General features: G+C 29.8%; 54 protein-coding genes and 2 long non-coding RNA genes across 100 annotated transcripts in view; 31 read left to right on the top strand and 25 right to left on the bottom strand.

Moving 5' to 3' along the window:
- Positions 1-17794: 17794 nt before the first annotated feature.
- On the bottom strand, positions 17795-20945 carry LOC118440407 (phosphatidylserine lipase ABHD16A). Its single transcript, XM_035863380.2, has 11 exons — positions 20804-20945; positions 20679-20732; positions 19979-20289; positions 19741-19883; positions 19564-19678; positions 19349-19484; positions 18908-19072; positions 18717-18841; positions 18413-18609; positions 18174-18325; positions 17795-17997 (listed from the first exon to the last, which is right to left on the bottom strand). The coding sequence occupies exons 1-11, from the start codon at positions 20891-20893 to the stop codon at positions 17893-17895; spliced, it is 1593 nt and encodes a 530-aa protein (XP_035719273.1). The 5' UTR covers positions 20894-20945; the 3' UTR covers positions 17795-17892.
- A 411-nt stretch (positions 20946-21356) lies between these two features.
- Positions 21357-23425, top strand: LOC118440408 (CXXC-type zinc finger protein 1). The gene is made up of 5 exons (XM_035863381.2): positions 21357-21522; positions 21602-21723; positions 21803-21893; positions 21961-22758; positions 22847-23425. Exons 1-5 carry the CDS (start codon positions 21493-21495, stop codon positions 23363-23365), a joined length of 1560 nt encoding a protein of 519 aa, XP_035719274.1. The 5' UTR covers positions 21357-21492; the 3' UTR covers positions 23366-23425.
- A 325-nt stretch (positions 23426-23750) lies between these two features.
- LOC118440515 (uncharacterized) lies at positions 23751-30187 on the bottom strand. 6 transcript variants are annotated; one of them, XM_035863659.2, is made up of 6 exons: positions 27107-30187; positions 25977-26256; positions 24857-25848; positions 24703-24760; positions 24316-24606; positions 23751-24234 (listed from the first exon to the last, which is right to left on the bottom strand). In XM_035863659.2, the coding sequence occupies exons 2-6, from the start codon at positions 25987-25989 to the stop codon at positions 24122-24124; spliced, it is 1467 nt and encodes a 488-aa protein (XP_035719552.2). In that variant the 5' UTR covers positions 25990-26256; positions 27107-30187; the 3' UTR covers positions 23751-24121. The 6 variants fall into 6 exon arrangements, with proteins under 6 accessions (XP_035719552.2, XP_035719555.2, XP_085514594.1 ...); XM_035863662.2 differs by having other exon boundaries at positions 23751-24216; XM_085658468.1 differs by having other exon boundaries at positions 23751-24606.
- Positions 30188-33298: 3111 nt separating this feature from the next.
- Positions 33299-48001, bottom strand: tyf (twenty-four). 4 transcript variants are annotated; one of them, XM_035863651.2, is made up of 10 exons: positions 44329-44459; positions 42399-42705; positions 38524-38637; positions 37991-38353; positions 37570-37851; positions 37035-37422; positions 36517-36972; positions 36059-36434; positions 34324-35993; positions 33299-34216 (listed from the first exon to the last, which is right to left on the bottom strand). In XM_035863651.2, exons 2-10 carry the CDS (start codon positions 42633-42635, stop codon positions 34152-34154), a joined length of 3951 nt encoding a protein of 1316 aa, XP_035719544.2. In that variant the 5' UTR covers positions 42636-42705; positions 44329-44459; the 3' UTR covers positions 33299-34151. The 4 variants fall into 4 exon arrangements, with proteins under 4 accessions (XP_035719544.2, XP_035719545.2, XP_085514593.1 ...); XM_035863652.2 differs by lacking the exons at positions 42399-42705; positions 44329-44459 and adding an exon at positions 47717-48001; XM_085658467.1 differs by lacking the exon at positions 44329-44459 and having other exon boundaries at positions 42399-44218.
- Positions 45262-47042, top strand: Pis (phosphatidylinositol synthase). Its single transcript, XM_035863680.2, has 5 exons — positions 45262-45411; positions 45491-45590; positions 46043-46331; positions 46470-46633; positions 46743-47042. The coding sequence occupies exons 2-5, from the start codon at positions 45545-45547 to the stop codon at positions 46895-46897; spliced, it is 654 nt and encodes a 217-aa protein (XP_035719573.1). The 5' UTR covers positions 45262-45411; positions 45491-45544; the 3' UTR covers positions 46898-47042.
- A 337-nt stretch (positions 48002-48338) lies between the features above and the next one.
- Positions 48339-51123, bottom strand: LOC118440514 (leucine-rich repeat-containing protein 47). Of its 2 annotated transcripts, XM_035863658.2 has the most exons (5): positions 50810-51123; positions 50086-50694; positions 49530-50009; positions 49125-49452; positions 48340-49054 (listed from the first exon to the last, which is right to left on the bottom strand). In XM_035863658.2, exons 2-5 carry the CDS (start codon positions 50672-50674, stop codon positions 48853-48855), a joined length of 1599 nt encoding a protein of 532 aa, XP_035719551.1. In that variant the 5' UTR covers positions 50675-50694; positions 50810-51123; the 3' UTR covers positions 48340-48852. The 2 variants fall into 2 exon arrangements, with proteins under 2 accessions (XP_035719550.1, XP_035719551.1); XM_035863657.2 differs by having other exon boundaries at positions 48339-49054; positions 50086-51123.
- A 1446-nt stretch (positions 51124-52569) lies between these two features.
- On the top strand, positions 52570-54458 carry LOC118440519 (zinc metalloproteinase nas-13). Its single transcript, XM_035863674.2, has 4 exons — positions 52570-53299; positions 53417-53722; positions 53826-53959; positions 54190-54458. Exons 1-4 carry the CDS (start codon positions 52948-52950, stop codon positions 54337-54339), a joined length of 942 nt encoding a protein of 313 aa, XP_035719567.2. The 5' UTR covers positions 52570-52947; the 3' UTR covers positions 54340-54458.
- A 187-nt stretch (positions 54459-54645) lies between these two features.
- LOC118440513 (glucose dehydrogenase [FAD, quinone]) lies at positions 54646-64497 on the bottom strand. 2 transcript variants are annotated; one of them, XM_035863653.2, is made up of 8 exons: positions 64357-64497; positions 61222-61391; positions 59608-59851; positions 59251-59509; positions 58737-58997; positions 58062-58292; positions 55648-55975; positions 54647-55560 (listed from the first exon to the last, which is right to left on the bottom strand). In XM_035863653.2, the coding sequence occupies exons 2-8, from the start codon at positions 61389-61391 to the stop codon at positions 55248-55250; spliced, it is 1806 nt and encodes a 601-aa protein (XP_035719546.1). In that variant the 5' UTR covers positions 64357-64497; the 3' UTR covers positions 54647-55247. The 2 variants fall into 2 exon arrangements, with proteins under 2 accessions (XP_035719547.1, XP_035719546.1); XM_035863654.2 differs by lacking the exons at positions 61222-61391; positions 64357-64497 and adding an exon at positions 60865-61168 and having other exon boundaries at positions 54646-55560.
- On the top strand, positions 59766-82149 carry LOC146872887 (uncharacterized). 2 transcript variants are annotated; one of them, XM_085658474.1, is made up of 3 exons: positions 59766-60007; positions 64473-64640; positions 81975-82149. In XM_085658474.1, exons 1-3 carry the CDS (start codon positions 59946-59948, stop codon positions 82147-82149), a joined length of 405 nt encoding a protein of 134 aa, XP_085514600.1. In that variant the 5' UTR covers positions 59766-59945. The 2 variants fall into 2 exon arrangements, 1 of the variants encoding a protein (XP_085514600.1); XR_014982390.1 differs by lacking the exons at positions 59766-60007; positions 81975-82149 and adding an exon at positions 60822-60964 and having other exon boundaries at positions 64473-64580.
- On the bottom strand, positions 65788-73123 carry LOC118440518 (uncharacterized). Of its 3 annotated transcripts, none has more exons than XM_035863668.2 (7): positions 72739-73123; positions 71030-71343; positions 69440-69680; positions 68447-68725; positions 67696-68036; positions 67207-67456; positions 65788-66939 (listed from the first exon to the last, which is right to left on the bottom strand). In XM_035863668.2, exons 2-7 carry the CDS (start codon positions 71060-71062, stop codon positions 66653-66655), a joined length of 1431 nt encoding a protein of 476 aa, XP_035719561.1. In that variant the 5' UTR covers positions 71063-71343; positions 72739-73123; the 3' UTR covers positions 65788-66652. The 3 variants fall into 3 exon arrangements, with proteins under 3 accessions (XP_035719561.1, XP_035719563.1, XP_035719562.1); XM_035863670.2 differs by having other exon boundaries at positions 71030-71291; XM_035863669.2 differs by lacking the exon at positions 72739-73123 and adding an exon at positions 71508-72613.
- Positions 73548-76927, bottom strand: LOC118440521 (alpha-tocopherol transfer protein-like). 4 transcript variants are annotated; one of them, XM_085658472.1, is made up of 6 exons: positions 76752-76908; positions 75830-75926; positions 75150-75288; positions 74788-74947; positions 74185-74654; positions 73548-74085 (listed from the first exon to the last, which is right to left on the bottom strand). In XM_085658472.1, the coding sequence occupies exons 3-6, from the start codon at positions 75286-75288 to the stop codon at positions 73934-73936; spliced, it is 921 nt and encodes a 306-aa protein (XP_085514598.1). In that variant the 5' UTR covers positions 75830-75926; positions 76752-76908; the 3' UTR covers positions 73548-73933. The 4 variants fall into 4 exon arrangements, with proteins under 4 accessions (XP_085514598.1, XP_085514599.1, XP_035719572.2 ...); XM_035863679.2 differs by having other exon boundaries at positions 73549-74085; positions 75788-75926; XM_085658473.1 differs by lacking the exon at positions 75830-75926 and having other exon boundaries at positions 76859-76927.
- LOC118440463 (uncharacterized) lies at positions 78666-80637 on the bottom strand. Its single transcript, XM_085658369.1, has 6 exons — positions 80550-80637; positions 80132-80493; positions 79914-80070; positions 79297-79790; positions 78909-79190; positions 78666-78806 (listed from the first exon to the last, which is right to left on the bottom strand). Exons 1-6 carry the CDS (start codon positions 80635-80637, stop codon positions 78666-78668), a joined length of 1524 nt encoding a protein of 507 aa, XP_085514495.1.
- Positions 82150-82191: 42 nt separating the features above from the next.
- Orco (odorant receptor co-receptor) lies at positions 82192-87381 on the top strand. The gene is made up of 9 exons (XM_035863666.2): positions 82192-82442; positions 82551-82679; positions 82769-83152; positions 83246-83500; positions 83575-83834; positions 85330-85429; positions 85570-85674; positions 85744-85899; positions 86024-87381. Exons 2-9 carry the CDS (start codon positions 82551-82553, stop codon positions 86072-86074), a joined length of 1440 nt encoding a protein of 479 aa, XP_035719559.2. The 5' UTR covers positions 82192-82442; the 3' UTR covers positions 86075-87381.
- A 3622-nt stretch (positions 87382-91003) lies between these two features.
- LOC118440593 (ras-like protein family member 10B) lies at positions 91004-96287 on the top strand. Its single transcript, XM_035863863.2, has 5 exons — positions 91004-91278; positions 92395-92555; positions 93214-93450; positions 93827-94030; positions 94690-96287. Exons 1-5 carry the CDS (start codon positions 91209-91211, stop codon positions 94816-94818), a joined length of 801 nt encoding a protein of 266 aa, XP_035719756.1. The 5' UTR covers positions 91004-91208; the 3' UTR covers positions 94819-96287.
- Positions 96288-97059: 772 nt separating this feature from the next.
- Positions 97060-98674, bottom strand: LOC146872886 (uncharacterized). The gene is made up of 3 exons (XR_014982341.1): positions 98461-98674; positions 97905-98168; positions 97060-97816 (listed from the first exon to the last, which is right to left on the bottom strand). It is a non-coding gene; the product is annotated as an uncharacterized LOC146872886 (long non-coding RNA).
- On the top strand, positions 97264-99869 carry LOC118440598 (putative citrate synthase, mitochondrial). Its single transcript, XM_035863869.2, has 8 exons — positions 97264-97505; positions 97585-97797; positions 97896-98234; positions 98421-98626; positions 98929-99061; positions 99141-99335; positions 99472-99573; positions 99651-99869. The coding sequence occupies exons 1-8, from the start codon at positions 97392-97394 to the stop codon at positions 99867-99869; spliced, it is 1521 nt and encodes a 506-aa protein (XP_035719762.2). The 5' UTR covers positions 97264-97391.
- A 268-nt stretch (positions 99870-100137) lies between these two features.
- On the top strand, positions 100138-102247 carry Rnft2 (ring finger protein, transmembrane 2). Of its 2 annotated transcripts, none has more exons than XM_035863850.2 (5): positions 100138-100401; positions 100589-100827; positions 100912-101586; positions 101703-101918; positions 101987-102247. In XM_035863850.2, the coding sequence occupies exons 2-5, from the start codon at positions 100627-100629 to the stop codon at positions 102218-102220; spliced, it is 1326 nt and encodes a 441-aa protein (XP_035719743.1). In that variant the 5' UTR covers positions 100138-100401; positions 100589-100626; the 3' UTR covers positions 102221-102247. The 2 variants fall into 2 exon arrangements, with proteins under 2 accessions (XP_035719743.1, XP_035719742.1); XM_035863849.2 differs by having other exon boundaries at positions 100573-100827.
- Positions 102248-102893: 646 nt separating this feature from the next.
- LOC118440589 (uncharacterized) lies at positions 102894-105110 on the bottom strand. 4 transcript variants are annotated; one of them, XM_035863856.2, is made up of 3 exons: positions 104867-105106; positions 103387-104571; positions 102894-103314 (listed from the first exon to the last, which is right to left on the bottom strand). In XM_035863856.2, exons 2-3 carry the CDS (start codon positions 104511-104513, stop codon positions 103185-103187), a joined length of 1257 nt encoding a protein of 418 aa, XP_035719749.1. In that variant the 5' UTR covers positions 104514-104571; positions 104867-105106; the 3' UTR covers positions 102894-103184. The 4 variants fall into 4 exon arrangements, with proteins under 4 accessions (XP_035719749.1, XP_035719747.1, XP_085514498.1 ...); XM_035863854.2 differs by having other exon boundaries at positions 103387-104565; XM_085658372.1 differs by having other exon boundaries at positions 102905-103314; positions 103387-104632; positions 104867-105110.
- Positions 105111-105476: 366 nt separating this feature from the next.
- On the top strand, positions 105477-108032 carry LOC118440464 (uncharacterized). The gene is made up of 6 exons (XM_085658373.1): positions 105477-105868; positions 105952-106268; positions 106345-106564; positions 106648-106827; positions 106899-107738; positions 107844-108032. The coding sequence occupies exons 1-5, from the start codon at positions 105848-105850 to the stop codon at positions 107028-107030; spliced, it is 870 nt and encodes a 289-aa protein (XP_085514499.1). The 5' UTR covers positions 105477-105847; the 3' UTR covers positions 107031-107738; positions 107844-108032.
- Positions 107892-117450, top strand: Ald1 (fructose-bisphosphate aldolase). Of its 3 annotated transcripts, none has more exons than XM_035863859.2 (6): positions 107892-108032; positions 114179-114388; positions 114774-115217; positions 115449-115802; positions 116204-116344; positions 116505-117450. In XM_035863859.2, exons 2-5 carry the CDS (start codon positions 114182-114184, stop codon positions 116297-116299), a joined length of 1101 nt encoding a protein of 366 aa, XP_035719752.1. In that variant the 5' UTR covers positions 107892-108032; positions 114179-114181; the 3' UTR covers positions 116300-116344; positions 116505-117450. The 3 variants fall into 3 exon arrangements, with proteins under 3 accessions (XP_035719752.1, XP_035719750.1, XP_035719751.1); XM_035863857.2 differs by lacking the exon at positions 107892-108032 and adding an exon at positions 112284-112434; XM_035863858.2 differs by lacking the exons at positions 107892-108032; positions 116204-116344 and adding an exon at positions 112285-112434.
- A 122-nt stretch (positions 117451-117572) lies between these two features.
- Positions 117573-119490, top strand: slx1 (structure-specific endonuclease subunit SLX1). Of its 2 annotated transcripts, XM_035863862.2 has the most exons (4): positions 117573-118315; positions 118380-118458; positions 118605-118656; positions 118890-119490. In XM_035863862.2, the coding sequence occupies exons 1-4, from the start codon at positions 118237-118239 to the stop codon at positions 119478-119480; spliced, it is 801 nt and encodes a 266-aa protein (XP_035719755.1). In that variant the 5' UTR covers positions 117573-118236; the 3' UTR covers positions 119481-119490. The 2 variants fall into 2 exon arrangements, with proteins under 2 accessions (XP_035719755.1, XP_035719754.1); XM_035863861.2 differs by having other exon boundaries at positions 117573-118458.
- Positions 119491-119993: 503 nt separating this feature from the next.
- On the bottom strand, positions 119994-121933 carry LOC118440596 (uncharacterized). The gene is made up of 3 exons (XM_035863868.2): positions 121516-121933; positions 120470-121425; positions 119994-120246 (listed from the first exon to the last, which is right to left on the bottom strand). The coding sequence occupies exons 2-3, from the start codon at positions 120515-120517 to the stop codon at positions 120007-120009; spliced, it is 288 nt and encodes a 95-aa protein (XP_035719761.2). The 5' UTR covers positions 120518-121425; positions 121516-121933; the 3' UTR covers positions 119994-120006.
- A 1106-nt stretch (positions 121934-123039) lies between these two features.
- Positions 123040-127067, top strand: LOC118440587 (organic anion transporter 3). Of its 2 annotated transcripts, XM_035863847.2 has the most exons (9): positions 123041-123796; positions 124162-124491; positions 124592-124839; positions 125008-125297; positions 125405-125762; positions 125857-126098; positions 126225-126400; positions 126482-126752; positions 126865-127066. In XM_035863847.2, exons 1-9 carry the CDS (start codon positions 123638-123640, stop codon positions 126879-126881), a joined length of 2091 nt encoding a protein of 696 aa, XP_035719740.2. In that variant the 5' UTR covers positions 123041-123637; the 3' UTR covers positions 126882-127066. The 2 variants fall into 2 exon arrangements, with proteins under 2 accessions (XP_035719739.2, XP_035719740.2); XM_035863846.2 differs by having other exon boundaries at positions 123040-123796; positions 126482-127067.
- A 126-nt stretch (positions 127068-127193) lies between these two features.
- Positions 127194-128142, bottom strand: MED31 (mediator complex subunit 31). The gene is made up of 3 exons (XM_035863867.2): positions 127926-128142; positions 127761-127850; positions 127194-127662 (listed from the first exon to the last, which is right to left on the bottom strand). The coding sequence occupies exons 1-3, from the start codon at positions 127990-127992 to the stop codon at positions 127349-127351; spliced, it is 471 nt and encodes a 156-aa protein (XP_035719760.1). The 5' UTR covers positions 127993-128142; the 3' UTR covers positions 127194-127348.
- A 1084-nt stretch (positions 128143-129226) lies between these two features.
- On the top strand, positions 129227-130643 carry LOC118440465 (alpha-tocopherol transfer protein-like). The gene is made up of 4 exons (XM_035863524.2): positions 129227-129336; positions 129409-129712; positions 129808-130171; positions 130242-130643. The coding sequence occupies exons 2-4, from the start codon at positions 129420-129422 to the stop codon at positions 130497-130499; spliced, it is 915 nt and encodes a 304-aa protein (XP_035719417.2). The 5' UTR covers positions 129227-129336; positions 129409-129419; the 3' UTR covers positions 130500-130643.
- A 454-nt stretch (positions 130644-131097) lies between these two features.
- On the top strand, positions 131098-132964 carry LOC118440591 (alpha-tocopherol transfer protein-like). Its single transcript, XM_035863860.2, has 3 exons — positions 131098-131586; positions 131725-132088; positions 132525-132964. Exons 1-3 carry the CDS (start codon positions 131306-131308, stop codon positions 132777-132779), a joined length of 900 nt encoding a protein of 299 aa, XP_035719753.1. The 5' UTR covers positions 131098-131305; the 3' UTR covers positions 132780-132964.
- Positions 132965-133473: 509 nt separating this feature from the next.
- LOC146872885 (alpha-tocopherol transfer protein-like) lies at positions 133474-135140 on the top strand. The gene is made up of 3 exons (XM_085658305.1): positions 133474-134230; positions 134309-134672; positions 134792-135140. Exons 1-3 carry the CDS (start codon positions 133947-133949, stop codon positions 135047-135049), a joined length of 906 nt encoding a protein of 301 aa, XP_085514431.1. The 5' UTR covers positions 133474-133946; the 3' UTR covers positions 135050-135140.
- Positions 135141-136271: 1131 nt separating this feature from the next.
- Positions 136272-137359, top strand: LOC118440594 (uncharacterized). 2 transcript variants are annotated; one of them, XM_085658200.1, is made up of 4 exons: positions 136272-136406; positions 136539-136728; positions 136818-137032; positions 137224-137359. In XM_085658200.1, the coding sequence occupies exons 1-4, from the start codon at positions 136392-136394 to the stop codon at positions 137338-137340; spliced, it is 537 nt and encodes a 178-aa protein (XP_085514326.1). In that variant the 5' UTR covers positions 136272-136391; the 3' UTR covers positions 137341-137359. The 2 variants fall into 2 exon arrangements, with proteins under 2 accessions (XP_085514326.1, XP_035719759.2); XM_035863866.2 differs by having other exon boundaries at positions 137182-137340.
- Positions 137360-137597: 238 nt separating this feature from the next.
- Positions 137598-138558, top strand: LOC146872884 (uncharacterized). The gene is made up of 3 exons (XR_014982329.1): positions 137598-137729; positions 138083-138260; positions 138349-138558. It is a non-coding gene; the product is annotated as an uncharacterized LOC146872884 (long non-coding RNA).
- A 442-nt stretch (positions 138559-139000) lies between these two features.
- Snap29 (Synaptosomal-associated protein 29kDa) lies at positions 139001-140704 on the bottom strand. The gene is made up of 2 exons (XM_035863113.2): positions 140074-140704; positions 139001-139896 (listed from the first exon to the last, which is right to left on the bottom strand). The coding sequence occupies exons 1-2, from the start codon at positions 140338-140340 to the stop codon at positions 139372-139374; spliced, it is 792 nt and encodes a 263-aa protein (XP_035719006.1). The 5' UTR covers positions 140341-140704; the 3' UTR covers positions 139001-139371.
- A 15-nt stretch (positions 140705-140719) lies between these two features.
- On the top strand, positions 140720-141359 carry pen-2 (presenilin enhancer, gamma-secretase subunit). Its single transcript, XM_035863118.2, has 4 exons — positions 140720-140800; positions 140882-140943; positions 141057-141161; positions 141220-141359. Exons 2-4 carry the CDS (start codon positions 140883-140885, stop codon positions 141357-141359), a joined length of 306 nt encoding a protein of 101 aa, XP_035719011.1. The 5' UTR covers positions 140720-140800; position 140882.
- A 131-nt stretch (positions 141360-141490) lies between these two features.
- On the bottom strand, positions 141491-145086 carry MFS16 (major facilitator superfamily transporter 16). 2 transcript variants are annotated; one of them, XM_035863097.2, is made up of 10 exons: positions 144951-145086; positions 144128-144839; positions 143946-144024; positions 143730-143865; positions 143261-143626; positions 142767-142811; positions 142445-142646; positions 142218-142366; positions 141837-142139; positions 141491-141694 (listed from the first exon to the last, which is right to left on the bottom strand). In XM_035863097.2, the coding sequence occupies exons 2-10, from the start codon at positions 144411-144413 to the stop codon at positions 141632-141634; spliced, it is 1629 nt and encodes a 542-aa protein (XP_035718990.2). In that variant the 5' UTR covers positions 144414-144839; positions 144951-145086; the 3' UTR covers positions 141491-141631. The 2 variants fall into 2 exon arrangements, with proteins under 2 accessions (XP_035718990.2, XP_035718991.2); XM_035863098.2 differs by lacking the exon at positions 142767-142811 and having other exon boundaries at positions 144951-145084.
- Positions 145087-145339: 253 nt separating this feature from the next.
- Fancl (E3 ubiquitin-protein ligase Fancl) lies at positions 145340-146958 on the top strand. 2 transcript variants are annotated; one of them, XM_085658216.1, is made up of 6 exons: positions 145340-145639; positions 145736-145837; positions 145919-146166; positions 146258-146444; positions 146514-146744; positions 146822-146958. In XM_085658216.1, the coding sequence occupies exons 1-6, from the start codon at positions 145340-145342 to the stop codon at positions 146915-146917; spliced, it is 1164 nt and encodes a 387-aa protein (XP_085514342.1). In that variant the 3' UTR covers positions 146918-146958. The 2 variants fall into 2 exon arrangements, with proteins under 2 accessions (XP_085514342.1, XP_035718992.2); XM_035863099.2 differs by having other exon boundaries at positions 146255-146444.
- LOC118440284 (NADH-cytochrome b5 reductase-like) lies at positions 146782-148333 on the bottom strand. Of its 2 annotated transcripts, none has more exons than XM_035863105.2 (4): positions 147802-148333; positions 147495-147729; positions 147220-147437; positions 146782-147154 (listed from the first exon to the last, which is right to left on the bottom strand). In XM_035863105.2, the coding sequence occupies exons 1-4, from the start codon at positions 148061-148063 to the stop codon at positions 146964-146966; spliced, it is 906 nt and encodes a 301-aa protein (XP_035718998.1). In that variant the 5' UTR covers positions 148064-148333; the 3' UTR covers positions 146782-146963. The 2 variants fall into 2 exon arrangements, with proteins under 2 accessions (XP_035718998.1, XP_035719000.1); XM_035863107.2 differs by having other exon boundaries at positions 146977-147150.
- Positions 148334-148428: 95 nt separating this feature from the next.
- LOC146872883 (uncharacterized) lies at positions 148429-149531 on the top strand. The gene is made up of 3 exons (XM_085658218.1): positions 148429-148703; positions 148805-149014; positions 149122-149531. Exons 1-3 carry the CDS (start codon positions 148538-148540, stop codon positions 149409-149411), a joined length of 666 nt encoding a protein of 221 aa, XP_085514344.1. The 5' UTR covers positions 148429-148537; the 3' UTR covers positions 149412-149531.
- A 518-nt stretch (positions 149532-150049) lies between these two features.
- LOC146872882 (uncharacterized) lies at positions 150050-151201 on the top strand. Its single transcript, XM_085658044.1, has 3 exons — positions 150050-150363; positions 150465-150674; positions 150775-151201. Exons 1-3 carry the CDS (start codon positions 150198-150200, stop codon positions 151065-151067), a joined length of 669 nt encoding a protein of 222 aa, XP_085514170.1. The 5' UTR covers positions 150050-150197; the 3' UTR covers positions 151068-151201.
- Positions 151202-151371: 170 nt separating this feature from the next.
- LOC118440285 (uncharacterized) lies at positions 151372-154433 on the top strand. The gene is made up of 4 exons (XM_085658043.1): positions 151372-152019; positions 152120-152329; positions 153754-153963; positions 154071-154433. The coding sequence occupies exons 1-4, from the start codon at positions 151854-151856 to the stop codon at positions 154361-154363; spliced, it is 879 nt and encodes a 292-aa protein (XP_085514169.1). The 5' UTR covers positions 151372-151853; the 3' UTR covers positions 154364-154433.
- A 315-nt stretch (positions 154434-154748) lies between these two features.
- LOC146872881 (uncharacterized) lies at positions 154749-156078 on the top strand. The gene is made up of 3 exons (XM_085658045.1): positions 154749-155330; positions 155432-155638; positions 155746-156078. Exons 1-3 carry the CDS (start codon positions 155165-155167, stop codon positions 156036-156038), a joined length of 666 nt encoding a protein of 221 aa, XP_085514171.1. The 5' UTR covers positions 154749-155164; the 3' UTR covers positions 156039-156078.
- Positions 156079-156727: 649 nt separating this feature from the next.
- Positions 156728-159781, top strand: LOC118440288 (coiled-coil domain-containing protein 134-like). Of its 2 annotated transcripts, XM_035863114.2 has the most exons (4): positions 156728-157005; positions 157093-157302; positions 157408-157704; positions 159542-159781. In XM_035863114.2, the coding sequence occupies exons 1-4, from the start codon at positions 156834-156836 to the stop codon at positions 159586-159588; spliced, it is 726 nt and encodes a 241-aa protein (XP_035719007.2). In that variant the 5' UTR covers positions 156728-156833; the 3' UTR covers positions 159589-159781. The 2 variants fall into 2 exon arrangements, with proteins under 2 accessions (XP_035719007.2, XP_035719008.2); XM_035863115.2 differs by lacking the exon at positions 159542-159781 and having other exon boundaries at positions 156729-157005; positions 157408-157799.
- On the bottom strand, positions 158507-161322 carry LOC118440283 (lysocardiolipin acyltransferase 1). Of its 3 annotated transcripts, none has more exons than XM_035863102.2 (6): positions 161138-161267; positions 160793-160966; positions 160513-160720; positions 159874-160440; positions 159507-159691; positions 158507-158547 (listed from the first exon to the last, which is right to left on the bottom strand). In XM_035863102.2, exons 2-5 carry the CDS (start codon positions 160958-160960, stop codon positions 159525-159527), a joined length of 1110 nt encoding a protein of 369 aa, XP_035718995.2. In that variant the 5' UTR covers positions 160961-160966; positions 161138-161267; the 3' UTR covers positions 158507-158547; positions 159507-159524. The 3 variants fall into 3 exon arrangements, with proteins under 3 accessions (XP_035718995.2, XP_035718996.2, XP_035718993.2); XM_035863103.2 differs by lacking the exon at positions 158507-158547 and having other exon boundaries at positions 159210-159691; positions 160793-160853; positions 160942-160966; positions 161138-161322; XM_035863100.2 differs by lacking the exon at positions 158507-158547 and having other exon boundaries at positions 159211-159691.
- A 563-nt stretch (positions 161323-161885) lies between these two features.
- On the bottom strand, positions 161886-164978 carry LOC118440449 (regulator of microtubule dynamics protein 1). 3 transcript variants are annotated; one of them, XM_035863478.2, is made up of 8 exons: positions 164760-164978; positions 164522-164629; positions 164058-164147; positions 163790-163981; positions 163513-163701; positions 163027-163247; positions 162702-162940; positions 161887-162598 (listed from the first exon to the last, which is right to left on the bottom strand). In XM_035863478.2, the coding sequence occupies exons 4-8, from the start codon at positions 163975-163977 to the stop codon at positions 162335-162337; spliced, it is 1101 nt and encodes a 366-aa protein (XP_035719371.1). In that variant the 5' UTR covers positions 163978-163981; positions 164058-164147; positions 164522-164629; positions 164760-164978; the 3' UTR covers positions 161887-162334. The 3 variants fall into 3 exon arrangements, with proteins under 3 accessions (XP_085514167.1, XP_035719371.1, XP_035719370.1); XM_035863477.2 differs by having other exon boundaries at positions 164522-164617; XM_085658041.1 differs by lacking the exons at positions 164522-164629; positions 164760-164978 and adding an exon at positions 164435-164470 and having other exon boundaries at positions 161886-162598.
- A 603-nt stretch (positions 164979-165581) lies between these two features.
- On the top strand, positions 165582-165969 carry LOC118440405 (dynein axonemal light chain 4-like). Its single transcript, XM_085658291.1, has 2 exons — positions 165582-165647; positions 165709-165969. The coding sequence occupies exons 1-2, from the start codon at positions 165582-165584 to the stop codon at positions 165967-165969; spliced, it is 327 nt and encodes a 108-aa protein (XP_085514417.1).
- Positions 165970-167029: 1060 nt separating this feature from the next.
- On the bottom strand, positions 167030-167866 carry LOC118440327 (dynein axonemal light chain 4). The gene is made up of 2 exons (XM_035863193.2): positions 167705-167866; positions 167030-167473 (listed from the first exon to the last, which is right to left on the bottom strand). The coding sequence occupies exons 1-2, from the start codon at positions 167762-167764 to the stop codon at positions 167225-167227; spliced, it is 309 nt and encodes a 102-aa protein (XP_035719086.2). The 5' UTR covers positions 167765-167866; the 3' UTR covers positions 167030-167224.
- Positions 167867-168028: 162 nt separating this feature from the next.
- LOC118440325 (putative cytosolic Fe-S cluster assembly factor AGAP009023) lies at positions 168029-170196 on the top strand. Its single transcript, XM_035863189.2, has 7 exons — positions 168029-168097; positions 168210-168305; positions 168407-168562; positions 168652-168922; positions 168998-169246; positions 169321-169698; positions 169767-170196. Exons 1-7 carry the CDS (start codon positions 168032-168034, stop codon positions 170006-170008), a joined length of 1458 nt encoding a protein of 485 aa, XP_035719082.1. The 5' UTR covers positions 168029-168031; the 3' UTR covers positions 170009-170196.
- A 437-nt stretch (positions 170197-170633) lies between these two features.
- Josd (Josephin domain containing) lies at positions 170634-173373 on the bottom strand. 2 transcript variants are annotated; one of them, XM_035863192.2, is made up of 6 exons: positions 173237-173373; positions 172545-172726; positions 172415-172472; positions 172258-172339; positions 171974-172154; positions 170634-171863 (listed from the first exon to the last, which is right to left on the bottom strand). In XM_035863192.2, the coding sequence occupies exons 2-6, from the start codon at positions 172596-172598 to the stop codon at positions 171606-171608; spliced, it is 633 nt and encodes a 210-aa protein (XP_035719085.1). In that variant the 5' UTR covers positions 172599-172726; positions 173237-173373; the 3' UTR covers positions 170634-171605. The 2 variants fall into 2 exon arrangements, with proteins under 2 accessions (XP_035719085.1, XP_085514166.1); XM_085658040.1 differs by having other exon boundaries at positions 170639-171863; positions 172258-172472.
- Positions 173300-177766, top strand: GTPBP1 (GTP-binding protein 1). 2 transcript variants are annotated; one of them, XM_035863187.2, is made up of 11 exons: positions 173300-173438; positions 173965-174469; positions 174547-174658; positions 174772-174952; positions 175072-175250; positions 175323-175475; positions 175536-175785; positions 175909-176053; positions 176181-176499; positions 176610-176884; positions 176971-177766. In XM_035863187.2, the coding sequence occupies exons 2-11, from the start codon at positions 174368-174370 to the stop codon at positions 177151-177153; spliced, it is 1899 nt and encodes a 632-aa protein (XP_035719080.1). In that variant the 5' UTR covers positions 173300-173438; positions 173965-174367; the 3' UTR covers positions 177154-177766. The 2 variants fall into 2 exon arrangements, with proteins under 2 accessions (XP_035719080.1, XP_035719081.1); XM_035863188.2 differs by having other exon boundaries at positions 173306-173438; positions 174375-174469; positions 176971-177763.
- A 1236-nt stretch (positions 177767-179002) lies between these two features.
- Positions 179003-180392, bottom strand: MED9 (mediator complex subunit 9). Of its 3 annotated transcripts, XM_035863318.2 has the most exons (4): positions 180251-180392; positions 180045-180135; positions 179557-179662; positions 179003-179293 (listed from the first exon to the last, which is right to left on the bottom strand). In XM_035863318.2, the coding sequence occupies exons 2-4, from the start codon at positions 180113-180115 to the stop codon at positions 179153-179155; spliced, it is 318 nt and encodes a 105-aa protein (XP_035719211.1). In that variant the 5' UTR covers positions 180116-180135; positions 180251-180392; the 3' UTR covers positions 179003-179152. The 3 variants fall into 3 exon arrangements, with proteins under 3 accessions (XP_035719211.1, XP_035719210.1, XP_085514386.1); XM_035863317.2 differs by having other exon boundaries at positions 180045-180359; XM_085658260.1 differs by having other exon boundaries at positions 179127-179293; positions 179543-179662; positions 180045-180359.
- Positions 180393-180463: 71 nt separating this feature from the next.
- Positions 180464-181742, top strand: RpL10 (ribosomal protein L10). Of its 2 annotated transcripts, none has more exons than XM_035863314.2 (4): positions 180464-180576; positions 180718-180752; positions 180953-181258; positions 181367-181742. In XM_035863314.2, the coding sequence occupies exons 2-4, from the start codon at positions 180730-180732 to the stop codon at positions 181695-181697; spliced, it is 660 nt and encodes a 219-aa protein (XP_035719207.1). In that variant the 5' UTR covers positions 180464-180576; positions 180718-180729; the 3' UTR covers positions 181698-181742. The 2 variants fall into 2 exon arrangements, with proteins under 2 accessions (XP_035719207.1, XP_035719209.1); XM_035863316.2 differs by having other exon boundaries at positions 180503-180568.
- A 159-nt stretch (positions 181743-181901) lies between these two features.
- Positions 181902-184875, bottom strand: Mrgn1 (Mahogunin ring finger 1). 2 transcript variants are annotated; one of them, XM_035863310.2, is made up of 9 exons: positions 184547-184875; positions 184199-184317; positions 183858-184123; positions 183595-183736; positions 183303-183506; positions 182982-183224; positions 182752-182912; positions 182395-182662; positions 181902-182261 (listed from the first exon to the last, which is right to left on the bottom strand). In XM_035863310.2, exons 1-9 carry the CDS (start codon positions 184632-184634, stop codon positions 182082-182084), a joined length of 1671 nt encoding a protein of 556 aa, XP_035719203.1. In that variant the 5' UTR covers positions 184635-184875; the 3' UTR covers positions 181902-182081. The 2 variants fall into 2 exon arrangements, with proteins under 2 accessions (XP_035719203.1, XP_035719205.1); XM_035863312.2 differs by having other exon boundaries at positions 181902-182252.
- Positions 184876-185326: 451 nt separating this feature from the next.
- On the top strand, positions 185327-199622 carry LOC118440690 (uncharacterized). The gene is made up of 7 exons (XM_035864073.2): positions 185327-197067; positions 197259-197465; positions 197562-197681; positions 197777-198034; positions 198129-198245; positions 198336-198407; positions 198540-199622. The coding sequence occupies exons 1-7, from the start codon at positions 186016-186018 to the stop codon at positions 198621-198623; spliced, it is 11910 nt and encodes a 3969-aa protein (XP_035719966.2). The 5' UTR covers positions 185327-186015; the 3' UTR covers positions 198624-199622.
- A 669-nt stretch (positions 199623-200291) lies between these two features.
- LOC118440693 (ADP-ribosylation factor-like protein 16) lies at positions 200292-201032 on the top strand. The gene is made up of 2 exons (XM_035864075.2): positions 200292-200609; positions 200712-201032. Exons 1-2 carry the CDS (start codon positions 200403-200405, stop codon positions 201030-201032), a joined length of 528 nt encoding a protein of 175 aa, XP_035719968.1. The 5' UTR covers positions 200292-200402.
- Positions 200978-205731, bottom strand: pic (DNA damage-binding protein pic). Its single transcript, XM_035864074.2, has 5 exons — positions 205511-205731; positions 205284-205432; positions 202406-205131; positions 201923-202319; positions 200978-201842 (listed from the first exon to the last, which is right to left on the bottom strand). The coding sequence occupies exons 1-5, from the start codon at positions 205578-205580 to the stop codon at positions 201759-201761; spliced, it is 3426 nt and encodes a 1141-aa protein (XP_035719967.1). The 5' UTR covers positions 205581-205731; the 3' UTR covers positions 200978-201758.
- A 541-nt stretch (positions 205732-206272) lies between these two features.
- On the top strand, positions 206273-209583 carry Fic (FIC domain protein adenylyltransferase). 2 transcript variants are annotated; one of them, XM_035863885.2, is made up of 5 exons: positions 206273-206639; positions 206730-207402; positions 208046-208117; positions 208329-208535; positions 208616-209583. In XM_035863885.2, the coding sequence occupies exons 1-5, from the start codon at positions 206441-206443 to the stop codon at positions 208974-208976; spliced, it is 1512 nt and encodes a 503-aa protein (XP_035719778.1). In that variant the 5' UTR covers positions 206273-206440; the 3' UTR covers positions 208977-209583. The 2 variants fall into 2 exon arrangements, with proteins under 2 accessions (XP_035719778.1, XP_035719779.1); XM_035863886.2 differs by lacking the exon at positions 208046-208117 and having other exon boundaries at positions 206276-206639; positions 208616-209578.
- Positions 209584-216183: 6600 nt separating this feature from the next.
- Klp10A (kinesin-like protein 10A) lies at positions 216184-228676 on the bottom strand. Of its 3 annotated transcripts, none has more exons than XM_085658414.1 (12): positions 225620-228676; positions 225144-225238; positions 224213-224308; positions 222193-222333; positions 221651-221681; positions 220526-220955; positions 219838-220411; positions 219502-219751; positions 219244-219398; positions 218948-219154; positions 218649-218823; positions 216184-218196 (listed from the first exon to the last, which is right to left on the bottom strand). In XM_085658414.1, exons 1-12 carry the CDS (start codon positions 226806-226808, stop codon positions 217007-217009), a joined length of 4533 nt encoding a protein of 1510 aa, XP_085514540.1. In that variant the 5' UTR covers positions 226809-228676; the 3' UTR covers positions 216184-217006. The 3 variants fall into 3 exon arrangements, with proteins under 3 accessions (XP_085514540.1, XP_035719770.2, XP_035719771.2); XM_035863877.2 differs by having other exon boundaries at positions 216185-218196; positions 222217-222333; XM_035863878.2 differs by lacking the exon at positions 222193-222333 and having other exon boundaries at positions 216188-218196; positions 225620-228675.
- A 17832-nt stretch (positions 228677-246508) lies between these two features.
- On the bottom strand, positions 246509-250402 carry LOC118440471 (mutS protein homolog 5-like). The gene is made up of 13 exons (XM_085658213.1): positions 250259-250402; positions 249974-250136; positions 249382-249911; positions 249068-249238; positions 248743-248947; positions 248471-248672; positions 248159-248395; positions 247932-248070; positions 247339-247702; positions 247070-247282; positions 246857-247000; positions 246718-246782; positions 246509-246654 (listed from the first exon to the last, which is right to left on the bottom strand). Exons 1-13 carry the CDS (start codon positions 250345-250347, stop codon positions 246546-246548), a joined length of 2631 nt encoding a protein of 876 aa, XP_085514339.1. The 5' UTR covers positions 250348-250402; the 3' UTR covers positions 246509-246545.
- Positions 250403-250847: 445 nt separating this feature from the next.
- LOC146872880 (uncharacterized) overlaps positions 250848-250871 on the bottom strand; it is a 56051-nt gene continuing 56027 nt past the window's right edge. For 2 of the 3 annotated variants that reach the window (XM_085658209.1, XM_085658210.1), the window contains exon 10: positions 250849-250871. This exon is cut by the window's right edge and continues 809 nt beyond it. The gene's annotated coding sequence lies outside the window, so the exon portion shown is untranslated. The other variant, XM_085658211.1, reaches the window with a different exon arrangement.

Here is a 250871-nt window from a genome sequence, read left to right as displayed (position 1 = left end):
AGAAATCAAACGAAGTCCACGGTAGGACCTTTAATCGCGCCCGAACACCCACGCGAATGTTAGAAACACGATGACTCTACTCTACAATTCGCGTTTTCGATTCGAACAATCAAACGTAATGTAATCGCGCCCGAGAACACCCACGCCTGTGCCCGCCGACACGCGCGCCAGTGTTCTTCCTATCCTTCCCGTATTCGCGTGAAAAAATCGATGATGAATCCTGCCATTCGATGTACCATCCGGTCGCTGATGAACCTATCCCTCGATGATCTATCCTGTAAAAGAAAAAGATAAAGAGGAAAAAAATAGAATAAAAACATATATAAAACAGAAAATAATATATATATACATATATAAAATACAAATAGAAAATATATATAGATAGATAAGAGAAAGAGAAAAAGAAACGAAAAGAGAAGCAGCATGCATCACCCCAAGATTCCTACCAAAAGCAACTAAATCATAATTAATAGAAATATATTAAAAACATAATTAAGAACATAATCAAAAATATAATTAAAAATATAATTAAAAACACGATTAAACACATAATTAAAAACATAATTAAAAGGAAATAACATATTAATAACACAATTGAAAACATAATTGAAAAAGAAAAATTTGAGATAGAAACGAGAGCCGGAGAAAGAAAAGAGAGCCCCAGAAAGAGAAGAATAGAGAGCCCCAAAAAGATAAGACAAGAGAAAAAGTTCTATATGATGCTGAGACAGCAACCCGCACAGAAGCCCTCGCCCACAGGCCCCTCCCATGGGTCCCACCCGAAATACACAAAGGATAATTAATGAGAGTGAATAAGAATAAATAGAAATGACAGTGGACGTAAAAGATAGAAAAATTTATTTCTCATTTCTCTGAGAAATTATTGTATAATATATTTCTGTCAAATTTCTTCTTTTGAAGTATTATTAGCTATATAAAATGAAAATATGTTAATGTTTAGTTGGAATTAGTTTGAAAAGATATTGGAAATGTAAAAAAATATGCAGCCATTCGTTCGGTAATACTTGCATTTAAAAATTTACAATTAAACTTTGCAAGTATTAACGATCCAGGTCTCACTACGTGGAAGTTGCTGCATGTGGAGACCCACGAGCTAACGGTGACTCTACTTTACTCTAAAATCCGCGTACCGCGATACCGATCCCTCATGCCTTCCGCTTCGGATATCTTGGGCATGGGACAAAGCTAACAGGAAGTATCTAGCCTTAGCTACAGGGACTCCACTTACAGAAAGCTTAACCGTTCGACACCCTCCGCCTCAGGCATAACGGATTATTAAGCACATCTGAATTCGTGCATCCGAATTTCGAACAATCAAAGCGCATTAATCGCGTTCACGAAACTCACGTGTGTTATAATTACGTAGATTCTACTGTTCTATCCAAATTCGCGAAGTAATTTAATCGATATGTCGAAGAAATAAAACGAAGTCCCCGGTAGGACTTTCAATCGCGCCCGGACACCCACGCAAGTGTTCGAAAATCGGTGACTCTACTCTAAATAAACTAATCGAATATTCGAGCAAACAAAACGAAGTCCCCGGTAGGACTTTTAATCGCGCACGCGAACACCCACGCGGGTGTTAGAATAACGATGACTCAAAGTTGAAATCCAAAGTGACATATGCTAACCGGTATTTAGACTTTCCATGATATTTGTCGGGATTTCCGCCCCGCTACCAAACATTAGGATTGTCATAACATCAGCCAGCTATGTACAGCACTACAAGGTAAACCGTTCGCGCACCCCGAATTTCAACACTAAAACGAAGTCCATGGTAGGACTTATAATCGCGCCCGGACACCCACGCAAGTGCTCGGAAAACGGTGACTCTACTCTAAAAAAACGCGTTCGCGAGGTAATCTAATCGAATATTCGAGCAAAAATTTAAACGAAGTCCCCGGTAGGACTTTTAAGTCGCGCTCGCATTCATTCACGTGAGTGTTAGAAAAACGGTGACTCTACTCTATATTCGCGTTTTCGATTCGAACTATCAAACGAAGTTTAATCGCGCCCGAGAACACCCACGCTTGTGCACGCCGACACGCGCGCCGGTGTTCTTCCTATCCTTCCCGTAACCGCGTGTAAAAATCCATGATGAATCGTGGCAGGCGATGACGCATTCGACCGGAGGTGAACCTATGCCTTGATGACCTATCCTGAAAAAAAAGAAAACAAGGAAAAAATAAGAAAAAGAAAAGAAGACATATTGAATATCGCTGCATGATTGCTCGATCATCCCTGAAAAAGAAAAAAAGAAGATGAATAAAAGAAAGATAAGAAAATAGAAGTAGCTCTGCACGCTGCTGGAACAACAGTCCGCTTCATCTCATGGGTCCTACCTAATGCTTAAAAATTAAAATTAATTAGAATATATTAATAACAAAACCTAAAAACATAAAAACATAATTAAAAAGAAATAACATAAATAAATATTAAAAAAACATAATTAAATGGAAATAACATAATTAAATTCTGAAAAGACATAATAAAAAGAAATAACATATTAATACCATAATTAAAAACATGATTAAAAACATAATTAAAGAAGAAAAATATGAATAATGAAAGAGAGCTGCTGAAAAATAAGAAAATAAAAGTAGTTCTGCATGCTGCTGAAACAACAGTCCTCTTCATCTAATGTTTCCTACCTAAAACCGTAAATCATAATTAATAAGAATATATTAAAAACATAATTAAAATCTGAAAACGTAATTAAAAAGAAATAACAAATAAATATTAAAGAAACATAGTTAAAATGAAATAATATCATAAAAATCTGAAAAGACATAACGAAAAAAATAACATAATTAAAAACATAATTAAAGACATAATTAAAGGAGAAAAATATTAATAATGAAAGAGAGCAGCTGAAAGACAAGAAAATAGAAGCAGATCTACACGATGCTAAGACAGGAACCCGCACAGAGGCCCACACCCATGTCCCCATCCCATGGGTCCCACCCGAGATTAATAAATCATAATTAATAACAGTAAATAAGAATGAAAAATATGAAATAGAAAAGAGTGCACCAAAAAGAGAAGAAAAGAGTAGCAGCTCTATAAGATGCTGAGAAATCAACCCGCTCAGAGGCCCACACCCATGGCCCACCCCATGAGTCCCACCCGAAACTATAAATCATAATTCATAAGAAAATATTAAAAACATAGAAAATAAAAACACGATAAATATAACTTAAAGAAAAGAGCCGCAGAATGATAAGAGAATAGAAGCAGTTCTACATGATGCTGATACAGCAACCTGCACAGAGGCACTCAACCATGGACCCCTCCCATAGGTCCCACCCGAGATATATAAAGGATAATTAGTGAGAGCAAATAAGAATTAATAGAAATGACAGTGGACATAAAAGAGAGATAGAAAAATTTCATTTTCGTTTCTCCGAGAAATTATTGTACAAAAGAATTCTATCCATATTTCTTCTTTTGAAGTATTATTAGCGATATTAAGTCGAAAAATATTAATGTTCAGTTGGAATTAGATTAAAAAGATATTGGAAAAGTAAAAAAATATGCAGCCATTCGCTCAGTAATACTTGCGTTAAAGAATTTACAATTAGATTATGCAAGTAATACCGACCCAGGTCTCACTACGTGGAAGTTGCTGCATGTGGAGACCCACGGGCTGACGGTGACTCTACTCTAAAATCCGCGTTCCACGATACCGATCCGCGATACCTTTCCGCTTCAATGCATTGGCTTCTTAACTAACAGGGTATGCGTAGCTTAGCTACAACACACCTCTTACAGATAGCTCCACCATTTGCACCGTCCGCTTCAGACATAACGGATTATTAAGCACATTCGAATTCGTGCTTTCCGAATTTCGAACAATCAAAGCGCACTCCTTAGAAAAACTAATCGCGTCGCGACACTCACGTGTGTGTTATAATTACGTAGATTCTACTGTTAAGCCGAAATTCGCGAAATACCCCCATCGAAATTTTGAAGAAATCAAACGAAGTCCACGGTAGGACCTTTAATCGCGCCCGAACACCCACGCGAGTGTTAGAAAAACGATGACTCTACTCTACAATTCGCGTTTTCGATTCGAACAATCAAACGAAGTTTAATCGCGCCCGAGAACACCAACGCCTGTGCCCGCCGACACGCGCGCTAATGTTCTTCCTATCCTTCCCGTATTCGCGCGTAGAACTCGATGATGAAACCAGCCATGCGATGTACCATCCGGTCGCAGATGATCCTATACCTCGATGACCTATCCTGTAAAAGAAAAAGATAAAGAGGAAATAAAAGAAAGAAAAAAATTACATAAAATAAAACATAATATATATATATATAATATAAATAGAAAATAAACATAATTAACAACATAATTAAAAACATAAACACATAATTAAACACATAATTAAATACATAATTAGAAAGAAACAACATAAATAAATATTAAGAATACATAATTAAAAGGAAATAACACAATAATAACATAATTGAAAACATAATTCAAAAAGAAAAATATGAGATAGAAACGAGAGCCGGAGAAAGAAAAGAGAGCACCAGAAAGAGAGGAATAGAGAGCCCCAAAAAGATAAGACCAAAGAAACAGTTCTATATGATGCTGAGACAGCAGCCCGCACAGAAGCCCTCGCCTACAGGCCCCTCCCGTAGGTCCCACCCGAGATATATAAAGGATAATTAATGAGAGTAAATAAGAATAAATAGAAATGACAGCGGACATAGAAGAAAGATAGAAAAATTTCATTTTCGTTTCTCCGAGAAATTATTGTACAATAGATTTCTGCTATATTTCTTCTTTTGAAGTATTATTAGCTATATAGAATGAAAATATGTTAATGATTAGTTGGAATTAGTTTGAAAAGATATTGGAAAAGTAATGCAATATGCAGCCATTCGTTCGATAATACTTGCATTTAAAAATTTACATTTAGACTTTGCAAGTATTAACGATCCAGGTCTCACCACGTGGAGGTTGCTGCATGTGGAGACCCACGAGCTAACGGTGACTCTACTTTACTCTAAAATCCGCGTACCGCGATACCGATCCCTCATGCCTTCCGCTTCGGATATCTTGGGCATGGGACAAAGCTAACAGGAAGTATCTAGCCTTAGCTACAGGGACTCCACTTACAGAAAGCTTAACCGTTCAACACCCTCCGCCTCAGGCATAACGAATTATTAAGCACATCTAAATTCGTGCATCCGAATTTCGAACAATCAAAGCGTATTAATCGCGTACGCGACACTCACGTGTGTTGTAATTACGTAGATTCTACTGTTCTATCCAAATTCGCGAAGTAATCTAATTGAAGTGTCGAAGAAATAAAACGAAGTCCTCGGTAGGACTTTCAATCGCGCACGCGAACACTTACGTGAGTGTTAGAATAACGGTGACTCTAAGTTGAAATCCGAAGCGCACTCCAAATTTCAACGCTAAAACGAAGTCCATGATAGGACTTTTAATCGCGCCCGGACACCCACGCAAGTGTTCGAAAATCGGTGACTCTACTCTAAATAAACTAATCGAATATTCGAGCAAACAAAACGAAGTCCCCGGTAGGACTTTTAGTCGCGCACGCGAACACTCACGTGAGTGTTAGAATAACGGTGACTCTAAGTTGAAATCCAAAGTGACATATGCTAACCGGTATTTAGACTTCCATGATATTTGTCGGGATTTCCGCCCCGCTACCAAACATTAGGATTGTCATAACATCAGCCAGCTATGTACAGCACTACAAGGTAAACCGTTCGCGCACCCCGAATTTCAACACTAAAACGAAGTCCATGATAGGACTTTTAATCGCGCCCGGACACCCACGCAAATGTTCGGAAAACGGTGACTCTACTCTAAAAAAACGCGTTCGCGTGGTAATCTAATTGAATATTCGAGCAAATTTAAACGAAATCCCCGGTAGGACTTTTATGTCGCGCTCGCGTTCAATCACGTGAGTATTAGAAAAACGGTGACTCTACTCTATATTCGCGTTTTCGATTCGAACTATCAAACGAAGTTTAATCGCGCCCGAGAACACCCACGCTTGTGCACGCCGACACGCGCGCCAGTGTTCTTCCTATCCTTCCCGTAACCGCGTAAAAATCGATGATGAATCGTGCCAGGCGATGACGCATTCGACCAGAGATGAACCTATACCTTGATCTATCCTGAAAAAGAAAAAAAGAAAATGAATAAAAGAAAGATAAGAAAATAGAAGTAGCTCTGCACGCTGCTAAAACAACAGTCCGCTTCATCTCATGGGTCCTACCTAATGCTTAAAAATTAAAATTAATTAGAATATATTAATAACAAACCTAAAAACATAAAAACATAATTAAAAAAAATAACATAAATAAATATTAAAAAGACATAATTAAAAAGAAATAACATAATAAAAATCTGAAAAGACATAATAAAAAGAAATAATATATTAATAACATAATTAAAAACATAATTAAAGAAGAAAAATATGAGTAATAAAAGAGAGCTGCTAAAAGATAAGAAAATAGAAGTAACTCTGCACGCTGCTGAAAGAACAGTCCGCTTCATCACGTGGGTCCTACCTAATGCTTAAAAATTAAAATTAATAAGAATATATTAATAACAAACCTAAAAACATAAAAGCATAATTTAAAAAAATAACATAAATAAATATTAAAAAAACATAATTAAAAAGAAATAACAATAAAAATCTGAAAAGACATAATAAAAAGAAATAATATATTAATAACACAATTAAAAACATAATTAAAAACATAATTAAAGAAGAAAAATATGAGCAATAAAAGTGAGCTGCTGAAAGATAAGAAAGTAGAAACAGCACTACAGTATGCTGAGAAAGCAACCCGCACAGAGGCCCACACCCATGTCCCCATGGTCCCACCCGAGACTTATAAATCATAATTAATAAGAGCAAATAACTATGAAAAATATGAGATAAAAAAGAGAGTCCCAGAAAGAAAAGAAAAGAGAAGCAGCTTTACACGATGTTAAGACAGCAGCCCGCACAGAGGCCCACACCCATGAGCCCCTCCCATGGGTCCCACCCGAGATTTATAAATCATAATTAATAAGAGTAAATCAATATGAAAAATATGAAATAGAAAAGAGAGCCCCAAAAAGATAATACAAAAGAAGTAGCTCTATAAGATGCTGAGAAAGCAACCCGCACAGAAGCACTTGCCCACTTGTGGGCCCCACTTGAGGGTTTCATCCGACATATATAAAGGATAATTAATAATAATAAATAAGAATGAAAAATAAGAATAATAGAAAAGAATGAAAAATATGAAATAGAAAAAAGAGCACCAAAAAGAGAAGAAAAGAGAAGCAGCTCTATAAGATGCTGAGAAAGCAACCCGCACAGAGGCCCACACCGATGGGTCCCACCCGAGATATATATAAAGGATAATTAATGACAGTAAATAAGAAAAAATAGAAATGACAGTAATTATACGAACGTTAAAATGCTGAATTTAATTTGATTAAACTTAAGAAAAATAAAAGATTAATTAAAAAGCAATGAAATATTCTGAACACAGATATAAATAAATATTATTCTCTCTGAAAGAAATATTATATTTATTAATCGATAATATATGATAATATATGTACATGTTCTCTATAACGTTGCTAAGAATATCCTATTGTTTAAATATTAATTAATTATTCCTTCACGTGTTCGCGATCCCACGACCCGGACCTAGCTGAAAAGAAATAAGGAAGGAAAAAAGAATTAGTATATATGTATATTAATTATACGAACGATAAAATGCTAGATTTAATTTGATTAAACTTAAGAAAAATAAACGTTTAATATAAATAAATATTATTCTCTCTGAAAGAAATATTATTATATCTATTAATCGATAGTAAATGACAATACATGTATATGATTTTTATAACGTTGCTAAGAATATCTTATTGTTTAAATATTAATTAATTATACTTTACGTATATCGTACATTATTTAAATGTTAAGATAATCTTCTTTACTAATTATTCCTTCCCGTGTTGGCGACCTCCACGATCTAGATCTAGCTGAAAAGAAATAAGGAAAGAAAAAAAAAAATGTATACATTATTAATTATACTAACGATAAAATTTTGAATTTAATTTAATTAAACATAAGAAAGATAAAAGATTAATTACACAAAAAATGAAATATGCTGTACACTGTATGATCTAAAGAAATATTATTTTCTCTGAAAGAAATATTGTATTACTTTTACATTTCATAGATACATTATTTTATTATAGAAATCAATTTTATTAAAATAAAATTTTAAATTTAATTGAACTTTCGAAAAGAAAAAATGTACAAAATTTATCAATCGACTTTAACGTAAAATTTGATTTTACTAAACTAGAATCATAAATTCAATTGAATTTTAGAAAAGAAAAAATGTGTAAAATTTATGTCTCAAGTTTAATATTAAAAATGCATAAAATATGAAATAATCCTATTCGCGTAAGCGTGGCAATGTGAGCATGTTATTTACGGAATGTTACTTCGTCTTAGTTTTTTAAATCTACACACATCACCATAAGGAGCATTTTGAGTGACAACATGGTAAAATTAAAATACGATTAAGAGCCATTCTCGAAAATTTCTAGTGAATTTTCGAAAATAACTCAATAACTTGATAATCGTCCTCTTGAGCCACAGTTTGTGAGGGCCTTTTTGACATATAGCATCTTGTTTACTTCGTGCCCTAATCAAATCGAATACCCTTCAGAAACTGTAACGACGAAATTTTATTCGAAATTATAAGATATAAAAGAAAATGTTTACACAATTATTGGTAGCCTAAAAAAAATTTTAATTAGTATATTAATTGCTGAAAATCCTGAGCTAAAAATTAATTAATTTAATTATCTAAGCTTACGGACTGTGACTCTACAAGTCTCTTTGTTTTTTAGCAATTATTCTACTCGACTTTTCTCTTTCAAAAGCAATGACTCTATTGAGACTTCTCTTTTATCAATTCAAATTAATAAAATATTTAATTAATATTTATTTAAAAATATAAAACAAATCCTTGGAAGCTCCTTCTTACAAGTGAATACTTTTATTATTATAAGGAAATCATGCACAATTACGCTTATAATCCAGAGACTATCCATCGCGAATATCTTCTTGTACCTTCTTTATTTAAACTCATGAACAACGATTTTTATATATTTCCGGGCAAGCAAAATATTTTTAAATAAATGAATACATCGAAAGTTTGAAATAATTATAAAAGCGTTTGTACAAGAAGAACTTATCCTGATCTAATAAATAAATCAGAAAATAAAAAACCATTCAGGAGTAAATCACCGAAGAAATTTACTCGTGGTCACTCAATGCTCCTCTAATAATTAATTACAACCAATCACTCGTGCTAATTCGGACCTTTCGTCCTCGACATGATTGAGTGATCAGAGGGAATTAAAAATTCACTCACCACTTAAGAAGTTCTGCGTTGGCTCCAAAACACTCGTCCGCGGTTGAAGTCGAAATTGTTAATTACGTAGATCGTCATCGAAGTTGATCAAAATCCTTTTCAATGATGCACTGACACTATTACGCGATAAATATTTTTTAACGGACGGTCACTGAATTTACTTCGCGAAACTCTACTGTCTTTTAAAAAACCGGTTTGTGTGACTGTCAAAAAAGCAAAATGGTTTGCAAACAAACACTGACTCTAACGATTGCATTGCACAAAATCGATACAAATACACTTGTTGTTTAAATTGCGAAAACCGAACAAACAAACACTGCTTCTACTTCGCGATATTCTTATTTCAGCCGAGATTAAAATTTTGATGTATTAGTATTTTATAATAAAATTATTTTGAATATTTCGTTCGTTTCTTTATTTATATTGATTAAACGAATCTACAATTCTTTAAATATTGCTTTATTATACTCGGTGTATGTTAAAGATTGTCTAATTAATTTAGAAATTACCGAAATTATTAATTTATAAGTTATCGCGATCAGAACTAGATAGAACCGATGTGCACTGGTCGGAGTGCAAAGGAGAACTAACTCGCGAATCATCAAAGTTAATCGAAGGACTGTTTATGTTTATATTGCAGAAGGCCAACAATCCCGAGATTAAAATTTTGATGTATTAGTATTTAATAATAAAATTATTTTGAATATTTCGTTCGTTTCTGTACTTGTATTGATTAAACGAATCTACTATTCTTTAAATATTGCTTTATTATACTCGGTGTATGTTAAAGATTGTCTAATTAATTTAGAAATTACCGAAATTATTAATTTATAAGTTATCGCGATCAGAACTAGATAGAACCGATGTGCACTGGTCGGAGTGCAAAGGAGAACTAACTCGCGAATCATCAAAGTTAATCGAAGGACTGTTTATGTTTATATTGCAGTAGGCCAACAATCCCGAGATTAAAATTTTGATGTATTAGTATTTAATAATAAAATTATTTTGAATATTTCGTTCGTTTCTGTACTTGTATTGATTAAACGAATCTACTATTCTTTAAATATTGCTTTATTATACTCGGTGTATGTTAAAGATTGTCTAATTAATTTAGAAATTACCGAAATTATTAATTTATAAGTTATCGCGATCAGAACTAGATAGAACCGATGTGCACTGGTCGGAGTGCAAAGGAGAACTAACTCGCGAATCGTCAAAGTTAATCGAAGGACCGTTTATGTTTATATTGCAGAAGGACAACAAACCCGAGATTAAAATTTTGAAGTATTAGTATTTTATAATAAAATTATTTTGAATATTTCGGTCGTTTCTTTATTTATATTGATTAAATGAATCTACTATTGTTAAAATATTGCTTTATTATACTCGGTGTATGTTAAAGATTGTCCAATTAATTTAGAAATTACCAAAATTATTAATTTATAAGTTATCGCGATCAGAACTAAAGAGAACCGATGTGCACTGGTCGGAGTGCAAAGGAGAACTAACTCGCGAATCGTCAAAGTTAATCGAAGGACCGTTTATGTTTATATTGCAGAAGGACAACAAACCCGAGATTAAAATTTTGAAGTATTAGTATTTTATAATAAAATTATTTTGAATATTTCGGTCGTTTCTTTATTTATATTGATTAAATGAATCTACTATTGTTAAAATATTGCTTTATTATACTCGGTGTATGTTAAAGATTGTCCAATTAATTTAGAAATTACCAAAATTATTAATTTATAAGTTATCGCGATCAGAACTAAAGAGAACCGATGTGCACTGGTCGGAGTGCAAAGGAGAACTAACTGGCGAATCATCAAAGTTAATCGAAGGACTGTTTATGTTTATATTGCAGAAGGCCAACAATCCCGAGATTAAAATTTTGATGTATTAGTATTTTATAATAAAATTATTTTGAATATTTCGGTCGTTTCTTTATTTATATTGATTAAACGAATCTACTATTCTTTAAATATTGCTTTATTATACTCGGTGTATGTTAAAGATTGTCTAATTAATTTAGAAATTACCGAAATTATTAATTTATAAGTTGTCGCGATCAGAACTAGATAGAACCGATGTGCACTGGTCGGAGTGCAAAGGAGAACTAACTCGCGAATCGTCAAAGTTAATCGAAAGTCTGTTTATGTTTATATTGCAGAAGGCCAACAATCCCGAGATTAAAATTTTGAAGTATTAGTATTTTATAATAAAATTATTTTGAATATTTCGGTCGTTTCTTTATTTATATTGATTAAATGAATCTACTATTGTTAAAATATTGCTTTATTATACTCGGTGTATGTTAAAGATTGTCTAATTAATTTAGAAATTACCGAAATTATTAATTTATAAGTTGTCGCGATCAGAACTAGGGAGAACCGATGTGCACTGGTCGGAGTGCAAAGGAGAACTAACTCGCGAATCGTCAAAGTTAATCGAAAGTCTGTTTATGTTTATATTGCAGAAGGCCAACAATCCCGAGATTAAAATTTTGATGTATTAGTATTTTATAATAAAATTATTTTGAATATTTCGTTCGTTTCTGTATTTGTATTGATTAAACGAATCTACTATTCTTTAAATATTGCTTTATTATACTCGGTGTGTGTTAAAGATTGTCCAATTAATTTAGAAATTACCAAAATTATTAATTTATAAGTTATCGCGATCAGAACTAAAGAGAACCGATGTGCACTGGTCGGAGTGCAAAGGAGAACTAACTCGCGAATCGTCAAAGTTAATCGAAGGACTGTTTATGTTTATATTACAGAAGGCCAACAATCCCGAGATTAAAATTTTGAAGTATTAGTATTTTATAATAAAATTATTTTGAATATTTCGGTCGTTTCTTTATTTATATTGATTAAATGAATCTACTATTGTTAAAATATTGCTTTATTATACTCGGTGTATGTTAAAGATTGTCCAATTAATTTAGAAATTACCAAAATTATTAATTTATAAGTTATCGCGATCAGAACTAAAGAGAACCGATGTGCACTGGTCGGAGTGCAAAGGAGAACTAACTGGCGAATCATCAAAGTTAATCGAAGGACTGTTTATGTTTATATTGCAGAAGGCCAACAATCCCGAGATTAAAATTTTGATGTATTAGTATTTTATAATAAAATTATTTTGAATATTTCGGTCGTTTCTTTATTTATATTGATTAAATGAATCTACTATTGTTAAAATATTGCTTTATTATACTCGGTGTATGTTAAAGATTGTCCAATTAATTTAGAAATTACCAAAATTATTAATTTATAAGTTATCGCGATCAGAACTAAAGAGAACCGATGTGCACTGGTCGGAGTGCAAAGGAGAACTAACTGGCGAATCATCAAAGTTAATCGAAGGACTGTTTATGTTTATATTGCAGAAGGCCAACAATCCCGAGATTAAAATTTTTATGTATTAGTATTTTATAATAAAATTATTTTGAATATTTCGGTCGTTTCTTTATTTATATTGATTAAACGAATCTACTATTCTTTAAATATTGCTTTATTATACTCGGTGTATGTTAAAGATTGTCTAATTAATTTAGAAATTACCGAAATTATTAATTTATAAGTTGTCGCGATCAGAACTAGATAGAACCGATGTGCACTGGTCGGAGTGCAAAGGAGAACTAACTCGCGAATCGTCAAAGTTAATCGAAGGACTGTTTATGTTTATATTACAGAAGGCCAACAAACCCGAGATTAAAATTTTGAAGTATTAGTATTTTATAATAAAATTATTTTGAATATTTCGGTCGTTTCTTTATTTATATTGATTAAATGAATCTACTATTGTTAAAATATTGCTTTATTATACTCGGTGTATGTTAAAGATTGTCCAATTAATTTAGAAATTACCAAAATTATTAATTTATAAGTTATCGCGATCAGGACTAGAGAGAACCGATATGCACTGGTCGGAATGCAAAGGAGAACTAACTCGCGAATCATCAAAGTTAATCGAAGGACTGTTTATGTTAATATTGCAGAAGGCCAACAATCCCGAGATTAAAATTTTGATGTATTAGTATTTTATAATAAAATTATTTTGAATATTTCGTTCGTTTCTGTATTTATATTGACTAAACGAATCTACTATTCTTTAAATATTGCTATATTATAGTCGGTGTATGTTAAAGATTGTCTAATTAATTTAGAAATTACCGAAATTATTAATTTATAAGTTATCGCGATCAGAACTAGATAGAACCGATGTGCACTGGTCGGAGTGCAAAGGAGAACTAACTCGCGAATCGTCAAAGTTAATCGAAAGTCTGTTTATGTTTATATTGCAGAAGACCAACAATCCCGAGATTAAAATTTTGATGTATTAGTATTTTATAATAAAATTATTTTGAATATTTCGTTCGTTTCTTTATTTATATTGATTAAACGAATCTACAATTCTTTAAATATTGCTTTATTATACTCGGTGTATGTTAAAGATTGTCTAATTAATTTAGAAATTACCGAAATTATTAATTTATAAGTTATCGCGATCAGAACTAGATAGAACCGATGTGCACTGGTCGGAGTGCAAAGGAGAACTAACTCGCGAATCATCAAAGTTAATCGAAGGACTGTTTATGTTTATATTGCAGAAGGCCAACAATCCCGAGATTAAAATTTTGATGTATTAGTATTTAATAATAAAATTATTTTGAATATTTCGTTCGTTTCTGTACTTGTATTGATTAAACGAATCTACTATTCTTTAAATATTGCTTTATTATACTCGGTGTATGTTAAAGATTGTCTAATTAATTTAGAAATTACCGAAATTATTAATTTATAAGTTATCGCGATCAGAACTAGATAGAACCGATGTGCACTGGTCGGAGTGCAAAGGAGAACTAACTCGCGAATCATCAAAGTTAATCGAAGGACTGTTTATGTTTATATTGCAGTAGGCCAACAATCCCGAGATTAAAATTTTGATGTATTAGTATTTAATAATAAAATTATTTTGAATATTTCGTTCGTTTCTGTACTTGTATTGATTAAACGAATCTACTATTCTTTAAATATTGCTTTATTATACTCGGTGTATGTTAAAGATTGTCTAATTAATTTAGAAATTACCGAAATTATTAATTTATAAGTTATCGCGATCAGAACTAGATAGAACCGATGTGCACTGGTCGGAGTGCAAAGGAGAACTAACTCGCGAATCGTCAAAGTTAATCGAAGGACCGTTTATGTTTATATTGCAGAAGGACAACAAACCCGAGATTAAAATTTTGAAGTATTAGTATTTTATAATAAAATTATTTTGAATATTTCGGTCGTTTCTTTATTTATATTGATTAAATGAATCTACTATTGTTAAAATATTGCTTTATTATACTCGGTGTATGTTAAAGATTGTCTAATTAATTTAGAAATTACCGAAATTATTAATTTATAAGTTGTCGCGATCAGAACTAGATAGAACCGATGTGCACTGGTCGGAGTGCAAAGGAGAACTAACTCGCGAATCGTCAAAGTTAATCGAAAGTCTGTTTATGTTTATATTGCAGAAGGCCAACAATCCCGAGATTAAAATTTTGAAGTATTAGTATTTTATAATAAAATTATTTTGAATATTTCGGTCGTTTCTTTATTTATATTGATTAAATGAATCTACTATTGTTAAAATATTGCTTTATTATACTCGGTGTATGTTAAAGATTGTCTAATTAATTTAGAAATTACCGAAATTATTAATTTATAAGTTGTCGCGATCAGAACTAGAGAGAACCGATGTGCACTGGTCGGAGTGCAAAGGAGAACTAACTCGCGAATCGTCAAAGTTAATCGAAAGTCTGTTTATGTTTATATTGCAGAAGGCCAACAATCCCGAGATTAAAATTTTGATGTATCAGTATTTTATAATAAAATTATTTTGAATATTTCGTTCGTTTCTGTATTTGTATTGATTAAACGAATCTACTATTCTTTAAATATTGCTTTATTATACTCGGTGTGTGTTAAAGATTGTCCAATTAATTTAGAAATTACCAAAATTATTAATTTATAAGTTATCGCGATCAGAACTAAAGAGAACCGATGTGCACTGGTCGGAGTGCAAAGGAGAACTAACTCGCGAATCGTCAAAGTTAATCGAAGGACTGTTTATGTTTATATTACAGAAGGCCAACAATCCCGAGATTAAAATTTTGATGTATTAGTATTTTATAATAAAATTATTTTGAATATTTCGTTCGTTTCTTTATTTATATTGATTAAACCAATCTACAATTCTTTAAATATTGCTTTATTATACTCGGTATATGTTAAAGATTGTCTAATTAATTTAGAAATTACCGAAATTATTAATTTATAAGTTATCGCGATCAGAACTAAAGAGAACCGATGTGCACTGGTCGGAGTGCAAAGGAGAACTAACTGGCGAATCATCAAAGTTAATCGAAGGACTGTATATGTTTATATTGCAGAAGGCCAACAATCCCGAGATTAAAATTTTGATGTATTAGTATTTTATAATAAAATTATTTTGAATATTTCGGTTGTTTCTTTATTTATATTGATTAAATGAATCTACTATTGTTAAAATATTGCTTTATTATACTCGGTGTATGTTAAAGATTGTCTAATTAATTTAGAAATTACCGAAATTATTAATTTATAAGTTGTCGCGATCAGAACTAGATAGAACCGATGAGCACTGGTCGGAGTGCAAAGGAGAACTAACTGGCGAATCATCAAAGTTAATCGAAGGACTGTTTATGTTTATATTGCAGAAGGCCAACAATCCCGAGATTAAAATTTTGATGTATTAGTATTTTATAATAAAATTATTTTGAATATTTCGTTCGTTTCTGTATTTGTATTGATTAAACGAATCTACTATTCTTTAAATATTGCTTTATTATACTCGGTGTATGTTAAAGATTGTCTAATTAATTTAGAAATTACCGAAATTATTAATTTATAAGTTGTCGCGATCAGAACTAGATAGAACCGATGTGCACTGGTCGGAGTGCAAAGGAGAACTAACTCGCGAATCGTCAAAGTTAATCGAAGGACCGTTTATGTTTATATTGCAGAAGGACAACAAACCCGAGATTAAAATTTTGAAGTATTAGTATTTTATAATAAAATTATTTTGAATATTTCGGTCGTTTCTTTATTTATATTGATTAAATGAATCTACTATTGTTAAAATATTGCTTTATTATACTCGGTGTATGTTAAAGATTGTCCAATTAATTTAGAAATTACCAAAATTATTAATTTATAAGTTATCGCGATCAGGACTAGAGAGAACCGATATGCACTGGTCGAAGTGCAAAGGAGAACTAACTCGCGAATCATCAAAGTTAATCGAAGGACTGTTTATGTTTATATTGCAGAAGGCCAACAATCCCGAGATTAAAATTTTGATGTATTAGTATTTTATAATAAAATTATTTTGAATATTTCGTTCGTTTCTGTATTTGTATTGATTAAACGAATCTACTATTCTTTAAATATTGCTTTATTATACTCGGTGTATGTTAAAGATTGTCTAATTAATTTAGAAATTACCGAAATTATTAATTTATAAGTTGTCGCGATCAGAACTAGATAGAACCGATGTGCACTTGTCGGAATGCATAGGGAAACTATTTCGGTAAACGTCAAAGTTAATAGAAGGGCCGTTTATGTTTATATTGCACAAAACCAACAAACCCGAGATAAAATTTTAAAGCGTTGGAATTTTAAATTACAATTGTTTTAAGTTTTTGACGCGTTTTTGTTTTTTTTCAATGATTAAACCAATGTTCTATTGTTTAAATATTACTTTATTGTACTCCGTATACAGTATTTATATATCGAAATTATTAGAAATTAATACTTTCGATATATAAAGTAATATTTAAACTTTTAAAATCCGTATATGTTTATATGGCACAAGACCAACTACCCCGACGTAGAAATTTTTAAATATTAAAATTTTAAATTAGAATTATTTTAAGTTTTTCGCTCGTTACCGTCTTTCTAATATTTAAACGAATATATTTTAAATATTATTTTAAATATTATTGTTTAAATATTAGTTTATTGTATTATTTAGACATTGAGGATTGTTTAAGTAAATGGAACTTAATATGAAACTTATCTCTAAGAATAATTTACAAGATGGCTTTGTGGCCTTATTTAAATTATCATTTTTAAAAGAAGACCGTATTCATCAAAATCTATCAAGAATCACGCCTTTACTCATCGTTGTTATAAACCATTACAAAATCAGGGATGGTGAAGTCTCATGAAAAAAAAAAAAAAAATGAAATTCTTGAGTAATAAATAGTAGTTATTTTCCGATATTAAGATTAAAGAAGTTATATCTTTTTAAAGTTTTGTATAATATCAGATAAGAATTATACTTTTAATTTCTTATAGCGTAAGTATAAAGTTATAGAATTTATTTCATAGAAATTGCTGACGCCGGATCCCATCCAGGTTGAAAAAGCTCTACAGATAAGGGAGTGCAATGTGATGATGGCTGATCTTTCATATACATAGTTGCCTATAAAATGTAAACATTAGAATATCCATATATCAAATATTTTGTTTTTATCTATTTTTGATTTTTTAATCTAATATGATATATATACGTAATAATAATATATATATATATATATATATATATATATATATATATATATATTTATATATATACATATATATAAATTCATTTACTACCAAAAAGATAGTGAGTTGTTGCTTGGTTTTTATATCGCAATCCTGACCAAGATTACAAGGGTAAGATATTTGCTCATCATTTTCTGAATTTTTACTTGTTATTAATTCCAAACAATGTTTTTCATCAATTTCAAGTGCCTCTACTATCAATCCTGGAAAAAAAAAAGAAATATTATTTTTATATAACTATAGTTTAAGAAATTAATTGTATCTTCTGCTATTATTTATATTTTACTTACTTCTTGTATCAATATTCGCAGAAAGAAACTTATTTAAAACACCTAATGAATCAGAATCTTCTGAGAAAAGATATGGATAACGTCTTAATAATAGCTTTGTAAGCAACATGTTGCCACGATTTCCCGATAAAATGTTAGGTGGACTACAGACAATTTCATCATTTGTTCTTCTTATTAACAATACTGTCCCATCATACCTTGATTTATATATTAATTATTACATTTACAATAGTAACATTCATAATAGTGATATATATTATAAATGAATATTACATTATGATATAATAAATATGTAGCACCATACCTATTTAACTGTTCTGCTATATTTAAATTAAAATGTAATCTGATAACATGTTGCACTATTCCTTTCAATGAAGGCATTGTCATAATGGCTAATGGAAGTATATCATCGAATGTAGCATCTAGTATCTGCAATAAAAGTGGTTGTTATAATAAGTTTAATATTAGTTAAATAATAATAATAATTATTATTACCAAGCTTTGTATATATGGATAATTCATAGCTGCCCAAGTGGCTGTATATCCACCAATACTCCATCCATAAAGTATTATTTTTTCTTCAGGAAACATTAATTGATGTTTTGCAAATTGCATTATACAATCAATAGCATTTTCCTCTTGTACTGGATATGGTTCACCCTTTGTGGTCAGTTTGATGTCTTACTGTTAGTCATATATGAATATAGATTGGCCGAAGAAGAAGTCTTGCCATTACTACAACTATGTATAAAATATATTCTAATTTTAAGATATTTATCTTTACTTGTACAAAGGTTAAGAGCTAAAAAATTCTATTACATACAAATTTTACATTAACAATAACAAAGTAACATATGAGTAATAGCAATTCTTCCCAACGGAGTATGTTTATTATAATACTCATCTAGCTCACTCATTTGCAAGCAGACAACTTACAGTACTACTACCAAAACCTGGATGATTCCACCCTAAGACTGAATAACCTTTGTTCAATGGGGTTGATATAATACCAGTTTCATAAAACCCACAATTTCCTTCGCAAGTGATGACAAGTATGTCACCATTAGTGGTTCTATAAAAAATAATATTTATGGTATCACCATACCTTTATCTCTACTTTTGTATCTACAGAGAAAACAGATTTATATTACTTTTTCCTCTGATCAACAAACATTGTATCAATTTCATTTCGATCACAAGTTACCAATTTAAATCTTTCTCCTCCCTGTTTTATTAAATCTACTCTACCCTTCAATAACATTGGATCTATAATAAGAACATCTAATTATTTAAAAAACAAGCATTCAATATAAAAAGTTTTAACTTACGTAATGCCCAATTAATAATAGAGACACTGCCAGGATAAATTAATTTGACAGCAAAAGTGCATGCTATAATGCAAGACAAGGCTACCTTTATTCCATTATTGGATTTTATTTCTTCTAGTCTTAACTTTTTTCTGTTCTTTTCTCTAATAAAAAATATCATAATACATATGACATTAAAATCATTATTGTTAAAATCGCTTTTTAATAGATATACAGTTTGCTTTTTAAAATACATTACCCTTGTAAGGTAGTAACTACAAATTCTACAGGCCAAAGATGAAATTCAAAGTCATATTTGCATAACTCTTGTTTTGTTGTTACATTATAATTTGTATTACAATTTCTTAATGTTTTTAAGAATTTGGAATAGATTGCATTATTAGCTCTGGAGTAACCACGTGCTGCTAGCGAAGCAATTAAAATTATACCTGCACTGGCTGCAACTTTGCTTAAATTATATATTATATCCATTACAGAATAGCTATTCCGATACATAAATACAGCAGCAGATGTAAAGGCATAATAACTTATAGACCATACTGCAGTAAACTGAAAAATTAAGTTATAAATTTATATCAGTATTTAATGTATAAAGATCATGTATAATATATTTTAAACAAGAAAATATCATTATATATATTTTTGTACTAAATTACTTATACGTAACTACAAATTTCATAGCAACTGAATAATAAAAAATAAAGTAATGGTTTATATAAAATATAAATTAATTCTAATGTTAAAAACATTACTTTTTAAATTTATTACGGTTAGTATTTATATATAACTGAAGGCATAATATGAGAAAAAGTGTAATGTAAATTAATAACAACAACATAGATAGATTGAATTTTTATGATATTTGAATAACTTAATACGAATGAGCATATACAATTTGACAAGAATTATTATTATAAAATTCTTTATTAAAGTCTCACCGAAATTATTACCCAATCACTCCATCGTTCTAATACTTTTGGTTCGTATGATTTCTGCAAATTGAAATGATCATAACCTCCAAAAATGTACAAATAAATATAATCAAATAATATATTATAATTACATCAATAAGTCGTCCAGTTGTCGTAATTTCGTAAATTTTAAAAAGACGTGGCCCAAGAGTGTAGTAAAATAATATTTTCATTAACGACATATTTTATTTGCTTTTATAGTTATCACATAAACTTCGACAACTCACTCTTCGGAATTATAGTTAAAGAAACCAAGAGAAACTATCAAATCACATAGAACTGCTGTATAAGCACAGTACTCGATTATGCGTAGTAAAACAAAATAATATTATGACGTCTATAAAAGATTTAGTTAAATAATATCACTCCAATTTGTCATTATTTTTATACATTTATATTATTTTTTAATAGTTTCTTAATAACGAACAATAATATGATTATTTAATTTCATAAAAGATCTGCTTATCTACATATATATCGATACGATTAATCGAAAGAAAGGACGGTGTTCCTTCTAGTTCCTCTTAGTTCCTATTTATTCCGCATTAGTCACTGATGTTACATACAATTCGAGCCAAAGCCTATAAACCATAATAAATCAAAAGAAAATATGTCTTAACAAGTCTTTTTTTTTATATCGGTACGAGATTTTAATTATAAAATCATTAAAAATAATATATTTCTACAATTTTGTTAAAAATATCGTGTTAGAGCAAATATTAAGGGTTTGCTGAAAATTTTCTTTATTCATTTACATTTGTATTGTACATAATAACTAATCATGGGGGAAAAGAGACAAAATAGTTTATCTGTAAGTATATAAAAAATTGTAATTATTATAATTAACATATGTTAATTTATATATTATTGCTATCACGTTAATCCAACAGAAAGAAGAAATTGCAAAACAATTCATGCTGCCAGAAAGAAAAAGTAAAATAGCTACTTTATTAAAGCAAGATGGACAAGCATATTGTATATGTAGAAGTTCTGATAGCTCCCGTTTTATGATGTAAATTATTATAAAATTATAGAATGTTTATCAAATTTTGTATAATTTTTATAACTATTATTGTTGTAATTCGTTGCAGTGGTTGTGATGCATGTGAAGAATGGTATCATGGTGATTGTATAAATATAACTGAAAAAGATGCTAAACATATTAAACAGTTTTTCTGCATTGTAAGTCTTGATGAACTTAAAGTATATTATTTATGATTCTTTTTATAACTAAAGTATATTTCTATAGCGTTGTAAGGAGGAAGATCCAACATTAATTACACGATACAAACCACGTAAGACCGATCAAGAAGATAGAAAACATAAAAAATATAAAGAAAAGGAACGTGCTCATAGATATGAATATGATGCACCTTGGGATCCAACATTAATTAAAAAATCATCTAAACGATGTGGAGAGTGTACAGGTTGTCTTCGTACAGAAAATTGTGGAAAATGTGATGCTTGTAGACATTTGAAAAAATTTGGTCCTTCTGTACGATTAAAACTTAGATGTATACAAAGAACTTGCAGAGTACTGGGCGATCCATTGAAACCATCAAAAAGTTTCACCAAAGGTTCAAAGTTCAATAAAAAGCGTAGAAGAGATTCAAGTAATGAAAGAATCGATTATTTAGAAGCACCGCGACATTGCTATGGTCCTGCTTGTACAAAACAATCACGTCCAGGTAGTAAATATTGTTCAGATGAATGTGGATTAAAACTTGCTACAAACAGAATTTATCAAGTATTACCGCAACGTATACAAGAATGGTCATTAACACCGTGTATTGCTGAACAGAATAACAGACGTGCTTTAGAATCAGTTAGAAAACAACAACATGATGTTAGAAGAATACTTCAAGAATTAGATAAAAGACATGCAGAATTAGACAGAATAATAGAACGTGCTAAACATGCATCTATAGATCCACAAACAGAGGTTGATGATAATGATGATACTGAAATGAGCATGTATTGTATCACTTGTGGACATGAGATACATTCGAGGACAGCTATTAAACATATGGAAAAATGTTTTAATAAGGTAATTTTTATGTAATATAAATAAATATGTTCTAAAATATCACTATTGTATATGTTATGATGTTTTACTAATATTGTTTAATTTATAGTATGAATCACAAGCATCATTTGGTTCCATTTTTAAAACACGTATCGAAGGACAAGTAATGTTTTGTGATTTTTATAATCCTGTAAATAGAACTTATTGTAAAAGATTACGCGTACTTTGTCCCGAACATTGTAAAGATCCAAAAATTAGTGAGACCGAAGTTTGCGGATGTCCATTGGTTACTAATGTATTTGATGCAACTGGTGAATTCTGCCGTGCACCAAAAAAGAGTTGTGTTAAACATTATGTCTGGGAAAAATTACGTCGTGCAGAAATAGATATGGAAAGAGTAAGACAATGGTTAAAAATTGATGAACTTGTTGAACAAGAAAGACAAATTAGATCAAATATGGCCACTAGAGCTGGAGTATTGGCTTTGATGTTACATTCTACTTATAATCACGAATTAATGGAACAAATGACTCAAGAACAAAGCAGAGAACAGCTGGAAGCAATGGAGGAAGAACTACAACGTAGATATAATTTACACCAACAAAAATCAATAGAACAAGAAGCATAGTTTCATTGTAACATATTATAAATATAAATTGTATGATAAACCTAACATTTAAGTCAGTTTTAATTGCGTAAATACTATTTTTCTCATAATATTGAATTCATAACAATTACAGAATTAGTAAACTTATCTAAAATTAGAAAATGCTTATAATATAATTCACTTTCACAAACATATTTATTTATATGTATATAACATATTATTGATAAAAATATGAATAATAATCTAAAAGTTCTGTCTTCCATTAGTATAACAACTTTACCAAAAACAATATATAAAAATCGTATGAAAATTGTAAAATGTTTATTAAAATTTACATATATACGTGAACATAGAATAAACTTTAATTCTTAATTTCTATTAATAAACTTTAATTCTCAGTTTATTAATTTAATAATTAATTCAATAAGTAATGAATATATAACAAATTCACTTTTTTATTTATCATAGTAACATTAATTTATATCTTCTGAATATTTCAATTATTTTGATAATTATGTTTTTTTTTTGTGATAAAAACAATGATATAGTTTAACTTGCAACTAAATTGCAAATTTCTTACTTAAATTAAAATCAATTCTATCTATTCAAAATAGGACCATCTGCATGAACATGTTTTAAGATATTTTTTCTTTTTAAACAATTATTTGAAAGAGAAGATAAGAAATATATATATATAATTTATAAATATTTACAAGCTATTTCTTGATAATACAAAATACGATGAAAAAGTATTTCCTACCAAAGATTGATCCATGACTAATCTCTATTCTCAGGACTGGCAGGTGTGAATGTTAATTGTGGTATCAACATCTGTTTATTTTTATTAATTTCACGCGATTTAAATACCTTTGCTGACGAAAACAAAAACACTTTTTTTAAGAGTTTGACAAAAAATTTACAAAAAATACATTTACTTGTAAATGAGGTCGAAATATTAATAAAATGATTACCTCGATTTTGTTGAATTTTCGGACCTTTCGTTGTTTTCTGTCTGCTAGTTACGCTCGTAGGAGAAATATTCGCATATTTAATTTGTTCTTTTGCTAATACTACATTATTACGAGGGGTAACAGTTCTAATCGATTTATTATTCGTCTTCATAGATAATTTAGGTGTACGTTTATTGTGTAATTTTATTCGAAACACTGTGATAGATTGACGTTGTTTCTTGCAAGATTTTTGCAAATTAATAGTTATTTTACTGGTGAATTTAGATTTGTTCTTCGTAGATTGATCAATATCTATGAAGTTTTATTATTTTTATTTATTTTTCAAATCTAATTATATATCGATTTTTAAAATCTTTTTAAATAAGTTATCATAATAAATATACATACCAATAGAATTATCACTGCTTAAAAAGATTTCCTTAGTATCCTCCTTCTGTAATAAGTTCTGTCAAATAAAATAATAATTTATTATATAAACGTCAAATATATATATATACTTAATGAAAATATGAAAAAACGTGAACAATGATGTACAACTTACTAATCCTTTATAAAACGTTTCTTTCTTTTTTACGTTGTTTTCTTTATTCGAAATATTAAAAAAATCCGTAGTTTTTTCCTCACTACTATCGAAATTCAAATTACTTGTAGAATTGATTATACTTTCTAGCATTGCGAATTTATTTTCAATATTAATTTCTTGATTTATCGGTAACTTAGTTTTCATTAAATTCATACAGTGCAAAGAATCATCGTATTCTTTTTCCTCATTTTCGTCTATATCAGGTAAAACCGAAGAACTTAAAAAATCTTTATTAACTTTAGCGTTATCTGTTGAATTATTCTTATCGTCTTGCAGCAACACAATATCATTATTTTTTATTCGTTCAGTAGATTTCCCTGAAAATTTCAATATTCTACTTAAATACATTCCCGTGTATTCAGTAACATTATAATCAGACGAAAAATTCACTGCTTCTTCCTCTATAGAGATTAACTTATTATCTATACATTTTACACGATCCAAGCAAGTTTCGTTAGAAAGATTTATTCGAGAATTTATTATCGAAGAATTATTTGTTTCGTTTTTCAATTCTATATTATCTTCTTTTTCTAACGTTAACGACGACTGTTCAGAATTGATTTTATTATCATTTGTATTTTGCAAATCTACTCGATCTTCATTAACGTTAGTCGCGCTAGGTTTTCCAAAAGCTTCATCCAACATCTGTTTTATTAAAACTCGTAATGGAACATTTGTATTTGTATCTTTTATACAATTGGAATCTGTAAGATCAGTACTTCTTTCCTCCATATTACATTTGATATTTTTTCTCCTGATATCTTCCCACAAGTATTTAGTGTTATCTAAATTGTCACTAAAATAAGGCTTACTCCTCTTTCGTTTTTGATTATTGCATATTAACTTTGTCTGAGAAGTTTCATATTTCTTGTTCAAAGATTCATATACTTTGTTAAATATATTCTGTGAGGAAAGGACTGAACAGTTAGAATTATTATTTATGCTTACTTCTAAAAAATCAAAAGAAAAAATATGTTATGCGTTACTTTCGTAAACATTAGAAATCATCAATTTTACTTATTAAAAGGATAAAGATAAATATTTCGAAAAATAAGATTATACCCAGCCTGATACTCACTTTCTTCCTCCATTTTTTCTTTTTTATTTTTTCACGCGTATCACCTTAGTACGTTAAAAACAATATAAATTAAAAATATATAGTCAAAATTGATATAAATAAAAATACACTGAGAATTGAGAAAAATATTCGACAATTTGTTTCCAGAAATTCGTATGCGCCGTTGTTACGTACTCGTAAATCACTTTTAACTGGGAATCGTCCTTCATGACGACTCAAAATATTATCTTGTTTTCAATAATCGAAATAATTTTGAAACCATTATGAATAAAAGGCCGTACTAAAATATATTTAAAGATATATATATATATTTATTAATTATATATATTAAATATATATATATATATATATATATATATATATAAAAATTATTTTTCAAGATTTTAATAAAAATAAGATTTTATAGAAACGAAATATAATGATCCAAAGCTTTTTTTTTTTTAACTAACTAAATAATTATGATAAATAATCCAGTCTCGATTAATTTATAATTAATCTTAACACATTGTTGATCAGCTATTATAAAAAGTAATTTCACCAGCTATATTCCTAATTAAATTCAAATCTTTATTAAGATATTAAAAATTCAGAAAAATTGGTAATATTATCAAAATTAAGCAAACACTATCCGACATAATACTGTAATAAAAACTTACACAATTTTATACTTCAATAATTACATAAGTTGTATGCATGTGTAAAAACGATTATATTCGTGATCGGATTCAACAATGTGTTAACTAATGATAACATATATATTTGCGTGGTCTTAATGATAAAAAAAAATGACCGTTATACTCATTAATTGACAAATTTTTAGACAAAAATGAGCCGTCACTAATATATGACTGAAAAATGTAAGAAGTGTAATAAATCTGAAATGAAAAATATTTTAGATACGCTTTGTGTTTTTTTTCTTTTCTTTTTTTTTAATAGATAAAATTTGGTCACACGAATGAAATTTATCAAGGATTCTGCATCACCATTTGTACCATTTAGCCATTATTTCTCAGTACTTTTAGTATACGTTACGAGATATAAATGGAAAAAAGTATTTTATAGAAAAAAACCTAAAAAGAAAAAAAAAAATATATATATATAGCTATATCCTTTTTTATAAATTTCCTCACCATTTTAAGGGATGTTAAATGATTAAAAAAAATATATGTAACAAAATTTTGGAAATTAGTACAACGTAATATTAATTATAAAATATAATATAAAAAAATTCTAAGAAACGAAATCATCAATTCTTTAGTACTTTCTCATTTTTTTTTATGTATATATCTAATCTACTAAGAACTGTCAGATAGATGAATGTAAATTTAGATTAAATGAAATGGAGCATTAGTGGCGAAAAGACTGTACATGTACATGTGTATGTATATAATACATATACATATATATATATATATATATATATATATATATATATGGCAGGAGATGAGAGTAAATGTCGTGTGGCATTTTCTTTATTCTTTTCGTTTGCTTGCGAATTGTATTTTTTGTTGTTTTTTCTTTTTTATTATTGTGTAATTATTAATATTATTCTATTAATATTATTATTAATATTATATTATTATTATTATTATTATTATTATTATTATTATTTTTGACGTATCCGTGAAATCACACGCATTCTCTGTTTTGACCTTTCTACAAGAACACTTACTCGCATAACTTAAAACTTTTCTTTTATAAATGGAAAATGCTTGAGTTCCCTTCCTTCGTATATTTCTGTTTTGTGTATATATGTATGTATGTATATATCTATGTATATTTGTATTTTTATGTGATAGTTTCCTGTTTCTTCGTACACAGATTATAAATTAAATGTCGAGTATGAGCACGACTTCTTTTTTTCTTTTCTTTCGTTTTTTTTTGTTTTTTTTTTTTTACCATACAAGAGAATCAACTTCAATTATAGTTATAATAAACACGTATTTTAGTTTTTTTTTTTTTTTTTCATTTTTGCATGTATGATGGATGTATGTTTCTTCCTCTCCCTCCGTCTCTTTCTCTCTCCCTCTCTCTCTCTCTCTCTCTCTCTCTCTCTCTCTTTCTCTCTCTCACACTTTCTCACACACTCACACTCACTGTATAATCTTATCTTTTCGCATTAATAATATATGAATACGTACTAAATGTAAGTTCGTACGCACGCACGCACGCACCCACCCACGCACGCACGTACGCACGCAACGAAAAGGAAACGAAACAACAACGATGTATTTATCACAGTACCGTACGCAAAGCTTATATGAAATCGCAGATAGAACAGCATAAAAGGCCAAATGGCGACGCTATATATATATATATATATATATATATATATATATATATATATATATATATATATATATACATACACACACGCTTCGGTATACACATCCGAGGAGGACTTTCCTGTTCGTAGAAGAAGCATTGAACGTTGAGTTAAACACACACACTCTTCTCACTCACTTCACATTCTTCCTCTTTTCTTCTTTCATTTTTCTTTTATTTATTTATTTTTTTTTGTATATTTATTTATTTATTTATTTATTTGTTTGCTATCGGTCTTTCTCGCGCACGAAAGACATACACTCGCGCAACGCTAGCTCTCTCTCTCTCTCTCTCTCTTTCTCTCTCTCTCTCGCTCTCCCTCTCTTTCATATTACGTTTATTTTTTAACTTTTTTTTCTTAACTTTTTACATATGTATTTCATGGCAATGACACTCTTTACATCCATGGTCCATGACAGTTTTGCATAAATTTGAATTGTTTTTTTATTATTTTTTTATTTTTCTATTTTAATATTAGTAACAAAATAGTAAGCGGTGTTTTTTATCGGTGTCCTCGCGCATGTCCGGAGAATATGTATTATAAATGAATATTATCTTTTTTTCTTTTCCGATCGTATATGCGATCTTAATTTTTTTTTTTTTTTTTTTTTTCATTTCTTTTCTTTCGACAATAGCACACTACATATATTCTGCTTTCTATAGAGAATAATAAAGTATCTACATATACATGCATATATATACGCATATATACATATACATAAAAGAAACATATACATATATACATATATATATGTTCGCGTCTTAAGACGACGAATCATCATCATAATCATCATCATCATCATCATCATCATCATCATCATCATCATCATCATCATCATCATCATCATCATCATCATCATCATCATAGTCATCATCATAATCATCATCATTATCATCATTATCATCATCCGGACACGCATCACCACCTGCATACGTGTATAGCGTGTGTCAAGCAAAATTCCAAGATTTTTTTCTTTTTTTTTTTTTTTTAATCCTAAACGCGAGGAAAACAGGCCGATAAAAATGATAAAATAATTAATCATGGGGAACAGATATTACTTTTCTTTCTTTCTTTCGAATGAACGAACGAACGAAAAAAATCAAAACAAAATACTTTACGAAAGATAATATAATATAATATAAATATAAAGTAATTAATATTCTCGACAAATTAATCAGTGTAATTGATTAATGAAATAATCAGTTGTATCCTCGCATTTGCTAGATTCTTACATTTGATAAAATAAGAAAAATGATTTATCTCGGACATATTGCTTTACAACGCATTTTATACCCACAAAAAGGGAACTTTGGCAACATACTAATTATTGGCAATAACATTCTTTCTCTCTCGCATATATATTTATAATTTTTTTTCTCAGCTGGGCAGCACAGCCTTTTTCCCCAATACGCTCTTTTGCACAAATTATTTGCTTGCTTGCTTTCTTTCTTTCTTTCTCGCACAATCACACTGCGTTAACTTGCTCTGTCTTTCATTCTCTTTCGTCATTTCTCTCATTCTTCGTCGTTCATCGCTATTCCATATCAATCTAATTTATAATAATCGAGTAGTTTTCATAATGATAATAATAGCTATTAAATGTATATATATATACAATACAGAAAATCGCTCATCATGTCGAATAACAAATTGTACAGTGATACAAGGCTAACAATGAGATCGCGGGTCGGACCTTTCATCTCGATCGTAACCGAACTTCTCTCGATTTTTACTAATTCTTTTTACAGGATTGCGATATATGTATTCGCGCATATATCATCGTACAATCGAATTTAAATCCAATCCTTACGGACGAAGCATATCTTGGAAGGAACGTCTAATGAAGTACGATATGCATATACAAAGTTAAAAAAAAAAAAAAAAAAAAAAAAAAAAAAGAAATAATAATAATAATAATAATAATAATAATAATAATAATAATAATAATAATAATAATAATAATAATAATAATAATAATAATAAAAGATGGGAAGGATTTTAAAGATGGATAATATTTATGAAGTTTCAAAATAATACCTTCGACGATAAATTTTGCACAATTGTGATGTATATAAAACGACGGAAGTTCCTTTAACACACTGTAATAATTAGTTAAAATAATAATGCGGGAACTTTTACTCCAGGTGCAAAATGATTGATTTTGTGTATGTGTGACAAATTGCTTAAAAAAAAAAAACAAAGAAAATCGTTTACTTTTAAAAGATCAATGGCATGAACAATAATCCGTAGGCCACATATTTCTGAATAAATGCGAGTAGCCTAAACGTATAAGAAAATAAAGCATTTGTACTTTTGCCTACACTGTTAAAGAATAGTGACAATAAAGAGAAATAGTTCGCTGCTTTTTGTGTTTACATAGATCTTTAATCATTAGTCAATATCTCTTAACAACGATCATTAGTTGTAGATTCGGAAACAAAGATATATATATGTGTGTATATATATATATATTTTTTTTTTCTGCCTACATGGCGACTTCTTTTATTTCTGCCTTTTTCGCACATTTAACGAAATTATTAAAATATGTGTATTCTGGATGTAATGTGTAGTTTAGCATAGCTGCCTCCCCACGCTAAATTATTTACATATTTTATGGTCCTATTTTTTTCTTGAAGTACATCTGCTTGTTTTCCTTAATGTAACTACTCTGTGTGAATCTTGTTATTTTTAGCCATTTGAACCGGTCAATGGCACGAGCTGATATTGTTATCTATTATTTTACTTTACTTTATTTTAAGGCGATGGAGCACCTGACTTGAACAGTTTTATGCATATTGGATTAAAGTTTGTCAAAGACAATATTATCCTCTCTAAACATAATATATTAAATTTACTTAACTCCTTGAAGTCTTGGGGATTTAAAATGATAAATTGATCGATTAAAATTATTAATAATAAGTATTAAAAATATAAATAAATGTTATGAATTTAGAATTAACATAATAGAATATATATATATACATATATATATATATATATATATATATATATATATGTGTGTAGAATTTTAAAAGCATTTCGTGAAACAAATAAATGTGATACGTACAAGTCCAAGTAAAAATCAATGTAATACAAACGCGAAAATACTTTCTTTGCATTTTTATCATTTTTAAACAAAATGAAATATATATATATTGGTCAAAATGATTTTGTGCGATATCTGCACAAAACGTGTTATACAGTAAGATTAATTGCTGCAATATTGTCTAAATTAAAAATCCTGTATTTGCGATTTTTTGAATATACATGTACAATTATAATTTTGCTGTTAGAGAAGATTATATTTTCTTTGTGCTAATTATCCAATATGCATTTATATTTCTCATACTAAATACTTAAACTCTCTTTGCTAGTTCAAAGCTGCACCCCCAGCTGGGCTATATTATCGAACAAACTAAAAAAGAATATCAACAAAGTTCATTTTTTTTTCTTTTCACTCTCATACATAATTTCGATATTACGAAAAAAACAATAACAAAAGTTATTAATCTTATATCTTAATAGTGATCGAATCTCATTAATACTAAATAGATGATTTTCATCATGCTTCCATATGAAACTTATCATTGGTAATACGTTATTTAGTTATTACCATTTATAATATTATCCACACAATCATCCATAAATTTTACATTCATTTAGAGAGATTGCTGTCACAAATAAACTACTATATAAATTGTTATTATTTAGATTATATGAAACTGATTATAAAGGATCACTAATTTTAAATTATTTTACATTATGGCAAATATTTATGATCACAAATGATCAACCATTGCAGTACAAGTACTATTGTCATAAAAAAGAGAAAAAAAAAAAAAAAAGAATAGTAACTCGGAGCTTGAGCAAGAGAACTATAAATCCACACCTAACCGCAAGCTACGTATTATCATTTTATATAAATGCATTTATCATACGCAGCTTAATCACGTGGATTTATATGAAGAATATGTAACAAAAAAAAAAAAAAAAAAAAAAAAAAAAACAAATTTGATATTAAGTAAAAAATATTATTTTTATATATATATGAAATCGGAGATTTATAAGAAAAATTAAAATAAAGCATCATTTTTTTTTAAATGAAAAAATTATATATCATGCTCATATATAATATACAGGAATATATATAAATGATAATTTTTTTGTAATATTTGGATCTTTTTAGGAACACATCTCTTACTTTTTCAAATGATTACTATTTTGACATAAAAAAAGTTAATATCTGAGAAAAACTACAAAATATGACATTCTAAATTTAATGCTTAATATTTCAGACTTATATATATATATAATTATAATCTTAATTAGAAACACACTCAAATTTTGGAATATACTGCACAATTTCTATAAAGTGCTTAAGTCAATTATTTTTCATATATAATTATCACACAATTGTGTACAGCAATCCCACTAATGAAATCTAAATACAATAAAATAAAAGATTACCTAGGTAAACTACATGCATTCACACCCTCAATTTTTATGATCACAAGCAAATATTACAATTATCATTACCGATAATTAATGATTAGTTATTTGTTACATAAGCGAGTCTGTGTGTAAAAATTTAGTGAGTTTCGACACATTCGCACTCTCAAAATATCACTGCATAGGATCAGTTCAATTTGGAGTGCAACATTTTCGAAAACTGATTTTTATGATACTTTCTTAAATTATCATGTGCCACAGCTGGAAGAAGTAACCACTTCACGGAGTATATATAACTCCATATCAAGTCAATCACACTGTTTTAATATGTTACACATATGTTTTAATGTCGCACTTATGTTTACTTTTCCTAATACACTTTACACAGTTTATAATTTCCTTTACTTTTCATGATGGTGTCTCAAATAAAGTATATGCTTCTAGCTTTTCACTATTTTCATTTTTTATTCTTAGTGCTTTGATGAAAATCCACTAATCACTTCAATTATCCCACATCCATGTACAAATAGGTCATTCCAGCTTGTAAGATATCAAGACATTGATAGATACTTGATAACAGTTCAATGGAGTATCTTGGTTAGACAGTTAATGCAACACATTATTTATAAATTAACCATAGTTTTTATATATGATGCACTAATTGGTAATTTTTAAAGGCATCAGCATTAAACAGTTTTTGCTGTAAAAGCATCTTAAACCTGCTTGATTGCAATATAATTTTGAATCGTCTTAAATCCATTAACATATTCTTATGCAATTCTTGAAGCCATATGCTTATTAGGTGGTGCCCCAAGGATACTTCTCTAGATCATATGCACGACCATAGTATATATATATATATATGTATATGGCTTAAATAATGCAAGAATTATCTTCTTTTCATGAGAGAGGAGCAACATACACTTCTTGTTATATTAATTCATTACTTCCAGTCGAAGATGGCATTATGTATGAATATTATGATTCATATGTTGCTATGTTTTTGCAAAAGGTTGTGTAAGCATAATTTATTTACACAGATGAAAAATGTATCCTTTGCAGTCTCCATTTTTTTCTTTTTTTTTTTCTTTTTTTTTTTTTTTTTTTTTCTTTTTTTTTTGGTAACTGACCTATTTACATTATTATCTCTTGAGGCACGCTGCGCCATTCGGCTTTCCTGGTATAACATTAATAATGAAATCCAGTTTCAGACAACAGTTGATTGGATTACCAAAATCCTGATCAGATTTTAGAAATATTTCTATCCATTACATCAACCTTTTCAAATATGTTTTCTGGTATTTAAGTTAAATAACTTTTCCGAATTTAATAATACGTAGATAATAGTTCACTCATATCAAACTGTATAGTATATTTTTATTTATATAATTGAGTCCATTTCACTGTCCACTGTAATATTGTATTCTGCCTGTTTCTGCTGTCTCTCTCATAACAGCATCCCACGCTACGATCATGAAAAATAAATCAAAGACAAAGCACATTTGAATACATTATAAAATCATAATGTAGATATAAAATGAAGTACAAAATAAAATCCATGTTTTTACTTACCTAATCCAACAAATGAGACAATTTTGTCGTGATTATAATTCTGTATATTCACATCTTCTTCAGGTGCTACATATAGCATCGAAAAATCTTCCTTTGGTTGATGATTGTATTTCTCTATGATACCAGGTGGTGGAGGTGGTGGAGGTGGTGAAAACATTGGTGGTGGAAACCTTGTTGGATATCCAATATATGTTAAAGATGGAACCATAACAGAATGTACAGGTTGTTGGGCCACGTGAGCGTTAGGCGATTGCATATGAAAATTTGGAGGAAATTTATCGTATCTCACATGTTTATCGTAGATAGCAGGAGGCCTGTCAAAATTCGGAGGTGGTTTATTAAGAAGTGGTTGAACCAAGGAAGGAAATGTAGGATTGGCAGGTGGAGTTTCCACAGATTCCTCGGAAAGTAAAAGTTGTTCATTGATCTCAAATCCAAAGGTTAACTCTGTCGGTAAATCACTACCTTTCATAAAATCTGATGTCTCGTCTAACAAGATAACTGCAGGTCTAGAAGAAGTATTATTCTTCTTTGTAGATCCTTGTGTTTCTATGGACTTTTGTGATTGTTCATTTTCCGTTGCAGTAGACATTAATGATTTTGTTTTTTTATTTTCATTATCATCTTGATTATCTTGCTTAGTTGTATTGTAAGATATCACGATTCCAGATTTTCCAGATTGCTCTTTCACATTTTTTATCATTTTATCCATTTTCATATGTGTTTTAACAGAGTCTACATCGGCATTTTGTGTTTCATGTGCCGACTTTGGATTATTCAATCCTTTAAGTTTTTGTGCCTCATTATCATCTATCGACCCTATTATGTTAACTTTGGTTTCACAATATACAACGGGACTATCTGCGTTATGTATTTTCTTAACATTTTCATCTTGATATCCAGTTTTCCTGTAGTGTAATTCTTCTTGTTGATTTTGAATATTTTGATTACTTTGCGAGTAACTTCTCCTAGTTCGAGGATTATTTACTTTTACATTCGTAACAACATCTTTATTATTATTAGTATAATTAGGATTGTTGTTTTCTGAGTCAAATGGATTACAACCTGGTGTATTATTTAATTTAGGTTGAATTACATTTGGTGTCTCATTTGAATGTGGATTGCAATTAATTAAATTCATATGTTTTGATTCTTGTTGCGTTAAACTTCGCTGCATTTTTTCTATATCCTGGACATACTTGAAAACTTGCATATTTTTGTTAATTGCCTCTTCCTGAGCTTCTGCCTTCTTTTGATCTGATGAATTCTTAATCTTAGATAAAGTTGGCGATGGTGGTTTTTCAAAAGTAAGACCAACATTGTGCATATGATTTGAATGTGCAAAACCATGCTGTTTTGGCTTCCTATCAGAGTGTTGTAACTCATCCAAACTTGGATAATAATCTTGAGGTAATTTGTCAGGTTCCGAGGGAGTTTTAGGTGGAACTCTTGGCCAAGATGCCGTGTTTAACATGCTTGGGACCATTACTGGCATATTTAAAACAGAATTATGTGACATATTCATTGTGGCCATTCGAGCTATATCCGCGTAACTTGCTTGTGGTGTTCCTCCGGAAGAGGTTGCTGTTTTTGATAAATTATGTTTCGAAGTATTCGATGTGACAGGTAATGAATGGACTGAGTCCAAGTCGCTACTATCCGATTTATCACTGTAAAAAGATATACAGCTTATATACTAATAATACAAGAATATAAAATATTTATTGTACTATACCTTGGCGGCATACTGCTTGCAGATTTTCTTCTGAGCTCTGGCGAAAGTGGTGCTCTATATTCGTTAGAAAATCCTCTTGTATTTTGTAAATATGACCCAGCTGTTGATAGGTTTTGTGCTCTACTACCACTGGAACTTCTACGTTGTTTTTTAGTCTTCTTCTTCTTAGTAACTATTAGAAAGTCAGGTTCTGTTTCTGGTTCTGGATTAATTTTCTTATTTGAATTTCGACGGCTAGTATAATCGTCTCCAGTATCATTGCAATATATAGACTGACCCTCTTCCGTTCCCCAAGAACGTCTATCACCACGACAGTCTACTGCAGCATCACCAGTACTTCTTTGTTTTGCACGACGTAATGCCACATTTATTGTACCTTTTAATATTTTTTAACAAAAACATTTAAATATATAAATTCAAAAACACTGATAAAAATCATAACACAAACTTAAACTTACTATGTTGACTGGAGATACTGCTAGTGCCGCTAGAACTAATGCTTTTTTCTGTAGTGAGGTCCTCGAGTTTTGTTTTTGATATTTCTTCCAAAGAATTGGATTTTTGTAACTTGGCCGATAATTGTTCTCTTTTAGAATCCTTTTCTCTTGTTCTTGGTTTTGTTCCAGAACTAGATTTCACTCTAACAGGATTACCAGTTTTATTTTTTTTGCCTTTAGATTCTTTACTTTCTATAAAGTTAAGTAAACTATCAATATCATCCTCATTACGATGTCCTACAACGCTTTCGGCATTATAAACAATAACATTAGGTTCCTGGGTGTGTTTCTTTCCACGTTTCTTTCGTTCTGCATTATAACTTTGTACAGCATTACCATTTTCATCAAGAGATTTTTTTTCCCCAGAAATAGTCGAATCTTTCATTATGGCATACTGTGTTGTACATCTTGGAAGTTCTATAGAACATTACAATTGACATTTCACTCTTATTTTTGAACAATTAACACAAAAATCTTACCTATCGCATTATTTTGAATCTGCCAAGATGCTGGCATCATGGAACATAAACTTGAGATTCCTTTTCCTTGACTATTGTTAGTACTGTTTCCTGAACCACCAATAACACATTTCGCACTGTTATAAGTTTGAAACGGAAGAGCACCTGTCACCTCTGCACTAACTGATATTTTTGATTTATCCTGTTTACCGTTATGTTCACAGATCGGAAATTTGATCGTGGTATCTACAGGAGTTTGAGCTATATCAACAGTAGCACGTGCTATAAATTGTCTACGTGGTTCAATAATTTTCATTTCAATTCCCTCATCTTCTGTGTCTAATGAGTGAGGTCTTTGCTGTACCCCACTTATTGTAGATCCAACATTCCGTTCGCTAATAGCACCTACCTATAAGAGTAATTTGAACATATTATAATTAATTTTTAAATACTTTTTTTTTGTTAGAACTTCGTATTTCTATTAATTTTTGAAATACATTTAGTAAATATCTTCTATTTATATATTTAAAGAATTTATCTACATCTTCTGCATTACCTCAACATAACTTAAATCAATAACTGTGTAATCTGACTTATACTCTGGTGGTGGATTATCTGACTCAAGCATTTCATTTGTCCCGTATTTTCCTTTACTACTTTTCTTCTCACGTAATTCACTTTCGGACTCATAAAATCCACTAACACTATCTCTCTTACTATCTTTTTTATCTTTTTCTTTCTCTTCCTTTTTTGATGAAACACTCGATGATTTATCTAAAGATTTTGACTTCTCCTTGTTAGTCCAATCATATGCTGTTCTTTCTTCAGAAAAGCCCTTCTTCATAAAACCACAAGACAAAGATGATGATTTTAGTTTATGTATGATTTCAGTTTATAATGATTAAAAATATATCTACATATATAAAATACAAATGTCGAGTAAAAATTTACTTTTATCAAAGGTTATTGATACACACCTTGTTGTCAAATATGAGATCAAGGTTAGCCAAAGAGGCAAGGCTGTGAGATGCATTAACATTAGACGGTAGTGATCCACCTTCTCTTTCTCTAGCGGAAACACTAGGACCTGTGTATTTCTTATTCTTTTTCTTGCCACTTCCGTAAGTGTGGCTAGAACCAGATGTTAGATACGCAAAACTACTATCAAACTCTGATGCAATAGGTTGTGCCAAATTCTGTAAAGAACCTCCGTGTGTGAGGCGTTCTGATACAGAATCTCGTTTATGCCTTCTGCGAGTAGATCCAGGGAGACAGCGTGAATTAGTCACTACCCTACGACCTTCTTCGGTCTCATCAGCTTCAGCTTCTTGTAAAAGTTCCTATAATCAATGGGTTTACTTTTCTAATACTGCCCTACTTTTCATAAATTTTTTTGGTCAAAGTATAAATGATATTGTTTTACTTTACATTACACTACATAAATAAACAATGTTTTTTAAATAAATAAATACACTGATAGAAGATGTTTAATATTGAATATTTTTAATACCTTGAATAGGTTGGATTTTCCTTCTCGATCTTTAGGACATTTATAAGTTATGGCTTCATCTAGTAGGGCACGCAATTCACCTTCATTCAAAGTAGAGAGAGTTGCTGGTTCTTCCTAGACATAAAAATAATAAATGATACTATTAATACATATATATTTACATATATATATATATATATATATATATATATATATATATATTACTATAAACCTATATCAACTAAGTATCATATCAATATTTAGAGTTAAACAAAAATATTAGAAGATCAACATATATTCAAAGAATAGTTAGACTTGAAAGAGTTGTGTCATTACAAAGTAAGAACTTGCATTACATAAGATATAAGAATTAACTAGCATGACTGTATTTCCTCATACATGTATAATTTCAGTTTTTCTACAAAATGATATACTATAACAATATATATTCTACAATTAAATTAGTGGTAGCACAATGTAGAATAGAACGTTCTAAGCATCCATATGTGGTAAGGAGAATGTACTTTGCAATTTCAGTTCAAATAAGGTAAGTATGTCAATTGGTTAACCAAAACTTTAAAATCATCTTTATTTGGAAAAGATTTTCGTAATACACATGGAAATTGATTTAAAGTCAATTAAAACAATGAATTTACTATGATTTTACCTTTAACTACATTTATATATATATATATATATAAATATATATATATATATATATATATATATATATATATATATATATATATATATATGAGACTTTTGCACAATCATGTAACAAAAAAAAGTATTTTTTTATATTTCATAAATATATAAATAAGAAGGATGAACAGAAAAAAAAGTATCATCAAATGATAGGACGTATGAAAACAATTATTGCTTAAATAGTTATTATTCTTATTGTATTAAAACTGACACATTAATATATTAACCATAGGGAGAATCCTGGAATATATTTAAAATATATAATAATTTTATGTAATAAAATATGTATAAGATATATATTTTTAGAGATTATATCTATTAATTATACTACATCAACAATATTATTATTGAAAGATATTAGCCTTACTTTCTTATCATGTGATATATATAATATTAAAGATAATATTATCAAAATAATCGCATAAGAAATTGAATAGAAAGTTTTTAGTATATGAATTTTCTAAAATAAATTTTATACAGATTAAACCAATCTAGATCAATCAAAATCATTTACATTGTATAGAATTAAATATATTATTTGATCTGTTATTATAAGAAACACAATTTTTTTTTAGACGTATTATTACAATTAATACTACATTCAAGTTTTACTTAAATTCAAACATTCAAATATTGAAAGATAAATATATATTAACCGGAGAAAAAATTTATATTATTATCCATTGTATGAAATTCACTTTTTGTAAATGAATACATCTCATATCGTTGTTGATAAATCTATAACCATAGTTCTTATAGTAATAAAAAACTCAAATACAGAAATAATAAATGATAAAATAATGATCCCTTTATGAAGTAAATTAGTTCCTTCATTAATAGCTAAATATATGACATGAAAAAAAAAAATCATTAATTAAGAAACTTTAAGAAACGGTAATAAGCACAACGATGTCTTGTCTTTTCCTTATTGGGAGAAAAAAAAAACAATTAAAATTCGTTATACTCAATCTGTACCTTAATGCCAAGATTTCGCAAAGATAGAAAGAAGACGAATGGCAATAAGAAATTCTTCGGTTAGTTCCACCGAACGATAGAAGATCGCCGTTAATAATGATGCATCGTTGTCGAGTAGCCCTTGAAAAGAAGAAAGGATATCCAATAGCTGAATTTACCATTGGACAGAAATTAAAATAGGACACGCAACGAACGGGGATGGATTTGGGCTTGTCCAGAGATCAATAGACGTTCCACGATTAGCCCGATCGAGACACGAGATATCGGTGTGACTTACAAATGAAGGAAAATCTGCTCGGGGCAGTGCCGGCACGGAATTTATATTTTTAGAGGGCACCTGGGTCGGACCGCAATCGCCCCTCTGCTAAATTCAGTTACGGTTTTCACGACAGTCATGAAACTGTAAGGACAAATTTTTCAGGATAATCCAAGTCACAAACAACACATACACACAAACGAAGGCAATGATATGTCTTTGAGTAAAAACAATTAGAATGATAGTTCGCAAATATACTGCCGATTTAAGCGTTTAACGAGCGGGCGCGGCGCGCACTTCCCAGCATGGCCGCCGCCATTACACTGAAATCGTAACCGTCTCAGGGCCGTGACTAGCTTAATATTCTCCTAATATCCGCATTGCACTCTTTTCGTCTCTCTTTCTCTTTATACTTTTCACATATTCACAGTCATTATTTCTCATATAAAATCCTAAGTATATAAATATATCGCGAGTAATTGGAAAAAAAAAATTAATAAATGAAAATAAATTACCCTTTTTAATATATTCCACAAATCTTACTAGCAATTATAGAATCAAAAGACGTGACAAATATTGTCTACTTCACAATTCTTATCGTATGTGGTTTAGAAATTATATTTTTCTGAGATTATTTCGTTAATTCATCTATTGATAACAATAATATAAAATACAACAAAATAAAATATCCGATTATGGGCATATATATATGTATATATATGTATATATGTATCAGATATATCTTTGCTCTCTATATTTATGATAACGAGCGAAGCATGAAATTAATACGTGAATTTGAAATCAAATTGTTATAAAGCTCTTTACGTAGCTTAGACTCAGTACCGTATCAATAAAAAATGTTGCCACGAGTTGATAATATGTACGAAACATTAATTTTCGTTAGCGAAAATATTGCCACATAGTATTAACCTTACCATGATATTTTTGTGTATGCCATGTTCTCTTTTGTTATTTATGTCCAATCTATGTATGTAGTAAAGATATATTGCGCATTATCAGCGAAAAGTAACTAGCGCCTGATTGCTAGGAACAAAAAAAAAAAAAAAAAAAAAAAAAAGAAAGAAAGAAAAAAACAAAACACACACACACAAAACAAAAAACTAAAAGAAAAAGGAAATAAAAAAAGGCAACTACCGATTTGTGGACTCTTTCGACTGCATTACGTCACGTATGCTTCATTGGTTCTGAATATGATAATTGATTTTATATCATGACGTGTTTAAAATTATCTGAATATGTACACAGCAACGAAAAAAAATGTTCGAATCAAGAATGGTTTTTGTAACATATAAGACTTCAACTTAATCTATACAGATAGAGAACACTTCATCATATTGCGATTGAAACATTGTCATTTTGTAAGGTTAATCGAATATAATAAAACTATATTTTCATGAAATAAATTTGTAGGATCTATAAAAAAATTCTTTTAATTTTATACGAATAAATAATATTCATTAATGCATAAAGAGAATCATAAAAACACAGTCATCAAATTTCGTAATATACCTGTTGTCGAAGATACAAAACCAAAATATTTCGATTATTTAAACTCTTTATATATATATACATATATATATATATATATATATATATATATACATTTATTTATATAATTGATTTAATATTTATCAGTAGATAACGTGATGATCATAAATTGATGCATTAAGGTAAACTACCGTCGTATTTTGTAACTTTCTTTCTGAAAGAGGTTTAAACCATGTATATGTTGCACCATAATACAAAATAATCCTGATAACAAGCTCACAATTGCGAGTTCTTTATACACCTAACAAAAAGAAAGAAAAAAAAAAAAAAAAGAAAGAAAAAAAAAACAAAAAAAAAAAAAAAAAAGCAAAAAGAATAATAAAAAATGTCAAAAGTCGAAGAATAATACGTCGATAACGACGACGAGCAGAGAGAGAGATTCGCTGCTCACCTGTTTGTTGTCAGAGCCGCTGTTAGGTGTTGTACCTTGACTGTTTGTAGGCTCAGAGATCGTTTCAATACGCGTGCCAGTCGTTTCGAGATTTATATTCTGAACTACCAAGGCCTCTGTTATGCCAAGTATAGTACTTTCGTTAGCCGAATCGTTGCCGATTTCTGTTCGACTGTTTTCGGTGTTGCTTTTGTCAGGTGCAACCGGTTCCTGACGATGGTCCGGCCCTGGGGACATCTTGACGTTGATTGACAGGACCGTGTCCGCCGTGCTTATAGCCTTCTTCTTGTCATTCTTCGGCCGATGTCTTTTGGAACGCGTTAGGCGTTAAAGAAATAGCAAGAGGAACATCAATAAAGACTCTAATAAAGTATTTCAATAAAGTATCGCTCACAATAATCGTTTAAAACGATTCTTCATATATATTATTTTTGTCGTTGTATATTTTCAAAGTGTGACAGTGACAATGAAACGAGCATGAACATTTTCACGTTATAAGATTGACTGTTTTATTCGATGAACGTCGAGACACGTAGTTCTTTCATGATTGACTTACGAACGCGCGGTTTCGGAACAGTTCGTTCTCTGATTCGTCGACGACGGTACAATTGGACGTACCGAAAGTGGAAGGAGAAAAAGGAGAGCCTCAAATGTTTTTCACGCGCGTACTGCACGCGCACCGGGAACGACAAAAATGGCACCATCCATTCGTCAAGCGTGTTTCCAACTCGTATACTTTCCTTTACACTTGACCCTTTCTTTCAAAACTTCACTTTTTTCGTCGTTCACATTAAGGGCATATCTTCGAGATTAATCTAAACTGCATTTATATCTAACGTATCTTTCTATCACTTTCAATGTGATCGAATGATTTTCACTCTCTTTTCATCGTTTATTGTGTCAAAACTAAACTGTTCATTTTTTTTTCAACGAGCGAATATTCATCATACTAATTTCGCGTCTAACGTACGAAACTGGACGCGTGACAAGATGGTATTTTTGAGTCTCCTTCTCTGTGGATTCTTTCCAATGTCTTTCTTTATCTCCACTTTCCTTTTTTCACGAGAACCGCTCGACCTCCTTCCGTTCACTTGGAAAATACGACGACGACGTAAAATTGATATTCGCGGGCGTTCGATGCGACACTTGGTAAATCCAAGATGGCCGTCGTTAGGACAGCGGCACGTACGCGTCAACCGGCTACGACTTATTCGAATGCAGACGCACAGTGACCAAGTCCTCTCCTCAAAAAGGTTTCTACTCGTGAAAATGAGTACATAGCATGGGTGGACGGAGTACGAGGACGGGAGACCGGATCCGTTCTCGTGCGTGACCCGTTGACGGCATCACTCTGTTTCGTTCCGTCTCTCGGCCTCGAACCAGCCGCTTTCTCCCTTACTCCCTCTATCTCATAGTCTAGATATCTTTTTCTCTCTCTTCTTCGCACGGAGCAGTGTCGTAGCACGCACTCGTCATCTCTCTCTCTCTCTCTCTCTCTCTCTCTCTCTCTCTCTCTCTCTCTCTCTCTCTCTCTCTCTCTTCCTCCCTTCCTCTTTCTCTCTCTTTTTCTCTTCCCTTATTTCTAGCTCGACACCTTATATGACACACAAAGAGGGATTCGATGTGCCTTCAAGGCAACTCTGATCACGCTCGCTGACACTTTGAAATCATCGACGACAACTTATCGATCGTACCAATGTTCACCTGTGTCAATTGTCCGTTACACGTTCGTACCACACTCTTCTCGGCGCGATCGTAGTAGAATATTCTGTCTATAGAGATAGAGAACAAGAGCGAGCGAGAGAGAAAGACAGAGAGAGAGAGAGAGAGAGAGAGAGAGAGAGAGAGAGAAGAAAAAACGGAGAGAGAGAGAGAGAGAGAGAATATATATGGAGGGGAGATCGTAAAGAGGTAAGGATATGGAAGTTACCTCGTTATGTCTTCGTTTGTACAGCTCGATCATGTATACCAATCACTGAGGAAACTCGCTTAATGATCGATGCTCATTGATCGTATGTCTAACAAATCGCGCATCAAACTTCACTCGCGCATGTAAGTCAAAATATTAAAATCGTGTATGTTCGTAATGTTCGGTTAAACTCGGCGGCAAAGCGTCGTTTGTCTTTTGCCGTTTTCAGTTTTCTCTCTCACTCTTTCTCTCTCTCTCTCTCTCTCTCTCTCTCTTTTTCTCTCTCTCTCTCTCTCTCTCTTTCTCGCTACATCTCTTTCTTTCTTTCTCTGTCTCTCTCTCTTTTTCTCCACTCTTCTTTGATGAGCGACAAGAAAATGTCGATTGCACTAAGAAAAGAGAAAGATCATTTAAAGACGAAGAGTATGTGTCTCTCACAACGATTAACAATGTTTTCACGATGTAATAAACACGATAATTACAATTTGCACGGAGAAACACAAGCGATCAGACGCCGTTTGGCCTCCGAAAATGTCGTCTGGTTTCAGGACCGTAACCGTCCATCGTGGCGCCTCGTAGCAAATGTTTCATTACATTGCACCATCATCACCTATCATACATATTTTTTTAAATCATATTCTTTTTTCTCTTATTTTCCTCTTTTTCTTCTAATTTTCTTTCTTGGTTCTCTTTGTTGCCAATTTAATTTTGTACGTCAAAGTTGAAACACATTTATGTGTAATATTGAAAGAATTTTCTTCTTTAACTGTACGAACATTACATTAACATTTCTATAAAGCAAAGACTTGTCACATACTTATTTTTATGAAATTTACAATTTTTGTAGAAAACTTCATTGATTAATAAAACGTTTTCTTTTCTATAGAGATCTATATGAACGATTTTCTTGGTTTAAAAGTTTATGTGACGATCCTGCCTCGTAGAAATTTTACGTGCGTCACAAAAGTCGATAATACTCGAACTCGAAGAAGGAAATGATATGCTTCGATTCTATCGATTCATTGACGTTATTTGCTAAAAATTAGGATTAAACGGCGGAGAACTGCTATTAAAGACGGTGAGGTACGCTTATCGAGTGAAATTGTGAGTGTTGCGATGATAAGTGATATTAGATAAAATAAACATTACAGGATATTTTTCAAATATTTTGTTTTTGTTTCAGATAAAGATTTTTCATTGACATTATTTTTTCCAAATATAAATCAAAGAGGTAAAAATGACAGAAGCCGAGAATATTTTCTTGTTCGTTCCTAATATTATAGGTAAATAAAAATGTTGCAAACGAAATATAAAACTGTTAATAACATTCGAGTGATACTAATGCGAACATGGCATCTATCATAGTTAATGTACAGATCTAACATAGCTAATGTAAGAAAAAACTTAGGCATTTACGAATTGATTGATAAAAAATTAAAGTGACTATTAAAAATAAAAAATACTCGAAGCTGCTGGTGATTTTAATTGATTTAGTATTTAAATATTAGCTAAGCTTTTGCAATGAAATTTTTCTTTTAATTTAAATTTTAGTTGTAAACTATTGAATATTGTTATATCGTACGACAAATCTATTATTACAGAAGTTGGCACTCATATGACTTCTTATATATTGATTAATATTAGCATATTATTATTCTATATAACGCTCGAGTGTAATATTTTCTCTTGATCTAATATTATTTTTATATTGTTAAAGAATACTTTTTGTTAATAGGTTACGGAAGAGTGATCTTGGCTCTGATTTCTTTTTATTTTATGCCAAGTAACTATGTCATTGCATCTTCATGTTATATTATTAGTGCTTTATTGGATGCAGTGGATGGCCATGCGGCCAGATACTTCAATCAAAGCACAAGATTTGGTGCTATCTTAGATCAATTAACCGATAGAGTTGGTACCATGTGTCTTTTGGCAACATTATGTATGTTTTATCCTTCTTATAGTTTTTGGTTTCAATTAAGCATGGGTATTGATATTGCTTGTCACTGGATTTATCTTCACACGTAAGAATTACCAATTTACTAGTTAATATTTTTAAGGATTATATCAAGATAAACATGTATTTTGCAATACCTTAAAAGATATATATATGTAGAATTTTATTAATTAGCAACAATTACTATATAATAATATATTTATAGAACACTGCTACAAGGAAAAACAAGTCACAAATTTATTGACATGTCCGAAAATCCAATCATGCGGGTATACTATACCAACCGTATGGTTCTATTTTTCATGTGCGCTGGAAATGAAATGTTCTATGCTACCTTATATGTTCTTTACTTCACCGAAGGACCCATTTGTAAGTAACATTTTTATACAGATAACTATATATAATAGCATTGAGTACTACTTTGAATTATAATCACATGTTATAATGGAAAGTTAAATGTTTATATAAAATATTACAGTGGCTGGTGTAGGATTGTATAGGATACTGATGTATCTCTCAGCTCCAGTTGCAATAGTCAAGTCTGCAATCTCAATTTTGCATGGATATGTATCTTGTATCAACATGAGTATAATTGATCAGAAGGAACGTCAGGAACATCTTAAAGCAAACTAAAATGTTTTGCTTACATATATTACCTACTAGTCATACTAAATGTGATCAACTGATCTTCCTTGATTATAAAATAACATATATTTAAAGAATGCATTTTCAATCTGCTATTCTTATAAATCAAACCAACCTGATGTGCCACAGTACATTATTTTTATCTTGGTTTTTAATATAAATTATATTTTAACTAGTATATCTCATTGAAAGTAAAATAAAATTGTTTATTTTTCATATTATAAATAAAAAACACACTAATGTACTCATATAAAAATTTCTCTCGCACTAACAACCTATTTTCTTGACATTAATTAATATTACTGTTAAAAGTAATATTACTATTTATTCAGAGGTTAAAGAAGATATAACCTAAAAAAGTTTTTAAGAAATATATTTTTGCCTACTATAGAAGTAAAACATACAGATATTGTCTATTTTCCTAATGATGTATGTAAAATAATTTGACCTGATACCCGAGGAATATAATTGGTAAAATAAAATATACCGATATACAAAACATTACGTAGCGATGTAATACTATTATATACATATTTTAAATTTAACTACAAATACAGAGAAACACAAAGACTAAACTGAACGATAAACATTTGTTAAGATTAATTTGTGAAATTCAATGTGCTTTCATTTTTACTACCATACAAAAAAATTAACAAAAATTACAAGGATACATGTTATAATTTTACATGAGGACTATGTATAATGAATATAAATATTTTGTATAAATTATTTAGATTGAAGAATGATCATACATTTTTCACACAGCAACGATATTTCAGCTGTGTTATAACAAAGAGATAAACTAACCTCAAAACTCTCGCTTTCATTCTCCGTCATGACCAGTCATGTTTGGGCGCCATGTTCTTTTACTTCAAACACTCGCGCATGTTGGTAAAGTTAACAAAATTGGCACAAGTTTTTTAGTAAGAATAATACTTAACACAATGAAATTTTAGATATATTCACTAAATGTCATACGAAATGGGGAATCCTTTAGCATGGAGGATATTTTTTCACTATGATTGAGATATCTGAAGTAATGTACAATATTTATAAAAACAAGTGAAAATTCTGCGTACCCGTGACAAGATAAATTGCTATAGAGTAGCGCCAGTGTCGCTAGTTGGTCACTATCTAAAATGGCGGGTATTTTTCTTATTTGAATTTATTTTTTTAAATTACTTGGCGAAAATACATTTTTTAAAGAAACTATTAAACTTGAATACAATGGATATTTAAATAATAAAAATACAATTAAGGGTACATTTTCATGTAGACACATGATGTTTTTATGGATTAAAAAAAAAAGAACAATTATACGCACTTAACATTTTGGTATTTATTAATACATATTTTAACATTTTGATTGTAAGTCATATCATAGAAAATGTAATTACAAATAGAATACATAAAGAACTTTTGAAATCAATCAAATAGTTTTGCTAACAATAAATCATGTATGCCGTTTGAAAAAATGTATTTCGAGAAAAACGCATTTAAATTAAAATTATTATGACTATAGAATTTTAACCTTCACGAATATCCTTTTTAAATTTTTCTAATATACTTTCACAATATTATACAATCAAAATATGTTTAAAAAAGCGATTTTTTGAAAATTTCGCAGGAAAATTTACTCTTAACTTAAACTTACTACAAATTTCTTAGTTAAATGAATATATCTTGTAAGTGATAGTTTCTTATAAACACATCTTATTAACACATCTTATACACAAACACATATAATCAAACAAACTACTTTTTACATCATTCATGTAAGAATCTTTTCTATTATTAAATTGAAGGTTGCTTAGTAAAAGTAATAATAATAATGAATTTGTGCTTCAAAACCTACAACTTAAAATAACAGATTTTTTATATCTTAGATCAGTAACAAAGAGAGTTGTCATGTTATATAGACAATAATAATAAAATGTAATATATTAATATCGTAAAGCAATAATATTATCTTCTTTAAAATTTAAATCTGCTCTTGAGGGATATACAAGTTTTAGATTACCTTCTATGTCAACTACTTTAACTTGCTCTATTTGTAAACTATAGTATAAATTATTTTCATTATCTGAAGGTGCACAACCAATGCCTGTGGTAACTAATTCTTTTAAAAGTTCATCCAGTACATTTCTGTAATGATTGTTTAATATTTAATATCGATTTATAGAGAATTTTGCATTTATATATAATTCTTCTTTACCTGCAAGCTTGATATGATATAGCACTTGTTACTTCTATTAACATATCTTTTGTAGTTGGTGACATCTTTGTTAAATCACTATTAGTAATTGGTGGAAAAGATATAACTTGTTCTTGATTGTCTACAAGACACGGAAAAAGTGCTTTACCTTCAAGTAAATACAAATATTTATGTATACTAGAATATACACTTCTCTTTTTTTCTTTACGCAAATTATCAGCCTCTTTTTGTAATTGCTGGAATAATTCTGTTCCAGTGTAAGTTTTATTTCTCATTAATGGTTTAATTTCTAATTCCAAAGGTGGCTTTGCTGTATATGTTAAATCACCTAAATTATACATTACACATTAATACATTAAAACATATAATGTTTAAGCAGTACTATAAAATCAAACTATCGTTTACCTGGTACAATTGCATTTAAATCATGAGTGGCTATTGTAGCAATATTTCTTTTTCCACATTTTCCATCATGTAATTTTGTTTGTAATTGTATAAATTTTTTAAATGTGTCCTCTGTGAACACTAAATTTTTTACAATACATGCTATTATGTAAGGTCTAACATTTTTTACATGTTCTGTGAATTTTATTGATAAAGTACTATCTGATGTTCTCAATATTTTTAATTTATGCGCCAAAGCATCTATTTGTGCTGTAGTATTTTCATTTTCAGACAATTTATGTCCTTTTTTCCCTTTTTTTGATTTACTTGTAATGTCAACAGCAGTAGGATTTTGTTTCGGACAATGTTGCTTTATATATTCAAGTACTTGCTTTGAATGACACTGATAAACTAATTTTAATAATCTTTTATCTGCCAGATAATTGTTTTTTAGATTCAATTCTTTCAATTTATGACAATCTGCTAGTTCACCAGGAACAGCTGTAAATCCAATAAATATATATATATATAGTAGGTTGTATTAATATTTACTCATGATAATTTTGATGCATAGTACCTGTAAGCAGATTATCAGCTATGTTTAAAACTCTTAAAACTTGCAAACGAGATATTTGCTCAGGAATATCTTTTATCTGATTCATATTTACATAGATTTCACAAAGATGAATCAATTCAGTATAACATACATCAGGAAACACTTGTAGATTATTATTAGACAAATCTAAGGTAGTCAATTTAAGATTTTTTATTTGACATGGTATCGATTGTAATAAATTTGTGCCAAAGTTAAGGCTGCTCAATTGAGGAAAATTTCCAATCGCATCTGGTAGAGAAGTCAGTTTATTTTGCGAACAATGAAGAAATTTCAATTTGGTTAATTTTTCAATTGACGCAGGAAGTTTATCAATCTTATTAGAATATAATATCAATGCAGTAAGATTTTGTAACTTTTCAATTTCTTCAGGTATTTCTTGAAGACATGTATTGTTTATGTTTAAATAATTTAAGTTCTCAAGATCAAAAAGCGTCTTATCTAGACCATTTTCAGCGATCAATTGAGAAATCGATTGACCTGTTAGAACTAATTGATGTTTATTCTTATCAGCGGTTTGTTTAATAATATCCCACGATTTTTCAAAAGCCATTATTATCAGTTTCACTGCAACTATATTATTGACAATAAAATAATACTCTGGATGCCGATTTAAGGTTATGTGTAATAGATAAAAACAACAATTTTTTATTTTCTAATCATTTGTATACATATATTCACTACTTACTAAAGTTTCTTTTTTTCCAATTGTCAAATTAGTCTTTTGATGTATTAATGTAAAGATATCAATACGCGAGAGATATTCAAAGACGCCAGAGATAAACAGTCTCAAACTGCAATAGAATATGACGCAATGTGTGTATTATTTTTAAGTTTCGTCTAAATTTTCTTCTTTAATAATCTTTGAACCGGATTACGTAGATATAATTATTTTAAATATAATTAAAACAAGTGAAATGTTATTGTAATGTTTACGTAAAGTAGATTTGTAATGTCAAATTTTGCCGTCAACGGACTTCCGCTGTAATTGCCTTACTTAAATTAAACCTTGTGAATTATATATATATATGTATATATCTGAAAAGATTAATTTTCTCTTATCGATCTTCATATTTTACACGTTTCTACTAAAGATTATGTTATCAATAATTTCAAGAAAATACAAACAATTTTTTATGTATTTTTTATATATTTATAGTCATTGGCGATAATAGACAGTATCTTTTATTTCAAATAAATCCATTAGTTAAGTATATTTACTGTATAATCACGATTGTCCTCGAATATAACTTGCTCTAATCTTATGATTTTAGGACACCCTATGAGAAAAGGAAATCATCGTTGGAACATATCAGTTAGGTTAATGAACTATTCGAATCAAGAGAACACATGAAGTTTTTAATTTATCAGGTAAACTATATCTATTGCGTTCAATTAGACACTCCAATTAGCGTTTATGGTGATGTTACGGAAGTTCTGACCTACATGCTAATACAATAGAAAACACGATAATAATTTTCGTATACGAAGAGAAGATTATCTGTCTATGAGAAATAGTAAAGTAAGGAACTTATATAGGCTATAACATATTGCGAGTATTAGATAGATTTCGTAAACCGGTCTCTTTTTTCTTTTTTTTTTCGTTGATAAGACAAATGAACAGTTTGATAAAGATGTCGTTGTTTGTATATGTTTATCTTTTTTCTTTTTTATTCTTTTTATTTCTTTTTTATCATTATTCATTATTATTACTATTATTATTATTATTATTTTTTTTTTTTTTTTCATTAAAAGATGAAACGTGCCTTCTGGTGAAAGCTTATCGTAGGTTTATTGAATTCAGGATTATATGAAGACGGAAGTTTCGGGGGATTTTTCAAGGATCTGGTTTGTAAAGTTTATTCTTGGAACTCTTAAGAATCACAGTCGAGCAAGCCTCGAAGAAATAATCTTAATAACCTTGTAACGTGTTGCCAACGATACTTAGAATTTGACAAGGCTCTTTCGAAGTATCGATGACAAATGTTTGTTCATTGATATTTGCATCTGAATGAATCGTTCTCGATAGGACATTCATCCTTGTTTAATAATAGAACAGAAAGGACATGCAAACATAGAATATTTCAATGATCGTACGATATTCAATATTATTCTATATCCAAATTGTAAACAAATGAATCGCGTGACTTTTAAAACATTTTCATTCTTATACAAATAAATTGTATATATTTTTGTTGTTTCGTATAATTTTAATATGCAAGTATTTAGAGCTCGAGCGACAGTCGTAATATTTTTTGAATAATAATTAAAGGTTATCAAGCGTTATACACAAGTTTAATCTGTGGATAATTATTCACCTTTACTTTCTTAAGTAATCGTCTTGCGCAATGAGAACTGGCTACATGATCATAAAATAGTAAGAAAATAAAAAGAGAAAGAAATTTTCGCTTGATCACAGAAATATTAAACATAAATGTAGAAATAAAGGAAGGAAAATAATCGAAGGTTGTCATAAAATATCCATTGCCGGTTGTCAAGTGATAAACTTAAAGAATATAGGCAACCCACGCTTCTTTGCACCCTCGTTTCTTGTTCATCGTTCTCCGAGGACATTCGGTGGTATTAAATCGACTATAAATCTTGATGTCTTGTCACCCAAAGTCCACGGTTATCGCCAACTGTCCCCGATTACTTCCGTACGGAAATGTTGGCCGATCCACAGGTGGGGCATAATTCGCATCTTCGATAAGTATAAAGACAGGGATCACCATCGTATTTTTGTCAGTCGGTTATTATATCTCGTCAGGTCCTAAACATCCTAAACGTTATTTTTAGTTTCTTAGTAAAGTTTGTTAAACATACAGGATGAACGATCAATCATATCTAATCATCGCATTAGCGATGATCCTTTTAACAAGTTCGTCATTTGGTTGGCCGTATAGACGTCGAGATGTCTTTGACAATGCGGTAGATAGTCCAGGTGGGCTGGTATCTCATTTGCAACAATTTGGTGAGGCCCTATATGGTTTGCCAAATAACGAGACGGGTTCTAAAGTGGCTAACTGGCACGAAGGAATGTCTGTTAATCCTGAAGAATTGGGTAATTATGCTGAAGGTGATATCCTTTTTCCACTTGGAATGGGTAGGAACGGTTTAAAGGCAGAAAATGCTAGATGGCCTAATGGTATTATCCCTTATATGATCAGTCCTTACTTTGGTAAGATTGAATTTAGTAACATTGTAAGATTTTTTCTCTTTTATTTAAGAGAGTTGAGTTACTTAGACTCGACTCGTTTCATGGATTACCCCCGGTATTCGTGTTTTTATTTCATAGACGAGAGACAACGTAAACTCATTCATGATGCTATGGAGGAATATCGCAAATATACGTGCATCAAGTTCAAGCCGTATATTGGCGAGGAAAGCGATTACATTAGAATTACAGCAGGTACTACCGGTTGTTGGAGTAGCGTAGGTAAAATTGGTGGGCGGCAAGACGTAAATCTTCAGGTACCGGGATGCGTAACCAAAATAGGTACCGTGATTCATGAATTGATGCACGCTGTTGGTTTTTTTCATGAACAGAGTAGATACGAACGAGATGAATATGTTACTATAAAATGGAATAACATCATGAATGGTAAATGGAAATAAGAAAAGTTCTCGATTTTTTGACCTTTTGATTTCTTGATTTCTTGATCTTTGATTGTTAAATGGATCATTTATGTCTTTCCGTCGATTAGGCCACGAAAGTAATTTCGAAAAGGCTTCGAGAGAAATTACCGATGCATTTGGTGTTGGCTATGATTATGGCAGCGTGATGCATTACTCTGCTTATGCGTTTTCCAAAAATGGAGAACCTACTATAGTACCAAAAGTGAGTAAGGTATTTCATCGATCATCTTGTCTAACGTATTATTCATTACGATGTCCTTCGTGTACGGCTTCTGTTGCAATATTTGTTTAGTTCCATTGGCATGTAATATATCTTATTGAATATGTTAAATATGCAAAAAGAAATTTTTATTTATCACGATCGTTCATAATTTCATATCGATTCATACTATTGGTATTTGTCATTTGGATGGGTTGACGTGCGTTTTGTAGGAACCTGGTGGTCTTTTGGGTCTTATCGGAGAAATCTTCCAGGGTAAAACAAAAGTTGAACTTGGACAACGGGAGGGACTTAGTAAACGAGATATTCAAAAGATTCGCAAAATGTACCATTGCAACAAACGTAGGCGTAGTCATAATTGATTTTTTTTCTTTTTCTTTAGTATCACGATTTGCATAATTTCTAAAATGGATTCACGATCTTTTTATTTTTTAAATGATACGATCAATATGAGCATCTAGTCGTAGAATTAGATCATAGATCTCAGGTATAGTTTTAAGTTGGCACGTGTTTTAAATAGAAAAATATATTTACTTTAACCGTTTTTCTTGTGTATTATGTATTTTACGCTACCAGTATTATATAATATTACTTATACATTATTTAAGTAATAAGTAATAACAATGGTAATAATAATAATAAAAGAATGCATTTAAAACATGGCTCTTGTAATATTTTTTTTTATTTTCTTTTATTTATACGCTCATTTTCTATTTGAAATTTGACCTTCTTGGATGAACATAGCTACTTTAAGGAGAGTAAGAGGCTTGCTCAAGTTTATATCCCCAAAGGGGAAGTAAACTGGTCTCTTGGCAGTATACTAATCATACTTACTTACAAGATGTGCGAACTCATTTTATTAAGAGTTACTCGAGCGAACTACGTTTAAGTGGAATTAGTTAGTAATTTTTTTCTCTTATTTTTTTTTAGGATTTATATTTGTGCAAAGTAAATTAAGAGACTAGCGTAACTCGAGCATTCTTTAAAGAATATTAAAAACATGTCATTTCGTCGTATATTTGCTGTATATTTATTTTGTAATTAATAAATGCGAATTCGCTTAGATGAAATACGAGTATATTACTTAGAATATTTTTTTGATTTCATAAAAAGTTCGATCGACAAAAATCCGATCAATGTCAATATTCGTGTTATCGTCATTAAAAGGTTAAAGAATAGGTTAATCCTTTCTTTCTATCTAAAAATAATCATTCGTGATCTATCTTCAACTAACGTTCATGTCAAATTGATATTCAAAATTTGATAACGCTCAACCTATCCACGTTCTTTTGATAAAGTCAGCTGCCCTTTCGCCTATCATAATGGCTGGAGCATTTGTATTGCCAGAAGTGACCTTTGGCATGATGCTAGTGTCGGCTACTCTAACACCTCGTACACCCCGCACTCTTAATTGATTGTCTACGACAGCATAGGGATCTTCTTCTGGACCCATTTTGCAGGAACCAGCCTGATGATTTTCAGGTGATGTATCGTGTTTCACGGCACATTCCCAATAAGCGTCACATCCAAATTTCAAATGTTGACAATTTTTCACTGGCGTACGATCCAATTGGAAACCATATCTGTAAATGATGGACATAACAAGATCAAATGTGGTGTATTTAAAATGTTAGGTAATATATAGGCAATCATGTTTTAAGAACACGTACCGCTTTAGGGCTTGCGTTTCTGATAGTCTAATCGAGAATTTAATGGCTTCGATCAATCCAGCTATGTCGTCCGGGTGGGACAAGTACTTTGGATAGATTAAAGGTTTCGATATAGGATCGTTGTTGCGTAAACGAAGATAACCACGGCTCTTGGGATGCAAATAGGTGGGGATGATGTAAATAGTACGATTTGTCCCTTTCTTCTCCCCGACCATGCCTGTTTCGGCACAGTCTGCTAGATAACCACCGAATATAAGTTGAACGTCTGGATGATCTTCTTTAGAATTAGCGTATTTCGTATTGACCATTGCTGTTACCTCCGATATACCTGTGTTTTATCGATAATGAGTTAAGTTAAGATAGAGCTAAAAGTTAGAATTTTTCTTCTAATCTGATTCTTTTTGTTAATTCGTTTTCTTTTTTTCTTTTTTTCTTTTTTTCTTTTTCCTTCTTCGTCGTCCCTAAAAGTTGTCACGGAAATGCGAACTAGTAAGAAAAATCGGTATTAACGAACTTTTCCCTCTAGGTATTTCTTTTTAACGATCGATTTGTCTCGAGGCTACATTACGTTCTGAATACCTCGAACACGCTCGAAGGCACGGTTGAACCAATTTGGTAAAAAAGTATATACGGGATATAAGTAAGAAGTACGAGAGAGTAAGTAAAAGATTTAGTTAGTTGCCAGTAATGGATTAATTTGTGTGGGATTTATTTTTTCTTTTTCCTTTTTTCTTTTCCTTTTTTTTTTTTTTGCTAAGATTTCTAAATAGGTAACACATGAATATTATAATAAGTTTTTTCTTTCATTTTTTTTCTTTTTTTTTTTTGTTTTGTTATATTCTTGCGTAAAAGCAATAACCGTAAAATGCGTGAATAAATGATGCGTTTCTTTCGATCTAATTAAGTATGGTAATTATAGGAGAATGTGAAAAACCGAAGTAGATCCGATCATTCCAATAATGAACTTTCTCGTGCATTGCATTCTTCCGCTACGTTTGTCATAGAGCGTGACCATATCGGAGATATACTCCGACGATTGCGTCCATAAAAGTATTATAATGACTTAGGTTGAATGTTCTATGATGAGATTAATCTTCGTAATAGAAACTTTTTGATATCATCTTTCATTATACTTGAAACATTCTAATACTTTTTTTTTTCTTTTTTTTTGTCACTATAGAACATAATGTTTATGCTTACTAACATTGTAAAATATTTCTATCTGATGCAATGCTGAACTTAGAATTTTTTAAGCGGATAGTAACTCGGTGAAAGCAATATATTATGTCATGGTCTTGATCTTACATACATACATTATATATGTCTGCACTTGAAACAATCGAAATATGTATGTGCCAAGTTTATTCCTTAAGCTTCAAGTCGATCAATTATATAACACTCAAACACCGAACTCTCGTTAGTTAATGTAACGTCCTTGAGTTGTTAAGATTGTTCAGATCGTACAAGCATAAAAATAAGACGAGTAATGGAAATCGAATAACTCTTAAGACGGATCGATTCCGTTGTAAAATCTAATTCCTTCGAATGACGTGTGATCGTTTTACCGTTATTCACGAAGTTCATTGAATCGAAACAGAGCCTCATTTGTAATTTAAATCAAAAGATAACGTTCGAAACGTTAAGATCGTTTTCTTTTTTTTCTCTCTCTCCTTTTTTTTCATTTTTTTATTGAGTACAATCGTTTATACTTAAGTAGTTTGTTGCGAAATAATTGAAATGTTGTTATTAAAAATGTGCGATAAATATTAATTTATTTTTTAACGATCTTGTATAAAAAAGAAAAAAAAAGAAACAGTGATAATTAATAGGATATTAACCGATCGACTTTTTAATAGTGGAGTTTATGAAGGGAATAAAAGAAATGTAACAATAGGAAAATTGTTACGTTATTGTGGATCAACGAATTCAGAGAAGAAGAAGAAGAAGGAGAAGAGGATAATTGTGCAATAAACTTTCACTGGACGTACACGAAGCCGGAGCTGCATCGATCCCGCAAGATGTAACACGCGCGGCCGGATGTACAATCGCGACCAACGAATCGTATTTCTTTACTGTACGTTTAACATTTCTAAAAATATTTCTAATTTTTTAATTTTCTAATTTTTATTTTTTATTTTTTTTTCGTCCATGAAAGTTTGATCACTTTAAGAGTCAAATAAAGAGTTCCTAAAATTTGAATACGATTCGACTAAAATTGGGATTTTAAACCATCGATCGATATGATTCATAGATCTTCCTTTATCGAATAATTTAATTTACATCGAAATTTGTACCGTTGAAAAAGTTTTGATATTCGTCGATTAGTAATAAATTCTAGGTATAATTATAATTATACTTTCTTCTTATGAAAATAATTAATTGTAGATTAAAGAGATAAATGTTAATTAATTTACCTGTTCCAGACATGAGTCCGTCTCTGAAGAGTAGGTACTCCATAGCAGTAGCCCAATTAAGTGGAGTGGTGTCAGTGTCGTTTATCGTGAAAGTCAATGTGTAGGCGACGTGATTGTGCAAATTCTTGCCAACTCCGGGAAGATTATGAATTACGGGTACACCGACGGCATTCAGTTCATCTCGTGGCCCAATGCCACTGTTTAGAAGTATCTGAGGTGAGTTAACGGCACCTTCACAAGACAATTTCAAACGATCGGCTTATATAAACGTCAATGCGAATAGAAGTAGAAATTGTAAAAATACGATATAATGACGGATGATAATAATTATATGATATAATGAAATAAAATTAAATTGTTTTTTTCTTTTTTTCTCTTCTTTTTCTTTTTTCTCTCTCTCTTTTTCTCTTTTCTTTTTTTTTTTTTTTTTTTTAAACAAATACCTAAATATAAGGATATAATTATGCTGTAACAATGCGGTTTTGTATTTTTACATCGAACTATAATTTAGATCTTGAAGGACGTCTTGATTATAAGTTTTGCCGTTAATATAATGTAATCATAGCGAGAAACACTTAATTAATGTCTTTCGAAAAATATAGGGTTGTTAACACGAGATCTCTTCAAAGACATTCAACGTTATCTCGTTCCAAGATTAGTAAGAGAGATTGTTACCTCCGCTTATAACAACTTCCTTCGCGACTGATACTCGATTTAACTTTCCATCGTGAACGAATTCCACGCCAACTGCCCTCTTATTATTGTCAAAGAGAATCTTTGTTGCTGTTGAGTTCAACATGATGTGAAGATTTGGACGATTCCTAGCGGGACGAAGGAAGGCTCGAGCCGTGGAAAGTCGAGACCCGTTTCTCGAGGTCGTTTGTGCTATAGCGAATCCGGTGTGTATTCGTCCGTTCAAATCCACCGTGTCGTATCCTATCGAAAAAAGTATACTTTTGATTTCGTTAGTTTTGCCAAACGAACAGAAAAACGTTACTAAGCGTCGATCTGTCTGTATCTAATTTTTCCTTTTGTTAAATTTTTATTAATGTTATAGAAGAAATGATCAAGAGAAATTGTTGGACATATCGAACAATATCAACTAGAAATATAAGATAAAAATTACTACTTTCGTTATCTTTTTTATTGATTGTCAAGGACAATCGATAATCTCACTATCAATAATAACCAAGTTCTTTCCCAGCTTCGAGAAGGGCGTAGCTCAAAGGAGGATGATAATGGAATTGCGTAACAGTGAGTGGTCCTCCAACTCCGTGATAACCGATATCCATGTTATAGACTTGAAGATTATCCTCGCTTTTTATGAAGTATGGTAGGACATCCTGATAAGACCAACCAATGTTACCCATCATGGCCCAATCGTCGTAGTCCTTTCTGGAGCCTCTCATGTAGGTCATTCCGTTCATAACGCTAGTACCTCCGAGAACCTTCGATTGTAAACAAATAGATACTAAAGTGATCAGATATATGTACATATATAAGTATAAAGAAATGTGTGTTTTTGGAAGGTCACAGGATTATTTACTTTTCCTCTTGGCCAGTAACATTTTCTCTCGTCTTTATTCAAACACGCTTGATCCTCGCTCTCAGTCATATATTGCCAATCGATGTCACTTCCAAGAAAATTGAAGAAGAACGATGGAATTTGTGTACCAGTTGGTTCGTCTAAACCAGCCTCTAACAGTAATACAGAAAATCTTGGTTCCTCTGATAATCTCGCTGCCACTGCTGCTCCAGCACTACCTCCTCCTATCACCACAAAGTCGTATCTAAAAACGAAACATATATTCCCGTGCTTCTTATACTTTATTATATCGTCGACCACAGTATCTCTCATGTAATCGGTTAGGATCCTATTTCTTCATGAAACGTGAACACGAAATTGGATTTAACGAAGGATTGGATTTGTTCCAGCTGGGCGAAAGGTGATTTTCCCATGACTTTGCTAGTTGATCATCTTTGCTAGTGATCACGGAATGTTACGATCGAGTGTAATAAAACGAACACGCCCATGTCTAATCGCATATCTATAGTCAATTACATACTTTTGTATTCATTTGTATAACGTGAACGTAGAGGGGTTGATGGCAATCGTGAACTTAGAACTCATATTGCATAAAAAGCAAATCAATGATTATTTTCTCTGGCATAGAGTAAGACCATATAATCGATTATTCCAAAGCAATATTCAGTTTAGTAAAAGTGAAAACGCGTTCTATAAATTTGTTAAATCAAGGTCAATTATCTACTGTTTACGTTTCAAGTGTATCGTCAATGATAGACGCATGAATATTTCCACTTTCATTTTTCACATTCATATTTATAAAGAACCTTACGAAAAGCTGATGCCATATTCTGTATTACATTACTCGTTCGATGCACCATCTCGACGTGATGTAAGAAGAAGAGGTTCACTCATCTAGACAATACCCTGAAGCATATCTTAAGAGTACACAAACGAAAGAATTTCATGGCTGCGTGTGCATGGGTGCTTACTTCCGAGAGATCGAGAAAAAAGAAAAAGAAAGACAGGGAGACAAAGAAGGAAATAGGGAGAAAAAAGAGATAGAGATAGAGATAGAGATAGAGATAGAGATAGAGATAGAGACAGAGCAGAGACAGAGAGAAAGAGAGAAAGAGAGAGAAAGATAGAGAGAGAGAGAGAGAGAGAGAGAGGGAGAGAAAGAGAGAGAGAGAGGGAAAGAGAGAGAAAGAGAGAGAAAGAGAGAGAAAGAGAGAGGTTGCTGTCTCGTTAAAAGAAAATTTCCACAGCTAGTATTACGTGAACAGTGCCAGGTGACAATTAACTTCATCTTCGTTGGGAGATCGCAGAAGCGTCCTTCGTTTTCCTTTCTCGAGATTTTTCGAAAGAACAAGATATGGTGAGAGCCCCTTGGTATAATCGAAAAATGATTTGCAAGTGTCTTTTTTATATCTACGTAAGTACATAGTATACTTTGAAGAGAAGTGAGATAGTTAACTCGTGTACATAATATAACCTTCCTTTAACGAGTTATTTCGTTATCGGCTGGCCATCAAAGAAAACGATGAACTCTTAGATGAGTAACGTTCTTTCGTTTGTCCTTGACTCATATCTTAGGTAGTAATTACGTTTAACGGACCACAGCAATCGGCTTACCTCATGTTTACGTTTTTCGGAGGTATAGGCCTATTACAGGGATCTTCAAGGTCGCATTGACTTCGAAGGAACACTTCAAGGAGACCCATGAACAACATAAACGATGGTCCACCACAAGTGGAGGCCAATGTTGGCCCAGTGGCCGTGGTCAAAGGGCAATTACAGCTCATCTGTAATGTTATTACAATTTTTATCGAATTATTTATTGATTGATACTCTTGTTAGATTTTGTTTAGATTAGAAATTAATGATCAGCACACACACAGAGAGAGAGAGAGAGAGAGAGAGAGAGAGAGAGAGAGAGAGAGAGAGAGAGAGAGAGAGAGAGAGAGAGAGAGAAAGAGATAGGGAGAATTTGGAGTGATAATAATTGATTGCACTCACAAGGGAAACGTCATTTAATCGCCAATTAAATACTAGATAGTCCGTAATTAATGCTCCGAGGTATTCCTAATTGTAATTGCAATCGATTAAATGCCATTCGTCCATTGTCGAAAGAGTGATAAAGTATGGTGGAGTTTTTGAAGTTTAAATATGTTTAATATTGACAGTGAGAAAGTAATTGATCCGTTGGGGTATTTTCTCATATCGAATACATTCAAAATGAATTTGGAAATTAGAAATATCTTTCGTTTATATTTACCAATTGTCTCGTATCAATGTTTCATGCTCATTGAGTTAATTCGTTGATTTTTTAGATATTTCTTACGTAGGAAACATATTTTAATTCATAATAAGTCAAATTTAGCACATAATCATCGTGTTCGTAATAAAACTGAATATATATATATATAAGAGGAGTATGAAACAAAAGTAAAGTGAGAGCGTATTTTATACGTGCCTTTTCTATGTGCACCACGTAATGACTGTGCATAATAGCCACGTAAACAAAAAAGAAAAAAAAAAGAATACAGAGAACTGCAAAGGTGTAAACTCATTCAAAGAGACTTTATCACGTAAATCTTTATGTTCTTACTTGTATACGGAAACACGTACCACTACTCTTTTCTTAACACTTACAAACAAGGAAAAAGTTTCGTCAGGGTGCGTCTGGGATAAGATTAACTCTCGTTTAGAAACTTTTCTCTTTCATCGACTGAAATTCATTGATTCGTATCAAAAATAAATGATCCAACGAAATTTCTTCCTCCTTTATCTTTTTTGTTTTTCTATTCTTTTTTATAGTTTTGTTTTTCGACGATCTCGTGAAATTAGAACGAGATCCCCGTAACGGGAAGCTTTCTCGTACGGTGAAGAATTGAAGGGGAAACTCTGATCCTGTATTCTCTTCGTTGTGTAACATTTTTACAACAAGCCGAGTTTCCTCTTCCTACAATTCTCATTGTCAGATATTCTGATACATCCTGGGCCTCCGTACTCCGTTTCGTCTGTTTTAATTGAATTCTATCGGAAACGAATCGATACGTTCTAATTTTCTCTATTGTTCCCATCTATTTAGAGATTAAAAATATGTGGACAAAAACTTTTTCTTTTAAAAGAACATTTTTTCCTAATTGTTTACCATCACGATCGACAATTTACATATCAAGTAAGGCTTCGACGTAATGCATATATGTCTTTTTCTTTTTACACAAGACCGTTACGTTCACTGACCGAGAACTGCATCGAGTCTCTTACCATCGATTACGAAAGTCACGCATTTTTGCAGCTTCTTTTAAATACACATATATATTTTCTCGTTCGAGTATATTTTCCGTTATGTTTTCTTTTGTTTTGGTTACCTTTTTATCTTTCCTTTTTTTCCCTCTTTACATTAAACACTCAGATAATTACCGGGTATATGCGTTTTGTTGCACACGCTACGTGAAAATGACGAAACACATACAATTATATGAATTTGACGTTCTCGAGTTAGGATTTTTGTAGTCGATATTCAATGATTAGGATATTATGCATGAAGTGGAAGAAAAAAAGAAAATAAAGCTTGTTTTGCCAAATCAACCATCAAATTCATTATAATATATTTTAATGTTTTGCATATTTTATACTATGCATATGTAGAAGTTTTCAATGATTTAACATAAAAATGCATCTTGCGTCTCGTTATTGTAAACGATCGTATAATTTGTACTCTTCGGTTTTATGAATTTGAAAAAATAGTTTCTCATTGTGAAGAATAATAATATACGCGTACGATTATGGGTAACAATAAATCGGTACGATGTTTCACACTTTTTTCTTCAATGAATTTTGTAGTTGTTAAGATTTATATGGACATAAAAAATGATGAAGTACCGTGGTGAAGCATAACAAAGAGGTATAACAAATAGTTTTTCTTCTGAAAAAACTATTTTCGTTGTAGTATTAGTAAGTGTATGTGCAACAGTATATCTATATATATATATATATATATATATATATATACATACACAATATACTTATATATATACTTATTTGTATATATATATGTCAGAGATTGAGAAATTACTTTGGTTACAGCAAGTTTTCTACGATCTAACATAAGAACGCATCTTGTGTCTCTTTAATATACGATCGTATAACTTTTATTCATTGGTTTCGTGGATTGGAAAATGGATAAAAGAGAAGACACATTTTTTTCTTTTTTCAGACAATTAATTCATTTTAATAAATTTGAATTAATGATTATAACACGAAGAACGAAAATACTGTTTTCTACGAGGAGAATGTAAATAGTTGAAAATATTTCAAGGGAAAGGTGTGTTGACCCTCCTGTTAATGCCAAGGTGTGCAATGGAATTGAGTAATAATTAGTAAGATTAGATACACCTGCTGTTTGATATTGACTCGTTTACCTTCTTCGGTCCAATTAACGCTACAAGTTATTGATATCATTAAAAATTGCCTTTGTAAATATTAAAATATCTCTCAGTTTGCAATCGAAAGTCGAACCAGTAAACAGGATCCTGGATGGCAGCTTTGAATACAATTTTTTATTTGTTATAAGTATAATATACATATATGCATATGTGTGTCTCTCTCTCTCTCTCTCTCTCTCTCTCTCTCTCTCTCTCTCTCTCTCTCTGTATATATATATATATATATATATATATATATATATATACATATATATATTTATTTTGAATGAATAGACAATAGAGCGAAAGATAAATGTATAAAAAAGGATTGGCTCACCTTTAAGCCGTTTTAGACTTGTTTCGTATCGGCTATCTAAAGGCCGATATTTAAACGAGTTTACACACACACACACTTAAGACCTTTGATTTGGAACGATGTATGTACCCTTTCAGTGACACTATCGGATTGAACAAAATCGTGGCTTACAGTGGCACGATCAAGAACCGACTAGGCCGGTACCATTCCCATCGCGCTTGTAATATTCGACAACTTCCACCTCCTTTCGGCCTTCCCTTCTGCTTCCAATCCATGGAAGCGTTTCCAGAGACTGCGAATGGAAGGTATGATAGTTCTATCCTTTACAAACTTGTTACGTGGACGGAATTTCATTTGTTGCGTTGTAGTTTTACAAGTTTTTGTTTTGTTTTGTTTTCTTTCTTTCTTTTTTTCTTTCTTTTTTTTTAATCAAATATATCGATTCTAGATACACAATTTAAAGTTTTATAAACTTGTTTATCTTATAATTTATTACTTAACATTTTTAGATCCTGATCGAAAATATTCCTGATCATAAACATTTATGATCGATGTGGAAATATTTTTATCGATGACATAATTTGCAAATATCGATTTTTCTATATGTCATTAGCAACAGTTGCGCGCGCGCGTGCACATACATACACATACATTCGAATGTTCGTTCATACATACATACTCATTTTTTTTTAATTTTATCTTTCATACTAATACCGACAATATCGTTCTTTCCACGATCCTGCTCGGAAATAGCTTAACATTAACTTTTGATAACAGAAACGTGTTAAAAAAAAATTTTGATGTCAATACGTATATAGACGAGAATCATATGATTTTCTAGTTGAAATATTCAATATGCTCCGAAATCTTTTTTCGACGACTCGACGGTTTAGCATACTTTTACTTTTGGCTTGAGGCAATAATACGATACGGAGAAAGATCCGCGCTTGAAACATAAATGGACATTTACAAGCCAAATTTACATTACATAAACATAAAGGAAATGTTTCGATCGATATAAAAAAATTTATAATTGCACGATCGAATCATTAATATCGATCAAATCGATATATATATATATATATATATATATATATATATATATATTCGATAACGTAGAACAATCCTGTTAATAATCTAAAACTTTGATTACTCTAAAATAAGTATATAATTCAAGTTAAAATTCTAACTTATTGTAAAACATTATAATACAGACAAAAAATAACACTTTTCGTCTTTCAATTATTTAATACTTGTATAATACGACGCGATGTAATATAATAACATAATATAGTACACAGCCTGATAGTGAGAAAAAAAGCGATAACGAGTTAAGCCTAAAGTTTCTAAAATGTTACGTAAAAAGTATATTAGATGGTATACTTTCATTAAAAAAAAGAAAAAAAAAAAAAAAAAGAAAAAAAAATAAATAAAAAAGAAATTAAAAAAAAATAAAAAGAAAGAGATAAAGTCAAAAGATTAAAGTCGGCTTAAATCTTAAAAAATAAAAGAGGTCGATTAAACTACGTCATTAACGTCTTGTCACGAAACAAAAATTGTTCTTTTCGCAAAAGGTACGGAAATAAATTACGATCAAGAGGCAAGTAAGAAATATATAGCTCATAGCCATCCTTGGATCTCTTCTAACGATCGCCCGTAATTAAGGTAAAGAAAACTAAAAATAACGAATTGTTATCGTATCTTTATCGAATCTTCAATAATACGATAATACGAGAAGATCGGCGCTTTGTAGGTATTTTAACGTTTGCCGCAAGGAAACGCAGGAAGATATACGTTTATTAAATAAAATCAATGGAACAATCATTGTCGGATAAGAAATAATTATCCCTTCCATTAAGATTAAAAATATTGTTTCCTTTTATAAAAAAAGAAAAATAAAAAAAGAAGAAGAAGAAGAAAAAAATCTCACAGACAAATTTTCCCTGCAGCTAAACGAAAATATATACATATATAGTATATACATATAAATATAGTATATAGATATACTATATGAGATTTAAATTAAAAAATATAAAGAACAACAATATAAACCTGAATGAAGATCGTTTAGATTAGTACAAAAAGTAGAAATTAAGTATTTATAATCATTCGAAATAGAAAATTCGAAATCTCGTTTTGCAATCAATGGTAAAAATAAAAAAAGGCATTTAAAAATTTCAATATATGTTAAATAAAATCACATATGAGGATTGATAGTGACGGGCGTTCATCAGACAGTTGACGTCGATTATTACATCCTTTACGTAATGATCATACGTCTAATTCTTATTCGATCGAACATCCTAGACATGAATATTTATTCTACTTTCTTAATTCGTAGCTGTAATAATCCCGCTAAAACGCTCGTGAAACCGGCGTTATAGTCGAGCGTAACTTCGGTATAAATATATTCTTCTCGATGATCTTGAAACTTGTCGGCCTCGTCCGGTCCGGATACTAAAGCACCGTAAAGTATTTGAGGATTTGGTTCTTGTCTATCGAATTCTGGCCACCCGCAAGGGGCAGGTTTATTTGGACAAGAGGATGCTGCATGATGTGGTTGTGTAGGTGGATTATATCCATATCCAACGACATAACTTCTTCCTAATTCATTACAAAAATTAATAAATTAATTAATAACATTATTTTCTTATTAAATTATTCTTAATACAATAATATTCTCTCTTTACATCGTTTTATATAAGATAATATTTAAAATATTTTCTTTTTTCTTTTCTTTTTTTTTATTCTGTTTTGCTTTGTCTTTCTTCTCTTTTTCCATTTTTTTTTTCTTTATATCAATATTATTTTTCGATATAGTTTGCGACAATTTAATGAATAACGTAATATCATTCAACTAAACCATTTTACCTTCATCACCTAGCATATATGAGATCTGCTGCGTTGCAAATTCACGATATTCCTGGGGATCACCGATATTGGGATAATCAGCAGCTTGCAGACAAACAAATGCCACATTTGCAGCATGACAAAGAGTACCGAATTTGTCGATGTACAATAGTCCTTTAGGCGTGCGCTTTTGTTGTCGAACGGAAAAATCACAGAAAGCACACGCGGCGTTTTGATATTCCGGTTGACCTGTCAATTGTGCCAGCAGAACCTATAAAACGAAATGGCTGTTAATCTGGAGAATTGATCGTTTTATTAATATAAATCGAATTTGTTTATTTTTTTTTATAAAATTACGTATATATTTTGAAAATTATCGATTTATATATATACACAAACACACATGTATATTCAGTTAGTTCTTATATATACATTTTCTATATATATACATTTTCTTTTTACATATTTTTCTTTTTACATATTTTTCTTTTTACATATTTTTCTTTTTACCTGAACTCCGGCAACCTTTTTATTATAAAAGAACTCGTTTGGTCTTTCCTTAAGATGAAAATGTTGATAATGATGCTCGGCATCCTCAAGGTATCTCGAATCGTTAGTTGCTTTGAAGAGCCAAGCAGCAGCCCAAGCTAGCTCGTCTCCGTAATCAGTGCTTTCGTAATATTGCGCTGCTCCACGAATTGCACTGTGATAAAGACCACGGTATTTATTAGCAAAATTGTAAAGCTCCTTGGCATGTTTGAGACAGCGTTCGCTATAATTTGGATCGACGTTCTTGAATACAATACTGGATGCTGCGAGTGCTGCTGCAGTTTCACCGGCTAAATCAGAACCTTGATAAAAAAAAATATAATATAATTATTTCAACGATATTTTTTTTTCTTTATTTATGATGGAATTTTAATTAGAAATTATTTACTATATCGAATGAGAATTATAACGCGATACGTCGATATGACGAGATATTGGAAGCGAGTAAATAATATGAACTACTTTTATCGATTCGATGAATATGTTGTACGTCGCATACATCTATGCTTCTAATATGGAAATAATAAATGTAATGACTCGTAAAATATATATACGAGGAATCCAATTATATGGCGATTATGATAGAGAATACATAATTAGGAAAATTTACTTTCAGGTGGGTGAGGAATGAGGTCAAGGATAGTTATAGAAGTAAATTTTTAATTGAAGAGGGTAGCAAAATTCGTTTTTAATTAGTTCGAAATAGATTTACCAGGATGATCAGGATCGATCTTGTAAGCTGGCCTTGTTGTATTCAATTCTTCCGGTCTTCCCCAATACGTATGATCGACGGAAAAATCACCAACTTGTCCGTAAAAGACGAACTCGCTTACGTGACATTTGATAAAGTAGTCGGTAGCCCATTTAATGGCTTTACGAATTTCATCGAGTTGTCCGGCCTCAATATAAGCTTCCGGCCAGCTAACAGCTCCCCATGCTAAAAGTGTTGTCGTTGATGCCATGGTGAAACCAAATTTTACGAAGTCACCGGCTGTCGGATATACAAAAAAAGATAGATGATAAGATAGGTTTGTCAAAATTATGTCACACTGATAGACATTAGTAAATAAGAAATTTAAGAAAAGAATATCTCTTTGAGTTGATATCTATAACTTTCCACATTTTTTCTTTCTTTTTTCTTTTTTTTTTCTTTTTTCTTTTTTTACTTTTACGTCAACGCGATAAAAAATTGTATCCTTCCGATAGGATCGAAACTTTTCATTGATAAAAATTCCTGAAACATTCTTAACACTTTGTTATTCGTTATCATCCTACACGTTGCCCTATCTTGTCTTTTAACTGACGTATACCGTGCACAATCGTTCACGTGTTTCCTCTCGAAATATATTCTTTATCAAAGCAGTTCTCTTTCATAATATTTGTTGAACGCCGATACATGACATACGACCCATTAATTCGCCGAAACGTCTCCTTATCTACTTGAGTCTGACAATGAGAGAAAGAGAAAGAGAAAGATCAAAGGAACGAGAGAAACGTAGTTACTTACGTACGAGAAGACTCGCACCGAAGATACGTAACGAGCTAAAAGCGATAATTGAATTCCTCTTAATCGCACGTTTCCTCTAATATATCAACTCGAAGAAACTCGAGCTTTTCTTAATTTCGTATATTAAGATAGTATAATAGTAAAAGTAGAATTTAAAAATTGGATCACCAACGATAATGTTATTATGTTAAAACTCACCGTCATAATAACCACCCGTAAGATCTTCGCCATTGATTCCGCGATCACTCAATGCGGAATCACCTCTCCACGATATTCTGTTGTTTTCCGGAAGTTTACCGGATCGTTGCGCTTCGTAGAACAATAGAGAGAGCTCTAGAACTCGAGCATAATCTCCCTCACCTTCTTCGATTGGCTTCACGGAGGTCGCTGAGGTGGCGCTTATCTTCATAATCGAGGCCACGGATGTTATCGTTAAAGCCTGTCAATTTTACAATTTTTTATTATATGAGATCGAACCCTCTTTGGGGTATGTATACAAACGTTTTATTGCTTTAAACAATGTAGAATTTTTATTGAGACATAAATGAGAGAATTATTATATACAATAGAATTACCGTGTTCAAATGTCTTTAATTACATGTAAATAATTAATATTATTTATTTAATTATCGTTATTATTAATCATCCATCTCATTGGTTTAATATATAAATATACAAGTTTCATTTTGTTTTCGTTAAAAAATTCTCATCTCAAGAGAGAAACATTCGCGAGTGTTTCGTTAAAATTTGATTTTCTGTACGCGCATTGGAAGATTCTTTCTCGTCACATATCGGTACCTCAAGGAAAGAGAAAGAAAAAGAATAGAAAAAAAGAAAAAGTACTACATGAGTTTACAATAAGGACGGTATTTGCGGAGGGTGTTGGCGTTTGTCATACAGATATACTATGTGGTCGGCGAACTCGAAGAATTTCTTAGAAGAGGTAAACGTGCGTGAGAGAGCTGCACGAGAAATATAGACGGATCTCACCTACGTTTTCAACATACAATTTATACATAAATTTCTTTTTTTCTTTATATTACGTTTCATTAGAATTTTTCTATTGATAGAAATATTTCTGACATTTGTCTTTGTGCGTATGTGTTTTACAAATTCGTACCTTATATCCTTGATTTTCAATCAATCGTATCGACATATAGAAATAAGCAAGGCAAAAGTTTCAGCATGAAATTAATGGGCGGCCACGTGCGAAAAATAAAGACGGAAAGAGAAAGAGAGAAAAAGAGAGAGAGAGAGAGAAAAAGAGAGAGAGAGAGAATGAGATGGGGACCGGAAGTCGCCGTCTCATTCCCACTTCCTTTCGTGGTTAACACACAGTCAAAGATTAATAATATTTGATTATGTATAAACCACATATGAGTAAATATTTGGGTAACCGAACTAATTATGTGATTGAGATATTACACATTATGTGTTTTATTCGATGGTAATAATGTTTATATATACTAATATATATATATATATATATATATATATATATATATATATATGTATAATATCTATAATGTATATATATGTATATATATATATATATATATATATATATATATATATCTATAATATCTATAATGTATATATATATATATATATATATTTATATATATATATTTATATATATATATATACACATTAGTACGGATGAGATGAAGTCGAAGGATGTGACGTAAGATGGCAGGAAACACGTCAACGTACGTCATCAAAGAAAGAATCTACCAAAGAGTAATTGCTAATCTCATTTCGAAATCGCCTTGAGGGAAGAAAACTCACCGTGGCGCACGCGGAGATAACGTTGATCTTCATTCTCTATCTCTCTCTCTCTATCTCTATCTCTTTCTCTCTCTCTCTCTCTTGGTCTCTCCTTCACTGTATCCTTTCGTACGACCTCCTCGTTCTTACTACATTCGAATAAATCTCCGCATAATCGCTTCTATTTCTTGACGTCAGTTCCATTCGGCATAGCGTATCCTTCCGAAGTCAACGATCATCTTCTTCGAGCTTTTTCTTCTTTTTTTCTCAGTAAGTAGATACACTAGGGCAGGACTAGAAGTTATTAGCACGCTCTAATCGCGCATTTGTCGTATCTATTTGAGAAAATGTAAGAGAACCAATTGAATCATCGATTATCAAATGCATGCCAAAATTCATTGAGTATGTATGTATGTATGTATGTATGTATGTGTGTATGTATATATGTATGTATGTATGTATGTATGTATGTATGTATGTATGTATGTATGTAGTACACCTATTAGGGGTAAATAATAATAATCGTTCTCGAGGATATATAATCTTGTTGGAGATATTGTTGCGTGACTTTTCACGAAATCGAACTACGAAGGTTGTCTCTCGAGTTGTACTATTTATATACAGTAACTGAGCACAATAATAAGTTCGAGTTTCCCTCTCTCCCTGTTACTCTTTTTTTCTTTCTTTCTTATATTAGTCTGCCTGTCTGTCTATCTGTCTTTCTCTCTCTCTCTCTCTTTCTCTCTTTTCTTACTACAACATTATATTATTCCCCTTTCTATCATCACTTTACGATAAATTTGCCCTTAACTTTTTACCACTCGGTCTTGCCTATCTAGCTTCGAGGAATACGTTGTATATTCTCTCTTCTCTTTTACAGTTGTCAACATATACATTCATACATACATACGTTGCATAAGTTAATATTAAATATATCTAGAAAATATCGACAAGTATAAATAATAGTTTTCATTGAATATATACATATGTCTTTGCTATTCTACTTGTCTATCGGGCTCGCATGTACTATCGTCAAACGTTGGATCGGGAAAACCCATTAATGATCGACATGTTCCAAGTATCGATGAAGTTTTGTGTACTCGTTCGTCAGTATACGATAGGAAGGAAGAAACTAATTATTATTCGATTGATTTATGAATTGACTTTTACCATTCAAATAATTTCCATGTAATGGATATATTCAAGAAGGAAAAAGGAAAAGAATTTATCATACGAGGGATAAAGTAGAGCAAAGGATGATCGTCCGTCGAGGAACGAACTTGCGCGTACGATGACCCACGTTCGAAATAATTACTATCGTTCTCGAGCGTATTCCAGCGTCAATAGCAATTATTGTCGGACAAGTTTATTTGTTTGTTTGTTTATTTTCTTTTCTCAGAAGATTGACGATCCTATTAATATAAATTAATATTTATGGAGCTCGTTGTTTTTCTATTATTTTTTTTTTTTTCGTTCACTTCACTTTTTACACTTTACACTTTTCCACCTGGATCCTCCTTGAGGTGAGAGAAAAAAAGAGACAGAGACAGAAAGGGAGAGAGAGAGAGAGAGAGGGAGAGAAAGAGAGAGGAAGAAAGAGATAAACAATGAAAGAGAGAAAACAAAAGAGAAAGAGAAAGAGAGAGAGAGAGAGAGAGAGAGAAAAAAAAGAGAAAGCTAATTCTGACTTTCGTAAGTTTTGTGATAAAAAAAGAAAATTAGATTCGTACGATACGATGCTTCTCGTCGTTCTTTCGCTCGTTCGTTCTTCTTGGTCGTTATTAGTCATCGAATCGAACGATTTGCATGCATGAAGCGTACTCGTCTCTTTGCCGCGTCTTCATCGACGATACGACCTTATGTTGTAGCAGGTAAGAACTTCTTCTCCTTGAAAGAAGATGAAAATCGTTGGCAAACGTTTCTATTATTGATCAGCGAATCCGAGTAAATCATCGATTTTGACTTAGCGAGTACTCTGATTGACTGAGTGACTTACTGACTGACTACCAGCGCGAGTGGACGACCATCGTACTCGTCGCTGAAGGATGTGGAAGTGGGGACGAGTGTTCGGGAGAAGGAGAGGAGAGAACTCGCTATGTAAAAGCTGACTTTTCGTACGAGAAAATATTTCATATACATATATATATGTGTGTATATATATATATATGTATATATATATATGTGTATATATATATATACACATACACACACATACAATGATTTAATTGTTTAAAATAGATTTCCGAATTATTTTCAAAGAGATGTCTTTTTTATTCTTTTTATACATCTAATCTCGCGTTATTATAAGGACACGATAATGATCAGAAAAATAATGTTAAATTTGATGTATCGTGATATGTCTAATATGAATATGTAACGTTTTAAATTCATTTACTAAATTTCATACGAATTCACTTTTACGAAGGGGGAGATAATTTTGTTTCGATAATGTCTGAATCTTTTCAAAACAACGATATCAGTCTATTCTGTTTTTTTTCTTCGTTTTTTTTTTTTTTTATTTTATTTTTATATATGTTCGATTACTCGTAATTGATGGAAATAATGAAATTGAACGATCATTCTGAATGATTTTTCTTAGTTTCTTGGAAGATGAAAAAGGAAACACAGACACGCATATAATTAACGCACATTTTGTGACTCTTTTTTTTTTTAATTAAATAATCAAAAATCTTGGCGTACGTTCAACCTTGCCAAAATCTATTATATTAACATAAATAAAAGAATATTCAATAGATAGAAACTATAACATGCAAGACATGCTTCTCCATCCTAACTAAAACTAATATTCGGAGAACGATTGCTTAATACGTTTGGTTCAAGCAACGAATACAACCGAAAATTTTTGAACAACTATTGATACTGATAACTTGCGTGATCATTTATTAATTCCGACATAGGATGATTTTAATCGATCGTCAATTGTCGGAAAGATCCATCGAGACCGAAAATATCGTCGTGAGTCCTTGGTTTGCCTGGTCGAAGCGATTCGTTTGCTACGACAGATGTTTGTGCAGCGAACCAGGGACCATATTCTTCTAATTTCTTTATCCAGGCGTCTATAAATTCAAAAGAAAGAAAAAAGAATGAGGAAATGAAATAAAATGAATCATTTGGAATATTTTAAATTAATATTTAAATCAATTCAATATTCATACCGTGTACTACTTGAATAGGTCCAGCATCGCCACCATATTCGATGGGTAAAATTTCTTTGGGTATATACTCGTAAAGAGTTTCTAGTTTACTGTGCATAAAAATTCGATTCCGTATTTTTTCCTTCAGGAATGGTTTAACGAAGTTTACTATCGTGTCGACTAACGGACTGATGTTCACCACGTGTACTTGCTTCAATTTCACGGGATAAGCCTCTTGAACACAAACAAGAAATTTTTTCAGGATCGTAGGAGTGAATTTGGCGAAATGTGATGGTGTTGCGACACTTGCATCTAAAATATAAATATCACCAGCTACACCATGAATTTCTTCTTTGAGACGAATGTCTCCTATCATCATAACGAGTTTCATTAGATTTGGTACATTCGGTGTTAGTGTATCCTTCCTTATTCCACGCATTATTATTACTCTGCATCCATCCTCTGTTAAGCCTGACATTGGTGGAATATTTCTGTAAATAATTTATTTATTATTTTTCTTTTTATTCTCTTATAAAACTTCTTTCTTAGTATCACAGTTTTTAAAGTTCTTCAAAAAAATAGAAAAAAAATTTGAATACTAAATACTTCCACGAGTACGCTTACATTATATCGAGTATTTCTTTTAATTCCGGCTGTGTGACGTCACGATTGCTGAAGAACTCTGGTACGATTGCTCGCATTGTGAAATACATGTCAAGTTTCTTTTTGCATTTTTCCAAAGAAAATTTGCATCCACGGAGAAATGTCATCAACATTTGATCATCTGAGAAAAACAATGATTTATCATATATAAACAATTATTTACGATTATATGCATTATGTAAACGGGCATTAATTAGTCATCAAAGAGATACATATTTATGAGCTATTGTTTTTGTCCGTTTACGTCTGATTTTTTTGTAAGTAACTTTTTATCATCGGTACTTTTCATAGAAATTATATTAATGTATGAGTGAATATTTTACCATCGACATTAGGTAAATGTGGTTGTTTGATTAGCCATTCCTTGATGATCTTCAAATCATTGTCTCGAGTCGTTACATTTTCATTGAGTCGCACTCTAATCAATTTTGACATCTCCTCCTTTGGCTGTATTAGCAACATCTATAAATGATATATATATACATATATATGTATAGTAAATTATTATTTTTGAAATTGTAATTTATGTATATTAAAAGAGCCAGTGAAATATTATCATTAGCACCTTATTATGAGTATGTTATGACTGCGATCATTGCATAATGAATGATAATAAATGCAATGTAAATCATCCCATGAAAGCAAAATAATAATACTTTTTTCATCTTAAGGTGAGAGCTGTTGATTTAACATTAAATTTACCGAACACTTGATAGTTCATTCTTTCGTTTAAAGAAAACGACGTAAATGCAAAGTTCGATTATATAAATTATTTAAAAGTAATGTAACATTTTTTGAAAATAAAAAGAAAAAAAATTAATCGAATAAAACGAAACATAATTGCATTTCAACATGACTACGATTTTCAGCATATTCGGTTAAGCGTAATTTAACTAACATCCATTTCTTTGTTTTATCATTATGTGTAAGTGTAATATGTAATAATGGACTATAATATTACTTGCGCAAGTAGTCAATGCTTATGTGAGAAATTATGACTGACCAACAGCTTTATTGCTCAATAGAAACTTTCTCCAGACTCGTCACGGTTCATGAAATAGGAGACTTTTGCCCTATCTTTTTGTTTTTTTTTTTATAGTCTATAGAAAAATACGATAATTAATATTATTTATTTTTTTTGTTCTTCTTTTTTTTCTTTCTTTTTTATATAAATACATATACATAAATATAAAGATTTGAACTTAATCGATTGAAAACTTAATCGACAATCTTATTTTATATATATAGATACCGCATATATATAATTAGTTTTACAGTGACGTAGACGCACGATAGGAATAATTAAAATCAATAAAAAAATATATATATCACTTGTAAAATACAAGTTGTATGATAAATTAACTTCAGTTTTCCATTGATTTATTCGATTTGAAAGTGTTTTTCTAGCCTATTGAAATATTTCCATGTGAAAAGTCTAATGGACGAGTGTAAAGTTCACATTCCTAAGTGTGACACATTCATACAAGAAATAATGTTGAAAGAACATAAAAACAAAAATCGTGGTTGCCAAACCATTATCCTTAGTGAAACCTGAAATTAGGCAATGCGATAGAAAGGTATTCAGAATGCCTTTCACAGTTGCAGAGAAAATTTGCTTTACTATTTACATTCTCGAACGTATGATTACTAAATACATTTAAGATAATACCCATAGCAGTGTTTGTTCTTAAAATGACATCACAAGTATTACCACTTGAGTATTAATAAATTCAGTAATAGTCATACTCAAATCTTTCGAGAAAGAGCAATTTTTATGTTACTATTCTTACCATGAATTATAATAAAAATTAGTTGGATAATTAATTTGAAATAGATCAAATAATCTAACCGATAATATAACGATAATTAAAATCGATTATTAAATTTAACTTTCTAGAGATTATTTATTTGTAATAATTACTTACCTTGTATATGATGTATGTATGTAACGCGTGGCAACCGATATGACAGGAGCGATCGACGAAAGGATTTACTTTGAGGACGTGATCGAAAGTAATGTAAGAATTCTTACTGCTTGCTCGTCGAAGAGATGGAACACGAGCGACGGAGTGGGATAACTTAACTCTTGGACCGGTTCTCCTTTATATCGTACTATACCCCACTCTTGATTTTACTTGCGAACTCTCAGTATATGTAACCATTATGACGCCATACAATTAAAAAATATTTGATTTAATATTTATAATTTTTTCGATGTTCTGATTTATTCAATTGTCGACCGTTGTATTCCTTTTGAAGAGTTCTATAATAATACTATATATAAAAAGGAAAAAAAAAGAAAACAAAAAATTGTATGCAAAGTTATTCGAAATAATTAAATATTACTATTATGTTATACGCTTTAGAGTACTCTATCACTGATATAATAATTTATCACGTAGAAAAACAGTTTACCGATAAAAGAAGTAAAGATCGATATTCTCAATGTTATATCTTTTTTTCGTTACATACTACTACGTAAATTACAACAAAAAATGCGTATACGCTCGTCCAGATATTATTAAATTTTTAATAAGTATGAATAAAGCGTTAGAGACGTCTTTTTCAAAATTAACTCTCTTGGAAATATTTCTTTTTGCAATTGTACGATTGTACAAACAGTATCTTCTGTTCGAATGTACGTATCTTCTAATTTTGCCTACCACTTTTCTTACCATTCTTCTAATCATATTATCATATCATATATTAATTATATTATCATGGAATTATTTAAATTATTTCAAATGAATATTGGGAAACTACGAATCTCTCGTGCTTTTAATTAATACGTTTTTCTCATAATTCTATTACATCATTACAAGTAAACAAACAAGGAAAATCTATTAATGAAATTTTCGCTATTATGTTTTAAATCAAAATGTTGCATCTAGAATATTCTTACAGGAGAAAAGTTTAACATGTAATTTGATCGAATATGTTGAAACATGATATTTTAATATTTGTTATTAATTATTCCTAATAATTAATAACCTAATAAATAAATAAAATTATTAATAATTATTTATAGTATCAGCTTGCAAGACTAGATATTATTTACGTAGTTTGAAACTTACTCTTTTTAAAAAAGTTCATTTTATTCTCTCGTTTCACTTGTTTCCCATTAAACATAAGATTTCCAAGAAAGTTTTTTTACTTTCAAATAAGTCAAGTAATGTATTTTTTTCTTTGTAATTAATTACATTTAAATGTTTGATTCATACGATGGGATAAGAAAGAGAAAGAGAGAGAGAGAGAGAGAGAGAGAGAGAGAGAGAAAGAGAGAGAGAAAGAGAGAGAGAAAGAGAGAGAGAAAGAGAGAGAGAGAGAAAATAATTCGCACAATTCGTTTTACTTTCTTTCAATAAAATCATTCGCGACCGGGGATCTAGGAAAAGGGTTGCGTTAACTAAATATGATGAAAGTTATTCACTTGTGTAGAGAAGCGTACAATCGTAATAAGCGATTATGAAATCGTATGAAATTGCTTTTAAAGTATAATAAAAAGAAAAAAAAAGTATTGTGTTATCGATGTTTATTTGGTTTCATACATGGAACTTTTGGACGAATTATTGTAACGCTTCGAAGCTTCTCTTTAACATTCGATTGCAATCAGTTACAACGATGACGAAGACATATTATGAAAGCAATTAATTTATTTGCTTAATTTCCACACATATAAATGATCGTTCAAAATCATTCATAGTTTCTACAGATTGATAACAATTTTCTTTTTCTTTTTTTAGATTTCTTCTTGTTTCCTTTTCGATCGAAAAAAGAAAGTATATGTCGAAATCTATTCGGCAAGATCAGAAACTTTAGAAATGAGGAAAGGATCAGTTTTATGATACATTAAGAGTCATCAAAACGATCAAGGACGTCAATGTACCAAGAAACATGTTTATTTTGTTCAATATGATATTCGATCCACTTGACACAATGATTCTTTCTACCAAAGTTTCGTTTAAAAATCTGTTTTTATCCTAAAAAATAAAAGAAAAAGTAATACAGATGATATATCTGTAGAAAAAAAAAATTGTTTAATCATTCCTATCGCAATCAATAATATCAGATTATTGTCCTACCAATTTTGTTTCAGAGGTTTTGTTGACATTTTCTAAGATTTGTGAATCATTCGTATCTCGAACATTTCTAATTGATATATCATAAAAATGTTTATCTGGATTACTACAATCTTGATCCTGACAGGAATAAGTTATAACGCTTTTGATAATATCTGGTAGATCTTCGATCATACGTATACGGTAAAGAATCGAAGCTTTTGGTCCATCAGCAAAGAAGGACACACGCTTGATATCCTCCGAACATAATTCTGTCACGATTACGAGCGTATCGGATGGAGAAATCTTTGATTAAATGGAGAAAAAAAGGATGTTAGTTTTTTCTTTTTTTTTCCGTTCTCTTTAGGCAAACATTTATTTTTAAATATTGACAAGGAAAAAAGAAGTTAACCTCGTGACGTAAGAGATCTATCACAGAAGCAAGCTCATTTTCCGGGATTACGAGTACCAGCATGTAGCCTTTGTCATCTGAAATTATTTTCAGATTTTTTATTGTGCCATCGACCAAGTCAATGTAGCTTGTTCGTAAATGCGAAGATTCTTGAAAAATAAGCTCGTCATCCGTTCCATTGGTCGATGATCCGTTCAGGCAATCAATCATCGCTCGAAAAAAGGCAATTCTAATCTTGCTAAAAAAATCGAACACATCCCAGATATCACCATAACTCGAAATATCTTCTTTTTGATAATTCCTTTGTAAATCCGAATTATTTTCTTTTTCATATGAATCCATAGAGTCATGGAACGTATCATTCTGTTCCAAATCACGCTTATGAATTCTTTCTTTCGTGCTGTTTTTATTTGATTCACTTTCTTTTATTATCTCGATGTTTCCTTCGACATCGGATACGAAAGGAATAGAGAAATTTATAGCTGATAGAACACCTAAATTATGATTGTGATGACACATTTAACGATAATAAATATGTCCGAGTATATATATATATATATATAAATGTGTATATATGTATATATATATATGTATATATGTATATATATAAAACTTACTTGTCGTCATTTCTTTAACTCGATGAGCCCAAGTTAATAATTCAGATATTCGCGAACGTAATGTTTTCTTACATTCACATTCGTCCTCCTTTTTACCAGGGAAAAGAAATTCATTTAATTCTATTTTCATCGGTCCGTTATCTTCTTGATGGTCAACCTAATAAAATTTAAAAAAAGATTATTACTCGTACAATGTTACCTCGTTGACATTTTTATACCTGAAAGTATCCATGAACTGGAAATGAGTAAGTTCTCTCAAAATTATTCCAAACCTCTTCTCTTCTTTGCTTAGCCGTGTCAACGAGTATCAAGATAACGTTTCTTAAATGAGAAGAAGCAATGTTTGAGTTATGTTTCATAAAACTAGCGTTGTGTTTAGTCGTCAAGAGTTCTTCCGAGTTTTTTAAAGTTGTCTCGAATCTTTTTCTACGTGGAATTTCCTTTGCGTGTTTCATAGTCATTTTTTCGTCAGACTTTGTCTCCAGTTTAACAACATGCATTTTATCGTTCAATATTCTTCCGTAAGAAACATTTTTAATGGAATTTAATGATTCTGGTATTGTCAACAAGGATGGAATACCTATTGAAAGATTTATTTATATTAAATCTTTTTTTTTTATCGAAAATCAAATTTACCTGAACGGCCAATCAAAAAGCAACTGGATTGAGAGAAGATCGTAAAAATTCTAATTAAAGAAATTAACAATAAACTGACTCTAAACATTTTAGTTTACGAACGATCACGTTTCTTGAAGTTTCATATAATTCGTAGCCTTTTTTTCGAAGGACAACTGAAAAAACAACGCTAAAATAAATCAATTCTAACAGCAATGAACAAATGAATTCGATATAACATTATTTTGTTTCGTTTCTTTTTTTTTTCGTAAAGAACGATATTGCATTTTCGATGGGTCGTTCGATTGAAAATCGATTTTTATTGGATATTGAGTACATTCAATTAACGAGATTATTCTTTGTATTAAATTACATTCAACGGGATTAGGTGTGTTCTAACGAAGTATTGGAGGACCGGAAAGTAATATCGTTTTTTTAAATTAAATTCAAATGAATAAATTTTTATTGTAACAAGTTTTTATTTTTAATCACAATCAAATATCGACATGCGCAGAAACGACATTACTTTCCGGTCCACCTAATAAATACAATTAACGATTTGTCATTGAACAGCTGGTTGGCTGCCTAGCTTCGTACTAGTACATTAACCTAAATAATAAAGGATTTCTAACTGTGGTCACTCCAATGGTTTATTTTGTGATTCTCTTTTAGTCGATACGGTGACATATTTCAATACTACACAGGTCACTCGAAGTATCGCCTTTAGTTCTATTTGTGTATTATTTTTATGTAAGCTTTCGTATGAATATATTTTATAATAAATTGTAAATATAATGTGCACAATGTTAACAGCCAATTCGTAGCTCATTCATATTATCTCTCTCTTTGAATAGAATAATCATTTTTGATTATATTTTTATGACATTATAATTGAACCATAATTGAAGTTAAAATCTTTGAAGAAAATACAATAGCATAGCATGGACGGTACAAGCAATGAATAATATTAAATCGTTAAAGTTGTAACTGCCATGAGATCTTTGCAATATACATGAGCATCAATTACATTACATGCGTCATAAGGTAAGAGAAGTCAGTCGGCCGACTTACTACGATTAATAGTTCGAAATTCAATTTAAGTTGAAATTTTATTGTCTTTCCTAAGCTTAAGAACATTATACAACTAATTGATATCTCATTAAATCTTAAATATATTTTTCATAATGCAACGAATGTTCTTGAAAGAATAAACAAATTAAGTTCAAGTACTAAGAAGCAGCATTCCAAAGATGATCTTCTTCAGCTTTTAAAAACATTTTTTTTTCATAACTATTAAAACTTGAAAGAAATAAATAAGGAAATATAGTAAGTTTTAAAAAGAAAGATCAAAAAGAAAGGACGTTTCTTCTCGGTTACATTTGTTACGATGAAAAGTCTACTCTCGACTTGAGTCGTATGGAATTTGAATTATTAAATCGTCTATAGAAGCTGCTACGACGATACAAGAAACAACATGGCGTCAAGGGACGCTCCGCAGGGGTCGCTAGAACGTCTACGCCTGGTTACCGGCACGCGATTGGTCCACGTTTGGCGCTTTAAAGATTGGAAGGGGTTTTCTTGGCTGATAGATAGTCGTCGTGGGGGGATTGATAGAAGTTAGAGGGAGAAGTAAGGGAAAGAAAGAATAGAAAGAAGAGGGTGCCAGGTAAATCGCTTGTAGGTGATACGAGACTGACAACGTTGAAGACAACGCAACCCTCTTTGTGAGAGTGTATGTGAGAAGAACGGATATAATCAAATTGTTATCCTAACAGTCTAACTTATTCCTTTTTTGAGTGATCAAAAGATATCATTGATCAACGATACTCCCTAATATCCCGGTGATCTTGTGCTTTACAACTGGTGTTTGTTTAAAGTTTTTTGTGCTGACTGGATATAAAAGCAACCGTCAAGGTAAGCCACAATACTTCTTCAATTGCAACATGATCGATATAACGTTTCAAAGAAAACAACGTATCGTTTACGTTGGATTTTGAAATATTCCAACTTTGATTGTTGTAGATGAAATTAAAACAGCAAGGTTTAGTAGCGGATTTGATGCCGAATATTCGTATTATGCAATTCGGTGGACACTTTATGTTCAATTATATTGAAAGTTCTACCAAGATCATGCATAGAATATATTGCTGCGTGAGTATACTTTTTCTGGGAGGGTTTATCAGATTTAATCCTGATATATGACGATGGTCAATGCAATCGTTTATCTTACGTTTTCTCAGGTTCATTTATTTCTGATTCTTCTTCAATTCTGTTTCGCTGGAATAAATCTCGCCCTTGAGAGTGGCGACGTTGACGATCTTACAGCTAATACAATTACGTTGCTATTCTTTACACATCCTGTGGTCAAAATAATATACTTCGCGATCAGGAGCAAGTTATTTTATAGAGTATTGGCTATTTGGAACAATCCAAATAGTCATCCACTCTTCGCCGAAAGCAATGCTAGGTATCATGCGATAGCGTTGAAAAAAATGAGAACTTTGCTCTTCGCTGTTGGAGCAACAACGATCTTATCAGTTATTGCTTGGACTGGTATCACGTTCATCGGTGATTCTGTGAAAAAAGTCACTGACCCTGAAACAAACGAGACCTCTTTAGTGGAGGTAACATGTCCTAACGTTTTACATTGATAAAAACAATCGTCAACTTATTCTTCACATTTTCTCAATCTCTTTTGCTTTGATATACGATCACAGATTCCTAGATTGATGGTTCGTTCTTGGTATCCTTACGATCCTAGCCATGGCATGTCACACGTCATGACTCTAATTTATCAATTCTATTGGTTATTCTTCACTATGGTGGACTCGAATTCTCTCGACGTTCTTTTCTGTTCATGGCTTCTGTTCGCCTGTGAGCAACTTCAACATCTCAAGCAAATCATGAAACCTCTGATGGAACTTAGTGCAACTCTCGACACGGTTGTACCAAATAGTAGCGAATTGTTCAAGGTAAAAACAATGCCGATCTGTTCGTAATATATAAATAGACCTTTCGATGGATTTATACAACTTCGAAATTCAAGGCTGGAAGTGCCGAGCATTTAAGAGACACACAAGGTACTCAGCCAGCCCCGCAACCTCCACCTCCAGGGGGCGAAAGTATGCTGGATCTTGACCTCCGTGGTATATACAGCAATCGACAAGACTTTACGACGACCTTCCGACCAACTGCAGGAATGACATTCAATGGTGGTGTAGGACCGAATGGCTTGACCAAGAAACAAGAAATGCTCGTTAGAAGTGCTATCAAGTATTGGGTGGAAAGACACAAACACGTCGTTAGGTGAGTTCAACCTAATACTTAAATTATTCTCGACCATCATTCTTAATTTCAAGGAACAAACGATGTTCATTTGTAAGATCATTGCGTATCAAAGTAATTGATCGTATTTTAATGTTGTTAAGAATCTTGATGGATGGAAGAGCTTCGTTAACGACATAGCTCACATGTAATTTCTAGTCTGCAATGCAGAGGAAGTGTGATAGTAGATTCCTGTTACAACGTTAGGGACTTGATACCAGTTATAAAGGACATATTGGGCTACATAATAACGTGGTTTTATTGTAATCACGTAGAATAAACATTTGTAGTGTTTCCTTTTGATCCGGAGTAAGGAAAATATTCGAATTTTAATCTTTTATTTAAGGAATGAATTATTTTCGATGTTATAGTGAAAGAAAAAACGAAAAAGTAGATAAAGAAAGGACTTGAGATTGTTGAGTGTTTTTGTTGATGATATGTCGAAGTAAGAGGTGATCCTCTCATACTCCACAGGTCTCTCGTGGTCGGGACACTCGTAGTGTGTTCGATGGATGCGCCTTTTCCCACGACGATAAAGTATTTATTCTAAGACAGCGCGTTATTGACCGCAACGGGGGACGTGCCCTACGGACTGAACAATTCGTTGGACAATTCATGGGGTGTATGTCTGTGTGTGAGCCTACGAGTGTATACGCGTTTCTGTGTACACATGTATGCACACATATATTCACGCGAAGGTTTCATCGATGTTAGAATCGCTTTTGAAACATCGACAACTTTTGATGACCGAGTACAAACGTTCTTTGTTTTTGGACATGTTACTAAAATTCGAGAACTCGATTAAACACCTATTAATTATTTCAAGAATTCAATTGCTTTCTTTTTCAATTCTTCGAGAATTTAACTTGATAGTATTTGTTTTTTCATAAATAGTAAAGTTGAGTAAAGGAATATTAATCAATTAAATATTAATCAAAGGAATATTAATATTAATTAAGCATTGATAACGTAAAGTTAATAAAATAGCATGACTTCCTTTGAAATATTTAGCTTTAGTAAGAAAGCTAGTTTCTTCAAGCACATAATATAAATATTATTAAAGGGCTCGGACAATGCAAAGAAAAAAGAAAAAAGATGGAAGGATCGAATAAGGCGTTTCTCGTTCTTTAGACTTAGTTGCACGATTAAGTGTATATCGTATGCTCGGATAACTGGGTCAGATTAAAACTTACTTGGGGTATCATCAGTTATACGAAGACTATACGAGTGAAAAAGTCTGTTGCTAAGAAAATGGAACGACGTTCTTTCGATTTCTTCTCATTCATCTTTAACTCCATTGAACGTACATACATACATATATACAAGAACTTGTTTGTATGTATGTTTATCAGTCTCCCCATCCCACCCATCTTCCTCGACACATTCTATTTACCTCTTTTTGCTTGGCTTGCTATAATTCATTTAAATGAAGTTACGGTGTTATAAGTACAGTATACAATGTATATCATTTTAACAGATTGGTAACAGCGATTGGAGATGCTTACGGTATAGCTCTACTACTTCACATGTTGACAACGACCATCACATTGACACTTCTCGCGTATCAGGCTACAAAGGTAAGCGTCGACGTTTCAATAGCTCATCGAGAGACGAACGATCAATAATTAACCTTATTGCTGCACCTATTGACTTCTTTTCTAATATCATTCTCACGGTAACGTAGAGAAAAGGGTTTTTGTAAAATTCTTCCTTTCAGGTAAACTCTGTTAGTGTCTATTCGGCTACGGTCATCGGTTATTTCTTATATACTCTTGGCCAGGTCTTTTTATTCTGTATATTCGGCAATCGTTTGATAGAAGAGGTTCGTATAGTTTGAATTATTTCTTTTAAAAGAAATTCTTCAATTAAATAAATATTTAATATTACACAGAGTTCATCGGTTATGGAAGCGGCTTATTCGTGTCACTGGTACGATGGCTCTGAAGAGGCAAAAACTTTCGTCCAAATCGTTTGTCAACAATGTCAAAAAGCAATGTCCATCTCCGGAGCAAAGTTTTTCACCGTCTCTTTGGATCTTTTCGCTTCCGTAAGATGCAAACTAGTTTTGTCTTCTTATTCTTTCGAGTTTATGCATGACAAGCCTCTGGGATGTGATTGTGATCTATTTATAATAACGAGATTTATGATCTTTTTTTTCTTTTTCTTTATAGGTATTGGGAGCTGTCGTGACTTACTTCATGGTGTTGGTACAGCTCAACTGAACAATCGATTATCATATTGTAAGAATATATTTGGAAACCTCGTGTAAATCTATCTTTTTTCTGGTCGTATTAGATATATTTTCAGTTCGTTGATTATTCATCAAGGAATATGTCAAAATTCAAATTTGTCATCATGATCTAAACGTGATCAAAATAAGAATTCATCTAACGAGGAGATAATTTTCAAATAATGACGGATGATAACATTATATTTAATAGTAATAATACTCTATATATGCGGACTTATGTTTACGTAAGAGAAATGTTAAGAAAAACGGGGGAAGATATTACGCTAAAATTGCAGGAAATATGTGTCAGTTCGTTGGACGAATATGAGACACGGAAGCTTCTTTTAAAATATTTGTTTTTCTCGTTGTGTTAGGCTATCGAAGGGAATCGTTTTAAATGTACTTTTCTACGTCATCGAGAGAAATCTTTTTAATCGACTATGAATATCATCAGACAATAGTATCTCATCGATAAAAGTGAAATTCTGTGATTTGTTTACACGCTTACAAATCTCTTTAAGAGAGAAGAACAAAGATGCAAGATGAATTTTTCTTGTATCGAAATATATATAACGTACGATCAATCAACTTGCATCTTTATTCTATTCACACGATATCGATGTACGATAGTGTATAGATAGGAAGATAAATGGATTTTACATATACGTAAAATAAATAATATCTGACGCGATACGTCGGGATAATAATTTATAATAATACAGTACAATAACAATTATTCTAATTCGATCGAACTATCTTTCAATTAAAAAAGTCTATCGAATTACTTGGATGTTTTAACGTTAATTTGAATATTTCTCTTTTCATTACGTAATGTCTTTATAACTAGATTCACTATATTTGCACGATAAATATTAATTCGTGTGGCATTCGTGAAATTTCGTCGTTTTTTGTGAAATGAATTTCGTTATGTTTTATAAATGCGAGAGAGAAAGAAAGTGAGAGAGAGAGAGAGAGAGAGAGAGAGAGAGAGAGAGAAAGAGAGACATTCGAAATCGATGAGTTCATCTTCTTGTAGATATATTTAATCGAATATTATTAATTATTATTGTTACTAATATATTTAGTGATGAAAGTTAAAGGATTCGTCTCATTTTTTTCTAAAATAAAAAAAAATACGGAGAAGAAATCTTATATCATATACACGTACAATTATAAATAGCGAGACATAGATTAATATACAATATATTGATAGACATACTCGTAAATAGTTAATGAACGTTCAGTATTACGAAATCGTCATTGGTGTATGAAAGTGTAATTATATTTATGTAATAAAAATTTTGCCAAAGGATACTTTTGAATCTTTTTTTTTTTTTTTTTTTTTATTAAAAAAAAAAAAAAAAAAAGAAAAAGGAAAAAAGAAGAAGAAAAAAGAAACGAAAAAGAAACGAATTTTCTATTCTGTTATATCATTTGTTGTGTCATCGAGTAAAAGGAACTGATCAGAGGTGGTGTCGAATAAGAAATTGGCGCGAATGTCGGTGCACGCATGCGCAAAATAAGAGTGACTCGGGCGAAGAGTAGTTTCGATCGTTCTCTGGTGGTCGTCATCGTCGTCGACGTCTCGCTGAATGGGTTTCCCTCGTGCGTGTTCCTCTCCCGTGATGCTGCTGCCTGCGCTTGGTCCAGCTCATCTTCGTTCGGTTCACTCGTGACAGGAACGATTAGTCGTTCGTCAAATTCCCTGTCGTTTGTAATTCGTGTTTCGTTGATCGAATCTTTTGGCACTTTGTGATAAAAGAGAAGTGAAAAAGATATCCCTGGGCAGATCTATTAAAAGAAAAAGGAAAAAAAAAAGAAAAGAAAAAATAAAACAAAAGAGAGAGAGAGAGAGAGGGAGAGGGAGAAAGAAAGAGAGAGAGAGAGAAAGAGAGAGACGAAGAAAAGAAAAAGGAAAACGAAGAAAAGAGAAAGGTTGCAAAATGATGCCGCAGTCTATTTCGAAAGGACTCGCCTCGAAAGAGAAAATTCAATGGGGAAAAGAAGACGTCATTCTTAGGGATATTGTTGAAGAATATTTTGGGATGGTATATATTAAAGGCGACGAGCAATAAAACGGGACGTTTTTGACGGAGGTATTTGTTCATTTGCATGATCAAGAGAAAAAGAGGGAGAGAGAGAAAAAAAAAGACAAGGGAGGGAAGAAAAGAAAGAGAGAAACAGAGAAAAAGAGAGGGAGAGAGAGAAAGAGAAAGAGAGAGAGAGAGAGAGAGAGAGAGAGAGAGAGGAAGAGGGAGAGAGCTACATGAGATCATATTTAAATTGACGAGGCTACACATGTGTATGAGGTGAATGTTAGTTTACATTTTATATAGTTATTTATTTTAAACGTGTTGATCCTATAACCGAGATGCAATCGTACAATCAATTAATCGTCTCTCTTACAATTAGAATATTTTAAATTCGTCCTATCGAATTTAATGGTGTTTTATATATAGTTATAGATCATCCTTATCATGTTACGGTGAATAAGATAACGTCGACACGGGGTTAAACTTGGCTCGTATAATTACAAAACGTTACATAATTTGCTAGGAGAGCTCCTGAAGTAGTTCGAGCGAATAGTAAGAGAGAGTGACGAATGATTTCGTGTCTTTCTCTCTCTTACTCTCTCTCTCTCTCTCCCTCTCTCTCTCACACACATGCACACACACGTATACATGTCTTTCTTTCTTTATTTATCTATATATATCTCTCTATCACGTATTTAAAAAGAAGAATTTGTTTTCTCGAGTTCAAAAGGTGATTAGCAAATTTTTGTTATCGTGATTGACAATAAAATGCAACCTAAAGTCTCTCTGTTTCATCGTATGTCGTTTAAATCGAATTCGAAGAAATTTTAATAAAAAAAAAAAAGAAAAAAAAGAAGAAAAAAAGAAAAAGAAAAAAAGAAAAAGAATCAGATCAATTATTTATAAAATCGTATATATACGTATATATGTATGTACATGAAATTCAGGGTTGTGTATTAACGAGGCAGTACAAAGAAATTAAAAAATGAAGAATTCATTAATCGACGCAACTTGTATGTGTCAACTATTGTTCGATTGAATTTCAATGAAAGCTTTTTAATGAAAATAGAAACGTAAATAAGTAAATTAAAAAGAGAAGGAAAGTTTCTTCGTAAATTAAAAGTCGTGTGATATATTGGTGATTCGTTTAAATGTAAAAAAGAAAAAAAAGAAAAAAAAAAGAAAAAGAAAGAAAAAAAGGAGGAAAGAAAAGAGAAAAAGAAAAAAAACGGGTTTATTATCGTGAATGGGATTCGATGAGAACGTGGACGTCAAAATCAAATTATCGTCGTCCAAAATTCGATTGAAGTGGAGAAGGAAAAGAAAGAGCTATCAGATTTATAGACGTCTGTTTATAAAGTCATCTTCGAGATCCACCTTTAACCATAGGGACAAAAACTGCGAGCGGCAGAAGGAGGCGAAGCCTCCCGCCGCCGAAAAAATGTCGTGAGTATCAATCGTTATCTTTTATCTAAATAGACACAGCTGATGTTCAATCAAATGCATATATTTATACAAAAACTTATAAAGCTATGGAACTTGGGGCAAAAAATTTATTTTGCGATTAGAGGGGATTTTAATCACTTATATTTTTTATATTTTATTAATTTCTTTCATCAATAAACAAATTTGAAGAGATTTGTCAAGGATCTCTTATATTCCCGTAACTAGTATTATAGATTTATTTTGAATTTGAATAAAATTCTATCTAGATATGTATTTCATTTATATTAACAGATAATTAAAATGTTCAAGTAAAATTTTTACAAATACACGTTATCGATTAACAATATCTATCTATAAAAAATATCTATGATTTATTGTAACACGAATTAGAATATATTATAATGATTACTTAAAGTATTACTAAGTATACGTATATTATAAATATTGTATAACGTATTAATTCATTGCTTATTATATTATATGAAATATTTATATATATATTCATTCCATATTTTTAGGTCATGTTGGTACATTTTATGTACATAATGTTTCTTACATATTTATGGTACATAAACATCCGGAGTTATCTAATAATCATTTTTATTTCACGTACATATATTCTCTTCTTGTTTTATTTCATAGTATACAATATTGTAATTGAAAATATCAATATATCATGGTCGAAGAATTTTTAAATTAGGAATTAAAAAAAAATTAGAAAACATCTTTCTAAGTTAAATTAATTTTTACGATATTTCTTATAGTAATTCTCTAATCGTATATAAATAAAGCAGACTACGGCAGAAAATCAACGATATCGTTTTAACTTACCACGAGGCGCGTTAATTAAAATCTTCGGTTGTACATGAACAGAAAGTTTAATGGAAATCCGTGGAATAATTGTATAAACGTAAAGAGAGGTAACTGTATAGGCTTTGCCCTTCTTTTTTTTTTCCTTATCAAGATATGTCGATTTTATAAAGAACATTTTTTTATTAAATAACAAGGTCACTTTATAAGAATTATATTTTTAAATTTATAATCTTCGTTTGATCTTTCTCAATATTTCTATTTTAATCCTAATAAAATACGAGATAATATCGTGTTAAATAATGAAAATCATTTTAACGTGAATCGTGTCGTTATATTATATTATCCTAACGATTTCATTTAATTAAAAACCTAATGAATTGATTTTATTGATAACCTTTAAAGACGAAATTAAAATATTCTTAAGACGAAATATTCTTAAAGACGAAATAAAAATATAATTAATATTAAAATATTAAATACTTTTTATTTTTTCCAGCAAAATATTTTATATTCATTTGACTAAAAGAAAAGAAAAAATTAATATAAAATAATATTAAAGTGAAATAAAATGAAAGAGAAATAAATTTAAATCATAGAAAAAAAGACGTAATTAAAAAGAGATGGGTGGGAAATGGGTGAAAATCTGAAAAACGAAGTTTAACGGACCTGCGTTATTATTGTCGTTGTATACTCCCTTATAGACGCCGAGTCTCCAGAGTTCAGTCAGTCGAGCCGCGAACCTCGACCGTGATGGTCACCGGAATAGAGCTCTCTTGCGAGTTTCAAATTTAAATTAAAAACATTTACAAAGTATACATAATCACGTTTGTTCTAATGGATCGACAAAGGAAAGAAAGCGAACATTTTTCTAAATCGTTTCTCAACGCTAATAAAAGACTACTAGGTAAAAGAATTTAAACAAAAGAAATCATACACGTTTATTTATTTATTTTCTTCTATCCAACTTATTCGTAATACTGAATGATAATTCTTTTTTTTTTTTTCTGAAAGACCGATGATTTTCAATTAAAAAATTTTTAATTCTCCCGTCGTTGGACGAAGCAAATCGTTAATCGTGAAAGAAAAGTTCCGACTGAAAAATATAAGGAAATTAGTTTTTCAACGTACTTAATTGCACCATTTCAATTATTTTACGTGAATATGTAAATTAGGTATTGCTTTTGAATATAAATTCGTTAGGGATTTAACCTGAGCTCATGCAACTCGGTCACGATGAACTTCAGTGTAAATAGAAACTATACGTTTAATCGTAAACTTCTTAAATGGTTACAATTTACATAAGTATAAAACGAAACGAACGACAAAATAAAATTGACGATATGAAAAAAAAATGTTCCATCGATTTTGACAGAAAGTTATTTTTTAACGAGACAAATGGTTGAATAATCGAAAAGTTACTAGTCGTTATTCTGAATAATTATTTTCTTTTTTCTACGGCCTATTAAATTATTACTTAAATTGAAATATAATTTTATCATTGAACTCGAACGACTAAATTTTGCCATATAGGTCACATATAAAAATATTCACCGCGCCCATGAATAACGAATTGATTTAACCAATAACATTTATTAACATCTATCTGGGACACTCTCTTTCAAAAGATTTATTTTATTACTTGACTTTATTTATTTATTTACTTTCTGATAATTACCACTTTACACTTTTACAAAGACTATATGAAATGCAAAATCAATACCTCTGATTTATTATAATCGAATGTGTTTATCAATGAGTTATTGTTGATATTAGCGATAAAATTCTCTCTCTCTTCCTCTCTCCATCTCTCTTCCTATCTCTCTCTCTCTCTCTCTCTCTCTCTCTTATTCTTTTTTTTTAACACTATTTACATTTAACATATACGTGACAATATCGATTATTTACATTCGTATCTAAAACAGATATGTCAGCATGAAATTTACCAAGATGAAAAATTATTTTTGTAACTTTCAAGAGTGTGAAAAACGATCGACCCTTTTTTTGTACGTTTTTTTCATAGAACTGGATCTAGACTATTTGGAGAGGAGGGGCGGTGAGACAATAAGCTGTGAAAACTTGGAAAACGGATCGAAAGAGGAGGAGAGCCCGGCAGACAGTCTGGATCGAGTTAAGGTCGTTTTCCTCGGGGCACCTGGTGTGGGAAAGTCCAGTATAATTCGAGTGAGCCTCTTTAATAGATATATTTCCTTTTAAGAAATTACATTTCTATTTCACAAAGATGCTGATATTTCTTTTAAATAAAGAAAAGAGGGCAAAAAAGTTTTATTTCTTTTTTTTCCTTTTTCTCCTTCTAGCAATAATTTCATATTTTTATATTAATGAAATACCGATGTTGTAAAATAATAATTGATATATTTCTTAAGATCGTGAATATATTGAAAACTAAATAGAAAATGATCTTTTCGTGAAAAAAGAAAAAAAATGTTCTTTCGATATTCGTTACTCCGTTAATTATCTACCGGATAGGAGCGTTTGAGAGCTCTTTCGATAGATTGTCGAGGAAGATGGTAGGAGATAGGATTTTGCAAGATGCGAATGAATTCTGTTAATTTCCGGAGGTAGTTTCCGTCGGATGCGAGTGTCGAGCTCGAAGGAAATAGAAGGACCTGAAGAAAAAGAGAATAAACGTTGGTTAACGCGCTAAGAACGCTTCCACGGAATTCATTATATATATTTTTTTTTCTTCTTCTTCTTCTTCTTCTTCTCCTTCTTCTTCTTCTTCTATCCAGGAGATGAAACGATTTGTCAGCGTCGCCAACACATTTTCTTGCTTTTCGCTTGTTCCTCTGTCGATTTTTTTAATTTGTCTGCACTTCAGCAATTCGTTTGGAGCGAATTCTCGGAGGAATACAGGCCCACTGAAAAACGTGAGACGTTTTACCCGAGCGTTGTACTAGCCGATCGATTGTACGAATTGAAAATCACAGATCTACCAACGATTCCATTCTTTCCTGTGAGTTCATACCTGGAATGGACGGATTTCCGTTATTATGGACTACGAAGCGCCACCGCCTACGTTCTAGTATTTGATCTGAGCAATCAGGAGACTTTTCAAGTAGGTATCACCGATATTCGAGAGAAACTTAAAAGATTGATTCATGCTTTAAAGTTAGAGAGAATATATATATATATTCTATTTGATTACGAGTCGTAAAACAAATTTTATTTGCAAATGTTCATCACTCGTCATTAGAAACTTAAAAATATTCTCAAGAAGAGATCTCTACGTGACCTTTCATTCGATTCTCTATTTTAAAATACAAATAAATTTTTCATTAAATGTTCCTTAGAAATTAGATTGGAGTCATGTTTGCATAAAATATAGGTACTCTAAGTGTTTCAATGTGAAACTCGATCGAATTCAAAGTATTGCAAATTATGATAAAAATAGAGATTAAACAATATTGAATTCTTGGATTTTCTTTTCTCAGTATATCAGAAAATTACGCGAGCAGATCTACGAGGCACGGGACATGAGAGGTGTACCTCTTTTAGTGGTTGGCAATAAACAAGATGAGCTCTCAAGCAGTGTAGCTTCCGGTACAAGGTACAGGGATATCGTCAATCTCGTACGAAAGCATTGGAGATGCGGTTACGTTGAGTGCAGCGCAAGATTCAACTATCGTGTCGTACAGGTCTTTTTTAAAATTCTTCATCTTCTTTTACCTTCTACTCTAAAATTATTATCATTTAAATTACTTTCAAACGAGTTCTGAACACTTTGGGAAATAATTTCGAATACGCTCTACAACAATCAAACTTCTTCAAACTCATATTTTTCTGAATGAATCCATATAAACGTTGTTTGTTTAGTTTTTATTTCTTGTTTTTTTTAACTCTTTTAACTCTTGTTTTTATTTATATCAATTTTCTGCAATTATTTATGTAAATATTGTGTAACAAGCCTGAAGATAGGCAATGCTGCGTACTTTGTAGATAATTTTTTTCACCTCCTATGATAGGCAATATATGCATACATGAATGTAAAAACGCGTATATTGCCTATCATAGGGGAATTTAAAAAAGAGATTGTCGACGAAGTATAAAGTATTGCCTATCTACAGGTATAAACGATAATACGATAAACAATATTTTTGTGAACAATTTTGAAAATAATTCATTCCTTATATTTTTCATAGCATTTCTCATTTTATCATTGATTAAGAATATAATTTCATTTCGAATAGATTATTAATTTTAAATTAAAATATTAATTTCATCTGGACAAAATGAAAATGATCAATCTTGAATAGATAATAAGAATAATTTGAGATATCATTGTGTACTTTCACAGGTTTTTCGAGAATTAATGAAGAGTATTCAAGCCGTAGAAGGAAGGCCGCCATCGCCAATACCTGCACCATCATCGCAGCCTTTGCGTTCTCATCAGCATGACAACAGCGAGAAATGCATTCTTCTCTGACACTGAGATCACATAATAGACGTACTCGATCTTTGCGATCGCATTTTAGCGAAGAACTGCTTCTTCTCCGATTCAAAGAAAGATTCACATTGATTTACTTCGTTATTCCTTTTTTTTTAGTTTTTGAATCTTTTATTTATTATTAGCCTTTCGTAAATGTTCCCTCATTGTTGGATTATCTCTCAAAAAAAGTTCATCATCGTGTTCATCGTTGTTTACATTCGTCGAATGTTGAAACAGTAGAGTTGGTAACAACTCAATAGACCTCAATTAAGTTTATTGGTTCAAACCGGAAATTTGCTTTCATATCTGACAGCTTCCAATTAAAAATAATACATCTCGACTTTCATTTTCGACAACACGAATTGGATAACTTTCGTTTAATCGACAAATTATCTGCCTTTCCTTTATTACGTTCTTCTTTCATATTACTCGAGCGTGTGATATCATTGTGATAATCAAACATTTCACGATGCGTTAATCTTACAAGTTACTCGCTCGTCAATTTAAAAAATTGTTCGTTTCTCGTGAGCATCGAGTTGAATGACGCATTGTATTTTAATCTTTGACGTTAGAGTTTTCATACACACATAGAGAGAGAGAGAGAGAGAGAGAGAGAGAGAGAAAGAGAAAGGAAAGAGAAAATGGAAGAGAATGTTAATAGATAAAAAGCAATGATAGAGTACGTACTAGTCAAAATTTGAACAATTGAAAATGAACGTGCATGTTAATTATCGTAACACGGCGAACTTCAAAATACAATTATTGTTAAACGATTCAATGAAAACAATACCCTATTTCCAAATTGATTAAATCAATCATATGTGACTATGATATACAAGTTGGTCAAAAAATTTTTAGATGATTTTAAAGATCAATTATTTTTTTTTTCGAAACTTTGTGAACTAATTTCTGTTTCCAATTGTAAATGAGTTCCTAGGCTTACAGTTTTACAATCTTAAAATAAAAATTAATCTAAGAAGTCTCGTAAAAAAATAATAGATTCTTCAAATCACCTAAGAAGTTTTGGCCCGCCTAGGAACTTTTGACCCATCCTGTATAACGCGTGCAATTAATTCTTGATTACATACACAAACACGTATACATATATATATATATATATATATATATATATATATATATATATATATAGGCAGACACAGGAATATATACGTATATACATGTGCACATGATAGGAATAAATGTACAGCAATTTTGAGAAAATTTTTTGCTGACTGGATGTTAAGCAATATGTACACGAATCATTTTACAAATGTTACTCAAGTTGGTCTTTCTACAGACCTTTACGTTAGCTCAAGTTGTGAAAAGTAAATTGCGAAAAAAAATATTATAGAAGCTCGTAATAAAAAACGCACACACACATATACACACACAAAAGAAAAGAAAAGATAAAAAAAAGAAAAAAAAAATCCATAAAAAAAACAAGAAAATATTATGAAACTATATAACTGCCGAAATCTGTACACGCGCACGAGATTAAAAATTAGCGATCAATTAATCTCATCAACACATTGTAGGTAATTCCACATCCTTTGATTTTCGGCCTAATAATATTGTAACAGCGATGGGCTGTCGGGAGTTACCTCAACAGAAGCAATAGTATACACATCTATTTTTAAAATAATTATTGTTAAGAAAATTAATCACTAGCATGTAAGGAATAAGAAGAAGAAAAAGAAACGTAGCAGTATTTATGAACAGATATTAAAATACATGTGTATGTATGCATGTATATATATATATATATATATATATACATATACGATATGAGTGTTAATAAATATCGTTGTTATCGTTTATATACATACGTAACATGAATATAAAGAAGTTTGTATTTTAGCTTCTAAGGATAAAAAGAGCGAGTTGACTTCGTGATATATATACGTACATATATATATATATACATATATATATACACATATATATATAATATATATATACTATATATGTATTATATGTATACTATATATATATACTATATATATACTATATATATAGTTGTTTATTAGTTCCGGTATTTAATCGGATTGTTATTTAAAGCTATCTAGGCAACGTATGTATATCGTATACATACATTGTACGATATGATATACGTAAATTAATTATAGACCACATGATGTGTGTATGTGTGTGTATATATACATATATACATGTATGTATATATACACATACAAGATACAAAACGCGTGTTCGTTGAAAATCTTTGTACCCAGGAAAGAGAGAAGTGTTATTTTATGTGTGAAACGTGACTCTTTATTTTCTATTCCGAAGTCGTACAATAAAAAATTCCAAGGAGAATTGTTTTTGTAATACCTAATAGAATTTTTTTCATTTGATTGATATATTTTCCTATCGTTTCTCATTTGTTTTACGATCATTCATGAAATGTTTATCTTTGGCATAATCATGGCTGGGCAATGGGGTAAAAAATTATCAAAATTATCGTAATATAAATACTAATATTTCAATCAACAATATATCAAATCGAAAACGAATTTCTAAGTCTGAGATTATTTAGCTATGTCTGAATTGTCGAAGAAAATCCGAAAAAAATGTTATTGAAAAGCTTTGGATATCAAATCGCATCGAAGAATCAAAAAAGAGGTTACAGAATTACTGGCATTTGTAAATCTAATTCGAATATAGGACAACGATACGTGCTAAGGGTTCGAACATTATAATTAGAATCCTTTATGATCATTTATGTAATAATTATTGACTATAGCAAAAGATTTTTTTATGAAGGTCAGTACAACGAGAGGCGTTCCAAGTACAAGTACAAATTTGAAGGAAGCTCTGTGCGAAAAAATTCCGGTTCATTATGATCTCCTTCGAAATTTCCGAAAAGAACACGGTCAGTCTGTGATCAGTCGTATTACTGTGGACAATGTATACGATGGTCTTCAAGGTGTCAATACAATGGTCAGAGAAACGTCTGAAAATGATTCCAAGTATGGGGTAATGATGATTACCTAATCTACAAAGAAAAGAAAGCAAAAAAAAAATTGTATTCGTTAGGTTTATATATACGTATAAAGGATAGACATATTTATTAGATTAGGTACCGTGGATTAACTATCCCAGAAGTTTTAAATCTTCTTCCACGTAATGGAACATCTCCAAGTGTTGAAGCTGTTTTTTGGTTACTATTAACCGGCGACGTACCCACTCAAGAACAGACAAATTCATTGATCAATGATTGGTCCTCTCGACGACAAAGAAGAAAAGAATGGTGGTTAGGACCAGGTGGTGGAATCGTTGGTTCCGTTCTTCAAAATTTACCGGACAACGTGACACCATTGGGAAGACTCGCGATCGCTTTGACTGTTCTTCAAACAGATAAACACACAAAAAAGGCTCTTCAGAACGGAGCTCTGAATCATACTCATTGGGAGGTAACAGGGAAAAAAAGATGATTGCCTTTTTTATTTTTTTTTTTAAAGGTAAATTAGTTCGTTTTGAAAATTGTACACGTTAATTCCAACGAGTATTCATTTTGTTATAAATGTCAAATGTAAGAATTCTTGGATGTGTAAAACGATGTAATAATTCTTCTAAATACTTTCTCTTTTATTTTTAAGCATATTTACGAGGACAGCATGGAACTATTAGCAGCGTTACCAGCCATTATTGGCCTCGTTGGCAAAGGTCGAGAGTTGAGAAACGTGACGGAAGGAGGTGACTGGATAGATTTTCTTTTAGAATGTTTGAGCAATACTTCGGAGGATTTAAAAGGCAGGACAACATCTGTTGGAGATTTCCTTCGTTTATACGTCAGTTTAAATGCGTACGTTTCTAATTCACTTTTACTTTAGTAACATCATCATTTACTTTAGTAACATCATTACATCTGTTGCATATACGATATATATGTGCAACAGATGTATTCATTCATCTATCGACAATCGAACTTATCGACAATCTAACTTATCGACACTATTATTATTCGATGATAAAACGAAAGAGTTATCAAAGTTTTAGTTTATACATTTTCATACTAGATGGCTACGATATTTCCTATTGAAAATATACAATTATCATGTGAGAATTTTTTACCGACAATTATATAAAAGAAAATTTTTAATTTAGCGATGAAGATGGTGGTGTACCTGGTGTACATATAACACAAATTTCGGGAGCTTCATACTTAGATATTAGTCAGGCATTAGCTTCAGGAGTTTTGGTTTATGAAAATGAACCGATTACGGGAACGATGTTTCAAGTAAATCAAAAAGCAAACATTATGTTAATATGTTATAATTATAAATGTCTGGAAACTTCATCATTTTATATTAATATAGTACATGGAATTTCAAAAAAAAGTAAAAAGTATTTTGGGTACTAAACCTAAGGAAGAAACATTGAAAGATTTTTTGACGTCTTTTATTAAAGAAAATAAATTGATTGGACATAAGGAAACTCGATTCCTCGATTCACGTTACGCGGCACTTTTAAATCATGTTAAAGCATATTTACCTGGTGATGCAGAAGTAAAGGCGAGTGATCGATATATATATATATATATATATATATATATATATATGAACGTTATGATATATTTACATAAATGAACGTTTAACAATTAATAGAATTATTGTTAAAAGTTAATTGAAAATTTTTTATTTAATTTAGCTTTCTCAAGATATTACGCGAGTTTTGACATTTCTGATGAAAAATACGAAAAACAAAAATATCTTTCCAGAAGTTAACAGCATAGCTGCTCCAATGTTTCAGGTAATATTGAAATCCAAGAAATTTCTTCTTCGTTATTAATTGAATTATGACATAATAATAGCTGTATTTGTTCAAAGTTTTATGGACTGAAAGATATGAAATTCAATCAAGTATTACTCTGTATGTCACGCGCATTGGGAGCAATTGCTTCGATTATTTGGACTAGAGCGATCAATGCACCAATCGAACAACCAAAATCAAACAGTACATATACATATTTTTATTCGCTTCGAGATATTCGTAATAAAATGAAAAAAAGGACTCGAATTAAACATTTAACAAAATTTACTTCGTAATAATTAGTGAAGATATATAACAAATGAGTTACATTGAGACGATGTTGAGTTTATTATAAAAAAAAAAAAAAATTGTAAATATTTATGAAACAATCGTTATATACATATATACACGTAAATACACATTTTCATGATTAAAAAAATAATAATTCAATGTATTTTGATAATGAAATAAAACAGAAACTTTGTATATGTTCGTATTTGTTTGAAATCATGATTACAATATGGCGGCTCCCGCCAAAGAAGCATTTTCATAATTTCACAGGCGCTTCGTTTATTACGTACAAGTTGTGTCCTTATGACCACAGCAAAATAACAATCTGTTAAAATTGTAAAATTCAGTGATAAAACTGTTCGTGCCAAAATAACTATCATGGATTTAATTGCGTATTATTTATTGTACGATCTTTAGGATGCGCAAAAGACGTGTTTACCTGTTAAGAACGGTTTGAAGAGTTTATATTATCAGAAAAAGGAATAGAACAAAATTTTCAGAAACTGTAATTTATGGCAAGAAGAATACCATTTAATTGTAAATAGTTATAAATCGTAATGTTCTTATTTGTTATATAATATTTTATTATAAGGATCGAAGATTAAAAAAGTATAAAAATTAATGCAAAAATATGTTCTACATTTGAATTTAAAATTTAAATTCTTATCTTCATTTGTTTTAATGCAATTTTGAAAAATATTTCATTAGAGATATATGATGGCAGAAACGGAAAGAATAGAAATATCGGAAAGCAGAATCAATATGCACGAAATAAATACTAATGAGATAAGGCCAGTGTCAAGTTTACTTATGACTCATTCAATAAATTCAACAACATCTGGATTTATAACTAATACTCGGATGTTTAATTTTGGTAGAAGAACAAACCAACATTCCAGAGTTTTGGCTAACTTGTCTTCTACTTTTCAAGAAATTAGACCTTTTATAGAACGAACACGTACTGTACGTTATATATATGAGAAAATTTTACCATATTTTAATACTATTAAGGATATCTCATTATTTAATTAATTTGATTTTTTATAGAATCCTCGCATTGCATTAAGCTCTCTCTTAAATCTTCAAAGGCTTCAGAATCAATCAAGAACAGTTCTTCCTTCTACAGATACCTATGTAATTAATGTTGATGATCAAACAACAAGCAATATAAGCATGCATAATCAACCTGCACATGATCATCATAATCATCGTACCACAACAACAGATAATTTTTTAAATAATATACGTGAAGCAGCAAATGAAGTGGCAGCAGAAACACATAATAATAATGGAGATGAAAGCGCTCAAAATAGACTTCAAAGAAATCCAGAAGCAGCAGAACTATTACGTATATTGCAAAGATATGTTCCCTATATTTTAATACTTTTAGTTAAAGGCATTTATGATCACCGAGCAGGGATACTAAATTTTATAGTATTGCTGAGTACTTTCATATGTGCCAATAATGATCTTAAGCATGAAATTGCCAAACAACAAAACAGAAGTTGGACATCTTTATTGTCAATTATGTGCTTCATAGCAGGTTGCTTTCTCTTCTTAAATGTTATGTTTGAAATACATATATTTACAACTCAACCTCTTTCAATCTCAGAGCTTCTGTGGTCAGTAGTTGTAACAGATTTTGTTCTAAAATTGATCACTATTGTTTTTAAAGTGATCTTAACTTGTTTACCTGTAAGACTGCTGGCATTTCACAAACGTGTAAGTACTTCATTTTTATGTTTACAAGAGTTTCTTTTATATATATTATAAAGTTTTTAAAATACAATATATATTTATACAAGACAAAAAATTATTAATAATTAATATTTATTTAGGGAAAATTTTATGTGATGGTAGAGGCTACATCACAACTATGTCGATGCGTTGCACCAATTCAACCATGGACATATTATTTGACTGAAACATATCAAGGCCCAGAAAGAATAGTAGGAATTTTCTTATCTGCAGTATATACTATCAGTAAAGGAAATGATTTACTATCATGTGTAACATTGTTCATTAAAACATTATTGAAGTTAGTGCATAATATGGTATGTTACTAATTTTGGATGTTAGTAATTTTATTAAGTCAAATTTTATAATTTTGTATTTCTCTTAGAGCTTAGGAGAAAGTCCATCTGTAGAGCAACTATTAGATTCTGGTGGCATATGTGCAATATGTCATGAAGAATATAATTCACCTATCAGGCTGAATTGTCAACATATCTTCTGTGAAGTTTGTGTATTAACATGGCTAACTAGGGGAAGATCATGTCCATTATGTCGTGCACCAATTGCAGACGATGCAATTTACCATGATGGTCATACAACATTGTTTGTTCAATTGTATTAAATAGTAAATTGTTATATATATATATACGTATATATATATGTGTATATATATATGTATATATATGTATATATATATGTATATATATGTATATATATATGTATATATATGTATATATATATGTATATATATATGTATATATATATGTATATATATATGTATATATATATGTATATATATATGTATATATATATGTATATATATATGTATATATATGTGTGTATATATATATATATATTGCAAGATAAGATTTATTAAGTCTTTTCTGAAAAAGGTACAGACAAAATGATCGATTTATTTTTTTATCAATTGAATTCTTGCATGTTTTAAAAAATATATATTTTACAAGCATCATAGTTTAACTATACATTTTTATTATTATATTAATTATTATCATGTAAAATATTATGCACATAAAATTCATAGTAATAAGTTCTTAAAAAATTTATACTACAAATTATTAGTAATTATAACAATAAATACATAAGATGTTTTGAAATAATACGTGCTTTAAGAATATATAAATGTGCCTATTTTAATACGATAATTTCATTAATTTAATTCTAATAATAGTCTTATGTTTATAAATTCAAAATATCATTGATTGATGATCAAAATTAAACACCATCTAGTAGTAAAATATAAGAACTACGTTAAATCTATATAAGTGGCTGCCGATGTCATTGATGAGATTTTATTCAGATGAAAAAATATTCTTAATACTCTGACCAATATATAATTTTTCTTTATTAAAGTATACTGCAAACAAAGTAATTATTTTATAACTTTATTATGAACTACAAGATTTGTCCAAACATTATGTTTTAAAATATCTTAGATCGTAAGCTGTTTCTGAGACATTACAAAACAGATATAATAATAGAGATTTAATAATACAGGATACTGATGTTCACAATAACTTAATAATTATTAAAAAAGCGTAACTTTTATTATATATAAAAATAATTCACAAAATGTTTCCCTTTAATCGTGCTTGAAAGTAATCTCCATCTCCTTTGGTTGCTTGTCTATTTATTTCCTTATGACGTTCTCGGCTAACAATTTCTTCTATTATCTCGCCATCTCCCTTAATTAATCTAAAAAATGATTATTATAATGATATTATGAAAAAGGCATATATGTATATTGTCATGTATATATGTGATTACCTATATCTTCCTGTTTCCTCATCATATACCCTACGTATTAAACTTTGTTTTTTTTCCCATTCTTCTTTTGTAATAGGAGCCATTAATTTGGCTCTCTCTGACATTTCTGGTGAAATTTCTGTAACAGTATCCTTGGATTTATCAGAAGTACGTTTTTTATTTTCAGTAGCCAATGACTTTTTCAACTTCTTCTTTGGATTTTTCTTTAACTTCCTCTTCTTTCTATGCTTTTTTACATTTTTTTTAACTCTTTTAGCCTTCTTCTTCTGTTTTTTACGTTTTCTTTCATCTTCAGAAGAATCAGAACTGCTGGTACTACTGGTGCTGCTGCTACTACTGCTGCTACTACTAGTACTGCTACTACTGCTACTGCCACTGCTAGTACTACTTGTACTGGAAGAACTTGAAGAAGAGGAAGATCTTCTTTTTCTCTTTTTTTGAGTACGATGATCAGGCTTTCCCTCCAAACAATCAGCTTTTCTTTTCTCTCTAGTTTTTGTATGGGAAGGATCTACATTGGTTTTTATATTCTGTATTTTATCTATTTTTAAAGAACATTTCTCTTGTTTGGAACTGCTGTCTCTAGAATTGCTTTCTCTCACAAATTGATTAGATGCATCCTTGTTTGAATTTCTTTGATAATCAATGTTTTGATCTTGATTATTTCGTGATCTATTGTAATTAGGTACTCTATTATTATAATGTGTATAATAATTTCTCCCCTCATTATTGCGCCTGTAGTATTGATAATTATTATACGGTATTCTTCTATTTCTATTATAAAATCTTCCATATTTATATGATCCTCTCATACTTGTATTACCACGTTCTCTGAAATTATGTGGGAGCACATTGTAATTTCTTGAACCTTTATAATTGTTCACAGTCCTGTCCATTCTTTGTGGTATAATTCCATTCTTATATTCTTTAAATGTACGATCATCATCTTTTTTCTTTTTCCTAGTTTTCTGCAATTTAACATCATGGCTGGAAGTACTGGAAGAACTGGAACTACTCGAGCTACTTCTATGTCTTGACTTTTTTCTCTTATCCTTACTGCATGCACTTCTTCTCTTTAATTTGCTGTCAGATCCATCGCTATGGGTAGATTGCGTCTGTTCTTTCATTCTATGTCGTTTGCTTCTAGAGCTTCTCTCGCACTTAGTTTCGTTACTTTCTCTGCCACTCATAATCAATTTGTAGAGATGAATATATAAATATCTAATTCCTTACAAATCATATATTCCTGTTTACAATCGTTATAATATATTTCTTATAATATTATTACAAAAAATTATATTTATCCTGCCTCCATATTTATATTTATTTAGTTATCTACGAAATTTTTACAAACTATCTTTATCATGTTATATCGTATAAGTAATTGTTTAATGAATATATAATGTTATATACACAATTGAGATATATATTATAACGTAATATTCAGTTAATTATAATTAATTTTTAATCACACTCTCACCCTTTATTCGTACCGATCGTTAACCTCTCTTACTAATCGCCAAAGTTAATTACTCCATAGAATAAGACTTTTACGTAAAATGAGGCAGTCGAATGATTGGATTATTTAACTATTTCTATATGGAGGCAACATGAAAAGTTCAACCGACCTCATCGTTCTCAATTTCGAAAACTGAAGCGAGATTAAAGGCAACCCCTCATGTTTGTGTATACTGATAGTAGACCATCTATATTTTACTATAACAGAGGTTTTCATAAAAAGAAATTATGTTGCGCAATGGTAATGTTAATCGTTAAGAAAAAAAATTCTTTTTATTCTTATTTTTATTCTAATATATATTTGAATACTTCTTAATGCTAGAAAAAAAAAACCTTTAACATAAAATGTTTAAAAAAGAAAAAAATAAAAAATAAAAATCTGTCAACTCTTTCAAGTTAAACAATCATTTGTTTACAATTTTTTTTTTTAATTACTACATTGATTAATATCAAAAATGTATGGACTCTAAATTTGAAGGTTAATTTGAAAATTATATTTCGTAAATATTACGCAAAAAAATTAAAAATGAATGAAAGTGTATCAACATATAAAAAAGTGTAATTCTCAATAGAAATGGCATCAGTAGCGCCAAGGTGTTTCTGTAAGGACAAAGTCAGTTTGTTTTCTGTAATAGTAATTATTATTATTTAAGAAAATAATATAATATAATTATCAATGCAATATTTATATATGAATGTTTGTTATATATCTCCTAAAAAGGAGATAATTAATTCTACATTGAAAAGTTCATATAATATATAGAAAGAGAAATTTATCGATCTCGATACAGCATCGTCTCTTGAATTACAAAAAATCGTTGAAGCACTTAGTTTTCCTGGAAAAGGTTTATTAGCTAGTGACGAATCGCCTACGAGTTTAAATGATCAATTTGAAGAATTTGGAATAGAAAATACAGAAAATTTTCGACGAGATTACCGACAGATGTTATTCTCTGCTAATAAGGTAAATCAATCGACAAACTAATATTTGATTTAGTATTAAAAATATGAAAATCTTATCGATAAAAACAATTCTTACGAGTCTAGTATGAATTAATGAAATACATAAGCGGTGTTATATTGCATAATGAGACACTTTATCAAAAAACAACCGATGGCATCAGTTTTGCTGAGTTTCTTCAACAAAGGAACATCGTGCCAGGTATTAAAGTTGATAAAGGTTTGATTAATCTTTCTGGTACCAAAAATGAGTCAACGACAGAAGGCTTGGACGATTTAAAGGAAAGATGTATGCAATACAAACGAGAAGGTTGTCACTTTACCAAGTGGAGATGTGTTTATTCAATTTCAGAAACGAAACCGAGTCAATTGCTTATGTCGGTAAATGCGAGCACGCTTGCAAGGTGAACCACCATTATGTCGAATACATATATAATCTATATATAGATTTACATATAAAAAATTTTTTTATTGGATTAGGTATGCGACTATATGTCAAAGTGCTCGTTTGGTACCGATCGTGGAACCAGAGATATTATCTGTCGGAGAACATAGTATAGAAAAAGCTTTACAAATTCACGAAGAGGTACTGTCTATTGTATTTAGAGCTTTAAACGAACACAGAGTTTATTTAGAGGGTATAATCCTGAAACTCGCAATGGTATTGCCGGGTGTTAAAGATACAAACTACACATCGCAAGTGAGTAGATGCTTATAAATAAAATGGTACCATTTTTCAATTATTAACTGATAGATTTTAAATATATGCTCATTTATTTTTAGATCGTAGCCGATTATACTTTGAAAGCGTTACAAAGGACGGTGCCTCCGGCCGTACCAACGATTTTATTTTTAAGTGGTGGACAGACCGACGAAGATCCGATATTAAATTTGAACGCAATAAATACGTCAGAAGGGAAAAAACCATGGACTTTGAGTTTCTGTTATGGTCGCTACTTACAAGTACGTATCATAATATAAAATCTTTTTTAGAATGTTATGATAATATTTCGCTATTTAATTTAATAAAAAAGAACGAAGCTATGAAAATTTGGAAAGGAAAAGTAGCGAATGTAGAAGCAGCTCAGTCAGTATTTCTGAAGAAAGCTAAATTATGCTCCGAGGCATCACTTGGAAAAGTCAACATACAAGACCAATGCCAATAAAATAATCAATGAAAAAATATTTAATATTTACGGATAATCAAAGATGATTATATTGACGAAAATATATATTGACGAAATTGCAAGACCAATTAAATTAAACGATTGGATGAGTGCAATTTTATCACTTTATTTTTTCAACAAAAATGTATTATATTTATCTATTAAACAAGAAAAACAGTGAACGGTTATCGGAATGACCTGCCTTTTGATATGAAATCTGGAATCATTAATGTAAAAAAGTAGAATAAATATATTTCGTGTTTATGTTTTCAATACGAACGTGCGTTATTTTATTCGTTGAAATCTACAAGGATATGCGAAAGATCTTGCATAAGAGTACATTAGCTTTAACAGTGAAAAAAATGTATAAAACTTCAAGCTAGAATGTCGAAAGAAGGTGCCCTTGGTTGACCTCTAAAGTGAAGGTTCTCAATAAAACATAACTGCGTACGTGCTTGATTCGTCGAATATATGCTACGTGCCAGCTGAGACGTATTACACATAACAGACTACATATTACTCTTTTACTGGTCAATATGTCATCATTTTCACGGAATTCCACCAATGAACGCTTGCTAGCTGTTCCCTCGAATGAAACCAATTACCACGTGGTGCAATTCAGTGACGTAGCAATCTGGAATTTCAAAAAAATCTCGTCATAATTTTTCATTAAAAAAAAACAACAAATTCATATAAAAAATATATAAGGTATATTTATTTTAAACATTTATTTCATATATATATTTTTCAAAAGATACAGTTCCGCATACTACTATTATGATCTTGTATTGGTGTCTCTTTTTTTAAACAAAGATTTCAGATTGAGCACCACGAAACATCGTGCATTATCGCGCATGCGCTAGTAGCGCTCATGTAGAGACTTTGAAATCGCCGTGCACCTTTGCTCTCCTCAGTTGTTCTCGAATCCCCGGTTGAGAAGGTTATAACGATAACGTGCGTGTACGTTTCCAATATCAATAGTCGAATCCATCTCAATAATAGGTAAGTCAAATTTACATTTTAATTGTTGAATGAACGTTTATCACAAATCAATATCCACGATTTAAAGTGAGAGTAAATGACAATTGTGAAATTCGTTTGTGGAAAGAAAAAAAATGATGGCTAACATTGAGGATATTACGAAGACTTGACCTTGACTGACATTCGGCCGACACCCAATTTTTTTGTATTCTTTAACTTTAATAATAATATCAACGTTAATGAGAATATCTTTTTGCTTTCTAACATCGATCCAACGTTAATTTTTCAAATTTTTTTTCTCCTATATAAATAAATATCGTAGTGTCAAAACTTTTTGGATCGTATATTTTTATAGAAATAATCATATAACATGCATTATTATCAGGACCATATAATAATTATACAATTATTATCTTTTGTAATATTGTCATGTGAAAACTAACCTATATTCGAGACGAAATAAGTAAAAAGATAAATCGAGAATCTTTACTCTTCGGACAATCGATCTTAAAGGTTAAAATAATAAGAAATACGTAGTAAGTCGATCTATAGTAGTTCTTAGAATGGTATAATATATATGTATCAACCTTTATTTAAATGCAATAAATGAAAGTTGGCGAATAATGAAACTTGGCCAAAAAGGAAAACGTTGAGTGATGCCAATTTCCTGTTCGATATAGTATCAATTTATTTTATAGATATTATCATTCTGTAATCATATTATAAAAGTAATAAACAATTGTTGCAATAGGATTTAAGCTAGGATTGATTTATGCAAGTGGAAACACGTTTAACTTACATTTGACATATGACTCATGAATGTGTGATCTTTAATATTCTTACGATTTAAGTCTTTTATTATCTCGTTTATATACATAAAATATGAAAAATGTACTAATGTTTAGTAATACATCTAATATATTCCTTTTATGGTTATTGAGAATAATTGTTTTGATTTATATTAATAGATTTTGATCAGTATCAAGTGGATCAAATTCCGTTCATGTTCATGGTTAATAAGTTTATTCATCATTTTAAATAGATATCAAGGAAGTTTTATTAATTATTTCACATTTTTAAATTTCGATACGTTATTATTTAAATACAAAATAAATATATAAATAATAACGTAAGCAATAAATGCTATCGTATATTACAATGAATTAAGAATCATAATTTCAATGTGTTCAGGTATTGATGATATAATATAAATAATGAGATGTATGTATAAAGCTATCGAATAGATTTATATTAAACAACCTAAAGAGGTCACTTAACACGCGCATGAAATAATGATTCCACGTGTGTTACATTTGAGACCCATCAAAGGTTCACATGCATTTCGAATTTCGTCATTTGAAACATTGTCGAAACAACTGTCGTACGTGTTAATATAGGCAACCTAGGTATTTATTTCGATCGTATTATTTTTATCTTTCATTCAGTTTATTTTTTTCTGTTTTTAATAATCGTACGTTCCGTTAGTCAATTTTGTTTATTTCTTTTTTTTATACCAATATCTACACTAGATTTTATTTGTTTGTTTTTATACTATATATATACTAGTATTTACATAAATCAGGATCAACTACGAAACAATATTGATAAGATATAATAAATATGCTGTTTTCTGCATTGTCGACTTTTCTGTTGATTATTTGATTAACGAATAGAGGGCAGTGAAATGTTTTATTCTGTATATTTCCAACTATGTTGTCTCCAACTTACAATCCCACTTTTATCTACAATCCAAATAATTTTTCTTTTCGAGCATATCTAATTGATTATGATAAATATAAAAATATGATAATATTAATTATCATTTTTAATATGGATTATTTGGGAGAGACATTGGTCTTTTTTTTCGATTATGTTATCATGACCCTGAACTTTATTCACCGAGTAGCTTATCTAAAATGAATACAAAACATATTATTGAACAATTTCGAGTTCAAAAATTAATCAATTTCGTATTATAACGTAAATAAGACACGCTGTTATTTTATTATAGATGCAATTAAACATTTTAATTATTTTTTTAAATTTCGTGGATCTTTTATTGATTACGAATGTTCTTGTTGTGCAAGTGTCGGCAATTTCCAACTTTCCCAGCTGTCGGCAATACTCAGCAATATCGTGTTATCTAACACGAACTATACATTCTTTTGTACATGAAACATATGGATAATAAATAATAAAATATCGAATAACAAAATCACGTTTTAGATTATATGGTTTTGCTTAAATTCGAAAAATTTAGATTATTATCTAACACAACGCACATACCAACGTATGTCGAATTATATATATATATATTTTCGTACAAAATTTATTTATAGACTTCACAGAATTTCTCTTCGAGTTCAGTGTGATCTTCGGTAACATATTATATTCTTTTTGAATATATGTATTTGTTTGTTCAAACGATTATGAAATTAGTTTAGAAACTGACAGTACGCCTGTGCAGTGAAATAAAATAGGCGTAAGATGTTTTTCGTTTTATCGAGCGACATACCAAAATCGTTAACTTACTAATACTATTTTTACAAAAATTTCTTCGTAAAATAATCCCCTTCCCCTCTTAACAAAACATGTGATATCCGTAATTTATTGTTATTACAGACAACAGCTGTGAATTTGTTTAGGTTCAAACGTAAAAGTAAAAAACCGTTATTTAATAATTTTCGTTTTTTATCATTGAAATTGCATATCTCTTGTGAGAGCAGTTAACCAATGACAAACAGGTTTATCTTGTTGCGCCACAATGAAGTAGAGTGTCGAAATTTACATAAGATTACGTATACCGTGCACCAATTATCTACAAATGTCGATTTTATACCTACGAAAATTATTCTGAATAAATTTTGTATAGGTATTATTTTCATTTTTAGAATATATGTATTTCGAATTGTGTATATGTGTATCTTGAAATTATAAAGTTCTGTACTTCATAAGATATTTATCGATCATAACCAATGAAAAAGACAAAACGATGACCAATGATCCTTACTACCAACATCCTAAAAAATATAAATTTATATATCTCTTATCTAAACTCACAGAGAGTAATATTCTAACATAACTCTTACTTAATTTATAAGAAAGATAACGCCCATTAAAAAATACGTTTCCCATGGGAGAATATATACTTTCCCCATCTATTTCATTAGTCCGCAAGAACTTTGCAACAGCAAGTAAGCAGGGAGACAGGTATCCTCGGGTCATGAATTCAGAACACGCAGGGGGAATTATATACCCCACTACCATTTTATAATGCGCGCATGCGCAAGTAAAGAACGTCTGCGCGTGCTGCATTGCGGTTTGTAGAATGCCAACCACCCCCTTTCTCTTTCTATCATATACATATAAACATACATACAAGGATAGAGAGACGCACATTTGCACATTTTCCGTCGATCCTTTATGAAAGCTGCCTTGCGGTGGATTCACCGCACTGCAGCCAGGTTTGCCAGCGTAACGACGCCATTACCCCCATCGACACGTTCTTCTCCCACCCCCATCAAGCAATCACGAATAGGGGGTGCGAGTGAAGTCGGAGCCCCGCGAACGGTCAGTCGGTGACTCGCGCTCGTTGCAAACGCGAGTGCGTGATTATCCGTCTTCTTTTCCCTTTCATTCTTCCTAATCCCTTCGTCTCTTTTTTTCTTTCTATCTATCTCTACCTTTTCCTCTTTCTAATACGAATCTTTCCATCTGTTCTATTTTTCTCCATTTAATTTAATTTTTTCTTTTTTTCTCATCGAGTCATTGAGAGAAGGGATGTAGTCGTCACATTAGTTATAGGACGACCCTCGGTCGGCCCGTACGGGCCGACCGATCGCGTCCCTTTCTATTCTTTTCTTTCTTTTCTTTTCAACTATTCTTTACCCTTTCTCATTCTAATCTTCTCTTTCCTATGCGATTATTATTTCGTGAATTATTCAGTTTTTTCTTTTTTCTTTTTTTTATTTTTCTATTTTTTTAACGAAATGACGTGGAACGAGCATTCTATATTACGAAGAGTAACATCAACGAGAATTTTTTCTATTAATGTGACATGATATTTATTATTTATCGCTCTAATCTTTCATTATAATTATAATTACTGATGTTATTATCTGTGATTTTAATTATCTTCATTATCGTTGGTCTTTATATCTTTCTCTCTCCTCCTCCATTTATATGCAAATATATAAATATATATATATATATCTGTATATATATATATATATATATCTTTGAGATTGTTACTAACACAATTATTATCGTTAATTCTATTCTTATTATTAATACCATCGGTATTCGTGATGTATGCGAATGTGTGTACGTGCGCGCGCGTCACCCCATCGACGAGGATGACGCCGCAAGGGCTTATTTACGGTCATTGGACCTAGACCGAACATAATGACGATGGAACATGAAGGTAAAGGGTGACGAGTCTGCTATCATATTTAGAAGAATCTCCCGCACGTTCTTATCCAGTTAATTATAATATCTCGGATCGATATTTTTTGTAGACCGTATGATTTATATATAGTCGATTTATTTACTCGATAACCCTTTCTTTTTTTCTTTATACAATCATTATTTTAATGAACAATCAAATATTAATCCTACTTGTTCTTTTTTTTTCTTTTTACAACGATCGATTGTCATATTGTTTTTGTATTCGTTGCACATAAGCTCGCAAAGATCTATTTGGATCAAAATTATTTTTAATTTTTATTTCTCAAGCTAAGCTCATTCTTTGTAGTTTTACTACATGCTTCGGTAACTAATCGTATAGGTTTAGCGTCGACTAATGATAATTCCCTCTTTGTGGCGCAATTTTATAATTTGATTAACTAATTATAGGAATATGATAATCATAGGATACTTAATAATATCACATTGGGAAGACTATATTTATACATATGTAGATACACGTACATTATTTAGATAGATGTAATTACTATTTATAAGGTGATATCATGATTTATTTAATGATTGTGAAATAAAATTATTTTAAATAGAAAAATTATTATATTATCTATCGTATCATTTATATAATTTATATAAGGATAATAAAATTGCTTCCCTCGAAGCTATCTACCGATTTCTAATCGTAGCAAAAGCCCGTACAGCTCGTTGCTTTTTTAATCGTCTTTTCTTTTGATATCGTTTTATTGATAAGCTCTTCAGTACGTCACTTTCAGCTATGACGTCACACGCAGATTGCGTGAATAGGAATTGTAGGTAAACGTCTTTGAATGTCTTTGAATGAAACGTGTATTTTCTTTTTTTTTCCATCTTAAAATGCCGATGCCGCGCTATCTCTGACAAAAGCAACATTTTGGTTCAATAATAATTACCAAGTTTCAAACTTTCTCTCTCCCGAATTCTCAAGAACTTACTTAATAAGTTCTATTGTACACGTTTCTAGTAAGTTTGACATTATCTTTCTATGATAATAACTTTCAACGACATTGTTCAACCACTCGAATCGGATAGTTCATTTCAAGTTTGTCAAGTTATTTAAATGTAAATGAAACATAGGTTTTATTAACTAAGAATATACAGGGTGTTCTATAAGGTTTGATCCATAATTCAGGAAGGTATCGAGAGGATCCCATAGAACTACTTTTTAATAGAAACCAATGACCTCCGCGACCAATGCTATACAGGGTCTTGAAGTTGGTCGTCCGACAACTTGTCATACAAGACATAAAACGATTTACTTGATTTTTAGATAGGCTTAAATGCGATGAATAATCTAACACGATTAATTTTTTATCATTTGTTTTAAGTATTAGCATAACTCGTATATTTATGAAGAGAAGGAAATGAACAAGTTAAATAAGTTGTTTTATGGGATCCAGTCAATACGCTCTTGAAGTATAGGTTACATCTTTTGGGACACTGTATATGTTTACGAGTTGTTGGATCGATGAAAAAAATTTCAAATGAAAATATAATGTGTGTGTGTGTGTATGTGTATGAGGACAATATAATTATGCATCGTTAAGGACTTCCATTAGCAACCGATATTAACAACTATTCAAAAAACTTTTTAGTGTGTAATAACTTACAAACGAAACAACAGCCCTTTCATTTTCTCCTTCATTATCTATTCTGTTTTTTTTTTAATCTAGTAAATTACATAAAAAATAATTAACTTCCATTCGTAGAAAATGGTAGCCGAAAAGTACGACAAGCTCGAGCCCGAGCTGAAGGAAGAATTGAAAAGACTTGCCGAACAGATTGTTGCTCCTGGAAAAGGAATTCTCGCTGCTGACGAATCTACGGCCACGATCGGTAAACGTCTGAAGGATATCAATGTTGAGAACAACGAGGACAATCGAAGAGCATACAGACAATTACTTTTCACCGCGGCAAAGGTACGCCATTATATTTCAAAAGGTTTAAGTTGTTATTTACATTTTCTTCTTTATCAATGATATTTATTAAGGAGCGAGTCAATGAACGAATAATACGTATAATAATTCTTGTCACGTAGTTACAATTTTAAATTATTTATTTACTTGTTATATTCACAATCGATGCTAAACGTCCACGTTCATTTGTAGTTTACATACGCGTCCATTGTCCATCATCGATCAGTATCGATTGACGTTTTAATTAATTTCAACGATTACTCGGACAAGTCAGAGGAACAAGAAATTAAATTTAGAATATCGTTTTAGAGTTTCACACAGTCAAGTTTTAAGTGCTTAATTAACTTTTTACATCTTTCTTCAATATTAAAAATCGTTATTTTAATAGGACGTGATTGGACAACATATCTCCGGTGTGATTCTGTTCCACGAGACTTTATACCAGAAGGCTGACGACGGTACACCATTCGTCGAGCTCTTGAAACAACGTGGCATCCTTCCCGGTATCAAGGTCGACAAGGGTGTTGTACCACTCTTTGGTACCAATGATGAATGTACGACTCAGGGACTTGATGACCTCCAAGCACGTTGCATCCAGTACAAGAAGGATGGCTGTCATTTCGCCAAGTGGAGATGCGTTCTTAAGATCAAGAATGATACGCCTAGCAAGCTCGCCATCTTAGAAAATGCGAATGTTCTCGCTCGTTACGCTTCGATCTGTCAGAGTGCAAGAATCGTACCAATTGTCGAACCCGAAATCCTTCCTGACGGTGATCACGATCTTGCTCGTTGCCAACAGGTCACGGAAGAGGTTCTCTCTGCTGTTTACAAGGTTAGAAAAATATTTATCCATTTATATATATAAGAGTTAAATGGGAAAATGTCGCAATAAAACGTGTCAGCTGAATGATACAAGATCTTGCCAAATGATGCAACAGTCACTATTTTAAATTTTATTTCATACTGATACTTTAACGATTTAAAAGGATTAGTGAAGTTGCCGAATCTTTTCCAAATTTTGTTTGTTTTACTAGTATTATATTATTTAAATTATAACTTTTAGGCGTTAGCCGATCATCACGTCTATCTCGAGGGAACCCTCTTGAAACCAAACATGGTGACACCGGGTCAAAGTTGTCCAACGAAGGCAACACCTCAACAAATCGCAGGAGCGACTGTAACCGCGTTGCTGCGTACAGTTCCACCCGCAGTACCTGGTATCACCTTCTTGAGTGGTGGACAATCCGAAGAAGAAGCCTCCGTGAACTTGGACGCCATCAATAAGTTTCCAGTTAAAAAACCTTGGGCATTGACCTTCAGCTACGGTCGGGCTCTTCAAGCCTCCGTTCTTCGTGCCTGGGCTGGCAAAAATGATCAAGTGTCCGCGGGACAGAACGAACTTATCAAGAGGGCTAAGGTACCATTTTATGTATAACATTTTATCTTATGCTACTTTCTCTTTATAATACTTAATTTTTTATATGTAATATTTTTCCAATCAATATGTATACTTACTTACTTTTTCTATATTTTAAATTAGCTTGTGTAATATGTTATGTTTCTTACTTTTTCTGTTATATTCTATTTTTTTACTTTTTCTATCTATGTCTAACGCAGCAAATTCTTTTATCTGTTGTTTGTTAGCTTTGTTTCTTCTTGGTATTTTATAGTTTCTAATAATATTACTAATTTTATTGTTTATTGTTAATACTACGATCACAACGTTTATCGTATTCAATGATACACCATTGATTTTTCTGTATAGTGGAATAGTGGCTAATTTTTTTTTGCATGTCCATGAATTGTGTGCTTATTTAGGCAAACGGTGCTGCTTGCCAAGGCAAATACGTTGCTGGCAGTATTTCTAGCAAAGCTGGTGACACTTCTCTATACATCAAATCGCATGTATATTAAAATTGTTTTTCCTTATTCTGTGTGAGGCTATATACTACTATAACAGTGAGTACATAACAATATAAAATTCATATTATAAATTTGGAATATAAGATTAACGTTTATATTCAAAAAATTATCAATTTCTTTGCCATTATTGAAAATATTATTTATTACGTATTTCATTAAAAAAAAAAATACATGTTTTATCATTGTTTCTTAACAGGCCAACAGCGAATCGGCACTTGGAAAATACGCGGGAGGTGTCACAGGAGCTGCCGGCGATGCTGCGCTCTTTGTAGCAAATCACGCGTACTAGAAGAAATGTTCAGTTAATAATAGTTTAGAAATTCAGTTCATCTGTCGAATACGATCATCGTCGATCATTCTTTTGAGAAATAGCGTAAAAGAAAAGATCCATTTAACATTCTGAACAAAAAGGATAAAATAATAATAATAATAATAATAAAATAATAATAATAATAACAATAATAATAATAATAATAATAATAATAATAATAATAATAATAATAATAATAGTAACAATAATAATAACGAATCAGAGAAATAATAATAACAAATAAAGAAAGGGAAAAAATGGAAGGAGATCATCGTCGATGATCGTTGCGATCTTTTGCGATATTTTTCATGATGTTAACCTTCGATTTTACAAATTCACCGATAATTTCCTTCGCGATTAATAAAACTTCGTTTTTAATCGTCTTTTTACTCCATAAGTTTCATAGAAATAACCCTAAAAAGGTATATCATATGTATGAAACAAACGCGTAATTTCATCGCAGAGATTTTTCAAATGTGATTGCGCACAATAACGCTAAGCAAAAATAACGTTGAAAATATTATCGATCGTTCGTCAATAAAAAAAATAAAGAAATAAAAAAACAATGAATTTCTCTGTACACGATTTTCATTCTGAACTTCGAAGGCGAGGATGTTCGAGCAGAAGCGTAAAAATATTTTGAAGATTATTAAGAAAACCAAAGAAAAAGAATAGAAAAATATGTAACAAACATATGTGCAAATTTATGATGAAAAACAAAGTAAACAAATTCGACGATGACACAAATTACACATCCTACGCATAAACGCATACAAATACGAATACACATTATTATATACTGTATTCTGTAATACTATGATATATATATATATATATATATATTTATATTTATATATATATATATAAACAAACAAAAAGCTAAGAAGAAATATATATATATATATATATATATATATATATATTATATTATATTATCGTCAGTGTCGTTAAAATATTCTACGTGTGTAAAAAGAATTATAAACTAAACAAATCATATTAAATGTTGTTTGTTAGAAAATGAATCCGTATTACAGAAGCGTATTATTACGTTATTTACTTATAAAATTATATATAATCTATAGATATTTAAGAAATGTATTGAAAAACATACTTGTACGTCGATGTTATACTATTATCTAATGTTTTCATTGTAATTTAGGTCACCAAATACACTGTGGAGGGTACAAATGTTGTTCTTTACTTAAGTCAATTTATAACCTATGAAAATTTTACTCAAAAAATATTTAAAAATGTATTTCCTTAAATTAATTAACAGCGATAATCAAAACCTCAGAAATATATGTATGTGCACATGATAATATAAAAAAATAACGCATGCAACTATATGTATATGCATGTGTCAACTGTTTTATCATACTGTAAATGTGTAATGTATAAGTACTTAATTGTACCGGTAGATGGTAGCTTCGACAAAAATAATACAATCGATTTAAGTTACTCAATTAACCTCTATATAATTGAAATCTATACAACAGGTTATATACTAGGCCGGAGTTTATAAGCAGACATAATATCGTTTAATTAAAAAAGTATAGTGAATAAATTATTTAATGCTCAGCACGTGCAACGTGAAAATATAACTCGTAGAATCTTATCAATGAATATTTATAAGTCGTTGTATTCAATGGCACGAAGAAATTATGGAAGAAGCAGAAATAGTGGAGCACTTTTACGGAGTATATTTATTATATTGTTTGAATCCAAAGTACAAAGGCAGAACTTATATAGGTTATACCGTAGATCCACGACGTAGAATTAAACAACATAATGCCGGTAAAAAATATGGCGGTGCATGGAAAACTAGCAAAAGAGGTCCATGGTAATAGGATACAATATACATATGGATACAATATATCACTATTCCATGAAATAGTAATACATATATATACACATCACGTATAGTATATATATCGCATAAGATTAATTATTTATCATAAAAGATTTGCAAGATAGATTTTTTTTTAGGAGCATGGTGTTAATTATTCACGGCTTTCCTAACAATACTTCTGCATTGAGAGTAAGTAAATTATCCTACAAAATTGAAACAATTATTATTCATTATAATTTATATAAAGTATATAACAATCATAATAAAGCTATACATTTTTAGGCTTATAGTTTTACAATTTGAAAAGAAGAAAGATATTAATCTAAAAAGTCTCAAAAAAGAATAATTGATTTTTAAAATCACAGGTACTTTTAGCCCACGTCATATATTTCAATTGTAATATATTTTTATTTATTACTTAGTTCGAATGGGCATGGCAGCATCCTCACGTAAGTCGACGTTTAAGGCATGTATCGAAAAAAAAATCAACCCAAAAAACTATAGAATTTTATTTGATGGTTCTCTCGGAAATGCTCAAAGTTGGACCCTGGTGTCGTTTACCTTTAACAATTCGTTGGTTGGACGATGACTTCGCTCAAACTTATTCCACTTCCTTTTCACCGCCTTTACATATGCCGATATGTTACGGGAAAGTCATACCGCGAAAGGTCACTAAGAGAAGTCCAAGAAAAGAGAAGGCCATCGAATCACAGATGGAAGAAGATTATATTCCTGTACTCCTTTGCTCAATTTGCGGATTAATAAGCGAAAAAAACGAATCTGTTACGTGTATAAAACCGAGTTGTCGACTGATAGCACATTTAATTTGTTTGGCACAACATTTTCGTAAGGACGACCAAATCTTACCGATCGAGGGTACATGTCCTTCCTGTAATACCAACGTCCTTTGGGGTGATTTGATAAGAAAGATGATAGGTTGTTATCAAGACTTGCAAAGTGATGTTGATAACTCTCCACTTATAATCAGTAGCGATGAAGATATCGTAGATTAATTATTAATTAATTGTTAGGTCTTTAGATTTACATTTTATGCAACATAATCATGTTTTATAACTATGTCATTTTATAACAGTAAATCATGTTTTAAGATTATAAGAAAAAAAATGGTCTACAACTGACTCTGAATCATTAACACTATTGAAAGATATAAATATATATTTTCTCGCATAGTGTGCTAGATATATGAAGTTATAACATAAATACTACTTTAATATGTAATTAGCACGCGCGTAGCGCGAACCGTTAGTACTTTTGTTATACGTGATCAAACGAAGCAGCACATATCGTGCTGTCCATAATTGTTAACTAACATTTAGGTCACAGCAATCATTTTTTTTGCCGTTGTCAAGTCTATGTTAATCACAAAATACATACACACACATAAACACACACACATATATATATATATACCACTGATTAATAAGAAACGGATAAGTGAATAAATAAATAATTAAATAAAGAATGTATTATACATATATCTTCAGTTAAAGTGCAGATCATTTCAAATTCATATAATCCTTAGAATAGATCAGGTATCAGATCATCGTCAGCATAATCGGCATAATCTTCCGCGCCAGGAGGCACAAATATTCCTCCAAGAACACCAGAAATATTTTCACCTAATCCCATCGACGTTGCTACACCAAAAACGAGTCTCATCACGAGCAATCTTATGAAATTTGCCGGATTGGTTTCTTTACTTTGTAACGACAATTGCTTCGTTTTCTTATTGTTAGATCGACATTCGATCTGAACGATCTGTAAATTATAATAAAAAACAATCAGACTTCTTACATGCATTATCAAATCTTTCTCAATATTGTTGAATGAAACAATGGTACGAATTGATCAACGTGGTTCATTGAACGATATTATCAATGAAACCTGACGTCATAACATAAACAACTTCACGATGAATCAACAAAATTGATTTGATAGAATTGAAAATGGAAATTTCAAAATGATATGCAATTTTACTTACGCTCAAACATATCAATATTAAAGCGGATAACGTCATTGTCACTTTCATTTTTTATATTTGGCTCACGTTAATCGCTTTCGATGATAAGAAATAGAAGAAGAAGAAAAAAAGGAAGCACAACACGTTCCTGACGTAGTTCAAAGTCGATTCTCGTCCTTGACTCGAGAAGCACGTGCAATAGGAATACGTTATAAACGAAAGAACCGATTTCGCAGACCGAACGAATTATACTGAGTGGAATCGATTAATTTTTACAAATACAAACACGTTAAAAGAACGAAGATATGTCATTCGTAATGAATTCAAAGCTCCTCGGTAAAACGTTTCGATCAGGCACTCGTGAAGGGACAGAAGAGAAATAAGCGTTAGCTTCGTGTTCGCAGAACCTAAGTTCTTCTTCTACAATAACGGTACATGACGAAAAAAGGCATCCAGGCCATCTCCTCTTTGTACGATACGCGTGTAAGGTTGGGGCACTAGTCACGAATCAGCAGAAGACTCGAACGATGGCAAAACGCAATCAAGAAAAGATCTTTAACCGGTTTTGTAAGAATGTTTTGAAAATAATTCTATGATAAAAAAAAAAAGAAATAGTAAAAATAAGATATCGTTAATTAATTGATGATAAATGATTTTAAATATTTCAAAAAGTAATCGATCGAGTCTTTGAAATAATTTTGAAAATATATCGACGAAAGATTCGTTCATTGTTTTTCCTCTTTTCATGAATGAGAGAGATTACTCGATGATCTCATGCTGATTACAAATAACAATGTACCAGCCTTGTTTTGACCTGAATCGATGATAGTTTTTTACTGATCAGATATTGGACCACATAAATTCTCGAGCAAGATAAGACTAAACAGTAAATCTTGTAATCTATAGATCTTTCAACATGTCTTCTCTTTGCCTGAGACCCCATAGTACAAACTTGGTATAACAGTAGTCCCGGTTACCTAGAAAATCGTATGACCAATTAAGAATGAACGAACCTCGACGTACGTTCGATCAAGTAGACTAGTGAAAGAAGACAGCTATCAGGCTACCGGAATGGCTAAGCTCATCAACGATGGTTAAGTATCGTTTGTGAATGAATAAACGATGAGGGTGGCTCAATTGAATGGTAATTAAACGACGTGTCGAACTTCCGAGCGCGATTGGACGAACGATGACTGAGCCGGTCCACGAAAGAGCAACACAATGACAACAATGACGCACTTCGTTAGAACCGTCGAAGGACGAAGAGATAGACGTATCAACGTTCCCTTTGGATTTACCGGCCGATTCAAGCGTAAGGAGTACCCTGCCCCTTCCTATTAGGTTCGTAATGAAAGGCAGGATGCGACTGGGACCGGACGTGACGGTCCTAGAATACGCAAACAGTTCCAGAAAAGAAGGAAACACCTAGCTGTTCGACGATGATGACTCTACGTCCAGAATCGATCAAGATTGACACTCTTCTCGAAGAACCAAGTACAATTTATATTTTCTAGGAGATTTTAAATTCTACGATTTATTTTTGATCAAAGGAACACAGTTTCATTTAAAAAAAATTCAGAATCATCTGGCATCGTTGTTAGTACGTTTATAAAAAATTTATGTTTTGAAGAGATAATTTCTTTTTAGAGACGTCACAATTACGGTTTGGTGATTGTAAAAAAAGTATTACTATGTTAACCCATATGTTTGTCTAATCTCATACACTTGAGAAAATACATCTTGTGAATATTGATCCGATACCATTCGAACCAAATGCCATTCTACGTTGTAGAATTTTCGCGTGACTTCTCGCGTGAATCGTGAAAGGTTTCTTCAACCGTAAGAGATCTATCATATCTTTCATCTTTCTTATGTAAAATGATATCGATTATTTTCAAGCTAAACATTCATATCAACATACAAGATAGAAAGTAAACTGTATTAAAAATAGCCAACAAAAGAGAAGATGATAATTGTTTTTTTTTTTTGATTGAAATATAAATATTAATGAACTTGTCTGCTAACATTTAACTTTCTATGAAAGTCTGGACACCCTGTATAGATTCGTATACATATGTGTAGGCGCAGTTGCAGTAAGTTAGATAATGTCCTGACAGGGTCTATGAACTCCGCAAGCGCATTTACTTCGTATTGCAGTGATGTGCGCGGCGGTACAACGTTTAAAGTATCGCAGTGATACTTATTGATCATGTTAGTTCATCTAATAATTGGATATTTTGTTAATATCGGGTTTACATAAAAATTTATTATTTCTATCAATTGTTAGGATAATTCATATAAATCCTACGTGAATTAAACAAAAGAATTTAATCAATTTCTAATCTTTCAAGTTGTTGATATTGTTCTTTAATATGTTCTGATATTTTCTTACAATGGAATTGTAGTGATCGTGTTTCTTAAAATAAAGAAAAAAAAAAAAAAAAAAAGAAAAGAAAAAAGCAAAAAGAAAATGAATGGTACATCGTGAAAAAAAGCAATAGCACCATTCGAGTATATTTAAATCGATTATTATTGACAGAATATCGATTTCTTGTAACGAAAGGAGCCGATAAGAGGGCTGGCAGCTCGGAAGAAACAATGACACGCGTTTCTATCCTTCTACGAGTCAGCACCAATCGGAGCATGTTCCTCTTTCTCGGCACTATCCTTCAAGAGAGAGGAAAAGAAGAAGGGGGAGAAAGGAAAAAGAGAGAGAGAGAGAGAGAAAGAGAGAAAGAGAAAAAGAGAGAGAAGACTCTTGGCGATCCTCTCGTCGGCAGTGCGTGCTGCACCCTCACGGATGACACTCCGTTCCGCGCATGCTCGAAGTTTCGAAGCTCGTTTTTCATTTCAAACGATCAAGACCCAAATTTATATATTTTTCGGTTTGATTTTTTCATCTTCGAACAATTTTATATATTATTCTAATACAAATGGATATGAGAAACAAGAGGGATGCGATTAAATAGTTGATAAAGAACATTGTTTTATAATTTTGAGAGTACCTAATCGAAATGTGAATTTTTTAACAATTTTGTGACGGTGCGAGAGAAGAGATTGGTGTACGAGTTTTTTTTTAATAGAAGAAGAAATCAAACGAATAATTGTTCGTCAAACAAGATAAATATTGAAGCAGACATATAATTGAAATTTGTCGAATATAGACAGGAATAATTCTCATTCGTGAAGATGAAGACAAACAATGGAAAAAGAATGGACGCGGAAACGGTGAAAGTCGGTTGTTTTCAGATGCTTCTTGTATTAATATTTTGCATAAATTACATCATCGTATCTATGAATCACGCCCTACCGGCTTTTCACAATTACACACCGAAATTTTATTGTCAGGTAATAATCATATTTTGTTTTATGTATATATTTTGAATTTTTTTTTCCCTGTTCAAACATGCTATTCGCCATACATAAAAAATGTTTACGCGGCTTGGCCCGAGTCGCGTCGAGTGTTATATAGAAACAGCTCGTACAACTCATTAGTCCTTGGCTTAGATCCAATTTTTCTATGAAAGTATGCTGATAAATGGTGAAAGGTGAAGCACCCTTTCACGTTGCTAAGAATTGACTTATTAAAAATGTCATGTGACTATAATCAAGTGATATTTTTCTTAATAATAGTTTATTTATTTATTTACATCTATAACCAATACCAAATCTATAAACAATAGATCTATAAACAATACCAAATGTTATTCCAGCCAAGAAATACAACGAGCAGAATTTATGGCTGTCAAATCCAAAACAATTGGACGATCGAATCTAACTCGAGCACCGAACTCGAGATGAACTCCTGTTCTGGTGATTATCGATTCGCGATCGAACCCGGTGAGAATAGCGTTGTCACCGAGTGGATCTTGATATGTGAAAGAAAATATCTGACGTATCTAGCGTCGGCAATCTATTATCTTGGTGCTTTGATCGGTGCTTCGATTGCTGGAATTTTGGCTGATCGAATTGGAAGACTACCAGTTCAAGCGATTTGTCTTTACACACAAGGTACAATGGCTGTTGCATTGTACATCGTACAGGTAAAAAGATCAAATGAAAAAGAAAAACTATGATTCTTAATTGTCTAAATATTATGTATCGTTAGATGTTTTGATCGTTATTTATTTAATTCGATAACAGAACTATCCTACATTTTTGGCACTTCGTGGCCTTCAAGGTATCTTCGTACAAGGCTTACAAAACTCAACATACATATTATCTCTGGAATTGTTTCCCAGTAAATCGCGAACTCTCGTCGCTATGATCATGCAAATCGCTTGGGCTATCGGCTTGATACTCCTAGCGATACTAAGTTATTTTATACCAGACTGGAGAATTTTGCAGCTTGCTGTTTCTGTACCCACAGCGATAACAGTACTATACATCTGGTATATGGTCTAATCTATCTTAATAATCGTTTTTCAATCACAATGATTATAAAAATAATCTGAGACATACACATATATCTTTGAAAATTTATTTTGGAAATTACTTTAATATCACAATATTATTCTTCTTCTATTAAAATTTGTTTGATCGAAATTTTTATCGTGCAGGATAATACCCGAATCCCCGCGATGGCTACTAGCTAAAAATAAATTAACGGAAGCCGATATGGCGTTGGAAAGAATCGCGAAATATAACGGGTGTTGTATGAGAATACGCAGAGAGAAGGTTATAGAATCTGAGCCTGTTGCTAAAGAAAATCCGACGCCGGTGAAACCGGAAAGAAAATCACGTGTTTCTAGTGTCGACTTAAAGAAACCGAAAACTCTTGAAGTGACGACGCAAGACGAGATGGTGAAATTGCTGAATACGCCGGATTCAAATCAGCAAAAAGAGCAATGTATGAGGATTAAAGAATCAAAGTATTTTTATTTTAATAGGCTAATTAATTTCAATATTATTAGATAAAAATAATTAATAAAATTTCTTTTCTTGATCCTACTTTAGCTAGAAGTTCTACTGTAATCATTCAAGCACCCACGAAACGACTTTCATTGACGAACGTCGAATTACGAAAGGAAAATGACGTAGAAAACGAAATAAAAAATCCACCATCCTGTTCGACCAATAATCGGAGATCTAAGAGAAGTTCTCAATCCGTCTACGATCAAAAAGTATCTTCGAAAATAGATGAGGAAATTGTTGTTCTTAGAAATCCAAGGAAGCTCCAAGAAGCAAATGATAATGAAATAAAAATGGCCGAAAATTTTGAACAAGAATCAAAAAGAATAAAAAGTAAAACTTTACAAAAATTATTCAAACGATCATTGACAAGAAAGTATAGTCTTGTGATGGTTCTTCAGTGGTATGATTTGAAAATATTATAAGATAATAAACGTTTAACTTTAGAAATTCGTTTTAAAACTATTATATTTGGATCGTTTTGTTTTCTCTTCAAGGTTTTCATCCTCCATAGCGTGTTATCTTTTAGCATCGCTTTTACCAAATTTTAACGTAAATAGACACGTGACTTTTGCTTTAGGAGGAGCCTTAGAAATTGCTACTTATACGTTTATATATTTCGTATTATCCAGATATGGAAGACGAATACCTCTGAGCATATATCAGTCTACAACTGGCGTAATATTAATCATATTATCTATTCTAATTATTTTGATAGATTCTTCTTTAGCCTGGAAAGGTGATTTACAAACAATTTATTAATTTAAATTTTAAGTTCAAATTAAAGTTTAAAGTCGATTGTTAAGTTCATTATTCGTTGTTAAAATTAATTGTTCACATTATGTTTTTTTTCCGCTTATAATAGATCTCGTGAAGACTATAGTATTGCTTTTCGGTAGAGTAAGTGTAATAAGCACTATTGCTATAACATATCTCTATGCTGTTGAACTATTTCCAACTGTTGTAAGAGGAACCTGTTTAGGTTTATGCACAATTTTTGGTGAAATCGGTTCTTTAAGTATACCACAAGTGTTATCATCGGTACGTTAGTAATATCAGCAATTGAAATTATTTATTTTTCAATAATTAAGTAAATCAATAATTACAATTTTTTCTATTCAGGGAAAATACGTGACAATTAGCATACCATTAGCGATTGTTGGTGTGCTGTCTTTTATTTCTGGTATATTAGCAATCATTTTGCCAGAAACATTGAATAAGATTCTACCTGATACAATAGAAGATATTGAACAGATGTTTGTTAAAAGAAGGGATCAAAAAAACGATGAAGAAATTGTTAATGAGGATAAAAATATTGCAAAAGACGATCTTACGGAAAGAGAAATACTAAGAGAGAAACTTTTCTCGGAGGATTGGGTGGACGCCGGAAACGGTATATTAGTTAATTTTTCCGAAAATAAAAACGCGGATTGTTCGCGTGATTAGTTGAAATTTTCTTGAGTGAAAATGTGTGTTTTTTGTTTCTTTTTTCAATTTTAATCCAGGTTCACGACCACTCTGATGTAAATGTGTAAAATGTGCTTTCCACTAGAAATGTAAGTTATATTTGTCAGCGGCTTATGTATTTATTACCTTAGATTCGTAAGAACAATTTAGAAACTTTATCATTTATTGTATATACTTCTATTTTCATTTATAAAAATTCATTCTTGGAACTAACACTTCCAACATTAAATATCGTAATGAGACTGAAGAAGAAAAACTGATTTGCTATGTAAAATATTGTTTTGTACGTGGCATACACACAACATTTTTGAAATAAAGTTAAAATTATATTAATTGAAGTATGAAAATATATAATTGATCTATTAAATGCAGATAAGTATTTTATTCGAAATATATCACAGTTTGGCAACATGATTAACAAAACAGTCCATAAAAGAAATTACAATACAAAGAAATATTTCTAAGTCATATCTTCTAAAATGTATATTGTTAAGTTTTCTTATTACCAGTCATGGCTCTCTTTCAAGGAACTTTAGGTTGTACAATACCATTATTTTGTGGATTGACATGTTGGGTCTGCTCCGCTGCAGTCTGTAAAAGTCTTGTCCTACGTCTGGTATAATGTTGCCAAAGTAAAATCTGTTGATCGTCTATAAACTTGGTGCATTGTGAGTTGACGACTTCTCTTCTAAAGTGTTCGTATTGCAATAAGTCTAAGAAGTACAAACACATAGGGTATCTCAAATATTTAGCATATTCTGGCTCTTTCCAATAGAGAAGATACTTGAGGTAGTTTATAAATGTAGTATCCTTAAAATAACCACGTTGTGCTAAAACTACAAAAGTTAAATAAGCATAAAAAAAAAGTTACACACAATCTTATTAGATATTTATAACCTATAAAAATATATCTCCAATATAAAATTTTACATACAGTTTAGATAATTTGGATTTGCAAGACACTGAACGAATTCCAGTTCAACTTGGAACCTTAGACGCTGTTGGTCGTCTGTTTCCGTACCTCCTTTAAAAAATATTATTGATTAAAAGTTTAAAATCGTTAACAAAGATTTTGTTATTAATAGTAAAACATACATACCGTTCATTCCGATAAAAGATGGTTTTCTGCCTTTCATGAGACCTGGAGGATCATCCAGACGGTTCATAGTACGTTAACCTTCCACGTTTCGATAATTTTTTATCGTGACATGAAAATATTAACCATCAAATAAGGAAAAAAGAAATACAAAAATTGTCACAAAGGAAGAACGCTCTTTATAAATCACTCCGGCGAACACAACTGTTAAGATTGTTCATCACCTTTCACTCGAACCATATGTGACTTCAGCGACAGATATGGACAAAATATGAATTACAAACATAAACGGGGAATACTGTATCCATCAAGCGACTGTATCGGTATATAAACTTGTTAGGTAAAGTAGGATAGACTGCAAACTCATCAAACTTTTCAATCTCTCATATTTATATTTTTTTTTGTGTTTATCAATAGATAACATCAGCAATGATCCGCACAAAGTGATCTGCAGTAGATAACATACAACAATAGGCGGACGTATATAATTTATTTTAAATGCATGGTGAATAATAAATATAATTGATACATATAATAACTAATATATAAATTCACAACAAAAAACAAGATTTTAGCGAATATTTTGTAAAAAATAATAATTAGTGAATAATCTCTCTCATATATATATATATATATATATATATATCAAATATTATTTTACATAAGTACATACGTATTTCTTCTTCTACTTCTTCTTCTTAACATTATTCTTATTATTAATTTATTGACAATTTTAATGAACAAGGTCTCATTTTAAACATGAAGATTTAAACGAAGATATAGTTTTTACGAATTTTGTAAAAACTATTTATTTTTATGCATAAACTATCGTCGAATAAACATCACTTTTCACGCAATATTTTCCAGAGAAAATAAAGCTTTTTCAAAAATTTGAAAAATCAGATCCTCCATAAAATCTTCATCTTTAAAATGAGATCTTATTCATTAAAATCGGTTAAGAATTACACTTGTATTCATTATTATAAAATCGAGATGATGAACAATTATTAAGACATGTATCACTACTATGTGGAAGCCGATAAAATTAAAAGCGCAAGTGAAAAATAATAAAAGATAATAAAAATATTACATTTTTTCTAGTAATTGTATGTAAGAATACATTATTGTACACTTGACAATAATAAATGTAAATTCGTTTGAATAAGAAGAAAGATAGAAAATATTTTATTACGTTTGTATCATGGAATATATAATTTTTATGTCAAAAACGAAAAGATATGTATTTATGATTTAATACATGCTATGATTTAATCACATACTATCACGTATTTTTTTTGTTTTAGTTACTGGTAGGTAGTTTTAAATAAAAACTGTTAGTCTCCTTGTTAGCAAGCTCATTCATGTTATAACATCGAATGGTTTAACTCGTCTGTAATAAAACCAACCACAATAGGTATATATCAAGTGTTATTTAAATTAGAGGAAACGTAAAAGAAGAGTGATTGTACTTTGTTCTTTGTTGTAGAACTTTCATTTATGAACAAAATGAGTATAATACCAAGAATCAGTTACGAGGAAGAATTGCGAAAAAATCCTGAATTAAAAGAATCGGATATAGAAATATTGAAAGAATGGTGCAAGAAGCAACCTCATTTACCAAAAATCACCGATAGTGAATTGACATTATTTTTACATAGCAATTATTATCGATTGGAGCCGACTAAAACTACGATAGATGCCTTCTATACCGTACGAACTCACGTTCCTGAATTCTTTTCTAATAGAGATCCGCTTGGATCAAAATCACTTCGACAAATAATGAAAGTTGTGTAAGTGATCATTGTAAAAAATTTCTTAGATAATTAATTCTTATATTTTAAAATAGTTGTAACGATTATTAATTAAATAAAATTCTTATATACAGTGCAGACATGCCATTGGAGATGACAACGAAAGAGGGTCATAAAATAGTTTTCGCTAAATTACTCGATACCGATCCTTCACATTATGTTTATAATGACGCTATAAAATATTTCAGCATGGTTATAGATTATTGGTTCTATACTGAAGGTACAGGAATAGGTCATGTAATTCTTATCGATATGGAAAGTGTAAGTTTTGGTCATGCAGGAAGATTGAGCCCTATGGGATTAAAAAAGTTCCTTTATTATTTACAAGAAGCTTTACCTGTTCGTCTGAAAGGTTTACATTTTATGAACACGACAGCAGTGATGGATATCATTCTAAATATGATGAAGCCTTTCATGAAAAAAGAATTGATGGATGTGGTATGATTATTATTGAGTAGATTTCTATATTTCTACTGATAGTAATAATTGTTTTTTGTTATTTTCTTAGTTGCATGTGCACACCACATTGGAAAGTGTCGCTAAGTTCATCCCATTAGAAGCATTACCGACTGATGTAGGCGGCAAAGCAGGTTTTACTAAGGATTTACACGAAAAATATATAAAAAAGATCGAAAATCATCGATCTTGGTTTCTGGAGGATGAAATTAGTGGTCGAGTAAATGAAGCCTTGCGACCTGGTAAAAGTAAAAATGTCACGGATCTCTTTGGAGTTGAAGGTAGCTTCAAGAAACTTGAAATAGATTAACATAATGAAATGAATATTTCGAATGTATAGTTTCGATTAATTCCAAACTAAGAATGATTTATAATATAATCGTTAAAATTTGTAATTATTTCAATAGAAATATTTTAAATAAGGGCGAATAAAGAAACAAATATATTATGCTCCTATATTTAATTCTTTCATAATTTCTTACATCTATGTTCAATAAAATTTAATCTCAAAAAATTGAATGTCATGCTTTTTATAAGACCAGAACTATATCTTACACTTAGTTTTAATTTGCTATAATTATCATAACAATCTAAATAGATGAAGTACATCTCTTACATTAATAATGAGATATTAGCAACATTTCCTTGAATCTTGATGCGTTATTAAACCAATTAAATCGACGATCTCGTAGAAATAATAAGATTCGATTAAAGAGAATTAATTTTAACAAATTATACTGAAATTTTTACTTAATATGCACTTACTTACTTAATACTTTGATCTTATTGTTACAAAATAAGTAAAAAATTGTGTAAGATAATGAACATCTATATATATATGAATACTAAACACTATTAAACCGGTTCCGGTCAAGGAGAAAATATTCTGATGATGTAGTATATAGTGATATTGTCAACAAAATATAACGACAACCTTACAAGCTCCGAAGTAGTTTGGACTCTAACCAGCGAACAAAAGGTGTCGGTCTGTGCTATCAGTATTAATCGAGTTTTATTAGATACATACGGACACATACGGAGACAAACATACGCACAAAGAAGATTTTTAATCATCATTTAAAATAAATCAATCCAACGGAAGTGAAAGTAAAAACAATGTTACCTACGAATACATATTCTTTAAAAGAAGAATTTAATAAAAATCCTAATCTCAAAGAATCAGATTTACAAATCATTCGTGAATGGCTCGATAAACAGCCACATTTACCAAAAATAGAAGATATTTATCTGATATTATTCCTTAATAGTAATTATTATCAGTTAGAACCAACTAAAACCACGATCGAAAACTTTTATACTATCAGAACTCACGTGCCTGAATTTTTTAGCAATAGAGACCCATTCTTGAAAGATATTCGTACACAATTCAGTGTCACGTAAGTTCAAATATAATTTTATACAATGTTTTAAATATTTAAAATCGATAAATAATTGTAACAAATAAAACTCAAGAGAGAGAAAGAGAGAGAGAACAACAAATTTAACATAATATATTTCTTTCATTCTACGAACAGATCTCACATCCCATTAAAGAAAATGACCAATGAAGGATATCAAATAATATTTGGAAATATAATGGATCCTGAACCATCTCATTATATCTTCTGTGAAAGCGTAAAATATTTTTTCATGGTAGCAGAATTGGCTTATATAAAGATAGGACCAACTAACGGACTAGTTTATATTGGCGATGTACAGAACTTATCGCTTGGTCACATAGGACGTATGAATCTTATGGGATTAAAAAAATTTCTATACTTCATACAAGAGGCAGCACCCATTCGTTTGAAACAAATACATATAATAAATTCTACACCGGCAATGGAAGTTTTGCTAAATATGTGTAAGCCTTTTATGAAAAAAGAGTTATACGAGATGGTGAGTTTCAAAAAGAAAATTTTACCGTAGAATCATTAGCAGATTGATTCTTAAAGAGATTTGAGTCATTATAAATTTGGGGGGCTCCATTACAATAAATCAATTATATACAGTATATATTTTCTTGCTTCAATTGTTCATTGCATTGACGTGCATTCATCATGCAAATGACGAAGTTAGAAATAGATTGCACAAATTCGATTATAGTGGCAATATATACGCATATAGTAGCAATATATACGCGCGTGTGTATACATATAGATATAAAAATTACAGACCAGTCATCAGATATTAAATGATATTATATAATATAAATTTATATTATTGTGTGGGAACTCGAAGTGATTGTCTCTTTCGTTCGTGGATAATTCTGCCACTGCGTGGAGAGGTATTTTTCGAATTTAACAATCTAATTATCATTATAATTTCTATTTAGATACACTTTTCAAATTTAAAAAGTTTGGAAAAATTTTTACCCGTTGATGCACTTCCCAACGAGGTAGGTGGCAAAGGTGGTAATTTGAAAGATCTCGTTAACGAACAAACGAAATTGCTTGATGAAAATCGCGAGTGGTTTTTGGAAGATGAAATAACGAAACGAGTGAATGAATCATTACGAGTTGGAAAGTCTAAATTAAGCAATGACATTTTCGGCGTTGAAGGAAGCTTCAAGAAACTTGATATCGATTAAATGAAATCATTAATTATACAAAAAAAATAATGAATATGTATATTTTATTGTCGATCGATTTTTCATTCTAATGAGCTATAATAATAGGTTTCTTTTCTTCATTATTTATGGATTGAATATAAATTTATTATCATGTTTTCGTATGGTAATGATATATCAATAAAATTCTTTATCTTTTAAAGTTATATGAATTATGAAAATGTATCCAGATTTTTAATATTTTTTCCCATTTAATTATAAATTTTCCAATCGTCGTAAATATATAAATATATTAAAATATTTATGTATTAACAATTCATAAAAAGAAAGTCATCATATGAAATAAAATTATTTGTGGAGTTTCTTACTTATTAATCCACTGTTACATCACAGTACTTCGATGATATACCTATTTCTAGTAATCTCTAACACGCAATAACATAATTACAGGATAGAAAGAGATTCCGAGTTATAATTTTTTTTCACTTTGTTGCAATACACACCAAAATCGATTAATAATAAATCGAAAAGAAAAAAAATATATTTACGTTAAATATTAAAGCATGTTATTTATATCAAATTGTTCCTGAAACTAAATCATAGAAAAGAATTTGAGAAAACGATATATATACTCATATTTAAATATTAGACGAGATGTGTTCTCTGTTATTAATTAATAATCTCACAATTATCTTTGGTTTCTTTCTGTTTCTTGTCCATGAAAACCGGTGAAAAGAAAAGACATCGAGAACAATGGATTCATAATAATACATTTTCTCATCTGGCCTATCGAAGTTTTACCATACATTGAAAAATGTCTTCAAATCATTTGCTAATTCGCCTGATCATGAATTCATATATATAGACTAAAGTCAAAGTGTCATGCAATTGTCGATCATACGTTACTCGCTCGTCATTGCTCGAAGACAGTAACTGCGCTTGAATTCTTTAGTCTAATTTGTGTTCGTCAAGAGGCCAGAGCAAAGCTTTAACAAACAAATTTTTTCTGCAGTCTTTACGTTTGAACGACAAGTTAAAAAGAAAAAAAATAATCATTTCCAAAGATCCTTTGTGTTTCTTTTGAATTCGTAAGAACGAAAAAAAATATAAAAAAATAAAAAAAGATAATATAAAACAAAACGAAGAAGATTAATCCAAAATTGAATTATAATAAAGACGTGTTAGAATATGACGCTACAAGGTGGAATCTCATTTGAGGAGGAATTAAAGAAAAATCCGGAATTGAAGGAAGACGATGTACGAGCGTTGAAAGAGTGGTGTCAAAAACAACCCCATTTACCAAAAATATCTGACAGCGAGATAGCTCTTTTTCTACACAGTAATTATTATCGTATGGAACCAACGAAAAATACCATCGACACTTATTACACAATACGAACTCACGTGCCAGAGTTCTTTTCTAATAGAGATCCTATCAGTTCTAAGGACCTTCGTAAAGCGTTTCAAACGGTGTAAGTGTCTTTTATTTTGTGCATTTATAAAGCTCAATAATTAATCTCAATCTGATAAAGTTTAATTTTTATATTTAGATCGAATCTGGTCTTGGATAAGACTACCAATGATGGTTACAAAATCATTTATGGTAGATTGATAGACATCGAACCGTCGCATTATGTTTATAACGATGGTATGAAGTACCTTAACATGGTAATTGATCTCTGGCTTCACGAAGAGGGTACATCCAAAGGTCATGTGATCCTATTTGATACAAAGAATGTTGCGTTCGGTCATGTAGGTCGTTTAAATCCTATGGGATTAAAGAAATTCCTTTACTATTTGCAAGAAGCTTTACCCGTACGTCTTAAAGGTTTCCATTTTATGAACACCTCGCCGGTTATGGATGTTATTCTTAACATGATGAAGCCTTTCATGAAAAAAGAATTGATGGACATGGTAAGAATAAAAGAGAGAGAGAGAGAGAGAGAGAGAGAGAGAGAGAGAGAGAGAGAGTCAGATTAATCTATAATCTTTTCTAATTTTCTTCCATATTCTTTTTATATATCTATTTACAGTTTCACATGCATTCAACCATGGAAACTTTAGCTAAGTTTATACCCTTGGAAATACTTCCAAACGAATCGGGTGGCCAAGCAGGCCCTTTGAAAGACTTGAATGATGCTCAAATTAAAAAATTAGATGACAATCGTGCTTGGTTTCAAGAAGAGGAAAGAATTTGTCGCGTTAACGAATCTCTACGTCCTGGCAAAGGAAAAACAGCAACTGATTTATTTGGTGTCGAGGGAAGCTTCAAAAAGCTCGAAATCGATTGAACAATAATTTTCATTAACCATTCATACGTTTTAACAAATGTAATTTGAGAAAGAGAAAGAAAAATAAATAAATTTTGTTATTAGTAATATAGTACTTTCTATATATATATATATATATACATATATATGCATATTATAATAATTATTAAATGTAATTTTATCAAGAAAAAAAATTATAAATTTGTTCCTCGTCATCCACTCGTAAATAATTGCATATATAATTATGATATAACACGTTATCAATGCAAGTTAGAATGCAGATAACTACGCTCGATAATATGCTATATTACGCAATAAAAATATATATGTATATATGTATGTGTATGTGTGTACATACGTACGTATGTATGCGTGTATGTGTGTATATATATATATATATACACACATATATATATATATACATATATATATATATATGCATATTGTTAATTATTTCGTTATTAATAATAGAAAAATAAAAATATAAAAATGCGTACCAAAAAAAAAAGAAATATAAAAGGCCACAAAAATTCGAATTACCATAAAGCATAATAATAATAAATTATTCAACATGCCATACACATATAACATTTTACAAGCATATATTACGTACGTAAAATATAAAAATGAAATATATTATTTCACATATTAGTAAATATAAGTAAATTGTTTTACTTATATGTGCAAGAAAAATATAGTAAAATCAAGACCTTGTTTTTTCTTCAGCAAAAAATAACAATAGACCTTGACAAGAATGAAAAAGCAAAAAAATTGACATTCTGAACGTAACACGCGCATTATCTAACATGGCTATCCTTCGTATTAATTTGTTATAAAAAAAAAAAATATGTATACAAAAGAAATGAATTTTATCATTAGCAAATGTTTAATCGCATATAGCAAAATAAATATAAGCAAACTGATATCAATTAAATTTGATAATCGATATATACTTTCTAATAATCGAATTAGATAATATAGAAAATTGATTTTTTTAAAGAAGAATTTTTGTATTTCTATTTTCAAGGAAATGAGAATTTGGTCTAACAATAAGAGAAATATTTGTGTATATACTTATATACTTTTCCGAAAAAAATCTTCTAGGAATTTTAGAAAGGTTAATTTAAAACATTCTATCGTCATCGATCGAAACATCTTCGTGTGCAACATACTTAATCATCGATGAAATAAAATAAACAAGTTGATGGTGTGAAGCTACCTTAAAACATATTACCTTCACCTTCTCCCCTTTAGTTTCTTATATTACTTTCACTGGAAAAGATCCTCTCAGTCAGTCATATGTCTGTTCTCTAAGATAAGAAATATTATTTAAAATTTTTTTCATGCTATCGATTTAAAAAAAATGAAGAGTTTGATCGTAAGTGTTTAATTCATTTCTTTATCAATTAATCTATAACATTTGTTTGATATTTCTATTTTGCGCGGGGAAAATACGAAAAATTCTTAAATGTATTAATAAAAGTAAATATTTCTCTTTTTTTGTAATTAGATTGTCTTCGTTTTATCGACTTCCTGTCTTGGAGAGGTCTCACACATTTTATCAGAATATTCGACGACAACTACTAGCACATTACCACCACCTCCACAACCATACAGTTTTCAATACAAAGCGGGACGATATCCAGGACACGTTGATCGAATTCATCAAGAATCTGGAGATGGTTCCGGAACCGTTTATGGTAAATGTTCTCGTGGCCTTATATCTTCTTTATAGTTAATTCGATCATTAATTCGTTCATTTCTAACAATAATAACATTTGCTTATTAGGATCTTACTCGTTCATCGATCCTAAATACAAAGTACGAAGAGTGGAATATGTGGCTGATAAAAATGGATTTCATCCATCGTTGATAAATTACGACGATACGCTTAAACAGCCTGTTGATTCAGAAGCTGTGAAACTCGCGAAGGAAAGACATTTACAGCTTTATGAAAAATTAGCTGATGCTAATGCCCACGATATACCAATAAATGTACCAAAGGTAATGAATTCTATTAAAAATATAATTTATATTCATAATAGTCTATCTCAGCAAAAAAATGCCTGCGAATTATCTTCAAGATCATTCAATATCCTTTCTTTCACCTGATTATGCATCTATGCATCTTATGTATCTTCATGGTTTTATAGGATTCTGTTAGTGTACTAAAAGCGAAGGACAAACATTTACAGCTCTACCAGAAGATTGCCGAAGAACACGCGGCTATCGCATCTCAAAGAGAAGCAGAGCGTACAGCATATGAAGCAACTTCGATCGTTAATGACGTTAAGGAACATCAAACATATTAAGAAACTACTAATAATAAAGAAAAATTGTTGATATAGTATCAATAAGATGAATTTACCTGTATAAAATCTTTTAGAATTTAAAAACAAGAATTTTTGTGCAATGCAAATTTGATAAAAAACGGACAATAGATGATTTTATAATTGTTATATATATAACATGTGTTATTAATCATAAAAGGACACGTGAGTCACATACACATGAATATCTTTCTTTATGAGTACCGGAACTGTTACTGTATATATTAAAAAAAAGATAAATACTATAATTACACTATGCATTGGTATAAAAGTCTAGGTGTGAAAAAAATAAAATTGTCGCCGTTTGTATCTCCGGGAAGATGAAGTTCTACGGTTTTTGGTTACTGCTTATTGCCATATTCTATATTACGGTATGATTTTTTATTATTTTAAGAAATTCTTGTTTGTGCAGTACACTTTAGTAATTTAATAATTATATATTTCTCGCGTATATTTATCTATATGAAATCACTCGAAAAATGGGGCGTATCCTTATCATATCGTAGAATGTTATATATATATATATATGTTTATTTGTTTAATTTGACTATATTCCACATTTTACCATGTATTTCTATGAATTCCTATTAATAAAATAATAAATTGATATAAATAAAATGAAACATGAAATCTTATATATGAAAACATAAATTTAACAATACACGTCTATATAATGTCTGATGATCATAAATAATTATTAAGCATATGATGTCGATTTATTTAGATTACTGTAGGTAGGAACATCGATTATACCAGCAATACTTTTTCAAAATCTAAAAGCATCGCTTGTCGTGGAGGTCGAGGAAACAATGGAGGAGGAGGCACAAATGCTACTAGTGGTGCAACAGGAGCTATGACTAATATGACACCTAATTTAATGCGCACTGCACAACAAGCAATGGGTAAAACTTTAATTTAATCTTTTTAATTTTAGTTTTCCATTTTTTAAATTAAATATAGTTTTCCATTTTATCCATGAATATATTACAGATACCTTGACGGATATGGTGTCAAATATGAATCCAATGGGGTAAATCACGTATTTGTTCGAAATTATTGCACCATGTATCCGATAATCGAATTTACAAATATAATGATATTATAAATACTTTATAATCATTACTTTCATAATCAAAAATGCTTCTTGTAGTTGTTAAAAATATTAGAATTAAATAATAAAATAATAATTAATGAACACAATTATCTTAGTTTATTTTAATATAAGTCCAAATATTTAATATATAGATCAACAGATATAGAATTTATTTAATAATAATATTGGCAGAATAACATTAGGAACAGTGTAATATAGGAAATATTTCGATTATAAGCATTAATAAACGTATTAATATATACGTGTAAATATTAATATAGAATGTTTTGATATAAATTGAAATTATATTTCAGAGAACAATGATACATATATAATATACATATGTGTATGAATTTTATGAAATGATACTGTAATAAACATGAAAAATTTTTTCTTTACTTATTTACAATAATAATATATTTCTCTATCTAACTTAAAGGGATTAAAAAAAATTACATTAACCACACCTTATACAATTGTAAAATAACAATTTTTATACTATATTGCAATTAAAATTAACATGATTTTATCCTATATTTTAATTTTTTTATTTAAATATTAATAAATGTTTAAAAATTTTTTTATATAATTTAGAAATATTCTGAGTATTTCAAAATTCGATTTTTTGAAGAACACTTGAGAAAAATTAAACATTGTAGAAACCTTATTTCATAATTTACTTTTATGTAGTATTGTAAAAAAACATTACACGATTCTCTTACACATTATTTTTACATAGTTCAATTGTTTCATAAATCTTAAAAAGCAAATTTATATTATAAACACTAAATCTACTACACTTTTCATGTTTAAATTTCTGTATATATGCACATATCAAGAACAAATATATTGAATCATGTTCCATATCTGTATGTATATGTATACTCGTAGAGGAGTTAATAAATATTCTTTGTTAACATTTACTTTTTTAGTAAATATGTAAGATCTTTATTCTGTTTTTGTAATGTAATATCTGTTATTTCCACCTTATCTCTTACATTGTCAATTAAATCATTTTGTGACTCAATCTCTTCTGAAAGTCCGATTGCTAAACCTTTTAATCGTGCTAAAGATCCACTCATTTCATCTAAATTTTTTTCTAAAACTTTTGTTATATTATTTGTAGATGAATTTGTTTTTCGATCTTCATCGTCATCTACAAGACCTTGAAGTTTAAACGATGGATGATTATTAACCATATTAGTTTGCACTTGATCTAAGGAATTAGATAAAGTTGGCGATGATGTAGATCCAAAACTTGTAGATTCTGGTAGTTTAGTAGATGGTACAGGTGTATCAAGCGATTTTCCACTGAGGTAATTTTTTAAACTACCAAAAACACTCTTTATACCTTGAATGTGTTTTTGACTAAATCTCAATGTACTGTTAATATCATCCAACCTCTTTTCTGTCCTTTCTAATTGCTCTCTTTGTCTAATTAATTCCTGAAATTTTATCAATTTATTTTTACAATATGGTTTATAGTTTTATATTTAAAATTATTTATTTAATAAAAATATTTAAGTCAAGCAAATTTGTGAATTATATCTGTTAGTTAGTTTTTATTATATTGTGATCATTAAATTGTTATTTTAAAATTATGATAATTTAGATAAACAAACCTCTGCTGTAGCTGCACCAATCTGTTCAGAGTCTCTTAAAAGAGAAATAGATCGCTCTGATGAATGAATAGTACGCTCTTCTATTTCTCTTCTACGTTGCATTAACTGTTGACGTTTAACTTCAAGTTCATTGTCAAAATTATTAGCATAATTATACGATGAGCCAGATGCCCTTGGTGCACTTTTTAAAAATGTTTCGTCGTCTACATCATCTTCTAACTCAAAAAATGGATTCTTTGTATCACTCAAATAATGTTGTCCTGCCATTTTGTACAATAACGTATAGCAACTGATAAATAATCTTGAAATTCGTTCCTCGAAAAGCTTTGGTTAAATTACTTATCACATACAATACACTGACATACACACGGATTCATGAGATTCAGTTCTCCTACCTATTGTTACAAAACTAACCTACGTAAGATGAAAATCTACTCGAAAAATATACGTTCGATTCTATAGTTTTTGATAAATTTATATAAACTTAGCTAATATCACATAATCGAATACAATCGAACTTTTTTAAAAATTGTAAAAATTATATTTCACAGAAAGAATAATACAAAAATGTAAATAATTTTTTCTTAGAGTTTCTTATTACGAAACTTTAACTCATTAAATCTCCACGAGATAGCGCGAATAATAACATCATTGTACTTTCTACTATAATAGGAAGTGCTCACTACGCAAGTATTTTAGTCGAGCTGTCAATAATACTTGCGAAGAAGTAAATATAATAAATTATCAAAAGAAAAAAAAATTTAGTTTAACTCTATCATAAGTAATACATTTTTTTTTATTAAAACAGTATGGATTTATCAAAACTTACAAATGAAAGAAAATTATATCTTTGCCGATGGTATTTTCGTGGTAAGTACTAACAATCAAAGAAAAAAAAAAAAAAAAACAAAAAAAAAACAAAACAAATTCGTGATATCATGTTTTTGATCATAAAATATACAATTTTTATTTTTTCTATATAGCTGGATTTGCATTGCTTCCATTTCTTTGGGCTGTTAATGCAATTTGGTTTATACGAGAGGCTTTTATCGTACCACCTTATGAGGAACAAAAACAGATTAAAAGATGTATGTATTGTATTGTTTCTATTAAAAGAGAATTGTTAATAAACGGATAATATTATAGATGTAATATTTTCTGGCATTGGAGCTATCTTATGGATGATTGCCCTTGTTGCATGGATCGTAATATTTCAAACACAAAGAGCTGCCTGGGGAGAATTTGCAGATCATATTAGTTATATCATCCCTATTGGTATTCCTTGATAACTCATATAATATTTTAATAATTTATTATTGTATTTATCTAATAAAAAATTGCTACTTATTATAATTATAACTACTTTTTTACATACGTTAAAAATAACTACATCTTCATATATACATATAAAACTCAATTAATGTAAAAATATATCATTTATTTAACAATAATAATTAATATTTAAATTAAAATTGAGTAATTTTGTTAGTATATACATAGTTAATCCATTTGTATTTGTAAAAAAGTTCTTGTATCTTAATCTTAAGATACACTTCACTTATACAATCCTTCGTCGCTGTCCATACAATTGTATATCTTTATAAACTAATCTGGACAAAAACTGAAATAAATAAATAAATAAATAAATAAATAAATAAATTACATATATATATATATATATATATATACACACGTGTGTGTGTGTATGTGTAGAATAGTACTGTTTATAAATGTATATATATTTATTTATAAAATTTACTTACAACTAGAGCTAACGCGTTTGCAAACATGAGCATATAAAAAACATTATGCCATCCTGCCCATTGGGAAACAAATCCTGTTAATAATGGGCCAACTGCAGCACCAATACTGCCTGTTCCATCAATAATTGCAGTAACTGTTGCTAAAGCTTTAGAACTGTCTCCCAAACTAGGATGAGTTCCTAATTCAGCAGATACTGCAGTCGTTATTAAAGCATATGGTCCATTAACTAACAGTCCTGTTGTTAATAATAATAGTATACTAACACTTAAACTCATACTTTCTAAATAATCATAAATAAATAACTGAAAAATAAACATTAATTATCATTATAATAAATTAACATGATTTTATGAATATTTTTTCAGTATAAAAGATATTACTGTTGGAATTGCAAATCCAAGCATTACAGCACATGTTAAAGCACTCATACCACTGTAGTCTGATAAAACACCAGCAACTATTGCACCTGCAATACCTCCTACATCAAATAATATTGATAAATATGCACTTAATGTTGTATTATATGTACCTAAAAAATATAAATATAAATATTGATAATTTTTTAATATTTAAGGATACTCTAATATTTTAGTATTAATTTACTAACTTGAAACTGCAATATACAATGGCAACCAGTAAAGCAATGTGTAGCTTACAAGTTTTGCAAAAAATAATGAAGAAGAATATTCGAGTACACCGGGTATACTTATGGCTCCAAAAAACCCAATAGCATTCTCTTCAGCATGATGGTGCAAACGTCTATTTGTTGATAACATTGGACTAGTTTCGGATCTTAAGCTTGGTGAATCCTTTCAAAATAAAAATTTATATTATGTTCAACTAATAATTTAAATACATTAAGTATTATATAATAATTCATAGTTAATATATTTTAACTACAAGGTCACTGAAAATATGCATGCACTTACGTTAGTAACATTTTGTTCACGGTAGACACAGCGATAGATGACACGCTAGGTAAAGGAAACGGGTATTTTTTAGTGGGCATATTATATGTCAAATGCATAAATTATATGAATTAAAAACTATTGAAGTAGATATGTAGTTTGTCAGTATCATTACAAACACCATAAAATTACTTGTTATTCTGGAATACTACAAAATAGACTAATATATGAAGAAGAAACAGAAAATGAATTAATAGTAATTATATTTTTAAATTTGAAAAAACTGATGATAATTGTCATGCTTATACTTCATGTATCAACGTGCAATTTACTTGAGTTAGATGGGAAATCAAAACATATTTTTACTGTTGTTTTACTAAAAACATTACTAAATGCAATGTTATGTTATTATTGACTATAATTAAAATAGCAATAATATTATGCAATATGCATTATTTATCATTATATATAGAATATTACTGTATAGTATCATTTCACTATAATTAGAAACTTACATCTTCTCTAGGAGTATGAGATTCTTCGACATCTTCAATACTATCTTCATCTGAACTATCAGTTGCATCTATTTTTCTATATCCAAGTGAATTAGGAAGAGAACATCCTACATCAATAGGTGCAGGTGCTAAGAATAAAAAAATTATAAATCCTGCCAAACCCATTATAGCTCCTGGTATCATGAAACTTAAACCCCAGTCAGATTCAACAAATTTAGCTGCAACTAAAGTTCCCAATATATTTCCTAAAGATGTATGAGAATTCCATATTCCAAAAATTAAGCCTCGTTTTCTTCTTCCAAACCAATTTCCTACAACTGTTACTACACCTGGCCAACCTGAAGTTTGAAATACTCCACCAGCAGCCTAAAAAAAATTAAATTTTATTATAAAAAATGTACATTTTTTTTATTATAAAGTAAACTATTATTGAATATAATTGTTTAGAACATATTATATTAATACCAACCTGAACCAAAATAAAATACCATAGATTATGTATCTTATACGGTCTAGCAATTCCAAATAAATAACAAGAAATACCAGATGTTAGCATACCAAGGGAAATGAAATAACGCAGATTAACACGTTCAGCAATAAATCCACTATATGAAAAAATAAAATGTTAATTTTAATGCAATTTTTTGATACTACAATGATTAATAAGCTCACTTTAAAGCGTCACCTGAGAAACATGGCAGCTGCATATGCAAATAAGAATGCTGAATCTAACATACCAAGTAATGCTGGAGCATCTGATGTGTCTATTGAAATATAAATAATTTAATAAAGTCTAATAATACATAAAAATATGTTTTTATAATATGTACTTTGCTAAAATATACAACATAAATAAATATTAATTACCAAATGGAGCCCAATCACACCATGTATCTCGATTGGTATCATTAATAATAATATCATCTGGTGGTGATAAATTACTGCAATTAAGGCTTAATACATTTTTTACCACAGATATAGGCTTTCTTGTCATGTGATAACAAGTATATGATAAATACGTAAGTGCAAATATGCCTCCTTGATGCCATATAAGTCGATTAATACGACGATGAGGACAACATTTTGATGTTATATATTCAATCATTTGTAAACCCCATGGGGCATCTTTTAGAGATATCATATTTAAATGCATTTATTAAGTACTTTTTAATGCAATTGCAGTTTATTATAGTTGTATATGTTTAAATGCAAGTCTACTTTCTTATTAATATCAAAGTAAATAGATTAAAATATCAATTATATTTTGATAAGTATAAATACTTTTCATTAAACAGAAAGATATTTCTATGCTTTCTCTTGACAATTGTTATATTATATTAAAATACTAATATAGTACCTGTATATATATATATATAATTTTACATTTATATATAAATACTATTGTCGTAAACATGGAAACAGTATTTAAAACACTACACTATTTTAGAACATATATTATAAAACCTAACATAATTTAATTATTTTTAATTGTTCTCCATGAACAAGATAAAATTAAAATTAAAATAATGAAATTAATAAAAAGAATGTACGGACCAGAATGTACTGTATGAGTCATAACCTAAAAGAAAATAAACAAAGAAAATAATTATAATTATGAATATATAAGAATGACTAAGTTGTATTAATTTCTCACTTTGAACGAACTAAAGACTGTAATTATTAAACACACCTGACATAGTATGGTAATTTAAAATGGAATGTTTATTGTCCTGAGTAACAAAGCATCACAACTGGTCAAATATGAAACGTACACTAAGCCTTGAATGGAACCTTGGCTTATTACCACATTCAGGAAACAAAGTTCAATTTCCAAGTTCAATAAAATTTTTGCAATTGCGCGAAATTTGAATTAAAAGTGAACAAAAAATTTGACACAAAGTTTCATCGATATTTTATATGTTAGATGAAAGTATAAGTAATTAAATTCAACAAAAATAAAAATAGTAGTATTTCAAAAAGAAAAAAAGTCATTTATCATAACCATAAACATTTTTACAATAACCATCGGTTGGATTTAACTTTTTATAACATATTTTTTTGCAAAATTAAGATGCCAATATGCTAATTGAAGAATGTGCATCTATTCTGCAATGGCATCCAAAAATAATATTAACTTCGACTTCACCAGTATCATGGCAAGGGTATCTAATAATCGTATGTCCTTTGAATACTATAGAAAAACAGAAAATTAAAGTGAAACTAACTTTACCAAATTATCCAGCATTACACAATGCAGTGCTTAATTTTGGTAAAAGTTTTGCTTTTTTACGGAAGAGAACATTTATTAAAAGTGTAAACGATTTGATTAAAAGGGCGTCTTCAGTATCATCTTTTTTGAGATTATTACAATCACTTATTGTAAGTTTCTTTTTATATTAACATTGAATTTTTTTTTTTTTTTTTTTTTTTTTTTTTTTAATAGAATCAATTAAATAAAGTTATATTTTAATGTAGAGTGAATCTATCTGTAAATTAAACAAAGAATATAATGTACCAATCGATTTATCACCGACTGTCATACTTCAAGATTTAAAAGATATCTTTGAATCTCAATCCGTAAGTTTTGAAATATGAAAACATTAGTATTGAATACAATTTTATATTATATATGCAATTTAATCATATTATTCTTCCAAGGATATTAAACTATCATCTAATAGTTCATTAAATATAATTAAACTATCATTGAGGAACATTCATATCGTATTAAAAAAAACTAATGATAGTATTAATCCATGGAATGTTATATCCAATGATTTACCCGAAATACCTGCATTAGGATCTTTTAACCAGAATATATCTTCCCTAATTACCGTAATAAATAAATTTAAGCAACAAGTAGAAATACTTGATGATTTATGGCAAGTTCTATCAGATATCGATAGGTAAATCTGAATATATAATTAGATATTTAGAGAATTATTTTGATATTACATACATGTATTATTTTAACGTTTTATAAAATGTTTACAGAAGTTGCTGCATATTAGATCCAATTCCTCCAAAGCCTTATCATTTATATAGGCGTGTGTACTTATCAGAATCATTGTCGATGCTGATTACAATAAACCCCCTAAATCCTACCTCGCTTCCAGAATTCAAATTTTTAGGTAGTGATGTAGATGTACAAAGACAAAAAGATATTATTTCTGAGAACATGCATGTATGTATTATGAATAAAAATTATATGATATTATGAATAATTATGTTTATTACTGTTGTAATTTTACAGATATGGAATTCAGAAAATGGCATATTAGAAAATTTATTCATTTTGTTAAATATATCTAAGTTTCCTCAAAAACAAGAACAATATGATAGCATTAATGATAAAAATTGTATGTTTATGGATGAAGAATGTTGTATTTGTTTCTCCTTGGAATCAGATAAGGAACAATTTCCAAATAAAATTTGCGATAATATTAAATGCAGAAGACACTTTCATACAAAATGTTTGTTACAGGTATATAAAATTTCTTTAAAAAGTATTACAAAAATGATTATTTGTACTAATTTATTAAATTTATATAATTATTTCAGTGGTTACAAGCAGTAGCTGGAAACCAAGTTGCATTTGGTCACATACATGGTACCTGTCCTCATTGTGAAGAAAATATATCCTGTCCTATTAATTGATTTAATAATTGATTAAAGTCAGTCGAAATAATAAAAACAAATCTTATTATTTGAATATGTGTATATGAGAATAATTATTTTCTCTTGACCATTGTTCAACAGATTGATTGAATTCATTTGTACCACATATTAAAATTAAAGTTCTTTCTGGTTTACCAGATTGTAGATAATTATAAACTGACTGTTTATTTAGACGCCCATTTTCAATATTAATACCATGAATATTTTGGTCACTATCTATAAAAAGATTCTTCATAGAATTTCAATATTATCTCACAATATTATGCATATTGTTAATATACCTGAAATCAGATTTTCTGATATATGTAATGTACATACAAAATTCCAATAATCTGATAAATATTGTAATTCTTTTTTCAAAGGCACACATAAGATCGATCGAAATCCAGCGATAAAACTTATTCTAGTTTCTTCTATCTCATTTTCTACAATTATCTTAGCTAAAGAATAAACTGCTGTAATTCCAGAGCCTATACAGAACATAATGATTTCCTGAAAACTAACCAAAGTAAAAAATATAATACATTGTAACTTTTATAACAATTTTATAACACACCTATTATACTTATATCTAAAATCCCCATATGGTCCTCTGATTTCAAATTCGTCATTTTTTTTTGCATTATTTAGAAGCTGACTAAATTTACCTGTTGGGTATACTTTTACGAGAAGTAATAAATTTTTATTTGACCAAGAAATAGGTGTATAAGCTTTTGACATAGAATTAGAACGTAATATAATATGTTGTCCAGGAACAAGATGTAAAGACTTATCATTGTCAATATTACTTTCTATATAAAAAATATAATTATAAATTTTTAGTAAAATCTTAATTTTTATAAAATAAGTTTACATTAAATTACCTTTATATTCTAACCGTATAAAAATATAATCTTGAGAAGCTTTATAAGTATCACTAACTATAAAAGGATTAAAAGAGGTTGGAGATATTAAATTTCTCATTGGTTCTATAATTACATTATTTTTTCTTCTTTCTTCCCATTGTTTTAATAACTTTTGATGAATATCTAAAATACAAGGATTACAACCACTGCCACAACAACTTTCCTCAGGAGGAGTTTCAGGTCGTTTGTCATAAACATCTTCGTCTTTGTAAGAAATCATTTTTAATGAAATACTTTTACTTTAATTTAGCTAATACTATGAAATAATTTAGTAATCATATTTTATCTTTCAATAAAGTATTATTTTTATAAGATAAATACAAAGCATTATTGCACAAAAATTAAAAGCGTGATTTCTATTATGACTAATCATACAAATCACATGTAAGTATAAATGAGTAAACACATTGTATTATCATTAAGTTTAAAATGAATATTATTCGTTTAACATTTGACATTAGTCGACATTTTTTACTGAATCTATGTATATTTGAGCTATAACCTATGTATATATATATGTATGTATATATACATATATATATATATATATATATATATATATATGTCCTTTAAAGTGTCATTCAAATTGTGTATTAGGTTCAGTATACATATATGTTTGAAAAGAACATCATTTTAAATTCAATCTCCGAACACATTGTAATAAGATTAATTAATTATATATTGTTGAATTACGATGGAAATAAACTTATTGCGTGTATTAATGTATAATATGTTTTTATTTCTGTTATCAATCGTTGCGCATGCGGAAGAAGAAATTTCCACCAAATTTAAAATTCAACCAATCAGATCCGATCCGTTAAAAACAGCATTATTTAGAATACAATCAAATGCAGATTATCGTATGTACTATAAGACAATCTTTAATTATAATACTTTATTTAAATGTTTATTTCCATACTAATTAACCACTAATTTTAATTTATATTTGTATATATTACAGTGAGAGAATCGTTTGCGAGAAATAGAAAAGATTATTTAGAAATTATTAAAGCTATAAAAAAAGAAAATAAATCTGATCGTAAATTATTAATAATCATAGAATTAATGCTAGAGATAGTGCGTTCTATTCAAGAAAGTTCAATAATAATAGATAATGCCAGATCTAATATTAAAAAAGAAGCTTTTCCAAAGAGTGATGGTATTATAAGTGGTAAGTCATATTTACAAAAAAATGAACAATATTATGCGAAGAATAAATATTATAAAATCAACAGCTCAGATTATATATTACTGGTATCATTTTTGTTAATCTTATAGCCTTGTTTACGATATTGGAGAAAGTATGTTTTTTTGGAGATCTTGTTTTTCATTTCCCAGATATGGTTACTAAAATTTTAAGACTTGAAACAAAATGGAGTGAAATACTATTGTTGTCTGTGCAATATACTGATTCAGTTCAACATTTGATGGATGAATCTAGTTATTCTGTAATTTCATTAGCTAAAAAGGAACTTAATAAAATAAAAGAAAAATCTGAAAAAAAAAAATATTTGTTTAATAAAAAGCAGTCAAAGAGACTCTCAAAATTCATGAAATTGGAATTATAAAAATTCTTGCGATAGCTTCAGTAAAATATATTTAAAAATATTTTTTAATTTAAGTAAATTTTAAAAAGATTTATATTTCGATTCACTTCATATTAACATTGATGAAAGTCTTTTTTAACTTTACAAATTACAGATATTTTACATAAATTCATATAATTGTATTAATCCTTGAAATGTATATAATTTATTTAATATATTTGTATATAGGTATGAAGTAACTGTGTATATATGTAATAAATATAATTCGATGATTTTTTATATTATTTTACACTTTATATTAACAACACAACCAAATTCTAGATGTGATACAATTTTATTACAATTTGAATAATACTCCTTTTATATAATATTTATACACATCTCATCCAAGATTTGATGAAATAATTCAACAATAATTTTTCTTTTTCAGTAAATTATTATTTCATAAATAATATAAACAAACATAATATTATTAAATAAAACTTAAAAGCATGATCTTCATTATGACTATTCGTGAAAATCACATGTGAATATAAATGAGTATAAAACATTATATTATCATTAGACTGTAAATGAATATTATCCGTCAGAACAGTTGACGTTAGTTGACATTTTTTATTAAACCTATATTTGACCTATATTCTATGTTATTTATATATGTCCTTAGAAGTATTTAAATTATATCAAACGTATTTAGTATGTATATATATATATATATACGTTTGCATTTACGAAAGAATATCATTCTAAATGTAAGTTACGAACTCATTGTAATAAGATTAATTAATTATACATTGTTGGGTTATCATGGAAATAAAATTACTGCGTGTATTAATCTATATTAAGTTTTTATGTCTGGTATCAATCGTTGCGCATGCGGAAGAGGAAAATTCCACCGGATTTAAAATTCAACCGATCACAACCGATCCGTTAAAAGCAGCATTATTTAGAATACAATCAAATGCAGATTATCGTATGTATAATAAAACAATTTTTAATTATAATAATTTATTTAAATATTTATTTCCATGATAATTAAGCACAAATTTTAATTTATAATTGTATATATTACAGTGAGAAAATTGTTTGTGAGAAATAGAGAAGATTATTTAGAAATTATTAGAGCTATACAAATAGAAAATAAATCTGATCGTAAATTATTAATAATCATGGAATTAATTGAAGAGATAGTGCATTCTATAGAAGATTATTCAATAGAAATAGATAATGCCAGATCTAATATTAAGAATGAAACTTTTTCAATGAGTGATGATATTATAAATGGTAAGTCATATTTACGAGAAAATGAACAATATTATGCGAATGATAAATATTATAAAATCAACAGCTCAGATTACTGGTATCATTTTTGTTAATCTTATAGCTTTGTTTTCGATATTGGAGAACGTATCTTTTTTTGGAGATCTTGCTTTTCATTTCCCAGATATAGTCGCTAAAATTTTAACATTTGAAAAAAAATGGATTGAAATACTATTGTTGTCTGGGCAATATACTGATTTAATTGAAGATATTGTGGATGAATCTAGTTATCCTGTAATTTCATTAGCTACAAAGGAACTTAATAAAATAAAAGAAAAATCTGGAAAAAAATATTATTTGTATAATAAAAAGAAGTCAAAAAAGAGTTTCTCAAAATTGATGAAAATGGAATTATAAACATTCTAGTGACAGTTTCAATAAAATATATTTAGAAATATTTTTTAATTTAAATAAATTTTAAAAAGATTTATATTTCGATTCAATTCATATTAACATTGATAAAAATCTTTTCTAACTTTACATATTACAGATATTATACATAGATTCATATAATTGTATTAATCCTTGAAGTGTATATAATTTATTTAATATATTTGTATATAGGTATGAAGTAGCTGTATATGCATGTAATAAATATAAATTGATGATATTTTATATTATTTTACACTTTATATTAACAACACAACCAAATTCTAGATGTGATACAATTTTATTACTATATGAATAATACTCCTTTTATATAATATTTATACACATCTCATCCTACACTTGATGAAATAATTTAACAATAATTTTTTATCTTTCAGTAAATTATTATTTCATAAATAATATAAACAAACATAATATTATTAAATAAAATTTAAAAGCATAATCTTTATTATGACTATTCGTGAAAATCACATGTGAGTATAAATGAGTATAAAACATTATATTATCATTAGACTGTAAATGAATATTATCCGTCAGAACAGTTGACGTTAGTTGACATTTTTTATTAAACCTATATTTGACCTATATTCTATGTTATTTATATATGTCCTTAGAAGTATCATTTAAATTATATCAAACGTATTTAGTGTATATATATATATATACGTTTGCATTTACGAAGGAATATCATTCTAAATGTGAGTTACGAACACATTGTAATAAGATTAATTAATTATACATTGTTGGGTTACCATGGAAATAAAATTACTGCGTGTATTAATCTATATTAAGTTTTTATTTCTGGTATCAATCGTCGCGCATGCGGAAGAGGAAAATTCCACTAAATTTAAAATTCCACCGGTCACAACCGATCCGTTAAGAACAGCATTATTTAAAATACAATCAAATGCAGATTATCGTATGTATAGTAAAACATTCTTGAATTATAATATTTTATTGAAATGTTTATTTCCATGATAATTAAGCACAAATTTTAATTTTTTTTGTATATATTACAGTGAGAAGAATGTTTGCAAGATATAGAGAAAGTTATTCAGAAATTATTAAAGCTATACAAACAGAAGATATATCTGATCGTAAATTATTAATAATCATGGAATTAATTCAAGAGATAGTGTATTCTATTCAAGAATGTTCAATAGAAATACATAATGCCAGATCTAATATTAAAAATGGAGCTACTTCAATGAGTAATGATATTATAAATGGTAAGTCATATTTACAAAAAAATGAACAATATTATGCGAAGAATAAATATTATAAAATCAACAGCTCAGATTATATATTACTGGTATCATTTTTATTAATCTTATAGCCTGGTATACGATATTGGAGAATATATCTTTTTTTGGTGATCTTGTTTTTCATTACCCAGATATAGTCGCTAAAATTTTAAAATTTGAAAAAAAATGGATTAAAATATTATTGTTGTCTGCACAATATACTGATGTAATTGAAGATTTGGTGGATGAATCTAGTTATGCAATAATTTCATTAGCTAAAAAGGAACTTAATAAAATAAATAAAAAATGGGGAAAAAAGTATTATTTGTCTAATAAAAAGCAGTCAAAGAAGAGTTTCTCAAAATTCATGAAATTGGAATTATAAACATTCTTGCGATAGCTTCAGTAAAATATATTTAAAAATATTTTTAATGTAAATATATTTTAAAAAGATTTATATTTCGATTCACTTCAAATTAACATTGACAAAAATCTTTTCTAACATTAAAAATTACAGATATTATACATAAATTCATATAATTGTATTAATCCTTGAAATGTATATAATTTATGTAATATATTTGTATATAGGTATGAAATAGCTGTGTATGTAATAAATATAATTCGTTGATATTTTATATTATTTTACACTCTATATTAACAATACAACCAAATTCTAAATGTGATACAATTTTATTACAATTTGAATAATACTCCTTTTATATAATATTTATACACATCTCATCCAAGATTTGATAAAATAATTCAACGATAATTTTTCTTTTTCAGTAAATTATTATTTCATAAATAATATAAACAAACATAATATTAATATATAATCACATGTGAGTATAAATGAGTATAAAACATTATATTATCATTAGACTGTGAATGAATATTATATCCGATATGAATATTATTATCCGTCAGAACAGTTGACGTTAGTTGACATTTTTTATTAAACCTATATTTGACCTATATTCTATGTTATTTATATATGTCCTTAGAAGTATTTAAATTCTATCAAACGTATTTAGTATGTATATATATACGTTTGCATTTACGAAAGAATATCATTCTAAATGTAAGTTACGAACACATTGTAATAAGATTAATAAATTATATTTGTTTTTTAAGTCATCATGCAAAAAAAATTACTTTTTGTATTAATGCATATTAAGTTTTTATTTCTGTTATCAATCGTCGCACATGCGGAAGAGGATATTTTCACCAAATTTAAAATTCAACCAATCAGAACCGAACCGTTAAAAGCAGCACTATTTAAAATACAATCAAATGCAGATTATAGTATGCACTATAAGACAACCTTTAATTATAATAATTTATTTAAATGTTTATTTCCATGATAATTAAGCACAAATTTTAATTTATAATTGTATGTATTACAGTGAGAAAATCATTTGCGACGCATAGAGAAGATTATATAGAAGTTATTAAAGCTATACAAACAGAAAATAAATTTGATCGTAAATTATTAATAATCAAAGAATTAATGGAAGAGATAGTACATTATATTCAAGCAAGTTCAACAGTAATAGATACTGCCAGATCTAATATTAACAATGAACCTTTTTCAATGACTGATGATATTACAAATGGTAAGTCATATTTACAAAAAAATGAACAATATTATGCGAATGATAAATATTATAAAATCAACAGCACAGATTATATATTACTGGTATCATTTTTGTTAATCTTATAGCCTTGTTTTTGTTATTGGAGAACATATCTTTTTTTGGAGATCTTGTTTCTCATTTCCCAGATATAGTTGCTAAAATTTTAAAACTTGAAAAAAAATGGATTGAAATACTATTGTTGTCTGTGCAATATACTGATTTAATTGAAGATTTGGTGGATAAATCTAGTTATGCTGTAATTTCATTAGCTAAAAAGGAACTTAATAAAATAAAAGAAAAATCTGGAAAAAATAATAATTTGTCTAATAAAAAGAAGTCAAAGAAGAGTTTCTCAAAATTCATGAAATTGGAATTATAAACATTCTTGTGATAGCATCAGCAAAATATATTTAAAAATATTTTCTAATGTAAATAAATTTTAAAAAGATTTATATTTCGATTCAATTCATATTAACTTTGAAAAAAGTCTTTTCTAACTTTACAAATTACAGATATTTTACATAAATTCATATAATTATATTAATCCTTGAAATGTATATAATTTATTTAATATATTTGTATATAGGTATGAAGTAGCTGTGTATATATGTAATAAATATAACTTGGTGATATTTTATATTATTTTACACTCTATATTAACAACACAACCAAATTCTAAATGTGATACAATTTTATTACAATTTGAATAATACTCCTTTTATATAATATTTATACACATCTCATCCAAGATTTGATGAGATAATTCAACGATAATTTTTCTTTTTCAGTAAATTATTATTTCATAAATAATATAAACAAACATAATATTATTAAATAAAATTTAAAAGCATGATTTTTATTATGACTATTCGTGAAAATCACATGTGAGTATAAATGAGTATAAAACATTATATTATCATTAGACTGTGAATGAATATTATATCCGATATGAATATTATTATCCGTCAGAACAGTTGACGTTAGTTGACATTTTTTATTAAACCTATATTTGACCTATATTCTATGTTATTTATATATGTCCTTAGAAGTATTTAAATTATATCAAACGTATTTAATATGTATATATATACGTTTACATTTACGAAAGAATATCATTCTAAATGTAAGTTACGAACACATTGTAATAAGATTAATAAATTATATTTGTTTTTAAGTCATCATGCAAAAAAAATTACTTTTTGTATTAATGCATATTAAGTTTTTATTTCTGTTATCAATTGTCGCATATGCGGAAAAGGAAAATTCCACCAAATTTAAAATTCAACCAATCACAACCGATCCATTAAAAACAGCAATATTTAAAATACAATCAAATGCAGATTATCGTATGCACTATAAGACAATCTTTAATTATAATACTTTATTTATATGTTTATTTCCTTGATAATTAAATACAAATTTTAATTTATATATATATACATTACAGTGAGAAAATTTTTTGTGAGATATAGAGAAGAATATATAGAATTTATTAAAGCTATACGAACAGAAAATAAATCTGATCTTAAATTAATAATCATAGAATTAATTGAAGAGATAGTGCGTTCTATTCAAGAAAGTTCAACATTAATAAATAATACCAAAGCTAATATTAACAATGGAACTTTTTCAAAGAGTGCTGGTATTATAACTGGTAAGTCATATTTATAAAAAAATGAACAATATTATGTGAATGATAAATATTATAAAATCAACTGCTCAAATTATATATTTCTGGTATCATTTTTGTTAATCTTATAGCCTTGTTTTCGATATTGGAGAATGTATCTCTTTTTGGAGATCTTATTTTTCATTTCCCAGATATGGTTGCTAAAATTGTAAGACTTGAAAAAAAATGGATTGATATACTATTGTTGTCTGCGCAATATGTTGATTCATATGAAGATATTGTGGATGAATCTAGTTATGCTGTAATTTCTTCAGCTATTAAGGAACTTAATAAAATAAAAGAAAAATCTGGAAAAAATAATAATTTGTCTAATAAAAAGAAATCAAAGAGGAGTCTTTCAAAATTCATGAAATTGGAATTATAAACATTTCTTGCGATAGCTTCAGTAAAATATATTTAAAAATATTTTTAATGTAAATATATTTTAAAAAGATTTATATTTCGATTCACTTCATATTAACATTGACAAAAATCTTTTCTAATTTTACAAATTACAGATATTTTACATAAATTCATATAATTGTATTAATCCTTGAAATGTATATAATTTATTTAATATATTTGTATATAGGTATGAAGTAACTGTGTATATATGTAATAAATATAATTCGATGATTTTTTATATTATTTTACACTTTATATTAACAACACAACCAAATTCTAGATGTGATACAATTTTATTACAATATGAATAATACTCCTTTTATATAATATTTATACACATCTCATCCAACACTTGATGAAATAATTCAACAATAATTTTTTATCTTTTAGTAAATTATTATTTCATAAATAATATAAACAAACATAATATTATTAAATAAAATTTAAAAGCATAATCTTTATTATGACTATTCGTGAAAATCACATGTGAGTATAAATGAGTATAAAACATTATATTATCATTAGACCGTAAATGAATATTATCCGTCAGAACAGTTGACGTTAGTTGACATTTTTTATTAAACCTATATTTGACCTATATTCTATGTTATTTATATATGTCCTTAGAAGTATCATTTAAATTATATCAAACGTATTTAGTGTATATATATATATATATATATACGGTTGCATTTACGAAGGAATATCATTCTAAATGTAAGTTACGAACACATTGTAATAAGATTAATAAATTATATTTGTTTTTTAAGTCATCATGCAAAAAAAATTACTTTTTGTATTAATGTATATTAAGTTTTTATTAATAATTTCAACGGTCGCGAAAAAAAGCGAACATACGAAAGAGCAAACTTCAAAGTTTAAACTGCCAACCAAATACAATCTGTTAAAAAGTGCAACTTTCCAATTAGAACCAAATGGAGAATTATGTACGCATTATAAGACAATTTTTAATATTATAATACTTTGTTTAAATGTTTATTTTACATGATAATTTATATATATATATATTATAGTTAAAAAGTCGCTTTTAAGAAATGCACAAGGATATCAAGAGGCTATCAAAATATTAGAAGATATTGATACATATGAACGTAGATACATAATGATCAAACAAATTATTAAGGATGCAATTCATATTATTGAAGATAAAACATCAATGCTAGAGAATATAATGTCTAATATTAACAAGGGAATCGTTTCAAATAATGATGGTATAATAGAGTGTAAGTCATATTTGAAAAAAATAAACCTAACATTATGCGAAGGATAAATATAAAATCAATGATTTATATTATATGTTATTGATATCATTTTTGTTGATCTTATAGGCTTGTTTTTTATATTGGAGCAAACATCTTTTTTTGGAAATGTTGTTCTTAATTTTCCGGATATTACTCGTAAAATATTAAAAAATCAAAATAAATGGAAAGAAACAATGAATTGGTCTTTACATTTTGCTAATAAAATGCAACATTTGTTGGATGAATCCATTATTACTATAATTTCTTCAGCTATTGAAGAGCTTAATAACACAAGACGAAAATCTGAATCCATAAATTATGAAAAAAGTAATCATTTGTCTAACAAAAAGAAGTTCAAGAAAGGAATGTCAAAACAAAAAAAAGGTCCAAAATTAATAAGATACGATTTATAAACATTTTTGTGGTAAATAATAAAAAGTAGGGAATATTTTTTAAGTTAAATAAATCGTTTAAAAAGATTTATATTTCGATTCACTTCATATTACTATTGACAAAAATCTTTTCTACCTTTATGTGTATAGAATTCAAATATAGATTCATATATCTGTGTTAATCCTTGAAATATATATAATTCATTTAATGTATTTTTATATAGATACGGAATGTGTGTGTATGTTAAATACAATTTGAAGATATTTTATATTATTTTACATTTTATATTAACAACACATCAGATTCACATTTTATATTAACACAATTAGATTCTAACAGTGTAATACAATTTTATTACAATTTGAACAATACTACTTTTATACAATATTTATACGCATTTCATCCAAGATCTAAAAATTAATCTAAAAATTTGAAATCTTTCTAATGTTGAATAGGAAGTTCTAAATATAAAATAGTATTATTATTTATCAGTCTAATCATATACATCTATCTAAGATTGTGACTAGAATTATAATTAAATTTTTTAGTACAATTTAAATATATGCAACACTTTGAACAAAAGAAGTGTTATGAATGAATCATATTAAGATTTTCTATAATATATTGATTAATATTTTTAATGACGAAATAGATAAAAATCCTAATTCTTCTATCATAAATAAAATATTTTATAAGCATACTTTATATATACATATAGAATAATAGATATATAATCTTTAGTATTTAATATTTATGATTTAGAGAACTACAAACTCTCTGCATGTATCTCTTTGGCACATGAATTCACTTTTACTTAATTTTAAACATTTATAACTACAAAAAAATATAAATTTATTATTAGGGCAATATTTACTTTGAATTAGTATTTTTTAATATATGCTCAACAGAGTAAATATTGTATTTTTTCTAATTTTATGTAATTTCTTAATATTATAATATTGCTGAATAGAAAAAAATTAATACATGACAATGATTCATCAACTATTTTCTTGGGTAGAGACCTATAAATTTTAATAACTTAAATACTTATGTATACTATATATGCCACATATTATTTTTAATTCTGTTATTTATATTATTCTTCTTTTTTTTAATTAAAAACAAATTTGTACTTTTTTCTTTAGTTTAATGAATATAGCAAACTAATATTTTTATGGAAGTACAGAAGTTAAAGAACATATTTTTTTCAATCTTAATATTCTTAGTCTCATTTATAATTTAATTTACGCAATTATAAAATGATGATTTTTGATAGATTAATTATTATTAATAGTTCAAAAATATTTTTATTCTATAAGTGACTCATTTCTGAAATGAGCAATAGTATATAATTGTATAAAAACATTGATTTTTCATATTCATGGGCATATTTACAAAATTTTTGTTTATCTTTAAAACACTTTTAATATTCGTGCTAAGTTGGAAGGCATGCAATAAATGAATTAATAAGTAAATAAATATATATGTGTATATAACAAATGTACAAAACTTCTCTATATAGTTCATCATTTTTGTGAATTACATTAATAATTTTACTTGATTTTGCCATAATAATTTTTATACATTATTATGATGCTATTTTTAACTTTTTAGCATTTTCATGTATTTTTTTTATCCATTTGGAAATATATACATTTTCTAAGTACTTATTTCTTTAAAATCTAACATGTACAACGGAAGGAACATTTCTAAAAATATGATAGTTGTACATCTAAATCTTAGATATACCAATATCACAGTGACAGAAAAGCATAAATTAGTTTGTTACTTACTCTGATTAAACATTGTTATTAACTGTGTTTTGCAGAAAAAGAATATGCTTTCCAGCGCCAATACCATGCCATTTCAATTTGATTAAATCCAGTTGTAAATAAAGATAATCCAATAAAAAAGATAGCATGCACCAATGCCCACAGTTGAAATATTGGAGAAATAATTAATAAGAGTATTGTCGTACCTGTAAATATAGATTATATTAGGAAGTAAATAAACAATATATTTACATTTATAATTAAAATAGAGAATTTATATGAAATGATATAAAATTAATATTAAGATGGAGAATATATAAAAAAAATTAATTTTTATTGTAAATTTAATAAAATGAAGGATATTTTAGTAAATAATTTATCGATTTACCAGTTAATATACTCCAGAAGCTGAATGCAGCTTGTAATGGTAACATCTTTGCTGTTGGCCATATTTCAGTAGGAAAACTTTTCTTTTCATAAAAATTTTTTAATATTTCTTCTTTGTCAGACCATCTATCTTCTAACCATTTCCTTAACATTAATTCATGTGTAGGTATATCTGAAGATGGTATTCGTTTGATATAAAAATGTACTTCATGTGGTAATTTACCCCTAATTAAATCAATTTCAGATTGTGGGACATAATCAGGATAAGCTATTGTTAAGTCATATACTGCATCAAGATAATTTGCTTTCTGGAGGTGTTGTACTAGATAACTAAATCCTGTAGTTTTTGGATGTAATGTATATGTATATTGAGGTAGTTGATGTTGTAAAGCATATTTATCAGACTTCTCTTTACTAGTTTTTGTTAAATCTGTACCCTCTGGGAATATAAGTAATTGTGTACGTCTTCTTAATGCTACCACATAGTCCAGAGTACGTAATAGTCGACCTTTGTCTTCTTCCCAACGACGTGTTATATAGAGGAAGCCATTCATTTGCATTATCCATCCTGTCAAATATATTATTTTATATAACAATATAGTTTATATTATAACATTTACAATGATTTATTTTTATTTACCTGGTCCTGGGATATGTCTTATTGGATCTTTCAAAATAAATTTCAATCTATGACAAGCTATATCAGGCATACATGCTTGATACATCGCAGCCCATAAAAAGTTCCAGTCTACTCGTGTTCTGTGATTCATTACAAGTATAGCTGATTCGTTAGGAGAAATATGATCTCCTGATACAAAGATTTTTACACCAAATATCTTTAACAGTGCCTACAATAAATTTATCTAATATTCACCATGTAAAAAAAGATTAATATTAAGAAATCAATACAATAAACTCACTGTGGGATAAAGTTCCCAACAAGAAAATAGCAAATCTCCACATTTTCGAAATTTTGGAGGACTGAATAGCAAAAGTGGTAAAAGTGGACAAGCGATAAATAAGAAACCAGCTACAATACTACCATACCAAAGAGCACAGTATAACATACCACGCAATAGTCCACGCATTACAGCCTGTAAATATAATTAAATGATGCACGACCTAAGACTTTATTTTATTAAACAATATAAAAAACAAAATATTTTTCATTATTTTAATATTAATTTTAATAAATATTTCTTATAATAATATTATTATATTATTTATATTTTATTTAAAAAAAAAAAAACAATTGTTATACTTACTTTGACATATAAATTTTCCAATTGAACTATTCTTCATAGGCATTGGATGTCAACTGCTTTCTTGTGAAATATCGTTTTTCTTAGGCTTCTCTACAACCTTATTACAAGGGCTTCACTGTACCACCCTCTCTTCTTTACCCAGTATGAACTGAGTTCTGGGATGCTGCTGGACCATTATTGATCTACTAAATACAGGGCTACAATCCCCAAAGAATAACTTATAAAGTGCTATTCTCTAACATAAGTAATTAAAAAATTACTGGATATAAATTAATATTAAACTAATAAAAAGCACAGTGAGTATATGATTTAATTTTGTATTTTGTATTATATGAGATGAATACAAATATGTAAAATGTATTTGTGTAGTACATCTATCTTTAAATATATTAAAAAAATTCCCTATAAATCGATTTAATTTTCAATGTAGAATAGAAAATTGATAAAAATATATTTGTATATTTATGTACTATAGATCTATCCAAATTATATATTAATAAAAAGTTATTAAAAAAGGAGAAAATAAAAGACAAAATCATTTCATCCAAGAGAAAATTATTACTTCGTATAAATCAAATATATTATATACATTATTGATCTTTATCTAATAAATATGAAAAATATATTCAAAAACTACAAAAACTAAAGTATTATAATATATACCCCACAATTAAACATAACAGGTAAATTTACACATTTTGATACTAGAAAATATTAGCATGGTTGTAATAAAATGAATGTTTGATTTAATAAATCTATATAAAGAATTTAGATCTTGATTTCCTATATAATAAAGATGCAAAACTTATATAAAGAAAAAAAAATAATCATATGGAATTTCAGAAATTAATATATATATTTTAATATCACATATATATATATATTTTAAAGTATTAAATATCATATAAAAAAACCATATTGGGTATTACATTTCTCAGAATTATCATATGATCATTTTTCCTACAATCCATTATTACTATGTTGTCATCTATATTCTACAGCAAGATAATTTTCACTTTTTTAGTATTCGGCTTTGTTTGTTTCAGTAATAAAGCCATAATACTATTATTATTTCGATTTTTACAATTTCCACTATAAAATGTTATTATTATCAAATCTTATTTAATTGTTTTATAATTAAATTATAAAATATTATTAGAAAATGTAAATTAAGCCGCTACACTTCAAATTCTTTTTTCAAAGATAACTTGAATATTCTTGCAATAGTTTTTTTGCTTCAGATTGTATATTCTGATCTTGTTTAGTTATGACCGTTTGTTGACAAATTTCATTTAACCAATAAATAGCCTTTTCATAATTACTTATAGCTATGTAGGATTTACTAAGAAATAAACGATTTTCTAAATGTGGTTCAGTTGCAAATTCTTCTGCTTGTTCGAAGCTTTCGATTGCTTCTTCGTAGGAGGCATTTGGAGGCTCAGAAAAGAATGTTGTTGCTACCTGTTTGAAATATAATTTTGTAATAAAATGATTAATGATATTATAAGAACAAATATAATACATCAACATAAAATATCAACAAATTAATAACGTAAAAACACACTTTTCTTTCAATCCAAGTTAAATTAGATATTTCATATCTAAATCTACCAAGTAGATGATGTAGATCAGAATCTTTTGGGCGTAGTTTTAAAGCTGTCATTACATGATTTTTGAAAACAGATCCATTTTTTATTCTTTCTGCCAATGGCAGATATTCACCATGTAAACCTATAAGAATAGCATACCACTTGTGAAGATCTGCATTTTCTACATTAATAATTTGTTCGCAAGCTTCGAGTCCTAAAAAATGAAATTGTACATAATGTCTTTAAAGGTAGATTTGTTTATTCCTAAAACTAATAGTTTACGATTAATTACAGAATTACCTTCGCTAATAATTTTCTTTTTATGTTCTATGTTAGAAAAATGATTTATATAAGTATAACAAGCATTAGCAAATCTCCATATTATGTCTACATTATTTGGATGTAATTTGGTTAATTCTTGTAATTTATAATATACGTCTTCTTCAATCTGTTCTTCTGTTTTTTCTTGTGCACGAATTTTCATAAGTTCTACTTCCAATAGTTTTATTGTTTCTGATTCCCTGTATCACTAAATATATAATCTCTTCCTTTCATGATTGACATTTATCTTTATTAATAATATGTGTGTGTGTGTGTTTGTATATAATTATGTATAATGACTATATTTGTAAGTTCAATAAAACGAATAAAAAATATTTAAATTAATAATAAAATTGTTTCTATACTATAGTATATATTGATTTTCCATAACACATAATAATGCGAATAAATTCATGTAAATTTATTAAAGATGAAATTATCTAATAATTTTAATATATATCCAACCTTAGTTCAATATCGCCTGTAGCATCTTCAGTGTCTGAACAATCAAAAAACTCATCATCAGCAATGTCAGTCCCTGCTGTAGAAAATGTATCTACATCATTTTCAGTTGAAACATATGTACTATCGTTAGAATTCAATGTATGTTTTCTACTTGCAGCTGCTGATCTCTTTTTCCTTTTTTGTTGCTGCCTAAAAAGAATTATATTTTATCATTAATATTAAACATAATATTAGTTTCTTTCGTATGATTTTGAATTCCTATAATAAAAAATATTACCTTAACGCTTCTAACTCTTCTTGCAGCTCAGCAATTCTTTGATTAACAAGTTCAAGGTTATGATTCCGTACTTTGTATTGTCGTTTCTCGATAAATTGTTGATAGAGAAACATACCAGCCACACTAATAACACCAACAGTAACTCCAATCGCAGCTGCAATTAGGGTGCTGCTTTCCAAGTTACTCATTATTCTATAATAATAAGAATTATATTACATTAATAAGTTCTATAATAATTTCTAAAAAATATTTATAAAAATTATAATACCTTGTTTTATAAGCAGATGAAAAATTAATGTATCTGCATCAACCTCGAATAATTTCTTGTTTAATTTTTGTATATTAGCCGTAGTATGCACTGCAAAGAATATATTTATATTTTTTCTAATTTAAATTTTTAAAAAGTGAGACCAACAAATAAAAATAACAAAAACATTTCTTGTGCTGAGTAAAATGGAAATAAAACTTAAGCAGCAAAATAGTCTATAAAAAAAAATGAATAAAGTTAATCGATTAATAAAATATACATATTCTTTAATACTCTATATATTTCTTATTAATAATTTAAGTAATTAAAAATTATATTGAATTATAGTTCAAATTGTTTATTATCAATATAAATCAATACAAAATAAAAATAAATACCACAGAAATATATTAGTATTAGCAAAAACAAAAAAAATACATATATACTATATAAATTTACAGAATTTAAAAAAATTATGATATTACTTCGTGCTTTTATATTTGCTGAGTTGTCACAAGTAAATACTCCATAAATGTTTAAAGTCCACGAATGTCGGCAAACCACTATTCACAGATAATTACCTGATAGAGAAGCTACAATTAATAAACAAATTATTCAATTATTTATTCAAATGATGTAGAATTATTAATTTCCTTGTTATGTTATTATTATAAAAAGGATAGAATTCTGTTATTTTTTTTTTAAATTGTTACATTAACTTACCATGTAAATTCGTACTACACAAAATTAATATTATATCCAAATCAAACTTGTGTTCTTTCTTATTATAATAGACAATGTGCTTATATTATCAAGATTTAAATTTACTAAACGATATATTTATCTATTATACGACATTCACATACATAATATGAAACATAGATTTGTCTTCATAGTTTTACTACCTCTTTATAAACATTACTATCAGAAATCTACCAGTCCTGCTCTGTTTTGGAAAACGTACCATACCCAATATTTTTGACTCGAATAATAGATATATACACATACATATACATATATATATATATACATGTATATATATACACATATACAGTCTTTGAAATTAACTTTTACTCGTATACACTCAATTGTATTAGATTAAAATTTGATTATGTCACAAGAATATCGGTTATTTGATATTTATTCTTTCAGAATAAAAATTATGGCGAATGAACATTGTTCAAACATTTTTCAATTATTCAAACATTTAATTTTATTTGAAAGAAACGAATAGTAATTAAACGTTAAAAGTAGCACTCATTTTTTTATTTATAATATTTAATATAAACACAGATATTCAATTAGTTATTAATTAATAAATCTACAAAAATGACAAGCAGCGCCATTTTAATGTTATAAGTATTCGATAGTTTAAACTTTGACAGTTTCTATTAATTTCGACAATTTTCACTTAAATACGTAGATTTATGCGTACAATTATAGAAATTGTAATCTCTTTCATTGTATTTAAAATATATATTTATTTTACATCATATATTATATTTTGATATAATAAAAAAAAATTCTTGTTATAAATTGAAAAATATGTCGGCAGGCGAAGTTAAGAAAGAAGAACCTCAATTTATATTTCATACGTATGCTTTATGCAAGGTAAAATTTAGAAAAAAAAATGTATGTACCTTAAAGTTTTTAATTTTTAATACGTTTGCAGTTTACAGATATGCCGAATGAAATGAAACAAGAAGCTATGGAAACATGTTCTACTGCCGCGGAAAAATATGCCGATGACTATGAGCAAGCGGCACGTATGATTAAAGAAAGTTTGGACAGAAGATTTGGCGCGCCTTTTCAAGTAGTTATTGGAGAATCTTACGCTTGTGCTATAACCCATCAAGAAAATAGTTTATTATATATGTTCACGGGTGGGAATATTGCTATTCTCATTTGGAGAACAGTTAACCAATACAAATAAAATGATTTTCTATTAAAGCTGTACATCACCTTTAATTTTATAATTGTTTACGCCAACAACGAGAGATGTATTTAATAAAAGTAATAAAGACGATTTTAATAAAGAAGATTTTATTTAAAAAATGAAGGTTTTCGAACTTTTAAGAAAACTTTATTTTCTTTGAAAAAAAATCGTATCAGAAATGATGTTTTTTCGTGAATAGTTTATACATAAAAATAAAGCTTTTTAAAAAAATTCGGAAAAAAACGTATCCTTTTTTCAAGCAGTTTTCGACATTTATCGTAATAAAAAAGTTTAATGATAAAATAGCGGCAACCTTTGAATTTCGCGGCAAAAGAAAAGAAGTTTTTATCTCCATTAATGATTTTCATATGAATGCTAGAGGGGTATGCGGTTACTTTTCGTGAAGTAGGCGATTGCTTCCTTGTCTAACTGCGTAAATCGATACTCAGATTTTCTAATCCTGTCTTTGAAATAAATATTATAATTATTTAAAATATATAATATACACAAATGTATAATGTGCACAAAGTACATTAAGCTAATATTTAAACAATAGTATATATTCGTTGAAACATTATATAACTAGTAATACCCTTTAGATATAAAATAATTTCAATTTAATATTTAAACACAGTTAAATTTTGACCTCCGAATCGTAGACTATATTTAATATTAGCTATAACAAATAAGCGAAATAGTATTCCTTATTGCCCTTATAGTTCTTATTTTGTCTATACCTATCGATGAAATCGTATATGCTACGAGTGAAAGCTGGTGAACATAATTTTATATTTTAAATTTTTTAACACTTTTTATTACAAATAAATATATTTGTATCATATATAATGTAGAAACATTATAAATATTTCTTAATAATTATATACACAGAAAACCAATTACTATTTTAACTACAATTATATATATATATATATATATATATATATATATATATATATATGTAAATATAAATTGTAAGTATTATATGATAACTTTATACTTTCATTGTATTTTTATTTTTATAAATCTGTTATATCAGATATAAATCAATGTTTTTCAAAATACTTCGTGTATATTGTATAGACTGGAATAATTATAGCATTTTTGTTAATGCATTTTGTAAATATTAAACTTTATCCAACTTGAAAAAATAAGTTTTAATATAACTTATTAGCATTCATAAAATTCACAAATCGTACATACATATTAATCACATGTCAAAAAAATGATTTCTCTAATTTTTGAATAAATAAAATTATGCTGATTTCCAAATACATATTGCTAAATTACCAGCACAATACATGTATAACAAATGTTTTAATTGATACGTTATTTCAAATCCATAACCTTCACCGACAACCGTATGCCACGAAGCTCCAAATTTTTTATCCATCGTTTCTTTGATCATTCGAGAAACACTCTCATAATTATCGGCATATTTTTCTGCAGCTGTCACGCATAATTCCATAGCTTCTTGTTTCATCTCATCAGACATATCGCATTTCTATGAACAAACGTATTTTATCATACTTGTTATAAACATTTTATGCATGTAATTAACATAATACAAGAATTATGAAATAAAATAAAAAAATTAAAATTCTTAGGAAAACAAATATACAAATGAAAAACCTTGCCTGTGTACCAGGCAGAAGTTTGACTTATTGATCAAATGCCTTAAATTTTATTTTTCGTATAAACAGCATATTTTGCATATTGAACGATCATTACTCACTCTGCAGAGTGGATAAGTGTGTAGAATTTTGACAACGTCGTCTTTTTTCACTTCTGTCATTTTGAAAATTATCTAATACATTCAGAAACAACTCCAAATAGAACGATACCCGATTTGTTACGAAATAGAATGGTTGCCATTTGCCAGGCGTACGCATGCTTATAAATAGAGTAAGTCATTGTAGGAGGGGGAAATTGTTTTGGTCCTATCTTTTTACGTCTGAAATTTCCTTCGATTATCGTCTGATATATTAAGTTTTATAGGCTAGCTATTTATATTTTCATTAATGAATTGTGAAGAATTCATATAATAATAAAATATTTGAAGATGGCATCACGATTCAGTGGTACTTTACAAATTACAAATTTAGATGATTTTATTACTCCATCTCAGGTAAACGTTCGATAAAAAAAGAAAAATAAATATTTATTTTAATTTTATTACTATCTTTAGAAAATTTAATTTGTTTAGAAAAAAAAAAATTGTTCAATATAAATTTTTGTAGGAATGCATAAAGCCAGTTGAAATCAAAACATCTAAAAGCAAAACAGGTGCCAAAATAAAAATTGAAGAAGATGGAACTTATTATTCATTAAAAGAGGTATAATTGTTTTTAATATAAATATTTCATTATAATTACTTATAATTATTTATAAATGTATTAGACAACTTTATGTATTTACTATACCTGATATCTTATAGAATAATATTCCAGAAAAATTGGAGAAAGTTGAAATTACGTTAGCAGATTGTTTAGCATGTAGTGGATGCATTACTTCTGCTGAAAGCGTATTAGTTTCGCAACAATGTCCTGAGGATCTTTTAAGAGTTTTTCAAGAGAAAGTAGAACAGCAACAGGTAAATAATTCTATAAATAGTAAAACTAGCAGCAATTTATGTATTGCAAATGTATTTTTAATGTTAATTTTTTTTATTTTTTCTCATAGAATGAGAAAAATGGGTGTGCAACATTTATAGTAGTAAGTTTATCTATTCAACCAATATTGTCCATGGCGCAACGTTATGAATTAAAACCAGAACAAGCTTTACACAAGCTTGCTGGATACTTTTACAAGTTAGGAGCAGATGTAGTTTTAGATATGAGTATTGCTGATGATTTTGCACTTCTAGAATCTGCAAAGGAGTTTGTTGAACGTTATAAAGTTGCAAAAGAAGGCACTGAAAAACAATTACCAATGTTAGCATCTTCATGTCCAGGTATGCTTTTTTTTAAGCTCTTTGACTTTTTTTCAAATATAATTTTTCTTGGAAGATAAAATATTTTGTTTATAGGTTGGGTATGTTACGCTGAGAAGACTCATGGTCATTTTATTTTACCATATATAAGTATAACAAAATCACCACAGCAAATTATGGGATCATTAGTTAAGTATCATTTAGCTGAAAATATGGGTCTTTCACCAGAACAAGTATATCATGTTACTGTTATGCCTTGTTATGATAAAAAATTAGAAGCCTCCCGAGAAGATTTTTATAATCATGAAAAGAGTACCAGAGATGTGGATTGTGTTATTACATCAAGTATGTCATTTTTATATCATATATATAATATATATATATATAATAATTCTTATTTATATCAAATTTATTTTTAGTTGAACTAGAGCAAATGCTGAATGAAAGTCATTTAACTTTGAGTGACATAGAAGATGGAGAAATTAAGCAACCTTTTGGGTTATGTAGGGACAAAACAGATAATGACTTATGGAGTCATAAAGGATCTGGATCTGGTGGTTATGCTGATTTCATTTTTCATTATGCTGCAAAGCATTTATTTGATGAAAATGATGTAACACTAGAATTTAAACATCTGAGAAATCCTGATTTCCAAGAAGCAGTTTTAGAAAAAAATGGAGAAGTATTATTAAGATTTGCAATAGCAAATGGATTTAGGAATATACAAAACCTTGTCCAAAAATTAAAAAGAGGAAAATGTCCTTATGATTATGTGGAAGTTATGGCATGTCCTTGTGGTAAGTTGTAATTTATAACTGAAATGTTTTATTCATTTAATAAATGTTTTAATACGTTTAAATATTAGGATGTTTAAATGGTGGTGCACAAATAAGGTCTCAAGATAATATTCAACCTCGAGAACTTGCATTAAAACTTGACGCTATGTATCATGATTTATCAATGAGTATACCTGAAGAAAATCTAGCTGTACATAAATTATATAAAACATGGTTGGGTGGAGAAAATACAGATAAAGCTGCAGCTTATCTTCATACACAATATCATGCAATAGAAAAAATGAATACAGCTCTTGCAATTAAATGGTGATGTATATTATTGCAAAAGAAAAACTATATATGTATATATGTATATGTAACTGTTACTTTCATTAATACATGTATTGAAATATTATATATTCTCTTTTTTGCTTCCACTTAATATATAATAATAGATAATTACAATAGTTAAATACATATATAATAATTTAAATTAAAAAATGTACACAAAGATATAAGAGAGGATGAAAACATTATTTAATACAATATTATACTTTTTGTTAAATATTATGTTATTGTGTTGTTTGCTAACCAATAACGAATTAAATGAATTTTATTTTTAGAACTTGACAATAATTTAATAAATATTTATTAAATGAATAGAACATGTTCTATAGAACATATTTTAATATATAAAATAATTTTCTTATTAACTAAAGATTTATTATAGCATTGGTATTTGTATATATAAAAATTGTCGGTATATGATTGTTTATTGAATTTACATAATAGTAAAATCACACTTTTTGAAGTGGACAGATTGTCTTCATTAAACACATCTGATTTCATAATATTATATACATTTATAAATTAATAATAATTATATTATTTCAATAATATGTAATCATAAAATATGTAAATATACAATAATTATTAATAACTTATTATAATTATATATTTATTTATGAGGCCATACTTTTACCTAGATCAAATATTTAAAAAAATGAAATATCGAATATCGTAATTTAACATAAATAACATATATAACATATATAATTCACAACTAAGGTTTTATCAACATTTTAAAAACTGTCCCTTTTTTTAAGCAATTTAAATATATTTATATTTTGATATCAGTTGAGATAGTTATTTTGGTCTTTTTTTACATACAATAGTTATAAATTACTTTTTATCAAACATTAATTTCCATGTAAAATAAACTATAGTAAATGCAATTCAATTATCTTGGCATCTGTAGAATAATTTTTTATTATAGTTATGAAAGGATTAGTTAATGCTTAAATTTTATTCTATGCTATTATTTCAGTTATATGAAGACAATTTTTAATCCATAAAATCTTGCATTTCTCTATCTGTATAACATAGAAAATAATTTATTTGTATAAATGTGCAAAATTAAAAACTACACACAATGTCAGCTAATAATATATATATAATATAAATAATAATATAAATATTAAATATTTATTTTAGCATTTACGATAACAAAAAATAAATAAATAATCTTTCATCAATAACAAAAATCCTCTAATGCATCTTTGGAAAAATATAGTACTTTTTGTATATAATCATAATTTAAGAGCAGCATAAATTTCAAATTTTTAGCACAAACAGTTCTTTTGAACTTTCATCAAGTGCATCACGTACAAGCTTTAATAATACTCATGTGTTATTAGTTAGAAATTCAAATTATATATTCAACAGTCTCAGTGTATTAAGATATTTGTGTAAATATAGTCAGAACTACTACCTTGTAGAGTTCTGTGCAAAACATTTATTAACTCTAACTAATTTTTCTTCTGATAATTTTCCTTATAGTTTGAAAAATCCATTGATCATTTGCCTTAATTCCATCCTTCATAAATTATATTTCTCAATAATATCACACTTTTAATATTGAGTAAAAATTATCTAGTATTTTTATTACATATTAATTCCTCATTTTCATTCATTTCTTTAGATTCTGATTTCTTTACATCTATATCTGATGGATAACCATCTTCAATATACCTGATTGAATCATGATCAGTATTATTATCTTCTTTAATTTCATATGGTTCCATTAACCATCCTTGATTATTATCTATTTCTCTAGAGACAACAAGAAATAATTCTTTTTCCTTACTGTCTATTTGGTCCTTGAGATATATAAGTAATTCATTATCCTGCATAAAATAAATAATTTCATAATTTTCAGAAATATAAAAATATGATCTTTCATTTATTTCTTATGATTTTATATTTTATATAAGTAAATGTAATTTTTAAAACTCACTTTTCCTATAAGTTGTGGTGTATCTAACTTTGAATCTAAATTATAAAAGGCACCATGAATTTTTTTCAAGGCAATCCAGTGGCGTCTTTTCAATGGGAGTAACACAAAACCCAATTTATATTCTGTTGGAACATTTAATATAAAACCTTCAATTTTGTCAAGGCAAAGACACTTTGGATCTCTGTAAATGTAGATATTTATATAGAATCATTAACATAATAATATTAATAAGATTTTGAAAGAGTAAAATATATTAAGTAAAGACTACAGCAATCAATATTTACTTGCGTTTATCAAACCAAACTGCTTCACGGCCTCTTCGTTGTAATGCAGCCATAATAACATTAATGTCATAATTTCCAAGTCCTAATAAAGATTTGTGAGGATTAATCCACACTGCAGGACTTAAGCTATAACAAATTTGATCTAATTCTTGCTTACTAAAACCTCGTTCTTGAAATAAATTATTTAATGCATGTAGAGCACAAAGCTCTTTTACCTGTAATCGAAAATGATTGATGATATTACTAAATAATTATTTCCAATGTTATGTAAAAAATATATTATTTACTTGTCTTTCATGGTAAATAGATCCAGTCATATCACTTCCTGTATTTGCCACCATCGTAACTACATAATTTCGTTGATATACCACAAGGAAATTTTATTAAGTTTTATAATATAAATGAAAAATTAATCAGTTGAATATCACTGATGGATTATTTATTTATAACCTCTGTGCATTTGACAGTTCTGTAAAATATTTACGTATATGGTAGAATATTATACTTCGTTTATTTTCATTGGGTATCTTTTAAATAGTGATATATATAATTCGGATCGCATAATATTGTGATAATATTCTTTTCTGATTGGATAACTTCGTTGACGCGGAGAACGATCCAATCTTTTTTTGTTATATAATTTCATCGCACTCTCATGTACAATAATTGTAAAGTATATAATGGAATTACGTACTTTTTTTATTTCAAGTAATATAAATTTATTGATATTTTTTTCTTTATTATAATATTAAAATAATTTCAATTTTCTTATTAGTAAAGAATAAAAATGGAAAAAGGCATTCGGTACATTGATATCCATTGAAAATGCTCCTTTATGTTGAATTGTAAAATGTCGTACACTAGAAAGTTTATATGATTCTAAACGATTTAATGATTCGAATCATTGCTATTTACAAACAGAACATCTATTAGGAATTGTGTATTTATCAAGAAAATAATAAATAAAATTTACAATTACCTTTGGAAAAATAGTGCTTTGTTGACCTTCGTGTTAACACAAATAATCATAGAAAGGCGCTGATTTTTTACTTTAACATTGTGCATCTGAAGTTTAAAGTGTAGTATCACGCAATCATTGACAACTCATTTCGTAACTTTGCAAGTGTCAACATGTCAGTTTCCTTTGGTTTCTTCTAAATCCACATTTAAAATGAATTAGTGTAGGTATTCAATGTTGTTTGTAACTTATAAATATTATCCAATTAAATTCAAGTTGATTTCAATTATAAACATATATTTCAATTACTGATATGTGACTATTAATGCATAAAGTTCCATTGTTGAACCTACAATATGTTCTCCTTCATATGTTTCATCAGTCATTTATTGTAAAATTGTATCCTGCAAATATTTTTACTAATTATAATCATATCTAATCATTTTACGTTTACATAAAATAAATGTTCAAATATAAAATAATTGGAAATAATTATTTAAACATTATAAAAATGTAACTTTCTATAATATAAGAAGTAGAAAAAATTATTAAAATTATTTGCACAAAATAACATTATATATAAAAATACTATTATAATATAAATTTTATATCAATATTAATAGTTATTAAAGTTATATTTTTTATTAGTTTAATTAAATGATAATTTTGTACAAGAAGCTATATTTATTTTAAAATTACTGTGAAAATTTTTTCAAACATTAATAATACTTATTTATTAATTTGTACAGGTACAAGTTGAAGAAAAATAACAATTGGATTTATCTTACTGATAAAAATTTTTAATGTGAAATGAAATATCCTGATTAAAAAAAGATTGATTACTTTGTATTGAAAAAATATTTCAATAAATTTTTAACTTCTTGAAAATTTTAAATATAATACATTTAAAAAATAATACAATGTTATATAATTGATATATATCAAGTGCTGATAGAATCAAAAATTTTTGTGTATATCAGTTATGCATAGATCTAAATTAATAATCTATAGAAGAAGATTTGGATTTAAATATTGGAAAATGATTGATATGTATATGTGTACATGAAACAATTTCAAAACTGAATATATCTAAATTGATAAATATAAAATCAATTTATTATTAATTCATAGTAAATCGATCATTCCTAAAAAATGTCAGGTTCTGCTTCAATTATAACGTCTACTCTTGCGCAACCTTCGGAGAAGGAACATGCATCTACAACTATGATAGATTATTCAAGTATCAGAGGAAAGGTATATCATTCAAATCTTACAAAATTTATAGTTAGCAAATATAAACTTTCTAAAAAATAAATTGTTTTAAATTATAGAATGTATTAGTTAGTCCATCGGAGGATCAATATGAGCTACTACTTAAAAGACTAAAAGAAAGAATTCATGATGGTGGAAGTGAAACAATATTTGATATTGGTATTGCAGAAGGTATATATCTATGAAATACTTATTTTCTTTATCGAGCTATAGAAAATTGTAATAAAAAGTTAAATAATGAACACATTGACGTATATTACATCACTATTTCATCATGTTTGTAGATGGTTCAGAGGATGGATTAAAAGAAGATGAATATGAAGCATCAGTAGCCACTTTACAATCACTTGCTGCTACATTAGAAGCTGATTGTGTACTTCTACGTCAAAGTAAAGTAGATCATGGTTTAACAGGACAATACCTTGTACGAAGGCGACTGGATCTGCAAGACTTTCTAGAAATTAGGTTTCTAAAATATTAATTTAAATAATAATCTATTAAAAAAGAATTAATTTTATTGTAAAATTTAATGAAATACTACTAAAAATGTTAAAAATATGTTTTCTTTTAATGAAATCTTTTAGAGTTGCTGTTGTTGGCAATGTGGATGCAGGAAAATCAACACTTTTAGGAGTATTAACACATGGAGAATTAGACAATGGAAGAGGTTTAGCTCGTCAAAAATTATTTCGTCACAAGCATGAAGCTGAAACAGGACGAACCAGCTCTGTCGGAAATGATATACTTGGATTTGATAGTGTTGGTATGTATTAAAATTAATTTTTTTATCATTTGTGTTTCAAAATGATCATATGACAATGTATTTGCATTTCAGGAAATGTTGTTAATAAACCAGAACATGGTTCTTTAGATTGGGTAAAAATTTGTGAGAAATCATCTAAAGTTATAACGTTTATTGATCTTGCTGGACATGAAAGGTATCTCAAAACAACTGTGTTTGGAATGACTGGACATGCTCCAGATTTCGGTAAGTTTCGTTAGTATAATTAGTTCAATGTTTCCTTATTAAAACTATTTTGTATTTAAGGTATGTTAATGGTTGGAGCAAATGCTGGTATTGTTGGAATGACTAAAGAACATTTAGGATTGGCTTTGGCTCTTTCGGTACCTGTATTTGTAGTAGTTACAAAAATTGATATGTGTCCACCAAATGTATTACAAGAAAATTTAAAATTGCTTATAAAAATACTAAAATCACCTGGCTGTAGAAAAGTTCCAGTCATAGTAAAAACTCCAGATGATGTTGTTGTTAGTGCAACTAATTTTGTATCAGAACGGTTAGTAAATTTAATATAAGTTACAGAAACCTATTACAATAAATTATAAATGGTATTTTTACATCTTAATTTGTATTAAAGAATATAAGAAATGTCAATATTTTTACTTTTTTTATAATACAGATTATGTCCCATTTTCCAAGTATCTAATGTGAGTGGAGAAAATTTAGATCTTCTAAAAATGTTTTTAAATCTTTTGACTGCTAGAATAACTAGTCATGATGATGAACCAGCAGAATTTCAAATTGATGATACTTATTCTGTACCAGTAAGTTCCTAAGAAGTATTAAAAATAATTTCTTTTATTATTCTCATTAAAAAATTTGAAATATTTTTAAATAATATTAATTTAATATACATTTACTCTTTTCTAACACAATTTCTGTAATCCTTAGGGCGTTGGTACTGTAGTGTCAGGTACAACTTTGAAAGGTGTAATAAAATTAAATGATACTTTATTATTGGGGCCTGATCCTTTAGGACATTTTATACCTATTACTGTAAAAAGTATCCATAGAAAAAGAATGCCAGTTCGTGAAGTAAGAGGAGGTCAAACAGCGAGTTTTGCTTTGAAAAAGATAAAAAGATCACAAATTAGAAAAGGGATGGTGATGGTTGCACCAGCTTTAAATCCACAAGCTTGTTGGGAATTTGAAGGTGAAATCTTGGTATTACATCATCCTACAACGATCAGTTCTCGATATCAAGCAATGGGTAAATTATTATTTTTATATTACTTTGTATAATATTCATAACAGGAATAGCTATTTTATTTTGCATTTATGAAATTGTGTCAATATTTCTTATTTCATTATATGTTATAGTTCACTGTGGCAGTATAAGACAAACTGCTTCTATTATCTCAATGTCTCAGGATTGCTTAAGAACAGGAGATAAAGCATTGGTACACTTCAGATTTATAAAACATCCTGAATATATAAAACGTGGTCAACGAATAGTTTTCAGAGAAGGTCGAACTAAAGCAGTAGGAAATGTATCAAACCTTATTCCTCACTCTAATACTATGAGCACACAAATATTCAGAATTAACAAACCAAATAAATCACAAGGCAGATTGAATAATTCTTCTCTCAATCAAGTAAGATTACGACTGCAAAAGCATAGATAAATATTGGAGTGTAACATTTATGGCCATTCTTTTCATTATAATTTTTTTGCTTTCAGTCACAAGAATTAAATGAAACGAGTTCAGCATTTGAATATCAGAATGCAAAACAAGAAAATATGCCACAAAAATCTGGCACAACACAAAGTAAAAAAGGTAGAGGTCGAAGAGGTAGATCTCATAATCTTATCAATGCTAGTATACAACCTTTGTCAGAGCAAAACCCTCCCACAAAAATATAAGATATATTTATATACAAAGTATATATATTGATTTAGAGGAAATCTTTAATGTTTTAGAATAGATTGATTTTTTAGATAAACATTTCTCGATAATGTTTATATAGTTTGAAGCAAGATTACTGTTTTGAAGTCTTTCTTTCTTATAAAAAAAGAAAAAAAAAGAAAAGAAAAAAAGCAAATTATTTCTTAAGACTACTTTAAACTAGTAAAAAAAAAAATAAATAAATAAAAGAAAATAAAATATAAATTTAAAATTGAAAGTTAATTTTCATAGCAAGAAGTACGAACTAAATAACAGATTTACTAAATTTTTACTTTTTAAATTAAAGATTGCCTTTGTTATAACTATTTACCAAATTTAAATCGCCACAAGCATGTCTGCACTATTGCACAAATTCTATTGAAATATTTACAATATTATTTTCAGTGAAAACAAAATGCTTTTTGCAGATTAAATATTATTTTGATTATATATGTAATTTTTATTCAAATTATTATTTATATGAAATGTATAATTGTAATCTTCAAAAAGAAGATTGGAAAGACAATCAATGTGAAAGAAAGGAATTTTATAATATTAAAATTCAAGTTTGAATTATACGAATAAATCGACATCTTGCTTGTATTTTGCCATTAAAATAAAAATAAATATTAACTTAGAATTACACATTCTTTATTTATATTTTTGCATATATAAATGTGATTGCTAAATAGTGCTATTTAAAACTTCAGTATTTAGTATTTACAAACTGAACTATATTTTTTTTTAATTTAATAGATTATTATATACATAAATTATGATTTTATTTTAAGATGATATTAAAAATAACTAAAATCGAAAATAATGGAAGACATGCTTGTATGTAAAAGCACATTGAATGCTAAAGTGCATTTCAATATATTTTTAAATTTTAATGTTATTTTGACATAGCAAATAATGATGAAAAAATGGACCAAATAATTTATTGAAAAATTCAATATTTTTTCTTTGTTACAAAATTTCTATCAAACTGACCTTACTACCAAAGTGATCTCTTGATGAAAACAGAAGCTATTAAAATAAAGATTATTATCATAGAATTATTGAAAAAATAATAACCTGTACTTTCATAAATCTTATAATTTAATAAATACAAATAAATAAAGTTTAATAGAAAAATTCGAAATATAAATTAAAAATTATAGAGAGGATAACTTGTAAATTTATTTAATTAAAAATAACAAATACGTAAAATACTCTTTATAATTTAATTTATTTTATTACGTTTTTATTATTTATCTTATCTTTTTTTATTCGTAAATACATAAAATATTCTTTATAATTTATTTTATTTTATTAGATTTTTGTTATTTGTTTTATCCTTTCTTCATTCAATTTTTCATTCAAAACTTTTATAATATTACTCACTTTCAAATATAAAATCGCGGAATTTTTTTTTATTATATGTATAAATATTTACCTTATTAAGGCAATGGTACTGTCTTTGTATCTGCTATAGAACTCGTTTTATAACAACAATAAACAAATTTTTTCATTTATTATAATCAAATATATTTATTAATCAAGACTACATGGAAATTACTGAACTATATCATTGACAAGAATTTTTTTTTATGTCAATGATAATAATTTTACTATCTTTAGAAATAGACATTATCATTAAATGCTATTAAGTTCCTATAAGAAGTATACATGTAATCATATATTTATTTCTTTTTGGATTCTTTAACTTGTTTTAGTTCATTTTTTATATTATTTGCTAAATTTTTTAATATTTTTAAAGCTTCTGATGGAGATTTTAATTTATATGCACTATTTACTTTTCCTGTTTGTGAAAATAAATAAACCACTAATTTGGCACCTTGTCTAATTGGTTTAGAATCTGCTAATTTATTGATTAATTGCTCATTATTCATTAAGTATCGCATAAGAAAACGTATAAAACCCATGTTGAGTAGTTTTCTTAAAAACGATTTGCTATAGTAAAAATCTATATATTTATATCTTGGGTACTTCAAATGTACACATATTACGATATTTCAATAAAAGTTCACGCTTGAGCCGAAGCTGCTTACGAAGTGTTTCAAGTTTTTGTAACTGTTCTTCTTTACTATATTCTATTCCTGGTAACCGTTTAATCTAGAAGACAAAAGACTTTCTCTTAAAAAAGAAAATATGTTTTTAATAATATCTCTAAAGGAATTAATTTTATATAGACTAATCATTTAGGATAAGTTCTTTATATTTAAGAACTATCTATCCCATTTGAATATTGCAATCAAGACAATAAATGTATATACATAAATTTTTGTTTAAAAATAGATATAATATATAGACATGCACTGCAAGACTAGAAAATCTTTATAGAGTAAAACAAGATACACTTACAAAGTATTTATTACCTGAGCTCTTGCAGAATCCAATTTTTTTTGTAATTCTAATATTTTATGACTAGTATCTTGTGATTCTTTTGCTTTTTGAGTTGTATCATGAGGATCTTTCTCCACACTGGAGGGAATAAAATAGTCATTGTAAATTGAAATAAAATAATAATTATATATGAAATAATAAACCGACTTATATAAAAATATATTGTCACTGAGTTTTAAAATTAACCAACAAGTAACTATATTGTGGTTAAATATTTTTCAGTGCATTTCCCATAACCTCTAATAAAATTTATTTAAAAGTAACTTATAAGTATTATGCGAAATATTTGATCACTGGTAGCATAATAATACAAATTAAATAATTAATTTATATGTAACAAATCTCATGTAAAATTATTTCAACTTACTTAAATATACATATATAAATAATATTCGGATATACAACACGCTTACGTAGCTACTACGAAACTGACAACCCGCGCAGTAACTAAAATACATACCTTCTTAATATATCATAAATAAGTGGTAGTATCTCAATATCTAAATCATCAACTGTAAATGAACTTCTCATAGGACTTTCTTCTGTTAACTCTGAAGTTTCCATGATATAATAAAAACATAAAAATTTACATTTTATATGATAGTACTCTTGAATTTTTCATATTTCATATATGTACAATCACAATATATGAAACACAATAATTACAGGATTAATTGTATCGACACTCCTTTGAATTATGATCTTACTCTGACATCCCTTTAATAAATGAATCAAATTTTTCTAGAAGCTGATCTAACAAAATTGACAATACAACGCAAAGAAAGAGAAAATGGTAAAGTCTTGGAATTTCAAATTATCGATATCTATTAACTATTGGTTGAAATCTATTGGGTCTAGAGAATAACGCTTTCATGAAAACTGACACATTAATCGATTCTTTGGTTACAACCAACTTCACGAAGCTTTCTGGAGGAATATTCATGACATAAAGGTGTTCTTCCGTCTTTCTTGTTTAGCCACATTGTACGTCGGTAAGATTGTGTTATTACTTATTGGGAATAATCAAGTGGCATCGTTGAATATATTATATATTTTACAATTAATTTTTATGTAAGCTTATTTGATATATATTTATATGAAATATTTTAATATTTTGTATTTTATTTTTATAGTTAAAGACGAAAATGGGGCGCCGACCAGCTAGATGGTATGTAATAATTTATAGACATTGTAACATATTTTTGTTAATAAAAGCATAATTTATCTTTAATGTAATTTATTAATAAAATAAATAAGATGATTTAGAAATAAGATTGGAATTAATATATAGCGTATTATGTGTACAGTTTTTCTAAAAAAAAAAATATTTTTTAAATATATTATAAATAATATTATATTCTGTTTCAGTTATCGATATTGTAAAAACAAACCTTATCCTAAATCAAGATTTTGTCGTGGTGTACCAGATCCAAAAATCCGTATTTTTGATCTTGGAAAGAAGAAAGCTTCTGTCGAGGATTTTCCATTATGTGTACATTTAGTGTCTGATGAATATGAACAGCTTAGTTCAGAGGCACTTGAAGCAGGTAGAATCTGTGCCAATAAATACATGGTTAAGAATGCTGGTAAAGATCAGTTTCATATTCGTATGAGGCTTCATCCTTTCCATGTCATCCGTATTAATAAAATGTTATCATGTGCTGGAGCTGATAGGTAAATAAATTTCATTTATACAGTTAAATATTTATTTTGCTGAATTATAATTTTTAATCAAAGTTTATATAGAAGTTAAATTATACAAAGAAAAAAAAATCTTTATAGGCTCCAAACTGGAATGAGAGGAGCTTTTGGTAAACCTCAAGGTACTGTAGCTAGAGTACATATTGGACAACCTATTATGAGTGTGCGTTCGTCAGATCGGCATAAGGCTGCTGTAATTGAAGCATTACGTCGTGCAAAGTTCAAGTTTCCTGGTCGTCAGAAGATTTATGTATCTAAGAAATGGGGTTTTACTAAATATGACCGTGCTGTGTATGAAGAATTAAAAGCATTTGGTCGTCTTGCTCCAGATGGTTGTAATGTTAAATATTTACCTGAGCATGGACCTCTTGAAGAATGGAAAAAATTCAGGAAAGTTCTTGCTACAGCGTAAATAAGATTTTTGGAATTCAATTTAAATAAAAAAGAGAGAAGATTTCTTATTGTAATAATTTCACCCATGAATCTAATGAAACATATATTATAATGAAGTTGCGAAATTTTAAACAACAAAAAATTATAAACACCGTTTTTAGTAATTAAAAAAAAGAACAGTTTTATTTAATGATACATTATTTTAAAATACTGATTTACATAAAGTTATATATTTACAACGATCGATCAATAACTAAACTAAAATACTTTGAAATAGTATCTAATAAAATGATAAATAAATTACAATATATACATAATAAAATATGATGATTTCTAAAGAGAGCATAATGCACAAATGTGTTTAAAAATAATTATATCCTGCAGAAATTCGAGATTCTATAAATTAATGAGAGTGACATGTAATATCATTATCATCATTTTCAGTATTTTGTATCTCATCATCAATGTCATCACATATTCTGTGATTATGAACATCTAAAACTTCAGTACTGGTTGCTGCATCTAACAGTGGAGATAATTTTTCTGCTTCACTATCTTCGTCTTGCCCTTGGCCCTGTAAATACTAATGTATATGTTTGACATAAACAGAAAATTTTACCTACTATACAATTCTGACACTATAAAAAGCAAAACCGACTTTAAATTATCATATGCATGATGAATGAATAAAAAAATTCTACAGTTGTAAGACTTACTTCATACAATGAAACAGGTTGTTTTTCATTTACTAATCTGAGAGTATCACGTGATCTTAAACCGGATTTATCACGAGAATGCCCAGATTTAGTTCTTACTGCAGGAGATCGAGTATGTAGATCTTTTTGTGATCCTGAATTTTCATCCCTTGCAAGAAGAACTGACATTCTAAATTCTGGAGTGGGACATGGAGTGCCACTAGTTCTAGCACTCATATCTACATCCTTTGAAGACAAATGCTTTGAAATGGGTGTACGTTCGGCTGATCTGCAAAATAATATTTTCAATTGAATAAACTGCTAATAAATTTTGTATTATATCATTTTTTAAATATAGATTGACGCATCTAAATATACCTATTCAATGCTTCTGCAGCCTGAATAGCACTTGCTGTATCTGTATCTGGTGTATCAGGAGATTCAGGTGCAAGAACAGCAGTTCTTGGTGTATATGGACCATTTAAAGCTTCTATAAGCGATACTGCTTCGTAACCTGCTGGAATATTCTCGCAACTACCCTAGAAGTTTAAAAACATTCATTTGTATCTTATTAAAAGTTATATGGCTTGTAAAAAACATAATATTACCTCGGGTATTGGTGGATTGGATATAATAGTTCCAGTTGCTTTTTGAAGTGCTTTAATTTGTAAAAGAGCTCGAAATGGAGCACGACATATGGGACAATTATTTGCTTGATACCGAAGGGAATCTGCACAGCCATTGCACAAACACAAATGTCGACATGGTAAAATTAAGGTATCACGTACATCACACATACAAATTACACATTCAGAACCATTATCATCCGTATCTTCATCACTGCCTTGTTGCTGTACAATAATATTTTCTGATGATAAAAATGAGCAGAATACCTCTAATTAATAGACAGATATCAATGTATTTATTACCTTTGCGCTTTCAGTGTTTTTATTTTCAATTCCATAAATTTCTTGCAACAAATAACAAAGTCCATCTACATAAAGTTTTTGCTTAAGTGCTTTTAATACATATGTTCCATCTGAATGTTTTTCAACTACAGCAATAGTTGTGTGAGACTGTTTTGGTTCATCTGATCCTTCTTCTGCTATACAATAGATTGCTATTGGAATAATCTGTTAATGTAAGCATAAAAGATCATAAAACAAATAAAATGTGAAATAACTTTTTTGTATTTTAAAACATTACATTTGTAATACATACTTCTCTATCTGCATTGTATATTAAATCTTCTTCATTATAAAGACTTGGATCAAATATATGAGATGTTTGAGAGAACAATTGATTAGCACCCTTTTTATAATGATATGTTTCAGAATTCATAGAAGGATCTCTTGGTACATATCTATAAATCATAAAGATATTTTGTTATATATGATTTTAAATCATTATTAATATTATATCCACTTTCTATCATATAAAAAGTTGAACATATATTCTTTTGATATATATAAAATAATACATACGTAACCCCTTTTGTTGTAACTTCTTCTGTACAAAAATAATATATTGTGATAGCACACCTTACATCACAATCAAAAGTAAATTCAATATTGAAACGATTTGGTTTTTTGTCACCATCACTATCACCGTAACGTTTTACATTATGACACTGAGAAGACGTTGAAGTTTGATCCACATTTCGTACTAATCTTAATGATTCTTTTCTTATATTTACTAAACTTTTTAAGGTTTTTGTAGGATCATTTGTTTGTGGTGGAGGATATGGGAACTGTAACATATATCTTTTACTTGATATATTGTTAATTGTTAATAATTTCTATGAAATAAATTTAATTCTTCATACAGGTGTCGGTCGACTGCCTAAGAAATTTAAATCTGCATTTTCTCCAAAGAGGTATGCTTCTGGTTGTGGAGTATCGAACCTTTCACCACCCATAATAAAATGACTACCAAAATAGCTTCCTAATATAAAGATAATTTATAATTATATTATATATAAATTTATCTATTAAATCATAAATAAATGATTGATAACTGTTTTGCGTAAGGTATATATAAATAAATAATCTCATAAAATCAATAATAAATAAATACTCTATGTAAATATATACTCTATATAATTTCATTGTATTTTATTTTAGTAATACTTAATCGTTAGTAGAAAGACAAAGAACATGTATATTATACTAACCAGAACGTGGAGGATATTTATATGCGTGGTTTGAAACAATATCAACTTCTTCTACACCAGCATTTTGTCTGCTTGTTAATGATCCCATTATTTTATTATATGATGCTGTCAAACAAATAGAAATTCGCGGTAATATTAAGTGATACTAAATTTGAAATATTATTTAAATTCCAATAATTTATAAAACGTTGTAATTTTTAAGTTTTTGATAGTATTTAATCAAAATACAGTTATTCGATTTGTAGTTTCATATTGTCAAACGAAAAATTCTATACCACAGAATTGACAGACAGTTTCTCTGTGGATAAATCTTAACAAAATCTAGATCATTCTCCATAGATAAAAGATGAGGTAAAGAAACGAATTTAAGGTATAACTGTATACTTGAAGATTATGTCAAATTTTATTTGTTTATAGATAATATATAAATACAATTATATATATATAGATTTTAGATGTATTTAAATATATATTATACAACTGTTATTAATTTTATTTGACTTGAATTATTATTATATTTTATTATAAAATACAATTTCATTTATCACAAGTAAAGGCTGTTTTCAAATTAACGCGCGATTTTATCAAGGTTTTTGAAAGTCTTTCTACATTTATAGTCAATGCTGCAGCTATGTTTTCATCTCACGTGACCAAGCATTAAAGTTGCGACTACATCAAATATGTATGGCCTATATACCTTTTAAAACAGTGATAGATTTTGAATATTGTGATTGTTTTGTTTCTATTTACAAGTACTTATTATAAAATAAGAATAGAGCACAACAAGTGTTATTATATCTTTGTCTAAAATGAAATGTCAATATTTGTCAAGCTTCAATATAAATTACAATATATAAGAAACAATTTCATTTAAGTACAATAATGAATAGAGAATTTTTAATTGCGATATAAAATATATGAAAATATTATTAACAGCATAAAAGATATTGGTCTACAAGATAAAAGTTGCAATTAATAATTAATAATGATTGACACATTCAACTAACAACATGGCGAATGTATCAACAGAAATAGTATATTCGAGTATTTTAGTGTTATTGTATGATGAATAAGAAAAATGCAACTCTATCGATTACATTCAGTAATTGGATTCTTTAAAGACGTCTATAATATTTTAATTCAAATATAAACATTATATTGTATATAATACGTCTTTGCATAGTCCTATTATATTTAAGATTCTTTTAAAATTATTTATGAAAGAAAAATGGCATTATTAAATAATTGACATAAAAAAGTATCATGATGTTATATATAAACAAGTTAAATGTTTTTATGAAGATTCACATTCAATATAGTGATACAAACTTCGTTAAATAAATGAAGAATAATGTAAATTGTTTCTTTTATCTGTATTTAATTAATTTTATCTACGGAATTATAAAACGAAGAATAATAAAGTGTAGTAAATATACAAAGAATAACAAAGTGTTGTACTGTGGGGTGTAATGAGTGGATCTGGTTTTCGAGGACGGGGGATTGAACCACGGGGTATTCATCCAAATGGCCCAATTGGTGCTTATCGTGGGACCCGCTTATCTCACCCGCGTTTTAGTCATCCCCGTTTGTCCCATAACAGATTACCAACATCAGAGAATTGGTCAGGAAGATCAAATCATGGCTCATCTTTTTTATCTTGGAGCAAAGGAAAATATCAACGTCCTATTTTTCGTGGTATATCCCACTTTCGTCCCAATGGCAGAGGAAGGGGTACAATTCATAGGGGAAATTTACATTTTCCAGATTCTAATAGGCCATCCATTGTGCCATATTCCACAGATTATAATAAAAATGTTGGAAGTCCTAAAACAGTGTTCATGCAAAATCAGAATGATGAAGATCAATCAGAACATGTTAAAGATGAGCCATGTTTACAGCAGACTCCTTTACTTGGATCCGAGGAAGAACGTCAACAGAAAATTACTGAGACTGCAGTTCGGTTGAAAGAAAAATTATCTACCATTACCAAGGAAGATATTACTAATTTATGGCAAGATGATTTGTCCACGATACCATTGTCTAATGTAAAAGACAAAAATATACTTAATTTAGGTATGCTTAAATTAAGGCATGAACAACCTGAACTTAATCTTACTTTTAATGATTTTAAAGACATAGGTAGGATTGACTCAGACAATGTAAAGTCTGATAAAAATGATGGTACTAATGAAGTTAGAAATGTATTTCATTTTATACATGACAATGTCAAGGAAGTTAAAAGCAGTACTGAAGGTGTTGATGTAATAGATATTGAAGAAAACATTCTACATGATGTAGAATCTATGACAATTATTAACGATATAATTGTAACAGAAAATAAATCACGAAAAGTTAATGGTCAAAAATCGCAAGAAGGGACCAATTCTCCACATAATATGTCTGTTACTTTGTCAAGTGTTTCAGAAGCATGTAATACAGAATTAATATACTCTTCACATGGAAGTACAGGAAAAACAAATATGTTACAACCTCAAAATGTTCTACAAACTGATAATACTCAAGTACAAGATCATGAATTAAATATACAATGTGTGAATACATCATTACAGTATCAGTCTGAATATACAAATTCTGATAGTAGGTTTAATTTAGAAAATATACAAAAATCATCTGATGATATACAATATCAGCAAGCAAATGCAATCACAGAAATGCAACATTCTTTGCATAGATCTATATCAAAAAAAGCAAAACAAAAATCTCATTGGATACCATCACAATATCAAGTAAATTCACTCCGTAGAAAGCCATTTAAATCGAGATGGTCGCATAGAAGACATAGCTATATGTATAATAAATCACGAAATGAATCAACAAGATTTGATTTACATACATCATCACTCCATTTGCAAAGAAATATAACTTCTTTAAATCAAGATTCACAATATAATGCATTATCTTCATTTGATTTGAGCAGATCTCAATCACAATTTCCTACAATGTCAAAGTTAATGCATAATAAGGATACTTCACAGGCTACTACATCATGTGCAGATCATAATACTTTATCATCTATATCTGTTAACATTTCTTCAAGCCAAGAAGATATTTTACAAACAGTGCCAGTTTTTGATTCATGGAAGTCATTTGCAATGAATTATAATACACACAAGGAGGAAGTAGTGAACATACCAAATTTTAATCCTCAACAACCACCACCTAATTTTAATAATCAAAAGGGAACATTGCCATTTAATCAACATCTTTTACCACAAAATCAGTCAAATTCAACAATACATGAATTTAATTCTTCGCAATCAAGTGCAGTTTCAGTAACTCCTACAGACTTATATTGCTCTGTAAATTTTACTACACCACCAAGTACTTCATTAGCACAAACAACAACTTTTTCTACATTATCACAAATAAATATACCATCATCTTCAAGTATTTTATCAACTGCTTCAATTAACTTTTCACCGATATTAACTCATACAGCACCTTTACAAATGACACCTTATGAAGTACCATCATCCGCAACAATAAACAAAGTTAAACATCAAGGATTGCTTTATAACAAAACATTAGATCTTGCTCCGATTTCCAATCAAGATAATACTGTTAAAAGTAAGAATGAACTTCAAGAGATGCAAGAAGCAATGCAATTTGCAAAACGAACTATGAATATAACAGATGATGTAAATATTAATACTGAATCTGAGCAAAGCCTATGTACTGAAATTCACCTAGTAAATACATCTGTAGAACAAAAAGATATTAGTGATGTATCGTCATCCTCTACACAAATACATCAAAATATTAATAAGGAGAAGGAGGAGCAGCTGGATCAACATTGCAATAAATTTACTAAAATAACTTTAAAAGAACGAATTATAACCGAATCTCATGAATCACCTAACTTTGAACTTGAAAAACAATTAAATCAAAATTCTGATCTTGAAGAAAATGCTCTTGTAAATAAACAGACTCGACCAAAAGTCATGTTTCATTTAAATTCTAAATTAAACAAAATAAATAAACAAGGAAAATGGCATCAAAACATTGAAGATGGTGAGGAAGAACAGTATATTTCCTGTCTATCTCCATTAAACATGCATGTAAAAGAATGTTCCAATCAAAAGATTGAAGAATGTACTAATCAAATGATTAGAAATAATCAAGATAGAACCACAAAATGTAATATAGAAGTAAAAGACATTGATACAATTAACAGTCTTATTGATGAATCACAAAAGTCTAATTTAGAGTCTCCAATTTTTATAACTTCTGATAATTCTATCACACAAAGACCTCAAGATGTTATAAAAAGAAGAAAGAAAGTAGAATCTCCTCCATCTGAATCTTCATGGAAAAATAGAATTATCAGTCGTTTCTTGAAAATGAGTAAAAATGATATTCGTAACATGATTAACAATTCTAGTCTTCGAAAATTTGATATTGCTATGAAACATCTTGTTAAAGAAAAAAGATCATCATTATCATTAAAGATGCGAAATACTGAAGACGAAAAAATAAAAAGTTATGATAGAGAAGAATTCATGAATCAGTTAAATGCAATGTTAGATCCAACAGCTATCGTTGATATCACCAATTTACCTACAGATTTTATTCATCATTTAAGTGAAGTATTACAACTTGATGCCATACCATTAGAATCGAATGAAAGTATTTTTAATTACTCTAATGATGAAGGTCAGAACAGTAATTCGTATATATTTTCTAATGAAGAAGAAATATTAAATAACATCATTTCAGAGGATATTAATTTTGAACAGATAAATAACAAGACACACACAGAATACAATAATCAATTAAAAGATGATGATAGTAGAATTACAGATTCTATCATTGCAGAGTCAAATATTAATGATAATAATATAGCTTCAATTGCAAATTCTGTTAAGATCAGTGAAAATATAATATTAGATTCCAGTGAAATATTTTCTAAGACACCACTTGAAACTAATGATGTACAAATTGATCATTTTACCAGTAATGTACATGTAACAGAAAAAGATATTACACCAAAAAATGTTGAGAAAAAAAAACAACATTCATTGTTTAATGTAACTGATTTAGATGATATACTTTCAACTGTTACTGTAAAAGAAACAGGAGAATTAAAATCAGCAGATTTAGATGAAAAATCAAAATCTACAGTAAAAGCAAATAAAACATGTGAAATAGCAAAAACCTCTATACCCACTGAAACTATGTCTGTAAATATTACATCATTTAGTTCTAAACACAAGATTTTCAATTCAAGTAAACAACATGAATGTAGTTCAGGGAATGAATATATTTCTAAGTCTGAAAGGTATAATAGGTGGACTAGAAAAGAACGAGAAGGTCCAGATGCTTTTAGAAACCTTACAAAGGAAGAATGGGAAGCAAAATATGGAAAACAAATGAGAAGTTTATCATCAAATCCTTGTAAAACACAAATAAGTAAATATAGCTACAATACAAATTTAAAAAATACAAAGTATAATAGAACTTTCAATTCAAGAAAGTATCAATCTTCACATTCATTTAAAACAAATAAAAATTCTTTAAGTCATAAAACTGCTTTGTCCAAAAGGGTATCTAGAAAGGATAATGTAGAAAAGGATTGTAATATAAGCAGTTCAAGTCAAAGTGAGACAGATGATACTAGCACAAGTAGTGATAATAGAACACCGTCTGATGTAACTAAGCTCCTTAAAGTAATTAAAGAAAAGGAAAAGATAGCTAAAAATAAATCATTAAATGAAACAATAAGGGATGAAGTAACAGCTGAGATACAGCGTAAATGGAATGAAGAAGGTAGGAAACGAAAATATCATAAAAGAAATAAAAGAAGGAAAGAAAAAAAATTAAAATATAAGAAAGAAAGAAAGAAAAAGAAAAGGAAAATATTTGAAAGCAATTCTAATTCTGATAATGATCAAAATGATAGATCTAACTTACTTACAGAAATAGAAATTAAAAAAGAAACAAATGTTAAAGAAGAATCTAATACTGCCTTAGAAAAAAGTATTGGACTTGATATACAGATGGTGAATAATACATGTTTTAAAAAGCAGGAAACTACAAAGACATTAATAGATAAGGAAGTAATTTTGGAAAATAAAGACAAATGTACAATACAAGAGAGTAATAGAATTACACTAATCCCTACAATAGTACAACTAAAAACAAAAGCAGAATTAAAATTAATTCCAAAAGCATCAAAGTGCATAGAAGAAACAGAATTTATGAAAAACACTGCTGAAATAGTTCTAAATGCAAAATGTCATGAACAAATTAAGATGCCTATATTAAATAATCTAGATAAACAAAAAATAATTGAAAATACATCTGAAACAAATGAAGACTCAGAATGTTTAAATAATAAATTAATAAATATTACAGAAACAGAGCATACTGGTCTTAATAATAATGATAATACAATCAAGAACTTAACTAATACACCCACTATAAAGGAACAATGTCATAAAGAAAAAATTTGCCATTTAGGGAAAGAAGTATTGTCAGTTACTACTGAAGTTAAAGAATCAAATACAGAAAGGTTAATGGATAATAAAGCAATATCTAAAAAAATAGACATAAAGGCATACAAAGCACGTGCATTACAACGAAAAATGGAAAATGAACAGAAAATAAACGAGGAAAAATCAGTGGTAAGTAATAAACATGAAATAAACAATGACATATTAAATGATAATTTGTCAAAGTCTATGATAAATGAAAAACAAAACCCAGATAATTACATTTTGTTGCAAACTATGTCTCATGCAAATTTGAAAGATAAACATTCTATTACACAAACAGATAGAATATCTTCAGATTCCAGCAAATTTAAAAATATTAAATCAGAAGGAAGTAAGGAATTAAAATTAAAAAAGGAAAAGATAGAAAAGGTAAAAAAGAAAACTGAAATGAAAACAAAAATAAAAGAAGCAAAAGAAATATCAAATGCTAATCAGGAAAAAGTAGATAATACTTCTGATATTCTAAACTCATTAGAAAATAAAGTTGAAAAGAATCAAATGGATGTTCAGGTTGATAAACATGAACATGTACAATCTATTACTGATCATGTATTATTACCAGCAAATACAGAATCTGTAATAGAAAAAAAATTTGTTAAAAATGAGAAAATTTCTGCTAATGATATTATATTATCGAAAAATGAATTGAAAGAAACATCAAGCGAGAAGAGTGAAAGAATTGTTAATGATGTAAATAATGCGGAATCATTAATAGTGACTATAGACAAAAAAAAATGTATGGAAACATCAAAAATTACAAATATTAAAACGAAACCTATTAAAACAAAATCTATAGGAAATTCCAGTACTAAAAACACAAACAAAAATCTCCAAACTAAAAACATAAACAAAGATCTCCAAACTAAAAACACAAACAAAGATCTCCAAACTAAAAATACAAACAAAGATCTCCAAACTAAAAACATAAACAAAGATCTTCAAACTAAAAACACAAACAAAGATTTTCAAACTAAAAACACAAACAAAGATTTTCAAACTAAAAACACAAACAAAGATCATAATCCATCTATTATCAAATGTGATCAAAATCACTTAAAATCTAGAAGAAGAGCCAAATCTTCTTCTAACGAAATATCCGCAGAACAAGAAAACTTTTCAACTACTGAGGAATCTATCTCACAAAAAAAGAAATGTGAGAAACAGTCCCAAGAAAACATAAAACTTCGGAATTTATCATCATGTAATGAAAATATAGAAAATTTAGGAAAAAATACATTGCAAAAAAATAAATGCATAGAATCTAAAATTCAATCTAACAATGCTTCTGATTGTGTAGAATCTACTGATATTCAGTTGGGTTTGATCAATGAATGCCTTATGCAAGATGAATCGCAAAAGAATATGAAAATATCAATGGATTGTACAAGTGTTATTAATAAAAATGTAATTTCTCAGAGTGAACAAGATAGAAATTTGAAAGTAGATACTACAATCATAAATCAAGCTGACCAAAAGTTATTAAAGAATCCAGACAATCTCGAAATTGGAGAAAATATAATAAATTCTACGTTAAACACGTATGATGAAATGATTGATAATCAATACTTAATAAGAAATAAAATAAACTCACCTGAAAGTATAGGTAGTCCATTTAAAGGATTTGTTGCAGATTCTGTTGAATCCAATAGTTGTCAATATATATTAGATTTAGAGGAAAAAAATACAGCTACTGTTAGGAAAGATAACATTATAGATGATGAAAATAAACAAGTGCAATCATTTTGTAATGATAAATTCGATCATTTAAATAATCAAGACACTTTGGCGTATGATAATAATATTAACAATAATTCTTTAAATGTAGTTGAACAATTAAATAAAAATGAAGGGACATTATTTTATGAAAAAAATTCCAAAATGAATGATAGTGCGACAGTTTTCCTAAACAACAATTTTAATTTATTAGACAATAAAGATAAAAAGAAAGAAATGACCAGTAAAAGATATTTACATAAATGTACCAAAAATTTTACGAAGAATGAGAAAGATAAAGATACAAATATCTTCGATCAGTCTGAATACTCTGTCGAAAATAATAAATCTATACAATCAGTAAATGTTGAAACAAATACTCAAAATGTATCCAATAGACAAGGTGAAATATTTGTTGAGTTAAATAAATGTGAAGATAATGCAGAAATGGAAAAGTCAGATATTGGTATTGTAAAAGATTCTTCAGCTAAGAAAAAACGATCAAGTAAAAAAGACATTTTAGATTTTGTATCTATATCGGATATAAATCTGTCAGATGTAAATAATACAATAGTTTCTTCATTCAGTGATATATCAAATGGTACTCTGAACAATATAATCAATACTGACACTGATTCATCTTTAGCATCACTAATAGATAGTAATGCAATTGAAAATAACAGTGCAGATATGTCAAACCAAAATATAGCGCATTCTGTTACTAATATAGACTCATGTGAAGAAGAAAGCACAAATGATAATAATTCACAGTCAAATAATGATGCTTATACTAATATTAATTCTAATTTACTTGTATCTAAAAAAGAACTTTGGAAATCGCCTACAAAGGGAACATCCAAGAAATTACAAATTCCAATAAAAGCTGCTTTGAAAGAATCTAAAAATATTTTTGCTATTATGGATCCTATTAAAGAAACTGTAAAATTAGAAAATTCTGATTCAACAGTACATGTGTATGATGATCAAAACATAGATCATTTTGTAATTGATCAGATATCTCAGAAAGAAAATATGGCGATTATTGATTCAGAACAAAATAAATGTTCTCAAGATGTGCAGGTCGCATGTATATCTGATGGTAAAGATACGCATGAATGCCCAAATATAAATATATTATCTCAGACTGTTTTGAATAATATAATACATGATGAAATTTTGATCCCATCTAATTATACTAATTTTATTAAAGAATTAGTAAATAGTAACAAAAAACATAATCCTACTGTTGAATTAGAAAGAACAAGAGAAACAAATAAATCAATAATAGATACAATACAAAACAATGTTAACAAAAATACTGTTGATAAGGATTTAGATATAACTCCTTCCATAAAAACACAAAAGCAAGAAAAAATAAGTAATCTGCAAATGAAACGTGAAATGAAACATAAAAGTAATACTGTACATGTTACAAATACTAATATAAAAGAAGAAATAATGGCTAGAATGATAGAAATAGATTTGGAAATCCATAAATTGATGACAGAAAAAATGACTTTATATCAGATGCTGGAAAATGACTCTTTATTATTAAATAAACTTACATTGACTAGCAGTTTGGGCTCTGAAATGAATAGAGAAAAAACAGTATCAATAAGACTTCAAACATCACCTACTTTAATATCACAGACAATGGAAAATGCAGAAATAAACTCTGTAGAACATTCAAATTGTATAATCAAATCAAATACAAACAATGGATTATCCAAAATAAGTCAAGATGAAATAGAACCAAGAATTAGAAATATTGATGGGAATAAACAAAAATCTTCGTTGAGGGAAGAAAGTATAAATTACATACAAAGTATTTCATCTCATAATCCTAAGGATGGATTATTATTAGAATGCAGTGAAAGCTCACAATCGTTATCGATATTTAAAGGTGAAGATAAAATACAAGAGGATTATATGGTACTATCTGATAATCAACTTAAAGAAAATCTGGATACATGCAATTCTATAAAAGAATCCTCAAAAAATGTAATAAAAAGTACTTCATTAGAGAATATACCTTATTATGAAAAAAAGAAACATCTTTGTATATCACCAATTAATGTCACAAAATCATGTGATGAAAATCAACAAGTAGAAGGTACATCACATGAGGAAAAAAAGCAAAAATCACAATCTTTTGAAGCATCTAAAGATAACAATTCAATACAAGTATCCTTAATATATTCCGATGATAGCACTTGGGGATCTTTTGCGCCATCATTTGAAGATATAGAAGACAAGAAACATAATACTGGTCTTGCTCTTTTAGAGGAAACATATAAACGAGAAATGGCTGAAACTCGAAAATTAAAAGCAAATGCACGTAAAAAGAAAAAAAAGGAACTGAATAAATTTTTGAAAAGTGTAAATTATTTAACACCTGAAGAAGAAGAAATTCCCTTGAATACATTGTATATTAAAAAACTACAACAAAAACGAGATCTACTCGATTCATTGGATGACAAGAGAGAAAATTCTAGTATTGATAACTATGAAAATTCATTTGAATCTGAAAAAATTTGGGAACATGCAATAGAGGTAATAAATGCTGTTGCAGAAGATAGAGTAGAAGATTTGTACGTGGAAAAAAGTAAAGAGAATGGGAATGAAAATTTGATTACATCATCAAGTAAATCTTTACAGAAATTAAATGAAACAGAACCTACTTTCGCGTTGCTAAGTTGTGATCATGAGCAAAATTCTATTAAACATTCATCAATTATTACAGGAAAGAATGTAATTCAGCAAAAGTTGAAACAAACAGAAAAAGAAGAGAATGCAATTAAAGACACTGAAGCACAATCTATTGCAGTTTCTTATAGTAATCCAGAAGTAAAGTCTGCTATAGTGGATAAGTCAAATTATGATAATATTAATCAACAGAAAATTTCTTTGGTTGATGAAACATTTACTACGAATCATATTTCTAATGTATCTGTTCTTACAGAAGCTAATCAATTAAATATTTCAAATGAAAAATTGAATAAGAATCAAAATAATCATACATTAAAAAAAAATTTAATATTCGAAAGTATAAACAATTCTGTAGAAGCGACAGAGAGGAATTTAAAAGAATCTGATAAAAAGGAAAGTTCTTTAGTAAATCAGGATATTAATATGTCAATATCTGAGAAACTTAAATATAGTAATAAAACAGAAGAAAATATTAAACAAAGCACTTGTTTGTTAGAAGATAAAGGAATAAAAATACCAAAAATTGTATATGAAGCAGATGAAATTATTTCTAATATGTTTCAAATTAGTAATATTCAAGATAAAAAAACATCAAAATGTAAAATCAGTAATAAAAATGTTTCGGTACGAAGGAATTCAAAGTCTACAGAGGATAATGTAAAACATATAGAACATGATAATACTAATTTAAATGGAGGAAAAGATTCACCTAAAATTCTATGTAATTCTAAAGATATATCTCCAATGAATCAAGAACTTGAAAATACATTATCTAATACGAAACGAAATCGTAATTGTCAAAAATTACAAAGTAGTAAGGATAAAAAATACACTAACCCTATAGAAGATGAATCATCCATCAACTATCAGTCATTCATATTAAAAGAAAACGTAATTGAACGGTTTTCATCTAATGTTGATTCTCAAGCATTAACACCTAAAATACGAGATATCGCAATTAAAAGAAAAATACATAATCAATCAGAAATGATGAATTGCAAAGTAAGATTGGTTGATGTATTTAAATCAAATATATATCAACATGTTGTAGAAAAATTTCATATGGATTCTGTTAAATCTCATATAACTACCTATAAATCTACTGCAACAGAAGCTACAATAAATTCTACACATTTTGCTACATCATCTAAAACAAATTCTTCGATTATAGAAACAAATAAATCAAAAGATATAAAAAAAATTAAAAATATATCTGACAATGTGCAAGAACAAATTTCGAATTTGTGTCAGAAGCAAATAAAAACACACAATATTTTGGATAATAAAAAAGAATTAAAATCTCATCATAAAGTAAATCCACTACTTAATGATGAACATTTATCCTCAGAATCCAATAACAAAGTCATATCAGTAACATCAGTAAAAACTGTTCCTTCAATTATGAAGATGTTACCACAAAATGAAAAACTAGACATTGAAATTGTAGAGGAAAGAAAAAAAGATCAATATATCATAGATCATCATCATGATGAGGAAATACCATTATCAGATGCAATTACAGAAGGCGAACAGCCATTGAAAAGACAATATACAGTTCATAAAGGGCCTATATTAGATATCCAGGTAAAAATACAAATTAAATGTTTTTATTCTTTTCATTTTTTAGATAATTCTTCAAAAATGTGAACTTTTAACAATTTGTGTGTAATGAAAAGCCATAGAAGACTTTATTGAAGAAAATAATATTATTAAATTATATATTCTGATATATATTCTAAGAATAACAAAAATATTATAAATATTGTATATTTTAGGTATTTGGTAATACATTTCTAGCAGCTAGTGAAGATGGCTCAATATATAGATACAGTCAAACATCTAATGGAATATTAAATATTTATAAAGGTCACAGATCAGCAGTTACATGTTTGTATATCCACAAATCCAGTGGTGTTGATCATCCAAAGAACTTGGTATATTCAGGTTCTTTGGATGGAACTTTGCGATGTTACAATATAAAAGTAAATATAATTATGATCAATTATTCTTCAGTTATTATATTATATATAATTAGATTAATTATATATATATATATATTTTGTTTTTTTTTACTTTAGACTGGTGTACCAATTAATAATGTTGCAAATGTTGGAAGTCCTGTTCAGTGTATGGATCAAGCTTGGGGTATAATATTCATTGGTACTAAATCAGGACATGTTTCTCGTTTTCATATAAAGGTTTGTATGAAGATGTATTTTTTAATTTTAATTTGATAAATGTAAATATCTATTGTATTGTAATATTATAATAATGTTAAGTTTTTGTATTATAGTTTGGTATTATCAAAGGTGATAGCATACAATTTTCTGACAAATCTGTACTTGCTTTAAAAGCTACAAATGAAGGTCCGCGAAGAGTTCTTATTGTAGCATCTCGTAATCAACCAATAACAATACGAGATGCACAAAATGGATTATTTCTGCGGACAATTTGTGGACAGAAGAATCACACCGTTTACAGTTTGATGCGAAATAATAACTTGATTTATTGTGGTACAAGTAGCACTTCGATACTTGTTTTTGATTTCACTGTTAGTATATCAAATTTGTAACTGTACACAATATATTATTATGAAATTGTTACATTTATTTTTAATGAAATTGTTATATTTATTTTTCTTATAGAACGGAGAGCAAAGAGTACAATATGATGCAGGTGTAGGTATCGTTTGCATGCGCCTTTATCATAAGCTTTTATTTGCTGGCTGTTATGATGGAAATATTTATGTTTTTGATATTCAGGTAAGAAATCTTATTTAAAAATTATATTTATTTACAGTTATATACAAAATATGTAGTGTATATAAATTGCTTGATTATTTCTTTTTATAGGATCATAAACTAATTTGTAGTATACCTGGACCAGGAAATATGTTACTGAGTATGGAAGTTGTTGACAATAAGGTACTTAAAAGTTGTGAAGATAATATTAATATTTTATAAATAATAAAATTATTTATTTTTTGTATATATTACTTGTACAGCTATAGTTTTTACATAAAGATGTATAAAAATATGAGAATTTATTTATTGTAGATCATAGCTGGTAGTAAAGACAAACGCCTGCATACATGGCAAATACCAAAACAAGTACAAGTGGTATCTCGTGAAATGACATAACAACTGAGTTATATACATAAATCTAGTCTTATATTGAGGATACACAAATACCTCCAAGAGTATTGATAGTTTGGTCTATAATCTACTTCTTTGAGCCTATGTACAGAACTTAATTATAAGTTAAGTCATATACACATATGTGTATATTTAAAATTATAAATTAATGTTCGTAGATAAATAGTGTACACACTAATTGCACATAAGTATATTTATAAATAAATTTGTACAGAAATTAAATTATATGTACTATAGATATAGTATAAGATTAGTCAATTCATAAGAAATTAAACAAATCTCTATTCTTTAAAAGTATTAAGAAAACAAGAAATTCTTATATTTAATTGACGTATATTGATATACAATGATTACTGATATTGACATAATAATAACTAACTAAATTATAGTAAGTTAATATATGGAAAATAAACCTCAAGTGCCTTGTGCACATTAGGAAATTCTTGTTTTCTCAAAACAAGGCAATTTTTGTTATTTTATTTTTTTATATGAATACTTCTTAAAAATTCAAAAAATTTCAAAAAATTATGTTTATATTTTCACACACAAACACACACATATATGTGGAATATATCTATAATACATTAGATATATTCGTAAGAAAATCATTTTATTTTATTTAGACTCCATTTGAGGATTAATAGCATTTTGTAAATAATTTTATTTTGATTTATTATATATTTTGACGATATAAATTCGAAAATGTAATTCGAATCATGTAATTACTAGTATAATAAGTAGCTTTCATATATTAAATATTGTAATATTAGATTTGATATTAATATTCACAGACAGCAATTTTTATCTCACTACATGACTTGTCTGTAACTAACATTGCTAGAAAAATGTATTAAAATATTATTTCCTATTGTTAGTAATTAAAAAGCTTTATATTTTTTAATTTATATTTTTTTAAAGCATATGACTTTTTCAAAATTATAAAAAAACTATTTTATATGTTAAACACATGTCATTTCGTTTCGTTTGGTTAAGTAAATGATTATGTTTGATTAAATATATTGTTTATTTAATTTGATTAAGCAAATTTTTTATTAAGGATATTGTAAGAAAATAGTAATATATAGCATTTCTCACTCAGTTCAACAAATGAAAACTGTACTATTGTGCACATTTGTTCTAAATATTTCTATATATTGTGATATTGGTTTTATTATGTTTTAGATATAAACGTATACATATTATTTTATTACTTGTTAAAGTTTAAAATATGACTGTGTACATTATAATGTGCCCATGTATTTTATATCGATGTACTTCATACACAACAGAACAGATTGTACTTATAAAATTAATTGTCATATATACATTTCTTTTTTATGTGGATTACAAGAAATAATTATATTATGTTGCTAAGTGTATATGTTTATTATGTATCAGATATTCGTTGTAATAATAAAGAATTTTGTTTGAGTAAATTACAACCATGTATATTATAACTGTGCTGAAGTTCATAGAATATAATAAAATATCATTATGTTGACAATTAATATTGATAATATTTATAGTCTTTTGTAAACATAAGGAAAACTTTAATTATTTCTAAGAATTCTTGTTGTTAGATCAATATTATAGATACATATTTTACGTACGTACATACATACATCATCCTTTCAAATCAATGATATATATGAAACGCAATTGTTCTAATAATTTACATATATAAAAGAAAATATTTTTCTTTGTGTATTTCAGTTTTATAAAGTTACCGTGAAGTTTTTATTATTCATAGAATAAGTTATAAACATGTGTTTATGTCTTGGTGCTTTGAAATCTGGTAAAACGCTTCTGTTGAAACGTCTTCAAGGTGACGAAATAGATGATGCGACTCACACAGTACAAACTAATGGTATCAATTTATTTACAGTAAAAAATGATACTGGTGAATTTGACATAATTATTAGAGAGATTGGTGGTAATATGGCACCAATATGGAAACATTACTTCGACAAGGTAATCGTGAATGAAATTGCTATACATACACAATGCTTTGTATACATATATATATGTGTATGTGTGTGTGTATATCACTATGTACTTTACATTGTTTATTAGGTTTATAAATTAATTTATGTCGTGGATACCAGTAATCTTTGCCAAATTAGTGCAGCTGGTGTTTTATTGTACTCTACATTAGTTGAGCCAAGATTAAAAAATATAAAAATTGCACTAATTTTGAACAAGATGGATCTTTCTTACAGACAAATGAGAAATGAAGCTCTTCTAATGCTTCAATTTGCACGCTTGAAAAAAGAAATTACTCAGGAGATAAGTGTAATTGAAACTAGTGGAATAACAGGACAAGGTCTTGAAGACTTACGCAATTGGTTATTTGATCCATATACTTTAAAAATTGTAAAAAATACCAAAAAATAAATTATCGCAAAGTAATAGTAAAAATCCTATCTCCAAATGGATGACTCTCTTTATTTACATTCAATCTTACAAATATGTAAATTTATTGTTATAATTCCATTTAGCGGCTAAAACAGTCATTTTATTAAAACAAATTGGTAATAACACAAATATTTATACCATAGTATTTATACAGTTGAAAACTGTTAAACAATGTCTATTTATACAGACAGTAGTAATTGTTAGCATGCTTTAAAACGATATCGAAATAAGGGATAGTGAGAATAATAAATGATAAAGTATTGCAGTACAGTTAAATTTATGGACACATCACAGATACTTTTTTGTTCTGTTATAATAATTTATATTTGAAAATAATGTATATTATAATAAGAAGAGAGAAAAAGAAAAATAATATGAAATTTACTCAATTCATAGGAATCTATCAATACCATTCAGTGCTTATAAAAATATGTAGCATTTAAAAATGCCAATATTTATTATAACTGCAAAACTTGTTAATTTTAGAGACGTTTTCTATGGAAAGGAAACTTGTTTAATTATAATACTTTTTCTATTATTTAATGAAAACGTACATAATAATAAAAAAGTTCTCAAATAAATTCTATCCTTTAAGTAAATGGAACTGTATTTACATTTTGTTCGTTTTAAATTTATCTTTTGGTATATTACCACATATATACGTTTTATATACCACTGACTGCAGAAATCAGTCAAACAAGTTTTTTAATGTATTCTTGTTAAATCTTCAACAATTTTTACGAGATCATCAACCGTTGCTTCTTTCTTCATACCGCTACCATCATCGATCTGAACAGAGATAATGTATTTCAAAATGTAGAAAATAATGTTTATAATATTTTTTACTAAAGATTAAGCTTTTTTCTTACCATAAGACCCATGGCAACCTCTGCCATTTTATCATGACTTAAATCAAGAAAACTTTCTATTAAATCGCCATCTATGAAACCCTCACACTGTTCAATCTTTAATTCAGTGTTAAAACTTCTCCAAAAATTATGTTCAATTTTGCCAACACTTTTAATTACACTTGTTAATCTATCTTCTAAGTTACGAAGAAACTCATAAAATGCAAATGGAATTTGAGTAACTAAACCAATAGCACCGCTTACAGTTCCAAATAGTACACAGCCTTGAGTTGGTGTGCTTGATTCACCCAAATTTTGCATTACTAAAGAACCGTGACGGAAAATATTTATCATATCACCTAAATGAAATTGACCAACTTCTTGCATTTGTTGTCTTTCATCCTCAGAAGTAGCTGCACTATAAAAAATACGTCAAACGAATTTAAAACATTTCGTTCTATTAATAAATACAAATCAATATTTTCTATCTTTATAACATCTTACCTATCTTTTTGACAAACAAAGAGATTGTAGCAATTTTCAGCTCCTAAAAAGGTATCATCATCTAAAATTTCAATGGCTGTCATCCAATTAGGATTGTAATCTCTGGCTATTTCTTCAAAACTACCTTCCATAGTTTTGTATTGAAGAAGTGTTAAAGATCTCATGAGATCTCCAACTAAGACAAAGTCACCTTTGGTTTTAAGATACAGTGCTATAATATGATTAAAATGACTACATTCTAGCCTGAGTTCTTTTTCAGCAGTCCATTCAAATAGACGAACTGTGCTATTGATACTTGCAAGAAGTTTTCCATTAAATTCTACCAATGAATAACATGATCCTTTGATTTCTTTTTCTGCTACTTGAGTAAGTTTTCCATCACCCCAGTGATATAATAATATCCTGCCCATTCTTGGTTCAGTTTCATCAGGATTTATTAATGCAGTTCCCACTACATAATAAGAAGTTGGATCTTCACCTAATTTTGTAGATATTAATGATAAGGCATATTCAGTAGGCATTAATGTATGTGCATGAAGAACTTCAAATGTATGTTGATCTATAATAAGAAGATTGTGGATTTCAATTTCTTGTCCAATCTCGCTGGCCGTATGTCCTGTTGGTTTATTATGAGCTGCTATATGACTACTGCTAGATGTTGAAGCAGCTTGAGTAGATGCAGAGTGTCTAACAATACTGACACCACTGCTTTCTTGCATATCTACCCGCATTGTGATAACGCCAAAAGTTTGAGAACTTTCTTGATATGCAATTCGTCTAGGTGATTCTCCAAGTGGAACAGTTCGTATGTGTAATTTTTGAATTTCATCAATTGTTCCTATAGTTACAGTACTATCTGTAGCCAATGCCAAGCTATCTGGATATGATTCTGCATTTAATGAACACATGTGATTTACTTCTTTCAAATTAACATTACTAAACACAAGCTTATGATTTGAAGAATAGATGACTGTTGGTCTATCAGAACAAGCAAAAACATTGGTCGTAGATAAGGACCTAAAGGTTCTTAGTACTGTTGGCTGTGTACCTAATGTAACTTTTTTCTTATCTGAGAGAAGACCAGTTAGCTTATGCAGAGTAAAGTAATACATACTACCATCTCCAAGTGCACACAGAAGATATGTATTACCTTCAAAACAAGTCATTAAAATTGATCTTGGTATGATTTCACCGCCTAATAATTCCTTATTTATTTCTTCTAAAATAGGTAGAGTTAAAATTCGAACAGAAATATCTGTCCACAAACCTACTGCAACTACACGTGCTTCATTGCTTCCATCCAATGGAGAAATATCCAGACATGCTACCTCATGCTGTAATGTAGCAAATCCTTTCGGAATAATTTGACTATGTATAATCTCCATGTAGAATAAATCATTACCAGTGGCACATAATACTTGAATACCATTGCAAGCAACTACGCTAATGGTTCTTTTATTAGTGGGTTCCCATTCAGATACAACAGATTTACTTTCATTTGAAATCAATCTTGCAGAGCTTGGCGTAATCTGAATAAATAAATCATTAGTCACATTTCCAGTATGAAAGGTTTGTTCGTCTGCAACAAAGCCTGGTATATCTGTTTCTTCAACTTCTTCACCATTCAAAGTTAAAATTCTTGTCTGGCCGACAAAAGAAAGTACTAATGTATTATCAAAATTACCACCACCAATTTTAAGAGCCCACATGCCTTTGATGCCTGGCAAATCGATACTTGCATGTTCTTGAATACCAATACCATTTCTGATGATTCTAAGAGAACCCTCTTTAAAAGCACCGGAACAAGTAACCATCTGACCTTGTCCTTGTCTTTCAAGATCAACAACAGCCATGTCAACTATTGGTGCTAGATTTGTAAATGTTTCCATTGGTACACAATAAGATCCATTTTCATCTGCCTTTGTTATTAACTTAATCAATTGAGAATCACCTAGACGGCTACCAATAAATATTACACCATTATCCAAATAAGTTATACATTCTGGAATACTAATTTCGCCTAAAAGTTCTACTTTTAAGTCTTTTACTACTTGTGTGCCATCAGGTTTCTTTTCTTGTTCTAAAAACAACATGAACAGATGCCCAGCTAGATCTCCTAATAAATATCTGAGCCCTTGATTGTCTACTTTAGCATAGCATGTTATAGTACTTTGTTTAATGATTGGAGGTACAACAGCCACATACGTAGTTCCATCGTGATATAAAATACTCTCTTGTCCTATTATAATTGCACCACAAATTGGAGAAGGCACAGGAATCACCATCATGGCTTCACGTTCTACGTTATCTTGTCTCCATGGTATTTTAACAAATTCTTTATCTCTCAATGAGATTTCATGTGTTTTTACATGCCTTCCATTAATATCTTGATGAATTAAGATCAATGTTGGATTAGCACATCCGTGTAGGAAATGAACATCTTGCACTTGTTGTTCATCCATACGAATAGACGATGCCTTTAACTCTGGATTATGCTTATCCAAAGGAATAATCTTAAAAAGACCATCATATAGCCTGAGTCCTATTACACGTGCTTTAGGATCAATGACAGCTTTGATACCAGTTTCTGACGCTTTTCCAATACGATCAGCTACATTTCCATGTGCTCTGGTTCTTATTTCTATATCTTCTCCTTCTCCAATACATTCCAAAATCATAGCATTGTATCGTGTTGTTAGGAGAAATAACAAATCTTTTCTTTCATACTATATAAATACAAAAAAGAACTTTGTGGATATTAATTCAGATTTTATATAGATACATGAGTAAATATGAATATTATATAGAACATAAAGAATAAAGGCCAAAAAGAAGAAAATCATAATTAAGGGATATTGAACAATTGAAATAACCTTACCGGTGGTCTGAAAAACTTTATTACAGCAATTTTTCCATAAATTCCAACTTCCTTTAAGGGCCTTAATCCTTCTGGAGTAACTAGATATATTTCTAATCGTACATTTTTGGCTAATATTAAATTCAGATCCGTTGGTGACGTAAAATTACCTTTAATGAGAGAAATATTAAAAGTAAAGATTATAGAAATTATGTTTGCTATTATTTGAAAAAAATTACAAAACTTACCAGTCACACAAGCAGTGACAGCCGTAGGTTTATGTGCCGTCACCACGTAATGATGAGACATAGCTTTCATAATATTTTTATAAAACCGTTATAAAAGTCCTTTAACGTTATAACTATAAATCTTAAATCTTAAACGAAGTTTTAGAGTGGTTTAGAATTCTTCTCACTAGTGTTTTCAATTTGACCCGCCACGAAGTTGGCTGCGTTAAATTCGATAGGTAGTATTAACCTTCCGATATTTTCATTCGATATATTGGTTTCCCCATTTCAAAATGACATATATGTATATACTTGTACTTTCTCATTATATTTTTTTTTTATATATTATAAGATTATGTTAAAATAATTAAATGTTCTGTGAATAATTTACGAAAATTCAAATATATATTCTATTTTATAATCATATCGTACGATTAAGTGTCTATAAATTTTTATATTAAATACTTTGTTATAATTGTAGCATTATTTTAATAATAATATATATTCAATATATGATAATTACGTATCAAGGAAAATATTTCTTTACGATTCAATTGGATTTATATAAATAATTCATACATACATACATATATATATATATACATATATATATATATACATATATATATATACATATATATATATACATATATATACATATATATATACATATATATATACATATATATATATATACATATATATATATATATATATATATATATATATATATATAGATATTTATATATATGCAGCTGTAGAAAAATGTAGTTCATGTAACAGAGTGAAGAGTATGCAAGTGAATCGAGATAACCAATAGAAATGAACCACATGTATAGGAAAGTCGATTCTAGTCAGTCGTTCTTGTTGTACGGTAAACGTCATAAGAAAAAGGATGATAAAGTTTAATAAGGAAATTAAGTTTTCGATATATTATTATTTTAATAAAAGATGCCACCATTTAGCACCACAGAGAATTATATATTTTGCACAAAGTCCGCTTACGTGAAGAGTGTGAAAAAAAATGATGTAGACGATATGACACCGAATCGGTTAATCGTGTTTCTTGTCTTCGTATCAGGGATTGCAGTCGCCGTTATTGGTACATTGTTAACGCAATATATATGTGGATTGTCGACAGATTTTACAGGTATGTTTATAAAACTTTTCATTATAAACAAATTTAATATTAAAAAATTTTGAACTTCAGAAGTTTTTTCATTCAGGAATTTCTTTTTAGGACAGGAGTTCCATCATGTATTTTCACCATTGCCTTCGGAAGGCATTTTGAATGTTTATGATGAAGCTGCAATGAGTATTATATTACGACCATCTGAAACAGAAAATTCTGAGATAGAAAGAACAGCTGCATCTACGGCTGAAGCACTATCGTCCTTACATTTAGCATTAGAGATGAAGCTTTCTGGAAAACAGAAAAAAGCTATCAAATTATTCCAACACGCTGTAGTGTTAGCACCGCATCATCCAGATGTTCTAAATCATTATGGAGAGTTTTTGGAACATATGCAAAATGATGTTATCAAAGCCAATGAGTTTTATATACGTGCCTTAAGTTATCAACCAAATCATAAAAGTGCCTTAATCAACAGCCAAAGAACTGCACGCGTTGTTGAAGAACTAGATAGGAAATTTTTAAGACGTATTGATCAAAAAAGAAATGCATTATCTGCCATACCAGATAATAATGCTGCATTAATACGAGCTAAGAAGGAAGCTTACTTTCAACATATTTATCATACAGTGGGCATAGAAGGAAATACCATGAACTTAGCACAAACAAGAGCCATTGTTGAAACAAGGATTGTTGTTGCTGGAAAAAGTATTGATGAACACAATGAAATACTTGGATTAGATGCTGCTATGAAATATATCAATGCTACATTAGTTAATAAGTGAGTTATTCTATGATAAAAAAATCAAATCACATGTGACATTATTTTCATATGCATGATATTAATTCTAGTGGTTGGTTTACAAATCTTGATTTATATTTCTCTTTATAATTTGGTATGAACTTCTTGAATTAATTTTAAAATACTTATTCAAAGTTATTTATTTCATGTTTTTGGTATCTGGTTTTTTATTTTTTCATTTTTTATTTATTGAACTCATTTTGAAGACAGTTTATAGTGCATGATATATTTTTTAAAACTATTATAGAAAATAAATTTTTATTAATTGTCATTTATTAGAATTTGGAATGTCATTTTTGCACATAATTAACATGTCATATAATGTGACAAGTGATTATTCCTTAATTTGTTGCAAATATATTTGTATTTAATTTTCAATGTAATATGCAAAAATTTGATAATTAAAATTTAGAATTTTTAAAAATCTTGACTTTTTTGAAAAGTACTTTTATAAAACATATTAAAATTTTTATCACAATAAACTGTTTTAAAATATAATTATATTTCTACAATACTTCATATAACTACTTCATATCATTATAGTATAAAACTTACATTACATGTAACAGGTTAATAAATTCTTGTATTGTGGCTAAATGCTGTATCTAATGCTTTTGCTTAGATTGAACGCTCCAGACTGGAATGCTTATAATACAGCTTGCTGCGGTACTGAGAGTGATCAAACGTTCCAAACGTGAGCATTGTAATATAATCCTTAAAGTTACTCATTTTGTGTTGTAAAACATTTCTCATCAGTTTTATAAATGTGTGGAATTGGTTAATTATTAATTCTTCTTGTCGTACAATGCTCTGCAATTAAGGAAAACGACTTGTCTTCTAATTGCTTCAACTATGTAAAATTTGCATAGGACTATACTGAATCTAAATATTCTTGTTATTTGCAGAGTAGGATCAATCTCTATAAAAGATATATTAGAAATACATAGGCGAGTTTTAGGACACGTAGATCCTGTCGAAGGCGGACGATTTCGACGTACACAAGTTTATGTAGGTGGACACGTACCTCCAGGCCCTGACGATATTCATTACCTTATGGAAGAATTTGCTTTGTGGCTAAATAGTGAGAGAGCTATCAGAATGCATCCAGTAAGGTAAAAGAATATATTTTTCTCTTTAATTTATTTAAATGAAAAATTTACTTATTATTAATACGTATAAAAATATTTCGCAGGTATGCAGCTCTTGCCCATTATAAATTAGTGCATATACATCCATTTTCTGATGGTAATGGTAGAACATCCCGTTTATTAATGAATATGATTCTTATGCAAGCTGGATATCCTCCAGTCATTATTCAGAAACAACATCGTCATAAGTATTATGAAAATTTGCAAATCGCTAATAGTGGCGATGTTAGGCCATTTGTTAGATTTATAGCCGAATGTACGGAACAAACATTAGATTTATTTTTATGGGCCACTAGTGAATTTTCTCGGCAAGTCCCAGCCTTGAGCCAAGATATTTTATTTACAGAAAAGCAAAACACAATTATATTAGAAGATGAGAGTAGTGGTGATTTTGAGGACGATTAAAAAATGAAACCAAAGTTATTAGATAAAATGTAAAAACCGTATGCCAAAGATTATATTAGAATTTTGTATTTTGAATCATCAAATCATTAATCTTATTTAAATATGAACGTCTGCATGGTATAGTCTTATTCTATCAATTGTTCCCATTGCAATGCAGAGGCAGTAAGTTTATATTGTTAAAAATTAGAACTAATAACATGTCGATAAAGTCTTGCCAAAACATTTTTTGTCTGTCAAACACTTCTAAAATAGTTTTATATCTTGTAGAAAAGTTACGACTATATTTGTGGAGACGAAATTATTAAAGTGATTTTTTTATACTTCAGTATTATTCTAATACAAACATGTTTGTAATATTTTAAACTGTTTGTTGATAGAAATTTCTTCCATGCGTTCTGTTGACTCTTGTATAAATTTAATGTAATATTTCAATTGTGTACATAGTACAGATTTTAATTCAAATCTAAAGCTGTGATGCAATAATGTAAAAAATTTATGTAAGATATACGTTTTAAAAACAAATAAGTTATTTGGATATCGCAACCTAATTAATGTAACAATTTGTAATCATTACTTGCTGGTCAAGTTATATATACATATATATACACACATATGTAATATACAAATTATTACGAACATTAATAAACATGTGATTTGTAATCGAAATTATTTGTTTTTCTTTTTTTACTTGTTAAATTTACAGATTTTTGATTGTCAAAAAGAAATAATTATACACAATCTTTATATTTCATAACTTCATTAAAAATGAAAATAATTTTCTCGAAATTTAATTTCAGTTTTTTTTTGTTTAGATTACCCATAAATATAACAGGACATATATACTTTTTATTAGGATAAGAAGTCGATCGTATAGTTTTAGTTGGATTTATTTTTTTTATTCATTAAGCAACAACGTGAAAACTCTGTTTTACATGGATGTACACATATTGAATTTTGTGTACATCGATTAAAACCGCTCAGAAGTTGACTAAATGCATATGATATTCGGGATTGTATATTGTTACTTCGTAATTGTTCTCATAAATTATTTGATTATAAAAAATAAAACGTTAACATTTCTCGCTAGTAAGCTTTTATCATCAGTACATCACTACTTATACATAAAACACTTCTTTCCAAAAATCGTATATTATGCTGTTTGTTCTTTTTTCTCTTTTTTTTTCTTTTATAGACAGAGAAATACATTTAGCCGATCTTTACCTCTGTTTGAATCTTCTTTTATGTATAATCCTAAGTTAATGTGATACGGCATTGAGAATGGGTGGATCTGGTATTAAAAATACGAAATCTCTATTACATCCACAAATGTTAAGCGTCTATAGAATGACATTTGACGTAATAATAGACTCCATTTTTTCAACACTTAGCGCCTGTAGAATTAAGAAAATGTAATAAATGCTTATTGTTCATATATATATATAATATACATATATATATATATATATATATATATATATATATATATATACATATATATATATATATAAAAGAAAAAAATAATAAAAAACTAGAGAAACAAGATATTTAATAAATTATTCATTCAATTTCCAAAGCACTAATTTGTGTATAGATATCTTAATTTTCACTTTACTATATAAAATTCTGATGGTTCATAAAAGCCGAGATATATATATATATATATATACATATATATATATATATTAAAATATTTTTCAATATATATATATATATATATTGAAATATTTTTTAGAAAGAGTTCTTCTTAAAAGGTAATATTTTTTAGCAGGCAAGTGTCCGAGAATATTTTTTCGAACGTAACTTAAAATATCCTTTTTTCCTCTGTCAATGACTCGTAGCGTAATAATACATATAATAATGTGACATGTATAAGTTAAAGAGCGATTATCCTTTTGCATGCATCGATTTGTTTACGCTACAAAAGCTCTTAAAAAATAATAAATAATACGTCTTTGAAAGTGACAAGGTAGTAAATATAATGCGAGCGAGAAGAAATATATATATATATACGAGGAGATAACTTTTTTCAGAGCATGATACGCATGTTTAGTTGAATACTTCCGTTATATGAGAAACAACAAGAATGTTAAAAAAAAAAAAAAAAAAAAATGTTAGAAAAAACATGTTAATAAAAAAAGGAAAGTAAGTTCAATACATTGTTCACTCACTATCGATACGAGGAAACTAAAATACTCGTGACCGATAGATTTCGATCACCGTCATGCAAATTCTTTCTTTATTATTATTATTATCATCTAAATTGTTATACTTTTGAAATCAGTCGTTATTTGGTTTAAACGCGAGTATCACTTAAGTGTGTAACATATAAATCGCCGTAATTTAAGTTTACTTCATTTGTTTCTATTTTCTTTTTTTCTTTTTGTTCAAACTGTTTCATACGCTAAGGCTTTTTTGTTTCTATTCGATAGTACACTGGGTCCCCCGCGAAAATACGCTTAGAATCTAATTCAACGTATTAATCGTAAGTTAATGTCTTTTGTGTTCTATCTTGTGTGTATGTGTTTGTTTGTCTATTTGTTTGTGTTTAGCGTAATAATACAAGTGCACACATATTTATCTAGTGATAATCTTGATTTTGGTATTATAAGCATAAATTTTACGAACTGACTCGTATATTTTTCGATAGACTGTGTTCGTCTATATATCTACGACTTAGTTCTTTTTAAATTGTTCAAGATCCTGATTAGAGAAACAGGATTTGACAAATATTAAATATTAATGATGCTGAAAAGATAAAAAGATAAAGATACATGTATATATGTATACATATGTGTGGGTGAGCATATGATTATATATATATTACATGCATAAACACAGAGAGAGAGAGAGAGAGAGAGAGAGAGAGAGAGAGAGAGAGAGAGAGAGAAACATAGAACGCGGAATAGATAAAACAATAGATAAATAGAATTGATATACTCATTGAAATCATATATTATTCATAAAAATTACTCATAAAAATTGTTCAGCATACTGTGACATTTTGTTTCGTGTAATATATGACTTTCCTCTTTGATTAAAAAAGAAAAAAAAAAAAGAAAGAAAAAGAAAAAGTAAGAAAAACGATTCTATATTCAAATTCAGAAGAACATTAATACCTTAAAATTTGTCTATGTCTCTTAACGGAAATATACATACTATATATATAATGCATTTTCGCAATGATAAAAGTTTCTCGTAAAGATCGAAGTTAAAATTAATTCAATCAGATTATTAACGATGTGAAAAAGTATATGAAAGCAAAAAATAATTCCTACACACTCTCGCACACACGTATTTGCCATATTCTCTCTCTCGTAGTAATCTTAAATTCGTTCTCGATACTTTTATATTTTTTCATTTTCATTAATGCATATATTTATATAATAGCTCTCCTAAAACAGTTGCAATATAATAACGATACAGTCCTTAATTAATTTAAAATGAAATCCGTTTTACAACACACTGAACGTCCTGCGTCTTATTTAAACGAAATGACATACTTTTAATGCATTTTTTATTATCTCATTATTATTATTATTATTATTATTTTAATTTTTTTTTCTTAGCGGATATAATATATTCTTAAATACATGTTAATTTTTTATATGCATCACTTTGTTTGAATTTTTAGTTGATCAACTTCTTTCTAGTACGGTGCATACGCGTTATTTCATCAACCACACTAATCACGACCCAGAGTACCAACATTTTCACGTTTATGTATTTATTTATTCCTCTCTCTTTTTTTCTTCTTATTCTTTTTATTATTATTATTTTATTATTATTATTATTATTATTATTATTATTATTATTATTATTAATATTATTATTATTATTATTATATTATTATAGTTTTTGTTTTAATATTTCTTGGAGCGAGGATTATCTTCCAACTTTTGATACAGCTCACATAGTTTGATGTTGGATTACAATGAATGTTATCAATTAAGAGAGGAACAATGATAATCTTCACCCGATACAGGAAACAATGCGATCAGAATAAATCTATCACAGTATTTTGGACAAATAAAATGAATCGGTAAAATACTACGGTATCTATGCGTAATTGTGAAAATATCGTGATACCTCGCAATGCTTATTTATTGTATCAATGTGGAAGTTGCGATATATCTTTTTAAATATCGTCGTTAAACGAACGAACGAACGAACGAACGAACGAACGAACGAACGAACGATTGAATGAATATCGCCGATATGAAGAGAACAAACGAGTTCCAAGTCTAATAAAAGTATACGAGGGAGAGAAAAGTACATCGCAGAACTCGTTTGACGATAACTCTTTAAACGACGTTGTACGATTTCAGCATTTTGACGAGAAATCATTACAAAAGAGGACGAAATTAAAAAACGCTATGAGATGTAAACGCGTATAATAAAAATATATCGAGAACAAAAAGCGACGATTAATCCGAAAGCTTTGAAAACAGTTTGAACAGAAAACTTTCGGTAAACAGCAGGTGTATTAAAATGCCATAAAGTAAAAAAAAAACATAAAAAATAAAAAAAAAAAAAAAAAAAAAAAAAAATAAAATAAAATAAAAAAAAAAAAAGAAATAAAAAAGACGACTCGTTTGTCTGTCGGCGTAGAAAATCATCGTTAATCCAATTGGACGGGTGTTCTGTTTTAGCTTGAAAATAATCATCTCTTGCGTTAGATTGCCATTAATTTTCTTTGATATTCTGTCTCTTCTTATTTTATTTTTTTTCCCCCGGGATGTGTATCTCTAACGTCAATCGAATCTTTGTTCCTTTTATTATAATCTTGCAAATTTCTTCTCGTCAATGAGCTATATCATATTTATGTGGTATGGTCTGTCTACAATCAGTATTAGTGATTCATAAAGGAACATCGGAGTACACAGTACCGATGACTAAAATCTGGTGCTAAAAAGTAGAGTATCGGTGGCCTCTTTTCCTGGAAAAAACTGCAAATTGTGTAGTTATATTTCAAAAAGATTCCCCTTTTTTAATATAATATTTATATCTTTCTTCTTCTACTGATTTTTGTTTAAAAATAGGATCTCTTCTCTTGATTTTAATTGGAATAAAATGGAGAGAGAGAAAGAGAGAGAGAGAGAGAGAGAGAGAAAGAGAGAGGGAGGGAGAGTGAGAGAGAAAGAGAGAGACATAGTGGAAAAGAGAGACACAGAAAAAAAGAGAAAAGAGAAGAGAAAAGAGAAGAGAAAAGAGAAGAGAAAAGAAGAGACAAAGAGAGAGAGGGAAAGAGAGAGAGAAAGAGAAAGAGGAAGAGAGAGAGGAAAATAGATAGAGAAAGAGTATTTTTGTTCTTATCTCAAAAGGCAAGAAAGGTGTGTTGATAATATATGTATGCAGTCAGGTAACTGTGCTAATCTCAGACGATGAAATTACACTGTTGTTTCCGACTCTTCCAAGGACAGAAAGAGTTGACGCGACAAGAGGAGGACACGATGTGGGCATCTTTTACGAATTGTTTGCTGGTGCCTTTTCTTCCGGTAATGTTAATGTCCGGTAGTATTTGTGTGCTTTTATATTTTCTCGTCTTTTTCATAATTCTCGGTAAGGATCCTTAATTATATCGCGAGTTGCGCGTTCGCGTCATCTTCTGACTGATTTGTTCTTCTTGCAGTAACTGGCCCCGGAATTGACTGACTTGGTCCAATGCAGTGTTCAGGCTGTCACGTTGCTGCACCAACAACTGCTCCCATTTCTGGGCATAAGCTGTAACAGATAACATTAATATCTGTCAGCCTGAAGCCATAAATCTAAGAATGAAGGCAGGAGGTTCAGAGTTAAAATTTTTTGTCACAAAGATGATATTCTGGCTGATTTGGCAGAGAACCCTGTCACACTCCGGATTATTATACGTCAATTTACAAATGCCTGTGTTTTTTGTTTGTTTAACATTTAATATATTACGCATTAACAATAATTCGCTCTTGACACCTTATACGCTTTGTTTTTTAGTCGATTATTATTTAGTCCATAATCACATGTGTATGTTGTTGTCATTATTGAATACCTAAGCGACCATGTGGATTAATCATAAAGCAAGCGATTAATTTAATTAACAGGATTTAAGCGTTATTTTTTGAGGGTTTTTTTTCTCTTCTTTTGTATCATGTGATGAGAAGACAGAAATCTTTCCTTTTTACTTTCATTTCACTTAACATTTTATGTTATTTTCTATATACACGTATAATCGTTAAATATAATTGTTTGGAAGAATAAATTGTGGACAGCTTTTTATCATTGACATGCTATTACTATGACTGGTATCGTATATATCATTCTATTATAACATATTGAATTAGCACAAAGAAAATACAGCTATTACAAATGTAATCCACACAAAAATAATATTTATTAACAATAATCTTCATTTTGCATACATAACACATTAATGATATATCGGCAATTTAAAGGATACACATAGTTACTTTTTCAACGCACCAATAATAATTTTAAAATAATTTACCTTTTTGTATATGTGTAGCAGTGGCTTATATACAGGAAGAAGAATAATTTCACGAAAACGCACTAAACAATGCTTGCGGAATGCTGTGCAATGGAAGAAGAGAAAATTATAAGAGAAAAGAAAAAAGTTGAGTTTATCCTTCCAGAGATGACGTTAATATAATCTTGAAATTTTTTTTTGAAAATTTATAAGTTCTTCTCGATAAATACTTTTACTATTATTATTTATAATCTATAAGACTAATCAATCAACATAAAATTAACACATTAATTAGTTATTGCATATGGCAAGATTCATTTATTTAATTATGTTTTGAATAAAATCATAATTAAATAAGATTCGAAACTTCATTAAAGATGTCGAAAATTAATGTGTAATTCTGTTGAATCAAATCTCTGTCATATATTAATAATGTATCGTCAAAAAACATTATTTTTGGGGATTGACTAGATTGAATTCGCATCGAATGCACTGATATAATGATTATTTCGTGGAGCACATGTAATTAGTATATGTATAATATAATGTTCATTATATATATATATATATATATGGTAAGCTGCTTTTTGTGATGTTTATATAGAATTGTTTATCACATATTATCGTACCATCCGAAAATAGTTTTCTTTCTATCAGACGTCTATGCAACGAGAAGCTCCTCAGGTAGGGTGACTCAAACTTTGTTCTTTTCCTTCTGAAATCTGTAAGGGTTTCTGACGTTATAGTTAATAATTTGGTCTATACTTAAATTTTCAAATTAATTTTGCACATTGCTTACGTTTTATTTCGTTCTTATGACTTTATTTTCTTTTTTTTTTTCTTTTTACTTTTTTTTTTTGCTGCAAGTTTAAGTTCGATGGTAAATGATTTCAATAATTATAATAGTGCATTTTCTGGAATGAATTTAAATGGATATTTGCAACGTAAATAAGACTTATAACTATAATAATTCCTAACGTTTCGTAAAACGAATTATAAATAATATCATCTTACGAAAACATGCTTTCTTTTGTATAAACAAAAAATAAATTTTAATTTATAAAAAATCTTATACCAAATGTAAATATATATAATCACATCCATTTAAACAAAATTGGAATGTAACTTAAGAAAACCTTGAATTTTTTTGTTATCGTTATACATAAAAAGAGAGAAGAGAGAGAAAGAGAGACAGAGAGAAAGAGACAAAAAACAATTAGCGATTGACAAAATTTTCGCGTGCATGCAGCCAAACTTAAATAGAAAAGTCAAATGCTCAAAATTTGTATTTGGTTATTAAATTAAAATTTCTGCCGAAGCATTCCAGTTTTACTCGTAATACTAATTTCAATATTATATATCGTTTTATATGTTTATGATTGGATAATATTAATGTTTATCACTTAGTGATTTTATATAATTTGACTTATCAATTCTAAAAAAGAAAAAGAAAAAAAAAGAGAAAGAAAAATAAATCTTACGATTCTAAATCACTGAATTAAATTCGTTGTTCAATGTTTACTTCAAACGATTGGATTAGGATTTCTCCGTTAAAATTAATAGCAATGCACTCTCATTCTTGCCTACTTTGTACATAGATAATAAAGGTAATGTAAACGATCGGCAAGAATGAAAGTAAAATTATATTTTTAATAAGAATGAAGATAAAAGTTAATAATTTTCGATAAAATGGTCGAACAATGGGAGAGCCTGCCTGTTTGTTAAAACGAGCTGTTTTATCTTTAAGTTTCGAATTGACCCAACATTTTGCTGAATTTCTACAACATTCAAAAATGTTGCAAGATACTAGATTTTCTTTAACATTAATAGAAGAAAATTTGTTATCTCCGGTAAAACTAGTACTTTTGTTAGATACATAGAAGTCATTCTTCTGTATGTTCTCCGTAATAGCATTTGGTTTTTCATCTTCTTGCATCATTCTGTATCTCAAATTTATATTACGATCAGAATAAATGTCATAATTCAAACATAGATCTTCTTTAATGTTATTGTCCTGACCAGTCTTAATATTATTATACAAGTCAAAATCTTCTGTAGAACAGTTGGTGGGCAACTGATAATTATTATTAAATAATTGTTTATCCGTTTTTTCAATGCTCTTAAAGACCCGATCATTTAAAGCAAATTCATTTGAATGATAGATATTTGTATTTGTCACTGGTTGCTTATCCTTGAAAATATTAGAGTTATTGTTACATGTTGTTATAGTCAATTCATCGTATGGACTTCTATTACTATCACGTGGCAAATATATATACTTTCTATCATTAAGAAGTTTATATTTTTTGGATCGATCGGAAAAAGTACCGGACCAATGATATTTCGACGCTTTCTTTTTTCCAGACGTAGACCATTTAACACGTTGATTCATATTAGATTTTGTTGGACGAAATCCTACCATCGATGAATTTTTATTAATCGTCTTTTTTAACGTAACAGCATCTATACTCTTCGTCTTTATCTTATTCGATTCTACAAACGTCATTTTATTATCAATTATATCATTCTCGGTTGAATTGGAACTCGTATCACTTTTGCATTTTCTTTCGTCCTTCGAAGAAGATTTCAGTGAATTCTTGATACTCGTTTTATTGGTTGCATACATATCCTGTTGTATATTGTTATCTGAAGTGTTGTTCGTACTGTCGTTTATCATAATCGTTGTATTTAATGTCGTATTGCTGCTTCCCCAGCTCCGGCTTAACGTGAAGATCGAATTTGCCTTAGTCTTAGAGCGCGAATCTGTTATAAAACGCCACACACTATGATAGTTCAGACGATAAAGTTTTTCGTTTTATTTGTTTTTATTTGGATGGGAAACGAAAAACATACTTTTTGTTTTTGTGACCTTGAGAGTGATAACTGCTCTTTTAAGGATGAAAAAAAAAATAAAAATAAAAGAAATTGGAAAAAAAAAATAAGACTAAACGATTTCTTTGCATTGTCACAAAAAAGCAAGTGCATTGCTACTATTAATAACACAAATATAAATCATGCACAAACTTTTAAAGCGATACACCCTTTTTGTACACGGCGTAATGTCTATTGCTAATACCAACTAACGGCTCTTTCAATTCGATTCAAAGAGAAAACTTGGAACATATTTGAAAAAATAATATAATAATCAAATTCTGGGAGCATATATTCGTAGTAAACATAGAAACGTTCGTGCAGATTCGGAAAAAAAACCTTACCTTCTTGATCGTAGTCCACCTCGTGAGTTGCACTGAAAACGCTGTGCGCTTCATTGAGAAATCTGGTCGTGTTGTCCATTACCATTTTGTGCGTATCCAATACCTCCTCTTCTAACAATTGTAGAGCAGAAACTGCTTCGTGGAAAGTATAGAGATCTTGCGAAAGTTCACCTTCCTAAATTATCACAAATATAATCCATTTCATTCTTACTTTTCCATTGATTACTATTAACTCAAATTTACATTTCTTTCTCATTTGCATTTCAATAGGGATAGAGAACAATTGTTGCATAACTCACATTCAAAGATCGAAGTTGTGCTAAATCACTGTCCGAGAGAACGCTATTGTTGGCCTGTTCTTCTATCTTCAATCCTCGATCATCATCAGTAGGTGAAACTTTTATCTCCGTTGGATCGGTTGCGGCTAATTCCTTTACTCTATCTGCGTACCTTAACGTATTTAAGGAATGCTCGCAAGAACTCATACCAGGACTAATCATCGCTATCTATAAATTGCATTTATATACATATAATGTACATATATAATAAACATTTAATATGTAATAAATATGTGGTAGAAGTAGATTTTACTAACCATACACGTTTTAGATTTTTCACCGATAAAACTGTCCCTTAAAACCTGAGTCAATTTACTTGCTCTAAAAGGCAAGTGTGCTCCTTTACGACTTAGTGCGCGAATACACTCCTTCAACGCTAGCAAGGACTTGTTTATCTCAGCACCCTCCATACCTGTATCCAATCGATGGTCACAAGTGTATATATATATATGTGTATGATAAATAGTATGAGAGAAGTACGTAAGGAAAAATTCAATAAAAAATAGTAAACTCACGCGTTTGTCTGTTCGCAGAAGAAGTATCAGCACCTCTTTCATTTCCAGCAAGGTCAATAAGAGAAAATTTCCCGTGTACTTTATGAGTACCTGCGGTTCGTGCTATTATTTGAAATATCGCGTGCGACCTCGAAGAATTGGAGTTTGCACTCGTTTGTCCACTCGTCCTAGCGCTGTTACCATGTTGTATCAATTTTAATACTTCATCGCACGTCTCTACAACCTTTTCTGTTAGTCCGACTATTTGAACCTATAAATCATTCACATAACATTTTTTATATTTATTCAGTGGCATTGATTCAAATAAAATACAGTTTTTATTGATAGCAAACATACTTGTTGTTTCCCATCCTCTAAAACTCTTAACTTTTCCTTGTCTGCCAGGAGATCGAATACTTTTCCAGAATAGATTTCAAAAAAACTAGCAGAGATAACTAGATTTAATGGACGATATTTCGCCATTTTAAGACATTTGAAGACATCTTTAGCGACCATAGCGTATATACCCTTTTTACAGTCCTGCGTTTTACCATTAAAATCACCACCCATGGTATGTGTTTTTCCACTACCAGTTTGTCCGTAAGCGAAACATGTAGCCATGCCACCTTCAAAAATTGTTTGTACCAACGGCTTCGCCGTGTACTTATAGACTATCTCATTGTTACAAGTTTCGTCGAAAGCATAATCAAACCTAAAGATCTGATTTTCCAAATATTTTGTCAAATCTACTTTGGCTTTTGGTTCGTGTACTACCATTTGATCTTTACTGGGCACACTGATAACGTCGACTTCTTTTCTTGTCACTTCTTTTTTATTCAATGGTCGTTTTCTAACGCATACGGTAATCTGATGATCCTCAACAGTATCGGTTTCTCGCAACGGCCTGAATTCAATGCTATTCTGGTATTCTCTGAAATATGAATAAACATTTATGACTAATAATAGATTGTCAAATTTAGATCTAACGATTATATATGTATATATATTTTTTTATAGATTTATATTATCAATGTATTAAGCTGACCTAATCATGGCAAGAAATTCCCAATTAGGATTGCCTGGATCTAAATTCATCAGAGCCTCTTTCTCTTCTTTAAGTTCCGCCTGACGTTGTCTCCTTTCTTCCCTGTTTTTCTTCAGTCTTTCCACTTCCTTAACGACATTAGATCGTCTACCTCTGCCATTTTCCATTTGTGCTTGCTGTTGCTGTTGCTGTGATTGCTGCTGTTGTTGCTGCTGTTGTTGTTGTTGCTGTTGTTGCAGCTGAGTTTGCTTTTGCTTGCTTTGAGCGGCAGCCGTAACGTTTAACGGTGTCATCGGGGTTGGTGGTATGTTCTCCAATTCTCGTCTTCCCGTCAATCCAGAAACGGAATCACCATGACCATTTACCGAAGCTACTGGAGCCATAATGTTTGTTGGTCGACCTGTTTGTCGTGATGTTTGTCTCGTATTCACTGAAATCATTTAATTTTTCTATTGCATTATAAGAGAAAAGAAGGAAAAATTCTAATCGGTACACCGTCGTTCTCATTAGTTATTAAAATTATCCATTAAAGAAATAATTTTAAAAATCAACGAATAAATTCCTCTTACCGTCATCGATCTCCAAATGAAGTACCTGATCATCGCTTTTAGATTTTTCGCAGACAACTTTGTTTCTTCTTTTGAAACAATATAATAGAGGATCGAATCTCATGACTATAAAAGCTAAATTAATAATTTTTTAAGAAAGTAAAAGAAAACCGCAGAGTAGACTGACCAGTAACGAACGAAACACTCGACTGCTAACAGTCTATATACCGTACTGAAAGTTCTGGGGTCCTTGCCCTTGTGTTCTAGCATATAGGCTACGAATATCGATACTCTTCCATGTATGAGTTTATACCTGGACACACGCGACATACTACTAACATACGTCGTTCCTGTATTCGTAATATCTGGCTTCTTCCTAAGTGAAGAGAACGACGGCGCATATACCGTAACTGTAACGTTGAGGCCACCGAATTGACTTATCGAACGTGTCTTTACAGACTAAAAACTTGGCCGCGAGCTCGATATTCACGTGAAAAAACTTTTAACGTTCGAGATTTATGATCTAACTTATCTCAATAATGACGACGATGACGATAACGATGATTAGTTGACATACCTTTTACTGGAACAGACGGCCTCGTAGAATACTGAAAAATAAAAGAGAGCAATACGTTAGAAATACCATCTAAAATTTTAGATGTTAGTGACCCACTTATAAAAAAAAAAAAAAAAAAAAAAAAAAAAAAAAAAAAAAAAAAAGCAAAGCAACGAACTTTATACAAATAATAAAAATTCTTTCCCCCGAAAGAAAGAGAGCTCGGTGCTGTAAACGAACGTTGTTCTTCTCTCTCTTTTTTCTTTCCCTTTTTTTTTTTTTTTTTTTTTTTTGTTCATTCTTTTTTAAGCCGAGTGTATGATACATATTTTGCTTGTGTATGTACGCCGCCTCTGAGAGAATCCAGTACCCATCATTCCAGTGATAATAAAATAAGGAAGACTATTGAATGAGAAAGGTCGTGAGAGAGAGAAAAATTGAAAATAATGTGCTTCCGTGTGAGAAAGAAAAAGAGCATATAGGAGACGCAAATGGAGGAGAGAATGAGGACTTAGAGAGGATTGCTTTTTTTCAGATGTTTAGGGGGTAGGAGTGCGCGTTACCGAAAGACGAGATGTGACTCGTACAGGAAGCGTTGCGGATGTAAGGCCGTTTCTTGCGGTGTGACCGCCATGCCGTCCTAGTGAACCCTCCTCTTGGTTCTCCAACTCGTCAACCCCCTCATCCTCCTCGCCGGAAGAGTCCTATGTTCGTTGTTTTCATTTATTTCATGTGTGTGATGTGTGTGTGTGTGTGTGTGTGTGTGTGTATTAGAGAGAAAGTGTGAGTTTGTGTTTTTTTTATCACGATTTGTTCATCGAATTCGCGAAGCACGCGTTGTTGATAATAAAGCAAATTAAATTAATATAAGATAAAAATGATAACCAAAGAGGGAGATATATATATATAGAGAGAGAGGAAGAAAAAGAGTGAATAAAATAAATGGAAATGTTGCGTTTTCCAAAATGGTCGATCAAAATGAGGGAAGTAGGAATCGAGAATGAACAGCAGAATTTTGCCGACGAAATGATTTTTTTTTTTTTTTTTCATTAGGAATTTGTTTCATTATTGTATCGTTTTGATTTTTTTTTTTGTTATTTCGAAGCGGAATTCCGAGGTCGATGATCCCATCCGTCGGTACAGATCCGTGGTTAAGAAGAGCAGCGTCCATGGAGGAAAAAAGATGTTGCGATGTTAGTAGCACGAATGGTGGAATCTCGCGCAATAGAACTTGGACGTCGGGGGATTTGTCGAGAAAACAAAAGAAATAAGGAAAGAGAATCTTGGGACGTTTCACTTTGTCGTTACTTTCTCGTTAAGTGCTAAGTCCTAACGAGATACATATGTCATTTGCGTTACGTAAAAAAAAAAAAAAAGAATATGTAAAAGAAAAAAGTCCAGGCTAATCTTCTCTTTTGTGTAACATCCGTCGAGTAGTACAAAATTAAGAAGTTATATCTATATGAATGAGAAAAATAAATAAAAATTAAAAAGAAAAAAATATTGCACCTGACGAACACTGGTAGGATTCAACTGGTGTTTTCTTTTTTTTTCCTTAACATTATTATTCCGTGTACATACTTAAGATACCGGAAGTAGTATGGATCCAAGCTTGTACGAGTATCTCATGTAAATAAGATTAACCTGTCAACTGTGTAAGTTTATTTTTAAAATAATGTCTATGTCCTGTAGCAAAAATTTAGATACGACGAATATATTCGTCAAAGACAGAGTACGATTGAATTAAATTATAACGAATACCCGTCAAAAACAAAGTAAAACTGAATTAAATTATAACGAAAAATAAAACTATTCAGTAAGACACGCCCCATCATACATAGATAGCTTTTCTTGCCTTGCTTCGTCGAGTCGTTTACGCGTCGGGTTCACGTCATTTACGCATTAGGTTGCGTTGTGTTCATCTTGTTTCCGCATCGGATACGGAAATTATGTCGCCACAAAAAAAAAAAAAAACCTTTTACTATAATGACTGCCAACTGTTTAATGGATTTTTCTTTTTAATTTTAATTCGTTGTTGCCTTAAAATATTCTTAAATGTTTTTGAATTTATAAATATTGTTTAATTTTCATTAAAATTATAATTTAAATAACAAAAGGTAATATCTTTTTTCGCATGACGAGTGTAATTGTGAAACACAGTTAACAGGTTAACAACAAACGATCGTACCTGAAAAACGTACATGTACTGGAACATGCCTATGATCGGTCCCTAATATTCCTTGTCGCTTAAACGAGAAGAGCCACGTTATTCTTTTCACAAGAGAGGTATTACGTATCCCAGGCAACGAGTAAACAGAATTCGATTCATAGTCGATAATAAATGTCCGTGGACATCTTCGTTCCTTTCAGTGGAACTACTAATAACATTATACACCGTACTCTCCCTTCTCCTAATTCGATTCTATTATATATGATTTTTTTTTCCAAAAAAAAAAAAAAAAAAAAAAAAAAAAAAAATATACATGTACAAAGTTTATCATCAATATCATGACATAATACAGATACTACTGCTACTACTACTATTACTACTGCTACTAATAATAATAATCAATTTCAACGTACCTTCGCTACTAATTCTACCACATTGTTCATCTGCGGTGGTCCCATCGTCTTTTTATTTAATTCGGGATTCAAGGCTAGAATTGCATCGATCTCCACCTAAAACGAATAAAAATTAACGAGATTAAAAAATGATTTTTGTTCTACGTTCAAAAGTCCTCGATAATGAATTTAAATTATGTGCGTTTATTTAAAAACTTGACACCTTTACCTTTCGGCGTGGTATTAAACTCGGCTGATAAGGCATTGTAATATGATCAACACGTTTTATTGAATATATCAAAAAGTAAATGGACTTTTCTGTTTTTAATTTTTTTGCTTTGTTTTCTAATCAATTACGATGTTTCTACACAGACAAATCACTTAAAACATGTTATCGAGTTAAGAAGAAATCACGTTCTAAGTGGCTTTGTAGCTTGTCGGAAATAGATTCGTGTTCCCATTAACGGTACATGCTATTGCGATCGCCACTATTGCGTAAGTTCCAAATCAAAAATAGTCCAAATAACCGTGACCTAGGATTCTAAAAAGCAAAATTTCGAAAATCCGACAAAGAAATTAATATCTTTTAATTATATTACGAAACACTGTTACGATATTTTCCCAAGTATTAAAAAAAAAAAAAAAAGAAACAGAAAAAGAAAAATAAAAAAAGAAAAACTAAATTAATTAAATCTTCTTCCTGTATCGATAATAGCGACGTTAATTGGCGCGTAATTCGATTTCGTGTCGCACGAAGCGCCTCCAATTGAAAATTGATCGAACTATAGAGAATAGAACGATCTACTGAAGAATAAAGAATAAGATCGAAGATAAAAGGAAGTCGGATTAAACCATTTTATTAGAAAATCAAATATGCGTTAATAATAACAAATTAACGAGGATTATGCATCGACGATTACGCAAACGAGACGATTCTTTCACAATGGCTTACCTCTTTCCCTTTGGTTTCCCCTTTTTCGAACCATTCTACAGTTACAGTGCGTTGCTCCCAATTGACACCAGAGACGATAGCCGAATGAACGCGACCTAAAATAAGAAGATAAAAAAAAAAGAGATAGATATTAGAAAATATCAAACGAAATTTAACAATTTTCTCTATACTTAAATCAATTGTTAAATGATATTTATATATCGTTATCGAGCGTTCGATGAAAATTTTAATGTCTCCGATTGGTATAATGATTTATTTATTTGAATAATACAGGATGGGTTCAACAAAAGTTCTTAGGTGATTTAAAAAATATTATTTACTCTCTTTCGAAACTCTTTTCGAGGCTAATGTTTTTGTTTTTCAAATTATAACAAATTTTCTAAACTCGTAGAATGAAAATCTGAAATAAAATTTCCTTCGAATCTTCTATTCTAATTCTAACGATCATCTATCGCCGATACGTTAGGAAAATATACCGTTTTCTTCCTTTTCCGATTTAGCACGATTTATCATCTCCTGTTTGATTCGATTATGAGATGAAGGTCTTGGTATCATCGATCCTTCCCTTCCCCTATCTTTTCCTCTCTCTCGTTGACAATCCTCGTCATCTTGAAGTCTCACTTCGAAGCTGCAAGAATTCAGCTTCTTTTTAATATCTTTTTTATCGAAGGTAGCCGATTTCACGGATACTGATTCGTCGAATCCAAACTTATTAATTTCACCGAGAATAGAGACACCATTTTCTTCGCACTTTCGTTTAGATTTATTTTGAGAAATTGTTATGGAACGTTCAACAACGGAGTCATTCAATTTCGATCTTCCAATCCTGTCCTTTTTCTTTTTCTTATTCGTTGTCGTCGGCGATTTTTCTCGACTCTTCGATCTAACGTCGTAACCGTTACAAGGACTCTTGCTAGGAAAGTTGATCCTCGATGATATCCTCTCCTCGTTTCTTCTAGCTCTAAAAACCTTCAATGAATTCTCCGAAAAGGTATCCTCTTGCCTTTCACCGGTTAACAAGTCGAATGCAGGACTAGAAGTACCGACGGACGTTGTCGTTGATCTTGAGAAAGATTTTTCAAATATTTCTTCATCGTCCATCAACCGATTATCCTTCGATGAATCTTTGCTCAAAGAATCGTCGCTATATTGATGACCCTCTTCCTCCTCCTCATCCTGTTCCTCTTCCTCCTCCTCCTCCTCTTCGTTACTCGAGTCGTTGTATTCTGAGTGATCTTTACGACACCAAACTTCTTCATTTTCGATCAATCTATTGAAATCATTTTCACGACTAAATCTTTCCTCGTTAGTCGTCCAATTAGATTCGAGAATATCATCGCCTATAGGAACTTCAACATCTCGATCGATCGTTCTTTCTAATTTTTCATCTTTTTCATTTAATGATATTTGATTGTTCTCAAAACGATGATGATTTTTCTTCTCCTTTCCCTTATCTTCTTTCACGTTCTCTTTTCTAACCTCGTCAATTTTACGCGATTCTTCGTAATTCAACGTAACATTATCGATCGGTGCCAAAGAAGAAGAATCCTCTGATATCTTCGACTTCTTCTTACTCTTTTTATTACTCGTCTCCTTTGTTCTATTCTCTTCCTCATCTGGATCCTTTTTCTTCGAGCCACAGACACAACGCGACAACCAATCCATGTTTAGAAACGTCCTTCATACGGAAAAAGGAAGATTCAAGGACGACATCCTGACGACTCTACTCATCGTCCTGGATACTTCGAGACGGCTCGGGAATCTCCTAGGCCAATGTCTTCTTCTTCTTCTTTTTTTTTCTATTCTTTTCTTCTTTAACTTTTTCCTGCTATCGACACCTGCGAACAGGTCTTCGTCGCATCGACGAAGAAAAAAAACTTCGCCATCTGTGGCAAAACGATGATCATGAAGATGTTTCGATTAAAGAAAAATCGATCCTTCTTCCACGAGCTACGACAATCGAATGTCGGTGTCTCTTCCAATCTACCCTTTCTATCGGGTGTCCCGATGCAACCGGTATTTCTCTCTCTTGTTTTTTTTTTCTTTTTTTTCTCAAACAGTTATTTTCTACCTTTTCCGTATCCTCGACTTCGTCTTTCTCTTTGGCTACTTGCGCAAAAGCCGAAGCGTTTTCCCAAGGTGTAATCTTACCAACCAGGTGGTTTCGAGTATCGAAGTTACTGGCTGCTTAGCAGAGTCACTCCAGTATCGGTATCGTCGAGTCGATTTTCACTCGTTTCACTTTCCTCTTAATAAAAATCATCCTCGTCAACCATCAAACGATTTCTTTTCTCGAAGAGGAAAGAAAAAAAATGACAATAATAATAAAAAAAAAAAAAGGGAGGGAAAAAATAGATAAAAAAGCAAAAAAAAAAGGTTTTACATTCGTATCGTTTGTGGCTTCCTCGACGAGAGATTCTTACGTATCCCTATTATTCCTTGGGTACCATCGTATATTTTTCTTTTTTTTTTTTTTTAAATACACTTTATATACAAGTTTACCACTAAATCGTACTGTAAATATAAATTCTTTTATTCGTTCATCATATTTTCAGAAAAGTGAGTTTGCGGTATGCCACGTCGTTTCTCGGCTTTCTACTTTTGTGGTTCATCTATCACACTACTATATATTCTTATTGTACGTTCACCGATTGATTTTCTCTCGAGGAATCATATAAGAAAATAGAAAAAGAAAGAGAGAGAGAGAGAGAGAGAGGGAGAGACAAGAGATGTAAATTAATATCGTCGAAGAGAGGAGACAGACTAAGCTAACTTTTTCGCCAACTTTCGTTCGTCGAGAGTCGATAGAGCCGGAAATAGAAAACCTTCCATGTGTCTACCCCTGTCTGTCTTTCTTTTCTTCCCTTTTTTCCTTCCTTTCTCTTTGGCCGAACTCTCTTAGTTGTGTAGTTTAAAACGTGATCCAGAAAAAACGTCTGGAAAAAGGTACAGGCGAAAGGAGGAGAAGAAGAAGAAAAAGAAAAAGACTGGCCATTCTTCACGGTCGTTCTCGATCCAAATGCTTCGAATTCTTCGAAATTCTTCGACGAATACCAAATTCGAAATAACTATTTTATGTGTTGAATACAATCTTCTTTTTCTATACAATTTCGTTGCATTTCAAACGGCAACAATTTTGTCTAACTTTTGATAATACGAAAGAAAAAGAAAAAGAAAATGAACGAATTATTACGAATAATAATTTATACGTAGAAACTTTCACGCGTGAACAGATAGTTCGGCACTGATTTCATTCGCACTCACGTCGCGCTTAACTAAACCTTGTTCTGACATTTAAACGATCGACGGGGAAGACAACGGCTTTAAAAGGAGAACGGATTAGCGGAGCATAACCACCACCAAGAGTAGCAACGACAATGATGATGGCGATGGCGACGACGACGACGACGACGACGACGACGACGACGACGACGACAACGACGACGACGAGGACGATAGTAATAATGGCGGGAGAGTAGCAAGAGCGTCATAACGTCGTCTCGTTCGCACTGACATCGCTGGATCGACTGACAACATCCTCTTCTCAGGGAGAAAAAGAGAGAGAGACAGAGAGAGAGAACTTGTTTAATAAACACATTTATTATGACGCTCGGGGAGAGTCATTTCTATAGTCCCCTCCTCGTCAACCCTCGAGTAAACAATTTCTCGACTCGGCTCGATGAGCTCGATCGCGTTACGCGCTATCGAATCTTTATGTTCATCTCATATATATATATATATATATATATATATATATATAATCCTTATATTATCCTTCTTATAAAAAGTATAGAAGCAAAAAAATATTTTATTTCGAGTGAGAAGCATCGCAATTAATTCGTACAATAAAACAAGTTTCTCTTTCATCATAATTACGAACATACATATGTATATAAATTATTCGAGAATGATAGAGAAGAAATCGATTAACATTGAGAAATGACGAAGGCGTCCTCATTTTGTTTCATTGCCTCAATGGCGTAATACGTCATCGATAGACATCCTAATCGCCAGAGAAATTAGCTACGCATCGTTAATAAGATTCAACTAGGTAACACAACGAGAACATGTTCCATTAAGTATCTCAAAGTCTATTCGATTCATTTATGAGCGTTTAAAAATTTCAAAAGGAAAGAAGATGGCAAAATTATCGAACGTTGTTGATTATTTGGCTTGCAACGATAAGAGTTCACAAATACAGACAAAAGTGCAACGAACATACACGGTCTGCATCATCTCGACGACACGATCTGTCGTCTCTCTTTCTCTCTCTCTCTCCTCCTCTTTCTCTCTCTAGGCAACTATCTATGAGGTACGGAAGAACACTCATCTAGTATTCGTGATATACGACTCAACTCTTCTGATGCGTGACTGTGCTCGGTACAGCCCATATTTATTTACACTGCACTCGGAAGTCGAGCCGATTTCCTACGTGCTATAGTACATACATATATACATGAATACATACATGCACGTAAACATACATATACACATTAAGATATGCGATGCACTCCTCTCTATGCATCGAACGCGATCGTTATGCACCATTTTTTTTTATCTATATCCGCGTTACCTTCTTCCTCGCCTTGATCTTCGTTCATACGTGAAAAATTCGCTAAGTATCTCGACTAAAAAAAAAAAAAAAAAAGTTTCCATTGAAATTTTAATCTATATATTTTACTCGCATCCCGATTAAGGCGGGTGTTTTAAAATAATCAGTTTGGGGGTCTACTTCTCTCTCTTTCTCTCTCTTTCGTTCGCTCGTGTTCTACGGTCTATTGAACATTAAATTTAAGCGGTTGTTTCCTGCCGCAGATCCGTCGTGTGGAAAAAAACGAATGAATAATGCCACATCATCGAATATCTATCGGTCGTTTAATTCATATTATATCGATTTCATATCGACGAATCTTTTAAAGAATTTCCTCCACTTTTTCCCATAAATACATTTTAATAAATTTTAAATTAAAACGAACCTTCGTCTTAACCGTGTTCATTACCGAACTCATATTCCCGCGTATAGAGAAAGAAAATGATGTTGAGGTGGAGAAAAATATACTTCACGTGTATTGTCCTTGACTCTTTCGAGCCTCGTTAGCGGCATCGAAATCTTTCCTTATTCGGAATCGCGCGCATTTTATTTCTTTCTTTCTTTTTTTTTTTTAAGACCTTGACATTTATTTCTTTCTCGTCTGATTCGATTACAACCAAATGCGAGATCATCGATGATCTTTACATTGGATGATCATTATTAAGAATGATAAATAATTTTTTTCTTTTTTAATAATTATGAAAAATATAATAGACAGCTCTCTTTTACCTATTTTGAACGGAATATATTTTATCGTAAACGTGACACGGTAAATGATTTCTTAAAATAGCACGCGGTGCAGTGAATTTAACTGCACTCAAATTGAATTCAATTAGTGACGCAAGACCGCTCACTTTTTTAGCCTTCATAAGTGCAGTAAGATTTCAACGCGTTATTTTAATGGATCATTTTTCTAACCAACTTTGCGCGCGAATGAATTCGCACTGTTACAGGTAGGAAGTTCTTTCTGTAACTAGCATTCAAAAATCAATATTTTATGAATCTCAATGAGAGATAAAAAACAGGACGTAACTAAATAGATGTTATGAGGTCATGCAAAAAAGAAGCAATAATGGCGCGAAATTCAAATAGAATTCATGAAAGGTACCATCAACGCCACCGTTCGTCAGAGTATCAGTACTAAGGATGTAGATACCTTATATACCGATCGAATTAATATTCAAAAAATTACCACCAGGTGACACTATTAAACGAAACTGTTTTACCGATGAATACAAAAAGTCCGTTGGATTCACGCGACACCTACATATGATTAATAACGGATCAACTCTTTGAAATGTCGTTGAGGTTAGGTTACCAAATATGTGCACTTACATATATATATATATATACATATGTGTGATGTATATATATATATATGTGCGCATAAAAATACATATGTATTTACATGACATGTGCGGACAGTTGTGTATCCGATAGTCATGAGAGAACGCAAAGATATATTATGTCACTTTCGCATGTGAGTTATTAAAAACGGATTGCGCGTTATTACGAGTTAGTTTCAATTGAAGCTTGAAGAGAATTACAGAAGACTATTTTTTCCAATACGAAATGAACGTATCTCGACTTTTACAACTAATAATACGAAACAACCAATTCTGAATTTAATGAAAAATAAACGAAGCATACACCTTGCATATATATATATATATATATATATATATATATATATATATATACATAATTGACGCATTGTAAGCTATGTATTGATAGATACGCGAAAAGCAGGTATAATATTTTGACGTTAAGTCGACACACAAAGTAGTTTTCTTTTTAATTTCCTTGCGATAAAAAAGTGAACGTCCTATACAAACAATATCGATCTAGGTCAAAATTTTAAACTCAAAGTAGTACAAATTTTGTTATTACTTCGTAGAAAAGCATACGAAGAAAATTGTCTCCAAGATAAAAAAAAAAAGAAAAAAAAAAGAAAAAAAAAAAAACAGTTTTATTCGAAAAAATTATTAATAACAATTTATGTTGTTTATGTATACAATGGCAAATATCCTTACACTCGTTAAAATAATTACGATCTTGTAATCAAAAAACAATGAATCTCTTAATTAAATAAATTCAAATAAAATAATAACGATCTTCTAACTGAGAAATAACAATGGGGCCTTTAGCAGAATAGACGGGTCATTTCACATCAACGGTATGCTCGTTTCCACGCATGCCGTGCGTTCGCCACAACGCCATTTTGATGGTGGATATGTACTGTACTTCCTCAACGATATGAGAAAAACACGTAAGGAAATATTTTCTAAGTAGATAGAACGTCCTTAAAAATAATATAACGTTCGAACACATTCATCTAATCAATTGAAATTAATTCTCAAGTGTCGAAAATTATAATCTGTCTTTTATTAAAAAAGAGAAAAAAAAATTGAATAAATAAATAATTAAAAAAAAATTATATATCTTCTCAATTCCAATAAATCACGCATAAAAAAGGCACGCAAATAGGAAAGAAATCGAGTTTTTAGTGGGCGGCTCTTACTAGTCACACTTGTGATGAAATAGAAAATGCAAATATATAATCACGATCGATTCTGAGATCGCACACGATATATACATCTCTGAGTCAGACATGTAGCGAGAGAGAAAAAAACACGTTTTCTGCTCCCGAATACGAATTGCTTATTATTTTGTTTTGTTTGTTTGTTTGTGTTTTTTTATTTTTTTTTTTTTTTTTTTTTTTTTTTTTTTTTTTTTTTTTTTTATTTTTTTTTTTTTTTTTACACGGGTTATATAAATCCATAGTAACGTGACTATTATATACCGTAATATTTTGAACAAAACTTTTTCTTCCTAAAATCAATAGATAATAAATTGTGAAATAATGGCATTGTATGTATCGTGGCGAATACATTTGAAATGGACGGAGGCGTCGCGATAGACAGCAGGATACGTTTAACAAATATATACATACATATGTATATATATATATATATATATATATACATATATACAGAGTGGAATGAAAGTTCGTAAGCGGACCAAAAGTCCTTAGGTGATTTTAAAAAATGAATTACTCCTTTTCGAGGCTGCTTAGATTAATTTTTTTTTTTTTATTTAGATTGTATAACTACAAATTTGAAAACTTTTTAGACGAATTTTTGTTGTTGTCAAATTGTAAAATTGCAAGCATAGAAATTTTTTTTTTTATTTTTTTTTTGAGAACAAAATCTGAAAACAAAATTTGCCTAAAATATCTCGAAAAAGGGAATAAATAATTCTTGAAATTATCTAGGAACTTTTGAATCACCCTATATATATGTATATATATATATACACATATGTATTTTGTATTTTCTCGTCGTGAAAACGTATTTCATGATGACTGCTAGAAAGAAAGAGAAAGAAAGAGAGAGAGTGGTGACACGAAGTTTATTGGATTAAAGTCTTCCACCACACGCACACACGTATATCAAAGAGAGAGAGAGAGAGAGAGAGAGAGAGAGAGAGAGAGAGAGAGAGAGAGAGAGAGAAAGAGAGACAATAACTTGGAACAAAGCACGTCAAAGAGACCGAAGAGGGCCAACTCGAAGAGAGAGACTTCGATCTTTTATTCTTCCTACAACTCCTTTTATTCTTTCAACGAGAGAAAGAAAGAGACAGAAAGAAAGAAAGGAGGAACTCTCGAAGAAGAGAACAATACAACACAACAGTATACCTGACATACGAGAAAGCTTACCTTTTGACCGTCCAGAAAGATATACATACATACATACATATATTACATACATACATATATAAATATATATGCATACATACAATGTACGTGTTTTTCATAATTTAATTGCAAAGAATCTGTGCAGTCGAGCATTCATCCTTTTTCGACGCTTTCGAGTCGACTCGAGAATTCAAAGAATTTCTTTTCTTTGTTCCCGCGAGTAGTTCTATTAATTAATCGAGAATAAATTCCCCGCCAGTATAGATCTTCTAGAATAGTAAGATACGAGAAGGTGAAACCAACAAATTTACACCATATCCCGTTAAGAGAGAAGAATCACGTATATACCTTATTATTTCTCGTTTTACGTAAGTATAATAATACGTATAACTATATTTAATAAATATTAAATATATTCGCAAGGAGGAGGAGGAAGGGGCGGGAGAAGGATTACTAGGAAGCGCGTAATGAATGCGAACGAATGAGTATATAATGGAGCTCACTCTCTCCCTCTCTCTCTTTTAATTTTCAAACGTCACCAAATCTCTTCCTTTTTTAGCGTATGTCATTGAAAGTAAGACACAAAGAACTCGGAAGTGACAGGATAAAAGATGATTCTAAACATATGTAGAATATACTGAGAGTGAAAGAGATTAAAAACAAGAGAAATAGAGATAGAGACAAATATAGATAGATAGATAGATAGATAGATAGATAGATAGATAGATAGATAGATAGATAGATAGATAGATAGATAGAGAAATACAGAGATGGTGACGGTAATGACGTAAGATAAGATAAGGTAAGGTAAGGTAAGGTAAAGTAAGATAAGGTAAGATGAAGTGAGGTGAGGTGAGGTTTGGTAATCCAGGAGAGCCTCCTTATGAGCGTCCTTATAAGGTTGCAGCGCCCACGTGCGCGACTCGACAAGCTTGCATGCTTTCGGACAAGGACTATGCGACTCTTTGGATTTTTTTTTTTTATCTCTCTTACACACATTCACATCAGACGACGCACATGGAAATGCGTACCTTATACATAACACGTTCTATTTATCTCTTTCTCTGTCTTTCTCTTTTTAATTCTATATTCTCTCTAATATCTTTTATACCCTTGCTAACTAATGATCCACAATGAGCTCTGTTAAGATATCTCTCTCTCTCTCTCTTTCTCCCCCCCCCCTATTTATCTATCTATCTAATATATGAAAAGATACGGAGAATGCAAATTAGAATTACCTTTCTGTTTTCTTTATTGCGCTTTTAATAAGACCGGAGATTTCGACAGTGAGTCTGATTTCTATTACTATTGGTTTCTCCCTACTGCCCTCCCAGACCGTAATAATAATACCTTTAGCTGTCTACATTAGCAAGAGAAACTTTCTAACTTTTTAGAAGAGTTAGTTTATATATATATACATATATATATATATATTGCACACACACACACACACACACGCAAACATGTATATGTGTTCTACACACGACAAAAAGTACTTCCGTGCTAGGTAGTATTATCTGTCGATTACAATCTCTCTCTTTTATACGCGTACGAATATGATAGATAGCACACATAAACTCATACATAGATATGTATGATTTCGAAGAAATTGAGTCACTCAAGATGAGATCGATATATTTATTTGATGCGACGAAATAATGCGATCGATGTGATCTAATTGTCAAAGTGTAGGACAAGGAGGAAAAATGGGGCATGGAAAAAAAAAAAAAAAAAAAGAAAAACACCTTAATGCAAAACGTTTCGCATGCAAATCTATATGTAATTTCCCTTAATCAATTAAAATTCGTACCTTTATCGTGCTTCTAAGATTCCAATTATGCAAATTCCGTTATGCATCATTTAATATACATGAAGATGCATAGAGACATTGGTATGTATGCATGCATATATTATGACACTTGTTGCGTATCGATGATACCTTATTTTCAAAGTGGTCTTTCATTTTTTACAATATACTTGATCATTATCTATCTATCTATCTATATATATATATATATATCACAACGTAATTATCGTCTCATTCCATGAATCATATTGTATTAATATCGAGGACCTACAGCTAACTTAATCTGCATGGACTGATAAAAAAAACACCAGCATATACCGAAAGAAATAATAATATCGCGATTTATTTAGGACGTGTCTTGAAGTTAATGTACTTGATCCAACTATATTCATACGTATACTAATGTACATATATTTCCGTCATATTTGGGATTAGTTTTTCCGTAATTATCGTGGCGCGACTTAATCTTAGACGAAGGCGGCATCATCATCATCATCATCATCATCATCATCATCATCATCATCATCATCATCATCATCATCATTATTATTATCATTATTATCACCACCACCACCACCACCATCATCATCATCATCATCATCATCACCATCATCACCATCATCATCATCATCATCATCATCATCATCATCATCATCATCATCATCATCATCATCATCATCATCATCATCGTCGTCGTCGTCGTCGTCGTCCATCATAGTCGTTGCGTTGCATTGCATTGCGTTGCACTGCGTTACACGCATCTTAAACTCGTAATTGACGAATGCGCTCCACTTTCTTGAGCTTGGCCCGCGTTCCTTCTTACGTAGATGTTTGTATTTATTTCTCGATAAAAGAAGACAGATGAAAGAGAGAAAAAGAGAGCAAAGAATCTATCTATCTATCTCTATCTCTATCTCTATCTTTATTTCTCAACGATGAAAGTTACGATCGTCTCCTCTTCGGCTAAACTATTCTTAGATGATCTTTTACGGGTATATCAACTCTCATGCTAGTGTCTCTGTCCACTGTCGCTTAACCGAGCTCCAGATACCAGCGAACGTTCAAAATAGAACGTGCCCGAAAATAGATTTGCACTGCCCGTGAATGCCCCTTTAATGCATAAGAAGAAAAAGAAATGTGGTAGTCAGTCTTAAAAGAAAATGCTTGGTAAAGAGCTGACTCGACCCCCGAAGAGCGAGATCAACCTCTTCAACAATGGAGCTCGATATTAAATCTTGCTACGAATCGTCGTTGACGACGATACTTCGAGTATTCCTAGAGTTTCTCTCTCGACTCTCTTACCCCTCACCTCTTAACCCCACCCCTCTAACACTACTTCTTTATCTTCTTCTTCTTTGCTTTATAAAGACAATTTTGCTGATGTTGCTCTTCAATCATGCCCGTCTTACTCTCTTCCTATACTGCCGATGGCTATCGATAAAGCTATCCGTTTCTATGGTATAAGGAATATATAGACAAGTGTCATTCTACCTACTCTCTCTCTCTTTCTATATATCGGGTGTCCTGAAAATACTCTCTGCGGAATAAATTTCGATCTGATTATAATATAATGTATATGTATATACAGGTCGAGCCTAAAGTTTTTTTTTTTTTTACGGTATAAGGAATATATAGACAAGTGTTAATTCCTATCTATTCTCTCTCTCTCTCTCTCTCTCTCTCTCTCTTTCTTTTTCTCTGCTATCAGGTGTCTTAAAAATACGCACTTATTAATTTAATTTCAATGGACGATAATGTAATGTGTATAAATGCATATATGTATATACGTAGATTTTTTTTTATTAATCGGATTCTTAAATTACGTAGCTAATTACGTATCTAAAAGAGGTTTCGATAAAGGGAATAATTGATTTTATAAATTACTTGGTAACTCTTTGCCCATCCTATACAATAATTGTAAGGTCGAAATCCGTGACAACGTTGGTCATCCTATAACGAGGATTGGTCTTTTTATTGATATCGATGGATATACTTACGTACGCGTTAACATGTGACTGCGAACGAGATTCGCAATCCTTTGTGCAATTTCAATGAAGCAAATCAAGCGAGACTAATTTTCGTCGGCGTTGCTCTATGTATATATCCTATCGATTATACGATTCTCACGTATCTGTATCTGCGTTATGTGTTTGTGTGTGTGCTATAGATTGTATAGAGAAAGAAAGAGAATATTTCTAATGCAAAGAGAGAGAGAGAGAGAGAGAGAGAGAGAGAGAGAGAGAGAGATTCGTTAGTTTTATATGAATCTTGGATCATTTGAAAGAGAAAGAAATCATCATCATCATCATCATCATCATCATTATTATTATTATCATCATATTTTCTCGACCTTCGTCAATTTGCCGATTTGACTTTGAGATTTCATGGCATTGCTAGATGAGCCGCGTACTTTCATCAATTGTACGTTACTAACGGGTTAACCGTAATACTTGTTAAATGCCTGTAACTTGTCACGGCAATTGTGCGTCCGTAGTTGTGGAAAAATTAATTGGACCACCGTTAAGTTCGCTAACGAACCGAAACGTGTTCGTTATAAACCCGTAAGAAAAGGATCTGTAAAAGAATCTTCGCGTATTATGACGTAACATACAATAGAAATCGTCTTAGAATATACGCTAAGATTTATTTTTCTTTTTCTTTTCTTTTCTTTTTTTTTTATAATAAATTAGGATTTAAGCTTTTGCATGATGAGACGACAATAATTATTCTAGTTAAATATTTCCATTACTAAAGTATTACGCTCGATTGATGATTGATGATTTTTGAACCTTTTTGTTTTCTTTCTTTTTCTTTTTTGTCTTTTTTACGAAAGATGTTCTTGTCCCGGATAACCTCGAAAAAAAAAAAATTCCATAATTGTTAAGACCAAGGAGACTTTCAAAGGTATTCCTAACCTAAAAAAAATCCAACTACAGCTGTTTCTCTCTCTCTCTCTTTTTTTTGTTCAAACTCTAAGACCGTGAAAACACCAGCTGAATTTTTACCGCTAAAAGCTTGCCTTTTTTAAACATAAAATCCTTCCTTTTTTGAAACTTGCCTCTCCTTCAAAGTTATCTCTGATGAGAAGCAACGCGTCATCTATTTGGGATCGAATATTGAACACACGTAGTAACCATGCACGATGTTTTAACGTGGATGTGTATGCGCCCGCGTGATGGTATGTATGTATGTACATATGTATGTACATTTTTGTTTGTTTGTGTGTGTAGACCATCAGACAAAAAGAGAGAGAGAGAGAAGGATAGAGAGAGAAGGATAGAGAGAAAGAGAGACTTCCCTTTCTTGGAAAATGATCTGACTCATTCGACGTTGAAGAACGCGCGAAAGAAACCTTGCCGGTCGTCTTGCATATTTGTGTGTGTGTATATCTGTACATACGATGTATATAAAAATTTCAAAAAGATAGATGGATATCGAACGGAAACGACTACAAGTTATCGCTCTCGTACAAGTTTCGATTTCAAATTCGAAGTCTCCCTCTCTCTCTCTCTCTCTCTCTCTTTCTCGTGCGCGCGCTCTCTATCATGAATTTTTAAATTCCTTATTTGATTGCAAAATTCAATCATAGAAAAAGAGGGAGAGAGTTCATATAACATGCAAATAAAGTAAACCTCAATCGATAAGATAGATATGTTGCAGTATACATCGACTTTTATAAATCCTACAAATTTCCTGTAACATTACTATTTTTATATATATATACATAAATATATACACACAAATTATTTTTTTTTCCAATACTTTTCGTTCTAAAAATAATACTTGACTTTCTTTATTCTTTTTCTTTTTTTTTTTTTTTTTTTTTTTTTTTTAATCTAAAGTTCTTCGTTCGAGAATTAACAAGTTGACGAGATCCGAATGTAATTGGAATGGAAAGTGTTAAACTGCGATACGATTGTATAGTATAAATGCAATGTGCAGTCAGTATCTTCGATCAAAAGGGAACTCTTTGTGAGCTGGTGCAATTTTTAAATCGAACCACGCTTTGGCGAAAGTCTCGTAAACATCGAGTACAATGTTATTCTTTAAGCGTATGTTACCATGAGAATGCGACACGGTGCATTATAAAAATCGATTTCTCTAACTAAACAGGAAAACATCGTTGAAAATATCAATGAAAATCTTATTACTATAATAAAAAAATTTCTTTCGAATGTGGTTTTATATAATATGCGAGACAAATAATTAATAAACCAAGCTACCAGATGTGTGTGTGTGTGTGAGAGAGAGAGAGAGAGAGAGAGAGAGAGAGAGAGAGAGAGAGAGAGAAAATGATGGCTTTATATTTTTCAAGGACAAAAACTATTATCCGCAAAATTTCGCAGTATCCACGGTTATCGCATTTTATCGAGAGAACAATAGTTCTTAATTGGAAACTCAGTCGCCATGTTTCCGCGTCTATCGAAAGCACCCTAACCTAGACTTCGTTTTTCCCCTATTTCTATCCTCTCTCCCAAAAATTCTCCTCTCTATTTTCATAATCACTCTATTTCCTTTGCGCTCTCTTTACTTACATAATTCGAAATCGTCAAATTTCGAGACTTTTAATTTTACGTTGAAACGACGAGAAACTAATTCTACTCTCTCTCTCTCTCTCTCTCTCTCTCTCTCTCTCTCTCTCTCTCTCTCTCTCTCTCTCTCTCTATCGTGTAAACAAATAGTATGTCATTATTGTATTCTGAAATGTTATAGTCAAGGACAAACGGAGAGACCTTATAAAGCTTTCGCGTTGGCGGATTAATATCGTCAAGTCCGATATACGTATGTATAATATTCTCTTTACGCGCTCATCTATACGAGAAAAAACGTTAGGGAAAAATATAGGAAACAAGAGAGAGAATGAAATGGGCGTCGTCCAGGAGAGGATTTATTTCGAAAAGAGTGTAGAGATTGAAGAGAGCGGGGGGTGGGGGAGGCAAGGTAGAAGGGTGGTGTTGAAAGAAAGGAGAATATAGTAAAGAAGCAACGTTTTCTACTTTTTCCCCCTTCTCTCTTTCTCTCTCTTTTTTTTTCTTTCTTTCTCTTTCACGATTATCGACTTTCCATCTTGAACTGTAAATTTTTAATTAATCGCTTCAAATCGTATCTCGTTCGATCATTGATATTAATCATTTGAAATTGGAAGTTGATTGATTATGATCAATGAGAAACGTCATTTCTTTCTGTTTTTTTTATTTTTTTTTTTTTTTGACGTACGAATATAAAAACAATCGAAGTCGAAATAATCGAAAAAGATCATCGTTGCGAATCGTCGACTTTAATCTTGGCATTCTAGTGATCCCCGACAATCGATATATGCGAAATCGACCGATTACGTTGCGGTCTCATGCAGCAAAAGGATTCGTGTTCATGTTCCGAGAGAGACGACACACGACATACAACGTTCAATTTCGATCGATATGGATACGAGTGAATTAATGGACTTATCTAGGGGGTCTTGAACGTATATATATGCATATATGTATATCCATACATACATATATACATACATATATATATATGTATATACAAGAGAACGTGACTATATTTATTATACTCCTTTCGAAAGAGAATCTTTAAGCTATATATATATGTATGTATCGTATGTAGGTATATATTCAATGATGTATCTATCGTTAATTATCGATCGTACGTACATAGAATGTCGCATAGAAGTAACCAGTAAATTCGAAACTTTCAACGAGGGGACCCGTAATGCATGATTCATACCGCAAGCTGTTTTCTGGCAAGAGAGAGAGAAAGAGAGAGAGAGAGAGAGAGAGAGAGAGAGAGAGAGAGAGAGAGAGAGAGAGAGAGAGAGAGAGAAAGAGAGACAGAGAGAGAGAAAGAGAGAGAGAAAGAGAGAGAGAGAAAGAGAGAGAGAGAGAGAGAGAGAGAGAGAGAGAAAGAGAGAGAGAGAGAGAGAGACAGAGTGAAAAATGTCTCTTCTACTGCGGCCGAGAATGCGGATATTTGTCTTGAACGAATATATAATTTCGATTTCCAGGAGCTCAACGAAAAGTTGTTACGGTCTAATCCAAGATAGATAGACCGGTATATTGAAAAACTTTTTCTTTGCTTTTTTTTTTGTTTTTTTTTCTTTTTTGAGACTTTTATTCTTTCATTCGCCGACCTATTTATTCATCCAATTTTAGATCGTATTTCTGCTTGATATTAACATATTGTTGATCAGTTCCATTATACGCAAAAAGTAATAATACGTTTCACGCTCCGGATGCGTTCATAATTGAATTAAAATTGTCATTAAAATATTACAAATTCGAAGAAAAATTGTTAATACATCGAAATAATCCGAACGCTTTTTCAACGTAGAACGAACGGATCGATATTATTATCTGTATAATAACGGTATTATTATAAAATAAAATTGTATGTATAAAATTAATAATTAACGTGATTTGTATTCATGTAAAAAAAAAAAAAAAAAAAAATATTCGTGATATCACAGTCTCAAAATATGTTTAATAATATCAACTATAAAATAGCGACATATAATAATAATAATAATAATAATAATAATAATGATGATGATGATGATGATGATGATGATGATGATGATGGATAATAATAATAATAATAATAATAATAATAATAATAATAATAATAATAATAATAATAATAATAATAATAATAATAATAATAATAATAATAATAATAATAATAATAATAATAATAATATAGCGACATACAAATAAAAACGAGTATTATAAAAAGTTTGTTACTTCCTTATATTGTCACATATATTGTTGCAAAGTGGTTAACAATGACTTGAATCTCGCGCGTATCATCATCCTTGCGATCCGCGTCGATTATGAATGCTCTCATAAGCATTCAACGGAACCTTCGCCGGTAAAAGTCTGCTTCAGCGAGATAACAAGCCGATTTATAAGTGGAGAGAGAAAGAGAGAAAGAGAGCAAGAGACAGATTGTATGTACGTGCACTCGAATATCTTTCTCACGATGTAGACTTGTGCATGTGCGGGTATGAAAGAGTGAAAGAGAGAGAGAGAGAGAGAGAGAGAGAGAGAAATACATAAAAAAAAAAAAAAAAAAAAAAAAAAAAAAAATAAATAAATAAATAAATGAAAATAAATAAAAATACATAAATAAATGAAAATAAAAATAAAAATGAATAAAAGAAAAAATAGTAGTAGCATTGTTTCACGTGGTTAAAGAAAAGTTAGAAACCGATAATACCGATCGAGAGTGCGTATAAACCGTTAGACATTCAAATCGATCGTTGCACATGTGCATACGCCTTTTTTTTTCTTTCTTCCGGAACACATTATCATGAAACAATTCGGAAGTATAATATTTAGTTTTATCTCATCTATAAGTTCGTTCGATTATCATCGCCATAGTTCGAGTTTAAATAAGATTTCAATAAACTCTTTAGCCCTGAATAAATATATACAGACGAATATAGTTCTAGTAAAGGGATCGATAACTATGAGTACGTTATTACTTCTGATGGGAAAAAGAAGACTGACTCAAATATACATATATTTATATATATATATATAAAAATTGAGTACGTTATTATTTCTGGGGGAAAAAAAGAAGGCACTATGTAGTAACACTGACATGACATATAACATGACACACACACACACACACACACATATATATACATATTTTTTCTTTTAGTTTTTTTTTTTCGCGCTAATAAACGACAGACAACGATGATGTTTGCTTCTACTGCTCCACTTTTGAAAAATGACATGATCCAAAGGACAATCAATATCGACAGTTCCATTGTCGTTTCTATGTTGCATATTAATATTTCTATTCGTGTAAATACGTTCCAAATTATAAAGCAGCTAGATAAAATGAATGATCGATGCTTGGCTACCGTCGTCGTCTCCTTCTATGTTTCGAGAGAGATTCGATCGATGAAGGCTACGTCAAGGACACGAGATTCTGATCGAAATACTTTTTCCGAACGTACACATATAAATATGTACACGTATGTATGTATTTATGTACAAACCCGTATAGAATATATATAAGAATATAATTTTTCTAGATTATTTACTTAGAATTATTCCACTGTTAGAATTAATAGTTTCAAAGATTAAAAATCTGACGTGTTAAATGAGCAAGAGAAAACGTTAGAAAATATATGTCTAACATTTCAATGCAGTAGGGAAAGAAAATGAAGAGACGAGGAACATACGTCATACGGAACGACCGTTACGATACTTCTGATCCTCATGGATTTAAAAGTGTTTGGTGTAGTGAGTAAAGAAGACAAAGGAGAAGGAGAGGTAAAACGGAGAGCATTAGTTAGCAAGTGTGAAAGTACGTGTGTTGTGTGTGTGTGAGAGAGAAAGAGAGAGAGAGAGAGAGAGAGAGAGAGAGAGAGAGAGAGAGAGAGAGAAATAGAGAACAAGAGTCAATAAGATTGTAAGAAACGATGTTTATACCGGCAATCTGTCCATGAATTAGACGAGGATAGAACGACCGGTACAAATCGTTGTCGGTTTTAAAGCAATAGCACGAGGCGTTCGATAGTTTACCGTGAGAAAGAGAGAGAGAGAGAGAGAGAGAGAGAGAGAAAAGGATGCAAAAAAGCGCCAACATGGCGCCGCACCCAACAGTCACGAGGAAATTTGCGAAAAATTTGAGAAAAAATCAAATCTCGATAGTTCCGAAATTCACCGCACATATATGGGAACGTCGCAGTGATTGGAAGAAAAATATAGGAGATGGAGACGAGAGAGAGAGAGAGAGAGAGAGAAAACCGGTCGCGAGGCTGCGACAGTATGAAGGTTGTGACGGTGTAGAGATGTAGAGGGGCGGAAAAAGGAAGGAATACGAAATAGAGATAAAGAGGCGGCAGTGGGGGATGGGGTGGGGTGGAAAGAGAGCCTACGCGCGAATATTTTAACGGTCGACTTAACGAAGGGCTGCTGTTCAAATCTATGTCGATACACTCGCTAGAGAAAGAGAAGAAGATTGATAGAAAACAGGGAAGAGAGATGCGAAGGAAAGGGAAGGGAAGGGAAGGAAAGGGAAGAGTGGGGTGGGATGGGACGAGGAGAGAGACCGTTCGCGGCAAATTTCGCGCGTAAGAGAGAAGAGATCGCGTTTGAGAAAAAAGACGAGAAGCCGCGAAATTTTGAAAATTCTCCTTTTCTCTCTCTCTCTCTCTCTCTCTCTCTCTCTTTCTCTCTTTCTAACTATTAAGTTATAACGATAACGACAACGATGGAGAACAAACAAGACGACGACGACGACAAAACTCACCGTCCGTTCTCTTGATGTTTATGCTATTGCCGGTCTCGATGTTGCACATGCCGCGGTCCATGGTCATTTAGTCGTCCGGCTGCATAAAAAAAGACGATGTTCCTTTTCTCTCGAATTCAGACGTTCTCCTCTTCTGGAAGAATGGTGGCCGATCCTCGGCTAGGAAAGAGCCGTTGCCGTGGGGGTGTACGCTTGCTTCTGCCGCCGTCGTTGCCGTCGCGGGCACGTTCGAGTCAACGAAAACGGTCGGAAACCGTCGAGAGAAAGAGAGAGAGTGAGAGAGAGAGAGAAAGATAGATAGAGAAAAAGAGAGCAACGGCGCTTGCGGTGGCGCCGATCGTAAAGACCGATCGCGACGTTTCCTTAACTCGGCCAACGAACAAGAACGAGCGTCACTGTATTCTTTCTTCTTCGTCTTCTTTCTCTTCCTTTCGTATCTATTGGTACAACGTAAAACAGGCGGATCTCCTTTTCCTTTTTCTTTTCTTTTTTCTTCTTTTTTTTTTTTTTTTTTTTTTTTTTTTTTTTTTCAGGACTCGCGTCGTCTCTCGAAAAGCACACGCCCGATTGTCGCTTTGAATGTCGTTGACAACGATAAGTATCTCCCTGAGCTTGCTACCTTCCTTTCTTCTTCCTCTTTCTGATAATAGTAGTAGTAGTAGTAATAGTCGTCGTCGTCGTCGTCGTCGTCGTCGGTTAACGCGACGACTATCAACTCGAGACGCCGCTCGTCTTCGTTCTCGTCCTTCTCGACGTTAAAACGAAGCGCGCTAAAGCGCCGACCGCGATAGCTCTAAACGTACACAGAGATAACGGGTACACGCTTCGAGATCGCCTTTACGAATTACATCCGGGGAAGGTACATTGAATCGCGCGAGAGACAGACGTTCGCTTTTCTGCCGGGTTACTGCCAGTGTCCGTTATTGACAACGGAAGGATCGCGAGCGCCAACTCGCGGTCGGCCGCGTGCGCTGAATCTCTTGATCCGCCACCTGGCGGATTCGACCGTCGACTGATCAGATCTTATGCTTTGTGAAAGCGCTCGAAGCGCCATCGTTCGATTTTAGTTCGAAACATTTAATTTCGATCGGCGCGCGCAACTTGCGCGGAATTTTTTGAACTATTTCATTATAATATTTATGTATATATATATATATATATATATATATCAAACTAAAATCATACTACAGGGTTTTCTCATTAAATAGCCGCTTCTGTAGTTTCTAATTACCTACGTGTTTATCATCTTTCAGTGTCCATCCATTTTCAATTCTCTCTGAAAGAAAGAAAAAAACTAAGAAAAATAGTTAAATAAATGTTTTACCGGCTAAATAGTTAGGTAGACGGATAGAAAGATGGATATAGAGAGAGAGACATATACACACACATACAGAAAGAGAGAGAGAGAGAGAGAGAGAGAGAGAGAGAGAGAGAGTGAAAGAGAGAGGGAGTGAGAGAGATAGATAGAGAGAGAGAGAGAGAGAGAGAGAGAGAGAGAGAGAGAGAGAGAGAGAGAGAGAGAGAGAGAGAGAGAGAGAGAGAGAGAGAGAGAGAGAGAGAGAGAGAGAGAGAGAGAGAGAGAGAGAGAGAGAGAGAGAGAGAGAGAGAGAGAGAGAGAGAGAGAGAGAGAGAGAGAGAGAGAGAGAGAGAGAGAGAGAGAGAGAGAGAGAGAGAGAGAGAGAGAGAGAGAGAGAGAGAGAGAGAGAGAGAGAGAGAGAGAGAGAGAGAGAGAGAGAGAGAGAAAGAGAGACAGAGAAAGAGAGAGAGAGAGAGAGAGAGAGAGAGAGAGAGAGAGAGAGAGAGAGAGAGAGAGAGAGAGAGAGAGAGAGAGAGAGAGAGAGAGAAAGAGGGAGAGAAACAGAGAGATCATTAGATTATCGTAGTTGCTAAAACGGGTTTGCGTTTTGTATAAACGCGTTGATATATATATATATATATATATATATATCAACAAAAAAGAGATCATTTTACTTTTGATTAAATATATTTTTATGTGTGTTTAAAAGTATAAAATGTTTATTATATATATATTATTTATTAAAATTTTGTCGACGATGGTAATATAGCTTGGCGCACCCACGACTTTAATTCCTCTAAGTCAAAGTCAACGTCTGGAACGACTACTCTTTCGATTATATGCTTTACCCTGAAATTATATGAATATAAAAAATTATGTGATCTCGTGCGATTAGCGTGACATAAGACTTACGTTTCTTTTCGTTGAACTTCGGGTATACGCGAAGGAAGTGTTCCCTGTTTTACGTTCTTAAAAATCTATATTCGTTAAAAAAATTAAAAGGACAAATTGTTCATTGTATACAATGAAAATTCGCTTAAATTAAAAATACCTCTAAGCTGCGCTTTATAAGTTGTTCGCTGAGACCAGCACTTTTTGCTACAGAGTGTGCAAAACTGCAAGTAGTATTTCCAACTACCAAGCGATAAAGAAATGCTAGAGACTCGTCATCGTTGTTCGTTATGAATTCAAAAGTCTGGAAACAATAAACGCGATTTGACATAATACTCTGACAAAAGTAACGAGCAGGAAATGATTATGGTACTTGGGCCTCTATCATCGGATTTTCAGGCAACAGCTTTGTTACACGATGAATGTGAGTTGCAGCGAATACGTGAGGACAATAAATGGCTCTCTCGACAAAGCTATCTAGAACAGCAGCCAGTAATGACAGACCATTTGTCTCGGATGTGCCTTTGCCAAACTCATCCATTATTATAAGCGAATTTGGAGTTGATGCATACAATGCCATATTTATCTGTTAATAAAATATTATTGTCAGAATCTATTCGATTTATTTATTCTTAAATTTACCTGTCGAAGAGTTTGTAAAAAAGCACTCGCATCTAATGAAATACTATCTATAGTAACGATTTGCGTTAATATATGAGTCATAACACCAATTGTCGCAGATTCAGCAGGTACGAAACAACCGATATGAGCCATGAAAACTATAAGTGCCACCTGCTTAAGATATATACTCTTTCCGCAAGCGTTCGGACCGGTTATAATTTTGACGAGGCTTTTCCCTTGTCCAGAATAAATATCGTTCGGTACATATGTGGTATGAAATTCTTGTAAAGGATGTCGTCCTTGTTTCACGGCTATAACTTGAGACTTGACCATATTTGGTCTCACGTAATTATGATTCCGTGCCACTTGTGAGAAGGACAGCAATCTGCCGGAAGAGAAAGAAATTTTCTAATGATAGACCATACACCCGGCAATCGTTTCTACGACTATCATCTAATCGACAGAGAATGGTGAACGTTATTCGCTTTTATAACGCAATTTTTGTCTGACGTAAGAGACGTCATGTTAAAATCTGACGTCAAGATTATCCGATGTCATTCGACCTTTATTTATTTTCTTTTATTCAATAAATTCTATAAAAAATATTTACTCACGTGTCTAATTCTGCACACAACTGTATAGCACCTAATATAGAATTTGCGTGTTTATTTATATATCGTACCAATTTCAACATAATTTCACTTTGTCGTTTTGTTATTTTCGACATGATATCACCTATACTATTATCTAATTCTATAAATTATAAATTAGACATAATAATATACATTTAACAATTCGAATAAAATGACGATAAATTAGAATATAATTTCTTGTCACGAACCTCTAGCGCAAGGACTCTTATAATAATGCACACCATTTATTATAAATTTGAATTCTAAACCAGGAATGTCATCCGTTTCTGGTGGAGTACGATTCCATTGTTTAATAGCCAATACGTAGCCGATATTTGGTAGATAAACCATGTTGCAACTTGTAACAGATGTGGGAAGATTATCCTGCATATCTTTTTCGCCCATTTTTGTTAAGAGTTGAGGTAAAGCATGTTTTAGATTACGTACTACAAAAATAAAATTATGAAGTTAAAGTAGAACTTAGAAGAAAATAAAATTCATTAATTAAAGAATTATCCTACGTTCGTCTAATTGAGGATCAACGTCGGATCTAACAACAAATGTATTTTCACGTCTGCTTGTTTCAAAGTCAACTATAAGTTCAATGAAATATTTCACGTAATGCATCTCATCCGTAATAATATTTACTATCTTTCTGAATAATTGTATCTTATTGTCATAATTCTCACAAATATAGGCGATGTAAATTATGTTAGTAACAGTCTGCAAAAGTTACATTTCAATTATAATACTAACGATCTTAATTAATAAGTTCGGAGATAACAAGACAAACTTTATGCAATCTCTGCCAATCGGAAGCTCTCGCTCTTGGACCTAAATAACGGCTAAGTATTGCGTTTGTTAAACGATAAATATCTTTCAAACATGTTGTTAAATTTTCAACGACACTTTGATTAGTTGGATCCAAGAAGAAATCTATCACGTCATATCTTCGATTGAGTATGTCGATATCTCTTGTTGGACGTCGAATTGTTTTCCTATGAAAATTAATAAATATATCTTACAAGAAGAATATGTATATATATATATATATATTTGTTTTGTTTTTAATTTCATTAATTAATTATATTTTAATTAATTGAAAAATTAATACAAACCATAAAAACTGTACACCCGGTCTCGATTGACAACAATTTAAGAGTGCGAATAAGCTACCGCTTTGTATTTTCGTAGATGCATTACCGAATTTGAAGAAACTTGGATGATATTTTGTTTGGACGATATTTAATGCTTTATAAGAGTCGTCATCGATCATTACAAGGTTTTCTCTTTTTTTTAGATAAAAGAAAAATAACAAAAGGAGAATTATTAGAAAAAGAAGTTAAAAACAAAATAGAAAATATTTTTGAAGAGAAAATTAAATAAGATAAGATTAAAATAAGATACTTAATAATTATAATAAGATATTTACAAAGTAATGTAATTCAAGGAGATAAAAGATGCTTTGCCGGAAGGATCAAGAGCAATAGTATTCCAATGTTTATCGATAAATCTTAAGAGTAATCCTAAAGCGTGGATCATCGCATGAGACTTAAAATCTAGCAAAGCATTTAAAAATGTAACTCTTTCAGAATTTTCAGCATCTTTTGGTTCCGAATCGAGTTTTAGGCATCGAACTCGATGATAACAAATATCATAGTTATTTTCTTTTTTCGGTAAGGCTTTAAATATTGTTTGAATCGATCGATCGCTCGAGCTAGAACTTTGATTATCCTCTATTGCATCCGCAACTACGAGCTTTTTTAAACAATTAAGAAAATCCTCGAATATTCCAAGTATCGTGACAATGTAATGCGGTTGACATTGTCTATAAAGCATTTTTGTAATATTGAAATTAACGACATCATCGTGAGTGTCCTCCATTACAAATAATTCTGACGTTACGATGTTATAATAAGCTGCACCCAAACGATTGTTCAACCACATCAACGTTAAAATGATCTAACAAAATAATATAATATTGAAAAAAAATGATCATAATTTATAAAATGTATGATACTTGCCTCATCTCTATTTTCTAAATTTTCTATGCGTTTTGCATTACTCGTGCTACTCTGTCCAGTCGGTAAATTTCCCGGAGAAGATGTCTCCATTATATTGTCTATCCTTTCGGGGTCTTCCTCGTCGCTGCTCTCTCCAAATAACATTGCTTCGAATTCCGATTGTCTTTAATTATATCCGAATATTTTAATTATCGTAATTAAAGAAAAAAGGAACAATATGGCATTAAGAGTTTGAAAAATTTCGGGATACAAGTAAATTCGAAAAGTAAGATCATTCGTACATACATAACATTTTTCCCAGTATTTTCTTGTAATTTTTTAATGATATTATTTGCTGAAGAAGAAGCAGTTTCAGTATAATTTTCACTATCCATAGTTTTAATGATTTTCTTTTTATTTCTTATCTTTTTTTTTTTTTTTTTATAGAAAAATTACTTCGATCACGGTCAATTACGTTCGATTATACAAACACAAGTACTGTCTACTACTCGAGTGAATTTAATATTTATAATAAAATATAATCTATTATATTTATATAATATTTATATAATTGTATATGTGTTAATGTTTATATAATTAATGATTTACCGCTTCCAAATTAATAAAATTAAATATCAAGGTTAATGTAAAAGGTAAAAATTTAACAATTTAAATAATAAATACTTAATTTGATCTTGTTAGTATTGCTGATGTGTTGTCTACATTATGGCGCGGAAATTGAATTTGAAATTGTATTCTATTCCTATTTCTTATAAATCTAATTATAAAATGTTATTTATTTATTTTTTTTTTTTTCATGGACATATTATATTTATCATTTACGATAAATAATTAAATGTTTGTACACTTAGGTTTGACATGAATAAAAAAGATATCATCGTAACAACGTAATTATTTA

The sequence above is a fragment of the Vespa mandarinia genome, chromosome 7, assembly GCF_050613455.1.
Source record: "Vespa mandarinia isolate Hongniang chromosome 7, ASM5061345v1, whole genome shotgun sequence".
NCBI lineage: Eukaryota > Metazoa > Arthropoda > Insecta > Hymenoptera > Vespidae > Vespa > Vespa mandarinia.
The sequence above is the reverse complement of the archived record's forward strand: the minus strand, read 5'-3'. Positions and strand labels throughout refer to the sequence as shown.

Bases quoted from the DNA above. Each gene is read 5' to 3' on its own strand.
- LOC118440407 (XM_035863380.2), bottom strand. From the start codon at position 20,893: ATGTCGTTAATGAAAATATTATTTTACTACACTCTTGGGCCACGTCTT. The intron at 19,679-19,740 runs GTAAGTTAAAAC...TTCTTATTATAG, and splicing joins TATTATTAATTGGGCATTAC to ATCCAATGTTATTGAAGGGT. The intron at 18,610-18,716 runs GTATGGTGCTAC...ATATAAATCAAG, and splicing joins ATAGCAGAACAGTTAAATAG to GTATGATGGGACAGTATTGT.
- LOC118440408 (XM_035863381.2), top strand. From the start codon at position 21,493: ATGGGGGAAAAGAGACAAAATAGTTTATCT. The intron at 21,523-21,601 runs GTAAGTATATAA...TTAATCCAACAG, and splicing joins AGAGACAAAATAGTTTATCT to AAAGAAGAAATTGCAAAACA. The intron at 22,759-22,846 runs GTAATTTTTATG...TTTAATTTATAG, and splicing joins TGGAAAAATGTTTTAATAAG to TATGAATCACAAGCATCATT.
- LOC118440515 (XM_085658468.1), bottom strand. The intron at 24,761-24,856 runs GTAAGTTGTACA...TTTATTTGACAG, and splicing joins AAACGTTTTATAAAGGATTA to AACTTATTACAGAAGGAGGA. The intron at 24,607-24,702 runs GTATGTATATTT...AAAACTTCATAG, and splicing joins AAGCAGTGATAATTCTATTG to ATATTGATCAATCTACGAAG.
- tyf (XM_035863651.2), bottom strand. From the start codon at position 42,635: ATGTCCCCAGGGCCGGACCATCGTCAGGAACCGGTTGCACCTGACAAA. The intron at 36,435-36,516 runs GTAAGTTTAAGT...AAATATTAAAAG, and splicing joins CAGTATCTCCAGTCAACATA to GTACAATAAATGTGGCATTA. The intron at 34,217-34,323 runs GTAAGTAAAAAC...TCATGATCGTAG, and splicing joins TGTCTCATTTGTTGGATTAG to CGTGGGATGCTGTTATGAGA.
- Pis (XM_035863680.2), top strand. From the start codon at position 45,545: ATGACAGAAGCCGAGAATATTTTCTTGTTCGTTCCTAATATTATAG. The intron at 45,591-46,042 runs GTAAATAAAAAT...TTTTGTTAATAG, and splicing joins GTTCGTTCCTAATATTATAG to GTTACGGAAGAGTGATCTTG. The intron at 46,634-46,742 runs GTAAGTAACATT...AAAATATTACAG, and splicing joins CTTCACCGAAGGACCCATTT to TGGCTGGTGTAGGATTGTAT.
- LOC118440514 (XM_035863657.2), bottom strand. From the start codon at position 50,674: ATGGCTTTTGAAAAATCGTGGGATATTATTAAACAAACCGCTGATAAG. The intron at 50,010-50,085 runs GTACTATGCATC...TTGGATTTACAG, and splicing joins AGCTGATAATCTGCTTACAG to CTGTTCCTGGTGAACTAGCA. The intron at 49,055-49,124 runs GTAAAGAAGAAT...CAATCATTACAG, and splicing joins ATATCATATCAAGCTTGCAG to AAATGTACTGGATGAACTTT.
- LOC118440519 (XM_035863674.2), top strand. From the start codon at position 52,948: ATGAACGATCAATCATATCTAATCATCGCATTAGCGATGATCCTTTTA. The intron at 53,300-53,416 runs GTAAGATTGAAT...TTTATTTCATAG, and splicing joins TATGATCAGTCCTTACTTTG to ACGAGAGACAACGTAAACTC. The intron at 53,960-54,189 runs GTGAGTAAGGTA...TGCGTTTTGTAG, and splicing joins AACCTACTATAGTACCAAAA to GAACCTGGTGGTCTTTTGGG.
- LOC146872887 (XM_085658474.1), top strand. From the start codon at position 59,946: ATGAAACGTGAACACGAAATTGGATTTAACGAAGGATTGGATTTGTTC. The intron at 60,008-64,472 runs GTGATTTTCCCA...GTACCCTTTCAG, and splicing joins TTGTTCCAGCTGGGCGAAAG to TGACACTATCGGATTGAACA. The intron at 64,641-81,974 runs GTATGATAGTTC...AATCGTCTATAG, and splicing joins CCAGAGACTGCGAATGGAAG to AAGCTGCTACGACGATACAA.
- LOC118440513 (XM_035863653.2), bottom strand. From the start codon at position 61,391: ATGAGCTGTAATTGCCCTTTGACCACGGCCACTGGGCCAACATTGGCC. The intron at 59,510-59,607 runs GTAAATAATCCT...TTACAATCGAAG, and splicing joins GTTACTGGCCAAGAGGAAAA to GTTCTCGGAGGTACTAGCGT. The intron at 58,293-58,736 runs GTAACAATCTCT...TGTCTTGTGAAG, and splicing joins GGAAGTTGTTATAAGCGGAG to GTGCCGTTAACTCACCTCAG.
- LOC118440518 (XM_035863668.2), bottom strand. From the start codon at position 71,062: ATGAAGATCAACGTTATCTCCGCGTGCGCCACG. The intron at 69,681-71,029 runs GTGAGTTTTCTT...TAAAATTGACAG, and splicing joins TTATCTCCGCGTGCGCCACG to GCTTTAACGATAACATCCGT. The intron at 68,726-69,439 runs GTGAGTTTTAAC...TATATCCGACAG, and splicing joins TACGGGTGGTTATTATGACG to CCGGTGACTTCGTAAAATTT.
- LOC118440521 (XM_085658473.1), bottom strand. From the start codon at position 75,288: ATGTTGCTAATACAGCCAAAGGAGGAGATGTCAAAATTGATTAGAGTG. The intron at 74,948-75,149 runs GTAAAATATTCA...TGTTTTTCTCAG, and splicing joins ACATTTACCTAATGTCGATG to ATGATCAAATGTTGATGACA. The intron at 74,655-74,787 runs GTAAGCGTACTC...AATTATTTACAG, and splicing joins AAAGAAATACTCGATATAAT to AAATATTCCACCAATGTCAG.
- LOC118440463 (XM_085658369.1), bottom strand. From the start codon at position 80,637: ATGTTTAGAGTCAGTTTATTGTTAATTTCTTTAATTAGAATTTTTACG. The intron at 79,791-79,913 runs GTAAGTTTTATA...ATCATAATTTAG, and splicing joins AGTTAAAGAAATGACGACAA to GTGTTCTATCAGCTATAAAT. The intron at 78,807-78,908 runs GTAGGACAATAA...TTTATTTTTTAG, and splicing joins AAACCTCTGAAACAAAATTG to GATAAAAACAGATTTTTAAA.
- Orco (XM_035863666.2), top strand. From the start codon at position 82,551: ATGAAATTAAAACAGCAAGGTTTAGTAGCGGATTTGATGCCGAATATT. The intron at 83,153-83,245 runs GTAACATGTCCT...ATACGATCACAG, and splicing joins ACGAGACCTCTTTAGTGGAG to ATTCCTAGATTGATGGTTCG. The intron at 85,675-85,743 runs GTTCGTATAGTT...AATATTACACAG, and splicing joins GCAATCGTTTGATAGAAGAG to AGTTCATCGGTTATGGAAGC.
- LOC118440593 (XM_035863863.2), top strand. From the start codon at position 91,209: ATGGATCGACAAAGGAAAGAAAGCGAACATTTTTCTAAATCGTTTCTC. The intron at 92,556-93,213 runs GTGAGCCTCTTT...TCTGCACTTCAG, and splicing joins GAAAGTCCAGTATAATTCGA to CAATTCGTTTGGAGCGAATT. The intron at 93,451-93,826 runs GTAGGTATCACC...TTCTTTTCTCAG, and splicing joins GCAATCAGGAGACTTTTCAA to TATATCAGAAAATTACGCGA.
- LOC118440598 (XM_035863869.2), top strand. From the start codon at position 97,392: ATGTTATTGAAAAGCTTTGGATATCAAATCGCATCGAAGAATCAAAAA. The intron at 97,506-97,584 runs GTTCGAACATTA...TTTTTTATGAAG, and splicing joins GACAACGATACGTGCTAAGG to GTCAGTACAACGAGAGGCGT. The intron at 97,798-97,895 runs GTAATGATGATT...CATATTTATTAG, and splicing joins AAAATGATTCCAAGTATGGG to ATTAGGTACCGTGGATTAAC.
- Rnft2 (XM_035863849.2), top strand. From the start codon at position 100,579: ATGATGGCAGAAACGGAAAGAATAGAAATATCGGAAAGCAGAATCAAT. The intron at 100,828-100,911 runs GTACGTTATATA...GATTTTTTATAG, and splicing joins TTATAGAACGAACACGTACT to AATCCTCGCATTGCATTAAG. The intron at 101,587-101,702 runs GTAAGTACTTCA...ATATTTATTTAG, and splicing joins TGCTGGCATTTCACAAACGT to GGAAAATTTTATGTGATGGT.
- LOC118440589 (XM_085658372.1), bottom strand. From the start codon at position 104,576: ATGAGTGGCAGAGAAAGTAACGAAACTAAGTGCGAGAGAAGCTCTAGA. The intron at 103,315-103,386 runs GTAATCACATAT...ATCATTTTTTAG, and splicing joins GAGGAAACAGGAAGATATAG to ATTAATTAAGGGAGATGGCG.
- LOC118440464 (XM_085658373.1), top strand. From the start codon at position 105,848: ATGTTATTCTCTGCTAATAAG. The intron at 106,269-106,344 runs GTGAACCACCAT...TTATTGGATTAG, and splicing joins AATGCGAGCACGCTTGCAAG to GTATGCGACTATATGTCAAA. The intron at 106,565-106,647 runs GTGAGTAGATGC...ATTTATTTTTAG, and splicing joins ATACAAACTACACATCGCAA to ATCGTAGCCGATTATACTTT.
- Ald1 (XM_035863857.2), top strand. The intron at 114,389-114,773 runs GTACGCCATTAT...TTATTTTAATAG, and splicing joins TACTTTTCACCGCGGCAAAG to GACGTGATTGGACAACATAT. The intron at 115,803-116,203 runs GTACCATTTTAT...GTGCTTATTTAG, and splicing joins AACTTATCAAGAGGGCTAAG to GCAAACGGTGCTGCTTGCCA.
- slx1 (XM_035863861.2), top strand. From the start codon at position 118,280: ATGGAAGAAGCAGAAATAGTGGAGCACTTTTACGGAGTATATTTATTA. The intron at 118,459-118,604 runs GTAATAGGATAC...ATTTTTTTTTAG, and splicing joins ACTAGCAAAAGAGGTCCATG to GAGCATGGTGTTAATTATTC. The intron at 118,657-118,889 runs GTAAGTAAATTA...TTTATTACTTAG, and splicing joins ACAATACTTCTGCATTGAGA to TTCGAATGGGCATGGCAGCA.
- LOC118440596 (XM_035863868.2), bottom strand. From the start codon at position 120,517: ATGAAAGTGACAATGACGTTATCCGCTTTAATATTGATATGTTTGAGC. The intron at 120,247-120,469 runs GTAAGTAAAATT...TATAATTTACAG, and splicing joins TAATATTGATATGTTTGAGC to ATCGTTCAGATCGAATGTCG.
- LOC118440587 (XM_035863846.2), top strand. From the start codon at position 123,638: ATGAAGACAAACAATGGAAAAAGAATGGACGCGGAAACGGTGAAAGTC. The intron at 124,492-124,591 runs GTAAAAAGATCA...ATTCGATAACAG, and splicing joins TTGCATTGTACATCGTACAG to AACTATCCTACATTTTTGGC. The intron at 125,763-125,856 runs GTATGATTTGAA...TTTCTCTTCAAG, and splicing joins CTTGTGATGGTTCTTCAGTG to GTTTTCATCCTCCATAGCGT.
- MED31 (XM_035863867.2), bottom strand. From the start codon at position 127,992: ATGAACCGTCTGGATGATCCTCCAGGTCTCATGAAAGGCAGAAAACCA. The intron at 127,851-127,925 runs GTATGTATGTTT...TATTTTTTAAAG, and splicing joins ATCTTTTATCGGAATGAACG to GAGGTACGGAAACAGACGAC. The intron at 127,663-127,760 runs GTATGTAAAATT...TAACTTTTGTAG, and splicing joins AAATCCAAATTATCTAAACT to TTTTAGCACAACGTGGTTAT.
- LOC118440465 (XM_035863524.2), top strand. From the start codon at position 129,420: ATGAACAAAATGAGTATAATACCAAGAATCAGTTACGAGGAAGAATTG. The intron at 129,713-129,807 runs GTAAGTGATCAT...TCTTATATACAG, and splicing joins CGACAAATAATGAAAGTTGT to TGCAGACATGCCATTGGAGA. The intron at 130,172-130,241 runs GTATGATTATTA...TTATTTTCTTAG, and splicing joins AAAAAGAATTGATGGATGTG to TTGCATGTGCACACCACATT.
- LOC118440591 (XM_035863860.2), top strand. From the start codon at position 131,306: ATGTTACCTACGAATACATATTCTTTAAAAGAAGAATTTAATAAAAAT. The intron at 131,587-131,724 runs GTAAGTTCAAAT...TTCTACGAACAG, and splicing joins CGTACACAATTCAGTGTCAC to ATCTCACATCCCATTAAAGA. The intron at 132,089-132,524 runs GTGAGTTTCAAA...ATTTCTATTTAG, and splicing joins AAAAAGAGTTATACGAGATG to ATACACTTTTCAAATTTAAA.
- LOC146872885 (XM_085658305.1), top strand. From the start codon at position 133,947: ATGACGCTACAAGGTGGAATCTCATTTGAGGAGGAATTAAAGAAAAAT. The intron at 134,231-134,308 runs GTAAGTGTCTTT...TTTTATATTTAG, and splicing joins CGTAAAGCGTTTCAAACGGT to ATCGAATCTGGTCTTGGATA. The intron at 134,673-134,791 runs GTAAGAATAAAA...ATCTATTTACAG, and splicing joins AAAAAGAATTGATGGACATG to TTTCACATGCATTCAACCAT.
- LOC118440594 (XM_035863866.2), top strand. The intron at 136,729-136,817 runs GTAAATGTTCTC...TTTGCTTATTAG, and splicing joins TGGTTCCGGAACCGTTTATG to GATCTTACTCGTTCATCGAT. The intron at 137,033-137,181 runs GTAATGAATTCT...ATGGTTTTATAG, and splicing joins TACCAATAAATGTACCAAAG to GATTCTGTTAGTGTACTAAA.
- Snap29 (XM_035863113.2), bottom strand. From the start codon at position 140,340: ATGGCAGGACAACATTATTTGAGTGATACAAAGAATCCATTTTTTGAG. The intron at 139,897-140,073 runs GTTTGTTTATCT...ATAAAATTTCAG, and splicing joins TTGGTGCAGCTACAGCAGAG to GAATTAATTAGACAAAGAGA.
- pen-2 (XM_035863118.2), top strand. From the start codon at position 140,883: ATGGATTTATCAAAACTTACAAATGAAAGAAAATTATATCTTTGCCGA. The intron at 140,944-141,056 runs GTAAGTACTAAC...TTTTCTATATAG, and splicing joins TTGCCGATGGTATTTTCGTG to CTGGATTTGCATTGCTTCCA. The intron at 141,162-141,219 runs GTATGTATTGTA...ATAATATTATAG, and splicing joins ACAAAAACAGATTAAAAGAT to ATGTAATATTTTCTGGCATT.
- MFS16 (XM_035863097.2), bottom strand. From the start codon at position 144,413: ATGCATTTAAATATGATATCTCTAAAAGATGCCCCATGGGGTTTACAA. The intron at 142,647-142,766 runs GTAAGTGCATGC...TTATTTTGAAAG, and splicing joins GTGAACAAAATGTTACTAAC to GATTCACCAAGCTTAAGATC. The intron at 142,367-142,444 runs GTTAGTAAATTA...TATATTTTTTAG, and splicing joins ATTGTATATTGCAGTTTCAA to GTACATATAATACAACATTA.
- Fancl (XM_035863099.2), top strand. From the start codon at position 145,340: ATGCTAATTGAAGAATGTGCATCTATTCTGCAATGGCATCCAAAAATA. The intron at 146,167-146,254 runs GTAAATCTGAAT...AAATGTTTACAG, and splicing joins GTTCTATCAGATATCGATAG to AAGTTGCTGCATATTAGATC. The intron at 146,445-146,513 runs GTATGTATTATG...GTAATTTTACAG, and splicing joins TTATTTCTGAGAACATGCAT to ATATGGAATTCAGAAAATGG.
- LOC118440284 (XM_035863105.2), bottom strand. From the start codon at position 148,063: ATGATTTCTTACAAAGACGAAGATGTTTATGACAAACGACCTGAAACT. The intron at 147,730-147,801 runs GTAATTTAATGT...TTTTTTATATAG, and splicing joins TATACGGTTAGAATATAAAG to AAAGTAATATTGACAATGAT. The intron at 147,438-147,494 runs GTGTGTTATAAA...TACTTTGGTTAG, and splicing joins TTTAGATATAAGTATAATAG to TTTTCAGGAAATCATTATGT.
- LOC146872883 (XM_085658218.1), top strand. From the start codon at position 148,538: ATGGAAATAAACTTATTGCGTGTATTAATGTATAATATGTTTTTATTT. The intron at 148,704-148,804 runs GTATGTACTATA...TATATATTACAG, and splicing joins ACAATCAAATGCAGATTATC to TGAGAGAATCGTTTGCGAGA. The intron at 149,015-149,121 runs GTAAGTCATATT...TTAATCTTATAG, and splicing joins GAGTGATGGTATTATAAGTG to CCTTGTTTACGATATTGGAG.
- LOC146872882 (XM_085658044.1), top strand. From the start codon at position 150,198: ATGGAAATAAAATTACTGCGTGTATTAATCTATATTAAGTTTTTATGT. The intron at 150,364-150,464 runs GTATGTATAATA...TATATATTACAG, and splicing joins ACAATCAAATGCAGATTATC to TGAGAAAATTGTTTGTGAGA. The intron at 150,675-150,774 runs GTAAGTCATATT...TTAATCTTATAG, and splicing joins GAGTGATGATATTATAAATG to CTTTGTTTTCGATATTGGAG.
- LOC118440285 (XM_085658043.1), top strand. From the start codon at position 151,854: ATGGAAATAAAATTACTGCGTGTATTAATCTATATTAAGTTTTTATTT. The intron at 152,330-153,753 runs GTAAGTCATATT...TATGTATTACAG, and splicing joins GAGTAATGATATTATAAATG to TGAGAAAATCATTTGCGACG. The intron at 153,964-154,070 runs GTAAGTCATATT...TTAATCTTATAG, and splicing joins GACTGATGATATTACAAATG to CCTTGTTTTTGTTATTGGAG.
- LOC146872881 (XM_085658045.1), top strand. From the start codon at position 155,165: ATGCAAAAAAAATTACTTTTTGTATTAATGCATATTAAGTTTTTATTT. The intron at 155,331-155,431 runs GTATGCACTATA...TATACATTACAG, and splicing joins ACAATCAAATGCAGATTATC to TGAGAAAATTTTTTGTGAGA. The intron at 155,639-155,745 runs GTAAGTCATATT...TTAATCTTATAG, and splicing joins GAGTGCTGGTATTATAACTG to CCTTGTTTTCGATATTGGAG.
- LOC118440288 (XM_035863114.2), top strand. From the start codon at position 156,834: ATGCAAAAAAAATTACTTTTTGTATTAATGTATATTAAGTTTTTATTA. The intron at 157,303-157,407 runs GTAAGTCATATT...TTGATCTTATAG, and splicing joins TAATGATGGTATAATAGAGT to GCTTGTTTTTTATATTGGAG. The intron at 157,705-159,541 runs GTCCAAAATTAA...TGTGTTTTGCAG, and splicing joins AATGTCAAAACAAAAAAAAG to AAAAAGAATATGCTTTCCAG.
- LOC118440283 (XM_035863102.2), bottom strand. From the start codon at position 160,960: ATGCGTGGACTATTGCGTGGTATGTTATACTGTGCTCTTTGGTATGGT. The intron at 160,721-160,792 runs GTGAGTTTATTG...AATTTATTGTAG, and splicing joins GTTGGGAACTTTATCCCACA to GCACTGTTAAAGATATTTGG. The intron at 160,441-160,512 runs GTAAATAAAAAT...TATATTTGACAG, and splicing joins AAGACATATCCCAGGACCAG to GATGGATAATGCAAATGAAT.
- LOC118440449 (XM_035863478.2), bottom strand. From the start codon at position 163,977: ATGAGTAACTTGGAAAGCAGCACCCTAATTGCAGCTGCGATTGGAGTT. The intron at 163,248-163,512 runs GTTGGATATATA...TTAGTGATACAG, and splicing joins ACAGGCGATATTGAACTAAG to GGAATCAGAAACAATAAAAC. The intron at 162,599-162,701 runs GTGTGTTTTTAC...TATTTCAAACAG, and splicing joins TAACTTGGATTGAAAGAAAA to GTAGCAACAACATTCTTTTC.
- LOC118440405 (XM_085658291.1), top strand. From the start codon at position 165,582: ATGTCGGCAGGCGAAGTTAAGAAAGAAGAACCTCAATTTATATTTCAT. The intron at 165,648-165,708 runs GTAAAATTTAGA...ATACGTTTGCAG, and splicing joins ATACGTATGCTTTATGCAAG to TTTACAGATATGCCGAATGA.
- LOC118440327 (XM_035863193.2), bottom strand. From the start codon at position 167,764: ATGACAGAAGTGAAAAAAGACGACGTTGTCAAAATTCTACACACTTAT. The intron at 167,474-167,704 runs GTGAGTAATGAT...GTTTGTTCATAG, and splicing joins ACACTTATCCACTCTGCAGA to AAATGCGATATGTCTGATGA.
- LOC118440325 (XM_035863189.2), top strand. From the start codon at position 168,032: ATGGCATCACGATTCAGTGGTACTTTACAAATTACAAATTTAGATGAT. The intron at 168,098-168,209 runs GTAAACGTTCGA...AAATTTTTGTAG, and splicing joins ATTTTATTACTCCATCTCAG to GAATGCATAAAGCCAGTTGA. The intron at 168,306-168,406 runs GTATAATTGTTT...GATATCTTATAG, and splicing joins CTTATTATTCATTAAAAGAG to AATAATATTCCAGAAAAATT.
- Josd (XM_085658040.1), bottom strand. From the start codon at position 172,598: ATGGTGGCAAATACAGGAAGTGATATGACTGGATCTATTTACCATGAA. The intron at 172,473-172,544 runs GTAAATAATATA...TTTCGATTACAG, and splicing joins CTATTTACCATGAAAGACAA to GTAAAAGAGCTTTGTGCTCT. The intron at 172,155-172,257 runs GTAAATATTGAT...CTACATTTACAG, and splicing joins GTTTGGTTTGATAAACGCAA to AGATCCAAAGTGTCTTTGCC.
- GTPBP1 (XM_035863187.2), top strand. From the start codon at position 174,368: ATGTCAGGTTCTGCTTCAATTATAACGTCTACTCTTGCGCAACCTTCG. The intron at 174,659-174,771 runs GTATATATCTAT...TCATGTTTGTAG, and splicing joins TGATATTGGTATTGCAGAAG to ATGGTTCAGAGGATGGATTA. The intron at 175,476-175,535 runs GTAAGTTTCGTT...TTTGTATTTAAG, and splicing joins TGGACATGCTCCAGATTTCG to GTATGTTAATGGTTGGAGCA.
- MED9 (XM_035863317.2), bottom strand. From the start codon at position 180,148: ATGGAAACTTCAGAGTTAACAGAAGAAAGTCCTATGAGAAGTTCATTT. The intron at 179,663-180,044 runs GTATGTATTTTA...TATTCCCTCCAG, and splicing joins ATTTATGATATATTAAGAAG to TGTGGAGAAAGATCCTCATG. The intron at 179,294-179,556 runs GTAATAAATACT...TTTGTCTTCTAG, and splicing joins TGGATTCTGCAAGAGCTCAG to ATTAAACGGTTACCAGGAAT.
- RpL10 (XM_035863314.2), top strand. From the start codon at position 180,730: ATGGGGCGCCGACCAGCTAGATG. The intron at 180,753-180,952 runs GTATGTAATAAT...ATTCTGTTTCAG, and splicing joins GGGCGCCGACCAGCTAGATG to TTATCGATATTGTAAAAACA. The intron at 181,259-181,366 runs GTAAATAAATTT...AAATCTTTATAG, and splicing joins TCATGTGCTGGAGCTGATAG to GCTCCAAACTGGAATGAGAG.
- Mrgn1 (XM_035863310.2), bottom strand. From the start codon at position 184,634: ATGGGATCATTAACAAGCAGACAAAATGCTGGTGTAGAAGAAGTTGAT. The intron at 183,737-183,857 runs GTATGTATTATT...TATGATTTATAG, and splicing joins GTTACAACAAAAGGGGTTAC to ATATGTACCAAGAGATCCTT. The intron at 183,507-183,594 runs GTATGTATTACA...TTACATTAACAG, and splicing joins TATACAATGCAGATAGAGAA to ATTATTCCAATAGCAATCTA.
- LOC118440690 (XM_035864073.2), top strand. From the start codon at position 186,016: ATGAGTGGATCTGGTTTTCGAGGACGGGGGATTGAACCACGGGGTATT. The intron at 197,466-197,561 runs GTAAATATAATT...TTTTTACTTTAG, and splicing joins TGCGATGTTACAATATAAAA to ACTGGTGTACCAATTAATAA. The intron at 197,682-197,776 runs GTTTGTATGAAG...TTTGTATTATAG, and splicing joins TTTCTCGTTTTCATATAAAG to TTTGGTATTATCAAAGGTGA.
- LOC118440693 (XM_035864075.2), top strand. From the start codon at position 200,403: ATGTGTTTATGTCTTGGTGCTTTGAAATCTGGTAAAACGCTTCTGTTG. The intron at 200,610-200,711 runs GTAATCGTGAAT...ATTGTTTATTAG, and splicing joins GGAAACATTACTTCGACAAG to GTTTATAAATTAATTTATGT.
- pic (XM_035864074.2), bottom strand. From the start codon at position 205,580: ATGAAAGCTATGTCTCATCATTACGTGGTGACGGCACATAAACCTACG. The intron at 205,433-205,510 runs GTAAGTTTTGTA...CTCTCATTAAAG, and splicing joins TGTCACTGCTTGTGTGACTG to GTAATTTTACGTCACCAACG. The intron at 202,320-202,405 runs GTAAGATGTTAT...TATTTTTTATAG, and splicing joins TTTGTTTGTCAAAAAGATAG to TGCAGCTACTTCTGAGGATG.
- Fic (XM_035863885.2), top strand. From the start codon at position 206,441: ATGCCACCATTTAGCACCACAGAGAATTATATATTTTGCACAAAGTCC. The intron at 206,640-206,729 runs GTATGTTTATAA...ATTTCTTTTTAG, and splicing joins ATTGTCGACAGATTTTACAG to GACAGGAGTTCCATCATGTA. The intron at 208,118-208,328 runs GTGAGCATTGTA...TGTTATTTGCAG, and splicing joins AGTGATCAAACGTTCCAAAC to AGTAGGATCAATCTCTATAA.
- Klp10A (XM_085658414.1), bottom strand. From the start codon at position 226,808: ATGGATTGGTTGTCGCGTTGTGTCTGTGGCTCGAAGAAAAAGGATCCA. The intron at 219,155-219,243 runs GTTAGTAAAATC...TGCAATTTATAG, and splicing joins AAAAATCTAAAACGTGTATG to ATAGCGATGATTAGTCCTGG. The intron at 218,197-218,648 runs GTAAGGTTTTTT...GTTTTATAACAG, and splicing joins GGTGGACTACGATCAAGAAG to ATTCGCGCTCTAAGACTAAG.
- LOC118440471 (XM_085658213.1), bottom strand. From the start codon at position 250,347: ATGGATAGTGAAAATTATACTGAAACTGCTTCTTCTTCAGCAAATAAT. The intron at 249,239-249,381 runs GTAAATATCTTA...TCTAAAAAAAAG, and splicing joins TCCTTGAATTACATTACTTT to AGAAAACCTTGTAATGATCG. The intron at 246,783-246,856 runs GTATTTTTAATT...TAACGAATATAG, and splicing joins TTATAAAGCGCAGCTTAGAG to ATTTTTAAGAACGTAAAACA.